The sequence below is a fragment of the Cydia strobilella genome, chromosome 15 (assembly GCF_947568885.1).
Source record: "Cydia strobilella chromosome 15, ilCydStro3.1, whole genome shotgun sequence".
Classification (NCBI taxonomy): Eukaryota; Metazoa; Arthropoda; class Insecta; order Lepidoptera; family Tortricidae; genus Cydia; species Cydia strobilella.
Window position 1 is genome coordinate 6,887,102 of NC_086055.1, and position 288,358 is coordinate 7,175,459.

Consider the following 288,358-nt stretch of genomic DNA (forward strand, 5'->3'; position numbering starts at 1 on the left):
TCCCCCCCTTTATCTCCGAAACTACTGGGTTGCTACTGGGTCTAAAATTTTGAATAAAAATACACAAAATAGTTCTTTACCTATAGATGACAGAAAAACCTATTAGAAATGTAAAGTCAAGCGTGAGTCGGACTTAATTACTTAGTTTTTGATCCGACTCGCACTTGGCCGGTTTTTTTTTGTTTTCATACCATGTCGGTGATTAGAATCTCTAATATTTGTGTTTAAAATTTGTCAGCCGAACAACGCCCTTTGTAGTTTTAAAGTTGGATTCGAATTTTAAATCTCATTGTTGACTCGATATCGCGTCCATGGGACTCAAGGGGAAGTATTTTTTTAGTCTGATAATGAAACAATAACGTGGCGGGAAGTATTGTATTGTTTTGCTTGTATTTAGTTTAGTTTCAGTACATTTACATATATAGTTTATGATAAAACAACACAGCACAAAGTAAAGGCGAGCGAGCCTTTCAGCCTGTTGGCGCGCAACGTAAGCCACTGTTTCTGGTTCGGCACGTACATCTCTGCTGGCATTAGCTGCTCTGGGGCTTCGTTATCTGAAAAAAAAAATGCGTTAAATCTTTAGAGTTTAGACCACCATACAAGTAAACTGGCGCGCGGCTACAACCCGATATCAACTTTCGTGCATTCCGACTTGTCGTGTGACTTGACTGTGTTGACTTGTTGTGAACCTTGGTTCACGATTACGCGTCGCACACGATAGCTGTGGCGTTCAAAAGGGTTAACAAAAAATGCAGTGCAAGTTGTAAGAAAAATAGTACACTAGTTCTCAAACAAAGATAATAATAATTTCATTTTTGGTATAAGCTTTTATCGCTGACTGTACTTTTATTTCCATGGGCAACTAATACCTACTCGAGACAATTCTAAAAACCTCAAACACAATAAGGTTTCGATGTTTTATCACAGTTCCTATGGCATGGCCACCTCCTGTCTTCATTATCAGATCAGCTCAATGGTACCATAATATTGCATTGTCACCCGACTTACATAAGTATGCAAATTTTCAGCTTCATTGGAAGTCGGGAAGGGGGCAAATTTAACTTGCAAGATTTGACCCGTACATACATACATAGGTACATTGCAAGTTAATAAAAAGCTTGTAAAATACTGTGAACCCATTTCTCGCAGATGACTTTTTTGGGATCATCCCACTCAAAATGTTTAGTTTTTGTTCACCTTAAAATCTTTCATTAGAATGCTAGACTTGGCGTCGGAATCCAGAAAGTTAAGACTACCTCAAAAAAAAAAAACTGAAGAAAGTAAGTAGATAAGTAAAGTAAAATTCTCATCAGTCTTGTGCACGTTGTCTAATCAAACCATCACATGAAACGGCCCGAGTCGATGCGCGTCTTACTAGTCAAAGGAATTTGATCCTTTCTACACAGTGGCTAGATTTCATATTCAAATGGCAGCAAAAGTTGAGTCGGGGACTGTCAATTAAAAATGAAACCTAACTACTGTGTAGAAGGTTTAAATTCCTTTAAATCCTCGACGCGCGCCGACTGACTGTTCAATGCCAGTGGCGTAGCTAGGCATGGGCCAAGCGGCCCCTCGCACACGGCCTCGCCGCGGGAGGCAATCCTTTGTATTACATTGGAATACATAATGAAAGAAAAGGGCCTCGCAGTTGCGGTTTCGTCCACGCCTTGATTAGTTCACGCCACGCCACTGTGAAGTCAATGTCAATACTACACGTGAAAAAATAGTACATAAGCTAACCGTCTTTCCGTCGTCTCGCGGACTGCATGGTGGAGTCCTGCATGGAGATGAGGTCGCCGGGCGCATGTAGCAACAGGCGTCCCACGCCCTCGCACCTCCTAAAATGATTACAATTATAAGGACTAATATTAAAACTCTATTGCCAAGACAGTAAGGTCTATATTAACTTCTCTTGTAACAAAATCCTGCAGTAATTAACTGTGTTATTAAAAATATATTAAAAACGGGTCACTCACGTGTTTTAAGTCGAAAACGGTCCGTCACCGTCGACGCAAGCTCCTGATGACGCTCCTCGGTACGGAGTGAAACATGTCGAGCGTTTTCGACTTAAAACACGTGAGTGACCCGTTTTTAATATATTTAATATGTCTGTCTCACGGAAGTTTTGTGTTATTAAAAATTTAATTTCGGCCAGAAACTTTTCACTTTTTTTATTCATTACATTTCACAGCATATCAGTATTCCAAAGCACTGTGAAACCAATAGTCATTTCATACACATAGTACAAGCCATATGGACACCTGTAATAGCAGTGGGGCTGCAACGGCTTTGCCGGAATTTCACGTGGGAGTACTCTCTTTTTTTGAGTGACTAGGTGCGTTATTTTGTTACCTTGTTTTCACCGCAATAAGATATTTTGTTGCTGCTCCTGCTGATTTTTAAGTTTTGTTGCTGACAACGAGTATACCTTAACACCTCATTCTGCAGCATCTGTTTCCTGGCCGCGGCAGCGAGGTGCTTGCACTCCGTCAACCAGTTGCAGACTTCGTTGAAATCCGCTAAAAGCTGCGATGCCGCGTCTTTGCTGAGAAAGTAACAAAGTTAGACAAAGACACGTCTTCGACGAAACGCTCAAAGATATATGAAATGCACTTTTGTAATCCTCTGAAAATAAAATATTGTTATAATATTTATAATTACCTAAACTTGACTTTGGCCATATAAATGTGATGCAGCCACGACTCGCCCATGATTCGCAGAATCATGTTCAACGTCGTAATGTCTTCCGTCGCTTTAACCACCGGTAACATCATTTTATCTAAAACGAAAAAAAGTGATTACTTACGTTTTTTTTTATTAAAAAAATACCAGATGGTAATTTTGGGTGTTAAATGGCTTAAAAAGCAGCAACATTTAACACCTAGGGCCCGTTTCTCAAAAGCTTGTAAGTTGTAATACAAGTGGATGTCACTTTTTGACAGCTTTTGTTAGAAAGGGACTTCCACTTGTATTACAAGTTATAAGCTTTTGAAAAACGGGCCCCTGATGTGTGGATAAAGACGATAAAGTTACCTAATAATTCGTGAACGTAGATGGAGCGCTCGGCTGTGGGTGGGTGCGAGACGCGTCGCCACTCTGCGTTGCTCGGGAAGATCATTGTGAGATGCGCCAAGCTTGTAGTCGCACACACTGATGCTAGAACTGTAGTGATTTCTTCCGTTGCTTCCTGGATTAAGAGTAAAACGTTTGTTAAACACACTAGCCTACTAATGAAAAAAGAAAGAGCATTGCAAGAGTTGATAATACGACCGATTATCTAAAAATGTCACTAGCCTGACCTTTAATTTCTGTGTGTTGACTTTTACTTCTGAGACCAGTTTTTCTCTCATTTTTGCACAAACATTTTCGTGCACTCCGATTTTACCTGGAATAAAACATAGTACCTACGTATTTTAGAAATTATTTTTGAAACTATTTAGCTACATACATATTCGAGCACAAAAGTGCAGCATGATAATGAGTGCGCGAAGAAATCGTCTATGTAACAACCTACCTTGGTTGGCAACCCAGTAAGTGCAGATCGAGTGGAAGAACAATACAGGGGACTCACCTGACTCTACAATGACGGTTATTTATATATTGGCGGTATAATTCGCGAAGCGCAGATTAAATAGGGTTGGCCGGTCAGAGTATTTTACAGATGGCGCCAGCATATCTTGCCCTGTCAATACCCAGGTATTGGTAAAAATCTTGTTTTTTTTCGGAATTTTATGGCCCTTTAAGCCAAATCTCATAGAAGAAAACCAGAGAAAGAACAGGCTATGATGACGCCATCTATGACCTTTGACAGTTGCCAACCCCATGGAAGAAGATTTCTACAAAACCAACACAGTTGTCAGTGAAACACTAAATACTCGCCTACGATAAGCGACTCACCTGACTCAATAGTGGCGGTATGGTCTGCAAACCGTAGATTAACCAGCTGTTCCATGCACACCTGCATGTCCTTCTGGGTTATTCTGAAGAAGTCGTCCATCTGCCATTGGTTAGCGAGACGCCGCGTTTCCGCGAGGCACCACAGTCGGTATGTGTGGATGGAGTGATCTAAACACAATGAAATAGTATGTATGTATAGTCTACACCTACAGCCCTGTAAGTATAAGAAAGTAACTCTACTGGATAAACTTGTCATTTCGCAGCATACATATGCAGGTTTTATCACGATATGGTTGCCTTGACGGAAGAAGATATCGAATGGTTTTATAAAATATCGGGTTTGGCAGGCGTTAAACCTCTTTGGTAAAATTTATCTTAGGGGGTTAGGATATAAATAGGATACAATATCACCTACCAAGTCTATGTAAAATGGGTATTTGCTCCACAAGCGGCAGGTCTTCCAACGGTGCACCCAGTATGTAATCCCAAGTCACTTCGCACTGGTTATTCAACATAACTAGATCTTGCAGCATAAGAGCGAATTTGGCTCCTGATGCTGTGACCTGAAATTGATATTATAAATAAATAATAATAAATAAATCTTTATTGATCAAAACATACATGGTACATATGAAGTTGGAGCCCTGGAGACCGCGTTAGTTTACACTGTGTTGCAGCCCCAGTGGTTGCCCGTATTATATAATCAGTTGGAATTATAAAGAACCATTAGACTTAACTTAACTTGTAACATAAAATATATAATATCTAATTTAGGTACAAACAATAATATAGCGGGAAGGCTATTCAAAAACTTGCATGCATTTGTGTGTGTGTGTGTGTGTGCGTGCGTGCGTGTATGTGTGTGTGTGTGTTTTATACCCAACCGTACCCAAAGGGTAAAAACGGAACCCTATTACTAAGACTCCGCTGTCCGTCTGTCTGTCACCGAGCTGTATCTCATGAACCGTGATAGTTAGGCAGTTGAAATTTTCACAGATGATGTCTGTTGCCGCTATAACAACAAATACTAAAAAGTACGGAACCCTCGGTGCGCGAGTCCGACTCGCACTTGGTTTTTTCTTATTATTACTTACTTCGGTTACATTGATGGAGAGATCAGGGTATTGTTTTAGAGATGTTGCAGTCAAATCTGTCGTTAAGGTGGCGCTGAAATGTAAAGATACGTGTTTAGTATGACTAGGTAGGTAATGCAATCTTTAAAGGACATTTGTGCCATTTTCATGCAACGAAAAGGGTACTTATTGTCGGTTGTCAATAAGGCGCTATTTCCATATAGCTTCAATTCGAAATCAACCTTATCGACAAGCGACAACGTGGTACCTTTTGGTTGAAAACGTTACATTTAATCTGAATAAAACATCATTTAGGTAGGTACTTAAAATGTTTGTCCCACGAAGTAGAGGTTACATGGCAGCCTAAAGCGTCGGCAAGAATCCTTAACGCAGCCAGTACTAATTCGGGAGTATCTGAAATATATTGCAATAGTAGGGATTATTCTTTAACCCTTTTAACGCCTTATCGTGTGCGGCGTGCCGTGCGCGTCAGTTGCCGTCTTTGGCGGTAAAAGGGTCATAGTTGATCTACATAAATATTCACCTTTGAGATTATGGGACAGTCCTTAAAACTAATCCTTCATGTCACTGGTGCCTCCTACCTAAGGTAGGTGGGGCATATAAGGACTGGCGGGTAACAAGGCTCAGCATTCAAAAATAGCAGTTGCACTATTATTACATATTTGATTAACACATCACGCACACATAGAAGTAGCAGATATAATGAGCTGGCAACAACCCTTGTCTTCGCACGTGCCGCTATTTTCTCAGTAGCATCCATATAGTCAGAAAGGGAGGTTGCGGCTGCGCTTGATGTTATTTCTTACGAAAACAAAGTGTTTTATGATGTTTCTTGATTTATTCGATGTTTTAATGTATAGCGAATAGAAATTATCTAACTTTGTTAGGAAGGGAAAATTTATAATTTAATGTATTTTTTTACATTAAATATTACCTAATATTCTTGAACTTTTACTAGGGCTAAGAAAGCCCACTGTCAGTGCGGGTAACAAGGCCCGGCTCTGGGCCTTATTTAACGTGTACAAAATACAACAAAATACAAATTATTTATTGTTAGAAAGTGAGTAATAGAAATGATGTTTATGAAATGGTAAATTTAAATATTTTAAGATAATTTTCAGCTGAGTGAGAAAATTAGTATTTTTCAAAACTGCCGTAATATTATTACAACTATTTTGGCATATTTTGGAAATTTAAACAATAAATGAGAAATCTATATAGAGTGAATATCCTGTTTATTTTCAAAGATATTTCATTTTAAATTAAGGTGCCCCCCTTATATGCCTCACTTACCTTACACATATGTTTTACAAATCTGATGATGGCTGATATGTTATTCAGAATAGTAAATTGGATTTGCGCCATACTTACTGCTAGATTTAAAAGTAGCGAAAAGCCATTCGCGTAGATTTTGACTTGTGTTTGGGGATCTGTAAAAAATATACATTATAATATAATACCAAATTTGTACTACGAAACAATTATTTAAAAAAAGTTCTACATGTGTTACCTTGTAGCTAAGGGGAATGACGACCACCACAACACAATGTGCTCTAAACAGCTACCGACGTCGCCCCACAAAATATTTTGATAATACTCAGTCACCTTCTTTGCTGCCTTTTTACTTGCTTGCACGCGACCTGAACAGAAACATATCAAACATTGTTCTAAGAGTACCTGCAACCAACCATATGTACACTATTTACTGACCAAGTGACTAGGTATCAAACATGCGAATTTAAATTGAACTCTGTTCAATTGACAAAGAGTCAAAACTTGATTACGGCCTACGCTATATAAGAGGCTAGAAAATATGTTGTTATTTTTAGGTATAGGTTATAGCGTGACGCGTGACAAAATACAATTATAATTTCAGGTGACAAAGCTTCAACAGGCATGTAATGTTATTTACACGCAACTGCTGGAAAACAATAAATAGATCATTAGATTACCTACTTCGTAAAAAAACTCCAAACATTACACGTCACTTAAAGCAGTTTTTATTACATAAAACGACGAGGTTATAAACAGAATAATTTTTTTTTTTGGTAGAAGCAACTGCCCATTGGTGGGCCTTATATTCAGGCAATAAGGTTTACGGTTAGATTTTGGTCTAGTGTGTAGCCGCCATTGGATATAGCGGAGCGGCCAAGGTGTTCACTATTATCTTAACCATAGAGTAACGTATACTAGAGCGGTACTGTCATAGTAAATTTTGTAACCCCAGTAAATTCACTGCCATCTGTCGACATACTTTAAAACTAAAAATAAATATTTATAAAAATGCGATAAAATGTATTTAAATATGGATAAATGATTTTTTTATTTGCATTAACTATTTTTATATGATTTTGACCCATGTTCTTTCACTGGTATGCGTTAAAATTATAAATAACAAAACTAGTGGCGCCATCTGATCGAGAATCAAATTTTCGTGATTTTCGAGGCACGTTTTTTCCTTAGACTGTATCCATCTATTACGGAGTTATATCTATCTTTGTCTTAACAAAGGCTTTATTATTAAGACGATAAAGTGCATGTTCAGATATTTTTTGAGTACATAGGCCGATCCGATATAATTGATGGCGATTGTACTAACACTCTAGAGTACTCTAGACCAAAAGTATGTATGAAAACCGACAAACTTAGTGCCGCTAATTTAATAAAATGTTGTATAAAGAGTGCGCCCGTAAGTACCTGACTTGAATTTCTTAACTCCATTATTTCCTAGTAACGTGGGGGCCATATTTGCAACCGTATCTAAGAGAATTTCTATGTAAATTTCTTCGCTCTGTAGAATGCTATTTACATTTTCTGGAAAAAATAAAGTTTTTTTTTTGTTTTACAAGGGGGCAAAGTTGTTGTTTAACCTCTCGTGCCCGCTACCCGAGCAAGCGAAAGACAACAAAATTGAACCGCGAACGTAGCGAGTGGTTCGAAAAATGGAATCTTGAGCTTTCAAAGGCACGAGGGTTAAACAAATTTTGCGGTGGCGAGTGAAACATATAATTATACTCGAGTTTCGTCCTCGATATTAGTAATTTAGAATTATAGAACACATTATAGTAGTTACGCGAAAGTGTAACCACTCATCACTTGTATAAGGGAAAAAAGAAGCCAGTACTGGCAACCCCTTTTTTTTTTTTTTGATTTCGCCAACCTATCCATGTCAGACTCACTTCATTCGCATTTTAGTGCTCAACCACTCCACTTGTGTCAATAATTGACAACGGCGAGGAACTCGAGTTGTTAGCGAAACGTCTAAACCAACTCAAATAATATGTATGTTCTTCCTCGTCCTCTTCGGGCTCCACGTGTTCACAGTTCGTCGTCAGGTTCAACGTTGTCGGAGGCCGCGCCAATTAATCCGGATTACCAAAATGGTTCGTACTTAAAAATACCCACTTATTTTTGTTAAAATAAACTTGGTAATTTTATCGAATATAGTGCACTCAGAGTAGTCTATATTTTCTATTTCGTCGCATTATAATGATATTGCATAATAAGATATTGCATTCAGGGTAGTCTATAGGACTATTCCGCCGCAATAAAACTAAAACCTTTGTAACCAGATCAGTCTGAGGGACTGTTTCGCCACAAGGTTTATGCTATTTTTGCCGCTCAAAAATAATGCATTCAGGGGGTCTATAGGACCATTCCGCCGCATTTTTAAGATGCATGTACTCAGATCAGTCTGCGGGACTGCTTCGCCACATGCTTTGCCTTTGTGAGTGTGCAATTAACGTATCGATTTGCTGCTTGATTAGGCAACAACTACCTACTTATTTTTGTTAAAATAAACTTGGTATTTTTGTCGAATATAGTGCACTCAGAGTAGTCTAAAGGACTATTTCGTCGCATTATAATCGTATTGCCTAATATGATACTGCATTCAGGGTAGTCTATAGGGCTATTCCGCCGCAGTCCCACAGTAAAAGAAAAGCCTTTGTAACCAGATCAGTCTGAGGGACTGTTTCGCCACAAGGTTCATGCTATTTTTGCCGCACAAAAATAATACATTCAGGGGGTCTATAGGACACTTCCGCCGCATTTTTAAGATGCATGTACTCAGATCAGTCTGCGGGACTGTTTCGCCACATGCTTCGCCTTTGTTAGTATGCAATTAATGTATTCATTTGCTGATTGATTAGTCAGAAATGCGCCCTCGCGGGCTTGCGATAACACGCTGCCGCCGCCGACAGCACAGGTTACCAGCCACTGTAGCGAAGTAGAGCCGATGGCCTGTCCGTCACATCGCTGACCTATTACATGAAGCCGAGCCGATTGCTGGTCCATCACACGCAATAGAGCCGATCGCGGGTCCATCAGATGCGATGTATGCCAATCTGCTACTTACAAAAATAAATATTGGAAATCTTAGGAACCGATCCATCGCTGAGTCAAGAATGGCGAAGACATTAACAAAGAAATGTCTAGCAGATTTAAATACATAGCCACATCCGGCTTAGAAAAACAAACTACTAGATAAATTCCTAGTGCCTTCCAATTGCAAGAAGATTGCCGCCCCGCAGCTAAATGCTGAGATAAAAGCAGCATCAATTGAAACTGTCGTAAAAAGAGATAAAGCTATTGAGCTTAGGCAAAAGCAAATCGCGGCAGCAATTATAGGGCTTAGGGCGTATGCTGACGTCATAATTAAAGTCCACGGATAAAACAACAGCATTTCTAAATAGCTGATGGATCTTGCACGCTTACTATGCGATTATACAGTCGAATCGTCAATTCGCAGAAACTTCACGTTATATTCACTAAAAGAGGATTTAGAGATTAATTAACAAATACAATGATGGATAAGGATGAAGTGAAGATTATGTTTGGTGAAGATTTTCCAGAGACCTTAAATACAGCTAAAGATGTATCGAAATCAAGTACAGATACTAAGGTGGTTCAACAGAACAAATTAAACCTGAAAGACGGGACCCCCAGCTTGCAACAGCCGAAGGGTCCGACACACAAACATCAGTCTACAGCCTCGAGCAGTCGGCGCTACGGCCATGGGAGCTCGTCGCACAGGTCGTCGCATCGCATCAGGCCAAGCACAATCGCCGGCGCTAGACCCGGTACGTTATAACGTACATAATATGCTGCTGGCAGACTCGCTGATTTCATATTTAAGCTTGAAGATTAAGTTTTGAAATTCGTTTTAAAGGCGGTTTCATGTCCACACTGGATTTAGAGGATGCATATTTTTTGATCAAAATTCATCCCTACTCTAGAAAATACCTTAAGGTGCCTAATGTATTTACCAAATTGATGGAACCTGACCTTAAAACCTCATATCATCGATTTATCTTGACGAGCTTTACCTGATAGGTGAATCATATCGAAATCGGGAATGTATAAATAGTTTATAGACCACAGAATCACTGTTTCCGTATACTGTCCAGTCCCTGGGATTCATCATAAATGAATCAAAGAGTTGAATTCCAGCTGCTTCTTGTAAAGATCTCCGTTATATAATAAATCTTAAAAAATGGCAATTAAGATTGCCGGTCGAAAAGAGAAATCGAATAAGATATGGATTAGAATCCTTTAAGCTTTAAGCATTGCAAAATCAGAAGATTTGGGCAATTAATTGGGCTATTAATTTCTTCTTGTCCAGCCGTGTAATACTGCTGGTTGTACACGAAACAAATGGAACGTGTTAAGTATTTAAATCTGAGAGGTCATGAACATTTGGATAGATATATTTCTATACCTTTCTCTCCATTCAGATTTGGATTGGTGGATTAATGCTATTCGCGATTCAAGCCACCGTATCCGAGATGACCTATTTCTATCGAAATCTTCTCTGACGCTTTTACGACGGGGTGAGGCGCATCAGCGTGCGGCGACCGGCGGCCTAAAAATCGTTACCAAAGATAGTTATTAATGCCAAATACTTTTACGAGTCGACAACACTACAGCCAGGCGTGGCTCACTCCGCAATTTTGTTGTGTCGCTACAAGTACATGTGGCCCACACCAGTTCTGGTGTGTCATATAGTAGTTGCCGCTTGCCGCGCACCGCTACGGAACGAATGCCTGCTCGCGCTTGCGCCGCCTTGCAGTCATATCTCTCGTAATAGACGCGTTTTGTTAGAGAGTGATCCTTCTGTATCTAGTACTATTATTTATTCTGTGATACAGCTATATCTTATATAAATCCTAGGGGGGGTATCCAATAACCCCATCTCAATAAAGTGACCAAAACGTTATTGCGTGCCAAGAATATAGACGTTCTCACCCAGATGTGAAATGTGAACTTTCCTTTGCGGGCAGTTGTTGTTGTTGTGTTGATTACAGGATTTGGACAACCTAGCTTAGTATTGTTCTTTTTGCAAGTTGCATTATTAACAGAAACTGTGACAGGTACATTTCTTGGAACAGTCCCAGATGCGTACGCGTATGACGCGTTTACAGAATGGGATGATTTTTTTTTCTTTTACGCATTCCCCGCCAGTGTCTGCAGTAATACTAAAAGATCTGAGAAAAATCATTTCTGAAAAGGCTGAGGGTATCATGGTTGTCCCCGATTGGCCTATACAACCATGGTACCCCTTATTTAAGCGCCTTTTAATATCAACATTATGAAAGATAGATCCCAAAACACGCAATAATATGTGATGCCGGAGTTTTGTAAGCACATCGCTAATGCAGCGATACGTTCAACGGTATGCAGTGAATATCCTGTTTGCGTCGTTATCGACAGCTAAATTGAGCAGTACGACGGTATTAATTTTGTCTAAAGAATAAAATTGATGTATACGGTCCTTCAGTACCTTCCAATGACTATAGTATTTCTAACAGAAATAGTTAATTCGGGCAGAAAATACGGCACAATTGACAGCCACAGATCTGCTCTCTCGATGATGATCGTGTTTAAATGTTTTTGTAAGAGAGTTTTAAGCTTAAGCTTAGACCGCATATGCCACGGTATAAGGTAGCATGGGATGCGGCTAATGTTCCCAATTATTTAGGATCATTTTGTCCAAATGAAAGTTAACCATTCAATCAACTTTCACTGAAATGTGTATTGTGTAAACTTACTTGCTCTTGTGACAGTGCACAGAGCGCAGAGCTACAGACGCTGTCAAAAAATTGTATCAGTAATATATGTGGTATATCTTACTAATAAAATCATAATTAAAATATCTGAAATTATAAAAACATCTAGAGTGGGTGTCAACCAGCCATCTCTTTACTCACCTTTCGAGGAGCGCCCTCAAGTATGTAGTAATGTACGAATATATAAATTGCCTATATTAATAGAACTAAAAAGACTTAAGTAAATCTGACTTACTTTTTATAGGGATTAATAAGGCTCACAAGTCACAATTGTGTTAAGTCTCCTACTTTGCGGAATTGACATTTCCATCTTTTCTTCGCATAGTACAAGACATGCTTCTACATATTTTGCTTACAAAGCGGGTGTAAGTTTGGGACAGGATGGAGTGGCAATTCCACTACCTACCTAAATACTTTTGCCAAGTTCTATATAACAGAACAATTGTTTACGTTAATAGTGATAATATGGCACTTGCTAGATCCATATGTTTGTCGTAAATGATACCCGACCCGTATCCCGTGATGACCCGTTGAAGTATTCCATTAATTTCAATTGTACCTATGATTAGTAGTCTAAATAAATCAGATAAGTGTATGGAACACAAATCAAAAGATGTTATGTTATTTACTAATCTTAATAAGTAAATGAGTAAACTAAGGTTTATCAATTCTGATATTTCCTTCCATGCTCTCAACATCTACAATGTGTTCTATAATTCTAAATTACTAATATCGAGGACGAAACTCGAGTATAATTAATGATTAAACGAACTTACCTGTAAGTGAAGTTCGATCATAATTATACGAAGGGTTTCGTCCGAAGATATTAGTAATGCATACCCACCTGCCCAGGCCCCTAGGAAATATCATAATTTGAGCTCTAAGGCTCTAAACTAAATGAAGTGAGTCTGACATGGATAGGTTGGCGAAATCAAAAAAAAAAAAAAAGGGGTTGCCAGTACTGGCTTCTTTTTTCCCTTATACAAGTGATGAGTGGTTACACTTTCGCGTAACTACTATAATGTGTTCTATAATTCTAAATTACTAATATCTTCGGACGAAACCCTTCGTATAATTATGATCGAACTTCACTTACAGGTAAGTTCGTTTAATCATTAATTTTTCACCACACCAACACAAGGAAAATACTAACTGTAAAATATTAAACAAGATCAAAGGAAATATATTCAAAATGAATGTTATTAAATACGTATTTTTCATTCAAAATCATTATTTAAAAGTCAATACTACCAGCAAACACAAGAAAACAACTCAAAATTTCCATTTGATTACTTTGCCTCACATGTGAATAAAATGCAACTTTCTTAACAGTTTTTGAACAATCAAGAGAGACTTTTAGAGTGTTGTGAAAAATTTATTAGTATAGATACCTACATTTACGTAACTACATATGAGCTAAATATTGAATGTACCTATACTTTGAGCACTTCTTTCAATAAATAAAAACACCTACTTTTTATTTCATCGACCTCTCCCGATTTTATAATTTCTTCTTATAATCATAAGCTCTTTCGATTTTAGGTTAATGTACCATTTCGCTCTTTCTGATGCGAAATATTTACAGGTAGGTAAGTAATGAAATATATTGCAAGCACAGACGATAGGCTAGTAAAAACAGGTTCTCACCATCAGAATTAAAAATATTCTCCAAGACACACTGGTTAGTCAACAACGACGTATACGCTATCTCACAGTCCGAGTTCTGAGAAAGCACCCCCGTGATCATCTTGTTCTGCTCGTTCTTAAGTTCTATGAGGCTCTGGGCATGCTTCATTTTGGATTTCTTGTGCTCTATGAAAGCCTCACGGCGTTTGTCCACGGCCAGTTCACGAAACATGGACGATGTTGGGGTGATGTGTTTTGTTAGGGTACTGAAAGCGACAAAGAAACTGTGTCATAAAAAAGGTAATTGGGAATATGTCACCATCATACTTATAAGCTGGTTAGCGATCACCAGTCACCCTTCGTATATTTTTCTGCTTACCGTTGCATTTTTAGGAATTAGACGACTCGATTAAATCGGGATTAACCTTTTGGACGCCAATGACGGATATATCGGCACCGCAGGTCCAACGCCAAAGACGGATTACGGTCAAAGACCACAGAGCAACATAGACCTACGTGCATGTGCATAAAGTTCAATTTCCGTTTTGACACTTCGGTGACGTGCTGTCCGAGTGACAGCTATTGTGTTTGACACAGCGTTGAAAAGGTTAAAGGAGGATAAGTTACATTTTTTTCGGATTCCTTCTTCTTTCTTCGATAAGTAGTATACTTAAGACTTTTTTATTACGCTTGTGTCTTAAACCGACTTTAGAGCGAAAGAACAAAATCGCAGGTGTGCATAAGGTCGTCGAAGCTGATGGGCTGAGGGGAGGGGAAAGGACATTTAGTTACAAATTTTATTCTCTGTTGCAGCTTCCTCCCCCCGCTACACCCCTTTTTTTAATTTTTTTACGTGGAGTAATGCATTTTAGACCTGTACCAATAACTTCTGAGGTTATAAGAATATTAATGTTGCTTATTTTTTATATATAGTTTCCAGACCATATACTAAACCTAAAAATAATATTTTGTGTCATCCTAGGTATTTGCTTAGGTAGAAATTTAGGTATTTCTTTTTTCAATCAGCATTCTGTAAAAAAAATATTCGAGACGAAATTCTTTGTTTCCCTGTAAAGGCAAAGTGGCTTCCGACGTACACACGCATTTTGTGTCATTTTCATCCACGGGTATAATGGCATTTAATAAATACCTAATATTGATCCTAAAACGCCTAAAAAAATATTAGAGTCGGTAAGTGAAGTGTTGTACTTTACAGAACATTGTTATATGTTATTCAAACAAATCTGTGTCAAATTCATCCACCGCTTTTATTTAAAAAAAAAAATTTTTCTAATTAACACCCTGTATCTGCCACAAAAAAAAATCATATTATTAAGTTTACGTCTACAATATTATAATACCACATTGAGACATCATTCATAATTTGGGTCATTTTGATCCACGGTTTTTTTACTATCTGGCAAAATAAAACTCAATTGAGCAAGAAGGGCGTGCGCGGGGAAGGGTACCTAAGCGGGTGGGGTGCTTATTATACTTGCCGCAATATCAGCTGGCGACTGAGATCTTAATACTATCTCCTTTACCCTTGTTAAGACCAACCAAGAGATGGCATTATGAGCTGCTGTCTCGCCACTTAGTTTTGCGATACAGTGGATTTATTTCATTCGGAGGCATAATTACATTGTCTTATCAATCTTACCGTAGTAGGTATATAAATATTATTAAAAATAAACTGTAGGCTGCACTCCTCATACTGACCAACATTTGTGACGTTCCTAATCAAAAGGTACCACTTTCTCTGACAGGTTATTTGTATAAAGATATAATCAAATTTCGTCTTTATGGTAAACGACAAAGTGGTACCTACCTTTTGATTGAGAATGTCACATCAGCGACTTAAAAATTACTTTTGTTTCGATTTTTAGTAGACTTTTTAAGTTTATTTTAAGACGCAATTTATTGTGATTTTTGTTATGTTTAAGCGTGGCAAGCAACATTAATTACATTGATGATGATGTTCATTAAATACAATATTTTTTCATACTATACTGAACTGTCACCCTATACATGAGAATGAACAGCGCCCTCTTGACAATGATCATATATTACTGGTCAGGCTTTAATATGTGTCATAATTTAGTAAAGTCCCCTTTGTGGATTCTAAGTTTCCGAGTTATAGCAGTTTAGTGAAAGCGTTTTTTTTTTTTAAATATAAATTAAGGGTTGAATAAAGAGGAAAGAAAATTTGATTATTTTTGCGCTACGACGCACGGTTTAGGAGATACAGCCCTATAAAGTTTTTTTTATTGTTTTATTCTTTTTTTCTTTTTTACATTGTGTTTTTTGTATATTAATTTGGGGCTTCATAAAGGGGAACGAAAATTTAATTATTTTTGCGCTACGACGCATGGTTTAGGAGATCAAGCCCTATAAAAAAAAACTTTTTTTTGCGTTTTTTTTTGTATAAATTAATGGTTACATAAAGGGGACCGAAAAGTTGATTATTTTTGCGCTACGACGCACGGTTTAGGAGATACAGCCCTATATAGATTTTTTTCTTTTTCTTTTTTACGTTTTTAAATCTTAATTAAGGGCTTCTTAAGGGGAACGAAAATTTGATTATTTTTCGCTACCATGCACGGTTTAGGAGATACATCCCTAAAGTTTTTTTTGTTGTTTTTTTTTTCTTTTTTTTGTCATTGCGTTTTTTGTTATTACTTTGGGGTTTCATAAAAGGGAACGAAAATTTTATTATTTTTGCGCTACGACGCACGGTTTAGGAGATACAGCCCTAAAATGATTTTTTTCTCTTTTTCTTTTTTTCGTTTTTAAATCTTAATTAGGGGCTTCTTAAAGGGGAACGGATATTGATTATTTTTGCGCTACGATGCACGGTTTAGGAGATACAGCCCTATAAAGTTTTTTGTTATTATTTTTTTCTTTCTTTTTCTTGTGTTTTTGTATATTATTTTGGGGCTTCATAAAGGGGAACGAAAATTTTATTATTTTTGCGCTACGACGCATGGTTTAGGAGATACAGCCCTATAAATATTTTTTTTTTTAAATTTTGCGTTTTTTTAAATATAAATTATGGGTTGCATAAAGGGGAACGAAAATTTTATTGTTTTTGCGGTACCACGCACGGTTTAGGAGATACAGCTCTATAAAGTTTTTTTTCCTGGTTTTTTTTTTTGTTTTTTTTTAAGTATTAATTACGGGTTTCTTAAAGGGGTTTTTTAAATTATTTTTGCGCTAGGACGCATGGTTTAAGAGATTTATTTATTTATTTATTTATTGAAAACACATTTACATGACCTTACAGTATAAAACTAATGCGCCATGAAAGTTAATTAAATTTAAATTACAACTAGTACTATGGTATATTTACAACACTAAATTACTACAGTTGAGCACCTATCATCCATCCTCTCACAAAACCTCAGACATTCACTGCACACAGCCGTCCATCGCCACGCAAACATATCGCAGTCAGTAGCGCATTCAATAGTGTGAGAGCACGAAGAAGTGGCGAGTTCTTACGCGACACAGTGCGAGCCGCCGGCACTGCCAACAAGTCGCGTCGGCGGGGCCTGAGAGCCATCCTGGGAACGTCAGGGACAAAAAGTCGTACCAGGCGGCACACCAGCTCTGGGCAGTCTGACTCGCCACGCAGGACCCGTAAAGCCGTAGTTAATAAAGAAAAGTTTCGCCTGACCTCTAACGAGTTGTAACCGAGGGTCCCTAACAAGAGATACAGCCCTAAAATGTTTTTTTTTTTTAAATTTTGCGTTTTTTTTAAATATAAATTATGGGTTGCATAAAGGGGAACGAAAATTTTATTATTTTTGCGCTACGACGCATGGTTTAGGAGATACAGCCCTATAAAGATTTTTTTATTGTTTTTTTTTTTTTCTTTTTTTTCTTTTTTACATTGTGTTTTTTGTATATTACTTTGGGGTTTCATAAAGGGGAACGAAAATTTTATTATTTTTGCGCTACGACACATGGTTTAGGAGATACAGCCCTATAAAGATTTTTTTTTAAATTTTGCGTTTTTTTAAATATAAATTATGGGTTGCATAAAGGGGAACGAAAATTTTATTGTTTTTGCGGTACCACGCACGGTTTAGGAGATACAGCTCTATAAAGTTTTTTTTCCTGTTTTTTTTTGTTTTTTTTTTTTAAAGTATTAATTACGGGTTTCTTAAAGGGGTTTTTTTAATTATTTTTGCGCTACGACGCATGGTTTAGGAGATACAGCCCTATAATGATTTTTTTTTTAAATTTTGCGTTTTTTTTTTAAATATAAATTATGGGTTGCATAAAGGGGAACGAAATTTTTTTTATTTTTGCGCCACCACGCACGGTTTAGGAGATATTATATCTATATATATATATATATATATATAGCTATAATAGCTCCATAAAGTTTTTTTTTCCTGGTTTTTTTTAAGTTTTAATTAAGGGTTTCTTAAAGGGGAACGAAAATTTGATTATTTTTGTGCTACGATGCACGGTTTAGGAGATGCAGCCCTATAAAGATTTTTTTGTCGTTTTTTTTTTTTCATTGTGTTTTTGTATTTTATTTTGGGGTTCCGTAAAGGGGAACGAAAATTTTGTTCTTTTTGCGCTACCACGCACGGTTTAGGAGATATAGCTCTATAAAGATTTTTTCCTGTTTTTTTTGTTTTTTTTTTTTAAGTATTAATTAAGGGATCCTTAAAGGGGAACGAAAAATTGATTATTTTTGCGCTACGATGCACGATTTAGGAGATGCAGCCCTATAAAGTTTTTTTTTTTCATTGTGTTTTTTGTACCTATATATTAGTTTGGGGTTCCACAAAGGGGAACGAAAGTTTGATTATTTTTGCGCTACGACGGTTTAGGAGATACAGCCCTATAAAGTTTTTTGTTTTTTTTTTTTTTTTTTTCATTGTGTTTTTTGTATATTACTTTGGGGTTCCGTAAGGGGGAACGAAAATTTTAATATTTTTGCGCTACGACGCACGGTTTAGGAGATACAGCCCTAAAATGATTTTTTTTCCTCTTTTTCTTTTTTGCGTTTTTCAATCTTAATTAGGGGTTTCTTAAAGGGATTTTTTTTTAATTATTTTTGCGCTACGATGCACGGTGTAGGAGATACAGCCCTATAAAGTTTTTTTGTTATTTTTTTTCTTTTTTTTCATTGTGTTTTTAGTATATTACTTTGGGGCTTCATAAAGGGGAACGAAATTTTTATTATTTTTGCGCCACCACGCACGGTTTAGGAGATATTATATCTATATATATAGCTATAATAGCTCTATAAAGTTTTTTTCCTGGTTTTTTTTTAAGTTTTAATTAAGGGTTTCTTAAGGGGAACGAAAATTTGATTATTTTTGTGCTACGATGCACGGTTTAGGAGATGCAGCCCTATAAAGATTTTTTCCTCTTTTTTTTCTTTTTTGCGTTTTTAAATCTTAATTAGGGGCTTCTTAAAGGGGAGCGAAAATTTGATTATTTTTGCGCTACGATGCACGATATAGGAGATACAGCTAATACAGCCCTATAAAGATTTTGTTTCTTTTTTTATTCATTGTATTTTTCATGTATTACTTTTGGGTTACATAAAGGGGAACGAAAATTTTATTATTTTTGCGCTACGAAGCATGGTTTAGAAGATACAGTCCTATATTTTTTTTTACAATGCATGTGCTCGAAAAGTGCGTTTCCTACGGAGCCATATCATGCGGAAAGTACTGCTTTTCCGCACTAGTGCTTTTTGTTTTCAATTTTTTTTTACAGTACATATGGTGCTACTTTCTCGCACTAGTGCGGAAAAGAGCACTTACCGTGCATATGTCGAAAGTTTAAAGGGCCATATGTACTGTAAAACGTACGATACACGTGCGAATAGGTAATTCGCAACTCGTGTCGATTTAAAACACTCCTTTTAATAATTAAACTTATTTGCCATGACATGTTTTTTTATTTACTCGCACAATGCATAGTAAAACATTGTATGATACACGTGCGTAAAGATGATTTCCGCACTTGTTGCATAAATAGCAATTTTTTTTATCAAAGAATGAAAGAAAGTCACGGTATTAATAACCAAATTTTACTTTAGTGGTACCTTTTCCCTATCACTGTCACAAATGTATGTGGCGTTCACGTAAACGCGATATTTTTAAGATTTCCCTGCGCAATGTTGCCAGCTCGCTTACAGTTCTTTTGCATAATGGTGACATTGTACAATATCTATGAGTTTTAAATAGGTAAAAGATAATTCGACGCATTCTTTGCTTGCTTGTTGCTTGTTGTTGTGTTGTTTGCGTAACTTCTTTGAATAAGTTGCGTTAATTTGGCGCACAGGCGAAGTAAACATGCGTTGCGTACGGCAAGGTCACGCCGCGGCCCCACCCTGCACGGCCTCCGTTGCCCATTCAGACCGCCCGCTAGCTTCGTTTGAACGCAAATAATATTTTTGTAATATTTGTTTATGCAGTGGATGCAAGTGACACAAATTCATACATCTTATTTATCCCGCATTTCAAATTAATAAGATGTAAACTCTAATATCTTTAATATTCTTTTGTAACGGTGACAGCCTGTTACAACAAAATCATCAAATATCTTATGAAGCTATGCCTTAATAAGACACAAAATCATTTAATGGACCTATTTAAACGATTAAATTCGACCTAAGTATTTTTTTTTAACTCTAATTTTTTTTTGTGTCATTTAGAATATTATGACATAGTAGCAGATTGCAGTGGACGTAATTGACACAAACTATGTTTTCACACTAAAAACACTATCCTAAATGCAACACAGTTACATGTTTTCTCTCGAATATTTTTTTCTCCAAGATAATTCAAAATAAAAAATAATTACCACAAAATAACAAATTACTAGAAAAGCAAATTATATATATGACACAAAACAAAATGTAAGATTTACATCTTAACAAAGTATTCATAAGCGAAAACAGAATTGACTTTAATATTTTTATAACCTAGGGGTCAAAATATAGCCAGCGGTACAGGTCTATTTAGGCACGCCCTGGCGACGCCCATGGGTGTGCAACGAGAAAAAGGGACAAATATTGCTTAGTTAGATCTTATGTCTAAGGTATAAGGCACATTTTGGTATAATCCTTACTGATATATCTCCAAGCTCTCCGCGGTGCTAGCGCCGGAGTCATTGTCGGAATCGTCTTCAGGTTTGTACATCTTGACCAGACAGTTGATCAGGCGGTGGCAATCGATCTCTACACGACTTTTTGCTAGTACCTATACAAAATAATTCATAATAGTTTTCAGAATGTTAGAATTAGGCTCAAAATAATTAGAAAGGCGAGTAAAAGGTAATTTTGAACCACCCATTTATGAATATCTAGATTACATTAGAGTAGAGTTCGGCAAATTGAAATTAGTACAAATCATTAACTTCAAAAATTGAAGCTGAACCACAATGCTAAAAACTATCGAACAGTTGCAAGTTGCAATTGTATCTATATCGAAAGAGCCATATGCGGCTCGTAAGCCATAGGGCGACCTCTGTATATGGAAAGTTGGAAACGACATTTCTGCGTAGCAATGTCTCGATTGATTGTAAACTTACTTGAACAATTTTCGTCAGAGTAATGGCCTTGGTTTCACTTATTGTGTTCGGATACGTGTTGCTGCAGATGCTGAATCTTGATACGAACTTTTTGTAGCTCAGACCTATCATTTGGTTGTATATAGAAACTAAGCTGCAACATAAACAATGGGTTTAGTAGTTAGTTTTAAAATTTTAAATCCTATGAAAGGCGTCGCTGTGCCTATCACGTCAAAAATAACTCGGGTTGTAATGGCTAAAAATTTTGTCGAATTACTTAGATATACAAAAATTTAATTACCTACATGTAAAAAGTTTAAAAACTTGAGTGACTAGGCGGTTTTCTTTTGGAAGAACTCCTGATTCCTACTTTTGGAAGTCGGTTAAGCGGCCTAATTTACCCAGGCCACGAAGTCATAAGACATAGGCATCTTATCCAATAATTCGCCTACTTAGCCTACTGAAACTACTTATGTAATTTTGAGACTACGGGTGGAACAGACATACTAAAATTAAGGCTTCAACTTTTGGCTTTACTCGGGACAAAAAAACGTATGGTAATTATACCTAAACAAAGAAACTTACCACAAACTAGACTCGATCATCTTCCTCGAGTCATCTCTATGCAAGCAGGTGCTCAGTATAGTGACGATAAGTCCATGCATCGCCTGCATCATTATAAACCTCACACTGCACAATTTGTCGAACACGTGATCATGCTTGCTTACTAGAAGGGGATTCTCTTTTTTCATACGAGCTAGTTTGGGGTTGAGCTTGTAGAATGATTTTACTATTTTTGAGAGGTATTCTATGATTTGGTCTAGTAACTGGAATAAATAGATTAATATATATTATTGACTTTACACATTATTATATGATTAGGGCATAGGAAAAGGTCAAGACGGCAAACATGTACCTACTGGTAAAATTACTTTCAGTTTTCATACTTTTGTTTTTTGACGTTAACATAAACAGAATAAAGACGTTATTTGAAATGCGCACTAGACTTAATTATTAGAATAAGTTAGAAAATCAAATGTATTAAACCATAATTGTTATTTACAAACTAGAGGTGAATCAAAGAAGCCATTATTTATAAACTTACAATACGTTATTCAACATGTGAAAAGCATCAAGCAAATGCAAAAAACTCAATTAGTACTTGCCTGTATATTAACAAGTCCGGTAATATAACATCTATTGGACAGCGAATGAGGAGTGCTGCTGCCTTTAGGTCCCTTCCATTTGTTATCCGCATCTATAATCACCTTTGTCATAGCGTAACACACCGTCTCCATTTCCCTACAGTGGTGAAACAATTCTTCTTCTTCACTTGTCTCTTCGCTTATCCATTTCTTATTGACATTGGCTGGCGTTTTAGCCATTTTGAAATAGATATAACTACTTGTATATGACTTTTTTGGGTTAGTTCATTTAAACAGCAGTTTTAAAGGTAAACAAAATATATTTCTGCCGTAGCATGTTGCCACTTGAGGAGCATTTGGGGAACTGTTTACTGCAGGGGTTCGTAAGCTAATCGATGTTCGGAGACGTCGGTGCCATCCTCTGTGGACGTAGCGCCTAAACCCTTGTACGACAACTTTCAAATTATTGTTCGACATTGTAACACCGACCTTGGGTTATGCTTCGTGAATTGCAATTAACTTTGAAAAGCTGCGTTTACACTAGAAAATACAAAAAATAATTTTAAGGCTGAGGTGCATAAAGTGATGTTTTAGATTGCTGTGTCTCTATTTTATTTTAGTGGACATAAAGGCTTTTTCGCTTTGTTGTTAGTCTGTTGTTTTTTTCTTCGGGTTTTGACCTATTGTGTATTATTATGATAATACTCACCAGACCTTCTAATAGCATGAGTTGCGTTCTCTCGCGCGAGTCTATGCTAGAAAGTCGCGCGCGAGAACGCAACCCAGGCTTTTTGCTGTAAATCTGAAATGTTTTTCACTCATGTAAAATATAATAGTACATTTCGATGCTAGTGCGGAAAGTATGTCATTACTTCACGAGTACGTTACAAGTGAAGAAGTACTTAGTGAAGAAGTCAAGGTTTACCACACAAGGTAGCTTCCAAAACGGGTTTTACGTAATCTCTTTGCTTCAGATATCCATAAAATTGATTCACGACAACTAATCGCAATAAAAATACTACAATTTCATGTACAATTTTATTTATAACCCTGATGAACATAAAATAGATGTTGATTGTATGACAGTAACAAAATAATCTTAAAATCTTGAACGAATTTAGTTATGAAGGAAGAAGTATATATCACAGAAAAATAATATGTATATAATTAAACGTACGAGTACATTATTTTATAAGTAAACATAATAACTAATATTGTCATTTGAACATCGATATTTAAATTTAACGGCAGATATACAGTGTATTGTATGTTATAATTATTATGATTGGGCTCAAAAGTAGGTAGTTCTACGAACTACTACTAATATCTTTAGCACCTTTTTTTTATGAATGGATGTTTGACCTGCTGTAGATTAGTATGTGCACTTGCCAAAAATTGGCAAATTTAATACCACTTGTTCATTCTAACTTATTTCAAATAATCAAGGAAATTCTGCAAAAATTAGTTGCCAACGACCAGGGTGCATTAGGTGCCAATAAAAATATATGTTAGTATTGTTTTGACGACCGGTCTGGCCTAGTGGGTAGTGAGCCTGCCTGTGAAGCCGATGGTCCTGGGTTCGAATTCCGGTAAGGGCATTTATTTGTGTGATTAACTCAAATATTTGTTCCTTAGTCATGGGTGTGTTCTATGTATATAAGTACGTATTTATCTATATAAGTATGTATATCGTCGCCTAGCACCCATACTTAGTATAAGCTTTGCTTAGTTTGGGGCAAAGATAGATATAACTCCGTAATAGATGGATAGTCTTAAGGAAAAAACGTGCCTCGAAAATCACGAAAATTTGATTCTCGATCAGATGGCGCCACTAGTTTTGCCCTACTCTCGTATAGAGGGCGTTGACAGTTTCGTTTGTTATTTATAATTTTAAGGCATATCAATAAAAGAACATGGGTCAAATTCATATAAAAATAATTAATGCAAATAAAAAAATCATTTATCCATATTTAAATATGAATGGGGTTGGCAACTGTGAAAGGTTGCATAGATAGCGCCATCATAGCTTGCCCTTTTTTCTATGAGATTTGGCAAAAAAAACTGACTCAATTCTAGGGATTGACAGGGCAAGCTATGCTGGCGCCATCTGCTAAATATTACGACGGTCCAACTCCACTGTGTCAATTTTTTGTTTTATTAATGGAATTTTATGCCCAAATCTCATAGAAAAGGGGCAAGCTATGATGGCGCCATTTATGCAAACCTTTGACAGTTGCCAACCCCATTAACAAAGGTACCGAGAGAAAGGGGTCGTGCAGCTAAAGCATAAATCTGACGAGACGTTTTTATGGTGTCATTTAGGGCGTGTCGGTGTCACGAATGGCCTCTTGTCACGATATAGGGTCTGAGGCAAGGTTCAAGAAAGTTTTTTTCATTATTAGTGACATCGCAAATATTTTAGGGTAGTATTACACCTGTCCAATATCTTTGTCCAATGTGTATTTTGTCTCACATTTTGCTTAATGAGAGAGTGAGACGCAATGACATTGGACAAAAATATTGGATAGATGGAATACCACCTTTAGTCATGCCATGTCGCGAGTTGTCTTCATAACAAGTTGGATTAGCGTCAAGGCGTTACAAAGCAATGTTAGTATTACTTCCGTAGGCGTAGGTTTTGAAAGACTTTTGAAAGGACTACTTAATTTAAGCTCTTACAAAAAATAATGGATAGGTTGATCTTGATATGTGTCGCATGTTTCCAAATTGACGCGGTTGTAAACTTTTTAGTATTTATTTTAAAAGGAAATTCATTTATGTAAGAAATATTGAGTTTTAGTACTTTGAAGCCAAAAAATAGTTATTAACTAACCTTGCAAAATAACGATTAGTTAGATATTCTTTTATACCAAATCATTACTATAATCATTTAAACACTTATCAAAAAGCTGCAGGGCAAGAAAACTATGTAGGTATACATCAGGCTTCACATAAAGCAGCTACCTTTAGTTATTTAAAATAAGAACTAGTTTCGATAACCGAGGTAAAAGTATGCAGTCACAACAATATTGAGGCACAAAAACTTAGTGATTAAAAATTATGTTTCACCAAACTAAGGTTTGGCTCATAGACATAGTACCTATATGCACCAATACTTTATGTACATTATTGCTAATCATCTAAGCGCGAATTTTCATTAAAAATAACAATATGCTTATTTACAGTTTTATATGAGTGGTGTATTGTATGAGTAAATATATCTGTATAAAAGAATAGATGTATGTTAGTGTGTATAAGGCCCTTACCTAATGGTAAAAAGCAGTTAGAATTACCAGTAGTACCTTTAATTATACAAGGTATGTTCTAAAACTTATATTAGTGTTTAAGCTGAGATACTGTCATGACGAAACGTAAAAAAAAATACATTGTCCATAGCCCCATTAAATAACTACAACAACATTTTCAACTAAACTTATCTGTTAACATTGAATTAGTCACATTTCTACTCCCATCTATAACTATTTCTACAACAATATTTTTACCAAGTTATATTGTACAATCAAGTGAATCAAGTGTGCTACTTTTTTTTTAATAACAATTAGTACGCACAATGGTTTCCAGTGTTATTATCGTTTATTTTAGATATGTGTGCGTGACGACTACATTACACACAATATTGTAGAATATGTAGATTACCTCTCTGCTGTAAGGTCTCGGGTGCACTCACTCACTGAAATATTTTAATAGTGTCTGTGAATACTGTGCAGGAAAAAGAGACACGCGTATAGGCCACAAACTTGTAAGCGCTTTGGTTGTTATTTACTGTAAGCTTGTATGTGAACAATATTGAAATATAAATATCACTTTATATTGATATCTGTGGACTAAACAGCAAAAAAACTAGAGATTGACCCTCAAGACCTGATATTTTGAGATAAAAGGTTTTACCAGAAAAAAAGAACATTTTGTTAAACTGTTCCTGACAACAAAGTTTAAAGTTAAATTAACATCAAACTTAACAATACGTTCAAAATTGCTTATAGTACAACACTTACGATGAAGTGTCTTCATTCAGTTTTCTTATTAATATGTTTTAAATTTTTATACAATCCCTTACAAACAGGACAACATAGATTCTATTTAAATACTTTTTGAATGTCCCGACTAGTTAAAATTGCCTATACATACATTTTCAGTCAATTCTTAAAAATATTAAAATATCAAAAGAATTCGCAATTGATTTGTCTTTGTGCTATTTCTATAAATGAAAAATATATAGCCGGTCAAACAACTTTGAAAGTAGAAAAAGGCGCGAAATTCAAATTTTCTATGGGCCGATTATCGACACTTCGCACCTACATTTTTTAAATTTGCCGCTGTTCTACTGACGAATATGGCTTGACAGACTTTATTAAAAAAGAAGACTTACATTACTTCTCCGCACCATGAAAACTGAACAGCTATACCAAAGCCCAAATTGGGACACAACTTCACTAAATTTGAAGCGTCAATCAGGCATATCTATACTAGTCACAGGCACTACAGGTTTCATTGCTTCATTCTTCTTCTGATTCTTATGATTTTTATTTTCTTTGACTTTCTTTGTGTCTTCGTCCCGGTAAGGTTCCTGTGTGACCGGGGGCTCGGTAGGGACGATGTTAGAGCCCCGATTTACGTTGTTGTTGTAGGCAATGTTGGCGTATTCTTGGAGGAGTGGGAACACTGACAGGAGGAACTGGCAAAAGTCTTTCCTGATGCCAAACCACCCTGGAAAGAAAAGTTTACAGGTAGAAGATGATGCCAAGAAGGATTGAAACTTTTCTTAAGAAACCTCTATACTATACCATAGAAATTAAGACCAACATTGTGCTACAGTAATCACATGGACTCGAAAATTAACAACAGGGGGGTATTACTGCAATTTTTTTTTTTTTTTTCAATTTATTTAGGTAAACAAACAATCACTACAAGGGAAACTTAAATATAGTAGTTTTAACACTATTTACAGTATGTGTGACCAACACCGTTCACCACTTAATAAATACAATAATTTTGATTATTCGGAGCTTATATACAACTGGAGCTTAAGGCTCCGGGAGACATTGATAAAAGAAAATATAAGTGTTCTGCCGTCAGAGAGCACCACTAGCTCATATTTTAAACCATAGATAGAGTAACTTATAAATGCCTTAAACAGTTTTTTGAGGAGTATTTACTATGACATTGATGCATCAAGGTGGTTTGCCTACCGCGAAATGCGAAATTTCGATTTTAGTGTTTCGCAATAGGCCCTCAGAATGTGCTAGTGGCGCCCCCTACGCAGAGTTTTGCGTAAGATCCCCTATTGTGTTGTTAATTCTTAAGAAAGGTTTAAAGAGGCCCACTGAATATCAGTCTGCCGGACGATATCAGCCTGTCAGTTCGAACAAAAATTTGACAGTTCCGAACAACCGACAGGCCAATATCGTCCGGCGGACTGGTAATCAGTGGACCCCTTTACGCCTTCCAGGCCCTAAACAGTGTAATTGCCAATGTAATCCCAGAAACGGTGCATTATCACATGAATTCCTTTCCCAGGGGCATCCTCATTGGGATGAGCTGGTTTCCCGGAAATGTTCGTATTAACTTTTTGGTATGCGCCGGGGTTTGAATTCAAACCAATCACCTCCAATTTTGAAGTCTCAGGCCTTACCGCTCAGCTATATGTGCTCTAAATAAATAGTGAGCCTTATTACCATGGACTAAGCTTGTGTATAATGGAGACTTACATTTGTTACCTCCCTTCGAGCTAAATGACATGACGATGAGCGTAGCAAAACCCACGAAGAGCGGGCTAGCGACTACCGTGTACGACAACTGCATGCCGTCGTCCAACTTGTTAGTTAGCAGCACCTGTGAAACAACAACATTTGAAAACGTTAGGTATAAGTTCTACAATTTATTGGATAACAACTCTTGCTGAACAGAAAATTTCATTAAAATATTATAGTCTTCATATTCTCAAATGATTTTTTCGCCTAAGACAGTAATCTGTTAAACAAAAGCCATTGTCTCTATTGTGACGGGCTCTAAGCTTCCAACTATGGAGTGTAGAAGTAAAAGGAGGAAAATCTCTATATGTGAAGTGTCCATCAAAAAACAGTAAATAGGCGGCGCCACCATACACCGAAGTACTTGGAAGTACCTAGACCATACACCTAGTATTTTATGTAGATATGCGCCCTAGCGTCCGTGAGGGACAGAACATACGCAATGCGACTAAATTAAAAATACGTTTTCACATTCCTGACAAGATACCAAAAACAACCTACGTAATTTGGTCGGGTTATTTGTTGCCCCCTCCCCCATTTCATCTCTCCATTATTATTACCTCTATGGTTCATGTCATAGAGTCTCCTATATATTACAATACTCTTTGGTCCCAGAGCCTACCTAGCGCCACCGGAGAGATTAGGAACTATAATTTACAGCTGAAAGCTGGTCACTTTTGCAACAGTTCTGCCATTAGAGATAGTCGTCCTTTCTATATCATCCATACTTCCAACCTTGGCACGTGGCACGTCAAATACCACCGACCGAACCACATTACCAAACCGTGTTATCTTTAGTTGAACTTTAGTACTATCGCGATTCAGTTGCTTTTTAAACGGCATTGTTGCTTTGACGTGCCACGTGCCAAAGTTGGAAGCTTAGAGCCCGTCACAATAGAGACAATGGCTTTTGTTTAACAGATCACTGTCTTAGGGGAAAAAATCATTTGAGAAGATGAAGACTACACTTTTTATGTTTTTCAACTAGTTCCAACTGTCTTAGTCTGTCAGCGGTCTCTCTAGACTACGTATCTCTATACCTAGATATCTTTATTGGCAACCAAGTACCTTTGTATTTTGCATGCCAAGTTCGACCCACTTCCCCGTTTTCAATGGTGGTCATTTATTTTCCTTCCAATTTTATGGTACCATCAACCTGATCTGATGCTGGCGACCGAACGTCGCCAACATAAAACAAATGGTCAACGAAGGCGGGGACAGATGGAAAACACCTAAAATCAATGTAGACATGAATAGTAAAGACTTACCAGGAACACCAGGATGGGTATAACAGTGAATGTGTACGCAAGCGCGGCGTGAAAGCTGCTGCGGCGTTGCTGCACGTTAGCCTCCGCCGTGCGCAGCAGCATGCCCGCGAAGATGATGCTGTACAGCACCCCTGCAATACAATACAAATATTCTTTATTGCATACCAGTAACAGAAGAAACAGTTTACACAACTTAAGCATAAGGATTATAGCTATGGTCGACAACAGGCGGTCTTTTCGGTAATGTAAGCACACGTGTATTCGTATTTTAGTGTGCGTCTGACATGCCATCATCTCGGGCTGGTTTTAGAGTAACACTGATCATCAGCCCAATATGTATGATGATCAGGAAGCGTTACAGATTAACGCTGACAGCTTAGCCTCACATCTTTTCTCTGTATACTCTAACGTCTTGGCCACGAAAAGCCCGCTCCGAGCGGACGCTTGACGCTGACGCGGACCGCCAAACATTGGGTAAAACAAATGAATGAGGCGTCAGAGCGGCATTCGGGCTAGGATTTTATATCTCTGATACAAAATGGCACCTTGATTGTCTCAATTTGTCTAAACTGATCTGTCATTTTTAAGGTTCCGTACCCAAAGGGTAAAAACGGGACCCTATTACTAAGACTCCACTGTCTGTCACCAGGCTGTATCTCATGAACCATGATAGCTAGGCAGTTGAAATTTTCTCAGATGATGTATTTCTGTTCAACAAATACTATAAAGTATGGAAACCCTCGGTGGACGAGTCCGTCTCGCACTTGTCCGGTTTTTGTATCTAGGATCATCATCATCAACACTGTTTATAAACAACTTACAACCCATCGTCACATGGCGACCCTGCTTATGCTGACTGGCGGTGTGTATCTGCCGTGTTACGCTAAGACAGCCTATGTCCAAAATTATAATGACGTATGTGAAGCAAACTGTAAAGTTGACTTACGTCTTTTTCGTCTAGCACTATGTCTGCAGTCTGGTGTGTAGTGTTTATGCCTTTAGCTTTTCATTGTAGTAGTAGCAATACTCTTGGCATAGCAAGGCAATATAATAAATTTAGATGTTGATTTTAAAATTGTTTGATGTCTAAATATTAGCCTTGCTTTTTGAATTTAATTGCTGTTGCTTCTATGTAAATGAAAAATAAATAAACGTACACTCACCAACAAGGCTCAGACACATCAGAATCCAGAGCGGCACAAACACAACTTCCCAGGACCAGTTGATGAACTCGTCCAATTTCAGCGCCAGGAAGATAAACTGCAGGATATTCACGGCGCAAAACAACTCCAACTAAAATGGAAACATGAAATATATTACATGTTTTATGGAACTAATAAAATGCTAAATGTAATGGATAAATTGTGAGGAAAAGAAGAGATAAATTATGGACTGTAAAAAAAATGCATCGTAAAGCTAAAAACTTCCAAAAACTGTGAACAAAACTAGGGATGTATCGACTAATCGGGATATCCGGCCACATTTGTAGTCGGTGATTAGTCAGCCAAAGAGGCTGATTAGTCGGCCTATTAAGGGGCCCACTGACTATCAGTCCGCTGGATGATATCGGCCTGTCAGTTGCAACAAAAATTTGACAGTTCCGAATAATTGAGTAAATGAAAGGCTTCCAAAGAGGCCTACTTCAAAAGACGAGTGGAACTTGTTGAAACCTAATTATTAGTTAACTTCAATAGTTAAGCCTATTTTTATTTTTATTTAAAATATACAAACCTCATAACTCCGATCATGTCGTACAGACCATATACAAATGGCAATGGATACTATGCTTATAAAAATTAAGGGTATAAAGACTAGTATCCACACATGGCGTTTCACTGAGAGCTGATCGCAGACAAGCAGTTCAAACATGAGCAGGATCAGGTGGATGGCAAGACTGATCAGCATGGCTTTGTAGTGAATGTACGCCTCTCCTTCTAACCTAGAATGTATGTTATTGATATATTAAAGCAAAAACTGTATGGAATATACAAATATAGTGGTTTTATAAAATATTGTTATTGCTATACTGTTTTCATACATTAAGTGGCACTGAGGCCTTAACCTTAAAAATATTACTGTGCTTGAAATAAATACCTGAAGTGAGGGTACTGCCACCAAACGTATGTGCCAACTGTTGCACCAAGCACTACGAGGAATTTCCAAACCCATATCGGGGTAAATACGGCCCAATACGACCATGTTATAGCGCCGTCAAGTTTTAAAGCCAACAACGCCGTAAAAACTAATAAGCAACTGTGCACCACGAATTTGCTGAAACGAAAACATTAAAATAAACAATTAACACTAAGTCACAGTGGATTATCTAAAATGACCAAAATAATTATTATTTACCTAGGATTAAAATCCTGAAATAGCGTTTGTAAATTCATTTCTGTACACATTCATCCGGATATAATTCTCTATCATGTCTTCACTGCTAGTGCACGAATTGTAAGTTTTCATGAAATATATCGGAGTATCGACAGTCGCCGCTTGCTTTGCTCCACTCAAAGAGCATATAATGATTATAATGAATAATCACTACGTGCTCCACTATTCCATTCCACTTTTTTACTTATCCTCTCCCTCTCACGGGATCACCTTCACGCAAAACTTGGAAAGTCAGATAGTTATTTTCCATCTCTGTCGCTCAGTATTGGTCATACCAAATTGTCAGTAGAAAAAAATTTATACTCATCCTTTTCTTTTGGGTGCTAGTACTAGTGTGAGATAAAGATAGTATGATTCTCTTTGTCTATGTTTGAAATTATCCTTTGACAAACTATATTTAAGCCGTAGTTTAAAGCGCTGTAAGTGTAAGAACAACTTCAGAAACAATGAATCAACATTCCTTGCTTGATAGTGAACAGCTATCTTTATTCATACTGTCTCTTGACTTTTGACAGATCATTTTGATTTTGACAACGATTTGCGAATGCGAAGCGAGCGAATTTGTGACTTGCGAGTTGAAGGAAAATTTACTTGGATAACGCTAAAAACCTACAAAGATATTTTTAGTAGAAGTGCATTTTATACTTTCAGTATATAGTCTGTATTCTCTGTAGAAACAATGGCATCTCCATCACCGAAATCTCCTGAACAAAGCGAGAAGAACAAACAATATGACCGGCAACTTCGTTTGTGGGGAGACCACGGACAAGCGGCTCTGGAAAAAGGACATATTTGCCTGATCAATGCTACTGCCTTAGGTACCGAAGTCTTGAAGTCAATAGTCCTTCCCGGCGTGGGCGCCGTTACCATAGTCGACGATTCTACTGTGAGTGAAGAGGACATTGGAAGTAATTTTTTCTTAGAAACCTCAAGCAAAGGCTTAAATAGAGGATCTGAAACATTACGTTTTATCTTAGAATTGAATCCTGCTGTTCAAGGCCATGCAGTCCAGGAATCAACTCATCAATTATTGCAAGCAAACCCTGACTTCTTCAAGTCTTTTACTGTAGTGGTTGCTACTACTCTGGAAGAGAAAACTATTAAAGAATTATCACAGCATTTATGGGATATTAATGTCCCTTTTATTTTGGCGCGGTCAGTAGGCTTCCTAGGCTCATTTAGGATTCAAACAAAAGAACATGCTATCATTGAGACTCACCCAGACAATGAGCAACCTGACCTTCGCCTGGACATTCCATTCCCTGCACTCTCTGAGTACTTGGATAGCATAGATATTGAAGCCCTGGACTTGAAAGACCATGGTCACATTCCGTGGATAGTTATTCTCAATAAAGCTGTGATGAAATGGCAAAAAGCACAGAATGACAATAGATGGCCTATGAGTCGCAAAGAAAAGAATGAAGTCAAGGAAGTGGTTATGGGGTTTATTAGAAAGGATGAAAATGAAATTCCAATTAGGGAGGAGAACTTTGAAGAGGCTCTTAGAGCTATCAACACTGCTTTGCATCCTACATTTTTACCAGTCAACATTCAAGAGCTGTTGTATTGCAGTAATGCTACCAACTTGACAAAAGAGAGTTCACCTTTTTGGATAATGTGCTCTGCCCTCAGGGCTTTTATTGAAGCTGAAGGAAAAAGCAAGCTCCCTCTGAAAGGTGTGCTACCCGATATGACCACTTCTACTGAACATTATGTCAAACTGCAAAATATATATAGAACACAAGCTGCTTTTGAAGCAGAGACTGTGTACAGAAAAGTACAACAAATTGTCAATCAGTTACATTGTGAATGCATCAGTGAAGCTGATGTTAAGCTGTTCTGCAGGCATTCGCGTAACTTGCACCTAATCGCAGGCTCAAACATTGCAAATGAATATCAGATGACTGCCTCTGTTTCTTCATACATCGCCAGGCATTTAGAAGAGCCTGACGTTATGATGGTGCACTACATTCTACTGAGGGCTGCAGAGATGTTTCGCTCGGAGCACTGCAGAGCTCCAGGAGAGTGGGAGCCTGAAGGTGATATTGCAAGTTTAAAAACATTTGTATCAAAACTGCTTACAGATGTATCATGTTCTCCGTTTTCCAAAGATGATCATGTCCATGAAATGTGTCGTTATGGTGGAGCAGAAATACACAGTGTGTCTGCTTTTATAGGAGGCTGTGTAGCCCAGGAGGCTATCAAGATTATAACAAAGCAATACAAACCAGTTAATAACACTTTCATTTATGATGGAGCTTCTACTAGTACTGCTACATTTACTTTCTGAAGTGGCAAATAAAAAGATTAAAAAACGAAATATGGATTCATTTATCTGTCTGTTACAACCTCAGTAATGCTTTTTTAGAATACTGAAAATATTAAATAGGTTTAGTAAAAGGGAACATGAATAAATACCAATAAACCATAATTCTTCAAAGTTGTGTATTTTAGCTTGGACATTTAACCATTCATTTTAAACCTTTATATGCAAGATATAAAAGAAGACAGATAATTCATTTTATTAACAATTTTTACTCATAAATTATAAACTTATCACAAGACGATAAAATTATTGAAACAAACTATACATTTGGCTAAATCCACAGGCAGACTCAATAGCAGATTACATATAATCAGATTATCGTTTATAGCAGCAGGGTTTCACTTTATCATAGCTATGCCCGAGGTGCAGCCTCCAGAATTATAAACACAACATTGAGAACATCCCATTGGTTACCTACAATTTTCACCTTAACCATAGCTTCAACCGCAATGCGTCCACACCGTTGAGGTAATATCTAAATAAACGCTTGTCACGCACAAACCCCAAATTCTCATATAGCATGAGGGCAGGTTTGTTGGTAATTTCAGTTTCTAATACTACTTCATCTGCATTGTCATTAATCATTGCCTGAAAAAAAAAATGAAAATATATTGTTATTATTATAGAATTTTATACCTATTATTCATAAATGCGCTACAAGCCTCTATTAGCTATTAATTGTTTGTCTTTACTTATTATGTATTTATAAGAAAAGGATAGAACATAAATTAACTAATAAAGTTACATGAATATAGGGGCTAAAGTGCAACTACTGTATCCTGATTGTAGATGTTCGAGGTAAACATACAATCAATTATGTGTGAATTAATTTGTATTAAAAGTTCATAAATACAGTCTGACAAGAAATTGTAGAAATTAAAAAGTGGCAATATTGTAGTGTCAGCCCGTTTTCTTAGATTTAATTGAAAGGGACAACAGTACAGTTGCCACTTTTTAATTTCTACAATTTCTTGTCGGACTATAAGTCTTGCGGAATCTTATTTTGAACTTATGTAAGATAAAATACAATGTTGTGTAATATTAACTCAATTAAAATTTCAGGTTCGTCTGATCTAACCTCGGAACAATAGGACAATTCTCATGCAAGAATTGGCTTCTAATTATAAGTGATCGGGGATTTGGTTGCGTATCCATACAAAAATTTTTGTATGGATACGCAAAGCGTGTAAAGAATATGTTCAGTAAATATTTGCAACAAAAGGTCCAAATTACAGTAAATGGCATTGATCCAATTGATTCATGTAACAAGACTAGCAAACCATACATAACTAATTGAAGATAAGACTTGCAAATTTACAATGGGAATCTAATAACTACAATGGGAATCCAATCAGAATTATTACCATACCTGTATTGCTTTTCGTACCAGTCTCGAACCAATTCTCTTATTCCTGTATTTTTCATCCACAGCTAACATAGCAATGTATCCTCTTTTCACCACATTCCGATGCATGTCTAGCTTACATACAATGGCACCAATACATTTCCCATCATCTGTGGCTAAGAAACACAGCTTAGGCCAGTTATGTATAAAATATCTATAAGTGTAGATTGAGTAGGGTTCAGATAAATCCTTCTGTATGACTCTCATGATTTCAGGCATTTGTAGTTCGGACTCGTATGATATGATGTCGATCTCACCTTGCGTGGATTGACCTTGCTGGTGGAACGTGTTTTCAAGGTTCCCCACGGTCGCTACTAAGGCGTTTCTGTCCACGTCCGATCCACACGGCTCCCTGCTCTCCCCATTGCTAGCGTCGATTGATTGTATACTATTTACATCTCTCACGTCTTCGACCGCACTGGCCTTGTCGACCGACTTGTCCTCTTTAGAGTGATCACTTGTACCATTTGTTAGGTTGCTATTTATGTTGTTAACATGTAAAGTACTAGCTAACGCCGCACTTAAATTCTCTTCGTTCACTATTCTTACCTCGTCAGTCGTTTTAGAAGGCGAGTTATCTTTGGCGGTTTTATTTTTGTTTTTCGTGCTCGTCGATTTTAGACTATTCTTGACGTTTTGCACGTTATCGTCAGCGAGTTGATTCATATTGACGTATTCTACGATATTTACACATTCACACGATTTATAGCTTCAAATAAGTTTCCAAGGGCTGAAGTGATTATACAAATATATTTTTCTTGCCAAAATTACAGAAGAGTATCACCGACATCTTGGTACCTATCTATCACTCCAATAATATAGACGAACTGACAGTACCAAAACTGTTTAATATATTTGAATACAATTTTATAAAGAAAAGTATTCAAATTTAAATAAAAAATACGAAAAATTTATTGAAGATATCTGAAATTTATAACAAATCTTAGTAAACTTGCGCCCTTCACACATTGCAAAAGACAGTGTTGTCATCCCTAAAAAATTGTATACTTTTTAAAAACATTTTTGTACAAAAACTATTCGAACTACCGGTAAAACCGCCGCTAGTGCAAAATATATAGCCGGTCAAACAACTTTGTCAGTAGAAAAAGGCGCGTAATTCAAATTTTCTATGGGACGATAACCCTTCGCGCCTACATTTTTTGAATTTGCCGCTTTTTTCTACTGACGGAAATGGCTTGACAGATTATTTGTCACAAGTCAATTTTTTTTTTGCATTTTTTTTAACCCTAGAAATGCAAAAAAAGTGCGAAAATGGGGTTGGCCGGTCGAAATAATTAGCAGATGGCGCCAGCATAGCTTGCCCTGTCAGTCCCTAGATGAAAAGGGGCAAGCTATGATGGTGCCATCTCTGCAAACCTTTGACAGTTGCCAACCCCATTGAAATTGATAAAAATCTGGGATTATAAATCTCATCAGTCATTTACAATACTCACTTCGTGGTTTGTTTTTTGGGTTCCGTACCCAAAGGGTAAAACGGGACCCTATTACTAAGACTCCGCTGTCCGTCCGTCTTCTGTCTGTCCGTCTGTCACCAGGCTGTATCTCATGAACCGTGTAGATAGACAAAACGGATATAACCAAACGGAGTAGCCATTAGCACTAGTGTTCCTCTCTGTCGAAAACAGTCGGCCAATGGTCATACACAATGTATGGACTGACGTTTATCTGACATGGCTATTTTGACGTTCCCCTCCCCCGCAAAAATTGGCACTTTTTTGTACAGCAAATTACAGACAAGGCGTCTCCGTTGGTTATATCCTCCAAGAGCTAGACTAGCTCAAGACTAGCTAGACAATTGAAATTTTCAGATGATGTATTTATGTTGCGGCTATAACAGGCTATAACAACAAATACTAAAAACAGAATAAAATAAATATTTAAGTGGGGCTCCCATACAAAAAACGTGATGGCAATACTAATACGGCGCGAAGCCGCGAACGCGAGTGTGGAGCCTAGTGCAGCGAAGTAGGCTCCACACTCGCGATTCACGCATGAGTGTGGAGGGCCCTAAAGAGTAAAGTAAGTATAATATATTATAGGTAAAGAGAGCCCACTTGAAGCATTGCACTTTCAGGCGCATTTTTCATTGAATGATGAAACACCGAGGGATTGTGATTGAAAATAATTTATTATTTATTATTATGTTAATAATATACGGAATACCTCTAGGTAATTCGTATTTTTTGACATTTAGGTTTTTATTATAGACTAGTAGAACGTAGTGATTATATGCTCTTTGGACTAGTATTTTTTTATACACTGGTGTTTGACGATCCTTTTGTCAAATTCTTATTATTAAGTTTGACATATCTATAATAATTGAATGTTTTTAAGAATAATAATAACTGCATCAATAAATTGCTCTGATATTTAGATTAAGGTAATATTTAAAACTTGACAATTTAAAAGTGCTCAGCTTGTTGTTAGGCCTATTTGAATAAAGAATATTTTGACTGACTGACTTTGTCTGTCGTGCTGGTCGTGCAGACGGTTGTTTGGTGTTTCCTTTAGCCTAGAGAGAAGATGGTTGGGGTGTGTAAATTTATATCACATATTCGCATGGCCATTTCGCTTGGCCATCGTGTAGAGGATCCATAACCGTAACATCAAATATCGACTGTTAACTTGTATAACTAACTACTTACTTGACGAAACGATGATGGTGGTAATTAATTAAGGTACGTAGCTGTACATGCTACCTACGCTACACCATACACCTCGGTTATTTTTTAGTCTGTCGATGGAATACGAAGTGGATGCAAAAGAGCCTAGCCCGAGGAAGTGCCGACTGTCTAATTAACTTGGAGAAGCCACCTCGTTACATCAAGCAGTAGGAAAAAAATATGAACCGAAACCGTTGAACTCGTTGAAGACAAACCATCCGAGGTGAGAAATGAAGTGATTACCTATGATTACGGTCCTCAAACACGTAGGACAGACTTAAGAAGAAGAATAAGATTATTGAAATCAAAAATTGGATGCTATAATAGTGAATTAGGTATCAATATGTAACTACGTAGTACATTTTACGTGCATACCTACCTACCCGAAAAGGTAGGTAGGACACGCGCTGTCGTGCTGACGTCACGCAAAGTAATATGGCGGGCGGCTGAAAGCGCGCGCGTGCCGCAGCGCCGCAGGTTGCTCGGCTCGGCGGTCGCTCGCCGTGTGTTCAGCTCAGCGTTCAGTTCAGCGGCCGAGTTCAGTACCCGGTTGACAGCCGGCCAGGCGGCGGCGTCACGCGCTACTCAAACTGTTTGAAACGCGCGCCGCCTCTTGCGCGATTTATAATCTAAATCAATTTTACACAAAACTCTACTGTATTTAAAATCTGCTAAATGTGAGAGAGGACTCGTATGGTCCCAAAACAATTTCCATGGAACATCGAACAGTTGCAATAATATATCTTTTATACGATTTACTTTACCAATGAATAACAACAATACCGTGCGTAACGTTACAGCAATGATCAAATACCTACGTATAATGCAATTTACTGAATGACGTTAAGTAAATACGATCTGCTAGTGAGAGCTTTACTTCTGCTATGAGCGGTAGCGAGGCTTGGAGCTGGCTAAACAACAAAAGTGTTTTATAGTATTCAATGAACTGGAGTACTAATAGTATTATGACACATTTTGGATTTCTAGTGAGGTGTTGAGACTATAGTGTTTAAAAAAAATCAACAATGGCGGACCGTGAACGTCCTACTAAAACCCCCATTAGGGTGGGATTTTATGATATAGAAAGGACTATTGGCAAGGGTAATTTTGCCGTGGTTAAATTAGCACGACATCGAATAACGAAGACTGAGGTGAGTAAACATCGCAGCTGATCTAGATTATCTCTTATCTACTATTGCTCTACATGTCTAAACCTATTTACTTATTGGATGCAATCATCAATTTCACCGTCAAGTACCTAGTTTGCATCATGTATATCCATGTAAACATCAATAAACGGTCAGAAGAACATACCTACACATTACACATCTGTAACACATAGGTAGGTAGGTATAGTCACCTGCAATTAGTATATATTATTATAATATGTTACTCTTCGAAGGCTGCAAAAATATGTGCTCTACAAATAAGATCGTGTCAGATATAGTGGAAGCCGTACAAGCCCAATTTCAATGAAAAACCGCAAATCGATGTACAGTTTAGCCATTTGGCATTGGCACACGCATACTCTATTAGGTCAAAACAAATTTTTGACCCGCAAGTTCCTAAAAAAAAATCCCAAAAGGCTGTCATTTTTTGTTTGTAAAAAAAAGATTTTTTCAAAAACCTATCGTGTGTGGTAACATATGAAAAGGTTTTTTGACGTGATTCTAAAAATATACCACATAATTACATTTCAGCCATTTTATTTAAACTACAAGAAAAATAATTTATAAAACATACCTAGTTTGGGGTTTGGGCTCCTCCAGATACGATATGGCTGATTTTTTTTGTACAATATACCACAAATGATACGTGATATTCTGATATCTAACCCCAAGAAAGCAATTTTGAAATAATTTCATTTAGTGGGTTAAAGTGCCCTAATTCCAGCCACCCCCCTAATACCAGCCACCTGCATTAATCGTTGAATAAATTTATGCATAGTGGGCCGTAAAGATACATTTGAGGACATGGTGTTTTTTTCACTTGCTTGCTTGTTTGCTGTGTCGTTTAACTCGTTTAGTTCCACTTTAGTTCGTTTTATTTTTCATTAGAAAACAATCTTGTCGTGGCTTTTTAATGAAAATTACGGAAAAAAGCTGTTTTATTCTACATGACAATAACCAACCTGTTTTTCATAGTGCCTAATACGACAAAAAATCCACCAACACCAAAATAATTGACGCCAAAAATGGCAATTTTGAGGGCCTTTACAGAGAATGACATGAAAACGGAAAAATGGTCCCGGAAAAGCCTCGGTTTAGTTGTATCGAGATAGAAGGAGCATATGTAGAAAAATAAATTAGTCAGAATAAAATATCTTTGTTTTTTCGTCTTCATTTCGGAAACTTATGAACCCGCCCTCGTACATACACTAAAGGCACTTTTGATTTTAATCGAAACTTGAGTGAACTGCACTTGGTTAATAGACATACGCAATAAAGAAATCAATGTGGGTCACAATAACACTTAACAGTAATGTAACTATCAACCTACTCCTATTTATTCATATGCGTATGGAAAGTTACTATTGTTTAATCCAGACGCCTATATGTACTCGTATAACATTAATTGGTCCAAAACTTACATATTATCCTGTACTTACATTTTAGGTTTAAAAAATGTTTTTCTACTCGTCGACTGTAATGGTATTATTATTAAAGGTTGAATTAAGATTTCGTATCTCTCTTCTTAGTCGTACACTTGACAGAGTGGTCGTGGTCATGTCACGGTCGATTTCATGGCAGATCTTGTGATCCGTCGCCATGTGGCTCTGTTTTTGGTGGTGGGAGCAATCGTTGACTGTATTTCCTGTGATGGACTTAATGAGGTCTGTCCATCGTGTTGGGGAGCGGCTACGTGATCTTTTGCCTTCGACTTTCCCTTGCACTACCAAGCGTTCCATGGAGACCTCGTTACGAGTGATGAGTCCAAAAAATTTGAGGATTCGCAGTTGCACAGTACGAAGCGTTGGTACGGTGCGCAGTCCATGGGATTCTGAGCATGCGTCTCCAACACCACATTTCCAGCGCGTCAATCTTGCGACGGTCTTGCATCCTCAGCGTCCACGTTTCAGCTCCGTATAATGTCCTCCTCGCCGTGTCCGACGACGGCGACTCCAACTGTTTTTAATGGGGAACATGGAACGTTCTAATGTGGCTTTCGAAGCCAAACTTGGTTTTGAAGATGCGATTGCATTCGCAATGGAGCTGGCCGGCTGAGTTGTAGGTGTAGGTATACGAAGGCTTCGGCCGCGTCTTACGGAGATGGCGCTTAGCATCCAAGTCTTCTAAGTGCCGCTGCTCGTATTGCTCTGCTCTGCGGTCTTTCCAAATCTTTGTGAGTTTTTCGACCGAGGATCTAGTCACGGCGCAACGTCTCCGAATCTCATCTTCGCAATTCACAACCTCCGGTGTTGGTGATCGTGGAGCCCAGGTACACGTAGCTACCAACGACTTCGCATCCTGCTATATTTTGGACGCCTGGTTGGTTGTTATTGGCACGGTCTATGATCAACATTTTAGTTTTGTCACGATTGATTGCCCGTTCAAAATCCAGCGCTGTGGTCTCTAGGAGCTTTTGGTTAACGCTAGGAGGGTCCTATCGTCGTAAGATTTCGTATACCAAACTATAATTGCGTACTTTTCATGTATGGGCTCCCAACTCAACTATATATTCATTTCGATATGCTGTAGTCAACTATAAAAAAATTGACCAGTCACGTGCCGCCGCGCCCCCATAGAAAAGACTAAACGGGCAACAATAGTCGCGCGTTGATGTCTTTTGTACTACATTTTTGTAGTACCAATTTTCATTAATTATTTAGGTTTTATAGTAAAAAAAGTATTATTTTAGATGACTCGTAGAAAATGTATTGTATACAATAGTGATATAATCAAGCTTTTCAATCTAGTACCTCACTTAGGCACCTCAACAAACTCAGTTTCGTGCCTAAACACGATAGGTACTCTACTGAAAGGCTCTCTATTATATCACTATTGTATAAAATACTATTTCGCTCCATCCTAGTTTGTGGCTACTTGCTACACACTTTCTTTCATCTTCTGATTTATATCTCTGCACTTATCAAAATATTTTCATTGTTAGCAACAAGCCAACAATTGGCAAGCAAATGACACAATACTGGTTTCTACTTTCAAAGCACGCGAATCTAAGCAATACGCAATTTCCCACTTCCTACATTATAAACCGGGTTTTATGCAACTTACTTAATTGAAGAGGCAATTGGTCTGGCGTTGTGTTATGTTGCACTTTTTCGCCAAATTGCTTATTGCCTTATTAGCTATTTCCTTTCCGTTGTCCCCTTTATACTTATTACCGAGGGAAGTGTTTCTCGGGCGTGGAAGCACCGAGGTTTAAGCCTTTCACTTGGTAGATCAAAATTTGCTGTGATACTTGTAAAATAGATGTCCTCAATTTTGATATAGTCCAAAACTACCTACGTTGAGACTGGTTTTAGGCGTTGATGTAAATCACAGGAAGAAAGTAGAAAGAAATTTCATTTCCTTAACTTCCGGAACACAAGAGGGTATCTTGAAGAGACAGCTTATGTTTTTTTCCATGTGCCTGATAACATGCTGAGATGAGGCCATTTCGTGGCACTTTCCTCTTTCTATTTTTAGAACCTACTTATTTTCTTGTATGTAAATTGACTCGTTTGTGTTTACGATTCAAAATATTTCTATTCTATAACAAATCAATAATATGATAAAGGTGTAACATAAATTAAACGAAACGTGGGGAGTAAGAAAGCCGTCATACTTTAGTTTAAAAATGACCTGACCTAGGTATGTCGCTTTCATTGATTTCCGTTTATGATATAATATAATATAATATAATATAATATTCATTCCCCAAAAGGAAATACGGACATTACTAAACGGACAAAATAATTATTCATCTCTAACGGTCACCTTGCTGGCATTTCCTCGTCTAAAATTTATTACATGAAACCTCATCAGTAATGCGGACTTATAAATAACTTATACGTAGTTTGAGCTGTTAAGTAAATACATTGTAAGAACTTTATTAATCAACGTATGTAAATAAACAGATTCCGCTGACTTCCGACCGTTTCGACTTCTTCCTTATTCAAATCGTATTTGTATTCAGAGATTGCATCAGTTGAATACTTCCTGAGAGAAAGATACAAATCTCATGATGAGTAAGAATTTCCGTCGTACGTATGTACCTACTCATCGAATAAAAACAAATGGTCGATACGAAAAATAAAACAGTTGCCAAACAACTTCAGATAAAACAATATTGTCAATATTGTTGACCTTAAGATCCGCTTCGTTCGCTGGGGATCAAGACGAGGCGTCGTTAGTTTTATTATATGTAAGATCATTCCAAAATCCCGGGGTGGACGGTGAAATCACGTTCTGTTGCCCTCGACAGCACGATTCGATATTTGGCCCATGGAAATTGTCTATTTAGACGACACATATTTTAGTTCGAAGCAATGTGCCTATCCTCAGGTACTTATAGGATTAGGTACTTATAGGATGTATGTCATCGAGATTTACCTATATGCACAGAGAATATGTGGAATCTTGAAACCAGTTTTAAATCATCATTTGTTTGTGGTTTGGAAAGGAGGTCGAGGCCGAGCTTCAATGCCTTAAATACAAAAGAAGCTGGCAGTATGTTGCGTACATTGACCCCTAATTACCTATTGGAATGGAAAATTAAAGAACGAAGAAAGGAAGAAACATAAACCCTTCCGTATGCAGCGATCCCGACTCGCTTGCGAAAATTGATCGAGATTATTGAACAATGTAATGCACACATGTATTACTTGAAATTGTAGTGAAATCCGTGGAATATTGTAGAAATAAATAATTTAATAAGTAGACTGCACGTTTACACAATGAGATCATAAAGAGAAGTAACAATGACACTTATAAAACATATGAATATAAAAGTACCTACAAATGTCAAAAACCATGACAGTGTATTCATTCTTATTACAAATAATAATAATAAAACCGGCCAAGTGCGAGTCGGACTCGCGCACGAAGGGTTCCGTACCATTACGGAAAAAAACAGCAAAAAAATCACGTTTGTTGTATTGGAGCCCCATTTAAATAGTTATATTATTCTGTTTTTAGTATTTGTTGTTATAGCGGCAACAGAAATACATCATCTGTGAAAATTTCAACTGTTTAGCTATTACGGTTCATGAGATACAGCCTGGTGACAGACAGACAGACGGACAGCGGAGTCTTAGTACTAGGGTCCCGTTTTTACCCTTTGGGTACGGAACCCTAAAAAGGTATAACAGTAATAGGCTACACAATCATGTTCTCTGACCAAGGCCTTCTTAACAAGTAACGTCTACCTACATTTTTCAAGTGAAATGCAATCAATTAAAAATATTAAATATTTAAAATGTTATATTGCATTTTTGCCTTCGTGTGAACGATCCTTATTAGTTAGTTACTCTGGCAAAGCCGCGCGATGTTGCATGAGAGATATCTTCAAATGTAAACCGTGAGATTCTGTCATTAGCGGTACATTTCGAAACATGAGAAAGAGCTATCACTTGTATCAATTGACCTTATTATAAGTCCGACAAGAAATTGTAGAAAATAAATGAGGGCGCCACTTCCTACGTAACTGTCCCATTTTTGACGTAAAATTTGTGACATGGCAACAATTTAGTATGGACATTTTTTAAGTTCTATTTTATTTAATTTCTACTATTTTATGTCGCACTATATGTCGCCATAGAGCGGTAACTACACTAACTACGCAGTTGTTAAAATTTACGGCACTGAAGAATCTTAAGATGGCAATTTCTAATTGGTTGCTTCTGTTTTGATCGTCCGGGAAGTAAATAGAAACGGCAGCGTGATAATGACGTGTAGTTAATGTTTTAATTTTAATAGCCTCGGAGTATCGTTAAGAACTTGGGCGTAATGCGCGTGTACCGCACCGAAGCTTAAAGTGGGTCGTTGGCCGCACGGCGCCGTCCTCGTGAATGAGTCATTTGATGCGTTTTAACTCAGTTTTAGGTCTTAATTCGAGATGCACCGAACACGTATCATGCGCAACGGCAGTGTTTGATGGACGTACAGGTGCGAGGGTGACGCATCGTTAGGTTACGGAGCAACCGTGTTGAATGAATGCACTGAAATAACAGAACGGACGCCCTCGGCCTTCGGCGTCCGTGTGCGCGCCATGAGCCGCCGCCGCGAGCTGTGAGTAAACACAAAAATCCGGTTCAAGTCTACGGTTAAAAATGTTTGGTATCTTCAACTCGTTATTTAGGAATGTTGTACATAGCAATGACCGTGAAGCCGATACGAACAAGACTTTCTTTGCGCACTTCTGGTATAAATAAAAAGTAAATTGTTTAGCTCTATTCTTGTAAAGTTGTTTTTAATACCTATCCATAAACGTAGATAATAAGAAGAGCTGTACTAATAACATTTAAATTGTGTTAATGTTACGGCCAAGCAGAACGTACAGAAAAAGATCTCACCTTTCGGCTAAAACTAAACATTGTAGGTAAGTATCACGGATGGTCGATGAGTGTTTGCCAAATGTTCTGCAGAATATAACCAATCATTCGGCATGCCGACGGGAGCGCTGCCGCGTCCACAAATACTCGACACCGACCTTGCGTGGTGCGGGATGCACGCTCAACATTGTTTTTATTATTTTACGTTTTTCTCAACGAACCGCCATGCATCGCCACCAAGGTGATGGCCAGCCATCCGAAAGAGACGTAGACGGCAAATAAATTTAGACTGTCTGGAGCAAACAGTGAGCTTTGTTTCACGAACTTGTTCATACGAAACGAACCTGCGACATTTTTGTTTAAATGGACATAAACACTACAACAATGAAACGGTGTTAAACTAAGCTACGCCGGTTTCCTGTTGTAGGGATCTCATAAATCTTGTAATCTGTCATCAGTTTTTGTTGGATTTTCCAGCGCTTTGTGTTTCGTATGATTTACTATCCACCTTCCTATCCCACAAGTCAAATAATTACCTAACGACTAAACTTGACAATAGTATAGTTCTATGTTTCTTATAAAGCTATTGTAGTGCTAAGATGTATACTGTTTCAAGTTTTTTTATTAAGTCGTTCCTTACGTACCACTCTCCTAACTGTGAGAATTTCACATGCTGTAAGATTTTGTGTTGCGGATAAAAACGTTATGGCTGATTGTTAAATATTTAGCTAATTCTTAAATTGCCGCTTCTATGAAAGAATCGTTCAGTATCTTTGGAACTTTGGCCTAATTAGTGTAGGTAATTAGAGTCTTACTAATTAGCTAATCACTATGAATTGAGTTTTTGATACGCTAGAATTCTTCGTTTCAGCAAGAAACTAATGATATTGCTTTCTCTAGCACTCACGTATAGTGGCAAACTCTCACCGAAGATTTCGATTGCGAGATTTCCCATTTGCTCCAATAAATTCAGTTCCACACGCAGACGACACTGATTATCTGTCTAACGTTTTAATGTTATCACACGCATACACTACATGGACCTAGGTATGATAAAAAAGGAGAAAGAACCCCTATAATCAAAAAGAAGAAAAAATAAATAAAAAAATGTTTTGCCTCACGCCTAACCGTATTGAGAAAAAATGTTTCGTGACGAAACTTGTACCAAACCACATGATAATGAGCAAAGCTGTCATCGATAAATTAACCGATTTCGAAATGATCACTTATCTCAACAATAATTAATAATAACGTGCGGTTCATTGAGCGGCAACTTTTTCATCACTCGAACTATGTGTATGAATACATTGTCTGTTATTATATAAAACGGTAGCAATCGGTGCGTTAAAAAACTCTTTAGCTAATTGCGTCAATATTCACGAGAAAGTATAGCTTCTACCGGACGGACAGGTTTCCGAGCCAGATCGTTTATTATTTTCATTTATTAAGGAATGTGCGATGTGATTTGTGTGCCGCATGTTGGGGGTGCGTGATGGCGAGCAAATGGCCAGGAAATCTTTTCGTATGGCACGCGCTTCGTTTACATTGAGGCGCTTGACGCAAATGCGTTATCTATTTTAGAGTTCTGCGTCAGTGGCCTGGTGTTATCTGCTCTGCAGTCTGGCGGTCACCATCGTAGGCGTCTTCTCGTCCTGGTCCGGAATCACACCAAATATAGCCACAAGATGAACGCTGTTGTTATGCTCGGCAGTATCAACATTGCTTTCGATTTCGACGCTTGCTATACTAAGTAGTCAGGTTAGGTCAACTTCATTTGTCAAAATTTAATATATGCTAAAATTAAATGTTAAAATTATACGGACTTTCATCTTGGAGTTATTTTTATTCTTGCTGATCGGATTGACATGTGTATTATTTGTTTGTTGATCTCAGGCTCCAATGTTATGTAGAAAATGCATTGTTGTGAATTCTTTCATCGTTACCACTATCTTTATTTCGCAAAATGATTCACGAACCGGGAATTTTTTGATTATCTAGCCAGAATTTATTCAAGAATAGACCATTGTGACGTATAAAAAATTGGCTAAGACTCTAAATGACGTGTGCTGCTGGAACTTATCCATGTTTTTTGTGAATGTCTTCGCTGGCTCCACAGGCAGTGTTGTACAGGACTACAGGCGTAGTGGAATTAAAAAACGACGGCCGCCAGGTCATGTGTTCAATCCCAACGCACCTGTGCTGTAATGTCTTCCAATTTCCCTAACTTTAATAAAAAGAGTGATAGGGTAGGCGGGTGGTTGTGAAAATTTTGAAAAAAGTAACCTGTCGTAATTTGTACATTTGTCTTCGTCAAAATACTAAAATATTGTACGCGTGTTACCTAAAAAAAAACGCTGTAATTAGTCATAAGATCAAAGTAGAAAAAAAGGGAGTGTCACAACCGGCCACATCCCAAGGACGGTAGTGACAGTGGTTGGGGTCGATAGTGAGAGGCCTAAACATGTATAAAATGGTTTAAAATTACTTTTATTGTTACAAATATGTAACATAACACTACATAATGTCCTTCTAAACAAAGTTAGTTAACACTAATATAGCAAATGAACTAAAATCTGCGATCACTATGTAAGATTCATAAATCATAATGTATTATATATAAGCGCTACATGATTTGTCTTTATATATGTATATATTGTATGTGTAAATTATGCCTAAGTATGTATAATGATATATAAAGACAGCTGCTGTTCTTGCATGCTTCTTAAATAATACTTTCGATGCATTTCTGCAGCTCTCTGTAAAGAAATTCCTCGTTTTACTTTTTCATAAACATGTTCATATTAAAGACCGCGATCTTTCAGTCTTCGGCAAACGTTTTCTGGGCATCTTTACAAAAACATGTCACAACCGTACCCACAAAATTTGTCACAAACGTACCCAACCCACACTTTCAAAAACAAAAAAATCGCCATGTCTGAGCTTAATAATCTACGTAAAAAGTAATCATTCGTAATTAATTAAATAAAAAAATAAATAAATAAATATTATAGGACATTCTTACACAGATTAACTAAGTCCCACGGTAAGCCCAAGGAGGCTTGTGTTATGGGTACTCAGGCAACGATATATATAATATAATATATAAATACTTAAATACATAGAAAACACCCATGACTCAGGAACAAATATCTGTGCTCATCACACAAATAAATGCCCTTACCGGGATTCGAACCCAGGACCATCGGCTTCACAGGCAGGGTCACTACCCACTAGGCCAGACCGGTCAATGCGGTCAATTAACTACTAATGTTCAACTTATAACGAAGTAAATTACTAGGTAATCTATCTGTATCCAATTACCGCTAATTATCTAAAGAAATCAAACAAAAAATATATACTTTTGACTGTTGAAAACCAATGTGGGCTCATGCTTACTTTACCGTCGCGCGCGGGTTGACGGAATACTGGGAAACGCATTTAGACTTGTATGCCTCTTCTCTCTCCCCTTGAAGGCTACCCCACAATCCGTATAGTTTCGAAGTTATAAGTTATAACAAATATAGACATAACTCCGTAATAGATGGATACAGTCTAAGGAAAAAACGTGCCTCAAGAAAATTTGATTCTCGATCAGAGGGCGCTACTAGCTTTGGCCTACTGTCGTATAGATGGCGTTGACGGTTTCGTTTGTTATTTAACAATTTTAACGCATATCAGTGAAAGAACATGGGTCAAAATCATAAAAATAATTAATGCAAATAAAAAAAAAACATTTATCCATATTTAAATACATTTTATCGTATGTTTATAAATCTTCATTTTTAGTTTTAAAGTGTGTTGATAGATGGCAGTGAATTTACTGTGGTTACAAAATCTACTATGACAGTACAGCTCTATCTAATTATATCCTCTTTGGTTATAACGACTGTCACTAGCTACCGTACCCTGGCACAACCGTACCCAGTCAAGGCGTCAATAACTAGGATGCCTATACGTTTATCAGGGGATAATTCGTGATAGCGTGGAGACACGCGTGCCTGTTTGCTTTCAACCTTATCAGCGACTGTGACGTCAATCCCTCATATTGACCTGACGTTTGCTTTATAACTATAAATGGATCTCACTACGAGATACATGAAGCGAGGACGTTCCTTTAAGTACTTCTGGTTAATAGTTCTGAATTGTTGAAGGTTGTGTAATTATTCAAGAACCGGAAGAGCTTTTGATTTACATATTATATGCATATTAATTTATTTTTACCGTAAAACCTGCCATTTTGTGCCAGGCGGGTGTTGCTTGTTACGGGTTAAATGGTTCGCTATTACCAAATTTATTCATATGTAGTTATGATAGGTGTGGTTATAGGTGTGATATTGATATACCAAGGCCGATTAGTAGTACATATTTTGATTTTCTATATTAGGCGAGTTTTATTCATTGTGGAGTGTAACCGCTAAGCAATGTTGCTAGCTTGAAACTTCAACTAAATAGACGATGTTTAGATTACTTTAGGTATACATGTACTGCGCGTACTTAAATAGAATTTGACAAACGTCTTAATACTTGAGGACATTTTACCGTCTAGGCCGAAGTTGGTTGGTTTTAGAGGTCATTTATCATCATCGTTAACGATATTTTTTGTATCAGTTGGGTATGCAGGTTGTTAAGTCATTCAGCCCGTGGCTCGTGCGTCACTAGTTTTAAAGGTGAACCGAACCACACCGAAGTAACGGGGTCATTACACTTATCTGTCTATTCTTAATTAGTTCATGTTTATTCTATCCCTGTCTCCGTGTTTATCATCATTGTCTGTGTTGTAATTACATATGTCTTTGTTAACATTATTGTCAATCTGTTTAAAAATGAAGAAAGTTACATTAATGCTTTAGCTTAAGATTCTTAGTCGATTCTGTATCTATTCCATAATATGTTTATCAAGCGACACATACTGTCGGTATTTGTAGGTTAAGCCATTAATATTTTAAGTAGGAGACGAAATCAATATGATTCATGTAAATTGGTTCCAGATATATGATAATTCAATCAAATAAATAGGTAATAAAGTTAGCTGATACAAAGTAACTCAAATGGTATAATACAATGGCTTTCATAATAAATGAGTCTGTCCTCTCTTAACTATAAACACAGTTATATCAGTCCTGCTTAGAAAAGTTTTACATATTGAAAAATGTCCCCTCTAAAAGTGGATTGAGCGAGGGGTGCAGACGGGAAACTACGGCTCTTATTCACGTAACACATTCGTGCTATGCGCATACGAAGTATAGATACTCTTTCAGCAAGTCTTTGCCGAGGTGCATGGGGAGAGCGTATTGTAGAGTAGGTAACTGCCTATGTATGTATTTGTCCCGTGCTCAAGCCAAACTTACCCCTTTATACATTGACTTTAAGTCTCTTCTGGCACACCTTTACCACATTCTATCTTTCAAAATCATGATAATGTGTTGTGACAGTGACAAGATCAGTCCTCACATAAAGGACTTGATAACACGTGACAAGAACGTAGTTTGGTTGGACAATGAATCGTTGAACAAGGCTATCTTCAAGAGCAATAACATTTGTTAGGCCAGTCATGTATCGATCGAAGTACCCGAATTATGTTAAAGATGCAATTATTCCATGTAAACAATATATATGGTAAGTCATTCGCTACTCCTTGTAGGAATAGAAGCATTGTAATTTAACAGTAATCAACGGAGTTTTAAGTTTTATCTACGACAGGAAAACGCTATTTTATAAACAAATGGTTATACGCAAGCGGTAGCTTGACGGCCAGCAGGATTGAAACATGAAATCTATGGCGTGAAACTGAAAATAAGGGTCGGAATTGTAAGGATTGTAATTTAGTAGAGCAAGGGGGGACGTATAGTCGTCTTGCTCGCCCTCGAGCGGAGTGCTTGGGCATATTGATCGTAGTCTGGACTTGTTGATCTCTCCTCGCACGGTCCCTTGGTTTACTAGCAGTGTTGCCATATTAATAGCACTATCTGTATTCTTAAATATTTAATCCCATTATAATAGATGGCATATACATATATACGCATATACACGTATAAAAAAATTATGCATTTAAGCATTTTTTTTCTTATGTCATGTGCCTTTATTTCCCCATTCAGCAATTGAAACCTTGGTAATAAACTAAACTAACCGTTTCAAACTGCTCTGAAGGGTTCGCATTTATCTAGATCCTTGTTAGTAGATGTTTAAAAATATTATGTGTACATATTTAAGTCGTAAGTCTGTGACCGATTTGTGTAGATTTTTACATTTTGCACTCCAGTTTTTTGCTTTTGCTCAGCATGGCAACACAGCGTAACAGCGTGTCGGACGACGATTCATTAAAATGTTCGTGTCGTTGTAAGTGTTACAATCACTGGACCTGATTCAGCATTCTAGGATATACCTACTGCAAGTCTGCAAATATTAAGTTATACTGTCGCCTCGAGCTATTTCAACCCCTGGGACTATTTGATAGGAGTCTTAAGCCTTGACTGAAAATATAATATACATATGTAAATATTATTGGTAGTAGTTTTCGGAATATATGTTTTACTCTCCGCCCGTGACTTTGTCCGCTTATATAATGTCTTAACATTTTCTTCCCCAAGGGGGATAGTTTCAAAAAAATCCTTTTTTAGTGGAGTCAGTGTCTAAGTAGTCCCTTTCAAATCAATCTAAGAAAAACGGGACGACATGACCCTACATGAAAAATGTTGCCAAGACGAAACCATAAGGCTCGCACTGTCAAAAAGTTATCAGACCTCTTGTAGAGCTAAGCTTCTAACTACAAGCCCTAATTTTACAAACAACTTAGTCAAATTATGTGGCTTGGCCGTTTCGCTACCGTCACATGGGCGTAAGGTGAAATTTATTCACTATTCATTATTTTTCATCATACAATAGTTCTTGTAGTAACGAAACGGCAAAGCCACATATTTTGACTAAGCTACTGTCCGCGCGCGAATTCCGTGCACGGCTGAGGAATGTTAGGAATGTTGGGCGTCATGAGTTCATGACAGAGTGGTGTCATTTTGTACGTACGGGCGCGGCGCACCCCCCCCCCCACTTGTTCGACCTCCGAATGCACGGAATTGGCGCGCGGACAGTAGGTGTAGAGTTTGTGAAGGTAGGGTTTGTAGTTATATAGAGTTAGAAGCTTGGCTCTACAAGAGATCTGATAACTTTTTGACAGTGCGAGCCTTATGGTTTCGTCTTGGCAACATTTTGCATTGAAAATGTTTTTTGTGGGTTTTCACTCCTTTTTTAAGTTTCTTATGACAATCCATCTCCTAATTTAAAGGGTTGGGAGTAATTTACTATTAAAAATCCTGAAATACGTATAAAGGGTCGGCAACGCGCGTGTAATATCTCCGGTGTTGCAGGCGTCCATAAGCTACGGTAACTGCTTACCATCAGGCTGGCCGAATGCTTGATTGCCACCGACGTGGTATAAAAAATAATAATAATCTGGGGGCATCTTTTATACAATCAGCTTTTTTACTGATTACCCATACAATTTTCAACCCACTCCCCCCCTAGTGCACTTTTCCACTCCCTTTTCTCCCTTACTATATTTACTTATATTATATGTACTTATGCACACACATTTTTAATCATATTGCTGTCATTTTACTCTAGCTCATTCGAAACACGAGTGTAGGCAATCTTGATAGCGATAAAATAACTTGCCACAATAGGATTAAGATTATGACGTTATTTACCTACCTCTGCTGGCTCCATAATCTGGGTTTTTACTTATCTCGTCTTTGTGATAATTACCGTGTATTTTGTCTGTTGCTTTGGATTTGGCATTTGATTACAATTGACGCATGTAATTACTATTTAGTATAATAATATGTAATAAATTGATAATACAGACTGCTTTATTAACTTCTATAGATATGTATCATCATATATAATTATAATGACAACATGTTATCACTATATTACTGCTAGATACTTTCTCTTCTGTTTTTGTTATGTTTTAGATTTATAAATTTCTAATATATACATTATATATACGATAATGGCCTTAATGGCCATTAAATGACTTTAATTAACTTCTGTTTTTGTTATAAACTCCTTCTTTCTCACTTTATATTATATATACAAACTCATTCATGAAAACTCATTTGACGAAGTGTTGCTCCAACTTTAAGCATCTACTAAATCCAATCCAATAACCTATCTTCAATATTACGACAGACGCCTCCAGTGTTTCACTTAGTTTAAACGTACTAAACTCATTTGGGAATAAATTCACACGCATAAACCGGATTTTCCTTTACCAGGAGATATTCCGATTTACAGAACATGACACCTATTTAGTAAGCCATTATTAGTGGTTACATCACGCTCGCACTTATGGATTTGCGTGAGCGTGACGAACTGATCGCATTGATATTGAAATCACATGGTTATCGTATTTTATAAATCTAAATATGCTTCGAGGAAGCCGCGTCGCCTCATAACAAGAAAGATTATATTCATGATGTAAGCGGATTGAGAGAGTATACCGGTGGCTTGACTTTGTTAGTCGCACGTTTAACAGAAAGAAGTTTAGTTGCAGAGATACAGTGTAGGACTTCTTGCCGATAGCAATACTTAAATATAAATTAGGAATTTGGTAAGTCATCGGTTGCTTCGTTTTTAATTGTTTGTAGCATGCTACGTCGTAAATATGTCGTAGCCACGTCGTAGCATAGCTACGCTTTCGCATAGCTACGAAGGCAATGCTGAGTCGGCCTAACTTAACCTTCTTAATAACAATTATTAATTCGCCTTGTAATTGCCAAACGATTGAGTTTTGAGAGATACTACGAGGTATACAAAGTTAATTCATACCAAAGAGGATATAATATTTTAGAGCGGTACTGTCATAGTAAATTTTGTAACCACAGTAAATTCACTGCCATCTATCGACACACTTTAAAACTAAAAATGAAGATTTATAAAAATACGATAAAATGTATTTAAATATGGATACATGATTTTTTTTATTTGCATTAATTATTTTTATTATTTTGACCCATGTTCTTTCACTGATATGCGTTAAAATTGTTAAATAACAAACGAAACCGTCAACGCCCTCTATACGAGAGTAGGCCAAAGGTAGTAGCGACATCTAATCGAGAATCAAATTTTCGTCATTTTCGAGGCACGTTTTTTCCTTAGACTGTATCCATCTATTACGGAGTTAAATCTATCTTTGTTCATACACATGCAATCGCATTCGTATATAAGTAAGACCGGTTCTCATAATATAATACATTGTCAATGGATTGAATGTTTTTGAGCTCCAACTCAAAACATATTGTTGTGTTGTGGTTGTTGGTAGAATTACGCTAAAGAGTTTGCCAATTATCGAATAGATATTTAGTGTTGTTTCTTGATATCTATAATTATATCATTCAGAGTTTATTATACGCAGCTATAAATATAAATAAGCTAAAAACAAAAAAAATTTTTTTTACGTATTACGTAAATAATAACAAAAACCCACTTGTCGGACTCGCCCACCGAGGGTTCCGTACAAATTAAATTTTTAGAATTTATTGTTATAGCGGCAACAGAAATACAACATCTGTGAATATTTCAACTGCCTAGCTATCACGGTTCATGAGATACAGCCTGGTGACAGACAGACAGTGGAGTCTTAGTAATAGGGTCCCGTTTTTACCTTTTGGGTACGGAACCCTAAAAAGCGATAAAGGCTGATAGATAGCGATTATTTAAAAAAATACTTGAATCTGAATCATTAGTATTTTACCTGTCAGTAATTAAGTGAAGGCTACACGCAATGCTATTAGTTTCACAACTCAAGTGACTCGACGCATGCAGTGAAAAATTTTAGCAAATAAATTACTTGTAGGATATAGAGGAGGCCGGCGAATACGATTAGTTTTTAGTAGGTTGTTTAATCTTACGACCTTCGTGTAGGTATTCTGTGTTCTCCGAGGCAGCTTTAAGATATTTCCTACTAATTTTATTTATTGCCTTTGCTGGGGTACTACGAGTACAAACTTCGTTTCCGTACCGTAGTATGAAATTTTCTACTCTAGCTTTATTATCCAGATTAACTTTGTAGTACCTCTATCCGTTACAACCATTCTTTCGACATACTGTAGCTATTTATTTATTTATTTACCGTACATATGGTGCTACTTTCTCGCACTAGTGCGTAAAGAGCACTTTTCGTGCATATGTCGAGTTTAAAGGGCCATATGTGTTGTAAAACGTTCTACGATATACGTGCGAATAGGTAATTCGCAACTCGATTTAAAACACTCCCTACGGTCGTGTTTTAATTTATCGCCACTTGTTTCGAATTTCCTCTTTTTTTTTTTTTTTTTATTTATCTCAATGTACATCACAACAATTTTCTTACAATTATATTCCTCGCCAAACTGCGATTGCAGTTTGTTGGCGAGATAGCGCTCATTTTTACATTTTAAGCATTTATGCACTTAAAAAACTAAACTTAAACTAAACTTAAACTTAGATTTTCCGCACTTGTATCGTAAATAACTATTATGTACATACTTTTCACGACTCTTCTCTTTCCGCACCGACTCTATATGTTTTATACCCGTGTTTATACAGAGTAATCAACGATTTAACACATTCGCACGTCATGGTGTCATAGGCCAAAGGAAACAGAAAACTGCGCGAATGCTATAGCATTCGTGTCCGCGAATGTGTTATGTGACACATTCACGGAATGTATTACATGCCCAAAACATGTATTCTATGTCCCTACGGATGTAAAACAAAACGAGCACAAACCAAAAGTCTCCTTATTTTACTTTCAGGAACACAACGGGCACTTTTTCAGCCCCGCGTGATGTCCAGAATTACATTAAATAAATAAGTAATTTTGAGGCGTGGCGGGTCGCGAGGGGTCATCGGCACGAGCGGTTATTGACGAGCCCAAAGTATTTACAATTTAACCGTCGTACTTTTATGCACAATCATTTGTAATCAAACTATTATACGCATATCAAGCCGATGTAAAGCTTTGTTTCCGCTTAGGTATGTGAAGAATATCACCTGTACAAACAGCTTATTACAAAAGGCATAAGGTCCACTGTTGGACAGTTAGTGTGGGCGATGGTACAAACTGAATGTAACGGTTACACAAACTTTTATCTACATAAATAAAAAACCGGCCAAGTGCGAGTCGGACTCGCACACGAAGGGTTCCGTACCATTATCTATAAAAACGGTCACCCATCCAAGTACTGACCCCGCCCGACGTTGCTTAACTTCGGTCAAAAATCACGTTTGTTGTATGGGAGCCCCACTTAAATCCAGGGACCGACCCGCTATCCCTTATAAGGGTATTGCATAAGGCTTAACTTACTATACCCTTTGCCAGACGAAACCCTTCATTTTGCTTTTAAAAACCCTTATATTTGTGTACACACATTTGTGTAATCGGTAGCCCAAATACCCTTACAAAACCCTTATCATCAGCTCACCAACACCTTGCATATTGCTTATAAGGGTTAGCCTTATAAAGGGCTTCCCTTTTAGCATATAAGCGTGTTAATTTAAGTCGTCTACCTCGTCCATAAAGCACACATTACTTCGAATCCGAGCGATCGTCGGCGGCGACGGCGGCGTTCTTTGACTAGGCACGTATTTTCTTTCCTTTTCATACACTAGCGTAGATATATACTAATCCTGTATCTTTCACGCAAAGGGAAACCTTTGTAAAAAGCGCTTAAAAATAAGGGTAACCCTTATTAAGGGCTAGCCTTATTTTTGGTTAGCTTTTCGATAAGGGTTAGTCAAAGGTAGGGGTATGAATGGGCTTGCAGATCAAAAGGGAAAATCTTTCAATGTGTTAGCCGTGTTTAAGGGACGCCCATTGAAAGGGTTTTATCGCGGAAAGGGTTGTCCGGTCCCTGCTTAAATCTCTATTTTATTCTGTTTTTAGTATTTGTTGTTATAGCGGCAACCGAAATACATCATCTGTAAAAAAATTCAGCTGTCTAGCTATCGCAGATCACGAGATACAGCCTGGTGACAGACGGACAGACAGACAGCGAAGACTTAGTAATAGGGTCCCGTTTTTACCCTTTGGGTACGGAACCCTAAAAACGAGTACTTATTTTTACGTATTCGTTCCAGTTCTTAAAAAAAATAAGTCAATTACGTTCCGGATTACCCAAGTTTATGCCGACGTAGCACCACTGCACCATTCAGTCAGTAATAAATTCATAGGGAACTAAATGTATGTACCTTATAAAGAGGGATGCAATTGCAAAATTAGTAATATTAACACAGCTCATGTTTGTTGTTTAGGTTTAGAATAGTTTAGATTAGGCTATAAGTATTGTAATAACCAGGCCGTGTTAAATATCTCCAAGAAAAACGATACACAATCACGTAAAGACATCAAGTTAGAGTTGTGCATGCTCGTTCACTGAATAAATCGCTCCCAACTAGTACAATCTCACAACTGTACTAGTTCGGTCTTTTATTACAGTAGTACACAGAGAGACTCGACTTTAGTTCGGTCGGATGAGTCGGATCACTCTGATCGCTTTGCTGTCATTGTCACTCCTCGGTCCTCGCTCCCATTCTGTTTCGTTCGCGTGTAGTGTACTAAAACGTACTAAGAGCAGAATCATTAGGGAATAGTTCGGTAGTACAGTGGAGGGAATCGTGTCTTTTTGATTATAGTACATGTACTACACAAGCCTACATCAAGTGCCCCCCATGCAAGACCTTTTTTGAGATGAGCCACCGAAACAATTAATTATTGAATGCTCAAAGTACTCAAAAAATGGTCTTGGAGACATGTCATATTCATATGTTGCTGAACGTTTGACAATGAGATGATGTAAAGTTGGAGCTCGACTTAAGAGTCACATAGCAAGATTAGCCATGCATTTCAAATTTTAGGTTTAAGTAGTACACCTAGTAGTAGGTACATATACAGGTTGGCTAAAACATAAGTGCATTCCCGTAGAAAATATCCTCCCATAGAAAATAAACCAGCCAAAATGTATGAAACCGCCAAATTTTTTTTCGTGATTTCGGGGTGGCCCCATAGTAAAAGTTGCTCAGTATAATCCCAAAACCTCCCTGGCAACGGGAACGCACTTATTTTTTAGCCACTGTGTAGATATATTAAATATAATTCACAGCATCACATGAAACCAATTTTAAGAATAAATATAACTATATAAATACAATTCCGGCAAGAGTTTACTTACTTATTCTTCCCCGATAAAACTTGTTTACTTAGTAAAGTTAGCAAACAAGTTTTCAATATAGGTTAGTATTATAGGTAAAATAACAGCCGAAACAGTGTTAAGGATTCAATGCGCGTAACCAGGATAATAGCGTAAGAGGAAAATGTACGTAATCACGGGAATTACCATCGATTAATTTAGCTCTATAGATTCGTACGTCATATAATCATATTTCGTTAGTCGACCACAATTATTCATGTCTAACGGTTTGCGTCTTCAATTTTGAATACTAATGAATAAGGCACTAGTCTAAGTATGAAGATAATACGACAATTACGACATACACTTATACAGCGTGTATTTTAATTCAACCGCAAATTAAAAGTATTAAAACAAGGCGTGCTCTAAGAAAAAATTAAATTACTTTCTATGAAAAAAGTAAGAAAAATATTTTATGAAAAATATTTCGGTTGTAGGCGTAGAGTTAGGTCCGTAGGCTTTAGTGCGACTTTTAAAGAAAATTCGAGCTTAAGTTTAACAAAGTAAAAAAAAAAATATTTTGAGCGACAATGTATATTTTTTACGTACATACTCATCATTTGTGACAGATGTGACATCGCTTTAGTAAGTGCGATATTTTAAATAAAAACAAAGAAGTGATATGATACATTGCGTGCTGAATTATTTTATAAGGAAAAATAATAAGTCCGTTTGTAAATTATAATAAAGTTAATTCATTAGTGCCTATACTAACTCCTATACTTAGAATATGTGGTCTTATCAAAATACACGTAGTAGTAAATGTAGTAATACGAGTACATAATACTTACTTGCACTTTCGTTTTTACAATTTTGACATCAAAATGTTGATGTTACGCTACGTCTTAAGGCGGGATTCCACCAGAGTACGGCACTGTACGGCACAAGCATTTTTGTATTGAATATGCTTGTGCCGCACAGTGCCGCACACTGGTGGAACAACTCGCTAACGCGAAGTGGGCCCACGGTGTTCGCGTTGGCAACGAGATCGCCCACGTAGGACACTTCTATAGGTATCAAAAGATTGATTCACCCCGCGCCGCATCGCTTCGATTCGCGTCGTGTTGTTCGCCTACGTAGTACGCTGCGTTAGGTAAAAGTGGGTTTTCATTATTTCAGTGCGTCGTCCTTTTATATAACTCTAAAAACTCTATATTTTATAGAACTCTAAAAAGGTCTATCGTGGTCACTTTCACCCGCGCTTTTACGAGCGCCCATTGAATATCGTAATAGTATTCATAGGTTCGTCTTTTTACATCGTGCGTCATTAAACTTTGACCGTTAACATTCATAAACAAACCTAAAAGAGGTCAGTTTCGACACTTTGATAACACGAGCAGGAGTACAATTACATACTTATAAACAATTGAAAAAAAGTAGCTCATCAAATATATTTCATAGACCATGGAATACTCAAGTATGAACTGTGTATGTATTATGTGCGTTGTACTGTGGGACGTGCATACATATATACATGGACGAGATCATTAAATTGGCATCTAAGTATTATAGAAACTAATGAAAAAACGAAATAGAACACTGGCATTTTGTAAAATTTCTTCACATTCTTATCCAAATCGTTTTTTAAAAGTTCGAAAATAAATGTGGCCATGGGAACGAAGCCTTCCGAACGCTAGGAGCATAACAGTTTTCTATGTAGAGATGCAGATGTCGGAGTAGTTGTAGTGACGTATTCTCACGGTTTCCCGTTTGTTCCTAGCGATATACCAGTGTCCATTCTAATTTTGAGAAACCGCAACTGATGGACGTGTTTGCGGACATGATAAGATAGATATCAGTGAGAAAATGTAACTTAAAGGAATATAAAATCATATTCATATCTTATCTTATGTCACGGTACATGTTGGTTGGTTTTAAACTGACAGTTACAGATGTAGTGCATAAATATTTATTTTCCATCGTATTTTCATGGATAGGAAACGTACGAACGTGTCTTGCTATTTCAGGTCTCGGTACAAAAGGTACTGAGGTTGACTGAAGTAGCATGACAAATACGAACGTTTCCGAGAAAATACGATGGAAAACAATTGTGCACTACATCTGCATCTATTCTATACCTCTACCTAATATTTACGTAATTTTCAATGATATTATAAATGTTCACATACTTTGTCCATTCCGCATTTATCATTTGTCCGATGTCTAAATCCCCATTTAGCGCTGCTAATGCAACCATTGTTTAATCTATCTCCAGTAGCTTCCGTGTCCGTAAAGCACAAAGCTTCCTGACAAGCCGTATAAGGCTGAAATCTTATCAAAGGAGCGCTCGCGCCTTCCGACTTATTATTAAATCTCCACGCTTCTAAAGCTCTACTTAAGGCGACTAGTAGTGTTCACGATGCCCGTGCGTGGAAAACTTAAAAACGGTATTTTTCAAATTTTCGAACGCACAATTGAATATAATTTTTTTCTTGATAGTCATTTTTACGCTTATTTTAACACGCTTTTATTAGGTCGACCTGTATGTAACTAACTATGTAATGGAATCTAAAGTGACTAATTTAACCATCTTCCAAGGATCGTAGCGTCATGAAAATTGGCAGCTGTATGTAGTTCTGATGACAATACAATAATATGGTACTGTCGAACTGATCTGATGATGGAGCCGGAAGATATGAACTGGAACTTCATGACGGAATCAACTAACTATGTAATTTAATCTAAGTTAACTACTTTAACCATCTTCCCGGTTTCCGATGAAGCTGAAAATTTGCATACGCATGTAAGTCGGGTGACAATGCAATATTATGGTACCTTCGAGCTGATCTGATGATGAAGACATTAGGTGGTCATAGTAACTCTGTGATAAAACTACGCAACCTAATTGTGTTTGGGGTTTTTAGAATTGTCTCGATTAGTATTAGTTGCCTGTGGTAAAAAAAGTACAGTCAGCGATAAAAGCTTGTACCAAAAATGAAATTTTTGCCAAAAACTTATTTAAATATTCGGACGGTTCTTTTAAGAGTTTAATTTAGGGCGACTTGCACAAAACTATTAATGAATTGATCAACATTAAAAATGGCGGCAGCAGCTGTCACCAAACCTAATTTTTCATACAAGCAAGATGCCATTGACACAGGTTTTCGTATACAACCGACCCTAGGATCTGTTTACACATTGATTAGTGTTTAGTGCGAGTTCATACTTACTTGTACTTGAATTTAGTAGAAAATGGAAGAACTCGCATTAAACACTAATCAAATACTAAAATACTGTATTTGACATGTACGAGTAAAACTATGTTTTATAAAGGAATAAATGAATGTGTAAACAGACCTTTAGGGATAAGATAATTGTTCCACGTCACCAAGTAGCCGCCTTAAATCCGATAGTTTACTTATTTTCATCCTTTTCCCAAGACCTTTCCATTAGGGGAGTCGGGATCGGTGAATCGGTCGCCGAGCAATCACGTCAATTGCCCCAATCGTCTGTACGCCGAGTGACGCGAGCTTGACGTCATCGCCTCTTTGTCTGCCCGTCACGAGTAGAGTAGCGAATCAACAAATATTCCATTGTGAACGTAAAAAGTGTACGAATAAAACCAGATAACATCATGAAGCGAGCAAATATCAATCTTGACTTTTTTAATTGTCTAAACGTTATTTGGTGAGATAACACAAATTAAACATTTAGACAATTAGACAAGTTATGTATTAGGTATACATGTTGCTTTTGTCTAGCTCTGAGAATGATATCGGTTTGCGTGATTTTCAAATCTTTACTTATTCATTTGTCAACTGTATCTGTATGAAATTTAATATCTGGGAGACCAAGCTTTGCTCGGAAAACATATAAAAACTCAAAAATGAGCGTTTACCCAGCTAGATCGATTTTTCGCCCCCAAAAACCCCCATATAGCAAATTTCATCGAAATCGTTGGAGCCGTTTCCAAGGTCCCCGAAATATATAAATATATATACAAGAATTGCTCGTTTAGGTATAAGGTAGCGGTAGCTCTGTTTGAATAGGTAATAGTTACACGATACAAGTGCGAAAACTAGGAAATTCGCAACAAGTTGTGATAAATTAAAACACGACCGAAGGAAGTGTTTTAAGTCGATACGAGTTGCGAATTACCTATTCGCACATGTATCGTACAACGTTTCACAGTACATATGTACCATATATATGTATGGCCATATGGCCATGTGGTAATTATCGCACTAGTGCGGTAAAGTAGCACCGTATGTACCTATGTACTGTATTTTTTTAAAAATATTTAGTTATAATATTGACACGATCTTATTAGAAATCGTAGCCTGGTTTTTAGTCCCCCTCCGATTTTTAACAGATTCAACTGTCTCTTCTGTGTTTGCGGAGCTCTTCGTTTCATTCGTATTTAATAAAATTCATTAAAAAAAATTAGAACTCTATTAGAGAGAAATTAATTGGATTGGTCGCGTGGATGCAATCCAAAACAAAGCGATATAGAATAAGTTAATTACCCTGTTAATTAGGCTAACCACCTAATCAATTATTGATTAAAATGGTTAATGAATACTGAAACAGTTTTCAGTTCATGTGTTTCATTTACGAAACTACTACGTTCAGTGATTTCTTGTGAATCCTTTCTTCCGTTTTCCAGTTCTTCGCTTCGAGTACACGCGTCGCGGCCCTGAAAAGTACTCTGCCTGAGAGAGGACTTCTGAGAAGGCCAAAATGTGTTGCTAATTTATTGACGTAATTAACTAGAGTATAACCATAGTAATTGAATACGTGTCTACAAATACGGATGTGTGTGTGTGGTGTGAGATTACAAGATAGAATTAGGAACAGTGTGATAAGGGAAAAGTGTGGACTGAACGAAGATGTAGTGACAAAAATTGAGAAAGGTATGTTGAGATGGTTTGGACCAGGGACCGGCCCGCTATCCCTTATCGGGGTTTTATAAGGGTATTGCATAAGGCTTAACTCACCATACCCTTTGCCAGACGAAACCCTTTGTTTTGGTTTTAAAAACCCTTATATAAAGCTACCACATTTGAGTAATCGGTAGCCCAAATACCCTTATAAAACACTTATCATCCGCTCACCAACACCTTGCATATTGCTTATAAGGGTTAGCCTTATAAAGGGCTTCCCTTTTAGCATATAAGCGTGCTAATTAAAGTCGTCTACCTTGTTCATAAAGCACACATTACCTCGAATCCGAGCGATCGTCGGCGGCGACGACGGCGTTCTTTGACTAGGCAAGTATTTTCTTTCCTTTTCATACACTACCGTAGATATATACTAATCCTGTCTCTTTCACGCAAAGGGAAACCTTTATAAAAAGCGCTTAAAGATAAGGGTAACCCTTATTAAGAGCTAGCCTTATTTTTGGTTAGCTTTTCGGTAAGGGTTAGACAAAGGTAAGGGTATGAATGGGCTTGCAGCTCAAAAGGGAAAGTCTTTCAAAGTGTTAGCCGTGTTTAAGTGTCGCCCATTGAAAGGGTTTTATCGCGGAAAGGGTTGTCCGGTCCCTGGTTTGGACACGTGGAAAGAATGAGTGAAAGAAGGCTAACAAAGAGAGTGTATAAGGGAGAGGTAGAAACGGGAGTTGGAAGGGGCAGACCTCGGCGGACTTTCTCTGATCAGATCGGGGAAATCCTGAAGAAAGGCCAGGTCAAGAGCACCCTAAACCGGCGAGCGTGTATGAGGAATGTTATGAAAGTGAAGGAAGCGAAAGAGGTATGTCAGGATCGCAGCAAGTGGAAATCCGTGGTCTCTGCCTACCCCTCCGGGAAATAGGCGTGATTATATGTATGTATGTATGTATGTAAATACGGATTCACTATAGTTTAAATTTAACTCAAAAGTCGTCAATAATTAACAATGCACGTGATAATGATAACAAATGACGTATTAATTACTTAACAGGCATTATCGAGCTCAATTAAGTAGCTATTTGTGTTATCTATATCTATCATTGACGTAAGCGTCTTTTTGTTGCAGGTAGCAATTAAGATAATAGATAAATCGCAGTTAGATGCCAGCAATCTTCAGAAGGTCTACCGAGAAGTGGACATCATGAAGAGGCTCGACCATCCTCATATTATTAAGCTTTATCAGGTAAGCAACTATCATATACATAATACAATACATATGATATATTTGTATTATTCTCAGTTAAAAGGCATAAAAAATTCGCAAATTTTCTTACTGCTAAAAAATCATCTATTTTGCAACCAGCAATTGGTTTCTTTTGTTTAAGAACATTTTTATTTAAGATGCTTTAACGAGGTAACATAAGAGATATAATACCACTGTATTATATCTCTTAGTCGTTATCGTAGTACCACTGTACTACTAAACTATAATTTATATTACAAAATAAAAGTTAGTTAAAGCTAGAAATAAAATAAAAACACAAACTATAAAATATTACCTACAAAAACAAAACCAATTACAAAGAGAATACCCTTTCTAACAAGTCGGACTGCGGCATGGACCCCATGACACTTGCGGCGTTACCTCTCTGTATCACAAGGGAAATACGTTGAGAGATGCAACATAATACAATGCATCTAATAAGTACTAATAAGCATACACTCGTACCAAAACTGCTTAAGTATAGATACCTAGTAATTAAACATTTTCTTTGCAATTTGCGACTGCTTTGTTTATGTTTCATACAGCGCCTTCCTTCAGGTTGGATTCTGAACGAAATTTTAAAAGTCCATGTCCCAACAGGTAGGTTTATATAAACAATAAGTATCGATTACAAGTCATCGTACTGTGAATAGTGCAAATACAACAGAAACGTTATAATATAGCGGGGCAATATTCAGGTCATCGCAGGTTCACAGGGAGGTCATTCGTTTGCAGAAACGGAATCCCGTTAGACGGCGGAACAAATGAGTATGAATTAGGCGGCTTAGCCGCTCGATGGGCCGTTCACCGCTCGTTACTGCAGTTGACGTTCCTAATAATGTTATTGTTTACTTTGACAGTCTGAGCGCCTTCAGTCAACCAGTATATAAATGCGCAGTTGTTATGGATCTAGAGGTTAAGTGATAGTGGTAGAGCTCACAGTGGAGGTATAGCGTTATGTGATTTAGTAAGCCATATTTATATATTATACCTATTCCCATTGGTTGGGTCCTCGAGTGTAACATGACCTCCGATCCTTAACAATTAATCCGTAATCGAATAGCACACTTATACTGGTTTTTCTGAGCACATGATAGCGATTGGAGCAACATGCACACATGTACAGTTACCATTACTGACGCGTGACCAGTAGCTTCTTGTTACATATGCATCCATGCCTGACGGACCACTTGCCCATCCAGTGACATTGGTGATATCTCGGATAACGACACCTCATATTTTAAGTATTCACATATGCAAATTGGAATAATAGTTTCTAATATGCTATGCAGGGTAGAATTGTTGATGATACACAAATCGTATAAGCCCTATTTTTTACAACACTATACATATTTTCCTTTTTTCTGACTGCTTGTTACATAGGAGATATTTTACTGTTAGCCTTGACAACAATTGACTTCACAAATAAGTCACCATTTTATGGTCTTATGCTGAAGCTCTGTTACCTAATGGAGCTTTCCGAGTTTCCAAAAGCAAATGCACATGTTAAAAGAAACCCTACTATAATATTAACGAGTTCGCTCGATTTCACCAGTTACCAGGCTCTTATCATCAAATCCTGGCTTACTGGCAGTGGGACTAACTGTGGCAGGTAAATATCTTCTACAATGAAAAAAATCTTGTGAACAATATATATTATAGCCTCTTTATTCCTTAGGAAAAAAATCACATTTGGTTACATGTGAACAATAACAACGCACATTTTACTTTGTCCGCTGCACAGAAATTCCACCCTAAATAAACAATAAATATTAGTGGTTTTCTGACGACGTCAACTAATTTACCGTACGGGGCTTTTCATAAACAACGAGTGGGAAAGTTTAGTGTTTTTTGCACTGTCATTTGGCATTTGGTGTAGCGCCAAATGCCAACCGCTCGTTGTTTCGCTGCAGCTTTCCATCACTCGGCCGTGGCTTAATAAATCTCTTGCCTTGTCCCTTTAAGCTTTTCATTATGTAATGAATTGCTTAATTACAACGAAATACGGGGCACTTTAGAAATACGATAATTTTCTTTTGAATAACGTCTTAATTTTTAGAACGATACAAACTTGACTAATTTAATTGTATTGATCATAACCACTTTAGTGAAAAGTGACGGTTTAACCGGCGAATGGTCTTACATTCTCTAATATAAACAAGAAAAGAGATTATTCTAATATTAAATCGTTACGGCGTTATCGGATTAAAATCTTATCCCCAATTAAGTCAAATAAATTTCGAAGTGAATGTGCGAAGAAGTGTAAAAAAAATATTCAATTTTATTTTATTTTATTTTTGAACAGTCTGGAGATAGGTATAGCTAAAATTTAAACCGCGCGGACGTTGTTAAATATAGCTGTTACCTAAATATACATAGACAGTTTCCTTAGTTAGGTAAATATACATATTAGACAGTTTCCTTAGTTAGGTAAAATGTGCTTTATTGTGCCTGCCTAACATCACAAAAATATTTTTCATTAATTCTCAACTGAATTCGTAACTGAATACTTTAGAGGCGACATTGTAAAATAGAGCCTAGTAACCGTTTTAGTTTTATATTACCAATAAAGAAATTTATATAAAGCGCTGGTGACCTAGGGGTGCGACTCAATCCGGAGGAAATCCAATGAGTTTTTCGAAACTTAATATGTACGAAATATCCCCCTTTGGGTTGGAAGGTCAGATGACAGTCGCTTTCGTAAAAACTAGTGCCTACGTCAATTCTTGGGATTAGTTGTCAAGCGGATCCCAGGCTCCGTGGCAAAAATGCCGGGATAACGCAAGGAAGAAGAAGAATAAAGGAATTTATACCTTTCTATAATACACGCAATTGCTCACGCAATAAAAAAATACATGTTTTTGCCATAGCGATAATTTACCTACCTACATCATGTAGGTGATGTCCTGATGTCATACCATCTGAAACATCCATATAAAAAGAGTACCTACTCTTTTTATGCAGTCTCATATCGTTCACGCAACAGGTGTGGATCAATTTAAACACTTTTATTGGAGTGCATCCAATTAAATTCGAAACACGCGATCAATCAATAACTCATTAAAGTTTCGAACGCATAATACTATTGATACAATTCCGACAAAATTGGTTACGTTTCTAGTTATCAGTCGTTACTCGTTTGTCAGTATCATACCGTTTTCGCTTTTATGTTAATTACGTTTAAATTATGCAGCTATCGAGTAGATCCAGTTGTTAAAGTATTAAACGTCACGTACAATGCGCTTAAGGCGCGCGATTTCGCATTATTTGTGCGCCAATAGCGCCATTATTTAATTACTATTCATTATTTTCCCTTCAGATTTTGTTACCTACTATTTAATCATGTTGTTACTCGTGTCGTTACTTGTTATCTATAAAAGTGGTTGGCAAAGAATTGCGAATCTAATAAATGTTAAGTATAATTAATGATAGCCACTTTACAAAATCATGTCTTCGACTTCCTGTGCCTCCACTCCGCCTAATGTTAGGTCCTAATGCAATTCTAATAATATATGTTGTTAAGACAATGTTTGTAGCGACTGTTTATAAAGCATTAATTTATATTGAATAATAATATAATATATATATATATATATATATATATATATATATATAATCGCTCACGCTGATATCACGCACAAATATCAGCAATCTTTTGCTCCACCACAGCACTGCAACACAGCTCCAATTTGCTTCCTATTAACTGTTTTTCCGGCGCACTGCGCGAGATTTTCATGTTATATCAGCACGGATAGATGTAACTTTCCTCATTATTGAATAATAGGAATCGAATCGAGATGATTTATCGGACCGATTATTAGGGATCTGCGATTGTCATTCGGTGCACTCGGTGCGGTGGGTTAATTAACTCTGGGGCTCGGGTCACGCGGTCGCCGCGTGGAAATAAGTATAGGTAAACATTCTCCAATTATGGATTAGGTACAGGTCAGGTTTTTGAAATGTAGTGTGTTGAATTTTGTCTTCAATAATATTCAAAAAATTGTTTGTAAAGATCAAAATAACACTTAGCCAAAAGTATTTCTAAAATAAAGGAAGATATAAATAGTTTCATTTATTATAATACCAGAAGGCCTACCGCGAACATCGAAACTTAATTATCTCCTGCTTCTCTATCGCTCTTGCATAATGGAGCGAGTTGCGTTTCAAAGGCAAACGATTCAATTTTAGAATCGTTTAATTAGACGAATAAAATACTGCGATTTTATAAAGTGATAGCAATCAAGAATTTACCTAGTCTGATTCAGCTTTATTAAAAATGATGAAACACATTTAGATTTGGCGGAAAACATTAATATGAACCACAATACAGTTTGAAATGTATTCAAATCTGGGTGAGGATGAGGAATTAAATATGAAAAAAAAAACTTCATGTTCAGAGTAAACAAAAAAAATATTAATTATAGTTTGTCAAAGGACTGTCTCATTTCAAACATAGGCAGAGAGAATCATACTATCTTTGTCTTACACTAGTACTAGCAGTCTAGCACCCAAAAGAAGAGGATGAGTATAGTTTTTTTGTTCTTATTTACTGATAATTTGGTTTGACCAACTATAGTATAATAATTTGTTCGTTCGATTGGGCATCATAAACAAGTTTTAAAAACAACCAAATAGGTGCTAATTATAAAACTTACAATAATAAAACAAACCAACTGGTATCTTAAAACATTGTTTACCAATAGGTACAACATAACATAAGCAATGAAGATTGATCTTCGATTTGTAGTGTGACAAGACGCTCGACATTCGTTCCTCCCAGTAAGTAATTGAAACAATGAACGTTGCATAATGTTATTTCGTAACCTGCATGAATGGTGGCATGTTGGGCGTTTGACTTTGAATGGGCCCGCGGAGGTTCCTCGTGTACAAACATTTCTGACACCTTGAATAGCAATCGACAAACAATTGGAACGTCCTTCCTCGCCGGGAAAGGAAGCCTTTCCGTCCGCTGTTTGCTACTTGGAAACAATCAAAATATCCTTGAAAGGATTAATTGCTGTTTATCTTTGTTTTGTTAGTTTAACAAGTTAATTCCTACAAAATTAAGTACGATAACAATCTTGGACGTTTGCAAGGCCCAATCAGATTTGTTTCCCAAAATATTCTTACGAGATTAAACTCTCTAACTAAAAGGGTTTTGTGCAAATGCAAAGTACTTTCATTTAGTAAACGTATTTAGACAATTTATACCTATTATAATAATCTTTGCTACCTAGTTGTCTGTAAGAGATCGTTTCAGCAACAACGCCGCCACTTACTTTTACTTTGAATTATTGTGTATTTTATATTCAGATGTGAACAATCCAATGAAAAAATTCAGTGAACGATGATTTACTGTGGCTAATTTAAAACAAACACTACTTGTCTTACTTCACTTGACTAATTCGTTTGACATATATACCAGAAATAGACCGCGTCGCATTCGCTTATCCGAGAACAATATCCAGCTAAATAAGATTAATCCCTTCCGTTCCGATCCAATGTTCACAGAATCAGGCGCGCGCGACCGATTCTAACATTTCCAAGAATTAGTTTTGACTTCAATTACAATTTACATCTGATGATGCAATAGCATTCGTTTGTTCTTTCAGTAAGATATAATCACATAAAGTTTCTGCAATACAGAATGACGCAAAACATAGTCAAAACAGTGGAAAAGAACAATGTCACTATTATATCAGGTTGACGCCGTGTATACCGATTTCTCAAAAGCTTTTGATAAAATTAATCACACTATGTTATTACACAAATTATACGAACTCGGTATACACGGAGACCTCTACAAGTGGATTGAATCCTACATTCAGAACCGATGCCAGGCAGTATCACTAAGAGGCTATACTTCCAGATACTTAACCATTGATTCAGGGGTCCCTCAAGGCTCTCATTTAGGACCGCTTTTATTTATCATATATGTAAACGACATGGGTTCATCGTTTTCTAGTTCAAGACATCTAGTTTATGCAGACGATACAAAAATTTTCAAAATCATAAAAACAAAGAACGACTGCCTGGACATGCAACGCGATCTTGATAGCTTTGCCTCATATTGCGGTTATAACCAATTGCTTCTGAACCCTGATAAATGCAACTGTATTACTTTCACTCATAAACAAAGTCCCCTTCTTTTCAATTATAGTTTCTCAGGAAAGATCATAAATAGAATCACCAAGGTCCGAGATCTTGGTATTATTTTGTATTCTAAGCTTAACTTCATTTCACACATAGACCACATCTCCTACAGAGGGCCTACAAGAAACTGGGCCTGATACTCAGACTATCTCAACCATTTAAAGATCCAAACACCCTAAAAGTATTATACTCCTCTTACGTTCGCAGCATTTTAGAGTTCGGTAGCGTCGTCTGGACCCCTCAATATACCGTTCACATAAAAAGAATTGAAAGAATCCAAAAAAAGTTGTTAAAGTCGCTCAATTTCCGCCACGGTCTGAATATGTCAGAGAATAGCACACACCGTCGTAGTCTAGGGCCACTAGATACACGACGTGTTTATATAGACCAAATGTTTCTGTATAAACTCTTAAATGGCCTTACTGATTCTTCCACTCTTCTTGAAAAAATTGTCTTTAAATTGCCTCGTATTCACTCGCGCCACCCCCAAACATTCCATATCGATTTTTGTAGATCTAATTTCGCCAAAAATACTTTTTTTAGACGAGCATGTCATGATTACAATGTTAATTTCATAAATCTAGATATCTTCTCATTGTCTTTCGGTAAATATAGTAGTGGTCTGCGGAGCTTACTTTTTCCATAGCAGTGTAACTTTGCTTAAAAAAAAAAATGTAATTGTTCTATAGTCTTATGTAACGTATGTGTGTTTGATACTTAGGTACTTTATTAGTTGTGTATCCAATTGTTACTTCTGTGTATCTTCCTAAAAAAAAAAAAAAAAATCTACAATACTTATTTTGGCTTTACGTTTTTTGTTTAAGGTTTTTAATGTTTAGAAGGGCGTACAAAGTCCATTTCGAATGTTGCAAAAGATTTTTTTTTAAATTTAGCGTTCATTTTGTATTACATGTGTATTATAAGGTATCGTTCGGTTTCTATATTTCCTTGGAAAATACTTTATTGCTCTTCTCACTCTCTTGAATGTAACACAACAGACAGTCGACAATACTCAAATGTTCCAATTTTATTATTGGTGGTAAATGTATATTATATTTTATAATTAAAAGTTCAGTTGTCATCATTGTTGGATAAAATAATTATCTGAAATAAAGAATTAATAATTATAATTGTGTCCTGTTTGTTTTGTCGCCGGATTTGAATAGTATTATTGTATGTATATAAATATTTGCGGTTTTTGCAGCTTATACTGGAATTATTAGGTCATTTATGGTTAAGAAAATTTACAATATTTATTTATTTTTTTGAAGTAGAAATCTATTATTCATGTAGGTACTTATGTTTGATTCAAGTTCGCAGTCAGTTGGTCCATATGTGCGTAGTTATTCCAAAATGGAGAAGTACGAGACGGGATCGCGCAGTGGGTTTCAGTTTAAGGCTGGATATTTACTAGAAGAAAGGAAAAAGAAACAGCCAAAGGGAAGGTTGACGGTGATAGGCATATTTACATGGAAAATGATAAACCGACCACAAAGTAAAGTCTAAAAACTAAACTAAGTGTACTAACTGTTGCTCACTTAATAAATTGGCGTTCCCTGTACAAACTTTTAGCCCTTTCCAAGCCCTTTCTTAATCGTCTTAGGGGTTGAATTTCTGAAAATCTCTTCTTACGGCTTATATAAACAGAATAAAAATTTTGCGTTCTAGGACAAACGGTTTGGGCTGGGCGTTGATTTAAGTCAGTCAGTCAGTCAATAGAACTTATACGTATAATAAAAATATGTAATCAGTAAATTACTATTCTTTTGTCTACTATATTTTTATTTCGACTTGTTACAACAACATTATGACTTTTGCAAATTATTATTTTTTGTAAAATAAACCGTAAATATTATTTAAGGTCGAGTAATATTAACCTAAAATAGACAATATGAGCAAACATCAAATATATGCAATAAATAAATAAATAAATATGAGCAATGTGAACAAATATTTAACACATGTAAGTAAGAGTAATTTAAGATTTTTTTTTCGCATTTCAAAGTTGGCATCTCCTATAAGTGGACGAAATCTGACACACCTACCCATACTTACACAGCTAGGCCAATTTTTATTTTGTTTTCTTTTTTTTTCGTCAGATTTCGATAAAATTTGGTGGATAGATAGTTTCCTATTCTGTACTGTACAATATAAGCGCAATTTGGCCGTATGTCCTAAATATCATCTTCTGAGTTACGAAAACGTATAGAACTGAAATACCGCCCGGAATGAGGAGCTCTTATCATAATTGGAGAAAAAAAATCGACAACAAAATAAAAATCGGCCCAGGGTGAGTGATTCCGGACGCAGTCCGGTCGGGTCGCGGATTATCATACATGAGACAATTTTTAAAATTGTCAACGCTAATGATCGGAAATGATACTTTGCATCTCGCTCACAGGTTGTTGTCATTATAGACCGCGAGCCAGGAACAGATTTCCATGACCAATCGCCTCCCAGGCGAAAACTCGTATAGTGGTTAACGGCTATGTATGATGAACCCTCGTGAACGTCAGCTGTCGCTCCGTTAGTGGGTTGAGGAACGGCGTCCAGTGGGCTAACCCAATTGAGAATCTCGAACTCTGTAGACATCTCACGATTCTAAGAAATCTGAATAGAGATATTCAATTAATTAACACCCAGATTTATGAATAAAATAAAAATTGCTTATGCTAATATGTTATTCAGATTACGTCAAACGGTATTCTAGTAAAATTGCTAATGATGTAAGGTGAGGCAAGTTTAGGAGGGTCGCGCCCGTGAACTGGCCGCGGCACGGACGCCGTAAAAATGTAAACCGACTAAAAATACCTCCGCGTGACTCACTGATGGTGATGGTGCTGTCTACGATAACACCTTTCAAAACAAACGCGAACTGTAGCACGACCTTTATCATTTATGAATAATGCCTTTCGCTTTGTTTAAGTGTATGTAAATCTCATTAGTTAACCGTTCTAATGTTTTTGTTCGACCTAATCAATTAACTAATGCATATTAAAAAACGGAATTAAATAAATCGGGAGACTTTCTTTCTTTATCCGAAAAATAGTAAACCACTTTTCGCGGATAACTTTGGAGTTGGACCTCCGCTCCGGTGTATGTTATGTTACATAATTATTTAACTAACTAGTAGGTACTTACCTAGTGTCAAAAACCACAAGACCTTTTTTTAGCAATAACTATTAAAAAATTCACTTCCCATACGCATCATTCTGCAAAGATAAGATCTGTCTTAAAAATTGTATCTGCTCTGCAGCGTAAATACGAGGTTACTAGCAGTTCCTATTGAAGCGATATCTGCAAAATTGACGTTCATTTTATACCTTAAAGATTCTCGAGGCGAATCTACAACGCCCTTGAATGGATTCGCAATATGTACTTAGTCTTCTTTATATGTTGAACGCGGGATCCGAATATTGCTCGGATTTTTTTATCTAGTTACTGGGAATTAAGGGGCCCACTGACTATGAGTCCGCCGGACGATATCGGCCTGTCAGTTGTTCGGAACTGTCAAATTTTTGTTCTAACTGACAGGCCGGTATCGTCCGGCGGACTGATAGTCAGTGGGCCCCTTTATGTGATTGGAATCGCGTATTTAAGAACAAACAGCGACACTTTTAACAGTCTTAACTGTCCAGCGGTGGACCTCATGCCATTTGTAATATGGACAGTTAACAGTGTGGGCGATATACCTACTTAGTGGATTTTTTTAAAACCAAACTAAGGTTTTTATCGAGTACCTATACATACCTTGTTAATTTGAAACCTTAAGCTGGGGACCAGTATTTTATTAATTAATATGATAGAACTTCTTTTATGTATATCCGTTATGTATTTGTCCATAATTTTCCTGGGTAAGTTTACTCTCCCGACCAAAAATTTGTTATATACAAATATATTTATACTGATTTTACATCACGTTCAAAATTACATCCTCTATTTATTCATTTCGGTTTACTGTATTTACGTATTTTCTGACTGATTAATAACGATTTTCAGTTAAATTAAATGTTTTTTGTTGCCAACAGGTCATGGAGACGAAAAACATGATCTACATAGTATCAGAATACGCCAGCAAAGGAGAGATTTTTGGTAAGTAGGTCCGCCAAGAACAAAAGGTTTAAATATATCGTTCTTTATTATTCACATTTTTCGTTGGGTTCCAACCGACCCGACTTTTGATTGATGACGTATATTAGCAGCGATATTGACCATACAATGGCTTTGTGTTGTTTGATAGCCGATTTATCATGTGTTTGGAAAAACTGAACAGAATTCATTAATTACCTGTCGCTGGCAACGGAACCTTCGTCCGAACTCCGATAGCGATAAAAAGTACAAAGTTCTACAAAATAAACATATGTACCTATAAGTAACCGCCGCAAAATAAGGGAAACCCTTTTTAAGTGTGCCATATAAATTTAGTAATCGTATTATTAAAAATACGCGAACATAACATGCGGCACGCAAGGATCACTACTGGCCAAATTGTGTATCCATTAATTTAATACCTCTTAGGTCTATGTTTCGATTCAAGGCTCCCAAAACGCGATATACCGAACTTCACCGCTAACATAAGGACGTTCCTATCGTGCATGAAAATGAAAAGTATAAAGGTAGCCTAAGCGTAGTTATCTAACATCCCTACATTATTTTCCCTGAACTAAGTGCGTCACAGTGTAGGAAGAAACTTAAATTAGATAAGGGGCAGGTGGACTGCAACGTCTGCGACTGACGTTACCTTCACTCGAATTATTCGAGTTTAACGTCATTTGTAAGAGCTACCGAGCACAGACGTAAACGGTTACGACAGAACTTCACTTAACGCTTATTTTATTATACCACAAAGGACCGTAGTTATTGTATTCTCAGCAATAACGCAAATAACGTTCATTGTTTAGCAAATTATTCCTTTTTCCTTTGAATTCGCGAAACGCTGATTGCCTATTTGAGAAGCCTACGCAAGTATCTAAATAATATTGAAAGTTTCCAATCTCGATATCCAATTTCCTTTCCATCAAATAAGTTGTAAAGGTACCTCGCTCCCGATTGTGTTAAGTAGGTTCGAACACTTCGAACACATGAAGTCCTTAAGGGACTTGTCAAACAGAATCCTTTAAAACTCGCAACTCTCCATACATACCTGTTTGGATACATTGGGTACTAATTCCGATGAAATTTAACAATATTGGGACCGATGATATTATAACTCATACAACATGTTATATTTATATTCATACAACACATTGATTTTCTCGGAAAAAATACTCTCCTGGGCTGTTTAAGCGTAGGTAGCTCACATTACGAGTATCTAATATTATACGTACATTAATACATATTTAAATATACAGTTGTTTTTTTCGTAACTGTAGGTATAATATAGAAGTTGGGTTTAATTATAGAGCAATAAAATCTACTTTCATCGTTTTCTACTAAGCACTTACTTAATCGTTTATCGTACTTGCGTGCTCCGAACTAAATTAAACCATTGCCTTCATAAATCCGGACGCCCAAAAGCGTAACCTCGAAATCGATTAAGGGCACCCCGCGATCGTGGCTTCGTTCGTCCATGACGTCAGAGGCCTGGGCGTGACGTCACTACTGTGGGGCGCGCAAGGGTTAGGGGTGGGGGAAGCAATTTCGTGCACAGCTGACTACATTCTCCCGAAAAACCAAATGCCAATGTTGTCGTATTTGTATAAGATTGGAATCGTATTGGCCCGCGCGCGTCCTCTTCTGTTACCGTGCGACCAAATTTATATGTGAATATACCTCCACCACGTCGAGCCTACGTCGAATGAAAAATGTTATTCATCAAAGAGCACTTAAAATAATAAATCCCTGTTTTTAATTAGCAACTACAATTGTGATTGTCATTCATCATGTTTTAATCTGGCTCTGGATAGAATTGTCAAATTAGTCAAGAAATAAGAGAGAGAATAATCAAATGAGTGCTAATTTTGGTGTCCCGAACAGTTCGTAGGTACATATGTGTCGCGGTCAAAATTAAGTAATAGTATTTTATGATATAACAGTTTGCCTTTTCCTTGCCAAAGCTAATTGTTATAAAACTACAAAATTTGTCTATTTGATTTGATAATTGAATTGATAAGTCTAAATATTGTCATTATGCAACGAACTTAAAATTTCAAACAATTTCCGTCAGATATCACTAATGAGGCCAATAATATATATTTGAGTGCTGTGGCAATGGTATCAGCTCTACGTCGAGTTTTTCCCAAAATAAATTTAGCATTAGACTCTAAGATTGGAGTGGCAAGTGTCTATTATATTTAGTTACGATATCAGTTCAATATATTTTGTGTCAGGTAACCTAGTTTATGATATCTGATATGACATAAAAAGTACAGAAATGAGAAAGATAGGTCCCATAATTGACTTCCAAGCGGAGAGAACGAACCGCCTAAAATATTCCTTCTATACCATCAAGCGAGCGGTACACTTGTCCACCGAAGTAATATCAATCAAACATAAACCAGAGATAAACCCAATACTAACGCCGATGGTCCTGCACGGTATGATGGTCATTTTTGTCTACGCGACAGCGTGATAAAACGGTATCCGTCACTTTCTATCCCGCTGTGTTAAAAAGTGTCAGTTATTTTATCACGTGCTAAAGCCATCCATAATACGCCTGCTGCATTATGTTTACAAGCCCATGAATAATGGACCGGACTATAATCGCACCTGCACGGCTGATGTCATTCGGTCTCGAAATTAGCAAATAAGCGTAGGTTTCCGGGCACTCTCGTTACACCAATAACATACAATATTTACCATATGGTCTTATAACAAAACCGTTGGTTTCCGGAGTGCTAAACTGCTGTTTAAGTGACATAATGTTCTTGAGCAATTTTTTTACCATATTTTTTTTCTAAAAAAATATTCATCGTAAGTGTTGGATCGGTCGATCCCCGAATCCCCCGAATATACCCTTGTATTGTAAGATAAGGCATTAATTAAGTTTAAAATAAAATACAAATAGTTAGGGGAACACCTTGATTAAAATACAACGTAAACAAAAAACTAGAGGTATTCGTGTCGAGCCATGTTATTTCTAACATAATTTGTCAAGTATAAATATATATGATGAAGGTATGCAAAGTACCTGAGACCAAAACAAGTATTTTATATGAATATTATGTATAGGTGTATAGCGTCCTGACGACTGGCGCCCTACATACACAGTGTTTTTATTGAATTCCGTTAACTTCGGGGTATGGCTAAAAGTATGTAGGTACGATTTAAGAGGATAAGGGACGATCGATTCTCCATACAAACGTAGTCCTAATTTACCTCCCTGGATATTGTCATTACGGAATATATTTTTACACAATTTGATGTATTTTAATCATAGCTATGCCCGACCGTTTGATTTTTTTAGATTTTTATTTTATTATAGGAGTTATAGGAGCTTTTAAAAATTTGTACGAAACCTGTTTTTCGCTTATAATAATTGAAAACTCGAAAAAAAAACAAACGGTCGGGCATAGCTATGATTAATATAAACCAAATTTGTAAAAATATTTTCAATAAGGAAAATGGGGAAAGATTGTATGGAAAACCGGCTTCGAGGCGGTCGTCCCCTTTCTAAAATTAAAATTCGGAAACTAAAATTAAATGGCATAGTTAATTTTCGTATTTTGTTTTCATAATATTAAATAATTAAATGCTGCCTTACGTTGTTATTATACGGTCATTTAACTCAACCAATCAATTAAAAACTATGAGTTAATACCTGTGGAGTTGCGAAATTAACTTAATTTAAGCTCAGGAATGCACCCTAGAAATTAATTGAGTAAAAAAAAACACGGTGTATCTCCCAATATAGTTTTGATTTCTCTCCATTTTAACATTCGGGAGGATAAATTCAAAATATTGCAAAGGTCTGACCTTAACCTAAAGCGCGCCGAAGACCAAGTTTAATCAAGTAAATTTCCTTGCAGACTACATCGCTCGGTACGGGAGGATGGCAGAGCAGGCGGCGCGGCGAAAATTCTGGCAGATCCTCTCTGCGGTCGAGTACTGTCACGAGCGCCGAATAGTGCATCGAGATCTCAAGGTTCGTGTCTACATTAGGGTACGAAATTGAGCAAGATTGGTCAAAACAGTTAACCACATGCATAGGCCATGAGTTTATAGAATCATTCTGTTTATCTTGCAAGAAGACAAGAAGCAAAACTTAATAGACTTTCTTATTTTTTACTATCATATAATTTTAGGGCGGAACCCCGCATAGCATCAAAAAGGTTGGGAACCGCTGTTTTAGTTTAATCTTGTGTTGTGGTCGTAAAATTTTATGCCCATACCATACAGGTCCCAAAAATCCGAACCCTGTGTTATCTAATCTAAGTATTTTACAAGATATTTTAACCGTAAATGTTAGGCATACCTGTTAAAATCTGTCTAGATTCCTATACCTTCCTAATCTTCCTATACTCCTTTTTGTGCTCTTATTAGTACCAATGTTAAAGGTTAGTTAATCACAGGTTAGTTTTTTCTAATTAATTTGAATAGGGTTGATACCGTGTATAAAATTCAACAAGCTAATACACAAATTGATGGAAATGAGCTATCAAAAACGGATTTAAGCCGACCAACAGAAGCGCCAACAAGCAGCAGACCGGATTAATTTAATTACCCACTCCAAATGCTCCACAGTATTTCAATGCTGTTATTTTTATGGTATTGTTTGAGGCTGTATTTTATTATTCTCAATTGCGCTTATATACAGTTAAACATTTATTGGCCTGCTTCTTATTCAGTAATAAATAGCAGGCGTATTATGGATGGCTTTATCCACGTGATAAAATAACTGTCACTTTTTAACACCGTGGGATAAAAAGTGACGGTTACCGGTTTATCACGCTGTCACGTAGACAAGGACGACCATAATATCCGTACAGAACTATAAAAACGACAAGTTGATTGTGCGGATTGTGTTGTGCCTGATATTATACGTAAGAATCCCAGTCATAAAATCTAAAAATCACTATCATCATTGAGGACACAAAGCAGAGCATATTACTTTCGTAGGTATTCAATCAATTTCAGCACGTCCGTAAAAACCCGATACACCAAGTTTGTAGAATGAGAAAACTTTTTCCATTTAGGCGGAGAACCTGTTATTGGATGCGAATATGAACATCAAGATCGCAGACTTCGGGTTCAGCAACTACTACGCGACAGGCGAGCTCCTAGCCACGTGGTGTGGGTCCCCGCCCTACGCTGCGCCGGAGGTCTTTGAAGGCAAACGGTACACCGGCCCTGAGATCGACATATGGGTACGATATTAAAATTTATCTCCACTATTCCTTTATTGACATGGAGGCTGTTTCTGTTTTAAGAATTTGGTAAGGTTTTCATCTTGTTTTGATACGACCTTGAGACGTATCATTTCATTAAATACCTCACGCGCACCAATAAGTGTGAGTAAAGTGCCTAATTAGACTACTCTTATTCTAATTGTAATAATAGGTGACGAAATTTATGTGGATTTGTAATGGACATATATTATTAATTCATAACCTGTTATTACAATCAGAATACGCCTCTTGATTGCATTTCGCGAGCAACAATCAGCGTAAGCCGCTAACTTTGTTATGTTCTCCATAATTGTCATATATATCAGTATCTATTACCTTTTAAAATGTTGTTAGTGTAAGTTATAATATGTATGATGTGGATGTTCTTTAATAAATAAAATAAAAATAAACTTTGATGGCTGAAGTCGTGTCAAAATAAGATGAAAACCTTATCAAATTGTTAAAACCGAATAGACCCCCATGGGCGTTGTTTCGTTCTTGAAACAATATTGGCTTGCTGTAACATCTTTAGACTGACATACTAATACATGAAGTACTACTAATTAGTAGTGACGGGCATTAACGTCACTTGGCAGATTTTTTATGCCCTCTAAACGAGAAAGGTAAATGCCTTAGTTTGCTTTGACTTTGTTTTGTTTGTAAAGATACTCTATTGAATTATTAATAATTAGAGTTGATAATTACCTAATGCGTCACCTTTATAAGAGATAATTGCGAGTGACATTGATTGACGACCACGAGTATCTATGAATGGAAAGTTAGCATGGTTAGCCTTATTCCAGAAAAAAACAATGGCTGACGAAAATTGCAATTAACTTTAGAATTGCATTGCCGTGTTTGTACCGTTGCAAAATAAATTTTATTTTACGCGTTACACTTATAATCATAAATCTGCGCAGAAATATATTACCAAATCACTCGAACTCGCAATGTTGAAGTCGATTGTAATAGTTATTTGTAATACATACTGGTATTAGGATTTTACGCTATCATTTAATATTTTTACATTATTTATTTAACTTTGTTCTGCGACGAAGCTATTTTTGAATAGGGTTTGGCTGGGATAAATTTGAGTTCCGACAGTGTAAATCTTTGGAAAGAAGTTTTTTGTTGTTAAGTTAAGACAATGGCGATCACATATTGGAAGTAACAAACTAGACCGATACATGGCCAAAAATGCAGAAAACAGGTTGATTTAGGACAGCGAAAGACCAGTAGTTGTTAAGATTGCCTTTGTCCATGAATGGGTTTTCGGGTGTTACGATGATGTGTACTATAGTCCTCCTCGCCGTGTCCGACGAGGGCGACTCCTCCAACTGTTTTTACTTGGGAACATGGAACGCTCTAATGTGGCTTGCGAAGCCAAACTTGGTTTTGAAGATGCGATTACATGGTACGCAATGGAGCCGGCTGAGTTGTAGGTGTAGGTATACGAAGGCTTCGGTCGCGTCTTACGGAGATGGCACTTAGCATCCAGGTCTTCTAACCGCCGCTGCTCGTATTGTTCTACACTTTTATGAACAGCTGCGCGCCATACCGTTCTACTCAACGCAATTTCCTCCCAGGATGTACTAATGTGTATTTCGTATTACAGAGCCTGGGAGTGGTGTTGTATGTGCTGGTGTGCGGCGCGTTGCCGTTCGACGGGTCCACGCTGCAGTCGCTACGGGATCGGGTGCTGTCCGGAAGGTTTAGGATACCTTACTTTATGAGCCAAGGTAAGTGCGTATAATATTTTTTTATTTATGGTTTTTAGGGGTTAGTTCAAACGAAACGGAAGCTTAGAATTCTGAAGATTTGGTAGACAAACTAAAGGAAATGAATACAATTTTATTTTTGTAACCAATCGAGTTGGTTTAAAAAAATATATCTATGTATTTGATAGTATAGGAAGCGAAATCGTATTTTAATTGCTTTACGGTAAATCAAACCCAATCAAATGTTATCTTTCAAGGAAAATAAAAGGTTAAGTTTCATCGAAGTAATTTAAAGTAGTTGTTACTTGTAGCATAAGCTATAGTACTCGTATCGATCAATAATGATTAGTCACCATGAAAAAATTGTTCAGTTTTTGTTGTAATGTGATTCGTAAAATACACAAAGAAAAAAATGTTGTTTATAAAAACCAAGTAAGTAATAAAGTCTCGGTCTTTTAAATATGTAATCTGTCCAAAAAAGAAAATTTGTAAGGTTTTGAGCTACTAACATTTAGTACACACATTTCGTTGATTGACCTATTTAGAAACCCACCTAATGTAAACTAGTAAGAGATTTCTCTAAGGTCAATGATCTAATGGTCACGTCTTCATCAACTTTGCCCGTCTTCTTTCTAATTAAGAAGATTTCGGCGGCAAAGTTTAGATGGCTCTCTCGGGTAATGACTTTTCCGAATAATGCCACTTAACGAAGATATGGGCTCCATTACTTGTTGCGAAACAAAAATCTATGTAATGTTTCTTTTGGAATTTTGTTTGGCGAGATATTTTTTTTATAAACATTCAAAATTTAACTTTACAAATATATGTTGCATACGTATTGTGATTACTCCTGTCTAGCGCAGAAACGGGTAAGTTTTGTTCGAGTAAAAAATATAAACATTGTGTGCTGTATACTTACCCCATCTCGTTCTGTACGGGGAAAATCATATTGCGCATGAGAAACTATACATATTATATGATTTGTTCTGAAAAACTTAACTATAAGCTATTGTGTAAGTAGGTACGAGGCAAGAGGTAGGCAACGAGATTGTGGCATTTCACAATGTCGTGAAACACAAAATAAATGTCCTTTTATTAGAACAAAAATCATAGTTTTTCACTTTAGTCGGGTGGCATTGTCAACAAGCTAGGGAGTTCTAAAAACACTTTTCTCTGTATAATAAACATTGGGGGCGCAGCCGCGGTATAGGGACATTGACAGTAACCTATTTCCGGAAGTTTAGGAATTCCTGTAAAGTCACGATCCACGTTCAAATTGACGCAACAACTGCTTGTCTCTATCAATCCAGGTTAATGCAGCTGTGTACATGGAGCATGTATCATACAATCGATACATGCTCCATGTTACTACACTTGTTTTTTTGTATGCGGCTCAGCGGCCCGCGTATATTTGAAATAAATATGGACTACTCGATCTAATGCTACTCTGGTCAAATAAGTATATTTGATGCTCTAGCTTGGAGTGAATTGTATTGACAACTTCAACATCTGGAATAACTAAAGGAAATTTCTGGATACCAGAGAAGAGTAAAAAGTTATACGTATAAATGCCGCTTCCCGCTTTCAGATTTTAAAGATCATTTTTAGGGTTCCGTACCCAAAGGGTAAAAACGAGACCCTATTACTAAGACTCCGCTGTCCGTCTGTCTGTCTATCACCAGGCTGTATCTCATGAACCGTGATAGCTAGACTGTTGAAATTTTCATAGATGATGTATTTCTGTTGCCGCTAGAACAACAAATACTAAAAAGTACGGAACCCTCGGTGCGCGAGTCCGACTCGCGCTTGGCCGGTTTTCTAGAGACGTCAAAGACCGTATGACGTAAGTATATTTAAATTAGAGTAATGGTGTTTGAGTGTAAATGCGAAAAGATTAACCGTAATTAGTTGTTCTTAATGAATCGGTCGCACCAGCAATGTGGCTAGTGTTCATTTAAACACTTAGATGATAAAAAAAAAACGATAAGCATAGAGGTGTTTACGTCAGAGCCGTGTTCAATCATGCATCCCGTGGCCGGCCCGTCCTTGGACGTGTTGCGATTGGTGACCGAGCACCTTACTACTTACAATCCCACTACTTACAATACAATCTTACTAATTACAATCTCTTACCAAACACAGACCAGTGGAAGGATTCTGATCCTTACACTCCTGATTTTCTTGGCGAGTGTTTGACTCTAATCACCATTATAAATGTGCCTCGGTGACCCTTAATGACTAATAAGCATAATAGGAAACTTAGGAAAGCACATATAATGTTTCCTCTGCGGCGAATGCTCTATCATGCTGTAGTAATAACAGGCCTTCAGCCTCTGTTCTCGCAGGCACAATACACGGAACACAAAAACTACGCTCGTCAAAAAAAGCGTTCATTCATTGTGTATATTTTTTTTCACGGGTTATCTTATTCATCTATTAGGTCGCACATTACCGGTAGCAAGTAAAGAAAAAACACGGTAATCTGCTGTCGGATTACGCACGAGCAGTCGAAGCGTTGACGCAAATTGTGACGTTTTCAAGTAAAAGGTACCGCATTGTCGCTTACCATAAGGACGAAATTTGCTAGTATTTTTATACGAATAATCTGTCAGAGCGTCCTTAAGCGACAAAGCGGTACATTTTGCTTGAAAACGACACAATTAAGATTAAGGTAATAACAATGCTTTCTTTTAGTAGTAAAATAAAAAATGAATCATATCATAATTATGTTGTCGAGTTGAAAGCTAGGTTTACCTTTTATAAATACGAGTACTTAAGCGATCGTAGCCATCATAATAGGCTATCTTTATTAGCACCTGTGAAGTTTCGCGTAAATCTAAATAGTTCACAGTATTAGTGACGCCAAAGAATTATTTTATCTTGCTCGATCGATTTAGTCCCATTGCCTGTTTAACGCACTTAAACTATCGTGAGACATATTTCAAACCGCCGCGGACACTCGTGCCTGAGGATGGATTCCCAAAGAATCCGAAACATGTCGCCAAAAGCGACTAAAAATAGTAGTGAGTAAAAACCGTACTGATAAATAGCCTGTTTAACGCTAGACTTTATAATATATTCTTTTGATATAGTAGCTATGATAATTGATAAGTAATTATATTCTCTTGTTTCGAATGATCGTAAGTACCTACCTACGTACCTTATCGATGACGGGCCGTGCCTGAAATAGTTCGGGCGAGAAGTCCCGAGTGTCGATACTCCCGCTTTGACGCGCGAAACGTTAATGACTTTATATAAACATGCCTTATCTTAAAATAAAAGCTAGGTATCAACAGGGAAATAAATTCAAACTTCATTGCGGCATTTATCTTCATTCACTAAGAATGTTTCTAAAATAAATAGCGGTATCCCATTGAAAACACTGGCAATTTCATTGCCAGTATTTTAGAATTAAACCTAGAGTCCCTAGACATAATTTGTTGTATTACTTTTAGCGTGTTCAACAATATCGCAGAAGTTGCCTGGATACATAGTTTTTTATTCAGAGGTTGTTATAAGCCTCGTATGCTTCATTCTTGTATTTATAAGACAGGTGAAGCTACGTGCGAGGGATCTAAATTGCTGGTGACATGTTTCGAAGAATGACTACCTACTCTAGGTATCATGTATCTCGGAGCATTTACACATGTAACGTTAATTAAGATCCAAAGTACCTACAAACTTCAATTAATTATATTTAGATAGATTAAAATAAAGAGACAATAATAAATAACCTCAAAGTGACTAAGTGCATAAGATGATACATCATTTTGAAGTCAAAGCAAGTAATTTAAACTTTGCGTTGCAAGTAATTTAAACTAGTACGAATAAATACAAGATCGCATAGCTCTTTCCAAGAGTTTTCAGCGAGGAGAGGGATATCTGCTTGGGCAAACAAGCGAGTCGCTCACTCGTGCTCTTTGCTAGCAAAGCATGTGCGGCTATACAAGTATCTATACTGCTATAAATTTGTACTTAGCAGACGTCCGACATTCCCATGTTCACCAGAGGGTTTTATCTGGAATGCCTTTTACAAGCACCAAACGTTGCTAACGAAGGATTATCAGCGCTTAAGTTTCTAGGACGCTACACACGGATTGAGGTCGCTTGAAGGAGACGCTGCTCGCTCCCAAAGGCGCGCATAGACTCGCTTGCCCCTGAACTCTTTAACGCTACTTTTATATAATGTATTGGCCGCCAAGGACAAAATAACGTTGCCAGTACCGAGCACCCCTATTTATGAATAATTCAAGATGCCTAATGTTGAGTTCGTGCTTGGAAAACTTAGTCTAGAAAAGTTCCGATAATTTTCACGCCCTAAGGGCGAATCGGACTTATTGTACAAAGTGGGTAATGCGTAATGCTTGCCGACCCAGATGCCCTGAAACTTTGTTAGGAGTTCTAAACTGGGCTATAAAACCTGTGCGGTTATGTTCTGAGTGGTTTTAGTTTAACTCGCTACTCGCAAAGCGTTGGTCTGTGTAAAGTGCTCTATCGCATTAACTATTTTGCAACTTGCGTAAAATATAAAAACTTAAAAATTATATTTAGGTGGACTCGGTATATAAATAAATACATTGGACAATAAAATAAATCTTATTTATAATAGCCGACTAACTTGACAGCAAGTCTTAGTTTGCTCCGTTCTTCGCTAATTAATATAGTCTGAGGCGTCTGAGGTTCTTCAGAAAAAGAAAAGTAATTGTACTAATTGTGTTTATTTTTGAAATAATTAATTAGTAGGATACTAATGTACTTGGGGATCAGCACGTTTTTCGCGTGCGTCACAATGTTTTAAATAAAGAAAGTCCACCTAAGGAATGTTGGGACGTGACAGCCAAAGTGATATTCTAATTGAAATCAACAGTCTGAACCATGTCTGAACTAAAACCTAAATGGTAGGTATAGTTTTGATGAGTCGTAAATTTCATGTTTAGAAATACATACCAGTACCTCTCCTAGACTGTAAACAAGTAGAAGTATATAGGAGCAAATACCTAGGGAATCCATGCACACTAAAGGAGGCAACTAGCAACCTGAAGACTTTGCTAGGCTTCGTGGAGGAGCTGGGGTGGTTAGAGTAACGCTACCTCGTTTCACGCAAAATAGGCACATTGGATGTCGAGTTGCGGAAAATGCCCAGCAAAACTAACTAACTACATACCAGTATATATATACCAGTATGTAAAGGGTGGCCAACTTGGAGGTATACAACTTTTTTTTGCCGCCATTTTGTTTTGGCATATGACAGTTGTTGCATGAAAATTACTTTGTGTAGATACGGTAAATTTGTTATGGAGCGTTTTACGATGGAACAACGTGTTTTAATAATTATTAAAACGTTTTACTCAACCCAATCATGTATTGCGGAAACTAAGAAAATTGCGGCCAATTTTTGGTAGAAATCACTTACCTTCGCGGCTAACAATAGCTCGTTTATTTAATAAATTTGAGCAGTATGTCATCGTAACAGATAAAGCAGTTCCTCATCGTGTTAGCAATTAAAACAAAATATTCGAGACACAGTCACTGAGATAACGCAGGAAATGTGTGAAAATGTGATGAAAAACGCGATGAAAAGGGTTCACATCCGCCATGCTGTTAGAGGACATTTGTATGACATTATTTTCCATGGTTAACAAGGAATACTTAATATTTTTTTATATTTCATAAATTAAAATTACAAAACTAAAGTGTATACCTGTTATGTAGCCACCCTGTGTATGTTTTAGCGCCACTTGAGCCATCCCACTAACTCGGGGTTAACCGGTTAAACCAGTGTCAGTGTGAAATGTAGTTTACCATGAATAAATGAATTCTATTCTATTCTATTCTAAATTGTATTGGTAACTATGGTAACTCCAGGTTTAACCGGTTAACCCCGGATTAGTGGGATGGTGCAAGTGGCCCAGTGTTTCGGCGTGGCGCTCAGCACGCACGCGACCTGTAGTCAAAATGTCTCACTTATACGTTAATATAGAAATCCTTGCGTGTGCCGCCCGGTTAACGCCTGAAAGTACATTCGCATGTGCGTATAATTAACTGTTTCTGTACATGCTCATCTATGTTAACAATTTCCTTTCGTTGTGCGAAACAGGCTTACAACGACCATTACGTAAAATATTAGTAGGTTTAATTTGTACGCCTGTAGGTAAGCAAACATACGTAACCAATACGGATTAAGTGTCCGTCTCTGGTTTTACAATAACTTGCTTCATTGTTTCTTTGCACGTACTTCCATTAGCGTTAGCACCGTAAAACCCATAAAGAGAGTCACGTCGCGAAAGTCTTAGAGAGCACGCAGCCCTAATATAAAACCTAAAAGCGGATACCTGTAACGAGCCAAGTTATCTTAATAGGCACGAGCGTATTGCGCACGGAATGTCGTCATACCGGAGGACATCATGAAAAATGTATTTTCTTTCAGAGTTGATCGCTCGGGAGGCGTTGACGTCACGCATTCTCGCCTCGTGAATTTTCAAACGGACGGATATTTCGAATGTTTGCGAATGTCGTTAACGAGGGCACGCCTCGCGACAACTGATGTACAATGCGATGAAAATTTGTTATATATATTCAATTTAAATCTTTCTCTGTCTAAATTAAGTAAGTAATTAAAACCTCAATGTCGCAGTAAAAGCTATTTGAAATATCATTCATGTTTTTCTTTCTATTCTGATTTATACGGACGCTTTGTTACATTTTCCCTATTAGCTCGGTGAAAGGATTCTCCGATGGTCTTTCTAAAGGATTGTATCATAAGACTGTTATTAATGTTAGAGGTACATTTTCTTAGTGGAAGAGGAAGTCATCATAGCACATATTTAGGGGGCGTACCTAATGGCAACGATGTACCTAAAGCCCATTATTTGCAATGAGTCATCAATCTTTGTTTGAAATTCGCGGCTCCACAGAACTTTACGCATGTATTTATTTAGGCACAAAGGTGAGGTGAGGTGAGGTGGTTGAGGTGGTACCAAACTGTGAGAGGAATAATTTTGAGACATTAATGCTAATTAAAATTTTTGTACATATTAAATCGACCATCTGCTCAACGTCAATGAGGTGAATTCAAATTTCAGTCTTTATAAAATCCGACGGTTATGCTATAACTTTAAATTTAAATTCAAATTTCAGCAAATTTGATTTTCAGTATAGACACTGTTTCGTTGTTTCGCAGACCACTACTTATGAGGTAAGCTGTTCGTCGTGATTTTTTGATTGCCAATGTTTATTCCCTAATATAAAGCGCTTTAAAAAATAAATATAAAAAAACATTTATTTCGGACGATGCAATCCATATTTTGTTAGTTACAAATATACTTAAATTACTATGTTAGTACCTAAACTAAGATGTTGGGATGTCCAGTGCCTAATTAGTGCACTGTCCCATCTCCCTGCCACGACGGCCAGGGGTCGTAGCACGGTACGCAAATCACCAAGCCTGTCACGTTCTAGCAAGTATGTGAGTGCGAAAGTGACGGACTTAGTGATAGGGGAACCATGCTGCGCGGGCAGGCGACTGTGGCGGCTGTCGCGCACCCTTCGGAGCGTCGCGGCGCAGCGCTTGCCCAGCGTCGCGTGGAAACCATCCACATGCGCGTCGGCGAACATGCCCGACGCGCTGCAGAATTGCGGCAGTAGCCTAAGCCTTTAAGTAGTAGCCTAGCCTGGCTTGTATATGAGTTTTTCATTTGATTAGTGTGCTAAAACATGTAAAGGTCTTACGTAAATAGCTTAACCGATACGTATCGGTAGGAACCCTACCACCAGTTACGCTAGTAGTATGGCATTATAAGTAGTACAGCAACAACATACAACAATGTATCGAACAATAAGTGCATTACGTCAATCAAGAAAGTAGAAGCTAGTCTTTTTAGGGTATCAAGCCTATACTCTAAATAAGGAAGAATTACATAGTATACCTAGGTATATGTATATCTAGCTAGATACAATATTTTATCTATTAGGATGTAAAAAAACGTTTTTAAACTTCTAGAGGCCTCCAATATACATATCTAGTTTAACAATATTTAATTGATAAGGTACATTGTTTGCTAAACTTGCGTTTTCTGCTTAATATGTTCTTATGTTGTGTTTTGCGTTGTTTATCTGATTTCTAATAGAAGGTGACTGACTTTCTCAAGTCAAGACACCATAATTAACAAGTTTAACATGTGTTAACAGTTTAGCGTCAACGGACACGTGACTCTGACGCCATTGGCTATAGGTGCCTACCGAGTTTGGCTATTGGCAGAAAATGAAGAAACCATCTTTAGCATGTCTGAAATGCGTCAGCTCTCGTGTATGGCATGTTTACATGTATGTACTAGTCAGTAAACGATGCCGTGGAATATTTTGTTATTACAAACTGTCCAGCGATTGACCGTAATGTAGCGCCTAATAGCAATAAGTGACGATGAACGCAAAGATGTATAGCCTGTTAGTAGGTAATATAAATATTAGCCTTCGATTGTATTTCTTAGCGAATACCCGCCATAATATAGCTCTACAGACGATTAAAGCGAATTCCATTCCTTAGCAATTAATCTACCAGGGATCAGCTAATACCGTCGTCCAGGCGCCTTGCCCGTTCGGCTTTCCATACTTACTATTAAATAACACCTGCTCATTTTTCCCGCTATTGCGTCAATGGTCAAGCACAGCACGCGATATTTGCGTCCAAACGATTATTAATAGCATCTTCTGGCGAATTCCACTACTCATCGACTTTATTTTAGAAGTAAAGGTAAATAAAATAGTACGAAATTACTCCCGGTTGATTCGCGGCTTGTTTTGTTTTCATTAAGTGCAGGATTTGGACGCGTGCGATCTAAATCCAGAGTGCGAAAACTGTTTGGCGAATATTTATAATCAAATTCGTCACTGTCGATCGAATCTATGTTTTGTTAAAGCTAAGTAAAGAGCGAGTGCTGCGATTAAATTATTTACATTAGATTATTTTTGGGGCGGTTTATTTATTTCTCAGCGAGCGTCATTCACTTGCAGCAGATGAAAGCAATTAATTTCCGATTGGATGACGCATGATCGGAATGAGTGGACATAACACTAATGTATTAAAAGTAAGTATACGTTTTATAATTAAAACGGAATGCGGCGCCTTCATATCGCCCGACACACTTTAAACTAATTAGTCAATTTAGATTACGGTAATAGGTTTGGAATACTTGACAATATTTGGAAAAACAGCCTCATCGTGCTAAGTGTAGTTGCAACTAAGGTGAATGAGGTACAGTTTAAAAGGCATAAGCGTTTAAGTTAAGACTATGTGCTAATAAGTAATACCTACGTGGAGTGTCACGCCTAGGTGTTCTTACAGGCAGCGTCGTGCGTCACTCGCAGATCGAATGCGTACTTTTTGTGCTGCCGTCAAACCTCACCTTGCGCGGTAATAATACCATAATCAAGTCCATGCAGTTAGCATTAGGAACTAAATATAGTTCGAGCGCGTGTAAAGGACTTTTACTACCCTTATCCCTGTATACGTAGTGATTTGCGCTTAAGAATAGCTATAGCTACTACTAGAATAGCTATACTTAAGGTCTTTTGTCTAACGGCCGCCTAAACATTAAAAAACTATGTGTCTTCATTTATTGTAGACCAGAAACAGTTAAGTGACACGTTTTTTTTCGTGTTTAAAAAATATTGAAAGGATATGATTGAAAGTTAACATTGTGCATCTGCGTTCACAATTGACTAAACACCGGATTTAGTCCGCTACACAATTCTCACGATGGTTAGAGTTAGACCAATATAACTCTGCAACGATTTTGACAGCAAAACTGTGCAAGTGTTATTTATACGTCATAATTTCATAGAAGTTTGACGTTTAAAATAACACTTGCACAGTCCTGATAGCCCGGACTGTGTAAGTGTAAGTCACTGCAGACTTATTTTGGTCTAACTCTAATCGGTTACTTAAAAACATTTTTGCATCTATTTAGGATTTCAGAACGAACTAATTAAAAATTACACTAACAGTTATGAAAAGCCTAGATTGTTAACTTGCCTTAATTTTAATAGCTTTAGTAGAGTCTACGCTTACTAGGTACGCGTTGAACAATCTCACGCTTCCCATCGAATTAGGACCGTTTGTTCCAGTGTCATGAACATCGCATGACGTCAATGTATCGCGGCCCCTGACCTTTCCATGCTTTCTACCACCTTGACAGCTACACCCGTAGCTTACTGAGCGTTTGCTTCAATCGAACAAGTATAAGACATGTTCACAATGTTAACAAGAAAACTTTACAAAACAATGCATATTTGGAGATCAGCTTTACACAGGCTTCGTCTGAAGTAACGCGTTTGGTCAGCAATGGGAATTGCAAACCTTGCCGTGTCCCTCGCCACCACCATGATGTAAAAGTAATACTACTTTTAGAACCCCCGAATCATACATATTTACAGTACAGTTTCAGCTCATGATTAATTTAGAAATCCTCCTATTTCTACCGAGCTATATTATCGCGGGTAGCGATGCGGGATAACTAATGTTACGCTACCAATATCACGGATGACTTGTTGATTAGGTCTAGGGGTTGCACTGAGTAGTTACGTAACTTAGATTAAAAGTAAATGTTAGCTCAATATTCCCTGCGATTAAGTTTCCGAGGTGACCTAAGTTAGGTACAGATGATAATGTAGCAAACTAATATTTTAAGTATTTTAATATGCCTACATAAATATTATTTTCATCTAATTAAATGTGAATGAACTTTAGGACGTCCGAACAGCTGTAGGGCGATTTTAAAGGACTTATTAAATACACTGAATAAATGCCCATTATTAAAACAACGTAGGTAGAGATTATAATAATATTTTAAAGAATACTTAATAGAATTAAAAAGGTACCCGCGCGTTCTTACGCTCTAAGTGGGTAGCGCACGGCGGCGACCTTTGTCCTTTAAACTTGGGTCGTCGGTCTAGTGACACGGTTTCGAGCCTGACAGGATGAGCTTACTAGACTAATCAAAAACCATTTTTACTTTAAAGAATATTGGTTAATGTAAAGAGCTAATAACATGAGAGCGAATAATGTCAAAATTACCTACTGATATAAAAATCGAACGCAATCGACATACTTAGTGAAATCCTACGACTGGGCCACAAGTTCAGGCGAACGTTCTTTTGAACTCACTCCAAATGTTTCTTTAAAATAATGGTTTATTAAATTTTTTAGTTTATTAAAACAAAGCAACCCTGATGTATCTAATTGTGGTTATCACCTTCCAAAGTTGACTGTTTCACGAAAAGTGCATACTTAACGAAATCGATTTTTTTATTATTGAACAAGGGCGGTCCTTAGCTTAAAAACCATCACGATTTTTATTGAACTTAAGAACAAAAGCTATGAATATTCTATTAAGTAACCTTATTTATTTACAGATTGCGAATCGTTAATCCGTAAGATGCTAGTCCTGGAGCCGATGAAGCGGTACACGATCGAGCAGATCAAGAAGCACCGGTGGATGGCTGCGGAGCCGTACACGGCGCCCGCGGCGGCGCAAGACCCGGCGCGGAGCCCCGCGCACGTGCCCTCGGACCCTAACGAGCAGGTGCTCAGGCTAATGCAGAGCTTGGGGATTGACCCTGTTAAGACCAAAGAGGTAGGCTCAAATACCCAACCTATTAAATTGAGAGTAGCTTGAGAGCTAAGTAGAATCGAGTGGGACTGAAAATCTACTTCAATCTAGGTCACTTTTCCTCATGCTCTTACGAGAGATTATTCTCAGGCTTGACAGCTCGGAGATGGACCCGGCGAAGATCAATTTAATTCTCGTTGGCTTTGAATTCATACCGACCGCAACAGATTAAAAACCATAAGGTAAACGAGCAGGGCTTAAGTAACTCAACAGTAAACAAAACAAGTATGCTCAGAAAAGCCGGTCTAATTTAATCGATTTAATAGGTTAAGTACTAAAGTCATTAGCATTAGGTAGAGTAGTAGCACAATCGGAATAGGACAAACTGCGAAATCTCTTGGACAAGTTGGACAGTGATGACATTTAGTATATAGTATGTTAATTAAAGGTTCCTTTTTCATGTCCACACCATTTGACATTTAGGGACCTCGAGGAACCGCAGCCATCTTGGAAAATGTGTGCCTTCCTGGAAAAAATCGCGTTTTACTCTGAATTTACGTATTCTATGGAAATATGTTGTAAGGCAACAATAAAGCTTATTCAATTCTACACAAAAAAGTCCTAGTAAAATGACCTTTTATTAACATTTATACGAAATTTCATCACTGTTCAAGAGATTTCGCAGTTTGTCCTATTCCGATTTTGCTATAGTGCGAGGCGTTCAAGTAGGTAAATGCAAAGCCCGTGACATAAAATGACATACTCGCAGAAAATGTATTAGAATTTAGCATTATAATTTTGCACGATGGAGTATACACTTTATTCAAGCATTCGTGTCGCTAACTCGTATAGTATAAGAGATACTGATACTAATTGATAGATTATGATACTGTTGTCTTTGCGTATACAGGTATAAGTATATGTACGTATTCCAAGTTAACGCAAGTTTTTAAAGGCAAGCGCGTAACAGAACAGTGTGAGTGTTCTAATAATGATTTCTAGGTGACATGGTATTTGCTAGCGCGAGTTGAACCCTAGCGAGGTCACGTTTACGGAACGACGGCATAGTGTCAACTGCAGATGACGTTCGGAGCTCAACTTAACCTCTTATTTCTTCCGAACAAAGAGACGGCTATAGAGTAGTATAGATAAATCACTCTCACGAAGTTTTTATGTATGTAATTGCTTATAAATTCTACCTATAAGTTGCGCGGGAATGTCTAGTGTCTAATAGTAGGAACTAGGAGTGACTACGGATTCTATTATACAGGGTGGCTAAAAAATAAATGTATTCCCGTTGCCAGGGAGGTTTTGGGATTATACTGAGCAACTTTTACAATGGGACCAACCACAAAATCGCGAAAAAAAATTTACCCTCCCATAGAAAATGGTCCAGCCTAAATGCATGAAACAGCCAAATTTTTATTTCGCGATTTCAGGGTTTGTCCCAAAGTAAAAGTTGCTATTAAAAGAGTATAATCCAAAAACCTTCCTGGCAACGGGAATGCACTTATTTTTTAGCCACCGTGATGTATCTATCTATGTATCTATCCCGGATAGTATGTAATGTTGTCTATTTGCTAATGATAATAACGCAAGGCAGTTTATCATAGCGCACTAGAGAAAATGGTCCGAAAGAGAGTATCAAACAGAGAGAGAGTGTCTCACTTGCACAGTTAACATATTGACAAATTGCTCTTTGTAACGTTGGCGTTACTGTCAAATGACGTCATTAATACCGTAATCAAAACGAGATGCAATGCTCTAGATTAATTCGTCTTTCGGTCACACTTTAATCGTAGGGCTCAATTTGCAAATGCTTTAGGTACATATCCGATCCGATCCGTGGGAGTGACCTGAGTTTTCCACAGCAATAATTCTAATCTATCAATTCTTAATTTTTGACAATTATTTTCCAGAGCCTGCGCTCAAATAGTTACGACCACCACGCAGCAATCTACCTTCTCCTACTAGAACGGCTGCGAGCCAGGGCTGCAAGTGGTTCAGTGAGCCAAGACAGGAGACCCTCGCGGCGGCCGTCTTCCGTGGCCGACCAAGCGCTCGCCAGGGAACTGCATGACGCTAGGAGGGAGCAGCAGAACAGGTATTGAAAAACCTAATGTACATAATATCTTCTAAGTAGGTGTCTATCCAACCAAGCGCTCGCCAGAGAGTTAAATGTTTCTAATAGTTGTCAGAAAATAAGTTTCTTAAAGGCACAAAAAAGCGTTGGGTCGATTAGTATACTTACTCTTGCAAGCTAGCTTTGTAGAAATTAGGGGGCAAATTTGAAAAAATGCTGGCGCATACTCGCGAAGGTTCGATCTCCCATACAAATTTGAAATTCGCGCTCTTTCTACTGACAAAGTTGTCTTATTACTATAGTATAATACTCGGGTTATTGTATTTTTTAAATAATTAATCCTGTTTTTGCGAGGTTGACACCACACAGAGTGTATAACTTGTAAAATAATGACAAAGTGCCCCCGAGCTAACCAAATAACCAAATTTGAATAAATAGATTAGGTAGGTATGATCAATTGATCAGTGATTCTGGGTAGATGAACTGAACTAAATAATCAGACTAAAAAGTACTAATAAAGTTCATATTTATTTCAACCTTAATAGCCACATAATGCCAGTAGCAGTAGCAAGTAATCTTTGATGAATTTTCAGAAAAGATTTGTCATGTAATTATTTTTGTTTGTTTTTTTGTTCAAAGTGCCTGAACTGTCCCCGCTGTGTAAAGGTCCTCCTCTTCCTTTCCACGCCTCACTCCTGTCTTGCTGGCGTCGACCTCCCGCAACCTTCGTACTGAGCTATGAGCAGCAGCGTTTTTTTGGTTGGGAATTTCGGATTTCCCCCTTATAAGTTCGCGTTTTGAACGATTTGAGGTTAGGATCAACTACCTAACATAATTAATAAATAAACCCTTCTTTTAAACTATAGTCATTGATGGATATGTTGTTAAAGTCGGCTTTTTGCTTGCTTACAGAATATTACACGCCGGCGATCCTCAGTCGCGAGAGTTTAGCAGAGCGCCCCCGATGATATCCGCCACCTCGGCCGACTCGTCCTCCTCCGAAACCCAACGCCTGCTATCTCTAGCGGGCGTCAACATGACTGAACAAAGACTGCTCCAACGAAATTCCGACCCCTCGGATACGCACAGGAGCTTTCTAGTCGGCAACCTCGACGTAGGCTCAAGTCGGAATCATGAAACAGAATCCACGAGGCTTCTCTCCATGAGAAACAATGACGTCACTCAGTCCACGCAGAGGCTAGGTGCTAAGTTAAATGACGGCGTCCCGACACACAGGCTGCTGGCTTCCACTTACGAACAGCAGCAGAACATCCTGAAACAATCTAGTGAGGACTGTCGGAGACTGCTCCAACAATCGACCACGGTCGGACCCGACACCGGCAAGAACCCTGCCGACGGCACTAGGCTCTTGACGTCATCGAGTTTTGATTCCAAATGCGCGATGGACGGCGGAAGAAGTTCGTCAGCGACAGACCACAATCTGATAGCGAATTTCCTTCAAAATTCTGCGTCGGCGACTAATTTTAGTGTAGAAACTATGAAACTGCCAAGTTCGACGACGTTTACTATGTGTTCTGAAGCAGCAAAACTTATGAATACCTTGCAACAGTCTCCTTTACCTCTCAAAGGGACTGTGAATTTAAGTACTAGTCCAATACCAACGCAGCTAGCGGAAGCTAAACTAGGCGTTTTAGAGCAACCTAAGCCTCTTGAATCAAGCAGGCTCGTCTCACAAGCGCAACAACAAGATCTAAGTCGCTTGCAATCTAGCACTCCGCCGTTTAAAGACTACATGAATCACCATCTCCCAGCCTACTCGTATTTACAAAGCACAGTATTGCCTCCTATATCTAGCTCCGATGGAAATGCCACGACTTCCACAGCAACTAGTGACCTGAATCCAAATACTCTCTACAGGCCGGATAGCAAGTTTTCGTTGAATAGGTATACTACAACGCAGACTTGCTCCGGTCCGAATCTTCAAAGTAATGCGACAGATGCGACAAAATTTCAACAACAGTATTCATCGTCGACGGATGAGGGTTGTGAGACGGATATGGAAGACGTCGCGAACGTTCCGAGCGGAGTCCAGAACCGGCTGAGCTCCTACGCTAGTTCCAGCTCGAGCAGCGGCGTCGTTACTTTCTTTAATAACAAAAGCCTCAGCCAAAACCTCAGCTGTGATTCATCCCAAAGCAATTTCTCCACGTTCGAAAGCCTCGACTATCAGCTTTCGGACTGTTCTAGTGAACTAGCAAGTAGTCTTCCCAGTTGTACGTCGAACGAAGATAAGCTCGCGTACGAGAACAGCTCCCTCGTGAACACTAGTCCGATGCACCCCTGCGTGTATATATCTTCTTATAATAGTAAAACTCCGGGTATCGGTTCCATAGCGCGGCATAATCCGTTGAATTATCAGTCTGCTAATAAGAATAATACACGGGCGATGACTCGAAGCCCCGTCGATTTCAGAGAAGGACGACGAGCGAGCGACGGACTGGTCGCACAACAAGTGGCGCAGGCCAACGAGCAGCAAGTTAACACCTTAGCGTTTAACAGCCAACGATTAAATGAGAATTGCAAAGCTAAAGGCGTCCTAGAGCTCCATCTAGTACAAAAGGAGGCTCAGAAGTTAAAAACGCAGTATCAGTCTTCTATTCCGCCGGAGGAAATGACGCAAAGGCAAATACAACATAATCAATTCGCGGCATCCTTCAGCCCTCATTACTTAGACACGAAGAATCCGACACCAAAACGGATCAGTCTCCCCGAAACGTTTAACTACTCTAGTACCTCGCCGCCGATGCCGGCCAGTCCGAAGATGGTCGCCCAGCTGCAGGAGCCTCCCGAACTGCACGGGGCCGCGTCGCAGGCCAAGCCGCCGCTGCAGCAGCAGCTCATGCAGCACCGGCTCTACCAGCAAAAACGACAGCTTCTACAGAAGCAGATGACGCCGCCCAACGTGTCCGCGCACGACATCGCCGCCCTGCACTCCCTGCAGATCGGCCTCAGCCGGCGCCAGATGCTGAGGCAGCAGAGCTACAAGATCGCCCAGCAGCAGCAGATTCTTCCGCCCCTACCCCTAACCGAAACCGAGAACCGCGACCTCCTCGCGTTCCAAGCGATAGTCGAGGGGCCCAACCGGTCGCCGAAGCACAAAGAGGACGAGGATCTGGCGAAGTTCGCGTACGAGGGATCGATGGAAATAAGCATAATGAATAAAGATAGGCTAGGGAACGAGACGTGGTCGAACCTGCCGTCGAGTTTGCAGAGCGCGTGCCAGATCTCGGAGCGGCGGGAGGCGCGGCTGGGGGTGGGGGTGGGGGTGGGCGGGGAAGAAGCCGCGGGGCTGGCGAGCGTGGCGGGCGGGGACGCCGCGCTGTGGCCGGCGCACGCGCACGCGCACGCGCAGTGGAGCGGCGGCGCCGGCCTGTTCCAGCCGCAGCCCTGCTTCCAGGTATTCCAACAGATCAACTAGCTAGATCTCCGTAGATTAGTATTGCACGACTGTCGAGCCGGGGCGTCATGTCGCCTCACCTCACCGACTGCACGGTAGTGCTGAACACGTTTTGTAGCATAATAATTATAGTGATGAAATTTAGAGTAGGTAGGTAACTAGGTAATTATTGCCGGTATGAAATTTTTGTGGGTCGCGCAGATTATGATATTACTGACGAGTGCATGACAATAATTAGCGCGTAGACGACTTTGTTGTTGACCGTTGCGACGACGGTCACCCGTTGTCGATGATTAATCGACGACTGAAAACATGTGAATAGATTGTAGGTGTAGTTAAAAGTTTCAATATTAAGATAGTAAATTTATGCACTCGATTTAAAAATTATAGTTTTAATAACAAAAGCTGTAAATTTTGTACTCAAATGCACTAAATCTAACTGAAATTTTCATTCCTTATTGAGACGGAGAAGATATTTCATCACATTAACTATTATTCCATTGACTTGCCAAGTATTTATTGTAAAATAGTTGCATTTCACGTGTATATTTTATGAACATCACATTAAGAGAATCCTATGTTTATTATTTATTATTTAATGTTCTTCCATGATTATTATTTAGAATAAGTATGTATTTATAATATTTATGGAAATTTTAAGTTAAACTGTTTCATTTGTGAAAGTTTGTATGTATATACATTTTGTGATTATTTGCAGATACTTATCATAGTTACGTATGTAAGATGTGACAGCTTTACTTAGAGAAAGTTTTATTTAAATAAATGTAATGATTTTCAGATTCATTGTTTTATTTTGTCACCGTTATTAGCTAGCTTTTTACATTGCATGAAAGTAAGCATCAGTAGCAAACATAGTTGGTACAGATGTAGTGCATAATTATTTTCACCTCAGCAGCTCGAACAAGCCTACTTTCGTCACTCCAGGGAGTGAAACAAAGTAGCTTTTTAATGAACTGCCACTTCATACTTTTATTACAATTTTTTTTTTGTTTTTTTTTTGTTTCTCTGTATTATTCTGTGTAATTCTAAATACATTTTAACCTTTAATATATTCTCACTACTGAGGTGAAAAATTATGTGTGCAACACGAGAGCAAAGTTATTTTACATCTCGTGTTTTTACTCAAACACTAATAAACACTCGCAAGAAAAACCAACTTTCCTCTCTTGTTGCACAAATAACTATTTCCATCGCATTTTCACGGAAACTTACGAACGTGTCATTTCAGTCAGTATCAGAACAAAAAGTACTGACATTGACTGAAGGTGACTACTTCACAAACACGAACGTTTCCGAGAAAATACGATGGAAAACAATTATGCACTACATCTGCAATCAATTATCATCAGTCATTTGTTTGTGGTGCACCGTTTACACCCACCAGATTTTAATAAGAAGTCATCTTAGAAGGGGATGATAGAATACTTATGACTTGTCAAACTACCTACCTATATAATAATTTACTTCGCGTTATTTCTGAAGTACGGCTCGCTTACTATAAAGGCTCGGCCAAACACAGGCACGACGCAGATGATGATGATGATGAGAGAGAGGCAAGACGCGATGAGGGCGTGTTGAGAGCGCGAGGCCGGCGCGATCCGCGCGCGACCTGTTTGAACAGGCATCACGCGGCGCGGACGCGGCGCTGCGTCGCGCCTTGTGTTTGGCCGAGCCTTAACTCTAATACGTCTCGTGTCGAATGATGGTCCATATGACAGTTAATTTTTATATTAAGTAGCTGTCATGCAAAATGATTTATTATTTTTTTTGGAAATTTAGCACATTCATTTATGTATTCAGGCTGTATCTCGTGAACCGTGATAGCTAGACAGTTGAAATTTTCACAGATGATGTATTTCTGTTGCTGCTATAACAACAAATACTAAAAAGTACGGAACCCTCGGTGGGCGAGTCCGACTCGCACTTGTCCTGTTTTTTTTTTTTTTTTTAAGCCCAATCAAAAGAGACTTGAAGGAACTGTCACTGCAGGGACCATCATTCGAGGCGAGAGGTAAAAGGAAAGAGATGCATCACGAGTATTTGGGCAATAAGGGCGAAGCGAATTTAAAGTATCAAATAGTCAGTAGGAAAATCATGCATGTGATGCGTTGCCTTTATCATGCTCATGCGTCAGCCCACTTGCCTTTGGACACGAGTGTTACTAACTTGCTTGACAGTCAGTAAATAGAAAGCTACACCGATTTTTTAGAAACAAAAAAATAATGTGACCCCTACCTACCTACAAAGGCCCATTTCCCGAACGGTGTTAGTCGAATATTAATATTATAATATCAGTGTGTTGCCATGGTAACTCATACGACTTGACATGGACTTGACAGTTTGTGGACTAATAATATTAGCCTAATACCGTTCGAGAAATGGGCCCCTGACGTAGCTAGGTATTATGTCAGGATGTATTTGTAATTGGTAGCTATAGGTACTAGCTATTCACCGCATAAATAGAGTTATGGTTATGGTAAGTAATTGTGCAATACTAGATTGAAAATTCAAATACGATTTTTGTCGAAGTCCTATTGGTTGTATGTGCTATTCCCGGTAAATATAACCGTTTTATCGTTTTTATTCTTACCACGACTACAATAAACCTTACATCAAATGTATGCTGAACATACTAAATTAAGTAGAAGCTAAGTAGATGTTCACCCTAACTACATCACAATTAGTACAATTACATCAGAAAGGCGCTCATGCTAGAAAACTCCGTCTAGCATGAGTTGCGTTCTTGAGTCGCGAGTCCATACTTGAAATCGTGCTATATGTATGGCGCGGTGCGCGAGAACGCAACTCATGCTAGCAGGTCTGCTAAAAGCCTCTGTGGACTGTGGAAGGTCTAAAGTCAACATGACACTATGATATCGACTTTTCTTTCAATATATAAAATACCTCAAGCAGTGGCGTAGAGCGAACTAATCTAGCCGAGGGCGAAGTCGTATCTGCGAGGCCCTTTTTTCTTTATGTGTATTCCCAAGATAATAAAGGGTTGGCTTCCGCAAGGCCCCCTTGAGTGCGAGGCCGTGGGCGAGAGGCCGAGAGCCCACTTCGCTCACGCCTAGCAACGCAAGAAATATATAAATCACATGATCGTGTCTAATTGCAGTCAAACTGGCAAGGCCACAGCCTACCGCCCACTGCGGGAATGCTGCCGCTCAGCGAGAGCCCCATACTCGAGCTAACGGAGCAGATGGAGTCAATTTAAAAGTCATTTTAAGGAAATTAGGTAGGTACTTTTATTTAGCCTCGAGAGGCCTAAGGTCCAGTGGAATAAAATACCTTTTTAAAGCAATTATCGTAGTAACATTTTGCATTGAGGGGGGGTAAGTGAAATTTTGCAAACGAGGTCTTTAGATGCACGACAGCCGCAGGCTGGAGTGCATTGAAGACTCGAGTTTGCAATATTATTACCCCCGGGGTTAGACACAATGTTTTTCTATGAGCACAACAGAACAAGTATGATGAAAAAAAAATACTAAAAACTACTGCGATGAAAAACTCAAGTAGGTAACCTAAAATTACAAAGAAACAAGTGAAAATTCTGAAGAAAATTGTTTATGTTAGTGGAGGCCGCATATTATATAGGTATGTAAATTGGGTATAATACAGAACGAACTTCCAAAATATTGGTGCAATTGGTAAACCTATCTATAGGTAGTAAAAGTGGAAAAGATCCCGCCTAGTACCCAAATTTTTGTTAAAATAAATCTGTATTACAGGCTATGTGACCTATCTAATATCATGAGGGCTACCGTTTTTGTGCTCACCAGTTGGCGCCACTGTAGATGTAGGTCCAGAAAAACAGATCTCAAAATTCTTCTATGCTTATTTTTATAAAATCAATGGAAATAGAAATAGAAAGAATTTATTCGTTAGCACACACAAATATAAAAATTATACAAAATAGAGAAACATGAAAAAGAAAAAGTGCCACGAAATGGTCTCACCTCAGCATATGTTACACGTTAACGCATGTGTAATACGTTCTTACACTTCTAATATACACAAAGGTAAATATTTTAACGTCTAAATGTGTAATTTTTTCAACCAGTTTAATTTTGCATATATTTTAGTTGGCCCTTTTTTTAACCACTAATATTTATTGAGCTATATCTATTGTTTACCATGATTAATCAAAGACGGACAAAGATTTACCACAATTATGAATTATGGCAAGGAGTGAAAATTCCCGATATAAAAGATTGAAACCCCCCAAACCTCTATGCATTTTATATGTTGAAAGACCTCCATCTACACTAGCGCCCCTAGCGGCGAAATTAAACGCGGTAGCCCTCATTGTGAGAAAGACATTTGTTCTAGCCTTTCGAGCGATACTTATGTATTAGTTGAAACAATTCACTATACGACTGAAAATAATTCTGCAACTATTACCTACCTACTCTTTATAAAAAGGCAAGGACTTGCAGACCAATTCGAGTTTTAGTTATTCGATCTGTTTCCGATATGATATGATACTGATCTGTCAGTGTCAAAAGTGACGTTCTTCTTCTTCTTCTTTTAAAATTATGGCTTCAGCCCAGTGGGACTATTTCGCCAGTATCAAGGTATTGAGAGGTTTACAAACGACAAAAATTGTACGGTTGTACAAGACAGTGTACGGTGATTTGTTAGCTCTTGTAAATCGATAGCTAGACTTTACAAGAAGCACGTGGACTACCGGCCGTTGACTCCAAGATGGTGGTTAAACGCGCTTCAAAATTAATTCTCCATTCACTGCACACTACCACATTAGTTTACTGTATAATAAGCTATCGATATTACACTTTAAACAATATTAATAAGCAAAAAACAAAGTAATTAATCACGATGCTAACTATCAAGATGGCGCTCGAACCGGAAGCAAAAAGTGACGTTAATGGTTGAAGAAATTTCACTTTTGACACTGACAGATCGGAAACAAATCGAATAACTAGAACTCGAATTGGCCTGTTAATACGTACATAGGTACTTGTACTTAAAGGTATCATTATTTTAAATATCTTTAAGACTTTTGTATGTAACCATCAAATTAGTTTTATGCTTATGATACTTTTAGCTATTAAACATCGTATTTAAGTATTGGTGACTGACATTATACTTATAATAATAATCCACACTTTTGCTCTTTCGTTAGCGCCAGAGATAACTGAATAGTAAACACGGATTCTCCTTCTTTCTTGTTTGCATCTGCGTAACATCGTAATGGATCTCTATTAATTTAAATTGTTGAATAGACACTAGATGGCGTTGCGCTGTTAAGCAGAGATCAAAGCATAGAGGTGGCACCACCTACAACAATGACAAGAAACACGACTTACGATTGGCAGTCTTTATCACTTATCTCTGGTAAGCACTTGGTTGATAGCACGCACTTTTTGCAATAGTTTGCCGACCGTCCGTATTATGAAAATCTGCAATATTGGAGCTCAATCGTAGCCAGAAAGTATTAATTTGTGAATAACTATGCTTTTTATACTTAGAGCTTGAATAATAATACGAGTCATGTCTTAAGGGGCCCACTGACTATCAGTCCGCCGGACGATATCGGCCTGTCAGTTGTTCGGAGCTGTCAAATTTTTGTTCTAACTGACCGGCCTATATCTTCCGGCGGACTGATAGTCAGTGGGTCCCTTTAGGGAAAAGCCAATAGGCATAGTTCTTATTTAATATGATAAGTTTACACAAATTATCATCATTCCGAATTTTGTATAAATTACTAATAATGTAAATTAATAACCGAATTAAGATGCACCGACATTAGATTCAAATTAAATAAGAGTTTAACATTATTTTTTTACGGTTCCATCATAAACGGAATCTAAAGTGAGGACGCTAATTATGAAGAATTTAGGGACCTGCCATTTCCTATCTCTATCGCACGCGCATAATTATATAGGTGTCCCGGTTGCACAATGCCATTGACCGCCGGCATGAAAACGGGAAGGCAATTTAATTATGCGCGTGCGATAGATATAAACAGGGTGGTCAATGTACTTACCAAATTCTTTAATTGTGCTTACTTTCAATGTTATATTTTGTATTATTCAATTAAATTTATTTTCTAGGTGCTTGTCATTTATACTTATTATTATATTGCCGATAAAAAACCATTTCCGAATTAATTTGAGGTTTTTGGCTGCCCTTATCAGACAGACAGTTCAGAAGCCCTTTTGAAGACAGTCCTCAGTTGTTTTGTTCTGTGCTGGTAATAAATCGCAATTATCGTGCTAATAATCGGCGATAATTTGTTGTTACCGGATACTGATGAATTGTTAAATATTGTGTAATAGTGATAAACAATGCGACAATATCAAAATAGGTTAAATTGTTACATGACTTTTTATGAACTACCTAATTGCTGCATAATAATATGTAAAATATAAGTGGTTTGGGATAGTTCTGTAAATAGGATGATTCCGGGGAAAATCTGTTACCCGGGTAACGTTTTGATAACGACTTATGACAGACTAACTATACACGGTGGCTAAAAAAAAGTGCATTCCCGTTGCCAGGGAGGTTTTGGGATTACTAGAGCATCTTTTACTATGGGACCAACCCAGAAATCGCGAAAAAAAAAATTTGGCTGTTTCATACATTTTGGCTGGTCTATTTTCTATGGGAGGGTAATTTTTTTTTTCGCGATTTCGTGGTTGGTTCCATAGAAAAAGTTGCTCAGTATAATCCCGAAACCTCCCTGGCAACGGGAATGCACTTTTTTTAGCCACTGTATGTGTATAGGTATATGATCTCGATCCAGATCCATGTTTTTTAGAAGAAAATGCTATTAAAAGGGTAGAATCACTCATTTAACGTAGATTTACGGAATTACCAGTTTGGAATAATCCCAAAACACCTTAATTGATAAAATGGTGTTCACTTGGAAGCGACGTGTCACTACATTCACTACAATAGTAGAGCTCTATCAGAAAACAGGCAATTTTACAGAGGTTTAAAGCTGGTTACTCAGTGCTGTCATTTTCTCTTTCTCTGTTGACCATTATTGCAAGAAACTGTGATAGAGTTATTTTGCTCTCCAATTGGTGTTGAGAATCCGACATTCCGATGTGATGTTACTAGACAAAAAGCCCGGTCAGAAAATCCTCAAACGTATATTCCAAAATTCCAAAGATAGAGCCAAGGTTCCAAGTGAAAATCATTCGTCAAGAAGAAGTTCCATTGTATATAAAACTACCTCTGTTACATCTTTTGAAAAAAAGACTGAATTCAGTGTCAATTCAGACCAACCGTCAAATCATTAATCAAACCACACGATCACGGCCAGGATTTGTGGGGAAAAGTTAGTTGCTGCAAATGTATTGTATAGCGTAGTTTAATTAACATTAAATAGGGATCTTGCAGTGTTTGTATTGACATCTAGTAATGAGTGATGCTCCATGCTGAACAAATATATGTTATGTACTTTGACTGTCTTATTAATCTTAACCGATAGTTAACCGCGTAGCTACTTCCCTATCCTTTGGCGGAAGTTTGTTCAGTGTGGATGTGTCTCAAATACATAGTTTTGTTCCTGGCAAAATATGAACCGTGCCACTCATCCAGTCCAATAGAATGAACCTAGGTTAATGGTGCAGTCTCAAAATGATAATTAGTTTGTTTTAAAGTAATGACTAAAGATTTGTGCTGCGTATTAATGCTATAAAATTGCCAGGAACAAATTGGGTAACTAGTAGCGATTTTTTTATATTATCCAAATATAAGCGAAGTAGACATATCACAGCGCCATGTTGTAGTGGCAATGTACTTTTAATGCACATACTGTATTCGATAAATACACGTAAGTTATTTATTATGACTGCAGAAAAGTCATTGATAAACAATAGTCGGTACCAATACGTTTGCAGATTGAAACAATATCGTCAGTTTTATACGAAGATATTCCATGAATGTTTCATAAAACGCGTCAATGCTGCTTTAAGTAGAATAGAGTACCTTCAGGTACCGTCGATCTTATTATCCGGGGTTAAATCTTATGCTAGAAAATCTGTCATAAGGACTATTATACAATTATAGTTACCTACATCACTTTTGGCAGATAATGTTGGCACGTTTAACCATAATGTTATGTATTGAAATAATATCTAAAGATCTCGTCAAATTGTTTCTAAGAACAATTGAAATATCAAAGATAAACATTTCTAGTACCAAATTTATATAAGTTAATTAATTCGAAGCTTTATTAAACCGTAACAATAACTAACATACGTAAGGGATATTGCATTTATAATATAGTAGGCTTCAATAAGTAATTAAGTTAGACAATTCGTAGAAATAGGTGTTTGGAGGCTTTTACACGAATAGAGATAAAAGGTCATTGATGTATTATACCTATTCCGTCATTATCGAAAGAACTTCATGTTAATCGCAAATATCGCAATTAAAAGTGTACCTAATAGATAAGTAGTTGATTTTATACATGTAAAAGAAAACGTAGACTGTAGAGACGGCAATAAAATGTATTCGACATGCAGCTTCGAGGCAGCTTTACGTAACGATTACCAACACTAGAAGATCTTTTAAGTTATTCGTAGTAATTGATTTTGGTTGTGATACCTATACCTATGGCTGATTGGTAATCAATGTATAGAACAATCATTACCATTACACTACATAATTTGGATGTGTTTTGTTTTCTTTATTACCCCTGCACTGAACGATTCCTCTAGGTACCTATGTCCAATTCCTAAAATATGAACTACGGTAGTACAGTACCGTGAATATGTAAAGTATTGTAGTGTCTTCGTACTCTTCATACCTAGTCATTAGTTACGTTGTATAATATATTTGTATATAAATTAAAACAGTTACTTGTTATACAAATCAAGTGACTCTAAGAACGCCATCTAGTGATACTCATGTGATACTGCTGTTATCGCGTCACGATTTTTTGGGAGGTTAGCACTCAACTCACCATCACTTAGCTCTGTGGCATATCATAAATTGATATTATTTCGGATAATAATAAGAAGTAATCCGACTTCACTGTTACGGGAGATAAAGTTAGTTCGATTGAGATGAGACTTAACTTATAAAAATTATAAATGATAACGAATTATTCGCGTCACTTGATTCTTTAAATGTTTGCATTTCAAATCGGGCGTTATCATTTATAAAGGCGGACTGTGTAATCGATAAGCCAGTCGTAAAACAACACAATAACATTAAGCTCATAAGAGTCTGTTAGGTATATTCTTTGGTACTTACAACACACTAAGTTATCTTTGTCATCTGCTTCGGAAACATGACTTTAGGTAAAATCACTGACTTGATAAAACAGACAAACAAGTTTTCCTATTCCTTTGAAGTAACTCCCGATGTGACGGTTGATGAAATAAACAACCTGAATGTGGAACCAGTGTTTTTCTCAGTGACATGGCACGCCAAAAATCACAAGTGCGAAAACTTAGATATAGCACCTTTAAGGATGGCTAAATTTTTAAGAAGCAAACAACATCATGTGTTATTGCACTTGACTTGTGATATGCTGAAGAAGGATTACTTGGACCAAGCACTGGCGCTATTACAGGAGCAAAATGTTTGCAACCTACTTGTTATGTTAGGAGGTAAGGCTTATTGTTGTGATTCTATTTCAAAACTTGGCTTTTTAGTTGCATGGATTTATTTATTTTTAAATCTCGTGACGTTTTACGCGCAATAGTTAGACCAGTGAATAGAATTACCTGTACAGTGCAAGTTTTACTATCGCAAGACGGTACGTTTACTCATCATCATTATTTTACTCTATGTTATCTGATATCTGAATATGAACGATGATCACTTAAGGTGTAACAGACAAGCAATATACTTACCCTAACATAATAATTTACTCATTGCAGAAAAATATGACGCTGCCACTTCGGATTTTAAAAGCGCCAGAGAATTAGTAGCCTACATAAGGGCGAGTACAGGAAATTATTTTTGCATAGGAGTGGCTGGATCTCCCGACCATACCGGAGAGAAACTATTAAACCTCAAAGAAAAAATCGACAGTGGAGCTGATTTCATACTTACACAAGCATTTTTTGAAAAAGAAGTATTTAATAACTTTGCAAAAACTTGCAAAGAGCTCGGGATCACAGTACCCATAATACCGGGTGTGTTCCTGTTCGAAAATTTAAAACAGTTGAATGGCTTCATTAATCTTTGCAAGGTGAAAGTTTCTCAAGACTTACTGGAACAAGTAAAGAACAAAGAAGAATCGAACATAACGGGACAAGAAATTCTAAAGAAATTACTGCATGACTTGATTGCCGATAATGAAATAAAACATTTTCATTTCTTTACTTTAAACAAGTTGGATGTTGTGTCCGATTTCGTTAAGGAAATTTAATAAATAAGTATATTTAGTATCTACAGCTGGACACTTGCGTCTGATTGATAACATTAATCTCGTTCGTCATAGTCACTGAATTCCTGGCACGGATGGTTAGTCAATATTTTATTTTAACCCAGTCATCTTCAAAGTATAATGTGATATAAAAAAATGTTGTTAAACTCGGATTCCGTTTTCGTTAATAAAACCGGCCAAGTGCAAGTCGGACTCGCGTTTTAAGGGTTCCGTACATCACACAATATAGCAACACCACGTTTCACGTAAACCATTGCGGCTGTCCTTAAAACAGCCTAACCGCATTTTTGTTCTTAAGTCCGACTCACGCTTGACTGTATATATTTTGTGTTTTTATTTTTTCAAAATAGACCCAGTAGACCATCCATACCAAGTAGTTTCGGTGATAAGGGGGGAACGGTATTTTTTTTACTATTTTCTTTAATAATTTCTAACCTGTTTATCCTAAAATTATAAAAAATATACTAAATACACAATAAGCCCTTGGCTTTTCATTTGATATATGACACGATAATTATAGTTTGCAAGACTGTTTTTTATTAATTTTCTCATTTACCCCCAAGTGCCCCCATGTTTAAAATTTATTTCTTGACGTTACATGTCCGTCTTTGGGTCACACTTACCAAAGATAGATATAACTCTGTAATAGATGGATACAGTCTAAGGAAAAAACGTGCCTCGAAAATCAAGAAAATTTGATTCTCGTTCAGAGGGCGCTACTAGTTTTGGCCTACAGTCGTATAGATGGCGTTGACGGTTTCGTTTATTATTTAACAATTTTAACGCATATCAGTGAAAGAAAATGGGTCAAAATCATAAAAATAATTAATGCAAAAGAGTAGCATGGCGGTCTTTGGTGTCGGAGGCCAAGATCCACTTCGGGTCGTCGCGCCACAGCAGTAAGTAAGTAAGTAAGTAAATTTAGCTTTATTTAATGATTTTAAGTCATAAACATTAAAGTTCCATAAGAAACGTTTGTTTTTAATAATGATGTTAAATATAATTCTGAACGCACAAGTTGAGTCGATGCAATTTCAAAACGCATCATTGACATTTCATACGTCAGAAATGTCAACATTGTCAACAAAATTTTTACTTAAAAACTTCTCACGTAAAAATACAGAATTTCCAGTTTTTTGTTATAATATCGTAAAAATATGAGTGATTCCAGTGATGAAGATGATCTAATGCCTGTGGATGTCGCACTATCCTCGCTATAGTGAGGTGAAAAGTTTTGTGTTACACACGGGTGCAAATGTATTTTACTTCTCGTGTGTTGAAACACTCGCTTTCGCTTGCTCGTGTTTCAATTCCACACTCGCGGGTAAAATACAACTTTGCACCCTTGTATAACAAATAACTATATCCATATTTAAATACATTTTATCGTATTTTTATAAATCTTCATTTTTAGTTTTAAAGTGTGTCGATAGATGGCAGTGAATTTACCGTGGTTACAAAATCTACTATGACAGTACCGCTCTATCTAATTATATCCTCTTTGCTACTAGCCAAATCAGTTTCTTTTTTCGAACTGTCAAAACGATTTGGCTACTATGAAATTTATATGAAACACTAGCATGTGACGTCACAATCAAATTACCTACTCTTTATAGTTTTATACGAGTTTTTAAATAAAAATTGTGTCTAAAAATAACTGCTGTCTACGTTTCTCTCACAATAAAAGGCTTATTATTACGTTTCTCTATGAATCTTCTGGTGCTTTATTTCATGCATGGTGTAAAATAATTTATTTTAAATACAGTCAAATACCCTATGGCATTCACAAAATAAGGGCTATCGTTTTTTTGCTCACCAGTTGGCGCCTCTGTTCAATCAATCAATCTTTAGGTAGTATGGCTCTATCGATACTGTCGATGATTTCGCCAACGTCAAAGTGGGACAGTAATAACATATACTAATCTATGAAAGTGGGATCCACGTGGGATCGAATTAATATTTCAGCCAGTGTACGGTAAATAATAAAATAATGGGCCTCTAGGGCTCTAGCCAGACACGGTTAGAGGTAGAAATACCAAATGCTCTTAGAGCACGACGTTGTTCGGTAGTTATTATTTGTAGTTGACTCGTAAAACCGATAGCTGGATTTTACGAGAAGCACGTGGACTACCGGCCGTTGACTCCAAAATGGTGGTTAAACACGCTTTGAGATTAATTCTCCATTCACTGCACACTACTACATTAGATTACTGTATAATAAAGCTATCGATATTACACTTTAAACAATATTAATGAGCAAAAAACAAAGTAATTAATCACGAGGCTACTATCAAGATGGCGTTCGAACCGGAAGTCCCTGGCGCCTCTGTTGATGGTGGTCCACAAGACTAAAGAACAGCTGTCGGTCATTGAAGTGACAAGTGACATTTCCAAGTATGGAAAAGACCACCATCTACACTAGCGCCCCTAGCGGCGGGTTCATACGCGTTAGCCCTCATTGCGGACTTCCAAATCATAAGGGCCCTCCACACGTGCGGGAATCGCGGCGCGAAGTCGCGAACGCGAGTGTGGAGTCTAGTCCGCTAATCAGCGAAATCGACTCCACACTCGCGTTCGCGGCTTCGCGCCGCGTTGTCTGGAGCCAGCTATAAATGTTTTTTATTAATTTCTACATTTTTATCAATTTATTTCTAACAAAATAATATTTTTCTGGATCTGAACTAACATTTTAATCGATGTCTCGAATGTAATGGCAGTCGATATGGTCGATATGGCTCAGCTGCTGTCAAAAATTGTCAATGTCCATCAGTCATGACATACTATATACTATCTCAGAGATAGTTTAAGGTTATGCGATATCGCTAAACAGAATAAGGAAGATTGTTGCGAAAACTAAAATAAATTGAGACTTGCTCTCTCAGGCGATATTATCACAACTTCTTAAGCAAATACGTAAGTTTTGAATGTATATGCATAGCTTGATTATGTTATATCTAAAGGGGCTTTATAAGTTTAGTGGTACTCGTAAGTCTTTAGCAGTAACAATTCTTTTATAAAAGCATTTTTACTTTCCTTTTTAGGTTTATATCCAATCGTGAACGATGTCTTTTCCCGATAAAGAACAAAGAAAGACTTGTTGGGACTCCAGGGATCGTTACTGGGAGTGTTTAGATAAGCAGAATATAAAAGACAGCTCCTATAAACCTAAAGAGTGTTTGGAGTTAAGAAAGCTATTTGAAAAGTCGTGTCCCACACAGTGGGTCTCACACTTTGATAGAAAACGGGACTTTAATGTGTTTAAAGAGAAAATGCAGAAGGAAGGATATGAACCTATAAAAGAACAATAAAGATTAATGTTAAATTGTTGAGCTTTTATTGTAAATATTAGATTCTGAATAGTAAATTATTTTTAGTTGCAATTGGCTTTTAATTTATCTTCCTTGTCACATACCTTATTCGGGATTTACAATAATATACAGGGAAGTTATACCATATTTGTCTAAAATAAAGTGGGGAATGTAACCTGTTATTGTAAACCATTTCCAACTTTCATTTCAGGCAATGAAAAATTGAATGTGTGATGGAGGACTTAACACAGAAATTGCTTCAGGCAAAAACACTTACTAATGCATTGATACAGGCAAGTATTTGAAGTTATTTTGATATTGTCTAGATTATTATTATTTCATGTGGCATCATGCACAAGTGAATGATGGAAAATTACATCATTTTGACATCAAAAGTTTGAATTGGCCTCCAGGTATTGGCTGTTGTATTTATAAATGTTATGTTATGTTTTTTTTTAATATCGTAAATGTTGTATTGACTTTTGAAAGAGTCCACAAGGCCTACTTACAAAATTAAATTTTGTAAGGGTTATTCTTTGTTTCAAATGCAGCTGTGTGTATGTTGCAAATGGTATCTAGACTAATAGTTAAAAAAATTGAAAGCCTTAAAATCTAGTATTGCTTTTTCAATTTTAGTTTAAAATTATCAATATCACCAATTAAAAATGGATTATTATTTCACCTGATGAAAATTTGGCAAAAGTAGATAATAAAGCTATGAAATTAGAAAGTACTAGATGCAATGCATCCAGTTTATCATGCTAACGACTAAGGAGTGGAATTCACTTCCTGTAAATCTACTCCTAGTCCACTATAACTTGGATCTTTTTAAATCGAGAGTGAATAAACATCTTTTAGGTAAGCATGATCCATCCTATACTGGATCGGCACTTATTATACCATCAGGTGAGATTGTGGTCAAATGTTTACCTTTTTCTAAAAAACAAAGTACTTATGTGGTTCTGAAGTTATTTCAATTCAATTAACCTTATCTTTAAATAGTGTTATTTATGGATTTCAGGAAGTGTTTATATCTGCAAAGAATCTTCAGTCAGCAGAACAGAATAGTGAAACATGGGATAGAGTAACACAAGTTTTTTGGCTGCAATTACAATCAGGGCTTCTCAAGTTAGATGACCAGTTACTGTGTTCAACATGTTTATACACCATCATTCCTTTGACTGGAAAAGAAGAGTTCTATTTAAAGGAAGTATTACAAGGCATTGATCATGAAATAAACCAGAGGAAAAGTGATGTGATGATAAACCCAAAGACAACATGGGCAGTGTCTTTGATGTATGGAATGTTTCAATCCAACTTTTTAACTAAATCCAGTAAGGCTAATCCAACTTTAGAGGTTCTTCTGAATTCTATTATTGATTTGCTCATTCAGATGGCATATGATTACTCAAGGAACACTTTTATTGTATTCAAAACAATAAGTTCTTACAAGAAAGTATGTGGGACACAAATTCAAGATTGCATATTTACAAAAAGTAATCAAGTTAGATTGTTAAATTTAGTGAATCATAATTGGGAAAACCCTATCACAGGGGTGAGGGATCTAAATAAAACTATATTCCAGACACTGATATCTCTAATGGATGATACAATATACCAAAGTGTTGTTAAAGAAATTAATAGATTTTATTGGAATAAAGCTAAGTATTTAATGCTTGCAGAACTGATAGGACAATGCAAAGGGAATATCTCAAATTTTATGAAAGAAAGTGATTGGTTAACTGGCTTATCAAGCAGCTTAGAAAAACCAGGTTTAGTTTCAGCAGGAACTGATATGTATTTCGCAATTTTGAAGAACACGACCACTGAAGATGATTGGATCCAAATGTTCTTGCCAACTGTTGACCGAATTTTAAATGGGGAAAGTACAAAACCAATTGAACATTTTAACAACTACTGGTGCTTACAAACCTTCAAAAAGTTTCCATCTTTAGTAAATCAGTTTGAAGTTATATTTGAAAATATTGAAGATATAGAAAGAAAACTGTATAACAGCTTGTCTATTTTGAAACAAGCAAATAAGCTTGGACTTGTTCAGAAGAATTGGAATTCAACAGATTACAGTTTACTTCAATCAATGGTGTTGCAAGGAATTAAACATAGCAATGTGGATATAAGGATGGCTGCATTTGATATTATTTGCGAATTTCAAGGAAAAACGATACCTAGTCAATTAGAATTCGATCTTGTATTAAATTATGTAAAAAATAATATAAACTCTGACTGTACTGTACTGAGACTTGGCATGTTGAAGTGCCTTAAAAATTTCTTGATGCAAAATCATGCTGCTTTTACCACACATTGTAAAAATAACGAGCCTGTGGACTTGCAATATCTTCAAAAATTCTTGATAGCCTTGCAAGAACTTGTTGTTTCGAATTTAAATGTAAAGGGCAATTATCAAAGAAAGATTACATCTGTAAAGGTATGCAGTATTGTGTGGGAGTGCTTGATCGACATACCAAAAAACAAAAAGAATCAAACTAGACACAGTGACACAACTTTGTATAAAATGTTACATGATGACGGGAAATGGCTACTATCAGACGAAGCATTTGTTAAAAAGTTAATAAGCTTCCTACAGGACCCATCAGATGATATAAGAGAAAATGTAGTGCATTTACTTTTAAATTATTACTCACCTGCCTTCAAGAAAACAAACTTATTGATAAATCATGTAATAGATGAAGCATTGAAAAGTATTGGGGGCAAATTTTTCTATGAAATCAGTTGTGGTCAAAGCATGTTTAAATTCATTGTTAGTATTCTGTTAAAAGAAAAACTTGATCTAGCCACTTTCAAAACTGTTGAAGATGTTTTTACTTTTGCATTTAATGAGCTGACTAATGAACACGAGTTAAACAGGGATATTTTAGAGTCAATTGAAAACGGAAAACAGTTACACTCCTTCATGGATATAATGCTAGTTGTGTTAGATGTCTGTGACCAGAAGTCTTATAACTTTAAGATATCGAATGAAGAAATAATTAGGCTTCTTAAAACATTGGACAATATATCAAATCACTTTGTCTGGGAGGAAAATTCATCAAGTTCAGACTTTTCTAAAATGAATGATATGGTGGAGCAGATCATTTATAAATCGGGGTTCACGTCAAAAGATGACAAAGATAACACGAAGATATCTGGTATTCATCAAATGGTCCTGAACTGTATTTGGCTAAATGTTAAGGTAGGTAAATACATTTTTTCCAATTTCCAAAGTTATTTTTAAAATGTTGAATATAGCAAATGCCAACCATAGCAAAATTTTATAAATTTTTTGTCATTATTTCAATATTGAAATGAGACGAGCTTTGTTTTTCGGTGACACGTCATATTGAGTTAGTTAGAAGACCTTATGTTGTTTAAATAAAGTTTAAAATGGTTAATACAAGTTTATGCTATTAAAAAGTCATTTGTTACAGGCATGCTGTGATTTGGCATCGTTGATGATTCGGCACTGTGATCAAGTACAGTATATAGAAAAATTCCTCACCATAATAACTCGCGTTTTGGAAAGTTCACGCCATAAAGGAGCTATTGAAGCTGCGGGCGCTGCTCTTGGTAAATTATTTATTGTTTTTATCTAGAACACGTAACGCTGATGATGAAGATGAACTGACGCAAAGTAAAAAAACCGGCCAGGTGCGAGTCCGACTCGCCCACCGAGGGTTCCGTACAAATTTACCTAACCTTTTTTTTTACAAATTTACTGTTTTCAGATTTTTCCTGTATTTGTAGTGTAAGACGATATTACTTGCCAAATTTCATAGTTCTAGATCAACGGGAAGTACCCTATCAATTTTGATTCCCTTGAGTGTCGAAATATACGTTTTTTGCGGCATAAACGGCCGTATCTTTTGTTTACGTTAACTTAGAAGTTTGATTTTTTCACAGCTTCAAAGGACCGTAGACCTGAGTTTATGGTTTAAATTTTAACTCGATACCTCCACGCGTTCCCGAGATAAAGGGTCTTGACAGACCGACGGACGGATAACAAAGTGATCTTGTAAGGGTTCCGTTTTTTCCTTTTGAGGTACGGAACCCTAAAAATAATAAGATACGTAAAAAAAATGCTTCACCAGAGGGCCTGCGGGGAACTGATGAGATCCGCCTATCTATCTATACTATCAGAATTTAAATTTTACATAACTTCAGAATCCAGCTTGTACTAATGAATACACGCATAAGCATAACTATTCAAATTGTAAACTTTATTGCTATGGCATAACTTTAAAATTATTTTTATAAAATGTTTTCAGGTCAAGCCATGCAATATTTAACATCCCTACCCGATGAAGTGGACATTTCTTGCATTCCTCATGTGTTGCTCAAAAACAAGCTTAAAGAGTTGATAACGGAAGCCAGTAAAATGGCCTCTATAACCAGGCGAGGTGCTGGATTATCTATTATGGTCCACAGAATAGTATCCAGTGACATGAAAAAGGGAAAGGTAAGATCATTAAAATATTCAACTTTTGTGACTTGTATTCTAGGTGTGTTTCTAAAAAAAAAAAATATATATTGTCTTTTACAGCCTTTATTTCATTACTTTATGAACATGATATTGGAAACCTGCAGTCATTCCGAAGACCTACCTGACAAATTACATGGGAATACAGATATTGAAAACGAAAAAGATCTGCCAAAAGCCATCTACATTCACTTTTTGACAAGAATAGTTGTAGATAGCAGTATAGCTTCTGATGTTATGTACTACTCACCACAATTGGCCAAACTTGCATTTGATAATTTGACGAGTCCCCATTGGCAAATAAGGTAAATACTTAATTTGTATGCTGTTGTATGCGAACACTGCCGTGTCTAGGATCCTCTAGATATTATAATTTGTTATAAGTATAAGATTTTATTTATCATACCTACTACTAAACTTCAAATTTATTTTTTTTAATGGCGTAATGGTAGTGACCCTGCCTACGAAGCAGGGGGTCACGGGTTTAATCCCATATGTGACGTTCCACGGTAAAGGTACCTTATGGCGATTGGCGTTTACGCTATTATTAACGACGCTCCAATACTGATACGATACTACGCGATGTAAGCGCCAACTGCCATAAGGTACCTTTACCCGTGGAACGGCGCATATTTGTGTGTTTATCAAGAATGTTCCCGAGTTATGGATGTTATCTATTTATCTGTACAAGTATGTATATTGTCGCCTAGTACTTACTCATAGTACAAGCTTTGCTTAAGTTAGGGCTAGGTTGATCTGTGTAAGATTGTCTCCAAATATGTATCTCTTTATACTATATGTATTTTATTTCAGAAATGCTGCTCTTCAACTATATGGTGCTTTAGTTCCAAAATTAATAGGCCAGAAAAAAGCATCTGGGACAGGAGATGAGACCATAGCTACAGTGGCATGTGATGAAATACGCACGCATTCACCGAAATTATGGATGTACATTAATCATCAACTCGGAAACATCAGTACATCTGATAAAGTACTGTCACATTCCAATTTAGTGCCCATACTGAATATGTTGGCGAATAGTGCTATGAGGTACAATTTTTCCTCTGACACGACAGAGGAAACGTCAACTCATTCAAACTTATTACAAAGCTTATTTTGTCTTTTGGATAGCCCTATCTACACTGTAAGACGTCTCACTGCCAAATCCATATTTAACATTTTCTCATTTGATGTGATTTATGAATCATTGTTGAAACAGGGACTAATATCTGAAAACTTTTTGCATGGAGTGTTGATATTGTTGGCACATTGCTACAAACATTATAATGACAAAGGGACAAATGCTGAGTTCCAAATGACAAAGCACACTTTTCAGAGTAAACTTTACAAAGGCAGGCATTCCTATTTATGTAAGGAACTGTATGAAGATATTTTTAAATTTAATGTGAGTGTTGATATATTACTGGATACTATGACAGAATTAGATGCCAATGGTTATGCCCCCGGAATTCACTCTTGGGCAAACGCGCGAGTAAGAAAATGTGTGAGAAATATTTCTTGGTATGAAATATCATGTGTGATAGAAATATTTGCAAATAGAACTGGATTTGAGAACTGTTGTAAAGTTCTGTTAGACAAAATAAAATGTGACAATGAAGAAATTCCTAAAGATGTGTTAAAAAATATTGCAGAATTATTATTGGCATGTAGTAATAAATATAGCAGTAGTGAAATATGGAAAATTCTCTATATGATATCTCAATTAGTAGAAATAAATTGTTGTACTGCACCTTTACTGGAAGCAATACAAACCAATGGTCATACATATAAATTGCGCTACTTACTGCCATTTACTGTAAGAATTTTGTTAGTTAAAAATGATGAAAATGGGGTTGTATATTTGTCAGCCGAAATTTTAAAATTATGCGACCCGGAGTCTGTTGATATAGAAATGAGATACATTGCAGCATTAGCAAATAATGAATTATCAAGTTCATTCCATAGATTATCAGATGCTGTAAAAGTTACCATGATCAAGTCAGCCATTATCCTTTTACAAGACGAAGATGAGGATGTAAGGATATTGAGCACCATTTTCTATAAAAATATTAGCCAATCAAAAATACTACCTCACCCATACATATGTTTGCAAAAATTATTGGAGCCTAAGCTTTTGTATAGTGTTTTATCAAAACCTCAAACAGGAATGAACACAATCAGTCAAGATTTAACAGCACTTCTAACTAAAACTAATAGTATAAATGCAAGTGACAGCTACAATCCTTTTGCTAATGATTCTAAGAATATCTATTTAGAAGTAGAGATTTTGCAACAACTACTACACAATTTAAATGTAAGTATGTCAATAACCTAATACCTTGGTACTAAATAAATGTTTTTGACGGGTTTGAAATTTTATTCTCTTATTGAAATAAATAAAAATATTACACTCACAATTATAACCACATAGAATCATTCATAATGGGAGCAATTCTGCGCTGTGCGGTCATGTCGTCAATCTGTATGGAGACAATGTGCCTGCCGGGCACCATGACTAGACCCAGTACTCTGGGCTCTTCTGTTTCACCATCATTACTCTTCAGGTACTCGGAACAAGCTCCTGGAATTACAGAAAAAAACAACTGATCATACAATCATAATCACAATAATGTCATAATTTTTATTAAATTATTATTTTTAGAGTGTATATTGACTTTTCTTAGCATTAAGATGTGAAAATGCCGCAACTCTATTACGTGATGTACCTTTTAGGTTTACATTTCACTATATAATTCATTGATTTTTATTATGGTGGCGCTGCTGCAGAGTAGCGCACACTCTTGAGTTGAGGAAGTTAATGGTATTTCCTACCAATCTACAGGTAGGTACTAAATTAGCATGAATTTCAATTTCAATATATTTATTTCAGACTAGGCTTGAGTCTGTCATAAACTAAGAACTGTTAAGAATGAAATCCTGTGAAGGAACTAAATCTTTTTGCACACTCTTAATCAGTCTTTAGGTTCTTTAGTTCAGTGGGATTGGAATGTGCTTGACTGAGTGAAATAGTTGTTATATATCTATATATAATGTATATATGTATAGTATATAATGTTCATAACATTGTTAGTATTACAAGTACTTACATTTCGAAGTTAGTGCCTACATTCTACACATACATCAAAATAATAACCAGAACTAATTAACATGTAATAAAAAGTAACATAAAAATCAAAATTAAATATTTACCTAAAATTACGTTGGCATCCCGGTCGGTACAAAGAAACACACCAATGAGGACTCTTCCATCGGTCATTTCAATTCGGAAGTTCATGTTCAACCATTTTCTAAGTTTGGATTTACCATCTTCAGAGTCGTCCTGAAAAATCAGTCGGGGGGTTTAGTTATTAAATATGGTAATATTCTTCAAATATTAATTCTTGTTTTACAAATATAATCCACTATGATTAAGAATTTGTAAAATTGATACATTTACCCTCAAACATTCTGGTATATGAGCGGCAGTATTTGATTGGCTCATATTATGATATCACTAGTGAATAAAAGTATATTTTTATATGAAAGTTATTTTATCAGCACAAAAGTTGTAACAAGAAAATAGTATTTATGTTATATTTTTGTATCAAATAATATATATATATCACTGGACTGGTGACCGACTGAAGTGACATGACATGACATTGACAGTATTGACCTATTGACACATGGTTATGTTGTTTCGGATAATATTATTATCGTTGATACTAGGTTTAGTAAAAGGAAAACTGCTCGTTTTTATTTTCAAGTGCGTGGTTTACAGTAGCGTTTTGAAATATTGCTCAAACGATACAAGTGACAGTTAATTACAATGTTGCCATGGCTATAATGTTTCCCTACATTTCTTATCAAAATAAGGTTTTTTTCTATGAATGTATTGTACAAAACTTGGGAAGCATAGCATTATTATTTTATATTTATTATTTTAAGTGTTTGCAGTAAAATATATTACGTGTATATAATAACAATGGAAACAGTTGATAATTTTAAGTCAAAATTTAAATACTACAAATTGAATAAACCAATGCCGTCGCTGAGTGAAGTAATATCTCTAGTCAATATTAGTAACGATACCGATAAGGTAAATTCTATATTTTCTGCTCCAGAACTACGTTTCATCCGTATTTTTTCGTGAAAGAAGCCTTTATTATTTTACTTTTTTCAGGTCACTAAAATTAATCCCGACAATGTCGGCGAAGACAGCAGAACGGACTTGCTAGGTTTAAGGAATACTAAAGAATGGGAACTATTCACATTTCATAATCATCCTGGATTATTTTTATTAAAAAATCCGTTTACAGCCCTAGGACAAAGGTATTGGATTAGAAAGTGTTTGGAAAAATACCCTAGAAAGCCAAATAAGTTGAATATTGATATTGAAGTGTTGTTGCCAGATTGGTGGGCAGAGTGTTTTGATAATGGAGCATGTAATAGACAGCTTCAGAAGAAGTTGAGATGGACTACATTGGGATATCACCACAACTGGGATACAAAAGTAAAATGTTAATATTTTTTCCATGTGCTTGTGTCCTTTATGTTAGTTTTATTTATATGACTGCAATGCTTCCATATTACTTGAAAGTATTTCCTGAAAATTACCTTATGAAGAATTGGGGTTGTTAACTAATTATACAATTATGTAGTTTCATGCTTTGTTATACATTATGAAAAGTATGTGTTTAATCTGTCTCTTCATATAGCAATCAAGAACTTGATGGAATGTTTTATCTTCACATTTCTAACAATTAGTTAAATCTTAAATAAATAATTTCAAATAATTCATTATTTGTTAAATCAATTCCAGGTATACACAGATGAAAACAAATCCCCATTTCCCGAGGAGTTGGCAGAGTTGTCAGATGTAGTGGCACAGTATGTTGGCTACATGGGCTTTAGGGCCGAGGCGGCAATAGTCAACTATTACCACATGGACTCAACACTGTCCGCTCACACAGACCATTCGGAAGTTAATTTAGAAGCTCCACTGTTTTCATTTAGGTTTGTATTTATGTATATCAATACCTTAAATAAGACATGTAAAGTAGCCAAAGAGAGGTAAACTATCAATGGCACTTGTTTTTATAGAAATATTTTACAGGCATCGGTTATGGTGCCATAAGAGTATATAATATGCAACTGCTCCTAATTTCAAGAACACTACCTACAATTAGCGCACATGGTCCGAGAATTCGCAGTGGAACACTGCTTGCCCCCATGCCCCTGCAATCAATGCAAGGCGCAACACACTCTTCTGCTTCCTCAGACTATGTGCGTGAACCAGATTCCAATTTAAATAATATTAATCATGCCTAGATTACAAAATGGCCAAAAAAGAGCTCAAAGTGAAGTTTAGGGACACCACTCTGCAACACAATTTCTTCCCCAAATACCTGGGAGTCACTCTTGACAGAAGCCTGAACTTCAAACAACATCTTGGGAAAGTGTCTACGAAGCTGAAAACCCGCAACAGCATCATTCAAAAGCTAACCGGAACTACCTGGGGTGCCAACGCAGCTACACTCCGGACCTCAGCACTGTCGCTGGTGTTTTCGACAGCCGAATACAGCTCTGCCGTTTGGCTGAACAGCGCTCACACTTCCCTGGTTGACGTCCAACTCCATCACACGATGCGTCTCATCTCTGGATGCCTCAAGCCCACGCCGATCTACTGGCTACCAGTCTTATCCCACATACTGCCTCCTCATATGCGGAGAGAAAGATGCCTTGGCCTCGAAATACAAAAGATGCGGGCATCCCCAAACTTACCTGTCCATGAAGACCTTCACGATTTTAAAAAGACCAGACTTAAGTCCCGCCATCCTCCAGCGCTGAGATTCCACGACCCAGCACCAACGTGCAACTTACGGGACTCCTGGGAATCTGAATGGGAATCTAGATCTCTCCCTGGCGACGTCTTCAAGCCTAATACCAAGACTCGACCTGCTGGCTTTGAGGAGCCCCGACGCGTCTGGTGCATGCTGAATCGGATAAGGACCGGAGTTGGAAACTGTGCTTACTTATGGCACAAATGGAACTGGTGCGAGTCACCAGTATGCCGATGTGGAGCACCCGAGCAGACCGTACACCACACGGTATTTGATTGTTCTCTAACCAGATACCATGGGCAGGTGGAGGATTTCACCACCTTAACCAAGGAAGCGGTACAATATCTACAAACTGTAAATCTCTGAAGTAGAGTAACACAAAAAGCCATACGAAAAAAAAAAAAAAAAAAAAAAAAAATGCCTAGATTTAAAATTATTATTTGGTGACCGGTCTGGCCTATTGGGTAGTGACCCTGCCTGTGAAGCCAATGGTCCTGGGTTCGAATCCCGGTAAGGGCATTTATTTGTGTGATGAGCACAGATATTTGTTCCTGAGTCATGGGTGTTTTCTATGTATTTAAGTATTTATATATATAAATAAATATGTTGCAGTAAGATAGATAAAGCCGTTATATAGTTATTACCCTAGGGATATAATTATATGTCCTAACATAGTTATACGAAAGCGATACAATCATTACTAAAGACGTATTATAGTTATATTCCCAGTAAGATAGTAATGAATCGCTTTCGTATAACTATGTTACGACATATAATTATATCCCTAGGGTTATAACTATATAACAGCTTGATCTATCATACTGCGACATATATATATGTACCTAGTCGGCTCATAAGTTCTGTCACTGGCCTTTAAAATTTAAATTTGGAACTCCTAAAACAAAAACCGTTCTGCATTTGAATTTCGAATCTTTATTAAATATTTGAGTAGTATAATTTTGCAATTTTCTGTTTTCTTCAACATGGAGTGGACGCTTAAAGATAGCCGTACCGCAATAATTGCACTATATCGTTGTGGTCACTCGCCGACTAAAATTTTTAAGCTACTTGAAAATTTAAAATTCTCTCTAAGATTTGTGTATCGTACCACAGAAAGATACAGTGAGGTCTCTAGTTTAAATGACAAGAAAAGAAGCGGTCGTCCGCGTACAGCTAGGACTCCAGCGGTTGTACAAGCAATTAGGGCACGCATTGCCAGAAATCCCGCTAGGAAACAAAAAGTTATGGCCCTCCAGATGGGTTTGAGCAAAAACACGGTGAAAAGAGTGCTTAATCAAGACCTGAGACTTCGTGCTTATAAACGAAAAACTGGCCATCTTCTCAATGGTCGGCTTAAAGCTTTAAGACTTAAAAGATCTAAAGCTTTATTGAAGAAGTACGCTAAAAATAAGCACCGTTGTATACTGTTTTCGGACGAGAAAATTTTTGACATAGAAGAAAACTGTAATAAACAAAATGATAGAGTGTACGCTCGCAATAGTAAAGAAGCGTCTAATAGCATTCCCCGTATTCAAAGAGGTCATCACCCTTCATCTGTGATGGTTTGGCTCGCCTCCAATAAAATCGACTTTATACGGCATGAAGATTGGCCCTCCTCTAGCCCAGATCTTAATCCTTTAGACTATAAAATATGGCAGTATTTAGAGGAAAAGGTGTGCTCAAAACCTCATGCAAATCTAGACTCGCTGAAAAAATCTCTTGCTACGGCAGTGGCCAATATCGACATGAAAGTGGTGCGTGAATCCATTGACGACTGGCCACGAAGACTTCAAGCCTGTGTAGATAATTATGGCGGTCATTTTGAATAAATGTTATACATTTAGATTCTCTAGTTTATAAGCTTTCAAACGCTGTACAAATTATACGGAATAAACTTAAACTTTTGATTTTATTTGAAACTATGTATATGACAGAACTTATGAGCCGACTAGGTATATCATTGTCCCACGGTAAGCCCAAGGAGGCTGTGGAAGGTGTTATGGGTGAGTACCCTTGGGCTTACCGTGGGACAAGATAAGATAAGCAATTTAAAAGATTGTCTGGTAATTATATTTACACATATTTTTCTCTTACAGTTTTGGTCAATCAGCAATCTTCCTTATTGGAGGTAAAGACAAATCCGTAGAGCCATCAGCAATACTTCTTGACAGTGGAGATGTCATGATAATGTCAAAGGAGGCCAGGCTCTGCTACCATGCAGTTCCAAAGATCCTACCAGCACAAACGGCTCCCTGGGCTGACAGGGAAGACCTAAACAAAATCAGCTTTAGTGAAGCCACTTTCAAGTACATATCTGACAAAAAACAATTGGTATCAGAGATGAATAAAAACATTGATGAAGCTGTGTGGAGCCCCTTTGAAGATTACATACAAGAATCACGAATCAATATGAATGTACGGCAAGTGCTAAATGAAAGACAGAATAGTTTAATTGATTATCATTTTAATGACACATGAAATAAAGTCTTAAATTATATTATTGGTATTCATTTAAAGAAATTAGAAATCAAACAATATGATCTGAGATGACTATTAGGCTTAACACGGTACTTCCTTGCATTTTGGTTGCATGGTTATAACTGAAATTAAAAGGGAGAAATACTAAGTTAGTGTTACTATGTATGCACTAAAATATTGGCTAAGTATAATTATGGTAAGGTATAATCGGGTAAATCCGAATACTTTAGAATGTCAGTGAATTCCGAAAATCGCCCATAATTCACATTATTAGTCCTTTTTAGGGTTCCGTACCCGAAGGGTAAAAACGGGACCCTATTACTAAGACTCCGCTGTCCGCCTGTCCGTCCGTCTGTCCGTCTGTCTGTCTGTCACCAGGCTGTATCTCATGAACCGTGATAGCTAGACAGTTGAAATTTTCACAGATGATGTATTTCTGTTGCCTCTATAACAACAAATACTAAAAACACAATAATATAAATATTTAAATGGGGCTTCCATACAACAAACGTGATCTTTTTGCTGTTTTTTCCGTAATGGTACGGAACCCTTCGTGCGCGAGTCCGACTCGCACTTGGCCGGTTTTTCAGATATTTATCCAAAAATTATGAAGATATAAGAGATATCTCCTATCGTGTCTCACGTATTGCGGTGTCCCTCTTGTCAGTTACTAAATTCAGAAGGGTGTAACAAGCTCTTTATGCACAGAGCGTTTAGCCATGCTTAGTGGACAGTGGACCGACGACTTTGACGTGTACCGAGCTACTAACAATGGCGAATGTATGCAGCTCGGGTGCGCGCGGTACACCCCTCGCACCCCGCACGATTGCCCTGTCTAGACGGCTTCGTCGAATGTTAATGTAACCGAATTTTTCAAAATTTGAGCCAATCCAACGATTAACTTAACCAACCCAATAAAGCAATCTACAGTACCAGAAGGTGCACTAAGGAGAGGAAAAAAAACCGGTCAAGTGCGAGTCGGACTCGCGTTCCAAGGGTTCCGTACATTACACAATTTAAACAATGTATCTTTTATGTGAAATGTCTTTAAAAAACCCGTAGGGGTCGGATCAAAAACTAAGTAATTAAGTCCGACTCACGCTTGACTGCACATTTCTAATAGGTTTTCCGGTGATCTATAGGTAAAGACGTATCTGATATTTCTTCAATCTTGATATTTTGTGTCAAAAACTAAACAAACTATACCAACTGATGAAAGGCGCAGTTAAAGGGTTAAAGAGGTATTTCCCGTTCGATATATGGATATTACGTATCATTTTATGATTAATATGTACCGTTGCGCTAGTGAGCACGTTGATGGGCTCTTACTAAAATTAGTGTATCCGACGAAGATGGGATTGCCTTAATTTCTTAGATGACGCTCTGACGTACTCATCCTATCGACAAGTGCATAAAAAAATAGGTGATCGAGCGCCAAATGACGACCTGGAGCCCGACTCTGATTTAATAACTTGTAATGGTTTTGACACGACCTTGAACATAGCTCTCGCAGATTGGTGAATGCGAAATGAAGTTAAAGTCGTGCGTGAGACTGAGATGCGCGCCAATCACCAAAACGATCGTTAAGTTCGTATCAAAACCAGTTCAAAACCATATCAAATTGATAAATTAGAATCGAGCTTGTCAGGTTCGGTATTATCCTTTAATCGTCGAGCAAGCTCCGCTCAAGCAATCATTGTTAACTATTCGAGTGTTTCATGTTCGCTTGACCGCACGGTGCATTCGGCGGACCATAAACCTCACAGCATCTCACCTACAGCCTACAGGCCCGAATATTATACAACACAACTCGGTGACTATTCAAACATATTCAAGGACGCAGGTGATTGTTAGAATCAAACATAATATATTATGATCTTGATCGGTATACCGATGACATAATTATAGGTAATAGGTATGTTTACGGATTGCCGCTGGGTCTGAAAGCCTTGATTGGCGACCACACATATGAAAATACTGAGGGGGGAGGCTAAGATGCTAATATTGGATTGGCTTTAGTGGTTTAACAAATGTTAACTCTTGTGTTACACCGTTGGGCATAGACCGTGGCCACAAGATAACAATACGGTAAAAAGTGAGTGAAGAGCGTCACGTCACGCGGTTGCTCGCACGTTACGAAAATACGCTCCATAGATGGTGTGGTTACGGATCACGAGTACCGGTACCTAATTAAATTCACCTTGGCCATCAGGCTTTGGTCGGAGACACTCCTTGCTGTCATGCCGTACATCACACAGCCCCCAGAAACACTTGACGTAGCTGTCAGAATAACATTCGAAATCGTCCTGAGCTTGGAACAAGCCCAACCGTCGCTCCATTGGCTTGTAGCAATTACTGCATTTGAATATCCGGCTACTGAGATACATGATGGGTTTTTAATGTTTTTATACAAGAATTTTGATGCCAAATAAAGTCACTGGTAAGTGACTTTGTTACACGCAATTTTGAATTACGTGTCACATTTCCGTGAAATGAAATAATCTGACACTCGCGTCATTTTCAAGATGACGTATGACGTACCGACTTGGTACCGACTTATTGACTTATCATTCTTATCAAAAACGATTGTAATTATATGCAAATTCAATCTCCTTGGTTATGGTAATTACTATAATTAGCAACTAATTAATGTAGATAGGTATATAGATAGGTACCTACGTATCAAGTAGTATGTGCTAGAATTAGTATCAACGACAATCGACAATAAAGGTCAGAAGGTGCTCCAAGAAGGCCAAGAAGATCTAAGTCGAAGTGTTGCGTTGCGTACGATTATAGAAAAATAAATAAGTACAAGTAACAAGAAAAAATAGAAATAAGTTGTCTAGTGTTTTTTTAGGATTCCGTACCCAAAGGGGAAACGGGACCCTAATATTACTAAGACTCCACTGTCCCTCTGTCTGTCACCAGGCTGTATCTCATGAACAGTTGAAATTTCACAGATGTATTTCTGTTGCCGCTATAACATCAAATAATAAAAAGTACGAAACTCTCGGTGGGCGAGTCCGACTCGCACTTATCCGGTTTTTTTCCCTCCTTCCTCGTACAGTCGCCATCAGATACATCCGAGCGGTCAAGGCGCTCACAAATATCTGAACACGCCTCTATTGTCAGGGCGTTAGAGTGCGTGTTCAGATATTGTGAACAGCTTGGCCGCTCCGATATATCTGATGGCGACTGTATAGTCGCTCACAAATATCTGAACACGCAAGTCAAGGTTTTATGCTGGGGCCACACTAACGGGAAACTAGTTAATTCGACGTTTTTCATACGGCCACACTGGGATTATCGCGATAATCAACGGCGTTTCCCGTGAGTGTCGCCCCGGCATTAGAGTGAGTGTTCAGATATTTTTGAGCACCTCGGGCGCTCTGATATATATCCGATAGCGACTTTACATACATTTTTTTTAGGTAAGAAATGAATAATATTTTTAAAAGCACGTATAACGATTCAACGATTAGCTGTTTTAAATGTAGGTACTTACTGTCATTCTAGAACTACCCCACTCATAGAAAACAAGTGAAAAAGCTTAAATCGAGAATGTGAATAATCGCCTCCAGCGTATTTCAGAGCCAAATGGTATTTCCATTGAGCAAATGGTAGTCGTGGCTCTTTGTTGGCAGGCATTACCTCCGGATTGAAAAGGCTGGATTCGATATCGTACGGAGCAGTCGCTGTGAATAGAATACCTGCACGATACAAAGAATTGCGATATTGGCACTGCCATATCTGTGTTGGCACGAGTCCGCGGCCGCGCTCGCGATGATGAATGAAGAGTGCAGATACGAAGGGAAAGTAAGCTAGTATTAGTATGTACAAAGATATTGGTATGTATGTAGTTATCAGTTATTTATAGTAATGCGAATGTAAAGCTTGTAAGTTTTGCGGTATGGATGCGAAAGAAGTACCTGTAGTCACAAAGTAGGTAGACTTACCTAATACAAACATAATATGTAAGTATGTAGGTATTTATTTACAATTAGCTAGGTACCTAGTGTCAAAGTTGACGACTAATTTTTGCCTAGGGTAATTTCGCACGGGCGGGGGTGATATCTATAAGTATTTAGGTATATAAATAAGCACTTACCTACCTAGTGCCGATAGAGAATAATTCATATAAATATTCGTATCTTCCACAACGCCTCGAGTTTCCTGTGGGTCCCAACAGACTATAAATCAATTATTAGTTCCGATTGTCATTACAATCATATCCCGCAGAACTTTTGTATCCTCCCTGAGTATTCCCTAAAGAGTATATGACTTGTATGTAGTAAAGAGAGACGGCGCGCCGTCGTCACGGGTATCACAATAGTGCACTAATTTAGAGAGAGTACTGAGTTCGTACTCTCTCTAAATTAGTGCACTATTGTGATACCCGTGACGACGCTTTACTAACTAAACAGGCTTTACTAGGTTTTTGAACTGGGTTTCAATGCGTGGCGGCCGCGCGGGGCACTGCGCCTGCCCTTTATCAAAACCTAATAAGGGCTTCAGATTCAGACAGAATTCTAACACACCATTACAAGAGCGTATATGCTATAACTTATAGTATGATACTGATACAGATAAAAATAATTCCCAGTAGCTACCACCATCTCACCCACAACGTATTTACCACCAAAGTTTGGTGGTAAATACCTAGTGGGTTTTTTTTTAGTTGTTACCAGTGGTAAAAACCACGGAATGTCTTGAATGTTGATAAGTGATTTGTACCTGTTGTATTTTTTGGCGGCAATAAATAAATAAATATTATAGCACATTCTTACACAGATTGACTAAGTCCCACGGTAAGCCTAAGGAGGCTTGTGTTATGGGTACTCAGGCAACGATATATATAATATATAAATACTTAAATACAAAGAAAACACCCATGACTCAGGAACAAATATATGTGCTCATCACACAAATAAATGCCCTTACCGGGATTCGAACCCAGGACCATCGGCTTCACAGGCAGGGTCACTACCCACTAGGCCAAACCGGTCGTCAAAACACTCTTATATTTGGGATGGCAAATACTTCTCAGATCATTTTCGCTTTGCAATAGTTAACGGATTCTATAAACGGTTCAGTAGTGGCTGCTATTAGATTGCTGGTAGAACCTGTAGAAACACATATAGAATCTTAAAACCGACCGTACTAACCGGGCCAGAGGGACTACCGCGAATATCGAAAATCCGAATTTCACCATGTGCGTCTCTTGCAATCAAATTGTGCAAGTGCGATAGAGAGGGAAATAACGAAATTTCGATGTTCGGAGGCAGGCATCATAAGCTTGACGATGTACACAAATTGAGTGAGTCGTACTGTCCGCTTCGGCGTCAAACACGACCAATTTGCGTGCTGGGTTCTGTGACAATCTAAGTCATTAGGTACCCTACATTGCAGGGTCCGATATATATAGCCTCCTAAGGCCCAAAAACTATTTGAAATTGATGTATGATATTTTTGACTTTAAGCTTAGTCCTATACTTGTTAACCATCAATCAACCATTTATGGACTTTCGTAAACTTTATTGCGATGGAATTAGGCTTAGTCGTGCCGCGTCCTGTGACAATCGGAGGAACCTATTAGGTTGTATTATTATTAAATAAATAATATATGACAATTTTAAACAGATCGACCACGGTAAGCTCAATAACGCTTATAAAATGAAATAACTAACCAACAAAAAATTTAAGACGTAAATATAAAAGTAAATAAAACTTGATAAAACTAATCTTAAAATAAATTACTAAAAGCTATCCCCCCTGCGGCATCGTGCCTTAGATGCTGGCAGCATTTCCTTACTGTATCGCAATACGCCTAATACATATAAAAAAATCCATAATTCAGGAACAAATATTTATGATAAGCACACAAATAAATGCCCTTATCTGGATTAGAACCCGGCACGTTTTCTTCGTAGGCCGGGTCACTATCGACTAGGGTAGAAGGTCTAAACCCTTTTGAATAGAGTCTAGACTAGGCTGTTTACCTTCAGTAATGTATGGCTCAGGTAATTTTCAATAAGAAGCCTTCTTACTAATGATTAGATATTTAAATTAAGCTTAAACAAATGTCAAAGCGAACCGAATGCATACCTCAGCGACCCGCAACGGCCATACATACCGCGCGGGTATTAAAAGACTTTAAAGTAAGTATGATCATTGACACGTCACCTTTGTATGTAAAATGAGCGCAGTGACATTTGGCGGGACGGCAAAAAGCTCGCGCTGGCGTCTCCGCTCTTTATTGACATTAAATGGCCGATATAAATTCCGTTGGCGGATTACGAAATTTATTGGCTTCAAAATTAAAGGAGACCGATTTCAATGCTGACGGCTGACAGCCTTCGTTTATGGGTGAACGGAGAGGACGGTTGAAAAAACCCTCCACTAAATCCCTCATTGAAAAACTTATCGTTTTAATGAAGTGTTTTTGCCGGCTAGTGCGTGTGCCCTAGCCCATGATAGCGGCGTGTACGCACGATATAGTATGGGGTCGGCAGTCGGAGAAAAATATCCTGCTGTTTCCATATGATTGATTCCCCAGCGATTCCGTAAAATATAACTTCACCAATAAAAATAAAAATATTTTTTGTCCTTGCGAGTTGCGGCTCATAACGCGATTATAATGGGCCAATACTCGTTACCTGGCAGTCAGGATGGGATAAATAGTCTTTTGATGATAGTCGGCCAAATTTTGGTTGTAAGCCTAATCGAATTTTAAGAATATAATATCAAAAAGACGTGTCGCTCGCCTGTTCCTGACACCTGAATTATGTTGGTATCACGTTTTAAAATCTGAATATGCCTCCCGGATTCAGCGAGTTCAGATAACCGAAGATCATAATAGCAATTTTTGTATCATTACACAATCGAGATTACTGAAATCACACTGAAATACTTATTTGTCGATACGTCCACCACTGGGCAGCAACATTGTGGAATCAGCGGCTGGCTTAGCATTTAAAAATGAAGATAAATCTGAAATAAGTGAACGGACAAGGTTGTCACTTCGCTAGGGAAGCTTACAATGCAAAGATACATTTTCCATTGAAAAACAACCAACAAACTAACTTTAAACCTTAATCCAATGGCAAAAGAATAAAAGTTATCTATTTATTTCTTTGTCTCTTGTTAAGGTATAAGTAATACGTCGATTGACTTGCATGAGCGTCGTGTGTTTTTGTCCACTTTTAAAATAAAGCTACTCACTGATGGCCTCTTAATAAGGAGTGGGGTGCAGACACTTATCATTAATGGCGAGATTAAAAGCATTGTCAAAGGGGGGGCAAAAAACGGCCGTTTCTTTAAAGAAATCACGAGGAATTTCTGATGAGAGTCCGGTAAAACTATAATCGAAGCCAGTGGGAGGCAATCGTTAGCTACAATGGTGCAGATGAATAACAAGGTGCTTCTGGACAGCTACTGCACCCTCTAAGAAGAGGTGTTCGCCGCACACCTTGGCGTTGGTGTGTGTCTTTCTTACAATAACAGCTTTACGACGAGAGGTGTTTTAGGCTAAAGGTAAAATATCAAGCTTACACATATATGTAAATACAAACAAAACTTAGATCAAATCGAATGAAAAATCATGCTTATCTTATGTATGAGATTAAACTTTTCATCTCTTTTTTAAACAAGTGCCCTAGGCCTGTTGACACGACTTAAGTGTTTTTCGCTAAATCCTTCTCGAATAAATTAATTCCGTCTGTCTGTATATTCTACAGACGTCTGACCTCTGTATCTCTAGAAAATCGACAACATAACACGAAGCGTATACAGGGTGATTTCTGAGTCGTGATCCAGAACCAATTTATCTAACTGTAACTGATCCACACTGTCATATGGTAGTATTTGTTCAAAATATAATTTGTTAATTTTTCTTATTTTTCAAGTAAAATTAATCTTATACTAAGTAGTAATCATGGTCACCCTATGGCTTTTGACATACGCTGTATGGAAAGCGACAAGAATTCACATTGAGTAAGTACGGTGACCACATCGTATGCAAAAATGTGTTTTTCTAATTATCGTCTGAAGAATAATCATCAATATTGGTGATACACAATAATTATCAACATCATTAGGCTCATCTTGAAATCCTGTATAATGTCTTGTTCTTGAGTTGTTCTCTTGCTTATCATCCATTCTTTTTAAACACTGGAATTGCGTCTAAAAGTGCAACTGATTTATAAAATTAACAAGAAAAGGCAAAAAGTATGCTGTGAAATCGTCTGATTGCAAATATTCACATTTTAAATCAATACTCATTGGCCATTTCTATTAAGTGACTGTGGGCGAAACAAAATGCTAGAACAGAAGGGGTCGATTTGAAAGGTGCCAGAAAACACAACAAGGCGGACCTAAGAGATTTGGTCAAGATTGCAGCCATTGCAGAGAACTATTGGATGAAGATCAATACGACATACGACTGATCGTTATGGAGATAATTAAGAGGCCTTTGCAAAGTAGCAATATGTCCACCCTCAATCGTACCCGCGGAGTCAAATTTTAATCTTCATTTTGACATCAAAATTATATCTAAATGATGGTAGTAAATGACATCATTTAGATAACATTTTGATGATCTCAAAATGTACGTTCGAATTGGCCGATTTCGATCGGTTCGATTCATTAACCCGTCCTGTACCCGTTTGACACCAGTGTATCAGATTTGTAACTGGAACTTACAAATGTGGTACCTAATTAATTAATTAATGGTACTTACTTTGACTTGATATTGCATAATCGAAAAAAATTCAACAGGTTGATCGATAGTTGACTGCTTCGCAATAAAGTTCATAGAGATGATCCGATGAGACCAATGAGCGTTTGTGCGTGTTTTTATGCAACTGAACTACACACCATGTCCATAAAAGAGGTCTTAAAACCTCCACTAATATAGGTAGAGTCCTGTCAGAAATTTTTAATGCATTGTTCTGTCAGATAAAATTACACGTAAGTAAGTTTATGTTAGAAACTTCTATGTTTAAGAAGCTCTAGTAAAGCGTGTGCTTTATTAGCATTCTTGTCGGGTCGAGTGTTGCCAGGAAAGTGTTGCTACAATAACGGGTTAATTAAGAAAGTTGGGCGCCGCGGTTTTGCGGCTCCGGGCGATTGATCCATCCACTATTGCCTTTAATAGGTCGGAAATATTTTAGCTTACTAGTGGTGATGACCACGTAATATCCGGTTTCGTGGAAACTATCTGCATAATTATTTAGAATTGAATAGAATAGAATAGAATATTTATTGCTATCATGTTGGTGTACAGGTCTTACTCTAGGTACAATAGTTCCATTACAACATGTTACCCTAAAGGGGTATTGCAATTACACGTGCATTAAAACATGGGGTACATAAATCTTTCAATAAATACTTAAACACGTGTACAGTATTAGTGTTTTAATATTATTTTATAATTTTAGAATAATACTTATTTGCATTGAAAAACTCTTGCAGTGAATAAAAAGTGTGGTCTATTAGGTAGGTTTTCAGCTTGTTAACGAATTTTGTGTATGTTTGCTCTTTAGTTATTTCTTTTGGAAGGTAATTGTTAATTCTTATAGTCATTAAATGAGGGCTCTTATTACTAATTTGTAAGTTACTTGAAGGTATGGCTATTTTATCTTTATGTCTAAGATTTATGGCACATGTATGGCGGCCTGTTGCTTTGTATATTAACTCGGGTTCTTGCGGACAAATTTACTGGCTTCTAAAATGTATAAACACGGTAAAGTTAAAATCTTTAAGTTTTGAAAGTGTGGTCTACAGGTATCAATTTTTTTATTTTTTTATTACGCAGGCAGACTGTGACATAGTTTTATTAATATTAAAATATTAATTAATTCAGTCTAGTGCAAGTTGAACACATGCCCAATTTTAAAAATTTGGCCAAGAGTTCCGTAGGCATTTTTTTGTTATACTTATACTTAGCTAGAGTCAAACCAAGAAAAATTTGCAGAGATTTTAACAGCACATGCAGTGCAGGTGTTATTTTAAACGTCAAACTTCTATGAAATTATGAGGTATAAATAACACTGGCACTGCGTGTGTATGCTGTCAAAATCTCGCAGACTTTTCTTGGTCTATCTCTACTCATATTTTTTTTACGTGAGACGGTTGACGTCGATTATAAATATCGATATAAGTTAGGTCGAGTCGATTAAGATTTTGTAATGTTTTCAGCTGTTTGTCTTTGACTGTAAGGTTAGGTTAGGTTACAACCCTCCCGCGGGTTGCTCACCTTGTAGTGGTGAAGGGGCTTGGTAACAGTGGCTTGGTCATCCACGGTGAAACGAATAGGTAACCAGGGCCGGTCTGTTTGAGGTGCGGGCTGGCCCGAGGAGGACGCTCCAAGTGGGCTTGTTCAGCCCGCTTGTGATGCGCTGAAGGTGGACCGTCGAGGAAGAGGAGTGTCGGTATTGCGGTAAGCCGTTCTCTCTATCCTCGGCGGCCGAGGTGGGATCGCAGGGGAAGAGGAGTGATGGTATTAAGATGCGCCACTCTTCCTATCCCCGGCGAACTTGGCAGGGCCGTTCTGCTGTAGTGGCGTTGGTGGGGCTGCACAGGAGTGTCGATGATACGATGTGCCGTTCTCCCTGTCCTCTGCAGTCGAATTGTGATTTTGTGGCTCGTGGGCGGCTGCTGGATGAGTACGCAAGCGTTCCTGTAACCCCACCAATAGGGCGGCGAGGCGGCATATGGGGGATTTTTAGTGGGTACGCTGTGGGCCTCATTAGCCTAGACGGGAGTCCCACATAGCCACTCGGGTCACCCTCACCCCCCGTACCCGGGTGGTATGCGGAATGCATTTTCCCCCATTGTATACGTGCACTCTATGAGCTCATAATAGTTATTTACAATACAAGTGCGAAAAATAGGAAATTCGCAACGCGTGGCAAGGATAAAAGACGGCTTTCCGAGCTAGTGAGGGGAAAATAATATATTATTATTTTTATTCTTTTTCTCAGGTTTAGGTTATTTTATAATATGGATATAAAAATAAAATACAAAAACACGTACAAAAACAATACAAAATACATATAAACATATTATAAAAAGCGGGGCAGGGCCCAAGCTGCCGGTGGTCAAGGCCGCAGAGAGAGGAACCGGCGGACTATATCCGCGCCGTGTCCAAGATCACCGCCTTCTGCATCTGACCCTTGATCCAACCACCTAGCGAGAGTCTCTCAAGGTGTTGGTCGAGACTCTTCGCTATGAGACCGTTCGCTGAAACGACTATCGGGACAATGATCGTCGAATCAACATCCCACATGGCGGTTATCTCGTGAGCCAAGTCTAGGTACTTACTGGACTTGTCCTTCTCGGCTTTCACGAGATTCTCATCATGGGGGATGGTGATGTCGACGAGCACGGCCCGGCGTTGCGATCGATCTATTATCACAATGTCAGGCTTATTTTATTGGCTACAATAGTCCTGTCAGTGATGATAAATCGATATTATTATTATGTTCGTCCTTTACATAATCTCGGGACCATGGGGTCCCGGACATTTGGAAGGCGTGCGTGGGGCCGAAGCCAACACGCAGAGGCCCCTTGTAAAAAGACAATTTACTCTAAAAGGTGATGTGACACCAACCGACGATTATCCCTGTATGCACTATAGTAGTGCACCCAAGGACAAGCCCCGGTTAGTGCAGGACTATTGCAATGATAAGAAACAAAATAAACTAGGCTATTGTGTTGAGATGTTAGTGTACTGGTTACCGGGTCTATGGAAATACTATGGCACCTTTTTTTTTTTTTTTTTTTTTTTTTTTATTTTTTTTTTTTTATAGAGGGGGAATGCGTTACGCATACCACCCAGGCGCAGGGACGGGCCTGGGATGGTTATGTGGGACTCCCATACAGGCTAATGGGACCCATGGTTTACCCACTAAACCCCCTCTGTTGCCGCCTCACTGCTATACGGCGAGGTCCCAGGAACGCCGAAGTACTCTTCCGCAACCTCGCCAGCGGCCGTCCGGACTCGGACCCGGCTCTTGGGGAAATTACCCCTTCACCTCAATGGGCGCCTTGTTTGCGCCCGCCCACGCAGGGACCTTTGTGTAGGCGACAGACGTCCCCGAGCCTGCCGCCCACAGGGACCCTTATGGGGGTAACCGGCGGTCGTATGCCAACCGCCGCCGCCCCACGCGCTTGCGGCGCATTGGCTGAGAGGTCGGATCTTCCTCCCTGCCGCGTTCCGCTGCCTCCTTCTGCACCATCACGTCCTCACAGAAAGAGGCCACCGCCTTCCATAGACTCTCCCCACCAAGCATGGCTTTCACCACCGCTGGCAAGGAGAGGTCTCTTCCCACTGCGGCCACGAGAGCGGCCCGCTGCTCCGCCCACGCTGGGCATCCAGCCAGCGTGTGTAGCGCTGTGTCTTCAGCGTCGCCGCAGTGGTGGCACTGCGTCGTTGGTTCCCGTCCCGCCCTCCTACACAGGTATCTCCCGAAACAACCGTGTCCCGAGAGGACCTGGGTAAGGTGGAAGGAGAGGAACCCCCCCTTTCTTTTGACCCATCGCTCCAGAACGGGTCGGATGGCTTCGACAGTCCAGTGGCCGGCACTTGGCGCCTCCAACCTTTCATTCCACTTGTGGAGGAGCACTCGACGGGAGTCAAGTCTCCACCGTCTGACCTCCTCCAGAGGTGGTTGGATCCCCTCAGCCCGCGCCTCAGTGACACGCCAATAAACATCAGCGAGCACTGCTGCGTCGAGGTCCCAAGGCGGAGTCCCCGCCAACACGCACGCTGCCTCGTAGGAGACGGAGCGGTATGCCCTCACCATCCTGACCGCCATGACACGCTGTGGCCTTCGCAATTGGGCCTGATTTTCGGCGGTCAGGGAGAAGGCCCAAATGGGCGCCCCATATAGGGCCATGGACCGCACTACACCCGCGTACAGTTTCCTGCAGCCCACATTCGGCCCACCGACGTTCGGTAGAAGCCGGCTAAGTGCCGACGCCGCTCCAATTAGTTTGGGAGCAAGTCCCTCAAAGTGTTTCTTGAACGTCCAACGGCTGTCAAGGACTATGCCTAGGTACCGCATTGTCGACTTAACACCAATGGACGTTCCCCCCACCATTAAGCTGGAACCCGCCGGAGGGGCTTTCCGAGGCCCATGAAAACACAAGGCCTCTGATTTATTTAGAGCAACTTCCAGCCCCAGCCTCCTAATCCGAGCCACGACCGACGCTACTCCCGCTGTGGCCAGAAGTGACGCCTCCCTGAAGCTGATGCCTCGAGCCGTTACCAGGGTATCGTCGGCGTAACAGGTCACGCTCACCCCCGGCAAGTTGGCCCCCCTCAGCGCCCAGTCGTACCCGATGTTCCACAGGAGTGGTCCTAGGACAGACCCCTGTGGAACGCCGCACGACAGCCCCTTCTCCTCCCAAGCACCGCGCGCAGGGTACCTAATGGTTCTATCGGTGAGGTAATCCTCCACCGTCTTCCGCAGGTACTCAGGCACGGCATGGCGCCTCAATGCCGCCTTGATACAAGCCCAGGGCAGGGTGTTGAATGCGTTGGCGATATCTAGAGACACCGCCAAAACCACCTGGCCCCGGGACACTGCTTCCTCCGCTAGAGCCTTCACCCTCGCAATTGCGTCGATTGTGGACCTGCCCCGACGGAAACCGAACTGATGGACACTGAGGTTCGGTCCCAGCCCCTCGAGGTGCCGGACGAGACGAGCAGCCAAATACTATGGCACCTGCCCCAAATGGCACCTGCCCCAATCTATGTTTAAAAACACGAAAAAAATGGACAGGTGGTGACTCGCCAACTCACAATATGGGTCCCCGAAAACGGCCGCTCGCACGGAGCGACAAGGGGACAACATCACGTGAGTGGCTCAGGGTGTGGAGAGGTGTGCACCGCTTTCTACCCAGTGGCTGTAAACACTCACAGCCACTGTGCCAACTCGCGTCTTATGCATATTTCACTTCCACCCTGCGAGCATATAGGCTCTGACACTCCACTCTGGACGGCCGGTAAAGGCAAGCCAGAGGTGAGAGTCCTGCGGCCCCTGCTCAGTGTTCACTCCAGCCGGCCAATGAAGGCAAGCCGGAGGGAGGGGCCTGACCGACTCTCGGGGGTATGGGACCCAAGGGACGTCACTTCCCATTCAGCTCGCCACAAGCTGCCCTGGGGGCTTATTATTATTATTCTCTTTATTTATTCTTTTTCTTATGTTAGGTTTTTTATAATATGCATATAAAAGTAAAATATAAAAACACTTACAAAACAATACAAAATACATATAAACAAATTATAAAAAACCTAACCTAGGGTGCCGCCAGCAGCGGGGCAGGGCCCAAGCTGCCGGTGGTCAGGGCCGCAGAGAGAGGAACCGGCGGACTATCCGCGCCGTGTCCAAGATCACCGCCTTCTGCATCTGACCCTTGATCCAACCACCTAGCGAGAGTCTCTCAAGGTGTTGGTCGAGACTCTTCGCTATGAGACCGTTCGCTGAAACGACTATCGGGACAATGATCGTCGAATCAACATCCCACATGGCGGTTATCTCGTGAGCCAAGTCTAGGTACTTACTGGACTTGTCCTTCTCGGCTTTCACGAGATTCTCATCATGGGGGATGGTGATGTCGACGAGCACGGCCCGGCGTTGCGATCGATCTATTATCACAATGTCAGGCTTATTGGCTACAATAGTCCTGTCAGTGATGATAGATCGATCCCAATAGAGCGTGGCACGACCATTCTCGAGAACTGGCACAGGTAAATACTTGTAGTACGGTACTTCGCAGTCCACAAGGCCGTATAGAAGAGCAAGCTGCTGGTGAATAATCCTGGCTACGAGATTATGTCTGTGCAAGTACTCGCCGTTAGCAAGATGATAACAACCGGAAATGATATGCCTGAGTGACTCTCCGGGACGGCGGCATGCCCGACAAATGTCGACCGTACCGTCCTTCAGGATATATTTCCGATAGTTGTTCGTCATCATAACTTCGTCCGCAATTGCACAGGCAAAACCCTCGGTTTCTCCGAAGAGGTCCCCGAATCGTAACCAGTTCACCGACGCGAGCAGGTCTACATCGGGTCCCGTGAGGGCCTTGTAGAACCGCCCGTGTAGCACCTTACTCTCCCATACCGCCTTGCGGCCCGCAGCACTTTGTACCACAGGTTTGTGCCAGTTCTCGTTTGCCATGGAGAGCGGCGTGAAGTGCCTGTCCACTGCCACCACATCACGATGCATCCCACACTCGTTGTTAAGGAAATAATTCCTGAGATTACACACCTCGCGGTTGTGGAGATCTTTGGCGTTAAGGAATCCTCGACCTCCACACTTCCGTGAGATGTACAATCTCATAACTGACGAGCGTGGGTGTAGCATACGGTGTGTGGTGAGTAGTAGACGGACCCTCCGATCCAGGGCGTCCAGCTCGGTCTGAGTCCACCTTAGTATGCCAAAGGAGTATATGAGTATGGGCATTACCCAGGCGTTGAAGGCGCGCACTTTATTGCCTCCTGACAAAAGACTGTTAAGGACTTTTGTGAGCCGACTGAAAAAGCGCTCCTTCACCGACCGTCTAATACCCTCGCCCTCAATACCCAACGACTGTGACATACCAAGGTATTTATAGGTTTCTGATTCAGAGATAGATCTGAAAGACATTGTCTCAGAAAGTTGTAAATTTGTTGAATTTACAACCTCCCCCAGCTGTACATGCATAACCGCACACTTATCGACACCAAACTCCATTCTGATGGCGGTACTGAAAACTTCTGTGGTTTTTAATAGCACCATCAAGTCTTGGTTATTTGGCGCAAATAGCTTGAGGTCATCCATGTACAGAAGGTGAGAAATGACTTCACCCTCTCTCCGAAGCTGGCAACCTAACCCTGAATCCTTCAGCAGGGTGCTGAGGGGATTCAGAGCTAGGCAGAACCACAGGGGACTCAGACTGTCACCCTGAAATATTCCTCGCTCGATCCTTATAAAGTCCTGCGGGCCAGGGCGGTCATCTCCACCTCCTGGTTGACGAAGGACTGTGATCCACTGCCTCATACACGCACTTAGGAAGGATATTAAAGCTGCATCAAGTTTATACAGCTCCAATACCCTTCTCAGCCATGAGTGAGGCACCGAATCATAGGCCTTCTTATAGTCAATCCAGGCGGCCGAGAGGGCCCCCTTGTTCCGTCGAACTTGCTGGCATATGGTCATGTCTATGAGGAGGAGCTCTTTAGTACCACGGGACCCAACCCTACATCCATTTTGAGCGGAGGCCAAAATATTGTTAGCGACAATGTGCGCGTTAATTTTTGCTCTCAAAATGGATGTAAGGAGCTTGTAAAGTGTAGGCAAGCACGTGATGGGTCTGTAGTTCTTTGCTTCCGTGGTACTACCGGACTTGTGGAGCAGGAAGGTTACACCAGTTGTTAGGGAAGGTGGGAGGGAACCGAGCTCTAGGGCTTGTTGGAACTGCGTTGCCAACCGTGCGTGCGAGCATCGAAACCATTTTAGCCAGAAGTTGTGCAATCCGTCCGTTCCAGGACTTTTCCAGTTCTGGGTCGTACGGATGGCACAACTTACGTCATCGGGGCTGATGGTGATAGCCCCCATAGGTTCGATGTTCTCGCACTCACGTTCGACAACGTCTATCCAACCGCCCTCCGTGTGTTCCACAGGCACTGACCAGATGCTACGCCAGAAATCAGTCATGGCAGTAGCATCCGGTAGCCGCACGTCGGACACACGAGAGTCGGCTTCCTCCCACCTTCGGTACACCTTCCTTTGGTCACTTTGAAAAAGACGATTCTGCTGGAATCGATCCACACGCTTTCTGTAGCGGCGAATACGGTTTGCCCATGCATAGACTTTCTGCTTTAGAAAGTCGATGCGCTCTGTGACATTGGCCATGTAGTCGCGGGGCCTGACATCCGTCCCCGCGAACGCCTGGTTCACAAAGCGCATTACTCGGGGGCGGTTGTTGCCCCCCCTAAAGCAGATCAGCTTTGCAATGAGAGTCCTAAACGAGCTGATACGACGCTCGATCCGCGCTTGCCATGCAGGGACACCTCCGGCGGTCCTAGGTGCACGTTCAGCGTCCGGAAACTTGACTCGAACAACACGGCACGCCGCGATGGCTCCGCAGTACATGATCGAGTGCGTATCATCTAAATCTTTACTAGTCCGTAAATGTGGCTCTAGTAAAGCGTTTAGGGCTCCCACTAGCGCTAGATTGCGTCTATTTATAGGCAGACGTGGTAATCGTGGCCTAGAGTTGGTTGTGGCGCGATACTGCGTAATCGCCTCTTCCAAAGCCCTCCTCAGTTGCTCATTGGCAGATGTACTCACGCTCTGACTCGCAAAATCCCCCTCGTCGGTACTAAAATCAACCCGCGGCGCCCCCGGTGCCAGGTCGGGTGCGGGCACCGGATCCGGCGACGTGGCGGGCAGATCTCGCACCGAGGCGGAGGCTGCGCGAGCAGAGAGAGCCTCCAGGCGAAGCCGATCAAGTGTCGCATCATCCAAACGCTTTAGCCGCTGAATGACGCGCACCTGATCCGATAATCGTTGCTCCGACACGGCTCTTGAACGATACGCGGATAGCTGTGTTCCCCCCTCTGTAGCCCCATAATAGGCGCGCATGACATTCTCATTAATGGATTGAGACCATCTCATGCGACGCACTATACCACCGGCAGCGGGAGCCGTGGGCGGGGCAGGATGTCCCGCAGGCCCCAAGCGTGCCGGCAGCGGTGGCCGCCCTCGTCGCGCAGGTGGTCGTGGCGGCGGCGGCGGCGGCGGCCCGCTCTCGTCACTGGACCCGTCTGTGTCAGGCGCCGTTGCAAACTCGTCGCCTGACGACGATGTGGACGAGGCGGGCGGGGGTGGTGGTCGTGCGCTTGATGTTACCGCTTTAGTTCGACTCCTTGTTATCATTTCTAATAATTTTGTAGTTTTGCCGGTGAAGTATGACAAATGTCAACACGGTTGTAATGCGACTGCGACCCATGGTCGCGGTGTCTACAATGAAAAATATCAATTGTCCGCATGGTGTAGTAATAACTCGGTTCACACATGAGTATTTATCACTATTTTAGGGCAAAAACCACATTTAAAATATATTTTATCAAAAGAAATGTAAAAGGACGTCTGTCAGTGTCAGCGGATTATGTCAGTTTATTATTATCTCTTTCGATATCACGGGCCTATAAATCCCGGTCTTTTGATAGGCTTGCGTGGGGATATAGATCCAACACGTAGAGGCCCCTTGGAGAGCTTTAATGTCATGTAGAACGCCTGCTGGAACCCGTTCACAGGCGCAACAATAGACACCCATGAACCGGTCGCAGCAGGCATTGGGACTATTGCAGAAAAAGTGAACAGTATACCGGTCTATGGATTGAAGTTTGGGTGGACAATGAGACTGGGCTATTGTAAAGAACTCCGGACACCTGCCATAACAATGTTAAAACACGTTATCGAGGCAGGTGGTGACTTGCCGCTGACTAGATGGGCCCCTGAAACTGCCGTCGTGAAGACGACCAGGAGCAACACCGGTGTGAGCGGCTCAGGGGTGTCGAGAGGTGTGCGCCGCTTTCTACCCAGTGGCTGTTAGCAGCCACTGTGCCAACTCGCGTCTTATGCATCTTTCACTTCCACCCCTGGAGCATATAGCTCTTACGACTCCCCTCTGGACGGCCAATGAAGGCAAGCCAGAGCTGAGAGTCCTGCGGGTCCCCTTGGGATCCACTCCGACCGACGAAGACACGCCGGAGACGGAGACCCTGACCGACTCTCTGGAGCACTCGGGTCCGTGGGGTCGTCACTCCCCAACAGCTCGCCACAAGCTCGCCACAATTATTATTATACATTTTCTAGAGTTCTCCCGAAAGCCTCCCGACATTCCCAATAATTTCAGACTACCAGAGCAATAACACGACGCGGTTGTTTGTGCGTCGACCACCATACGAAGCATGTTTGTTTACAAACACCCTTATTGGTCTCAAAGCAAAATTAATGCAGGCAAGGCTGACTGCGGCCGGGATCAATCGCCTAGACAGCCTTAATTGAATCAGCATCACCTATAGGTACGTGGTACGTATAAGTAGAGGCTGTACATCTCAGAACTCGGTATTGGAGCACTACATACTGCAGATATTGATTAAGCGATGGAGATTTCCAGGATTAGTCTGTATGTGTAATGTTACGATGATGGGGTCGTATATAACTGAATTGTTTTTTAAGTAGGTTACTCGTAGCTAGGACTGGCTAGGACTCTCGTTGGCCATTGTTAAAACTGTACAGATGGAGTTCATAAATAGGTATGCGTATTAATTTTTTTTACCTTATTGCCATGGATTAAGAAATGTATACATATTTATGAACTCGACTGTACCTACCACCTAAGTGGTGGCACCATAATGATGAATATATTTTGATATCAGTAAAAGAAATACTTAAGTATAAACTCCACGTATGGAACTATTGTATATCATGAAAAGATGAATGTGCAAATTGATCGTCTTGATTTTTGAATGTGCTATTAGGTATTTGTCGATTTTCTTTGTGTTATCTTATTACCTAGTTTCTTACCTTTTATTATTACAAAAGTAAATACACCATAATTTCCACATTAGATCAAGAGCGGTTGTAAATCAACGTCCACAATTTAAACCCAGTTCAGAGGAAAAACGATTACTTGGTCGAGCCGCTGGACCTCGCCAACTGGGGCACTAATTCGCTTTACACCCAACCCTCTTTATGACACAATTTAGCTTCCACTACCGTGCCGCTAAGCAAACTCGCCTGCACCGATGTATCCAGCGAGCTTTCTAAAGCAAACTTGAATGTATTCGTCGATTCAAATTTACGAACAGTCGGTAGATTGATTACTCAATTGTAGAACGACAGTGCCGTTTCAATTTCCCGTTCAAATTTCGTTGAGTGACGTCATCTGTCGTAATTAGGACGGAATCCATCCATCATTCTAATGACGCAAGGCACTGGAATTGTAAAATTAATTTATAGATCAAAATCTTAAGTATTCAAAATACAATGTGCAAAAATTGGTACAAAAATAAGATGACTGGGTAACCTACAATAATTTGGCCAATCTAACTAAAAAGAGTACAGACAGCAGCAGAAGTTGCTAAGCGGGCGAAGTGTTCAGAATGACCTTGACACGCTCTTATTCTCTAAACAATAAAGTCGCGCATTTTGAACACCTCACCGTTTTGGGTATACGACACCTAATATTGCAAACTTACCTATGATATTTATTAAACCTAATACATATTTTTATATTTTCTAAGCCGTGGTTGTAAACATACCTACCTACCTACATACAATTATGAACCCCCGGAAAACAATAGTTACCTACACTGATTTTTTGGGCTTTCGTGTAAAAAGCAGTTGACCCACCCTGTTTTTAACATCCGTACCATCTGAAGATTTTGAATTAGCTGATTATGATTAAATACATATAATATATATAACCTTTTAAACTATGGATATTAATTATTATACTCTTAGTACTTCTTGAAAATAATAGACCGAGGGCCAGGAACAGATTTCCATGACCAATCGCCTTCCGGGCGAAAACTCGTATAGTGGTTAACAGCTATGTATAATGAACCCTCGTGAACGTCAGCTGCCGCTCTGTTGGTGGGTTGAGGAATGGCAGCAAATAAAGTATTAAAAAAAATTTGTCATTGCCTCCCGCTTGATACTTTGTCAGATGATAGTTTAGATGCTATTGTGAATAATCAAAATCGTCAGCTGATTGTATCGTTGTGGAAAGACCGTGAGTTGGTCACATGAACATGTAAAAAAGAAAATTCTTTTCAGTCATCGGCGTATCGTCTCCCGTTTGATACTTTGTCAGATGGTAGTTTAGATGCTATTGTTAATAAAACAAATCGTTAGCCGGTTGTATCGCGGTGGAAAGACCGTGTTACGCGTTTCGGTGGCTGTCATTTCTCAACTCACCAACGGAGCGGCAGCTGACGTTCACGAGGGTTCATCATACATAGCCGTTAACCGCTATACGAGTTTTCGCCCGGGAGGCGATGACTGACGAAAATTGCGCCCGGCTCGCGGTCCATAAAGTCAAAGTGGAGAACGAGAGGTCCACATGACAATCCACACTAGCACGGATTCATCGTTATCGGGTTCACGCGCCTATATCTACTCGTATTGCTTGCGCCTGTATTTATATTTATGTAGGCACGTGTGCCAACCACTCCGATAGTTGTTCGTTGCCTCTTTTTTGGCGTGCCATATGAAATTCGCTGTAAAACACGCGGGAGCATAGAATTCTCAATGTTGAAGCGCTCAGGCAATTCTAGGCTTAGCAATTATGGCTAGATTTTTATCGGCCGCCGCTACAGCGCCATTTATTCCGTATAAATTTTAATTGGAACCAATTTTTTTGTCGTTTGGCTGTACCTTTACCTTAAAATAAAACCTATTCACAAAGTCTGGGTACTCCGAGATTTATTACCAGTACCGTTGGAATATATTACCGAAAATGTGATTTATTATACCAAATACCTATACAACTTATTTGTACAAGAAGAATTGCTTAGTCCGCCATGAAGGAATTATTAGTCTAGATTCCGAAGCTCAGAGTTGACAGGAGTTATTTAAGTGAATTCGATTTCTTTAGGTATCATTGGAAAATATGTAGGTAACTAATTTTCTTCAAGTATTTCGTCTCTACGAAAATGTTAAAACTTATTAAGTACTAAAGTATGACTTTTAATCAAAGGAGACAAATTGTATTTCGCGGACATGAATTTAAAGGCCTCTTATTTAACTTTGTCTAGGTAATTATTCATTTTCTTTGGCTATTTACCTGACAGTATCCAGTTACATTGTTTAGCTTTCGACTAATCACATTTATAACAAAATTAAATTCTCGTTAGGTTTAAGTATTTTAATAGTATTTAATAGCTAGTTAAAATTTCCACCTACTTATTGAGACACGATATCATACAGTAAAAGTTTCCAAGTCATAAGGTGTCGCGTGCAACCACTGCGAACCCATTACAAAAGAATTTCCTCGCAGTTATGACAGTTTCGAGAAGTTCTACAAAGTCAGGTCACGTTGCGTTACGAGATATTTAGCGAGGCAACTAGCTACATAACTGCCATGAAACTTACGCGCGACACTCAAGTTATTCCCACGTAATGAACTTACCGAAATGAAATTAATCGAATTATTTAGCATGAACGCATTATGATTAAACATGTATAGATTCCACGTAATGGCGCTTGACGCCCTGCGTATGCGATTAGGCGAGTTTCCCTGCGGGAATTGTGATTCCGACTGCTAATGTGTTCCGGAGTTTTCGTTCAACATCTGACTTCATAATCCGTTCCAAAATTTCTGTATCGTTTCGGCACTTCATCAGTGGTAAGAGGATAGGGACCGTTGTCTCATGTACTCGCAGTACATGAGTGGCTATACATGTGGAGGCTAATTCTTAGCTCGGTATACGTATTACGTAAGTCGGTTAGCTACACGAACCTCTGGAACTGTCTATGTGCATATGAATATGGAAAGCCGCGGTTGTCGCTCCGGCCTTAATATGCATGAACTGCTAACTTATTAATTCCCTACACAACTATGGTGTAGGCATGGAAATTCGCTTATGCCGCCGCCACTTTATAGTACCTAAGTAATAGTAACATTTTGCGGTGTAACAGGCAAATGCACTTTTATTCCGTGCTTTATGTGAACACATCTGCATTGCGGGCGACTGTGTCGATGTTTTGTATTGCAGTCTTTACTTACTGGCATTTGTCATTTGAATAAAATAAAACCTACTTTGTTCGTTTTATTTTCCACAGATTCTTTGTGGCAACATTATGGCGACTGAAAAATCGCTGAGGAAATGGATTTGCTTGAATAAACAGCGCATAACCTGCGCATAACACATTGTTACTGCTGTAACAATGTGCTGTGCGTGCTATCGTTTGAAAAATCATCTGGGTGTATAAGTTTTTCAAACAAGACTTGAAATAAGAACAAAGAATAAGATTTTGAGTATTAGTTATGTGTGGGGCTAATATTCTATTGTGTTTTCAAATTTGATATATAAGAGGACTTCTGTATCAAAGCTTTTATATATAAATATAGTCGTCGAATTAAAGTCGTCATGCGTCGAAGTATTCTGAATCTCTGAGTTTCTTCCATTTATTTGGCCGACAATTTCAAAAAGATGTCAGATCTGAGTGCTGTAACAAAGTTTAAATGAAATCTCGGGCCCATGTCTGCGTAATTACAAACAACGTCGTAAGGTCGCCGTCAGCGCCGCCGAGCGTGTAATGGACTTTTCAAGTATTCCTAACGTGAAAACTTTCGCTTCAGCCGACTTAAACGCCTCCGACAATGTGCTTAATGATGTTTTTAACTACTTCACTCCATTCCTCTACTATTGCAGGTTAAATTAATTATTCAGCTGTCACTCTGTTGGTGCACTTTAAGTGGCCTCTGTGGATACTTAAACAGAATAGTTACTTAGGACACTTAGGTCATTGGATGGTAGCAGTGTTTATCGGCGTAGTAGTGGATAAAGGACGTTAGGTGCATTAGTGGCCGGTCGTTGTCCTAAGTTAAGTAGTCTGTTTTACGCGTACTGGGGTATTATTGTAGCCTTCTTTCCCCGTGAAAGACCTACATTAACGGAAGTGTAGCGGAAATTAACATCATACAAAACCTTCAGGTTTTTAGATATTTTGTAGTGATAGCGAAACATAATGGTTTTTCTTGATATCTTGTGGCGTCAAATGTAGTTAAATTCGAGAATATTATTAATGAAGTTAAATTCAGGTATGTTTTCCAGCATTCTTAATAAGTAGGTATTTATCTTGTATGTGTTAAAATTAGATACTCTTATTAAAAAAATGGTTTTACAATACAAAACTGTTATAATATGAAAGGCACGACTTTCTTTGACATGTAACACATCCTTTTTTTATTTAGGTAGTAGGTACAGCACAGTGAGTATCTGGAGAGAGCCTAATTCTTCTAATCTAAAGTACAGCTCTGTGGTAACAAGGTGCCTGCCAAAAAATTATCACTATTAAAATATCTACAATTTCTACCGCAAGGAAAAGTAGGTATTCTATTCTTCCAATCTAAGTAAACAACTCGCAGTAACAAAGTGCCTTCTACGAAATGATCAATATTAAAATATCTACAATTTCTGCCACAGTCGCCACTTCACGATTGCGATCACGTTTTCACGAATCGCGCAGCAGTCTCGTGCTTTCGTTACAATTATGGCAAGGGTGCAGGGTGGCGCCTTCGAATGAATCGCGATGATTGCACAAAGCTACGGAGCCCCTCTCATTTCGTTATCGCTGCATTGTCCGCTCCTTTGTATAACGTTCTTAATAACAGACAAATGATGGAATGCAATTTGCGACGGCGCTTACTGCCGGTGTAATAATAGTTTCGATCTGAAAAGTGTCTGTATGTAACTTGGATTTTTGGTTTTCGGCACTAACGACGCCACCGCTTTGGGGGGTTGGTGTTCTACTGTTTTGCTAAGTGAACATTCTGTTCGGCTGTGTGAGTGTAACATGTCATGTGACTCATTATGAGCGTAATAATAAGTAGATAATGCACCGCCTACAATCTTTTCTGCTTTGCCTAAAGGTTGACTGGTAGAAAATGATTCATGACGTTAAGTTTTTCTTTTGTGCAATAAAGTTTAAATAAATAAATGGGATCAATGAAATCGTCAAATACACAACTCGACCTAATCCCAAATACCAAACTTTATGCTATTTCCTTTTCTTAATCCATCCCTTGGAACAAAGAGTATATAATAGGATAGAGCGGTACTGTCATAGTAAATTTTGTAGCCACAGTAAATTCACTGCCATCTATCGTATCGACACACGAATAAAACTAAAAATGAAGATGCATAAAAATACATGTATAAAAATACAATAAAATATATTTATATACGGATAAATGTTTTTTTTTGTTTGCATTATTATTTTTTATATGATTTTGACCCATGTTCTTTCACTGATATGCGTTAAAATTGTTAAATAACGAGCGAAACCGTCAATGCCATCTATTCGAGAGTAGGCCAAAGGTAGTGGTGCCATCTGTTCGAGAATCAAATTTTCTTGATTTTCGAGGCACGTATTTTCTTTAGACTGTATCCATCTATTACGGAGTTATTTCTCTCTTTTGCTTGGAATAAGACAGTGTAGGTAGACTGAATTTCACGTAGGCGAAGCCGCGGGCACAGCTATTAAACACTACTACATATGTAAGTACTCAGATTATTTGAGTATTTGTTCATCTCACTAATATGTATCTGGTAAGGGTATTAACCCTTATCAGATTTAGGGCCTCTGGGACCGCCAGCTTTGAAATCTTGATTATTCCGATCTCGGCGGAAAGCTATCGTTAGGCTAATTGCATTGATGTCATGATAGTACGTAAATATGAAATGGTAGTTACATAAACATAAGGCGGGCCAGAATATATTTTATATAATTTATGTTAAGCAAAGATTTTGTTGTTGGTTAACTTGCTTAATACCTACTTGAAATAGATACAAGCCCGAGGCACACAAACGTTGTTAATATTCCTGTTCTCATTATCACAAAGCGAATGTGCAAACGGATTACGGCGCACAATTTTTTTGCAGTACCGCCGCGGGCGAGAGCTTTACCGCACATTATTTTTAAATCTCTTTTAATTAGGGATACTTAAAATATTTACTAGAGTTGCTTAACCCCCCACGCGCGAGTAGCACTTGAAGCGTGTGGAGAAAATTCTTTAGAAGTTTACTTACTACCTAAGTACCCACGGTTTTACAGTTAGAGAATTTACTCCTAAAAGGGTTGGTAATTAATTTTCTAAATTTAATTAGCACTGGTTGTTTGATGTATCTGAATAGCATGTCGTGTTGATAATTAAACGATAATTAACATTTTGTTTTCTTTCGCGTATGCTCAATTGCTCAACCGCGGTGAAACGTGGTTTATGTCATTTATTTAACGTAATTGTTTTATACACGGTGGCTAAAAAAAAGTGCATTCCCGGTGCCAGGGAGGTTTTGGGATTATACTGAGCAACTTTTGCTATGGGACCAACCCCGAAATCGCGATAAAAAATTCGGTTGTTTCATACATTTTGGCTGGTCCATTTTCTATGAGACGGTTAATTTTTTTTCGCGATTTCGTGGTTGGTCCCATAGTAAAAGTTGCTCAGTATAATCCCTAAACCTCCCTGGCAACGGGTATGCACTTATTTTTAAGCCACCCTGTAATCCCTGTATACGTAGGCTCTTGAATACACGTACAAGGAAAATGTAATTATCACTATCAGGTAATTAAGCATTAATCGGAGTTGATCGGGCGTAGCACTTCGCGTAGCACTTTCTAGCAATGGCGATAAAATATTGGTACAGTCAACTGAAATACAATTGGATAAGACAAAGAGGTTAACTAATAGCTTTACAAATATAATTATCATAGCAGCCGGGACGAAAGTGGAAAATGTACCTAATAGGGAAATAAATAAATACTTGTCCTAAAATACTTTTTGTAAATATTGTACGGAGGAAACCGTATTAGGTATTAAAATTGTTTACTTGACGTAGCGTAGGAATTTAGGGATTACCTGTTTATAAAGAATCTTACCGGTGGTACGCCCATAAGGATTTTGTTTTAATTATTTCATCTGTTATTATTGGCGTTATTGCTGTTTAATGGAAAGTTTTATGCTAGTTCGTTAAGGTATTATTAGAGCATAACCATTCTTATATATCCTCGAATTCATTAAGGGACTATTTTCCCTATAAGTAGCTACATTGATTTCTTCAAGTGCAGTAGGTATCTATATGTATAAATTCGATGTTGTAAAAATAAACGAACGTTGCGATGAGCTTTATTTCCTGTTCATATCCGGAGCGCTTGTCGTGATTTATTTCATAATTTTTCGTGTACTTTGGTGTAGAAACGAAACACGTAGGTACGGTAATGTGTTTTTACAGAAAATGGTCGAATGTTTACGTATTCAAGATTTAATTTTGATGATAAAATTGATAAAAATCGAATTTTTTGTTTGGCACTTGAAGTAGATGGGCAGGTTTGTATTTTACACGTCCATATATTACAATTTATAAATTGTATTTTTCACAAATTTCCAAGGACTACCGTATTCTGCTCTCCCGATTTTTTTCCCGTTTCGGAATTATTCTTCTACGGAAGAATAAAAAAAATCCGACGTGAAAAAATATTGTAGGGACTTAAACATGTATTCAATTTTTATACTGGTAATTATTAGTAGGGTAGGGTAGGAAACAGTGGCTCGAAAAAAAAAATAGCCGGGTACAGTGGCTCAATCAACCTAATTCCAACATGAGAGAGGCGATATTGGGGCGACTAAGCCACTGTTCGAGCTGAGCCACTGTTTCCTACCCTACCCTACATATTAAAATCTTTTAACTTTTAGTAGTCGGAAAATACCCATCGTCGCAGGATCTAATTAACTATTAATGAACTAACATTTTGCGTAAATTCAGCATACGAGCATGAACTTGTTGCGGCGGCACATTAATCTTCGAATTTCGTTAAAGCCCGGAGGCTCCGCAAGGAGCCATGGTTCTGTACAAAATTGAGAAGTTCGGTACGATCAATGGGAGGGATCATTAAGTTAGTGTTAAGATATCGTGGGAGAGTTGGGTTGTCGCTTGTTCCTTGCTCACGGTAATTGAGTGATGTAGGCGGTTCGGGGAACGGATATGTGTAGTAGTCTTGTAATTATTACACAAGACGATAAATATCGTGACGAAAATTTACTGCGACTAAATTCGTGATAATCCTGTAGACAAAATAAATTGTAACTACATATGTACGTGTATTTGTAAAAATTAATGACGTTCATTAGTTATTCATAATGCAATAGGCATATTATTTAATACTTGCATTTATGCCAGTTATTATATTTTCACGAAAATATGACTGTATCATTTTCATCATCCTGCTAGGCCTTGTTCCCATTTACTTGGGGTCGGCCTTCCCTGTTCTTTTCCTCCACTCTGCACGATTGAGTGCAATGTCGGCGTCTATATTAAGATCTTTCAGGTCTTGCTGAACCGTCCTCAGCCAGGTGGCAGGTGGTCTACCACTTCCTCGCTTCGTCGTTGGAATATCGAGCGCTACCTTAACCATGTACTCTACTGGACGCCTCTGTCCATGACCGTACCACCTCAGACGTTTTTCCGTCAGCTTTTCTGTTATTGGCACTACTTTGAAACTACCCCGGATATACACGTTTCTTATCTTGTCCATCATGGTGACACCCGCTGACCAGCGTAACATGCGCATCTCAGTGGTGTGGAGCTTGTTCAGGTGGGGTTTATTTGTAGCCCAGCACTCGGATCCGTACAGCATCGCTGGTCTTACTGTTGTCTTGTATACATGACCCTTCACCTTCAGAGGTATTTTTCTATCGCATAGGACGCCTGTGAGTTCTCGCCATTTCATCCAGCCTGTCTGAGTTCTATGGACTACATCGCTGTCAATCTTTCCGTCGTTGCTGAGTACGGAGCCAAGATACTTAAACTTTGTAACAGTTGGCAGGCAATCATTTCCTATATAGAATTTGAAATTTTCTGGGTTATTAGCCGTTTCGTCGAACAGAAAGGACATGTGTTCGGTCTTTTTACGACTTATTTTTAGGCCGTGTCCTTCTAGCGCTTCTATCCAGCTATTCAAATCGCGCTCAAGGTCAGTCTCAGTCTCTGCTATTAAGGCCACATCATCGGCATATAAAAGGTGCCAGGGTACACCCCGTTGGCATTTTCGTGTGAGGTAATCCATCGTGACATTAAGGAGAAGTGGACTAAGTGTGGAACCCTGGTGTACACCGGCCTTGAGCTCGAAGCTGTCACTCACACCTGCTGGGCAAATCACCTGTACCTGACTGTATCATTTTCGTTTGCAATAATTGGTAAGAAGTTTTTTTAAGAATATAAAACAAGAATTTGCAGCATAGACGGGCAGCATTTCGGCTGCAACTATAGTAGGTACAGGATTTATTTTATCTCGGCACCTTTCAGTATACCTATTACTATTAGGATATTATACAATATTAAAGAAACTAAAGTCCAATAAGTGGTTAAATTAACTGCCAGTTAAGTGATCTCACTGTATTTGTGCTGTATGGTTTAGTCGAAAAGATCTACACGAATTAGGTAGGTACCTATACTATAGTGCGATGCTGAAATAGCCTTAGAAAGGTTTCTATTTTCAATTACCTACAATAGTAATTCGAATCGCTCTCTCCATACCCAATTACCATTTCACATTGTCAGTCGCATCGGCATCACTCACGCGCTTACCGATTACAAATCTCATCTGTAATTCGTGTGTTCCCGAAGCTATCCATTACTCTTGCTCTTTAATGAGCGGGCCTGCTATTTAATCATCGTAAAAGGCCCATAAATCCTAATTACACGGCTTATTATTTCGAGACGGCCTCAAGATGTGACGCGGGCGCCGGCAGGACAATACGGTTCTAGTAAAATATTGGTTCGCAACTCCTCTGTCGCCTGGGGCAGCACGATTGTTCCGACTGTTTTATTCTAACCTACCACCTTTTAGGGTAACAATAAGCTATTAAATATTATAACAGAAGTCTAATAAGCGGTTAAATTTACTATCAGTTAAGTCTTCTCACTACAGGTGAGCTCATACAGCTCACCCTGGCCATAGTCTGTATAGTTATATTGTCGGAGTAAGGGTTTAAAGGAAAGAGCAAAGTAAATCTGATTAATATTTTAAACATTTATTGGATTTAATCACATTTAGAAACGGGTCTATCGCGAATTTATTTTGTTACCTTTATTACTTTATTTTGTTACTTTAAATGCACTTTTCGTGGGGTAGTCACACAAATCTCTGTTTTGACATTTTGCTGGGACGTCAGTTAGCCGCGACCACGACCAGTGAAACCTGTGTCGAAACGTCGGTAAATAAAGGTAACAAAATAAATTCGCGATAGACCCGTTTCTGAATGTGATTTAATATGTGTTTAAACCGCGAAAGTTTTAAATGTTATATTTATTGGATTCCCGGAATTATTTTTATCCAATGAAAAAACTGATGAACAAGTTTTAAGATCACAAATTCAAACATCTTAAACAAACTGTATATCACAAAACACCCAATTCTACAGAAAATATCAGCAAAACGCACGTATCGAAAAAAGCTTGGTCCGAAGAAATCGCACTGATTGCACAAAGGCCTCCCGTGGGACAGCATTATCGGCACGTCCCGCTCTTCGTTAGTCGCGCGGTGACGTGAGGCCGTAGACTACCTCATATGGATTCATCAATATGAAGCTTTTACGAAAACTGCTAATCACGTATCGGCACTCTTTATCTTTCCGCAAGCCGTGCTACAAAGGACACGAAGTTAAATCGTTCACCAATTTATAATACAAATAGAGTCCATTTCATGAAATATTTTATCTTGTATGTAAAAGAAGTGGAATTCCTATTATAATATGTAACTGGAGTTAAAAAGACCTGGAGTTTCCGCTTGGATTAAAACTAACAAGTGTTGATAAAATGGACCCCGTCGGCCGTAAACGCAAATGAAATGAGTTTGCGTTTAATACTAAAGATAGCTTAGCTAAATATTGTAATATCGTACCATATTAGGTTTAGTATTTTAATAGTTTGTTATTCAAACATAACAGTGCTGTACATTAAAATGGTCCATATTGTGAGCAATAAAAAAAATTAAGTTTGTATTTGAGTTAGTTTAGGAGCTCCACAATGTGCGCCGCGAAATGTTTTATAAGCTCCATCTAAAGGTAAGCGATCTGTTCGCGAGGCGTTACCCCGAACGTGACCCCTACGCGCAGATTTTTTTTTACAGACATGCCTATAGTGATTTTGGCTTTCGGTGTAGTGTCGGATTGTGATCGATTTAATACAGGATATAACAAACTATGGTTGACAGCTCACGTGGCGCATGTATCCATACGTGTTCCATCCCTTTTCGTTAATAGGTTGCAGATGTCTGGGTTGATCCTTAGTCTTAATGTTTAGCAGACCATTTTAAAACAAATTCTTCGGTTTCGTTCTTATAAAAAATCTTAAGAACTTTCCTGATTTGCTTTTGTTTCAACAGCAACACTAGAGGTCCTAACGTAATATTTTTTAATTTGTAAAAAATAAAACGTAGAGCTAGAACTAGACACATTCATCAAAAAGAATACATTTTCCATTCCTCTATATGTATATGGCCTGCCACGGTGAAGCGTGTAAATTTCCACCCTCGAAAAGTTCGTAAGTGAAGTAAAGACTTTCCGAATGAAGTTAGTAAATCAGTAAGTCTGCCGGACGGGTGCAGGGGTTTCCCACCCGTCAATTAGACACATAGGAGATTTATACGCCGATCCATCTTGCTACACTACAGCGCCGGCGGAAATTGTTTCTCAAGCGATCGCCTTCTTACTCGGTCTAGTTTTCTTTAGAACTGTAAAATGGCAAAAAGTTTGATGTTGATGTTGCCTGCAATACACGTTGTGCTGTAAGGGCGATTACCAAATCGCCAATATCGTGTGACTATCGAACATGATTGTTCGTATACAATGATATATTGGCCGAGTCACACAATATTTTAGATGCAAAATAATGTTTCGCACCGACCGACCAATGGTTCACCGTCACCATTTACCCCTATACTTGGTTTGGTTTAGGTGTAATAAATATTCTTTGACATGTAAATTCTAATCTTCCTTGCTTCAAAACTGATGAACGACTTAAATATACGGGTAATTAAGAAAATCAATATTATATGTATATACATATTATATTTATAGTATGTATTTTATAAATATGTGGTAGTTTATATTATTTGTGTAGTTTATAAGTATAGTTTGCTTTTTTAAATTCATTCAACTTATTGTTCTCTATCTGCACAAATTGTATGTATCTCTGTTTGGCCCTATATGGTTGACTGATGGAGAATGCCATTTGGCATTAACTCCGCCTTTTGTACATTGTTGTATATATGTTGTGCAATAAACTTTAAATAAATAAATAAATTAAACAAACCTGGGAGTAATTTAGCCATTTTACTCTATTACCATACTACAGCTCATTATAGCTGCGTAATAATTTATATTTATATGTACTTTTCATGAGCCAGTGTATAAATTAGGTAGTTGCCAAATGATTGGTTATACAGATTGTCCCTTCTAAGGACTCCCTAGCCATTGGACAAACGAAATGTACATATTTATGCATTAAAGTATTTAGTATTTATTACTTATTATGCAGCCATATTTATTTAGGGTACTTATTACTTTTTATGAGCAGTGTATGATTAAATTAGGAAGTTGCCAAATTTTTGGTTATACAAGATTACCCTACTTGGGACTCTCTTAGGTATGCATTTATGCATTAGGGTACTAAGAACCAGTACCTATACAAAGTATCATAACAATCTGTGTGTAGCGGTAACGAAGAAATTAACATTTAACGATTTTTTTACTTTGGAGCAGCATGTATGTGTTAGTAGCTCCTGAGGTAATAAATAGTATGAATACTTCTTCGACCTTTTTGATTCTCTTTTTTATTTATGTTACTAATAAGATTCTGACTTTTGACAAATGTCATCATTAATGCCGCACATTTTCGAACAAATTGACAAAAGCACTGGCAATTTTTGATACAGTATGATTCGTTTTGTGGTCGATTATTGGAAATAACTTGTTTTTTTTTGTTCTAATTAAAAAAATATTAACGTTAGAGCATTCCTGAGAAGTAACCCTACTACGTGGGATTTCAGGGTTTGTCCAATGGCTAAGGACATCCTGTATATCACGTTTTTTAACGCACAAGGTGACTTGTCGATAAGTGTGATTTTAACTTCAAAGGAAACAATAGTCTAAATACCTGCCCTACCCTACCCTTATTAACCATTAATAAAAATATGAGTATTTATTATTAAATCATAATTATATTAACTCGGTTAATGGCGTAAAAACGAGCTAGAAAGCCGCATATCAATTATCGTTCATTGCTATAATTCGTAACTTAATATGCGTCATTACCCCGTGTGTGCAAAACGTACTAAAATCTACATAATAAGCTCACATAACGTAGACGAATTGAATGTGATGACAAATTAAAACAATTTAGACGCACATTACAAAAGAGATTTAGTTAATGGAGAAGTTTCAGAGTTACGTGTCGCGAATGAATAAGTTAACATCTGTGTTTACTTTGGAGACGATTGAATTACAAATGAAAAGAAACGATCTAGAGGCGAGCGATCACTGGGATGCGCAATAGCTATTTGAATTTTAAACTAAGTCAAATCTAGCTTTTTTAAAGGCAATCTCGATGGAACCGTTACTTGAACCCGTTGCCCAATTTAAATTTCGGATTAAAATATAGAAGCTAGAAAATAAGTTGGCACAGAAAAAAAGCAGTGATCTAGTACAGATCTTAGCAATCACTCATTAGAAGTACCTAACTAGTATGGCTAGTATGTTAAAAAATATTAAGTATAGTTTGACCTTGTGAAAAAGAAATTCATAAAAGATTCTTAATTTATATATTTAATATGTGTGTGTTTACATGTATAAATATACCTAGTGTCGAAAAGTAAACATATTTAGATATTTTCATTGATCTAATAACTTACTTCATAATTAGCTACCGACATAGATGCATAGAACATTCAAACATGTGGAGCCCTAAAAAAATATCCTTGCTGAGGTCGTTACAAACGAAGCTCCGAGGTGTGCTAGTGCGTCTAAGAACCATAACGTTTTTATTAACGCCAATAAAGTGGGAATCATTAGATTTTTTTATTTTCCGCCTAGTAAACCGCCGTGCACGTTCCGGGTTCATACTTCATTCAGATCGTAAAAGCGGCGGAATTGCTCGAATTTATTCACGAACATAGTGGTCCCTGCCCGGCCTGGCCCTGGCTGACCTGCGAAGCCTAGACGAATGAAAAAGATTGTAGGTTCGATCTAATGCTGTTCCAATGCTTCGCTTCTCAATTTATATTTCTATTTAGAAATGACAGATTACAAAGAAAGAGAACTGGAAAGTTACAGCCACTGATGCAATAACGACTTTAGTGGTCGACTGTTTTAGATCCAGTGCGAAAAAATAAATTCCGGCGAGAATTTTTTTAAGATAAAACTCCTCCGCAAAGAACACACTTTTCTATTTCTTGTTCTGAAACTGTATTTACTATTGATTTCATCTGTCAGCTGTCAAGTCACGTTTTTAGTCCAAAAATCAAAATTGTTACATACTTGGAAGTCTGAAGGCCAGTGTTATTGTAAAATATTGATAACAATAACTTATTTTTTTGTTACTAAATTACTTACAAATTTTACCTACAATGTTACCTGACTAATAAAGACCTTAACTTGTCTTTAGTCAGGTAACTGTTTGTAGGTACATTATGTAAATAGTCAGGATTGTGGCTGATCTCTAAGTAGTTGGGTATTCAGGTCGCATTGCGTCTCGTTCGCGCGCGCCATTGCGTCTGAGATCTAATCGGACGTCCCTATCAACAAGTCCAATATCTTATACCTATTCGAGCACTCCGTATTACTTCAAAATCATGTTTGGAGTAGTCGATATAAGATAACAAGTTCTGGTGCAGACAGTAAAAATTTAAGAAGGAGCAAAAATATGCATGCACATATGTACACATTCTTAGGTAGTATAGAAGTTTCTGCGCTTAGGGATTACTTTTCTCTTGTGGAACTTTTGAACATAACTAGATTTTTGTGTTTTAAAAAATATGCTCCATATTTTGTTTAACTTTTACTTATACATACAAAATAAATGATTAATATTACAATTTTCGGCACATTTTGGTTAATTAAGTTAATGAAGAGAAAATGTCCACGATACTCTCGAGCTTAATTTACGGTTTGACACTGAGCAAATAAACGTATTATAGGTATATACCGAGTGTGGCCTGCAATATGAGAAAAAAATTTAACCGTAGGCTGTACTCCTCATCATACTGACCACATTTGTTCAGCGACTTTTAAAAATAACTTGTCTTTTGATTTTTAATACACTAAAGTTTATTGTAAGACGCAAGTTAACGCGAACTTTGTTATGTTTAATGCATTACAAGCAACGTCAAATGTCAGCGTCAATCACAATGACAATTTCTAAAAGCCTTCATAATTTTTAAAAGTTATTTAACAAAAGTGTCATCGTTTGAGGAGTACAATCTATGTTTTAATTATTTGCTCGTGTAACAGGACACACCCGGTATTTAAATAGTATTTTAATGAAAATAATTGAGATGAAAAAAAGGTAAACGGTATTAAAAAGCTGAATGAGCTAAGATTTATGATAAAATCTAGAACACATTTTGGGAAATGTGATTTTTATCCCAAAAACTAGTTCAATAATATTTAAAAAGAATGTATCCTTTCGTATTCCAGCCTTATCCCTAAGTACGGTTTTATTTGCGAGACTTTATTGAGGGACAAATTCAAGAGAGCGGGCTCACAGCATTCAGGCTCGGCTTTGCTTACGATTTGCGACTTTTCCCTACAATGGACTCTGATTTATCGTCCGTCGATGTTTACATCGTTCCTTTTTCACTAAATGCGACGCCTACAGCGTAACGAAAGTTGATATCACAGTATAGGGCGAACCTCAGTAACTTACCTTCGGATATTTAGAAATCCTCATGCGATGTCGAAATCTGGATCGCAATGACTATTTTTCTAAGGCAGCCGTGCCTTGTAAGTAGGCTGTCACGTCACAACATTTTACGCTACTTGAATCCTCGATTTTTTTATATTTTAAGTAAGACTACTGTGTTAATCTACTGCGTTGATAGGTCGGTTTCCTCAAACAGGAGCGTAATGCGCGGTGTCACTTATTATAGCAACACTACCTACAAACTGGCACGGTCTTTATACGACGAGAATTACGGGACTTAACAGATTTATGATGTGCATTTATGCGTTCTTAACAATTCAACGCCTAAATGCATTCATTGCGTTAATAACAAATTAGTACTTACTATTAAATCGTTGAATTCGTTTTACTGATTTACTATTTCATCGTTAGACAGTAAGCGTAAACAAACACTTGAACTCAAAGCGAAAACATTGCCAGCGAAAAACGTCAAAACTCTTCAAAAGAAATACAAATGGCATATGTTTTCTTGAATAATTTAGTGAAGACGTCGCTTTATGCGACGTGAGCAAATCTTTGAATTATAAAGTGAAGCGAAAGCGAGATATTTGGGCGAACTCGAAGCCATCTGGCGGTACGTTCGACTTAACAAGTTACATTCATACATATTAACTCGCATCCGCTGTTACTCCATATTCATGTGCAAGGAAGCGCTTCCGAATTTTCACTCTCACAGACACGATATATATTATACGCGAATGTTTTTATGAAACTTTCACTCACCTTTATGAGACACGCATCACAAATAATTCCCAAATCATGTCAATGTTCCCCAACAATCAGCGATGTTAAGTGAAATCTTCTGACACCTTGATTCAGTTTTTATCGGGTCCGATTGTAAGAGCACGGTCGACTTTATTAATATTTAATTCCTTTGTTCGACAACGGTATGTATTACCTTCATCTGAAATTCATATCGAATATTTTCATGTAAAAACTCTGAACTATCCCATAACTTGTTATATAGACTGTTTTGTTAAAGTTTTAGGAACTCGAGAAATACTTGCCTGAGAATTTATGTTATTACTAAAGTTTTGGACAATACAAACTTTCATAGAGCATTTCATGCTCAAGTTAAGAGTACGAGAAGATTCTATTTCATCAATGGTACCAGGATATATCTACAGCTCAAAATAGATTCGTGACGGGTGTCTTCGAAATCGTAAAATGAGCGAACGCATGTTAGCTTTAAAATGGCCAAACTTAAATCGTTATAGTATCAGTTGTAGTTTTATGGTAAAACTTAGATAAGTACCTAATATCCAGTAGTATCATTTAGCAGAAGAACTTGGTAAGCGTTAAGAAGAAAGGGGCCGTCCCCTTTAACGTAGTCCTAATTTTCCTCTCTGGATATTGACATATTGGAAAATATTTTTGCATAATTTGATGTATTTGATGTATTTGGTGTATGCCTCTACGTTAGAGGTTTTTGGATTTTTTGATTATTGTAAAAATCAGAAAGCGAAAACCAGATTTCATACAAATTTTTAAATGCTCCTAACTCTTATAATAATCAAAAATTCGAAAAAAATGTAACGTAGCGGCATAGCTGCGGTTGATATACAACCAATTATGTCAAAACATTTTCAATAATGTAAATATCCAGAGAGGAAAATGAGGACTACGTTTGTTTGAAAAGACGATTTTGCGCGGGTCCTCCACTATCGTCTTAAGCGTGTGAAGTATAACGAAACGAACAGTTTCGATCTTCATGCATATTTCCACATCAACATGCGGTGCAGTTAATACTTAGGGGCGTCTTTTTTCGCCATTTTACCCTCTCAAGCAGGTCGATGAGATCTTTAGTCTGCCCCATCTCATCACGGTAACGACGCCGAGCACATTCAGAGTTCAGAGAACTATCAAATAGATGAAAACGTCTTCAACAAAATACTAACCACATTTCCTGCTTGAGCTCACAATCTGTGCGAGGAATCTGTCACCAAATTCCTTATTTCAGGATTGTACGTTCCGTTCAAGTGGGCTTTGCGTCTCGTTTCTTCACAAATCCTTAGATAACCGGCCGGTGTCGTGCTCTCAATGCGCTAGACGGCCATAAAAGTCTGGACCGAGTAAAGGTTTGCGGGAAATTCTTTACAGAATTGACGAGCCATTTGCCTCGGTGGTTTATGTGTGGATGGGGAGAGTTGCTGCCACTGATTTCGTATGCATTTATTTAGGGTAAGTGCTTCGACTGCTTTCGAATATAAGTGACTAATAAGATTGCAACTAAAAAGGTTTCGTTCCATTACGATATTTGCCGGAACCTTTTTCCATATACATAACATATTGCACCATTTAATTTAAATAGTTCTAAAACGCATGGTTTAATTGTTAATATATAAGCATATTCCATGAAACATTGTAATTAATTTGATATTTAATTTAATATTCTCTATGTTGTAAAATTGACATGATTATTTTATTGCAATTACCAAGAACAGGTCAGTTTTTCCCCAAACCAAATGTAAAAAAAATAATAGATATTTTTCCACATTGCACCTTTCGCCGAATTTACTTTTGGCTGTTTTCATAAATTCTACGAGCTTTTTGCTTTACAGCCCAGTCCAGTTCAAGGAGTGGTTTACAGTTGTTGTAGACGGCAGAAGTTTTGTTGTTTAAGTGGGCTGTAATTTTAGTGGACGGCCAGTTGGACGCGTGGAGGTGCTTTTACCGAGAGAGGGCTTGTGGCTGGCGCGAGTTACTGGCGGGAGCGCATGAAGAAGTGACTCGTTCTTAGCATAAACAATCCAGCGATTAGGCGCCTTCTTTACCTACTCTTTATCGATCAATTCAAAACTTACCTGTTAAAATGCGTACGTGGTAACTAAAAAGGCAGAGTTCTAAGAGTCGCAACTGTTATTTACAATCATAACATTTACAGCTCTGAATGTGTATAGTTATTTTTTTATATTTGTAAGTGCATACATAAATACCTGATTTGTGTTATATACTTTATCTCGATATCCTACGCTAACTACAAATTTCTGTTTGACCCAATGGTTGACTGGTAGCGAGGGACTTAATACTTTAAGACATGTATTAAGTCCACAATCTGTTCAAATTTATATTCGTGCAATAAAGTTTAAATAATTGAATTTATGGTCAACTTGGATCAGTGCGCGAAAAGTTAGATAGCATTACAACGCGACATAACGTCTGCGTCATAATTTTTACGTCGAAGAAGCGAAAGGGCATGTGCCTGCATTCAGAAATTCAGACCAGACTTAGCTCGCTACATCTTGTACGTTGCGTCAGCGCCCGAAAATGCAGGCCGTTAAGTCGCTGTAACAACAGATTTGCAGCTTTCAGCCGCGCGGCGGGGACAGCGAGCGAGCGCCCAACAATGGGAATAAATATTTGCGAACCAGTTGACCTGAATACTCGGCCTATGTCCGAACAAAAGCTAAGTAGTCGTGAAGATATTATACTCATAGTTTATAAATGATAGAGATCATAGGCCTAGTGAAAGGGAATGGGCTATCCCCATGCTAGCCTAGCGCCGACTAGTGACGCTCTTCTTTTAGATGAAATAAGGGATAAAGATATTTGAAGTTTGAATGTTCACGATATGGATACCTTACGGCAGTTGTTACTTACTAAATGACTTTTCTAGCTACGTAAGGCCATTTAAAATAATGACATCAACTTAATTTAGTTTAAGCAGTTGCTTGGTGCTAGAAAAAAAAACCGGCCAAGTGCAAGTCGGACTCGCGCATCGAGGGTTCCGTACATTACACAATTTAAACAATGTATTTTTTATGTGAGAGTGAAAGGTAAATTGCGGTTTACGATTTATGACGTATTAAAAAAACTACTTACTAGATCTCGTTCAAACCAATTTTCGGTGGAAGTTTGCATGGTAATGTACATCATATATTTTTTTTAGTTTTATCATTCTCTTATTTTAGACGTTACAGGGATACACACACACACACACATTTTAGCACTTTGGAAGTGTCTCTCGCACAATCTATACAGTTTAGAAGAAAATGATATTAGAAACCTCAATGTCAATTTTGAAGACCTATCCATAGATACCCCACACGTATGGGTTTGATAAAATATTTTTTTTTTGAGTTTCAAGTAGATTTTAGTTTTTTTGGGAACCCCCAAAAATTTTTGTTTTTTTTTTGTTTTTTTTTGTGTGATAATCTTAATGCGGTTCACAGAATACATCTACATACCAAGTTTCAACAGTATTTCTTATAGTTTCGGAAAAAAGTGGCTGTGACATACGGACGGACAGACAGACAGACAGACATGACGAATCCAATAAGGGTTCCGTTTTTTGCCATTTGGCTACGGAACCCTAACTAGCTTGGCATATAATAAGGACCTATATATCAAAATACAAATTAATTTATAGTACTGAATTGATAATGAGTTAATGTCGCTTAAATATGAGGGATATTAATTAATATTAATTATGTTAAGCTTCTAGTGTGAAAATAAGTAGTAAACTTATTTAAAATTAAAATTTAATGGTGTTTTATGTGTGCATAAATTGTTTCAATACAGTCAGAACACAATACAACAGTCAATGATGTCCTGAAAGTAAACAAACTGTTGATTAACTTATTTAAACTGTTCGAGAACAATTGTTCGGCGAAGCGCTCCCGCTGTCCGACATCTGCGGGTAATGCACAGCAAGATCCTTAATTGCGACCGAAATGAACATCACACTGAACTGACTGAACACTAAGTATCGCTAGATAGAGCATAAGTATTGGACGATGCACTGGACTTGCTATTAACAAAGTTAACGTGCATCTAAGGCGTAGGTATTAGGGTCGTTGGTAAATCAACATATGGAGATTCTTGGAGGAAGCTTCTGTCCAGCAATGTACATAGATTTATTTGTTATAATATTTCTAAATAAATAAATAAATAAATTATTCTTGACAATTTATTACGGGTTAACAGCTCGAAAAGGCCCGGTAGATGCAACTAGCCTCGCGGTGTACATATATAGTACTTTTTTAACCAGATTAAAGTATAGTTCATATAAAATTGGTACGCACTAGAAAATTGTTATTTTTTTAAAGCAAATAATATAACAAAGTTATGAATGGTGAATTTTAAATAGTAATGTATTTACCTTTTAAATATGTACACCCCCATCATCTTATGCACAACACATTTGTCGACATTCTTGGCGTGTTGATTCCATGTAGATCGCAAGGAATTGATATCCTGGACAATTTGACTAGTTTACTAGCTTTTTTTCATTATTGCCCACTAGTTTTCGATAGATCGAAATTGGGGACAATTCGGAGGATTCATCTCGCTCTCGCTAATTATAATATAATTAATCTGATTATTAGTATACCATGCCAAAACTTTTTTGAGAAGTGTGGCAGCTGGCTAAATCAGGCCAAAATTTCACAGGACTGTTACGGGGTTCTAATAAATGGCAAAACGAATTTCTCTAAGCACTTTAATATAAAAGTCCGACTTCATTGTTGACGATGTAATGATGAACTTTGAGATGACTTTTCGTCTTAAGGCCGCAACTACTAATTCCTTGCCATATCATGTTTTTTTGCGAACTTGTCATATTTCACACTTTTATTTTTCGGGTACACTTCCTCTACTGTCAGCCATATAAAATTTGATTAAAATCGAGTTTTACATACTAATCCAGTAACTGTGTCGCCTTTTGTAAAGGGGTTCGTTTGCGTCAAATCCAGTAGTTCTGACATTTTGCAGATTGCTTATGATGTTGGTTCAATGAATACTTAATCCAAGTTTGTGACTTCGAGCGCCGAACGCAACTTTGTCAAAAATCGAAAAAGTGAGCCAACATCATAATCAAGTCTGCAAAATATCAGAACTAACGGATTTGAGCCAAACGCAAATGTATAAAGTTACTGTATTATCTTGTCATCCAACAACAAGCAACCTTCGAATTTTGTCATAACTCGTTCGCTCGTGTTTTAGCTTGTCGGTTCTGTTTAACGATCCGATTTAAATGTTTAATTGCTCGATAGCTCTTAATAGCCACCTCTGAGGCGAATCATCTTTATTTGTGCACGATCAATATCCTTTTCTCAATTTCCATGGTCGAAAACTTTAAAATGCTTAGCTAGCAAAATAATATTTTCATTATGAATACTTTGAAGGTTGGTAACTGTAATTGTCATTTTTTTTCCCGCCATGAAAAAAATAACTAAACTACAGCTAATTATGTGCCAATTCTATATGTTATGCACGCTAGTGTTTATGCATATGAGATACAAGAGATGAACGCAAACACAACGCGGGCTCTAGTAGGTGCAATCTATACCATCGTAATGAACATCTAGAAAAGAAAACGACACAAGGTAGCACAGTCGGAACAAAAGTAAATATAAGAGACATAAAACTGGTCAAAATGTCGCCCCACGGTGTCGTTCAGATGCGGTGCAAGAAGACATTAGCGAAACTTTTGTAGTTGGACTTCACCTTATTTTTGCCAGAAAGAGAAACGTCGATTCCCAGAAGTATAGTGATGTTTTTCTCAAAGAAAGTTGTAATATTTTTTTCTTAATTTATAAATCTGTGCGGAGAGCAGCCAAGTGCATTAATTATAATCAGGCATCGTAAACTGCAAGCGAAATCCATTGAAATGACGTAGGTACTTTGACTTGACTTGACTAAGTAACAACCGTAGTACTTCAATGGATTTCGCTCGCAGTTTACGATGCCTGATTATAATATACTCAATCCATTGTCATTGTGCAATGTCAATGCAAAGCCAGTGCAAATGGTAGACTGGTTAAAGCAACTTGCTGTTGTATTTAAATAAGTATCCTTGTGATTACATTTAGTGTTACCGTAAACTCAGGTAACTCCATACCCATAGTCCTTAAGTATAGGTATAACTATGGTCCAGTTTTTTACGTTGATTCTTAACGAGCCTTTATGATTTGTACACGTTACATTTATTTTGGAGCTTATAGATTGCTCATTTTATATTTATACAATAATTAAAGATACTTGCATATTTTACTGGAATTGAATTTTGATTTTGGACCATAGTTGTAAGTTGTGGACTAAAGCTACCTGATTTTACGGTATTAAATACTCATCTATAGCATAAACATCAATTATTAAATTAAATGCATGCATAAATTTAATGTAATGGGTTGATACCTAAATAAATAACATTTTTATTTATTTATTTTTTATTTATTAAGGCGGATTTTACGTTTTTTGTCTGCCCATATGGACGTATCCATTCATCAGACTACGTTTCACGTCTTTCAGTTTAACGTTTTTCGTTTGAAGTATAATGTAATCTGTATTATGAAATAAATGAATCTAAAATCTAAATCTAAAATCTAACACAATTTGTTTGCTCTATTTTGCTAAAGACGCCAAAGTATTCCACTTTAACATTAACCAGCATTACTTCGTGACAAGCAATGATCAAAAGTATGGTGGACAGCGAAACAAACAATAATTACGGGTCCCGGCTATTTTCCGTTTAAAAATAGCGAGAATTCCCAGTAAGCACCTAATCCTATGGACAATGATTCTCGGGCCGGGACCTCCTAAGAGTTTTTTCTCATAACTCAAAATGAGATCATAACGTCGCGAATCTCGGGAGGCCTTAAAGAATAACAAAAGAAAAAAGCTCAAATTACGTAGGCCGAGTAATTTTCGGGGCGAGCTACGTTGAATGGTTCCTAGGGGACCCTCAGTCGGGGACCCTTCCCGATTATGTTGCGGTTTTATAAGCTTGTTATGTTTTATGACCGAAATATAATGTTTACGGATACGGGCTTTCAGTCTCGTCGGCGGAACGAGCGGCATTTGCAAGTAGATGGGTAACAGTGTTGCCAGACGCTCAACCAAATAAACTACGAGTATGAACTGTGAACTAGAATCTACACTAAATTTTGTAAATCAGTTTCAGGTAAGTATGTTCATGCAGTTCATACACACCCCTTGTCCCCGCGTTTTATTGCCCAAAGTGGCTAACCAAAGGGCGTGAGTCCTCTTTTATGGAGAGCGTTATCTGTATAAAAACTTTCTGAATCGTGGCATTAACTATCCCTCGAGCTGGTTAAATTGCAGCCTAAATTTTCTAAGCTCAATAAATTAATCGTCATGATGATGAGTTTTATGGTCCTTCGATTTTCAGCGTAGGGACAATTTCAAAAGCATATATGTCGGTAATCGAAAATCTGTAAAAACACAGATAAATCTGTATATATAGCAACACTGATGTCTAGTGGAACCTGGGGGCAGCGCAGCGGGGATGAGAATTGACCATAAAGATACTTCGCTGTTGATGAATATTACTCAACCTTTTTGTGCTCTGAAATAACAGGGGTTTTATATTTAATACCTTTGGATTCAAATGTGCATATCGTACTTACAATAATAACTAAATAAATTTCTGGATTCTCTATCCTATCACAATTATAACAACACAAAATATAGAAAAATTGGAAAAATCAATTACTATTCGTGGTCATAGAGAAACTAGATGCTAATAAAAAAAGTCATATATTATAAACTAAAATAGATGTCATATATTAAAGAAAAAGTGACGAAGCCCTCCAGTGGTGAAGGCCGGATTCGAACCGGCGTCTTTAGCAATCCGGAACCGGTCCCAAATTCTCGACTATATGCCATCTTACTAAGACTATGCGTCTTTGACCAACTCTAAGGGCAAGCAGTACGTGCTTACACCTCCTATACGAATTCCTTACGGAATTACGATACAGCGAGAGAGACTGGTGCTGCCATCTATACACAACTTTGGGAACAAATCAAATTATTTCGGTTCGAATCCGGTTATCACCACTGGAGGGATTCGTCACTTTTTCTTTAATTCAATCTTTTTACTTCAGTTTAGATTTTATATATAGTAACTACTACTACTACTACTTAAAAAAACACATCGAAATATTTAATAAAATAATTTGATTTTCCCCTCACTAGCTCGGAAAGTTGTCTTTTAACCTTCAAAACAAGCGGGGAAAAACGCGTTTTATCCACTAATGGGGAAAGTAATTTGACCTTGGATGGAGCGTGTTTAAGTAGCTTGACAGATAACAAAACGTAAAACGCTCATGATAATGGTTCGTTCAATATTAATTATCATTAAATAAATGGTTTGAGAATCTAATAAACTTTGACTTTGACTTTGACTTTGACTTTAAACCTTAAAATTCCATAAGAAACGTTTGTTTTTTTATAATGATGTTAAATATAATTCTGAACGCACAAGTTGAGTCGATGCAATTTCAAAATGCATCGTTGACATTTTATACGTCAGAAATGTCAACATTGTCAACAAATTTTTTACTTAAAAACTTTTCTTACCGACCCCGTAAAAATACACAACTTCCAGTTTTTTGTTATAATATCGTAAAAAAATGAGTGATTCCAGTTGATGAAGATGATCTAACGCCTGTGGATGTTGCACTTTCCTCGCTATAGTGAGGGGAAAAGTTTAGTGTTACACACGGGTGCAAATGTATTTTACTTCTCGTGTGTTGAAGCACTCGCTACGCTCAGGATTCTATTTTAGAACCACTCGCCACTCTTTAACTATAGAATCCTTTCGCTTGCTCGTGTTTCAATTCTACACTCGCGGGTAAAATACAACTTTGCACCCTTGTATAACAAATAACTATTCTTCCCAAAGTTGTGTAAAGTCATACATTATTATTAGATCAATCGAAAAGGTAATTTCTCTTCGGTTTAGTATTACGTACCAAACTTGGTTTACGAAGCACTTATAAATTATAATTTATAAAAAGTTATTTTAGTGACAATGACAATAAAAATGTCAATAGAATTCGTCAATAGAAACTTAAATTAAATAATGATAACGTGACTTTTAGTTCTTATCTGTCAACCTAATACTTTTCAATTTTCTTTTGGCGATTGTCGCTATATTATTGTCACCTTGCTTAATAGTGATTAAATTAAAATAAATATTTATTACGCAGTAAGACCACAGGTTTCGGCTACAGATTACATTATCAACATTTCTTTTAAGAGCATTGCTTCGCGCATAACTTTAAGAGTTGTTACGAAACAAAGTGCAACACATTGTTGAACCGCCCCATCTTGGGATTGCCCTAACTAATGTAGCACTTTAGCGAGGGTGTTTAGAATTTTACACTAGCCATTACCCCATTACGCTGGGCGACTCCCTAGATTTATCTAGTCTTAAAATGTTACTTCACTCCGCTGCAGGCTATGTAATCCTATTGCAGACGAGTCTCTAGCTCACGAGAACCAGTGTAAGTCGAAATGCGAAAAATTGCAATGAGTGAATTCGGTCGTGCGTAAGGCAGGAATTGTTCCAGGTATCTATCTTCTTCTTCAGTAGTTCCCTCAATGCTGAGGATCGTGATGTCCTTCTGTTGGAGACCAGGTTCCTCCATGCTTCTGCTTCTCTCCAAGAGTATGGCCTTGTTCAGATTTCATTGCACCATCTAGCAGAGCGAGGGCCCTGAGCTCCAGTGCCTTCATCTTTGTCTGTCATTATGACTCTCCAGGCTATTCGGGGAACGACGGTCTACCTATTTAACTCATCATACGAAAGATGTCCACTGGCTTGACATAGTGGACATATACCCGCCCTAAAGGTCTCACCACACTCGTGCGTGCCCTTATTCAAAAATGAGATGCTAAATAATAAAGCGGCATCTCCTGGGAATTTGCGAATAGGTATAGCCAGGGGAATGAGATTTTTGTAGAATGACCCACCTACCTTAAGCCAACGACATGGCAATGATATCCATAACCCTGAAGTTTGAGTGCGAAAATGAACCTAAACTAACCCAACTATGAATTAAAAACCGGCCAAGTGCGAGTCGAACTCGCGCACCGAGGGTTCCGTACATTACATAATTTTAACAATGTATTTTTATGTGAAACGTGAGTGAAAGGTAAATTGCGGTTTACGATTTATGACGTATTAAAAAAACTACTTACTAGATCTTGTTCAAACCAATTTGCGGTGGAAGTTTGCATGGTATTGTACATCATATATTTTTTTCAGTTTTATCGTTCTCTTATTTTAGAAGTTACAGGGGGGGGACACACACACACACATACATTTTATTACTTTGAAAGTGTCTCTCGCGCCAACTATTCAGTTTAGAAAAAAATAATATTAAATTAATTAAAATTCATTTATTTCGAGTATCTGATGTGACTCATATAAGTACATAATACAAACATTAAAAAAAACACAAACATTAAACAAAACACAAACATTAAACAAAAAACTACAAATATTACATTAAGGTAGGTAACTGTGGTAAACACATTGACACCCTTCATCTGTTTCTCAATGTGTTTACCACAGTGCTGCCGGGCGTATTAAGTCCGCAGCAAAATGTGATATACGGACAAAACTTGTCCGCAATCATTTCTAGGACGCTGTTGGAGCTGGCACGACTGTTATCATTGGATGTGATAAAAACTGTGTGTGTGCGTGTGTGTGTGTTCAAGAATTCGAGACTTTCGAGGGTATTTCGTCCATGTGTTGAGTGTTGTCTCAAGGCCAGATCACATCAAGAAGACCCAGCGGCCATCAAGTAAGTTCCATACATTTTGTTGCATAATTGTTATAAGTCGAATTTTTGCATTTTTTTCTTTAAAGTATAACTGACTTTTCCTTGAGATCATTAGGTATCACAACATGAAGATTTTTGTGATGATGGCGACGGCTTTAGTAGATAATAAAGAAACATTACTACCTATAGGTACACATACTTAGGAATTAAACGAACTTACCTGTAAGTGAAGTTCGATTCTAATTATATGAACCGCACAAACTTCGAAATGATGTAATTAACTTGTAGTAGGCGCTATCAGGGTGCCTTTGATCATGACTTTTAGAGCAATAATTCAGAGTAAAAATAAAAAAAAAACAACGAGAATTCACACTGCATCAGATTTCTGAACGTACACTTCCTACTTCCCGCCTAAGACATCTGTCAGTGTCACCTCATTTAGTTTAGAGTAGAGTAGTTTAGTGCAGATGTCGCAGGCGCATAGTAGCTTTAAAACACGCCACATGCGCCTCCGCAAACATCCCTGACGCGCTGCAATATCGCGGCAGCCCCATCAGCGCCCTAAACGCGTATATTAGAAACCTCAATATCATTTTTAAAGACCTATCCATAGATACCCCACACGTATGGGTTTGATGAAAAAAAAATTTTTGAGTTTCAGTTGCAAGTATGGGGAACCCCAAAAATTTATTGTTTTTTTTCTATTTTTGTATGAAAATCTTAATGCGGTTCACAGAATACATCTACTTACCAAGTTTCAACAGTATAGTTCTTATAGTTTCAGAGAAAAGTGGCTGTGACATACGGACGGACGGACAGACAGACAGACAGACAGACAGACAGACAGACAGACATGACGAATCTATAAGGGTTCCGATTTTTGCCATTTGGCTACGGAACCCTAAAAAGTAGGAAGTTAGCTCCAAAATGTACTTGAAATGTTAAAATAATTTCTGATTTTACACGTTAAACCTATTCGGGGTATGAATTGAAATCATAAGGAAAGTTAAGGGGCCCATTGACTACCAGTCCGCCGGACGATATCGGCCTGTCAGTTAGAACAAAAATTTGACAGTTCCGAACAACTGACAGGCCGATATCGTCCGGCGGACTGATATTTAGTGGGCCCCTTAGTCATAGTCGCATTGCGTTAATCTGTTTTTTAAATTCTATGGGTTGCCGTTGTAGTTTTAGTAAGGATGCAACGGTATTTATTCAGGCAGCAGCGCAATTACCTGAAATAAATACACTACAAAAAGCAACCGCACAGACAGATTCTAGATTATTTAAGATGTATATAATAACTACTCGTCATTCGTTAGGCTAAAATACTGGTTTGTCGAAGGACAGATACTCGTATACGCGCAGTAAATAAGCCATTGGAATATCACCCTGGCACGGGGTCAATCAGGCGAAGAGCTTTTTAGAATTAAAAGTGTACCGTTTGCGGCTAGCCCACGTACAACTGTGTCAACTTCAAAAATATGTATCCACATTTGTACTTTATTCCATTGTAATAAGACCATAAATGTATACATATTTTTCACGTAGTCTGTACTAGTAAATCTGTATTTACACGGAGTACTCGTGGAAACATCGTGTTGTTAGAAAATCGAGTTTGTAAGCATTTTCCTATTTGCGGGGTTTGTAGTTTGTAGAAGTAATCAGCTAATAATAGTGGGCCAGGCTTAATTACAGTTCGTAAATAACGTATTATTGGGAATGTGTTAGGGTGAGTGCTATAGCAATAATATCAATACGAATTTCGTTCTAATATTTCATTGCATTATTTCCGCACTTAGGTCATGACAAAAGATCTTATGTTAAGCATACAAATTAATTAATTGTCTTTACTTACCTACGTACTTACTTAATTAATTATTTGTGTAGATCCCAAATACACTACGGTATTATTGATAGAAACCGGAACTACATTGAAACTATGCTACAAACATGTCCCGCTTAAAATGAATGAATAAAGCGCCACTTTTTCTCGATGTTTAGTCCCAAAAAATGTGTGAAACGTATATTTTTCCAAAAAAAATCAAACGTGGAAAACTATGTTACAAACTACGCAGTTACAAAACGTTAGCTCGGCCGGTTTGCTATCCGTATACGTATTCCTATTGCTTCGCGATTGCGGGCGATTACTCGGGTGAACCAATGTAACGTTTTTTTTTAATACCACGTCGGTAGCAATCAAGCATACGGCCCGCCTGATGGTAAGCAGTCACCGCAGCCCATGGACGCCTGTAACACCAGAGATATTACACGCGCGTTGCCGACCCTTTAAAAACCTGTACACTCCTTGAAAAACGTGAGCTCAAAATCTGTACCGTTAACTCAGGTCACTATAGTCCTTAAGTACAACTATGGTCCAGTTTTTAACGTTGATTCTTAACGAGCCTTTATGATTTGTACTCGTTAGATTTATTTTGTAGCTTAGATATACTAATGTTCTTTCTATATTATAATATTATTGCTCAACATAATTTAAAAATCCGGCAAGAGGCCGGATGGCATGACGTTGGTGCCTTGGCAGAAGGGTAAGTGCTTGCTTTGGGACGCTACATGCGCCAGCCGCATTAAGATTTTCACACAAAAATAGAAAAAAAAACCAATAAATTTTGGGGGTTCCCCATACTTAGAATATAAAAATACTTATACATATTCAACTGGAACTTGAGTTTGGACCATAGTTGTAAGTTGTGGACTAAAGTTAGGTATCTGATTTTACGGTAACAGCTATTCGTAATCAGAAAGCGCGCTTATGAAAATGAAATGAAAATCTTCGGTGTTGCAGGACGTAGCAAATGGTTGGGTTCGGTCGCTCGGTTCTTTCACCTCTCCACCTTTTTGAAACCATGTCTGTCGCATCCCGACTCTTTTAGAGACAGCTGTGATCGATCCTTGTGAACAGGTTCACGAAAGCTCTGCACCCCTTTCTATGGCTGCTGCTTAGACTTGGACACAGCAGGCGGCTTAGCGGCAGTAACAACGTAGGAACGTTGTGGGATGAACGAACTCTCGCATGATGTGCGCGTCTCCGATGACGTAGACGGGCGGGCGGCGAGGCGCGGGTCAGCGGTCGCCTGCTTAGCAATCGCCGACGCATCCAAATTCATGGACTCGAAACCGTCGATAGACGCATTCCGCGCAACGTGACACACGGCTATGTTAGAGTTATCTGCCCTACTTTCCGAGCTAGCACTACGTATTAACGCTAATTCAGAACGTAGTTCACTGATCCTTAGCCTGGCAGCTCGAGCTTGCGATGCATCCGTGTTCGGTAAGCTATTGTAATGATACCCAGCTACGCTGCACTGAAGCGGTGGGAAGCGGTACAAACCGGTATTGGGGTGCAAACCGAACTAACTAAGTTTTAACGCTTTTATCCTTCGATGTAACGCTGTAGCATTTTCGTGCAAATATTTGTGGATTTTGTGCTGAAGTTGTTTTAAACTATCTGTTGCTACTTGCTAGTATAGTACTTAAAACTTAGTCACAAATGTGAAAATGAGTACCTACCAGAATATATTATTTATTATGATTATCAATTCTTAATGATTAATCGGTACTTATAAAATAAATATGTTTAACACTTATTTAAGAAAATTAAATATGTACCTATATGAAAAAATATTTATTCATCAAGGTTGGGATCTCCTAGAAAGCAAGTGAATAAGTACTTGTGTCAGGAAATTCTCTAAATAACATTATGTTACTAAAATACAGTGGCGGATACATGTAAATTCAATAAAGTAAAATAAAATACAAATCATATTAACTTAAGAACAAATTAAATATAAATGAAAACAGATGAAATTAAATTAAATTAGGCTCTATTTACCTTGACTAAATAATTTATTTAGCGACTGCCAATTTCGTCAGGTTGAAAATATACCAAATATTGTGTTTTTCTCAACTACGTAACTATAGTAGCATTCAGCACCTTTCTAATAAGTTAGTTCTCATAGAAAGTTTCTAACTAAGTGCTTACGTTGAGAAATTACGGAGTTCTGTCGAAGCAACCAAAAGTTGCATCGAGGCATTCAAGGCTACCCTAGATAGCGCAGAAAAATCTGCTGTTTCTGAACGTTCTTTGTAACGACTACTAGTACCTATGTAAAGATTGGCTAAAGGGCATGTTGCCTTCTAGATGAATACACTGACAGTTGCACTTAGAATTTTCAGGGGCATATTCGACTCGTCAGAACGAGAAGCCGTGATGTGGACGTACTTACTGCGAAAGTGCATCATGGGCACTTTATGCATGGCATGAATTCATAGTGTCCATGCACTTGTGCAGCTGGGTATGCATTATCTTCGTTTGTGTGTTTATGACACAAGTAGTCATTGAATAGGTCATGGAAATTTTGAGTCTTTTTATTATGAAATGTAGTATTTCTTTAAGACAATACATTTCTAAATCCAGCTGGGTCTTATTTCGTAACACATTCACCGCTGAGCTACGGTCGTAGCGCTACGTCGTAGCTGATAACATGGGTGTCCCGGTATGCAGCGAAAATGCTTCGTCAAGGCAAAACGACGTGTCTTGATTAGCGCTGAATGGTATTTATAACACAGAAAGCGGATTTGTCACACAAAAAGTTTCAGAGCAAGATTTTGTAAATTTTAAAATCTCTCTTAATCAGCAAGATTCAAAGGTTGGCTTCAAAATGCATTACGATTTAGGTGTACCTACATCCGAACTACAACAAGATTAACCGATCAAAAAGGAAAACGAAATCAATCGTATCAAGCTTCAGTCATATAAAAGAATTTCAGTGGAAGCGTTCTGCGTGCTGTGTTCCTTTATAATCTGATATTGTATGCGTTTGCAGTCCTTCAGGGTGTATTTCAAATAGAAAGCGATCTAAACTGAGCACATCCTACTAGCCCTACTGCTGTCAAGATCTTTTTATTTTACCCACTTTTCCATGAATACTACACCGATTATCTCCTTACTTAAGGGTTTTCAAAACACCTGGGAGCCTAGCCAAGATGCCAATTGTTAATAGTAAACGCCAATCGAAACTTTAATAATGTATGAAAAGATTTATTATTATGATTATGATCCTTTGGCGTTTGTCGATGTACGCCTAACTTATGCTTTAATTTACCTCAAAATAATGATACAAGATATCTACCATATTTTACCGTAGTTATATTAGGTGACATACCATAACACGATAAATGTTGTCTACAACTTTTATCACATACTCGATTCGATTAGGGCCCTTTATGTTACTAGAGTTATAATCATAATTGCACCAAAGTTGACACTTGCTACACGTTCTCATTATCCCCTAATACAGTCTGTCACATTGTCACCTATCGAGTGTTCCCGACGGCCGTGGACACGAGTCCCCGTGTCCGCTGTCAACAGACGAGACACACATTGATCTCATTCCCAATGCTTCGCGTACACGAGTGTATCGCCCAGGAAAAACTGGATAGAGCATTTCTTTGATTGCTTAATGGTTTTTACAACGAGATTGACGAAGATCAATAGATTGCGAACTCACAAAGATCAATAACGTAAATGTAGTAAACGTTAGGGTAGCGCAACGGCAGCGTAATTTGTTAGCCCGTTAGTTGGGCACTTCGCTTGCCTACTCTCTTGCATGGTTAGATTAAAGTTGGCAACTATATAAACAGTATCCAGCACTGGAATATTAAAGTTAAGGCGTCGTAACTAAATCGAATTCTTTTCTAGATAAAAAAGTACATATTACAATAATTACATTTTTTTAAATAACATAATATTACTAAAATACATAATATTAATAAAATACAAATTAGCATAGAATTCACAAGCATATACAGGTCTACGTGATACATATGACGCAGGCAAATTGTATGAATCCGCCGTTTACAAACGGCATCGTCAATTTACAAACGTCTTATCCCGCAGCGCCGGAGCCACCCAGATCCAAAATTGTAAAATGACGTCGCCGTTTGTAAATAATACAATTACAATTTGACTGCTACATATACATATTATGTGCCTGGGTAGCGTCGTGATTAACAACAGCTGACAATCCCAATCAATCCGACAAGTAGTTTGCCTAGTGAATGTTGCATGATGCATGATTAACGAAGTCATCCTTACACAGTGTTTGTTGACAAGTTTAGTGCCTCTAATGGTTGTGCTAAAGTGATGACGGCAAAGTGGTACTATGGTTAATTGATTGAATTCTTCTTCTTCTTCTTTACGTGCCATCTCCGTCCAGGAGGTCGGCGACCATATGTCTATATGTCTCTCTATGTTCAGTCATGCGAATTAGTCTATCTATGCTCTTCACTTTTAACCAGTCTCTTATATTTCCAGTCCATGATGTGCGCCTTTTACCGCTACCACGCTTCCCTTCAATTTTTCCTTCAATTATTAATTTCAGTAAATTGTATTTATTGTTTCTATATATAATGTCCAAAATATGCTGTTTTCCTTTTCTTAATTGTTGATACTACTTCTAAACCTTTTTTCATGATTTCCAAAACTCTAACATTTGTTATTCTATCTGTCCATTTAATTTTGAGCATCCTTCGATAAATCCACTTTTCAAAAGCCCTTAGTTTGTTGACCAACTTATTTTTCAGGGTCCAGCTTTCGGAACCATACATAAGAATTGGGATGATGTAACATTTAACCATTCGCCACCTCAGTTTTAAGTTTATTTTTCTGTTAGTTAAAAGTTTCCTCATTTTCTGAAAGGTGTTTCTGGCTATTTCAATTCTCGTCCGTATTTCCTTCTCTGATCCCCAGTCTTCATTTAACCAACAACCCAGATACTTATAACTTTTTACTCTGTCTATTATTTTGTTATTTAAGGATAGTGGCCCTAGTGTTTCTGAAATTGGCTTTTTAGTAACAATCATGTGTTTTGTTTTATTTGTGTTTATCTTAAGTCCATATTCCAAAAGTGTGTTATTCAGACTTTGCAGCATTATTTGAAGGTCTTCAGGGTTAGTAGCTAATAAGACGGTGTCATCAGCGTAGCGAATGTTCTGTATCAGTTTGCCATTGACACGGATCCCAAGATCTAGTTCGTCAAAAGCATTTCTAAAAATCACCTCCGAGTACAAATTGAATAAGCAGGGTGACAGGATACAGCCCTGCCTTACGCCTTTCTCTATTTGGACTTCTTCAGTCAAAGTGTTATTAATTTTGATTTTAGCTTTTTGTTTCCAGTATAAGTTCTCTATAAATTTGATGTCGTTGCCATCTATTCCAATTTATTTTAATATATTGATTAATTTAGCATGATTAACGTTGTCAAATGCTTTTTCGAAGTCGATAAAGCACATGTGAACATCTACATTGACGTCTAGACATCTTTGTACCAAAACTTGGACTGCTACTAAGGCATCTCTAGTACCTAGTCCGGCTCTAAACCCAAATTGTGTGTCACTTATGTTTTCTTCTATTTTCTTGTAGATTCTTCTTTGTATGATTTTTAGAAATACCTTCAGGAAGTGGCTCATTACGCTGATCATCCGATGATCGCTGCAGCTTTTGGTATTGGCCTTTTTTGGTAATGGTGTGAATATTGACAAGAGCCAGTCTTCAGGGAGCATATTGTCTAATTGATAAAATTTGTTAAATAATGAAACTAAATCATCTATATTATATTCATGTATCAATTTCAATACTTCCACCGCAATTCCATCGGGACCCAACGCCTTTCTACCCTTCATATGTTCCAAGGCTGATATGAATTCTGATTTTAGTATTGCTGGACTCTCTAAGTTGAAATCGCTTAGAGGCTCAGTCGGTGTCCTGTCATCTTTAAAAAGATTTAGAACATAATCTTGCCAGACTTCGCAGGCTTCTTCTTTATCAACAACAATGTTTCCATTTTGATTTACAAGTGTACTCTGAATTCTCTTATTGTTTGTGTTTGTGAACTCTTTTACCTGTTTATGCAGATTAAAACTATCATGTATTTGTTGCAATTTTTTTATTTCTTTACATTTATTTGTTAACCACTGTTCTCTTGCAACTGCGATTTGCTTGTTAATTCTTTTATCTGTTTCATTATATTTGTCCTCATTAATGTTTTTATAAGTCCGCCTTTCATTCATTAGTATTAATATATCATCGGTCATCCATTCTTGCCGCTTTCCCGCCTTTTTACTTGTTAGTTCTTCCGATGTTATGTTTCTTATTTCTGTCACGAGATCTTTATATGTAGTTAAGGGATTGTTCCCCTTCTCGCATATAGGTTTAATACAATTGTTAAGTTTAACACTCACTGAAGTTTTAACTGTCTCATCTTTAAGGCGGTTTAGGTCAACTTTCATTATGTTGGATGGCGGTTTCAATTTCTTTAATTTTAAAAACATCTTGGCACAAACAGGGTTATGGTCAGATTTTACATCAGCCCCGGGATATGTTTTGACTTGAATGATGGAGTTTCTAAATCTGTCCTTTATCATAATGTAGTCGATTGATTGAATGAATTTCTAAATTGGGCGACACACCGCTATTGTAACTGTTTAGGTGAAAAAAAAAAAATGTTTAAATGAACTATTTACACGCTTCGACCTTCTAAATAACACTAGAAAAATACGAAGATTACACTAGGGACATCAGAAGGAGGAGGATCAATAAATTATCAAATCTGTGTGTTAGCAATATTGATGGGTAAAATTATAATGCTGTCGTATGCTTGATGCTTAGGAGAGTGCAAGCTGATATAAATGAATGGTGTGGGTAAAATGTAAACGTTGGTGGTGGCGGTAACTGTAGATCTAGCTTGTACGAGATTTTTTGTTAGTGGCATAAATATTAAACAGATACATATTTTATGATAGTGCCATACTCATCATTCGTAGGAGATTTCTGGCTCCTGGCCAGTTAGCTTATTCAATATTCTATTAAAACTTTGATCGTTTGTTACTTGTCAACTTAAAAATTTGTCAATTTCGTTCTCAACAGTTTCGACGAATCCGTTAAAGTGTCCACACAGCAACTGCGCCAACAAGCAATAAGTTAGACATGCAATGAGACAGTGTCCTGCACATAGTTACCGATAGTTGGGACATTAACTGAACTGCACGTTAGCGTTCTGTCACGTAAACTTACTGTTGGCCCGCTCGGCTCACAGAAGGGAATTATCACAGATGGTTTATCACAAATATTATATTTTTTTATGTATTTAAATCAAGTAACATTTCGGGTAGTAACGGTAAGAAAAATGGTTATACGAGATACGAGTACTATTTAATTATAAGTAGATAAAAATCATATACACATGCCTTAGCATAGCATATGCCTTTAGCGAGCATTGTGTTAGGGCGGAACGGCATGATTTGCATCCTTTATTTTTGAAATTGGAAGTGGAGTGAATTATCTGTTCGCTGGTGTTATTACCTATTCTGTGGACTTGTCAAGGGGATGCAATCTTGCAGTGCGAGGAATGCAAGCTCGCCACAAGTTCGTACCGCTTTATAATACGTTTCTCGGTTCGCTACCGTCGGGACACTCTCGAACAATCAGTTGCAACCGATGCTTTTTTGTTTACAATGTATTATGGAGTGAAAAATACTAAAAGCTGAAAACCACCGTCGAAGTAATATATCGTGTTTAGAGGACTAAAGCTCATGCTAAAATCCATCTACCTAATACTTAGCTGTAACGAGGAATTTTATTGGCCATGGCTGACAATTGCGTATTAGATTTTTTTATGAAAATGCAGTATTACCAAAATGCCTCAAATAAGGTTTTCCTTTCTGCTAACACTTCTTTTTATAAAAATCATACCTACATTATTTAAGCCTTTTTCACCCCATAAAAATTAAATTAATACTAACCAACGGTAACCGTTGTTATAAAAAATGGATTAAATAATAATTTTAATATCATCCCAAATAAACCATAGAGATGTCAATCACAATGAAAAAAAAAAACAAAATCTGGTCAACGTGTATATACAATAATGTGGTACGTCCCACAATAAAAAAGGAAAAATATATTAACATTTAAACCATAGAGAATTGAAATAGTTTGTACAACCAAAAATATTTCCCGGAAAGGCTCTAAAATTACTTAATATTTTTAAAGTAACGATAACATTTCATTTTGCGGCCCACTGTAACTAGTCTGGACCGTAATTTAAACGAAAGTAAACATAGTGCAGCGCATCGTCCACACGGCCCATAAACTCCCAGTATAGTGCTGCTTTATGTCGTAAAACAATTGGAACGACTATGAATTTTGTAGTCCTCTAAGGTAACATACGGGATTGTTTTTGATCACAACACATGAATATTGAATACATGATTATATTTCAAATCCGGCGGTAGCGTGCAGTGAATAGCGTAAACATATTCATAGAAAATCATGACATAATGTAACTTCCTTTCCTTCAAGAGCTGTTATAAAACATAAAACTAGCTGCTCATCTTAAATAAAATAAGGCAATGGAAATCAAGTTCTATGTTTACCTTAGGATCATTAGATGCACAGTTACGAAATAAATATGATCAAATGTTATCCAAATATAATAAAACCGGAATAAAAAACTAAACAATTTCAAAATTATTTGATAACGGGCTACTCACTATTAAGTCGAATAAATGGTAAACTTTTGAACTAAACAATTTTAATTAAGATTAAATACTTAATGAAGTGTTCCCGCTTAGTTTTGGATCAAAATATATATTCGGACATACCTAAATGTAAGTAACACTATTTAAATACTATGAAAATTGGCACAGGATTTTCCTGCTACATATATGTATGAATATATGTGTGTGCGTATTATAATACGAGTATAAAGTTTTCCAACACAACCAATTGAAAAATACTTTTATCGTTGTCAGTGAAATTTTTATACAAGTAGAACATTCGTTTTGAGTGGAGTCTAACGGTGAGCGCACAGTGCATGGATCTTAATTCAGCTAAGCCGGAGACGAAGGGACGAATCTATGTGTATAATAATAACGGTAGATTGAATTAACCAAGGGATGAAAGGCACCCATTTCTGTCGAGTTAGTGTGGCGCTCGAACGCGTGAGAGCGCCAATAGTCCGAGACTGAAAAGGTGCCCTTCACCTGAGTCAAACACTAACTTAAATTCAGGCATAAATGACGATTTTTATCCTCGACTATATCGGTCGAATATATAACTGCTTATAAAAATAACTAAAAAGGCAAACAGTTGTCATCCAACACACATATATATATTTTAAATATGTACATACTAATACTTTTTCGGGAGCAGTGTAGGATTCGCCAGGTCCTCTTCTCAGCATGTCGTCGGACGAAGCGCCATCCGAAACGGGTCAAGAGGTCGCATTCAGTTGCAGCGCAGTAATTCGTTACCGCGCGACACTTGCCGACTGCCGGGAATATTCGCCGCTATTATCAGAACCATTTCAAGCCGTCCCGAGACGAGATCTGGCTGTGGGGATGTTTGATATTAATCATAGATACTACTACAATACCTCGTTAGGCCCAATACATATATTTCTTTTGTTTCATGGCTTTCTCAAACAAACGAAATTCATCCTAATTTACAAGGTTAAAATTAAAAATACCTAGTTAAATTTTGTATCGTGCCTTACGGTTAAATACACCATCGTTTTACTGTCTATTGCTGTTTTTTAGGGTTCCGTACCCAAAGGGTAAAAACTGGACCCTATTACTAAGACTCCGTCTGTCCGTCTGTCCGTCTTTCTGTCACCAGGCTGTATCTCATGAACCGTGATAGCTAGACAGTTGAAATTTTCACAGATGATGTATTTCTGTTGCCGCTATAACAAAAAGTACTAAAAAGTACGGAACCCTCGGTGGGCGAGTCCGACTCGCACTTGGCCGGTTTTTTTCATTTGCATTTAAATTATGATGATTATAGCCTTGAGGCCTGCTCGTAGAATACATGTTTTAATTTTAAATTGTTATTGAAAACTTTAATACAATTAAAATATGCTTATTTATCGTATACTTATCTTAGCTCTTGAAAGCTCCTAATCCACTTAGCTAATCCTAACATTTGATACCCTTCTAACTTGGTAACCTTGGTAGGTGAACCTCGTGGGGAGATGTGCTTATTATTCTGTCTGTTGCCAACACCACGAATCAGTCATATCACATACATTAAATTACCACCCTTTGTTTACTACACGTACAGTGAAGGGCATAAACATGTAAATGTTTTCACCTTTTTTCGTGTAAAAATATGATAAAATGTACGACGCATACGCATCATGCATATTTATTACGCACTTCAGTTTGTCTAACGTACAAAAATACAATAAAGTAGGTACGCATACGAAATAAGACTAATGCATACTACTCACTGCCATACTGCGTGCAAGTGTGGTAAATGTATGAAGATTTATGTTCCCTCTTATTCACGTAACCTCCCCTCCTATACGGGACATTATTTCGTCAATGTTATTTTCTCAATTTCCATATTATATCTCCATGTGATGACGTAGGCGTTGCAAACCCCTTCGGTTTTATTCAAATCATCTAATCTAATGATATGTGACGTTTTCAACCAAAAGGTACCACATTGTCGCTTGTCAATAAGGTTGATTTCGAATTGAAGTTATATGGAAATAGCTCCTTATTGACAACCGACAATAAGTACCCTTTTGGTTGAAAATGGCACATATTTCGTTTAGCCGTAAATTGTTCGATATTAGCAGAGACGAGTATCTAATATTTAGTTTAAAGAGGCGTTGCATTTTTTGGGTTTCATACCGAAAGAAATTACTAAGACTCCTCTGTCCGTCTGTCTGTCACCAGGCCGTATCTCATGAACCGTGATCGCTAGACAGTTAAAAATTTCACAGATGATGTGTTTCTGTTGCCGCTATAACAACAAATACTAAAAAGTACGGAACCCTCGGTGGGCGACTCCGACTCGCACTTGTTTTTATTACAAGTATTACAACAGCCGACCACCCACGATCACTGATAATAAAAATTGTCAGTTAAAATTGGAAAGACTTGCGACTTTGTATGGATAAAAATAGTCTTTATTACCATACTTTTCTGTGATATTAGTTGTAGAGTAAATTCATTTTGAACTAACTATAAAGGTTATCCAAGGGATAATGCATATGTGGCTGTAATGCCCGACTGTTTCTAACTAGTAACCGGAAGAAACTCCTCGAGCATGGACAAATGCAGAGCGAATGATATTTGATATTCATCATCTTCAAATCAATGTTATCGCATGCTGCTTGCTTGCTGAGTTTGCCGATGCAGGAACTGTTAACTGGGGCTTGAAATATGTTATATGTAGGAATGTAAATTGCCAACTTTATGAAATTAAGAAGAATAACATACAACATTACTAAAGCGAATATTAAATAAGCTCGGCCCTGAGTGCCCGGGCTAATGGGTGCTAAGAATCCCTGGGCAAAAACTTCCCAAAATACAGCGCAGACTCGGGCTAGGAAAGTGGACACCGATTTGCGTTTTATTATACAACTGCATATAGCATAAAAGAAGGAATAGAAGGATTCGCACGCTTCTGGTAAGCTATAAGAGCCAACCCAGACTAGCGTCCCCCGACCGTCTAGTCAACTTTATGGCTGCTGCTCGACGCAACGTTGGCGCAACTGCGCAGTGACGCCATTTTCTATAGAGTTAACTAGACGCCGGCGCCGACGCTCGGGAGATGCTAGTGTAGGGGGTGGCCCTTAAGTGTAGCTGTAAAGGAGCAGTGTCATCAAAGGTCGCAAGTACAAGTCTTGCCGGAAGCGTTAAATTTTTCCATTGTCCCTTTTATATAACAATTTGTAATGTTGCTGTTGTCGCATAGGTTCTTAGGGTAAACTAAGAAGAAGTAAAACTACCATTACATCCACTGGTGCCGTGGATCTGATCATGTTCACATTATTAAGGTGACATTCAGATGTTGCGACATTACTGCTGTGGCATCAACGCCACCGTTATATATGTCAATTGATTTTAGTACACACACACACACACAGAGATAGACAAACTTTTTCTTTCTTTAAATTATTTTTATTAGACGTAATACTTCTCTCTTATTAATGATACCTAGTTTTTTAATTAACTCTCAGCTATACATATATTACAAATCCGGCTACCACGTGACAGGCATAGAGCCTAGTGTGGGGCCATAGGACATCGACTAATGTTAATAAGGTTTTTTCTTTTCAATAAATATTCTTATTCTTATGAATCCGTCTCTCATTTTGTCAAGGAAATTGACAGATACAGGCGGCGGCAACAACGCCGCAATAGTAATGTAGCAGTTGCCATCCGAACGTCACCTTTATACAGGCCCCCGTAGCTTTTTCTAGCAAAGTTTGCCAGCTCGACTGGAATGCTTCATAAAACCGGCTTTAAAACATCTCCGTGGCACAGTTAGAGTTCGCGAATGCATTTCCTCGCTTAAATCGTAAGAGGTCAATAAGCGGTAGGGGAGCAAGTTGGACCCCTCGCGATTGTCAACCTCCCCTATACGGGGTTAAGAGGTGATTGCCTCTTTCGATAGAAAAAGTAATAAACTGCGTTCTTTACTATTCATTTATAGTCGAATGAAATAGTTTGACAGTTAGTAATGGCAATAGCACAATCGAATTAAGTCTAACCTCGAAATCCTTCCAAAGATATGAAATTTACCAATACAATACCACCACCACCACCACACCACCACCACCACCACCACCTTAACAATTTCTGTTTGGCCCAGTGGTTGACTGGTAGAGAATGCCTCAAGGCATTAAGTCCGCCTTTTGTACTTGTTCTTGTGCAATAAAGTTTAAAATAAATAAATAAAAAAATAAATTTGGTATGTATGTTAATTAAAGGTCTCTTTTTCATGTCCACACTATTTGACATTTGGGGACCTCGAGGAATCGCAGCCATCTTGGAAAATGTGTACCATCCTGGAGAAATTTGCGTTTTACTAACTAACTTGTAAGCCCTATTTCTAGAAAAAGACTTCGTTTTTGGGACATGGTTTTGTATAACTTTTTAGTGTGGAATTTAATAAGCTTTCGTTTCGCCATACACAGTGTTCACATTAAACCCAGATATTCCGAGAAAAACAGAAAAACCAAAAAAGACTTATACTTTTCAAAATGGCGTTTGATCCCCGTGGTCCCCGAAGCTCCAATTTTATGATACGCAAACAGGGATCCCTGAAATTATAGGTGTCAAATTTCATTACTGTCACTATTGTTTAAACCTCATTTAAGACCTAAAATCTGTTTTTGCAGTCACATTTTTAAGTCCTAAACATTTTTCCTCCATTTATTTTAGTAAATTTGTATTGCATAGCACTCGTGTACCAATTATGGATCTACTGATGTCTATTTTATTGAAATCCACTCAATAGTTTAGGCGCTAGAAGTAAAAATATGATTTAATATTCGGCGTCCTCTAAGGGCGGCTGTATTGATTTTTCTTTAATAAAACAAGTGTAAACAAGTTGTGAAGGCCAAGAGGAATCTACCGATATGTCATTTTAAAAAATCCGTCCAGTATCCTGAGGTACAGGATGTACTGATTTTCAGTATTTAAACCCATAACCCTACTTTCTGTTTAAGTCGCAGTCGAGTAAAATGTTGATATTGGAGTAGAACGTGTACAAATGTATAGACAAAAGTGGAATTCATATTCCTCCAATTTTCATATTACGAGTAAGAGAATATCCCCTGAAAGGGTATAAGCGCTAAACCTGGATTCAGCTATTATTTTCTATAACAAGATGTATTTTTTCTGCAAAGATATCTAGGACTTTTTTGTGTAGAATTTAATAAGCTTTAATGTTGCCTTACACCATATTTTCATAGAGAACGTATATTTAAAGTAAAACGCAAATTTCTCCAGGATGGTACACATTTTCCAAGATTCTTCTGCAATTCCTCGAGGTCCCCAAATGTCAAATAGTGTGGACATGAAAAAGAGACCTTTAATTAACATACATACCAAATTTCATATCTTTGGAAGGATTTCGAGGTTAGACTTAATTCGATTGTGCTACAAATAGGAGGCTGATATTTGTGTTACACACGTGACATTATTTATTAAAATATTAGAAGTTATATACAAGTTATTTGTTATATAATCTGTCAAAAATAAAGTATGTCATTCTTAATTTGACTGCTCAATTTTTATAACCATAAGATTTTTTGAAAGTTACCTCTGTCAGTCATTGGTTTACAGCTCTAATGCTTGATTTTTTCTGGTCCATAATATATGAACTAGTAGTCACATCAATCAAATCAAGTTCAAAAGAAGTATATTAAGCACCAACTATATAACATCAACTGTAAGGAAAGTGTGTGCTTCGTAATTTAAACTGCTGAGTGGCTAAAAAATACGTTGACATTGAATTTTTACTTCTGCATATTGATGACCATTTTTACAAACTTGTGCGTTTAATATCAAAGCTAAAAGAGGAGATTTTTAGTTAAACGATTGCAGTTTTGATTTTAATGCCATTTTGTAATAGACGTTTAAGTAAAAAAAAACCTTATAATTCATAAAACACCTAAAACATTGTTTGAAAGTTATTCTGTCAGTCACTGGTTTACGGTTTCTAATCCTTGAATGTTTCTAGTTCACATGAACTATAAAATTTAGTATGTCTCGCATATGTAGGTAGACTGTAGTGAATGTGCATCAAATTTAGCCGTCAACCTGAGTTATAGCCGAGCATGAAATGGGGCAAGTGATGAACTGGCTTCGTGTGGTGGACTACTTTAGAATGCTACATTATAGTGAATTATACTATTAAGTAAAATAGGATCATAGTATACTAAGTATGTACATACGTCTAAGAACATTTTTGTAGTCATCACAAAATACATAAATTTGTAGTTCCCAAAAATATCGTTGGACGTCATAAAAATTACGATTTTTTCACTTTGTGGTTTGAAGTGGGGATAAGCGAGCGCTGTACTTGGCTGTACTTATGTATATGATTGAGTTAAAGTTTATTTATCTAGGGTATTAGAACGTTGATTAATCTATATACAATTTACATTTGATGTCATCAATAAAGGAGATCGATGCGGAAAACAGTCGGACGAGAGCAGCTCATGGTGCCTGTGGAGATTCCTGGAGGAATCTTGTATTCGTGTCTCTCAGGAAGTTACTATATCGTAAAGGTTGTTTAAAATATGGCTTTATTTATCTATTCCAAATTGAGAAATTATATTCAAATAAATAAAGGTTAAAGTAATGGAATGTTATCTTAAAACGCAATTTAGCTATTACCCAGTGTACCAAATTTTCCCTCATTATTAATGGTTGCACTAACGAACCACCAGCCTTAATGTATGTAAATTTGTCCATTCTAATTTCCTCAAAATGTACACCGCAGCCATACTGCTCGCACATTGATGGTACAAACGCATTGTCATTTGAGCTGCAAACTACATACGAACGGACTATTACGCTTGCCTACATTCCAGTTAATATTCACTAGTTATTTTCTAAACCTCCCATCTTTTTACAACGTTATTTAATGAAGTGAGACGTTAAATACTACTTCGTTAAATTCGTTTTTCCTTCGAAGCGAAAAAGTAAATAATACTACGAATCTTTGACACACTTGCTGCAGCGCACTAGCGCTACAATATATCTGAATGTGACGTAAAAGTAGCCAATCAGACGCCCGTGGACCTTTCAGCCGTCATTAAATCGGGACCTGTTCCCAAAAGCACCCGTGTCCAGGCCAGTTAATTGTAGAACACAGGCAATAAATCTCAGTCGCCTAGCGTCGGCCGTGAAATATTAACCGCGCGCGGGTTTTGACGCTGCAGTCGACACTTAGATAAATAATAAAACCTTACTACAAGCACACTTACGCTTCACTTAGGAGTTACGACGATTTATGTCCCTATATATTGGCGTCATTGTTTCCTACATTTACTTTGAATCTTATCTCCGCGGATTGTTTATGTAATAGCAGAAAGTTTTAATAGTAATTATATATATGGGGTACATTTTTTAATAAGACAGATCTCATGTTTTTTGAGAAAATAATATAAAGAAAAGTTATCTAGCTTGTTAATTATTTGTTATATGTATAAGCGAGCGAAGTTCTTAGATTCAACTTGGAGCGCAGCTGGCTAGGGGCAAATCCCGGTACTTCGAAGTTATTCCGCGATAATGTTAGTAAATTTGTACTAGTTCATCTAAATAATGTTAAGTAAATGCGTAGGTAGTTGAGATATATATCACTACACTTATAAATCAAAGTCCCCCGCCGTGTCTGTCTGTTTGTATATGTTCACGATAAACTCAAAAACTACTGAGCGGATTTTCATGCGGATGAAAATGGTGGGCGGCTATCAATTGAGTGATTATTGATGAAGCTTTAAGTTTATAATTTGTTAATCCGTGCGAAACCGGGCTGGTCACTAGTCTTTTTAAAATTCTAATATGAGCAGGATCAAAGGCAGGCCTTTAGTCCCAATCCAATGGCGATTAAAGAGAGGGAGATTTTGTTATACTGGTCAACTTGTTTGCAAGGAAGTATGCGTGGGCATAGCGTAGGTAAGTAGAGCTATATTATACGGTGGTCCGTCTGATCGATGGTGGTGGGTACGCGGAAAAATGGGCATTTTAGGTATACCTATCACTGGTCCGAGTGAGTTGGAAATCCAAATCTGAGGGCTTGGATGGTCTTTTAATTCAAATTGGGGGTCAACAATTCTTCATCATTAGTCTGATCATAACAAAAATAAAGGATCCCAACGGCCTCTTAAATACATGTAATGTGAGTGTGGTGTCGTGATTTAAAAAAAACCGGCCAAGTGCGAGTCGGACTCGCGTTCCAAAGGTTCCGTACATTACACAATTTTTTACAATCTATTTTTCATGTGAAACGTGAGTGAAATGTCTTCAAAAAACCTGTAGGGTTGACTGCACATTTCTAATAGGTTTTCCTGTCATCAATATCCATCCCTGTAGTTTCGGAGATAAAGAGGGGGAATGGAATTTTTTTGGCTATTTTCTTAAATAACTTCTAAACTATTTATTTTAAAATTACAAAGAAAATATATTTGAGATTCTCAAAATAAGCTCTTTCATTTGATATGCAACACGATATAGTTTGAAAAACTTTATTTTTTAATTTTCTCATTTACCCCCCAAAAGTGGCTCCCATGTTTAAAATTCATTTGTTTACGTTACATGTCCATCTTTGGATTACAAACTTACATATGTGTACCAAATTTCGACTTAATTGGTCCAGTAGTTTTGGAGAAAATGGGCTGTGACAGACAGACAGACAGACAGACGCACGAGCAAGGGTTCCGTTTTTTCCTTTCGAGGTACGGAACCCCGGAAGATGGTGTCGCAAATCTCTACGATACGATGTTTCCTCGTCTCACCATACGCTGTCGTATCGTATAGTTGTGTTTCGGGCCTTTGTCATTTCTAGAAATAGCGGACGCTCTACTGTAATCTCAAATTATGACTTGCTATGCAAACAGGCCGTGACGCGGGCGGTTTAACATCAATCAAGGCATTAGGCTAATCTCATTTGTCCGCTATGCTAAGGCTACATTATTGTCCAAATCCCCCTATTGTGCCACGATACATGGACGAAATACGTAACAATGTATATTGAAAATACGAGCTCATTCAGTGAAGTAAATGGACCGTGCCTAGTCAGTAAGCTAGCTAGCGAACTGATCGACTGAATTATTCACTGATAATTTAATTTCATATATGAAAAGAATAGAGAATCAGTCTTTTTAACCGACATCTACTTAGATACGTCATAAAAACGAATCACTATATTATTTACCTAAATAAGCTCAATAGTTTTGACGCGACGCAAACACAGCAGCGCAAAACTTTACACCTTATACTTTTTACATCTTGGATATGTATATTAAATGCAAACTGTAGTCAGTTCTGTGAAAAAGAAAATAATTCGTCTGCGAGCACGATCCAAGAAACCAATTTCAGTCGAGCATAGTACCGTACCTACACAAGCAAAGTAAGATTGAAATTTAAATTTTCAACCACCAGATAAAAAAAATTATAGCTTGCTGTAGACGTAGCGATAAAGTTAAAAAGAATGACGTGAAGTTTTGAAGGTTTGTGTCAGTGAGTTCCAGGTCCATCTTCAAACGAAATTTTAAGTGTGTGTACAAAGTGCAAAAAACGAGGGCAATTCGACAACAACTGCAAGGACACAACTGAGGACTTATTTTTGTATGGTAGTCTTTTCAAAAGGGCTTATTTCTCTATAAACACCAGGTGTTTATAGAGAAATAAGCCCTTTTGAAAAGACTCTCTTCGACTAGTCCTATAAGTGTATCCATTTGGATTAGCACGACAGAGCAGGCGTCTGAGGTTAGAATATTGAACGTGAATTTTATTTTACCACTGGTATGGGTACACAAAATTGCCAGTTTTCTTCAGTATCAATGTTACCACAAACTGTTATACTCTACAATTGTCGGTATTACAAGCCTTGCCTCTAACCACATTTAATACGCCAGTTTGAAGTATGTGGTTTTAAATGCAGCTTTCATTTTAGCCAATGTTGTCTGTGGTCATACTCATTCGTGTTTGTAAGGGTAAAGTTTGAAATCAGTAAAATAATTGAATGTAAATGTAGTTCCTCCTCCTCCTCTGTCGTTCCCGCATTACTGAGGATCGTAACTCCTTCGACAAAGTTTCGAAATGGCTTCTCTCCATTGGCTTCTGCCCTCTGCCTAGTGGCATATCTAGGGAAGTTTTCAGTAAAATCTACACAGCTAATAACTTTTAACCTGTCCTCATTAAATTGTTACCGGCAAGAAGAAGAAATGAAATCACGAGCCAGTGTTCAAGCCCACAATCTCGAGTTTGGAAGCATTACCGCTCGATCACCGGTTCTACTCAACAGTACGTAATAAAGTGAACCATAAAATCAGGTAACTTTAGTCCACAACTTACAAGTATGGTCCAAATTCAAGTTCCAGTAAAATATGTAAAAGTATTTTACAAATTATATATTATAGAAATAGATATTATAGAAAGAGCGTTAGTGTATCTAAGCTCCAAAATAAATGTAAAACTGGACCATAGTTGTACTTAAGGACAATAGTGACCTGATTTTAAGGAACTGCGTTTGATTCCAATAAGGCCTATAGTTTTTCGACTGGTTTAGCAGTTGCTTTTAAAAAAACTGTTGCTTAAGCGCTAAGATAAAAAGGAAATTGAACTGCGAAACAGTTTCTTATCGCTAAGGTTTTCAAATAAAGCTGTAGGTGGGTTTCAAGTTAACCCCATTAACGGATATATTTAAAATAGCAGTAGGTTATAGGCGATTTGATCGGTTTAATTTACATCTGCCTCTGGCCGACACCGTGATATACGAGGCTCGGCCATCACGGATCTACACCTAAAACGGACAGTACAGTTACGTTTTTGCCAATCGAAATTGAACCATATCAGCATATCACCAAGCAAGATATGTGATCATACGAGACTAGAGAAAGCAGTCCAAAATAATGCATCATGCTCAAAAACTAAGTTCAGAACTTCACACAAGTTTCCATACTGACTTATTTCCACATGGATATACGTCGTCAAATGACATCGTTAATCTTGTAATTATAACAAGACGCAATCTTTTAGCTTGACTTCTCTCTCGGTTACACTTTTTGGTCACAGTGCACTGTCCGTTTTGGGTATAGGTACGTCCGTGTCGGCCATACGGCCGGTTTTTACACCAGCGGTGATGGATGACACTGACATTGACCTGAATCGATCGCTAACGGCTACTTTGTAAAAGATTCTGACCTTTTTTCCGCAAGTCAGATGGAAAATTAACGGCCTTTTTTCGACGGGTCGCCTTAATTTGGACTCTGTCTACTAATACATAGGTACCTGCTAGACTAGTAGTTAGAGCGTATAACCGACTAATTGTATGGAGGTTGGGTAGGTCAATATGTTACGACATAGATCTTAGTACAGTCACCTGGGGCCCGTTTCTCAAAACCTTGTAACTTGTAATACAAGTGGAAGTCCCTTTCTAACAAAAGCTGTCAAAAAATGATATCCGCTTGTATTACAAGTTACAAGCTTTTGAGAAACGGGCCCCTGCAATTATACGTTACACAACGAAGGCCGCAAAAATATGTAACGCACTCGTATTGCGCTACAAATAAGATTGTGTCAGACCGTGTCGCTGCTGGTGACTGTACTTCAATTTATCGGAATATCATCAAATCATAACAGTAAAATTATATGTCAAAAATCCTACCTATCAATGAATACAAAAAATATTGACGCTGAAACAAATAAAATTGTTTTGTCCTCACTTGCCCTTCAGCTGTTTTTCCTAATGATGAAACATAATTGCTACCTTCACCTTTAGTCCAAGTTAGTAATAACTCCAATGCTTTCTTATCCGAAACTATTCAGTAAGGGCGAATGTCGTTAAAATTTTATTAGTGCCACTTATAGTAATGCGATATTTATGACGTAAAAGAAAAGGCCCCCAAGTTTATTGTTCCATGGTTTAAACCATGAATAAACTGGGCAATTTATTTGGGCCATAAACTAACTTGAACGCACTGCGGTCGGCGCGAGTTTGACGTGTGTAGAATGTACCTCATTCAAAATGTAACATATTTTATTTTTAATATTTTTAATTATTAATAAATTATTCTATAGGTATCTACATGCTATAATATTGTAGTGGACGGACACGTCGGCTACAACTTGTACGCACGCCGCCACACACGTTTCGGTAAACTTGCGCAAACGAAAGTTTGCACAAGTTCGTAATCGAAAATCGCACAAGTCTCCAAAACTTGTACAAGTCCAAAATTTGCGCAACTATCTTCCAACACACTGTGTGTGTGTGTGTGTGTGTGTGTGTGTGTGTGTGGCTAGCATTACTTAAAGGTTTTAGGTGATAGATAGATAGATAGATCGATTAATTTATTTCTTATTGGAAATTACATGATATTTAACACACTATTGTGAACACTATTGTAGCTAATGAGTACTAATGACATATTACATGGACAGTATAATTCCTCACATTAGGACGAGACACTTGTGAGAGGAATAAAGATTATGCTTAAATACATTATTATTTACCATCTAAGTATGTTGCTTGTTTCAAACAATCTGTTTATTTCAAAGTATAGTATCGTCTTGTCCAGCCCACGCGTTCCATTGAAGCAGAATACAAACATGTTTATTACTTACTATTATTGGTAGACTTGTTATGTTTTGCTTAGCATCAAGTTTCGAAAAATCTTGGGCCAATTTAAACTTCGACGATATTGTAAGCCGCTTGTGTGCCTGGGACGCTACCTGCGTTGATACCTACCCTATTAGCGCCGTCCCATATCCCAGGCACCAAAGTTGACGCTGGTTATTTTTGTAACTAGCGTTACTAGGTATGAATATTATTAATAGAAATTGTATGATATACATATTGTATATGATGATACATTTCGATCGTCAGACTAGTCGTCGTACATTATATGCTGACCGGGACTGGTAACCATAAACTTGCCATTTATGTGACTTGGACTTGATACAGGAACTATAAATTTATTATCAAAGCGGTAAGCACCAAAGTATAGTGCAGCTGCGGACGATCTAACTTCACAACTTCATTAAGACGCTAGCGTTTCCAGAGTTTGAATTCTGAAGCATATAACATAAACTACCCAACGTGTGACTCTATCTCCGTTTCGTTCGGTCAAATGGCGACGAAAAGGATGTCACTGTTTGAAACTGCAGCTTTCGATATTCTTAGATGGTGTTGTAGTGATAGTGATGATGAAAGTTGGTTTCTCAGATACCTACGGTCGAGCACCACCCGATATTAGTCTTGTCAGTTCACTCAGGATTGGCCTCAACTGCTTCGCTTGGCTATTTTATATCGCCCTAGCTTAGCGAGTTTCATTCCGTGCTGATCCGACTTCAATATTAGTTTCTCAGTTATTGGAGATTTTAATTGTGACGTTTCATAGCGTAAAATATTCTAGTACTTAACGGTGACGTTCGGATGGCACTGAATCTACATTACTGTTGCAAATTGCTACATTACTGCTGCGGCTTTGACGTACTCACTGTACTCACTGTAAATTACCTTAATAAAATGAGTGACAGACTTTTTATCGCGACAGTAATGCGGCTGCGAACGTCACTCATTTTACTAAGGAAATTGACACTGACAGCGATCGCGTCAAGGTCACAGCAGTTAAGTCGCAACAGAGTATGTAATGCAGCTGCAATTGCCATCCTGACGTCACCTTTAAGTTACATACTATTTATTGAATTTTATCGTCTTAGGTGGTAATTTTGTTAATATTTATAATTAAATATCACCTAGACGATTCGATCACGGTCTAATGAAGTACCTACTTATAAAACATTTCTGAACAAAGGCATTAAAATATTTTTTTGCCAAACAAAAGAGCTCGTTTCCGTTATCTCCCTTTAATGAATACCTCTTCGACGAATTCTTTTCGCATAGTTCTGATAAAGAGGAGCTTCGAAACTTCAAATTAAGATTCTTGGAGTTCCGCGCGGGGGAATAAGATTAATGAAGGATGGCACCTGAGGGTCGTCGCTAACGATAGCGCCGGGTCAGGGGGGAAATAACTGTTAAAAATAATAAGTGGAAAAATTCTCCCGATTTTCTTACTATAGGTACCGCTCGACCTATTTGATGAGAATGTTGACTTATGTAACCAAGCGAGGGTGAATGTTATCTTAGCTTTCACTTTAAAAATTACTCTTAAAATATATTCTTGCATAACAGAATAGGTACGCGTAACCCCTATTACATATATTGCAGTTAATAGGAGGTTGTTGAAAAATTAAATTGAAAATACACCTTTCATTATTCGAAAATGCAGCAGCTGCACCAAAACGTAATAGCCACACTTTCGAGTTCTATTCAGCAAGTATTCAGACGCATTAGAGCGTTAATAAGACAATATGTATGTGTCGCAAACAATGGGAATAATAACAGAGCGCATAATAGCGAATGAGAAAATAGCTCGTTGACTGCCACAGCCTGAATCACAATGCGACAGACAACAATGGCCTAGGACCTACATTCGGCCTAGACTACTGGATAAATGAAACAAAACAAAACACCTTTGGAAAATGAAACGAAAATGGTGAATGGGAGTTTTAAAAAAGGCGAGAGATTGATGTGCTTCTCGTCATATCTGCCGCTACACGCAACAAAGTTGGGGATTGCGGATATCAGAAAAGTTTTTGGTGGTCTGATATTTGGTACAGATATTAGGCACACTTATGTATAAATAGGTAACTAACTTTGACTTTGACTTTGAATTGCCAGGCCAATCCAGTGATTCAGTTAAAAAAAAAATACATTTATTACCATACAATATACATCACAAACAAGTAGGTGTTATTAAAAAAACCTGGCACTACGATACTAAGTAAGTATCTAAAAGATTTATGTTACAAAGTGTCTTAACTATAGACACTACAAGTCTTTTTCATACACTTAGCCAGTAAAAGTCAACAAGAGCTGTACATCAGTGGTCGACAAAGTAAAGATAGAAGTGCACAGTCACGTAGTTTATATGCAGCTCGATGCCGCCGCCGCACTAAAACTGGGCTGCGACGAATTTTTATTACATTGTGCATGTCAACCGTGAACTTTATGGTCGCAATTATTGTTGGTACAGCGGCGATTTATGCGATCACCTCGATGGTGTTTGTGGGGTAGTGTTACACGGCTGTGGTCCATTGGTGAAGCTGGGTAAATGGGCCGTATATTTACAAACACCATCAACTTGAAGCCATATTTTAAATTCGTATTTTACCTTAGTACTATAAGTTATTCTGTGCTATTAGATTGTTTTGAGTAGGTGTACGCGAGCAATATGAGTTCACAGTGAAGTAACCTTCAAGTAGTTTGAAGGAACTTTATTGGCACCATATGCTGTGTGTTCCATAATGCCAGTTTTTTATTGTTTTTATTTTTCCAGAAGTTTATAAAGATTTTTAAAAGTGAAATTTTGTTGGGCTGTCTTTAGCATGTCGCATTAAATAATTACAGCATTAGTAAAATTCTACTTTATTTCTAGTACTTAGAGTTCATAGGACGACCGGTTTGGCCTGGTGGGTATAGTGACCCTGCCTGTGAAGCCGATGGTCTTGGGTTGGAATCCCGGTAAGGACATTTATTTGTGTGATGAACACAAATATTTGTTCCTGAGTCATGGGTGTTTTCTATGTATATAAGTATGTAAGTGCTCCACCGACAAAAGACTTACTCTTAAATATATGATGATGATGATAAGTATGTATTTATCTATATAAGTAGGTATGTATATCGTCGCCTAGCACCCATAGTACAAGCCATGGAGACTGTATAAAGGAGCCAAATCTCTATGTATGAAAAGTGTCTGTGGCGGCCTGCTCGGCTTGCCACTTGACTCTACAACCGCTACCTTACGCGCCTAAGTCCGCGCGCCTGCGCGATGCGCCCTCGCCGTGACTAGGCAACGAATAATATATACTTCTATCTAGATCTGCCTAAGAAGAAACGTTATTTAAATTATTGAAAATAAATTGCAATTTAGTGTAATGTTATGTAAATACTTATGTAAATAATATTGTAAATACTTTTCTCGACTTCTTCTTGTACATTACCCTCTACACTGGTGACTACCGACTAACGCAAGATGTCTACTGAAGATCTCCATGAAAAATTTGCGGACGCAGACGAGGAGGCGCAGGTATGTAGGGTCGGAGTCCGCGTGCCTCCATTTAACGCAGACGAGCCCGCACTGTGGTTCGCCCAGATTGAAGCCCAATTTCATCTATCCAAAATTACGCTCGACGATACGAAATTTTATTATGTCGCTGGGCAGTTGGAGGCGCGGTATGCGATGGAGGTGAAAGACGTTATCACTAACCCTCCCGCTGCCGATAAATACCCTAAAATCAAGGCGGAATTGATTAAGCGTCTCTCCGCGTCGCAAGAAAAACGGACGCGGCAACTACTAGTTCAAGAAGAGCTTGGCGACCGTAGCCCGTTGCAGTTCCTGCGCCATCTACAGAACCTGGCCGGCGCCGTTGCAACTTCGGACCTCCTACGGACAATTTGGTGCGACCGTTTACCGCACAACGTTCAGACCATACTTGCGTCGCAGTCCGAGCAGCCTTTAGATAAACTCGCCGATTTAGCAGATAGGGTTTATGAGCTAGCTCCTTCAACCCCCCGTGCTCCGCAAGTGGCGACTACTTCTGGTGCTGCTACCACCTACGCACCAGCGTGTTCTGTCTCCCACGCGCCCGTTTCGCCTACTGACGCTTTGACGCAGCAAGTCAACGAGCTTACAAGGCAAGTTGCTTTATTAACAACTAACTTTAAAAGAGGTCGTTCACACTCGCGCTCACACTTCTCGTCAAGGCCACGAAGACACAGCCGCTCTCGACCTAGGATGCCGCAGCCGCCGCCTAACCATCCGCACTGCTTTTATCACTACAACTTTGGGCAAAAAGCACACAAATGTAGTAAGCCCTGCAGTTTCGACTCGGGAAACTCCCCGGGCGGTCGGAACTAGCGGCCAGCGACTGCCCTACCTTAAAATCTGGCCGTCTATTCATCACCGACCGGACTTCGAAAATAAGATACCTCGTTGACACAGGATCTGATTTATGTGTTTTCCCCCGGTCGGCTGTCAAGACGCCTTGCCCACAATCAAAATTCGAACTAGTTGCAGCCAACAATTCCGTCATACGTACCTATGGACCAATACAACTAACTATCAACTTGGGTCTACGAAGAGCGTTCTCATGGAACTTTACTATAGCCGACGTGTCAAAACCGATTATAGGAGTCGACTTTCTTATTTATTACGATCTACTGGTAGACTGCCGAAACCGTCGACTGATAGATAATCTGACATCATTATCGGTAGCCGCAATACCCTACAAGTCGTCCGATAATATTGCTGCCATCAAAATCGTGACCGGTGAAACAGAATTCCATGAAATCTTACGCGAATATCCCGCTATCACTAGACCTCCAGGTAGGCACTCTCCATCGAAGCATAACACCTTGCACTTCATCAAGACCACTTCCGGACCGCCAGTATCCTGTAAACCTCGCCGCCTCGATCCGATGCGTCTGAAAGCTGCCAGAAAGGAGTTCGAGGATATGTTGGCATCCGGTATAGCCCGTCGGTCAGAAAGTCCCTGGGCTAGTGCACTTCACTTAGTGAAAAAGAAAGATCATACCTGGAGACCCTGCGGTGATTATAGGGCACTGAACGCCAGAACGATCCCTGACCGATACCCCATTCGTCACATTCACGACTTTTCTCACCAACTGTCCGGATGCACCATCTTCTCAACCATTGACCTGGTCAAGGCTTACAATCAGATAGCCGTGAATCCTGATGACATACCCAAAACCGCGATTATCACTCCATTTGGCTTATTTGAGTTCCCATTCATGAATTTTGGACTAAGGAACGCGGCGCAGACCTTCCAGAGGTTTATTGATGAGGTTCTGCTCGGTCTAGACTTCTGTTATGGTTACTTAGACGATATCCTGATTTTCTCATCTTCACTGGAACAACACAAAAGTCATCTCCGTCAACTGTTTCAGCGTTTGACACAGTACGGCGTATGGATCAACATCTCCAAGTGCTTGTTTGGCCAATCCGAAGTCACTTTTCTTGGTTATCATGTGGCGGCCTGCTCGGCTTGCCACTCTACAACCGCTACCTTACGCGCCTAAGTCCGCGCGCCTGCGCGATGCGCCCTCGCCGTGACTAGGCAACGAATAATATATACTTCTATCTAGATCTGCCTAAGAAGAAACGTTATTTAAATTATTGAAAATAAATTACAATTTAGTGTAATGTTATGTAAATACTTATGTAAATAATATTGTAAATACTTTTCTCGACTTCTTCTTGTACATTACCCTCTACATGTCCATCAAAAAACAGTAATTAGGCGGCGCCACCATACACCGAAATACTACCAAAAACAACCTACGTAATTTGGTCGGGTTATTTGTTGCCTTATATGGTTCATGTTATACTCATGTCCCAGAGCCTAACTAGCGCCACCGGAGAGATTAGGAACTATTATTTAAAGCTTAACGCGGTCACTTTTACAACAATTCTGCCATAAGAGATTGCGATCCTTTCTTTACCATCCATAGTACAAGCTTTGCTTAGTTTGAGGCTAGGTTGATCTGTGTAAGATGTCCTCTAAAAAAAAAAAAAATTGTCTTTAAAGTAGCAGACTACGATACTTACATAATTCACGAATGCTGATATTTGCTTGTAATTTCATACAAAATTTTAAGGACAGTAGACCTTATTAACCTTAAATACGGTAACGTCAAACTATCTGTCAAATTTTACGGTGAATGGCAAATAGTCATGTCATAATAGGAAGTTTTCATTCACATACGACTTTTTGTTTCTTTAACCCTTGACTCGACTATGATAAGTAAGCGATATTAATAATGTAATTACAGCACCACGTTGAGTAGCTGAATTACATTGGCGTGATTGGCGTTGGGCGAGCTTTTATAAGATAATTAAAGAGAATATTTTAATAAATATTCTCTTTAATAGTTAAGATTTAAAACGCGATTTTATGATGTCTATATCTACAATCTGAAAAAAGTTTAACTTGCATCGTGGTTTCATAAAACCACACAATCGGGTCAAAATTCTTTTCGTTGTCTTGTTTTTTGTCCCTAAAATATATTACGAAGTGGAGCAAGAAAATCACCGAGTTATAACCGCTGCAATGATTTATTCGGAATTTATTATTAACTTACATAATACCAAAAGCTATAAGCACCATGCAGCCATAAAAATGTATAGGTAAATACCTACGAATATTCGTCAAGTTGCTAAGCAAAATACCACATGAAGAAGAGTTATCTACGTCCAAAACAAGAAATGCTCGAGACGAGCCACTCCCACCATCTCATTTCCCGAGAAAAACAAGACAATGCTTTTAAGCGATTCGCCTAATGCTAGAGGGTCCACCGCCCGTATATTAACATTTCGTATACTAAAAGACGTTTTCCTTACCAAACTTTAAGAACATTTTCATAAACATGAACCCACGCGATGTCGAAGTTAAAGTAATTTAATTTAATATGAAATCTATACATATAATAAAGCGGAAGAGGGTCGAAAGTCTGTACATGGAAGATATTCGAAAAAAAATTGGCTGGGGATACTTAGAATCGATAACAGAACACATTCCAACAGTTTTTAGAATTTTTGTCTGTTTATCTGTTTGTCTGTTTATCTGTTTGTCTGTTTATTTGACCGCGCTAAAAATGAAAACGGCTGAACGGATTTTGATGCAAACTTTACTAATCTGTCGAAAAAATCCACGGCCAGGTTATAGGCTACAAAAATTTGAGAAATTTTACCCCTAAGGGGGTTAAAAAGGGGATGAAAGTTTGTATGGAGTTCAAGATTTATTTTAAGCTAGCAATTTGAAACTTCGTAAGAAGATATATTATTGAAATACAAGAAAACTAATTTCAGCGTTTTTGAAAATTCATCCCCTAAGGAGGTGAAATAGAGGTTGAAAGTTTGTATGGAGTTCAATTTTTTTTTGAGTGCGTTACTTGAAACTTTGTATAATGGGCATATTATTATAATACAGGAAAAGTAATTTTAGCGTTTTCAAGAATTCGTCCCCTAACAGGGTTAAAAGGGGGTTGAAAGTTTGAATCCATTACAAATGCTTTGAAACTTCTTAGAAATGTATGATAGACAATTACAAAAAAACTAAATTTGACGTTTTTGGAAATTTAACCCCTCAGGGGGTTGAAAAGGGGATGAAAGTTTGTCTTGGGGCGCAAATTTTATTTTAAGCCAGGAACTTAAAACTTTGCAAAACGTTAATTATATTTAAAAGCAAGAATTTTTTTTTCAGCGTTTTTAAAAATTCATCCCCCATGGAAAAAGGGGTTAAAAACTTTATCTTGATAACTATATCATTTTAGCTACTAGGCCAAGTTAGGTATCGTTTTTGTATAAATCGGGTATGCCGAATTCATTTATGATATCAAAATGACACCATTCCCGAGTGAAAACACAAAAAATATGAAAAAAACTTTTTTTAATTTCTCTTTACGCTTAAACCGCTAAACCGATGTAGATAAAATTTGGTATAGAGATAGTTTGAGTCCCTTGGAAGAACATAGGGTAGTTTTTATCCAAAAAATGGAGACTGCGTTTGCATGGAGAAGCGGCCGTGCCCTTTCCTCTTAATAATGGTCACGAAGGTGGGTACTTTAAAAAAACACATTTTTCAGTAAATGTCAAACGATTTGGGACTTATACGCGTTACCATGCCTTCCCGAAAAAAATCGAATCTTTCGCGAAAGTCTCGCAATGCATTGCGGCCACAAGGGGCACGGTCTCAGGAGTCTAAGAAAAACCACGGTGAGACTCAGTGGCGCTCTAGCCAGGCAGGTCGCTTCGCTTTCGGCTGAAACGGCAAGCCAGCGCGAGTCTCGATTGTGATCCCAAATACATCGTACGCAATACATATGTAGGCGCAGATCCTGACGGAGTGTGGCACCGGAGAAGCCGTGTTCATCCTGCGTATCCCCCTCATTTCGAGCAACTTCCCGTTCCGCTTTAAGCGCCTACAGGTCCCCGTGAGCGTCTGCTTCGCTATGACTATCAACAAGTCGTAGGGGCAGACGCTACGCAGTTGCATTTCCCACTCCGAAAACAAAAAAAAAAGGGCAGACACTGCCCGCCGCCGGCGTCATGCTTAGACTGATTTGACTGGAGGACCGTTTTGGATGACATGATTTTGATGGGAACACCCAAATATTCCGAAATACGTTTTTCCGATTTTTATAACCACGACTTTCATAACACCGATTATTTATAAGTCCGAAATATCAAAATTACGATTTTTAAAAACACGATGGAATAAAATCACATCAACTTTAAATCCGATTGTCACTTGACAGAAAGCTTAAAGTTCCGATTTTACACTTTTCCGAAAATATTTTTTTTCCGAATTCCTAAATTCCGAAAAATCATTGTCCGATCGGAAATAAAATAATTCGGTATTCAGAAATTCGGTTTTTTACAAGATTGGAAAAATGAAGTCCGTGATATTCAAATGAAGACTCACGTTTTAGTAATTATTACGGGTACCTGTCGTGCCGCGTCATGTTAAATTCGGCATAAAATATTTTTGGCATAAAAATTCGGCATGAATAAATTAGACAGAACTGCGAACCCGAACTGTTGCTAGAAGTGGGTTAGGTTAGGTTAGAACTGCGACCCCCAAGAAAACGAACTGTTGCCAGAAGTGGGTTAGGTTAGGTTAGAATTGCGACCCCCAAGAAAACGAACTGTTGCCAGAAAAGTGGGTTAGGTTAGGTTAGAACTGCGACCCCCAAGAAAACGAACTGTTGCCAAAAAAGTGGAAATTTAAAAATTGGGATATTTAAAATAGGAATCACGTTAATTCGGAATAAGGGCAATTCCGAATTCGTGATTTTGAAAATCGTAAATGTTAAATTCGGTGTTTGCCACCATCGGAATTGTTATAGTCGGAATTATGTAGTTCGGAATTTACAAAATTCATCATTCGTAATTATGACAGTCGGAATTTTGATTGGTCGAGCATTTAAAAATCGGAATGATAAAATTCGACATTCTAAAATTCGGAATAATTTTTTTTCGGAAATATGTAGTGTACCCGATTTGGATAGGTACAGTCAAGGACGTAAAAATACAAAAATGGTACTGTATCGTTCGATATACACCTACTACTCTATGCCGTTTAAATCACGTCAAAAATTTGAATGAGGGCAAAAAAAAAAAACATTTTGGAGTGTAATTTTATTTAGTGGTAGCAAAGAAGATGTAATATTATAGAGCGGTACTGTCAAAGTAAATTTTGTAACCACACTAAATTCACTGCCATCTATCTACATACTTTAAAACTAAAAATGAAGATTTATAAAAATACGATAAAATGTATTTAAATATGGATAAATGTTTTTTATTTTATTTGCATTAATTATTTTTATTATTTTGACCCATGTTCTTTCACTGATATGCGTTAAAATTGTTAAATAATAACAAACGAAACCGTTAACGCCCTCTATACGAGAGTAGGCAAAAGATAGTAGCGACGTCTGATCGAGAATCAAATTTTCGTAATTTTCGAGGCACGTTTTTTCCTTAGACTGTATCCATCTATTACGGAACTGTATTCTATCTATCTTTGGTGGTAGGTACCTAATTGTAAAATATTTTATCTGGACTACAGTCCTCTAGCGTATCTATTTGTCAACTTTACTTTAAGTTCCGTCTCCAGGGGACAGGGAGATAAATTAGGGGTGAATTAGCCGCTTACTGACACAGACCGAATTCCACGCAGGCGAAGCCGCGGGCACAGCTAGTAAGTAATACGTTGTTATTGAGATTAAGTTTTTTAGCAATTACGCTTCAATGAATAAGGAGCATTGTTTAAATTTTTATTGAACGTAAAGTGATCGTCGATACAATAGCTATTTACACTTTCTGATTTTGATTTTCAGTTTTTCAAATACAATATTGCATTGAACAATCAAGCTGAGGTATTAGGAGTTTGCCAAATTGCTTCCGTTGCGTGTTAATTATATTGTTTTAATGAACTTCCGAATAAGTACTTTACGTTCGAAATCTAATAAATAATGACATCCTGTTTGTCGCCGTCACCTGTGATGAATTAAGATTAGAGAGGCTATTAATGGGAAGTGGGACCTATTGAAAACTTCTAAATAGTAATGCGATCTTTTAAATAAAAAAACATGAAACTATTTAAATCGCTAGATTACCTATAGATTCGCGATGGAACACAAAACTAAATTATCAAAGAATAAGATGACCTGTCCAGCGTAAGCCGTATCTCGTCGAACATTGATTAGACTTATATTGACCGGGATATAGACCGTGATTACCTTTTGTATTATTTGTGAGCTCCCGATATTTCGACGCAGTTACATGCATCATGTTCACGGGTGCGTCGAAATATCGGGAGCTCACAAATAATACAAAAGGTAATCACGGTCTATATCCCGGTCAATATAAGTCTAGTGAAACTAACCGTGAATCATTCAAAACTCGAACATTGATTACTTCGCAATCAAGGGGACTTCTCAATTTTCTTATTGATAATTTGCATGTTTATGGACATTCTTGTAGGCGCTATGTAAATTCACACGTCTGCCGTCATGATTTATACTGTAGCGAACAACATGAATCACTAGATATCGTGACTGCACGTAATTGCATTGCCGATCGAATTAATTTCTTCAGTTAGTATTTTATGATACAGTTTTTGTAATTGATTCCGTGGCGATATCAATAAGTTTGAGCACTTTAACGGGTGCCATTTATTTGCTGTGTTGAATTTTGACACGTATTTTAACCTATACTTTATTTTTAAAAGTTTAGGTATTTATAAGAAATGTTGTATTAGCATAAGTAAATTGTAATTTACTAAAGTATTTATTAAATATATAAGATTAACACTTAATTATAGTACCTACAGCCTTAGAGTTGTAAAACTTTACTGCTTAATAGTCTCGCCAACAGCAATTACATGCCGACTAAAGTAGATATATGATCTGTGATATACTATTAAAATTAAAATTATTATAGTCGCGCAGACTTCAACGTAACTGAATCTGCAACTTATGAAGACAAAGTAATTCAAATTAACTCCAGAACATTTTCTAGGAACAGAGCTCCACTTTCCCTATGAACTTAATGATTTCCCTATAACTGTGAACGGATACTTTACACAACGCAACGCCGCCGCTTTGTCACTTCTAGTCGCGACAAAAAAGCAAAGCCATGTTCTATTGTAATAAAATGTAATGATGGTAGGTGAGAAAAGGTTACTTTAACAGAGGAAAAGTAATTCTATCCCAGATTATGACTTTATCCCGAAATGAACCATTAAAAATAAGGTTTCAGCAGTCGTTTTGCTCGGACTTTAATATTTGGCAGGGCAATTCAATGTTTGCTCCTATCTTAATTAGCAGTCCCGTAATACTTCCTACATGTATTTAGGTTTGTGGGTTATGGGAATTTTAAACTAGTACAGCATACGAAGCCTCAAAAAAAAAGAAATCAAAAAGCGAAGAAATTCTAAAAGGTGTATGTGAAGTCACCCCAATCTGCATTGTGTATAGTGAGGGTAATGGTTATGGGGATTATGAACTAGTACATGTAGCATAACATATGTAGAATTTAAACATAGGTGAACAATATTGCAGGGAATGACTAATTTTGTAGGTTTGTTTATTTACGTTTTGCCATCTATACATATAATAAAGCGGAAGAGGGTCGAAAGTCTGTACATGGAAGATATTCGAAAAAAAATTGGCTGGGGATACTTAGAATCGATAACAGAACACATTCCAACAGTTTTTAGAATTTTTGTCTGTTTATCTGTTTGTCTGTTTATCTGTTTGTCTGTTTATTTGACCGCGCCAAAAATGAAAACGGCTGAACGGATTTTGATGCAAACTTTACTAATCTGTCGAAAAAATCCACGGCCAGGTTATAGGCTACAAAAATTTGAGAAATTTTACCCCTAAGGGGGTTAAAAAGGGGATGAAAGTTTGTATGGAGTTCAAGATTTATTTTAAGCTAGCAATTTGAAACTTCGTAAGAAGATATATTATTGAAATACAAGAAAACTAATTTCAGCGTTTTTGAAAATTCATCCCCTAAGGAGGTGAAATAGAGGTTGAAAGTTTGTATGGAGTTCAATTTTTTTTTGAGTGCGTTACTTGAAACTTTGTATAATGGGCATATTATTATAATACAGGAAAAGTAATTTTAGCGTTTTCAAGAATTCGTCCCCTAACAGGGTTAAAAGGGGGTTGAAAGTTTGAATCCATTACAAATGCTTTGAAACTTCTTAGAAATGTATGATAGACAATTACAAAAAAACTAAATTTGACGTTTTTGGAAATTTAACCCCTCAGGGGGTTGAAAAGGGGATGAAAGTTTGTCTTGGGGCGCAAATTTTATTTTAAGCCAGGAACTTAAAACTTTGCAAAACGTTAATTATATTTAAAAGCAAGAATTTTTTTTTCAGCGTTTTTAAAAATTCATCCCCCATGGAAAAAGGGGTTAAAAACTTTATCTTGATAACTATATCATTTTAGCTACTAGGCCAAGTTAGGTATCGTTTTTGTATAAATCGGGTATGCCGAATTCATTTATGATATCAAAATGACACCATTCCCGAGTGAAAACACAAAAAATATGAAAAAAACTTTTTTTAATTTCTCTTTACGCTTAAACCGCTAAACCGATGTAGATAAAATTTGGTATAGAGATAGTTTGAGTCCCTTGGAAGAACATAGGGTAGTTTTTATCCAAAAAATGGAGACTGCGTTTGCATGGAGAAGCGGCCGTGCCCTTTCCTCTTAATAATGGTCACGAAGGTGGGTACTTTAAAAAAACACATTTTTCAGTAAATGTCAAACGATTTGGGACTTATACGCGTTACCATGCCTTCCCGAAAAAAATCGAATCTTTCGCGAAAGTCTCGCAATGCATTGCGGCCACAAGGGGCACGGTCTCAGGAGTCTAAGAAAAACCACGGTGAGACTCAGTGGCGCTCTAGCCAGGCAGGTCGCTTCGCTTTCGGCTGAAACGGCAAGCCAGCGCGAGTCTCGATTGTGATCCCAAATACATCGTACGCAATACATATGTAGGCGCAGATCCTGACGGAGTGTGGCACCGGAGAAGCCGTGTTCATCCTGCGTATCCCCCTCATTTCGAGCAACTTCCCGTTCCGCTTTAAGCGCCTACAGGTCCCCGTGAGCGTCTGCTTCGCTATGACTATCAACAAGTCGTAGGGGCAGACGCTACGCAGTTGCATTTCCCACTCCGAAAACAAAAAAAAAAGGGCAGACACTGCCCGCCGCCGGCGTCATGCTTAGACTGATTTGACTGGAGGACCGTTTTGGATGACATGATTTTGATGGGAACACCCAAATATTCCGAAATACGTTTTTCCGATTTTTATAACCACGACTTTCATAACACCGATTATTTATAAGTCCGAAATATCAAAATTACGATTTTTAAAAACACGATGGAATAAAATCACATCAACTTTAAATCCGATTGTCACTTGACAGAAAGCTTAAAGTTCCGATTTTACACTTTTCCGAAAATATTTTTTTTCCGAATTCCTAAATTCCGAAAAATCATTGTCCGATCGGAAATAAAATAATTCGGTATTCAGAAATTCGGTTTTTTACAAGATTGGAAAAATGAAGTCCGTGATATTCAAATGAAGACTCACGTTTTAGTAATTATTACGGGTACCTGTCGTGCCGCGTCATGTTAAATTCGGCATAAAATATTTTTGGCATAAAAATTCGGCATGAATAAATTAGACAGAACTGCGAACCCGAACTGTTGCTAGAAGTGGGTTAGGTTAGGTTAGAACTGCGACCCCCAAGAAAACGAACTGTTGCCAGAAGTGGGTTAGGTTAGGTTAGAATTGCGACCCCCAAGAAAACGAACTGTTGCCAGAAAAGTGGGTTAGGTTAGGTTAGAACTGCGACCCCCAAGAAAACGAACTGTTGCCAAAAAAGTGGAAATTTAAAAATTGGGATATTTAAAATAGGAATCACGTTAATTCGGAATAAGGGCAATTCCGAATTCGTGATTTTGAAAATCGTAAATGTTAAATTCGGTGTTTGCCACCATCGGAATTGTTATAGTCGGAATTATGTAGTTCGGAATTTACAAAATTCATCATTCGTAATTATGACAGTCGGAATTTTGATTGGTCGAGCATTTAAAAATCGGAATGATAAAATTCGACATTCTAAAATTCGGAATAATTTTTTTTCGGAAATATGTAGTGTACCCGATTTGGATAGGTACAGTCAAGGACGTAAAAATACAAAAATGGTACTGTATCGTTCGATATACACCTACTACTCTATGCCGTTTAAATCACGTCAAAAATTTGAATGAGGGCAAAAAAAAAAAACATTTTGGAGTGTAATTTTATTTAGTGGTAGCAAAGAAGATGTAATATTATAGAGCGGTACTGTCAAAGTAAATTTTGTAACCACACTAAATTCACTGCCATCTATCTACATACTTTAAAACTAAAAATGAAGATTTATAAAAATACGATAAAATGTATTTAAATATGGATAAATGTTTTTTATTTTATTTGCATTAATTATTTTTATTATTTTGACCCATGTTCTTTCACTGATATGCGTTAAAATTGTTAAATAATAACAAACGAAACCGTTAACGCCCTCTATACGAGAGTAGGCAAAAGATAGTAGCGACGTCTGATCGAGAATCAAATTTTCGTAATTTTCGAGGCACGTTTTTTCCTTAGACTGTATCCATCTATTACGGAACTGTATTCTATCTATCTTTGGTGGTAGGTACCTAATTGTAAAATATTTTATCTGGACTACAGTCCTCTAGCGTATCTATTTGTCAACTTTACTTTAAGTTCCGTCTCCAGGGGACAGGGAGATAAATTAGGGGTGAATTAGCCGCTTACTGACACAGACCGAATTCCACGCAGGCGAAGCCGCGGGCACAGCTAGTTAATAATAATTCGGAATGTGACGACCCCATCGTCTACTGGTTTGCAGTCGAACAACTCAGGGCTAAGGACTCCTGAAAAAGCCCGGCCGAGAATTAAATTAGTGAATTTGGTGCTAACATGGAGTTAAGAGGAAATCCCAACTACCGTGATCGGAAAAAACGTCGAGCAAAACTAGACTCTCAGACCTTTGAAAAAGGCTTATGTTATTTTAGCAAACATTTACCTACCTACTGTTAACTTCAAAATATTTAGATCACTATGGTTTCACTCACTAGTATTTTTAGTCGCTTTGACTAAAAATACTAGTGAGTGAAAACGTACTAGTGATCTAAATATTTTGAAATATATCTCACGATAGTTTAATTTCGATTACTGTTAACTTTATCATTATAATTCGGTCTTATCTTTTATCGCAGAGACGTGAGAAATATATCTGGCGATAAAAGATGCGTGCATGATTTAACCGTTTTGTAACAAAATTTATTTAGTAATAGGGACAACAGGTTGAATTTCGGTATTGTTTGTAACGTAGATTTTATTGTATTGAATAAGTGATTAATGTTTCAAATGGGGACCACAAGTGATAAAACGGCTATAGTGGAGGAAATAGAAACCGAACATGGCGAATCGGATGGTACCATAACAGTTCATAGAACTTCAGTTCCAGTTTCGAGTAATCCCGAAGTATTAACAACTTCATCGATCGCATATTTTCACGTACCATGGAATTTTGTGCGATCGTGCTCTAACACAATGGTGTATACTCTGATTGGTGGCAGTTCGTTTGTGACTTTGTGGTTTGGAATGAAATCTCCGAGCGAAATAACGATTTTTCAGTGGCATATTGTGCTTTGCGTGATAGGGGTAAGTTTATTACCTAATTACATGTATCTACTGCTTTAACGTTCCTGTTTATACGGTACCTATACTACTCACTTAGTGCCAAACAACAACAAATTTAATTAACTTCTAAAGATAACAATCTCATAGCAACGGTAAGATACGGGTGGGTGTATTTTCGGTGCGATTTTAAGTGTCACATGCTTGTTACTACTAAACCGGTAACATAAATACTTCACACTATTTTGTTATTCATGTAACACATATAAATACAGCGAGGCATAGTAAAATTGACACTGATTATTACTATATCCTAGAAAAAAAAATCTAATTTAATTCATTTATTTCCTTTAAATACAATTTTAACTTTACATCATGTTGTTCGTAAGAGTAGTAAACGATTCCTCCGTACTAGTAAAAACTGTATGACGGCAGTTTTTTCCAAAACAAGTAGCATATTTTTTTATCTGTATGACTTACATAAAAGTACTTATCATTGGAAAGATAATTAAATTTTGCATAAAATTATGTAATATTTAGTGCAAATAATACTTTATTTAAACGCTGGCTGGCCATTAATCATTATATCTTTGTAAGACTTAAAGTCTGAATACGTCTTCTCTCAAATACTTACCTGTTAATATTTAATTAGCCAAAGATACTAACGCCACTTTTGATACATTATGTTATGAATAAATACATTCGTTATGATTACTTCAGAAAAATAAGTGGAAGTAAATGTACAAAGTTTTAAGCTGCTTATGAGGTGTGCCATTCACGCAATAGGTATGTTTTCTTTCTCGTAATACGTCATTTCCTGGATTGGTTTTTAAGTACCTACTTAGAAAAGGGTTTTTCTCAAACATGCTATGTAATATTGATATTACGTTCTTTATATTAGGCTGGGAAGTATCACGACTCCGGCGCGGCTAGACGAGGGGCCTGTAATGAAATTTCATACAAAGTTGCAGGCCTAGGCCGGGAAGTGGCTCTTTTTTAATTTCCACATCACATATATTTGTGACACAGCATCATGGCATTCAGCCAAAAAAAAAACTATAACCAATATTTGCTTATGGTTCGGAATGACATTCTGCCCCTTAAAAAAAAACAATAAACGATAATTAATATATTTTGCAGTTTTATTTGTATCGAATTTACAAAAAATATATAAATAAAACATTATTAACAAATTCCAATAATATTGAATTGCAAATTTACCTACAAATACAGATTTAAAATATAGTTGGTCAAACCAGTTTGTCAGTAAATAAGAACAAAAAAACTATACTCATCCTTTTCTTTTGGGTGCTAGTACCAGTGTAAGACAAAGATAGTATGATTATCTCTGTCTATGTTTGAAATGAGACAGTCCTTTGACAAACTATATTTCATTTAAATATTAGCGGTAAAAATGTCTACTCAAACACGCGTTGGTGTTTTTTTAATCGTTTTGGAGGTAAAGTTGAACATTTTTCATTGTGTATCTGTAATTCTATTTTATTGGATTTATTGTGCGTTGTTTATTGTGTTATTTAATATGAGTTCCGACGAAAATATTAAATGAATACCTGTTAATTATACTCCATGTTTAAGGCAACGATGTATGTAAAGCATAATATCAACATAAAAAACGATGTAATCTTAGTTATGTGGCTAAAACTACAGTCAGAAGGATGCAAGGCGAAAAATCAAAGATACATAAATATACCTTTGAACATTTGTGTAATAAATTGATTAACTACATGTGTAAAATATACGACACGTGTGATAAAGATAGGTACAGGTGGTAGTTATATTTTGTGCCTAGTTTACTTTTAGTTTCTTTAGAATTAAAACTTTGATTTCGTGGAGATTTCTTTATTTATTTCATTGCATGTTTGAGAAAAGCACTATACATACATCGGCGTGAAAAGGGGTTGTCGGCCTCATAACTATCCGGCCTCACTACGTTCGGCCGTATATATGCATTCGGCCGGCAACCCCTTACTTCCCGGCCTCTGTAGTAATGTACTATTTTAAACTTTTTGCAGTCACGGACCTTTTTCACAATTTAAACAAGTCTCTCTTCGAGTAGAGAGGCCTATGCTCAGCAGCGGGCGATAGAAGGCTGATATGATGATGATGATGATGATGATGAAACAAGACCACGGACCCCCGTCAAAAATATTTTAGGAAAATAATAAAAACCCTCATTTATATTTAAAAAAATACTTTTATTATAAGTTCCATTACTTAGGTATCAAGAATCAAATAATTATTTTTATGGTTCAATTCAAACAAGTATAAAATGGGGATGTAAGCGCATCCTTAATGCATTTATTTACAAATATTACATTCGATTAAAATTGTAGACTATTTTATAAAGGCCTCATTGTCCTACCATAAGCGGCGTCATATTCCTATCCCAAATTATTTCAAACTTTCATTGATAATAATATATTAACATTTAGCTGATGCCTTTTATAACATTCAACTTCTATTTCAAATGTATTTCGTAACTAGTGGTAATTTACTCCAAATACTATAAAAATAGCAATGACGGCGTCATTTTCCTGCTAAGACCGTCACTTTCCTGCTACGGGTGTCATTTTCCTAGTCCTATTTATTTTAATTAATTATTTCTTATAAACTATTTACTTAAAACCGGTGCCTTGTGTATCATTCAAATTCGATTTCGAAGGTTTTTCTTATGTCATAGTCATTTGTCTCTAAATCTAAAGATAAAAACTGGCCAGAAAAATAACGTAAAAATTTCATTTCAAAATTACACCCGGGTGAGCCACTATCGCGATAATTTTAGTTTAAATCCACGAAGATGCATGAAAAGGTTGCGGGACGTTTCAAATTATTAAAATGGCATGTGTCATTCATAAGCGTAAGTTGAAATGGGTTGCAGTCCAATGCCGAGGTCATTGATCTAATGAGCTTGTTTGATTCTAGCCTCCGTCGCATAATCATTGTCATGCTTTCCACCACACCGAGTTCGCGGAATGTGTTTGACTATGCACTGATTAGTTTCTACCCGCAACCACATAACTGTACCTACGTAACGGAGACAGATGCTAGTTTCTGTCTAGACAGATTAAGCTTTCAAAATTATTTTGTTTTCTGCTGTGTTTTGGAATCTTATGCAACCTCTAAAGAAATTAACCCACCTCGAAAACTTTTCACAAACTCATAATAAAATTAATAACTGCTCTGACGCTAACCTTTAATAATCTATAAACACCTATACCAACCTAATTTAAAATTAGGAGCTCCTAAACATTTTTCTGTTTACACATCGCAATTGTGCCTGATGATTTCAGTACCAACTTCTTATGCCGTATGCGTTGATCTGTCTCCAAAGTGACAGCTGGGCGTCAGCGCTGTCGTACACGCACCGTCGCCGCGCCCATGGGATAATGCAACTGCTAGGGTCAATATTGGCCTTCGTCGGTTCAGTCATTATGTCGTCCCATAAGACTATTAACTTCAACACGCTACATGGAAAGTTCGGTAAGGATCGGTAGCCTTGAGCACTACCTACAATAAATTAACGCTGCATATACGTATTGTTAAGGTTTTAAACTTTTGACGGTAAAAATAGATCAGCCAAATTAGGTTGAACCCGAAACGGCTTCGTTTTTACAGTCTATATTTGTACAGGTCGATTCACAGCAAAAGCTGGCACCAATGGAATGAATGAGTATACCGGATACAGGTCTCACTCATACAATGAAAGTTTAGTTCATTCCATTCGTGCCGGCTTTCTTGAATATACCTTGTACCTACTAGTCATTCCGATCAATCAAACCCATGCCACTATCTTTATTTTAATTGACTGAATAGGTTGTAAAAATTAGGAGCGAAAAACAACGTAGGGGCATAGCTGTGGTTAATATACAACAAATTGTTTCAAAATATGTTCAATAATGTTAATATCCAGGGAAGAAAATGAGGATAACGTTTGTATGAAAAGGCGATTTCGCGTGGGTTCTCGACGTTCGTCTTGCTCTTGACTAGTCTTGACACAACGTCTAGTCCGTGTTGCGAACAGCATTGTTAGCGTAGTGTACGCAACCTGCTACTGTATGAGCAAGAGGCCTCCGCTGCAACTATTTAATTAGTGTTAGATTATTTAATTTTAGTTTAGTTTAGAATAGTTAAATGTAATATAGATTAGCATGTATAAATTTAATGTAATGGGTTGATACCTAAATAAATAACATTTTTATTTTATATTTTATTTTATTTATTTTTATATACAGATTTATCTGTATTCCTACTGATTCTTAATCAGGAATATAAAGCAAATGTCAAAAAAAGTAATATACAAACAAACAAGAAAGAGAAAAAACAGAAATAAGTCAACTAATACTAGATAAGTGTAAGTATGTGTGTAATTGTGATTAAGTATTGTATGGTGTATAAAGTGTATGGGGGAGGTGTGAAGTTAGAGAGAGAGTGTGTGTAGATAATGCGGTTAGTAACTATTAGTAACATGATACGAGTATTTAAGGAGGAGGGCAACAGTTATTTATGGGTTATTTCAAGCATGATAAAAGGTTCTCGGTTTCCTGATGTGATAGTGATTGTAAAAAGGCATTTAGTTTTGTTTTACAGTTTAAAGGATAATTATTTAATTGTTTATTAATTTTATTATAAACACCGGCACTCGTAGACATGTATTGGTGGTTAGCAAATACTGTCCGCTGGGGGAACCAAAGTATCAAGGATGACTCACGTTAGACCGAGCCGTGTCCGAGCCGGAGCTGCCGCCGCTTACTTTTCTATGACATGACAGGTGATCACGTGATGCTTTCCATAGAAAACGAAGCGCCGGAAGCTCCGGCCCGGACACGGCCCGGTCTAACGTGAGTCATCCTTAATACTTTGGCACAGAGAGGGAGGTGACGATGTCGGCGGAGAATAGCACGAAGAACGTATAGTTGTCTAACTGTGCGGACACTGGACTCAAATTAAGCATTCCAATCTATTTTATGTCTAGTGTTATCATAATGGTGTTTAATCATGACGGATTACGCGACATTAATAGACTGATATAACTCTATCAGTCAATAAAATCATAATCACTTCCTAGATATTCTCACGTAGGCCGTGGCCGTTTATCCTGTTTTACCCTGTTTTATCGGTAATTGCCTATTATAGTAGGTATAAGCATACATGGTATTATGTACATAGGTACATATATTAATGGTGTTTAAACATAATATATTTATGCATTGACTCATAATAATAATTACATAGGTACATATATTAATGGTGTTTAAACATAATATATTTATGCATTGACTCATAATAATAATTCATAAATACTATAGGATGACCACATAAGTGTTATAATTATACATATAGTATTTTTCAAACTGGAAGAGTACGATGATAGATGTCAATTCAATACAATTTATAACCTAAACATGCCAAATGTCGATACATTGTATTAAATTGAATTGACATCTATAATCGTACCCCTCCAGTTTGAAAAATACTAGAATATAGATGATTATTAGAATTACAAACCAAAGATATCTACTGAATATTTATGTACCTAAGAGAAACACGCCTATAAAATACTGACGACATTTTTAATATTGCTAGTTAAATTGTATTTTTCTAGCTTTGGCGGCCCTCCTCTTCACCATCGTGAGCTTCGCCAATGGAGTCTCCTCACTTTATGCGAGGCAACTACGCCGCTACATACCTCCAAGAGTTTCCATGCTCTCGCACACACTAATTGGCACTTTAGCTTTCTTACTATCTTCAGTTTGTCTTATTTACGGATATCTGAAACACTCCTTCACAGATTGGGCATCGCGGGAATTTGCTTACGTTCTCATAACTATAACTTGTAGTTATACTTTTTTTATATGTTTTTCACCGATATATATGCTCTCTAGAATTTTATTTGAAGCGATTAAGAACAAGATATTTTAGTAAGTAAATCATGTATTTGTCTAAAAATTATTGGTTTATGTCATACAATGCGGACTTGACTGAAGACGGTATAAGCTTTTTAGGGTTCCGTATCCAAAGGGTAAAAACGGGACCCTATTACTAAGACCCCACTGTCTGTCTGTCTGTCCGTCTGTCTGTCGCCAGGCTGTATCTCATGAACCGTGTGGTAGCTAGACAGTTGACATTTTCACAGATGATGTATTTCTGTTACCGCTCTAAAAAAGTACGGAACCCTCGGTGGGCGAGTCCGACTCGCAAAATAAATAGATGTTTTTACGTCATTATATTACGATAATAATGGCGAAAAGGACGATTATTGATCTCAAAAATACATATATGATAAAATAACAAATTGTCGTTTTTAATCCTATGATAAGAAAGTAGTAGGTACCTAATAAATAAACATTAAGATAAGACTTATTTAGATAAAATTTATTCATGTATAATTTTTATTATGCTAGTATCAGTTTTACAGTGGTTATAACAGTGGATGAGAAACAAATAAATAAAATGACCTCAGACACCTATGCTTTTAAATTTTGTCCTATTCAAAAGTGTAAAATATTTCCACGCAATATATTTGTCATATTAATATTATATGGCAGGCGCGCCGTGGTACACAAAATAGAGTCCAGGAGTCTCGGTCAAAGGTCTACACACTACTGCGAACATTGTCGCATTTATCAATAGATATGGCCGTATATCTCCAACATTTAGCATTGGCAACAATACTCTATTCCAGAATGTGTATATCGAGGCCCATTACTCTTCTCAAGAGTTTCCTTTATACGTACAGATGCCATAAAGATAGGTGGAAGCATCTACGGTCGTTATCCGAGATCGGTTACCTGTGCCCCAATCGAGTTTGTAAACGATGTGTCTCTGTATTTTATCCAGATGTAACTCTGTTTTATTCGATAATTTGTTTGTTTGCGTTTTTGATCGTAAACAAAACGTCATTTTCGTCACTACAATTTTAGAAGTTTCGGATGTATACAATCCTAGGTTCTATAGGTACTAATAAAAAAGTAATTTTAAAATCATCGTCTACTTAGACTCTAGAGATATGTAAGTTAGGTAAACATTATATACATTTGATTAAAACTATGTCGATATTTATTTAGTCGCGACAAAACTGATAGCATTGTCAAAACGTGTGTTCAGCAGGACGTTCCGTCTCACACTATACCGACAGGTAAGTACATGCTGCAAACATGTGTAGAATTGTAGACGCAGTCAGTCATGATATCGCCCAGCCTACGCACGCGCGTGATATCGTCCCGGCAGTAACTGCAGTAAGTTGTCGTGCGAGTAGCCTGATTTACGCACGCCACTTGACCACTAAGAAGTATAACTAACAGCTGTAGTAAATGAAAAGTTGTAGCGTGCTACGGTGCTACCAAAAAAATACCATATTGAACCTTAGGGTAAAGCCGAAAAGTACATTATCAATTTGACATTGCTTTGTCGGCTTTTCTATCTTCCGTCCATGGCACTTCCTCCCTCGTAGGAAAAATACTAAAGGCCTGTCCTTTAAACTACGAGATGGCGTGCTTGACGGACTTGCAGGCGTTTCTGGCTGACGGCTTGTCCGGGTCAAAATTTACCCTCAAAATTAAACGTTCAACGTTGCTGGGACGACACGTTGTGCAAAATTAAGTATGAGGAACTACTTTCCAGCTCTGACGGCCCTGCGCGCGCACGGCTTCTCGCAGTTGCAGAACAAGAATCCGGCCAGTGGCTGCATGCCTATCCCTCCCCCCCCACTGGTACATATCTAGAGCCGGATACTTTACGTTTAGCCGTAAGTCTTAGATTAGGGGTAAAGGTCTGCGCCCCCCACAGATGCCCCTGCGGCGCAACCGTCGATGTGCTTGGGCACCACGGCCTTTCTTGTCAATTAAGCGCTGGTCGCCTCTCCAGGCACGCTGCCCTGAACGATATCATCCGCCGTTCTCTTGCCACCGTCAACGCGCCGGCTATCCTTGAACCAAACGGCGTTTTGAGGGACGACGGCAAGAGACCGGACGGTATGACCCTGGTCCCGTGGAAGATGGGACGGGTGCTGGTCTGGGACGCCACATGCGTCGATACACTAGCTCCGTCCCATCTACCAAGAACTTCGTTCAGGGCTGGGGCGGCTGCCGAGGCGGCTGAAGGCAAAAAGTTCGCTAAGTACCGAAGTCTCGGCCCACAATACCACTTTGTGGCATTTGGTGTCGAGACACTGGGGCCGTGGGGTCCAAGCGCAAAAGTTCTTTTTAAAGAACTTAGCAAAAAGCTCGTCGACGCAACCGGTGACCAGAGAGCTGGCGGCTTTCTCTCGCAGCGCGTAAGTATTGCCATTCAGCGAGGGAATGCTGCCAGCATCTTTGGCACAATGCCGCGGGGGCCTTATTTAGATGTTTTTTAATTAAGAGTAGTTTTGTTTTTTAATTTTTTTATTTTATTTATAAGTTGTTATTCTTAGTTACTTTTAGTTTTACTTTTAATTGAATAATAATAATAGTTAAGATTTTTTATTAATAAAATAAAAACATTGGATGTGTCTTCATTATCAATTGTATCTATTAATATAAAGCCCTAAAGATTTTTTGAGGTTTCCGTGTGTAATAAAAGGATAGGGATAGATTATATTTTGATATTTTATTTTGTTTGCATAGACTGAATGTATTTTTTTAAATTATTAAATAAATAAGTGTATGAATAAAGCGACGAACGTAGTTGAGATTCAAATTCTTACTTATTAGTTATTTCTAAATAATCCACGACCTTTATTAAAGAAGGTGATGAATGGGTTGATAATGATAATAGAGGCAAACGTGGCAACAAAGACGATCATTGCCGTGGTAAAGTTGTCAGAGGCCCAGTTTCTAAACTGGGTCTTATCCAAGCCGTAGCAGAGGGTGATGCAAGCGGCGGAGAAGCCCACAATGCCAAAGCAGATGTGGGTGAGCTTGGAAACGCTGGGCGGCAGACGGAGCCCTCTGAGCTCGTTAGCATAGAGTGACGCGAGCCCGTTAACCATTGACACTGATGTGAATACCATGGAAACCAGTGCTGCAATAAAATAAGAAATTGTTATATTTACGTATCAGATTTTAGTAATAATAACAATAGTTAGGAGTGACATTATAATTTAATTTAATTTTAGATACTCTGATAAATTATAAAAAATCGTTACTAGATTTCCACTAGTAAGTAACATCTTGTCAACCTACCAAACTGTCCATGTAAAGTATTCCAATGAACACTCTTGTCAAGAATCTTGATGAAACAGCCGGCCAGGGCCAGGCCAGAGCCAAGCACCTGCAGAATCCAGTGAGCACGCCGCCGGTGTACCAGCTTCAATCGCGATGACCAACTGTTGTGGGGGCTCAGGCTTAGGATGGCTTGGGCCATTAGTAGATGATACTGGAAAGAAAACAATTATTAAGTTGATTTAAATTGTACCAAAGAACAAGACATAATATTTTTAGCACGTTTTTGGAAGCAAAACATAATCATAACAGACAGGCCATAACTAGCCAAAAAGCACCGATAGTTAGGTTAGCTCGAACTGTAGTGCGATAGCAAACCCTCTAAGAGGTACATATTACAAAAAAAGATAACGAATGATGCTGATAACTTACGAGAAAATACTTTTTTGTTTAAAGATACTGAACATTCAACTTACCCCAAGGACGCACATAATGATGTGTTGCGGCGTAGCACCAACTGGAAGACCGTTACGCAGCGCGAAAAGCAACATTACTCCTACTGTCATCCCTATGAGGATATGTGCAAGCTGATTCAACGACGATTGAAAAATATTCAGGTTGTAGTTATCTTTAGCTGCCGATGAAGGTTGGGGAGGTTGATGGTTTTTCTCTGTCGCATTAAATGTAACCTCAGGGTCATGGTCAATAGGCGGATCGGTTACGTTCGGCGGCATTTTGATCAGCGGTGATAAATTTTTTAGACTACTATGAAGCAATAGGATAGTGCCTTTATATAAAATTACCTTATCCTCGTATCGATAACGATAAGATTTATTAATCAATTAGTCTGATAGGACCTAAATCCATACACGGGGGGAAGAAGTTGATAAGTGGCGGGAAAAAATTTAAGAAATTTTAACTTTATGTAATTTTATTTTAAGTTCAAATTTCTTCATTAAAATATCTCGAGTTATCAACTTCTTCCCGCCGTGTACCGAAATAAGATTTTGCATAAATAAATTAAATCTATTAATCGATTTGTCTGATAGGACTTAAATCCATACACGGCGGGAAGAAGTTGATAAGTGGCGGGAAAAAATTGAAGAAATTTTAACCTTATGTAATTTTATTTTAAGTTCAAATTTCTTCATTAAAATATCTCGAGTTATCAACTTCTTCCCGCCGTGTACCGAAATAAGATTTTACATAAATAAATGAAATTATGCGAAGTTATATATTTATTTACTTTTTTATTTAGGTAACATGTTTCATGGCAGTAATGATAGTACTTGGATTATATATACCTTGTTTTGTAGATTACTTGTAATTGTGAGTAATACGTAATAACAAAAAAGGGTCTTGAATATTAAAGTTTAACTTAATTTAATGCCTTTCATAAACAGTTTTAAATGGTTCCACATTTGTTATCGTACTTAAAATGGACGTTGGTTCGAAGCAATCTTAGAAACAAACGACTATGAAATCAATAACTTGCATCGGAGCTATCTATATTGGAGTCCAAATGAGAATAAACACTTATTAAAGCCCTGCGTGGATCTATAAATAATTCGATGCGCCAAAGCGGACGTTTCGACAAATTGCGGACGATTCCACTAGGGACTCGGAATGGAACATCGTTTAGGAACTCAACTTCTAAAGTTGCAAATCAAAATAATACCCACACCATCACACCATGTCAAAAAACGTTTAAATCATATGTATAACACTCAACTGTTCTTTTATAGTAAATTTGACATGTTTTACTCGTAGTTGTGAGTATTTAATCGTGTATGCATATTAATTCTCAACTAGGTATGTTCATTTAAAACTTTCGCGGTTTAAACACATATTAAATCACATTTAGAAACGGGTCTATCGCGAATTTATTTTGTTACCTTTATTTACCGACGTTTCGACACAGGTTTCACTGGTCGTGGTCGCGGCTAACTGACGTCCCAGCAAAATGTCAAAACAGAGATTTGTGTGACTACCCCACGAAAAGTGCATTTAAAGTTCGAGGTAGACATCACATTTTCAAACCACCCACTACACATAAAAGTTAATTATTGTCAATAGTCCGACACACAACACTCACAACATCCGCGCACACAGCCGAAGATAGATCCCTCGGCTTTAACTTCTGGATCACTGGTCCCCAAGTTGCCGATAAGTTAAAACCATCTTCCCTATTAAAATTTCTGGGGTGCTTCTTGATTTCAATCGCTTCTCGCACAACTCGAGGATAATAATGGCGTTCAGTGGAGACAACTTTTGGTTTATGAAGCTCAATCCAGTGATTCATTTCATTGATATTGTCAAGGGTATAAGACTGGAACCAGATGAGATTATGGTGAGTTTTGATGTGGAATCTTTGTTCACCAACGTTCCATTAACAGAATGTCTGGACATTATCAAAAATAAACTACAGGAATGTAGGATATCGGAAAAGTACCTATATCACTTTACTGGAACACTGCTTGGAGGGAAACTATTTCATATATCAAGGTCAGTATTTCCTCCAGGTGGATGGAGTAGCAATGGGTAGTCCGGTTGCTCCAGTAATCGCTAACATCTGGATGGAGCATTTTGAGGAGTTAGCACTGGAGTCGGGACCTAACGTCATTGCAATGTGGAAGAGGTACGTGGACGATATTTTCTGCATTTTTAAGGGGAATAACGATACCGTCAAAAGTTACACCGAGCATCTAAACTCCATCCACACAAGAGTGAAATTCACACATGAAATAGAATGTGACAGATCCTTACCTTTTCTGGATGTCAAACTGATGGTGAGATCGGACGGCACCTTGGCACACTCTGTATACAGAAAACCTACGCATACCGACAGATCACACATCCTCATCCATCCTCCTCTCATCATCACCCAAGGCACCTACAATCCGTGATCACGTCCTTGGTGAACAGGGCACATGACTTATGTGACCCTGAGCACCTGGACGGTGAACTAGCGCATGTCAAAGCTGAACTGGAAAAGAATGGATACCGAGGGGGGATGAAACGCAAGCCGAAGAGAACGGAAAGACATCCAGAGGTCAACAGACAACCAGCGTTCTTACCATATGTGAAAGGGATAACGGACAAAGTAGGAGCAGTACTTAAGAAATTCTCCATCAAGGCTGTATACAAGCCGTTATTCAAAGTAGCAGATCTTTTACGCAGTCCAAAATATGTCATTCTGTACCATATTCCGGGCGTTTACAAAATAGAATGTAGTTGCGGAAGTGTGTACATTGGTCAAACCAAACGAAGTGTGCAATAGAGAGTGAAAGAACACATAGCGGCAGTAAAAAATCGCCAAGTAAACAAGTCCACGATCGCCGAACATCTACTTACATGCGGCGCAAATCACTGGATTGAGCTTCATAAACCAAAAGTTGTCTCCACTGAACGCCATTATTATCCTCGGGTTGTGCGAGAAGCGATTGAAATCAAGAAGCACCCCAGAAATTTTAATAGGGAAGATGGTTTTAACTTATCGGCAACTTGGGGACCAGTGATCCAGAAGTTAAAGCCGAGGGATCTATCTTCGGATGTGTGCGCGGATGTTGTGAGTGTTGTGTGTCGGACTATTGACAATAATTAACTTTTATGTGTAGTGGGTGGTTTGAAAATGTGATGTCTACCTCGAACTTTAAATGCACTTTTCGTGGGGTAGTCACACAAATCTCTGTTTTGACATTTTGCTGGGACGTCAGTTAGCCGCGACCACGACCAGTGAAACCTGTGTCGAAACGTCGGTAAATAAAGGTAACAAAATAAATTCGCGATAGACCCGTTTCTAAATGTGATTTAATATAGGTATGTTCAGTGGCGGATTTGCTTTGTTGGCCGCCTAAGGCCTGTAGTAACTACTAGCCGCCCCTTTCTCAGCACGCATTACATAGACTGCCGCCTTGCTGCCACCCCTAATGTCTTGCCGTCACTAAGCCACTGGGTATGTTAGTTTTCTAGAAAATAATACAATATTCCCTGTGTACCTACCGATTATTTAGTTTGTGCGGAAAGAGAAGAATATGTAAGGGAACCCATACATTCCACTCTTCTCTTTCTGCACAAACTCTAAAAAAACATCAGTGTTGCTAGGATTCTTTCTTGGGATTTATTACACCGAGATTTCTCGGGCACTCAAATAAAATACTTACCTGTTTTTAATCATACAAACTTTCTTTGCCTGTGGTAAACTTTTTTTTAAATTTAATAAAACGTACATTTTGTAATTTTAAATGTTATAAAGACTGGTTGTAGAACTCAGTAGAGGGCTATCCAATCCAATTTTAGTTAGGAAGATACTAGTGTTTTATACTATGAATAGAACTTCTGATAGTAATTATAGTAGATATATTATAAAAGTTGTGAAAGAGGCTCAAAATGAATCAAACCAAATTCGCTTTGCACTCGCGCGCTGCACACGAATATCAATTAACGTCTCGCTTCGTGATCTACGCATTATATAACCTACACTTATTGATCTAGGGACACGTTTGAATCTCCCTGTATGAGGTGAGTTGAGCGACTTAAGCGTAATGTGTATTGATTTAGAATTTAGACCCGGTGTCAGCCCACAGTAGTAATTTATGTTTTTTAGTTAATGGTATTTACTGTTTATATTATACCTGTCAAACTTCGATTTAATATTGGAATCATGTTGCAAAAATCTGAATTAATATAGATAGATTAAGAAAATAATGAATTTATGGAAACCTATACTTAATTTTGTATAGATCTACTGAAATCCTATATTTAAGGATGACGTATTGTACAATAGTTCTTTAGCATTGTTATTACACACTGAATATTAACAACAGAATTTTTTAAAGTAATTTATTCTAAAAAAATATTACCCAAACTTCAATTAGAAAACTACCTACCGGCAAGAACATACATTTTTCATGTTATAAATAGATAAGCAATTAGGTGCTAGCAATACTAGCACCAGTTAGTGAAACAAATGTTTGTCTGTTCTTAGTTTATTAACGTTACCGATCGGCTATCGAAAAGTCAGTTTGCCCAATGTCAGTCAAAATGTGTTTGTGTGTCGCTTAACTTCAAACTGGTAAATCCATTCGACCCTAACAGCAAATATCTACCCTATTACCTTTTCTTAAAACCAAAATCGCATAATCTGACAGCTGGATTTACCCGAGTTTGAAGTTAAACGACTCATGTGTAATGTATGTGCATGATAGTAATAAAAAGGAATTCAAAGGAAAACAAGTTACCCAGTTAATCCCTACGAATATTATACATACGGAAATAACTGTCTATTTTTCTGTCGGTTACCTTACCTCTTCACGCTCAAACGGCTGAACTGGTTTATATGAAATTTGGTATGGAGATAATTTGATGCCCGGGGAAGGACATAGGATAGGTACTTTTATCATCATCATTATCATCCTACGCAGACGAAGTGGTGGGCAGCAGCTAGTTTTTTAAAATTACTTACGTTAACATTCTTATACAGATATCCAGTAAGTACTATCTTAATCATCGGCCAAATCGGAAGCAGTGGGCCTAATTAAAATGTAGGGTAAGCGTGGTTTGCATGTTTAACTGGTACCGTTTTAGCTGCACTAATGACGTTAAGCCTCTTAGAATAAGGGTTGAGGGTAAGGATCCGCAAGGGTATGTATATAATACAGTAACAGTAACAAGATCTAGCGACTAGAACCATATTGTTCAGTTATAGTTTATTACTTGTTAAATATGATACGGTCAGCATTTCGAAAATAATTAAAAACTAAACTGTCATTAACAACTAATATTATCTTACTCTTTTGTTATTAATTTATCTAATACTTAGTTACCTAACGTCATCAAAATAGGAAATCAAACGCTGTACAAGTTTCTTTGATCATTTTAAAGTTTTAATTGAAAATATTCAACAATATACTAACTTAGGTAAGTCATTCTCACCGAAATCTACAATAACGCCACTGTCTAGTCCACGTGCGCGTATAAAACGCGAACAAAGCAAACATTTTCTATTGCCTTACGTGCTACGTGTCCAACCAAACCAAGGTCCAGTAATAACCCGGTGCCGGTCAGCACAATTTAGGGGTCCCATTTGGACCTTCGCTAATGGAATTAAATCCAATTAGATTTTAGGGTTACGAGGTGAAGTTTGCTGACGGTAAACAAATGGCTCTTCGTTACGGCTCACACCTGCTGTTTGGACTGTTTGTACAGAAATTAATTACTGTCTGCTTATATGGAAAGTACTTTCGTTGAGGTAAGTTAGTAAGTTATGTTTTAGGTAATTCGATATTTTAGTATATACAATTAGAAAGTATAACTTTAGTGGCTCAAGTCACGAGAATAATTACTAGGTAAGTACCTACTGTAATAATAATTTTTACTTATTTTGTTATATACCTATGAAGAAGATAACTCGAGCGGGTGACTGATATAGTTTCGTTAACTAATTATTGGTTAGGCTATATCTAGAATACTAACAAATTGAACAATTATTTTATAAACGATGTGAAAAACTTTTAAATAAAATTGTGAAACTTTCAATTGGATCCGGATTTTTATTACAATCCGTATGCTCTGTGAAAACTTCAAGCCATCCAAGTCTCGTGATAGATAAACATTAACTTACTAGGTACAAACCGAATAAAATCAATCAAAATCCATCTCACGAGCATTTCAGTTCAAACAGTGTTCCAGCATGTTTGATTTACTGCTACGCTTCTCAAACTGCTGCCGGTATCAAAGGGAATTTGCGTATTTTTCTGACTCTCAAACATTTGCAACAAATTCTAAACGAAACGCGTTCGTAAAAGTCAGGCCGGTACCCTGCAAATATTTCAATAGTGTCCTGTGATGCTATGAATCGGTGCAAAAATGACTATAAAGATATAAGTTTGACAAGCACCATTTCAGATTTCTACTTGCGAGGTATTCGATAAAATTCATGAAAGTTCTCGCGAGCATTTTCTCAAGTTTCCATGTTTCTCGGTACGTGTGGTTTTCGATCAAAGTTTTCCATTCCTACGCTGAGTTCCTCGTTTACTATTTTACTCGTGTTAAACTTCAGTGTTATCCAAATGTAGCGTTGATTTGGTTAAAGTTTAAGTCTGAGTATTTTTGTTCGGAGTTCAGTTATTTTAGTAATTTCTTGTACTTATCTATAAGTATGGGATCGACTGCACCATTGTTTTAGGCTGCGTAGATGATATAAATATCACCCTGGTGACGTTTTGTGCGTCGAGTATTTGATATTGTTAGTAAGACCGTATATATTTAATTTTGTTGGGAAGACCTTCTTCAATAACTCGTATTTGTATATGCACTGTGCGTCACTGCTCAAATATACCTAGTAAGGAAGAGCTTCGTTCCCTCTGCTCTATCGAACTGCAAGCGGAGTTTATGTACAAACGCTCTTGAGTTTGAAAAGACGAAAGAGCTTGTAGACGGTTTTACCTTATAGACGGCCTTCTGGCCTATTGGCGGTCGAAAAGTTAAGTAAATAACTACTTTATAATCATACCTCGGGGTTTTTGGTGCGGGAATGAATTTGTGTTAACTTTAATATAACTTAACAATAACTTTGCTTTTAACAATAACTTTGTTTATTGTAAAGTAATTACCAAACTATGAATTAATAATTCGTAGTAACTACAAATGTGCTTAGAAACGTTAAAATAGTATCGATTTTTACAGTTTTTACCTATTTTTTGGCTAATGTAAAACATTCCCGCAACATAAACCCCGATGTATGTTTATAATATTCGTTTAATGTTATTTCGTTAATTGCTTTAACCAGCACGGAATCAAAGTAAACCTGGTTCACCAACAAATATTGATTGACATTGGTACTGAAGAGACTACGAATAAGAACAGTTTTCAATCAAAACTTGGGAGTGGTGGAAACGGACCACTTTATATGGTAAACAAATGATCCGTTTTCATTGCTCTTAAGTCTAGTTCTTAGAGGATATTAGTTAAACATCTGGCAATCTATTTGGAATTCCAGAACTGCCGAAAAATTCAATAAGTTAGACATTTGTAAACGCAACGGGGATGGTTTTCATTTGCCATCAGCTCCCCTAGGCAGTTAAGTTTACATTAAATTTGTCCAAGCGCGAAATTGATCTTTTTAGTGAGGGGCGCCTTTAGCGAAAATCTAAATTGCTTTGCATCACTATTGACGTGTCTAAGTCCATTTTTAATAGAATATTTCGATGCTAGTGCGGAAAGTATGTCATTACTTCACGAGTACCGAGATATCTTGCCACGAGCTGCGAGTGGCAAGACTCGGGACGAGTGAAGAATGACATTTCCGCGCGTGTGTCGAACGACGCTTTTTAATACAGTTGCGAAAAAATAAGAAAAGCGACAAGAAAATTATTAATTCTGTGACATCATTGACATTATGCAGAAGTGTTTTTCTAGCTTTTATTCGACTAGAATAGATTTTGTTATTATTATTGAACCCACTTCAACGAAAATTTATTTTTTCAAATGCATGTTTTATAAGACAGAAACAATTGTAAATATTAAAACATTGTATTATTATTACCTAAATATCGTATATTTATAAAAACAATATCGAATGTTGCCTTTGGAAACTTAAAACATTCTTGCAGTAAGAAAATACGCCTCTTCTTTGACAGGCGTTCCGTTCCATTCAGACAGCATATTAAGAACGGTTTTTCAACATTAAAAAATAAATAAGCTCTTAATAAGCTGTCTGAATGGAACGGAACGCCTGTCAAAGAAGAGGCGTATTTTCTTACTGCAAGAACGTTTTAAGTTTCCAAAGGCAACATTCGATATTGTTTTTATAAATATACGATACACAAATAATCATAAATAACGATATTTAGGTAATAATAATACAATGTTTTAAAATTTACAATTGTTTCTGTCTTATAGCACATGCATTTGAAAAAATAAGCTTTCGTTGAAGTGGGTTCAATAATAATAACAAAATCTATTCAGTCGAATAAAAGCTAGAAAAACACTTCTGCATAATGTCAATGATGTCACAGAATTAATAATTTACTTGTTGCTTTTCTTATTTTTTCGCAACTATATTAAAAAACGTCCTTCGATACACGTGCGGAAATGTCATTCTTCACTCGTCCCGAGTCTTGCCACTCGCCTACGGCTCGTGGCAAGATATCTCGGTACTCGTGAAGTAATGACATACTTTCCGCACTAGCATCGAAATGTACTTATTGTATGTGTGCATTGTACTACAGATGTAGTGCATAATTATTATCCATCGTATTTTAACGGAAAGTACGAACGTGTCTTGCTATTTCAGTCAGCCTTGGTACAAAAAGTACTGAAGCTGACTGAAGTAGCATGACAAATACGAACGTTTCCGAGAAAATACGATGGAAAACAAATATGCACTACATCTGTACTTAGGTACTTCCTACCAAAACTTAGCGCTAAAATTTTGCATCAAAAATTCAAGCAAATGATCGAGTTATTTCATTGTTAACATTTATTCAATAATTAATAGAGGCACAAGGATGATTCGCGAATGATAACAAAATATAACGGGTGTTTATTTACATACAATGCATTATTGGGTACAATAAAAAAAGCAATCCTTAAAAAATCCCTAAGAACTAAAAATTATCTATAAAAAAACAACAACAAAATATTAAATTATTTTAGTTGCTCGAAAGATGACAGTCCTTATTATCTTTTCTTTTCGGTATATATGAAAACATATAAAAAAAATTACGCACAACACAACCAACACGAAAAACCTTTTAAAATTGGTTATTCATGTTCTTATAATGTCACCTATGCAATTAAATGTATTGTATAAAATAAACCATTTTTTTTATCAAGCACGTCTGCGAGCGATAATGGTGAATTTTTCCATTTGTCCTAAATATTATATTAATATAATATTTGTATAAACTAATATTACAACAGAATGAACCCTTGAAAAATAACAAACTAAAATCATTTTAAAGCTAAACATTTAGAATTGAAGGCCGGAGATATACCTATAGTTCAGGTAGGTAAGTACGTTATTATCTTAAGGTTTCAAACTTGAAAATCCCAAAAGAGGATAACAGGTATGTGAAGGGCATGATCCAGTAACACGGATTTAAAAATATGGAAGTGAAAAAATATGAAAGTCTAAAAAGAATAGCACCTACATTATTGCAGATCGGGAAACGGGAATTTGTGGATGAGATTCGATTTTGTCGGAAAAGTAAACGAAGTTAAACTGAGTACGACAATGAGACGAATCTACGAATTACTATTCCCGCTGGGGCATATTATTGTGCTGTTCTCCAAATATGCAAGGAAAGAAGGTAAATTAATCAATTATTTTATTTTTAGCATCAAGCATCACTCGAATTGTAACATCTCTCATATTTTTTAAAAGAAATAATAAAAGAATTAAAAATAGTTTCAACTATTTAAGGCAGTTTATGCAGACCGGTAAACATTAACCTTTACGAGCTGGTGTGGTGAAAAAGTATATTAAATATGAATATTAATACAAGTCTAATATATTTATTTATTTATCGTATGGCATTAAACGCTGTCTAATATACATACACAAACAATCAAGTAAAACCGTATCCGCGAGTAATATATCCGCGTTACTTCCCCTCAAATCTTGAGTAGTAGGGGAACGTAATCAAGGATTAATTTTCTACTTGGATTATTTTCAATCCACCGCCGTGTGTGAGCTTTAGATGTATCTTCAATTTAAAGGGATCCCCTACTTCACAATTTAAGGCGGTGAGGTGTTACGGGCACGTAGGAGTATTCTATTAATGAGCGTGTACTTTTCTATGGAGGGAATACCTACGCAAGTAACTAAAGTCGAAATTTGAATGCTAGAGGCATTTTTATAAATGTATATTTCCGGCATTTCTGCCATTGAAAAATGTACATTGTAAAGTATACATAACCATCTATAGATGATAAAATCTATTTTGATTAAAATTTATTAATAAATAATAAGTTTATAAATTAATTGTTTTGTTATAAATCGTTCCCTTTAAACCGTTTTGTTTTACCTACCCATAAATATAGTTATTACGTATTTTATTAGGTTAATTAAGTAGAACATTAGTAATAGTGAGTGATATATTATGCACCCAGCTTTAAAAACGCTGGTCAATTAAATACTTCAGAGCTCCATACAAACGTAGTCTCCATTTTCCTCTCTGGATATTAACATTACAGAAAATATTTTTACATAATGTGATAAATATTAACCACAGCTTTATTTAACTTTTTTAATTTTTTTTATAGTTTTAAAAATATATTAGTTATAATGTACTTATTTAATAGAACTATGAAAACGGATTATATCGCGTATATTGAATTTTTAATACATCCCGACGTTTCGAACCACCGCTCGCACGGCATAGTAGCGAGGGTCAAGATTTCAAGTCATTTCATCAAACAATGAAAAAAAAGTTTAACTATTAAAATAGTACAGAGGAAGCCAATTCCAACTTACATTTAAAAAAAAAGATATATGCTCAATGATTCGATATTACAACATGCTTTTAGTTTCCACTTACTTAGTTGTAAATTTGTGTATAAAAAAATGTTTAGCTGTGTAATGAAATAATATTAGATTTCAACATTCGCTGAATACTGCAGAATATGTAAAATTTATGTGCGCCCTCAACAGTGTCTTGAATGAAGGCTCCTCCATTTTACGGTTCGCGTGGGAAGATTTATATGGGTGGCGTTAAAATAAAATACAATTTCATCCCTGCCATGGGTTCTAAGCGGAGGCATCAGAAAAACCCACGTACAGTCAACTACAACTGACTATTAATGGATATCTGCCAAAAGTCCCATTTCTAAAACTTGAATAATAAAACATATCTACTTGGAACCGAGGCAGGAATATGTGAAGGGTACACGGAAAGAACATGTCTAGTCACTTAAGTAACATTTTGAGTAATCGCGGTTTGAAAATTTGGAACCATGTCAAAATGTATGGTAATTCCGTGACTAAACTAAACTAAACTAAAAAAAAAGTTGTGTTACATATATTATACAGTGCTAGCAAAAGATATAACCAATAGTATAGTTCATTAAGAGCTCACATTTTGAAATGTAAATCTCATTTTCCGAAAAAAGTGACAAGACATGTTCTATCCGTGTACCCTTCATGTATTCATTCATTCATTTATATGTAGGTTTAGGTAGGTAGGTAATAATTTCTCAAATTTCGAAAAACAACGAACATAAGTAGTTTATTTAAAAAAAAACTTACTTTTAAGATTTGTTAAATAATTCAATAAAAACACAAGTATTTTAGTAGTGAGATAGTGTTGCCTGGTTAGGATTTTACCTTACCGTTGCCACACCAGTCAGGTTAAAAAAGTTATAATTTTTATATGGCCAAAGATCCGAGCGCTTCACGCTGATTGGTGCCCGTGATATTTTGGTATAACTATTAATACATCTTTTTGCCATCAACCGTTCTGACCGGCTTTTTAATCTGCCCTTTTTCTCTCCTCCCTAAGAATAATGAAGTAGACTGTACCAACCTTATGTTTTCCATAAATAAGGGGATATATTCAAAGGCATATATTATGACGATGACGCTTATTACATCTTTAAGCGAGTTCTAGATCTGTATATTAAAATTTTGATGTACGTGTGTATCATAATAATAATATTACATATTGCGTGCATATTGCGAGCAAAGGTGACACAATATTCGATAAGATGTGCGGAGTAATTGGATTATATTAATCAAGATCAAAAGATGACTCACGTTAGACCGGGCCGGGACCGGGCCGGGACCGGGCCGGAACTTCTGACGCTTCGTTTTCTATGGAAAGCACCACGTGATCACCGATCAACTGTCATAGAAAATGACATGTCGGACGCCTCGGCCCGGGCCCGGCCCGGTTTAGCGTGTAATCTTGTAACGTACTTGTAGGTGTATTAATATGAGTATATATATTTTTTAATTTTTTATTATCCGTACATTTCACAATTTTTAACAATGTATTTTTTTATGTGAAACGTTAGTCTTGGTCTTTAAAAAACCCGTAGGGGTCGAATCAAAAACTATGTAATTAAGTCAGACTCACGCTTGACTGCACCTTTCTAATAAAAGTAAAGAACTATTGTGTATTTTTTTTCAAAATTTTAGACCCAGTAGTTTTGGAGATAAAGAGGGGGGGGGGGGCGGTGCTGGGGTGTGGGGGGGAAATGGAATTTAATTTCCTTGAATAACTTATATCAACTCAATCGGTCCAGTAGTTTCGGAGAAAATAGGCTGTGACAGACGGACGGACAGACAGACAGACAGACGCACGAGTGATCCTATAAGGGTTCCGTTTCCTCCTTTTGAGGTACGGAACCCTAAAAATCACTTCTAGAAAGAGTAAACTATTTTTAAGCTTAGCTACGCAAATAAATGACGCTTTCGCGTTAAGTACAAAAGTGCAGCGTAGCTGAAAATGCGGATGGCTGCCGGGCAGACAAAAATACAGTACGTTTTTCTCAAAAGGTAGTTTTACAGTAGGAAACACTTGTCACTTACGTCATTTGGTGGGATTTAACAGAATAAACGTTTAATAAATACAATTACACACGCCATCGACTTAATTGCAGGGGTTTGTTAATTATTTTCACGTCCTTTTGTTGTACTCGTTGTTACGAATTGCACTTGCATTGTTTTTAAGAGTGGATTTTAAATTATCTTGCTGGATTCAAATAAGTTCATTTTTTATGGTATCATCCCCTTCTAGCCGTTTTCAGTCACGGCGACTACGTTTTACCGTTGAAAGCGTCGCTGGTACGCTCTCAGGTGACTGTGTCATTAAATTCAAAAATTAAATGGGTGCTAGTCCAAAATTAATCAGTTTTTCCGTATTTTAACTTAAAATCTTCACATACCGTTTTACTATAGTTGCAAGAAGGATTTATGAGTTAAAACAACCTTACCATATTTTGGTTTCGAAACATGTTTTTCTGTTCTCATTTTTTTACTGACTGAAAAATAAGCCCTAGGTTTTTGTTTAACACTTACCTATAGATTACCTACCTACTTACGTACAGTGAACTCTTAAATATAACTAAAGATAAACTTGATCGAGTTTGATAATTAAAATCTGATTAAACTTATAGGCTGCATAATTAAGCAATGCACACATTGAACTGACTAAAGGGACTGCACATTGCCGGCGGACATCCGAAAAGTATTTCCGGCTGTCTGCTGCAGGCCACCGCCAAGCTAGGAAACCTTTTCTACTATTCTGTGACATTTTGAAACGAAATGAAACGTTCGCTAGATATTATGTTAAATTAATGTGATGAATGTGAATATTGGTTTGTAAGGAATACTTATGTCTCGATTTTTGATTTATAAAATACCTATCAAGTAATTTGTAACGAAGCATAGTCTATTATTCTACATAAACACGAAATTTGCTAGCTATAAAAAATATCCATTTAACTTATATAATTGTTGATTAATAAAACCTGTTTATCTTGACCAAATTTTACAAATTAGCATAATTTGTAAAATTGGTCAAATTGGTCAAAAATATAGCATATTTCTGAATATTTCACGTGGTTTTATACCTGTGATTTTAAAACTTACCGGATTAACATTTAAACAAAAACTGATGAACAAACTTTCTAGACAATGTAAAAGCCGCATTATGTCCAAACTTTACCTAACGTACCGTTTACTAATCGTGTATGACGAACGTAATGTAGGTATAGTTACCGAAGCGTAGTTGCCCTCTCGATGACCTCTCGATATCTCGACCCGGTGATGGGAACGACCAATTGATTTGACCTCTCCAGGCTTCTGTAGACAAGGCATTGCATTTAATACATACATACAGGATACAAAAAATTACACCAACCATACTGCTATATCAACCATCAACATCAAACAACTGATAATACGTATAAATTACAGGCACTGACCAATAATAGTTTCATAATATTCTTAAAACTCTAATTCTAATCACTTAATATCAGTCCCACTGATTATCAGTCCGCCGGACGATATCAGCCTGTCAGTTAGAACAAAAATTTGACAGTTCCGAACAACTGACAGGCCGATATCGTCCGGCGGACTGGTAATCAGTGGGCATCTTGTAAAATGTAAATTACGAGTCATTAATTATTAGGGTGTGTCATTTTTGTATGCAGAACAAAAATCTTCTTTTATTTCAACTTTTAATAGTTACCAAAAGTTAGGTTTAGGTCTAAAATACGGAAATATGTTAAAAAGTACGATTATTATATACGTTTAAACGAGGTAAAAAATAGCCAAGTTCATTCAAACACTAAATTTCAATCGGTGGTATAGTTAGTTAGTTAGTTTTGCTGGGCATTTTCCGCAACTCGACATCCAATGTGCCTATTTTGCGTGAAACGAGGTAGCGCTACTCTAACCACCCCAGCTCCTCCACGAAGCCTAGCAAGGTCTTCAGGTTGCTAGTTGCTTCCTTTAGTGTGCATGGATTCCCTAGGTATTTGCTCCTATATACTTCTACCTGTTTACAGTCTAGGAGAATATGTTTTGTTGTTGTTTCTTCTTCTGCCATGCACGCTCTGCACATGGGGCTGTCCGTTTTACCCATAATATGTAGGTGTTTGTTTAGTGTGTTATGTCCTGTTATTAATCCTACTATTTTACGTAGTTGGCTTCTTGGTGTTTTCAGTAATATTTTGGTAAGTTTGTGGTTCAGTTCCGGTAGAATTTCTTTGGTTTGCCTGCATGTCTTCATTTCATTCCAGTACTTGTTGTGCAGTTGTCTGTGATGTTGTTCTAGCTGGTTGTGTATGTAGGATATTGGTAGGGGCATGATTGGCTCGGGTCCATATGCCGGTGTTTCTGAACCTTTCCTGGCCAGTTCATCCGCTGCATCGTTTCCTCTTGATCCACTATGCCCCTTTATCCATTGTACTGTTACTTTGTTGCCTTCTTTGCTCACTTCAGTGAGGCTTCGATGACATTCAAGTATAAGCTCTGAAGTAAGTTTGTCGCTGCATAGCGCTTGTAGTACCGATTTACTGTCTGACAGTATTAGTATGGTTTCGTGTTATATTAAAAATTCGGTGGTATATTAAAAACTTTTATTTGGCAACAAATAATACTGTTATATACAAAAATTCTAACTGAATATAAAGAAGGACAAATCAATATTTTTTTCGTTATTTTTCCCTAAGGTGCGCCGTTTAAAAGGTATAACTATAAAATTAAATATCGGGTTAAAAAATAGTAATTTTGGATTAAGTTTGCAAGGATATTTTATTAATTGTGTAGTTTGATCATATAAAAATATCAGATTAAGCAAAACACACATTTAAAAATTTAGGTTTGTATGAAGTTTTCAAAACTTCAAGGCCGTTGAGCAATCTTAAAGTGACATCTAAAGTGTATATTTGAATACAGATCGTTGGCAACTTTGAGAAGTATTACACTTGAAATTTCCAAATTTTTGGAAAATGACACACCCTATTAATTATCTAAAACATCCAAAACCTACAAAATAATATAATACCTCGGATATATCGCCGCTCGTATCTTTGCGGGGACCCTATGTATTTCATGTAAATCATTAATATAAAGGTTTGACAATAAGCAAACCCAGCATCTCTATTTTTGTGATAGTGATGCCCAATTAAGGCATGTAAAAACCACGCAAAATTATCATTTTGTCACCGCGGGCAAAGGGTCGCCGATCCATGGCGAGGGCCCTTTGTCTTCAACTGACAAATACAACTCTTAAAAAAAAGCTCAAAAGATATATTTTTGGGTCATAATTTTGCGAATTCTTAAATCAGAGGTTTGATATGTTTAAATATTACCCAACACATACAAAGTGAGAAGTTGTAAATGCTTTAGCGTAAATTTCATAGCTTTCTGACGTTCCTAGGCATCTATTTCTATTTTCTATATACAGAGTCAATATCGGCGCCCCGGCCCCGTCTCCCAAGCGGTAGATTTAAATTGCAAATAGAACCCTTGAAACATTGAATTTGTGATAGCGTTTCGAGGAAACCCCTTCATATTTTGATATGTTGTCGCTATGGTTTAAAATAAAGTATACTTGCATATGCTTACTTATGATTAATTCTGCTTCAATATGTTTACAGAGCAAATGTGCCATTTGTCTACTTAAATAAATGAATGTCTTGTCTATACGAGTCAAACAAAGTAAAACTCTTATTAGGTACTTAAACTAAACCTCTTACCTAATATACGTTGTACCACTTGTTTGTACCTGGCAATTAAGGGGCCCACTGACTATCAGTCCGCCGGACAATATCGGCCAGTCAGTTGTTCGGAACTGCCAAATTTTTGTTCTAACTGACAGGCCGATATCGGCGATATCGTCCGGCGGACTGATAGTTAGTGGGCCCCTTTACGTAGGAGGATTCGTTCTGACAACTATGTATATCATTTTATTAGTTTAACATAAGACTTATCTGGAGCTTTAACTCCAAGCCATAAGTGTAATAAAAAAAAATAGGTATTGTTAGAATGCAAGTAAACTATTAGGTACTATAAAAACTTCATATTTTATAGAACCGTTTACATTTAAAACACGTTTATTTTTCCTTGATATAACCGCTGATCATGACTTATGACGTATTAGGTAAACGATTATGAGCTCATATCATTCAATGATGATAACCGCACAGACGACCTTACAAATTAATCTTAATTCACGCACACTAATTGTGTAAGATTTCGATAACGATGAATAATTAAAATGAGTTGCATTCTTGGTTAGGTAATATTAATTAAATCGGAGGTCAATATTAGTGTTTATAGGTATTGTTTTCATACATTCACCCTGAAATAAAAACCGGCCAGGAGCGAGTCGGACTCGCCCAGCGTACCAGGGTTCCGTGCAAATTTAACATTTTTTTAGATTTTTCCCTGTATTTGTAGTGTAAGACGATATTACTTGCGAAATATTATAGACCACCAATCACCGATTATGATGCCCTTGAGAGTGTCGAAATACCTATAGGTACTCGTACGTTTTTTGCGGCATAAACGGTTGTATCTTTTTTTCACTGCTTCAAGGGACCGTAGACAGCGTAGACTTGAGTATATGGCTTTATTTCAACTCAATACCTCCACGCGTTTCAGAGATAAAGGATATTGACAGACAGATGGACGGACGGACGGACGGACAGACGGGCGGACGGACAACAAACTGATCCTATAAGGGTTCCGTTTTTTCCTTTAGAGGGAAGGAACCCTAAAAACAGGCTAGTTAAGTGCGAGCAAGATACCTAATGATTCCATTTCGTGCCCACAATCACCGTGGCGGCTCGTTTAGATTATATTTATTTATTTACTTTATTTTATTGGGAAAGCAAATTGTTAAATTTGAATCTGCCACAAACAATTTTAGAATAGAGGATTTTGTTCTACATTTGTCTCAAAGCCAGGCAACGATAAAATTGCGCTCCAGACTCCAGCAGCTGAGCTCTGGTCACACGTAAACTTCAAAATTAATTTCAAACTTATATCGAAAAATGTTTTTCCCATGTCGTTCGAGTCTGCCGTTCATAAAACGCGATGCTGACCTAAAGATATCTCTTCTTGAATTTAACATTTCAAAATCATATCGGATACGTATTGGTCTTGTGCGTTCGCTTGCCCTTTAGCAAAGACAAATGTGTTTAAGTGGGACGGAACTCGCATGCGGTGTTGTATTCGTATAACATTTTCGGAATGCAAGCCGTATAGGTTTATGCTGCGTTTTAGAAGTGTGAAGAAGCGTGTAACTCGCCCGGGACGAAGCGCCGATTAGATGGTGGAGGCGAAGGCGAACTACTCTGATGTTCTAACAGAGGCGAGAGCTCGATTCCCATGCAAGCTGCATTTTGAGATGGGTAAGTATTTTATACCACTACTAAAGCTTTATGAGCTTACTTTAAAAAATAGGTAAGCTAAATTTATATATATACGTCTAAGAATCTTTTTTACGCGCCCCGAGTGTTAACACAAACACAGGATATTGTGCGTATATTATTGAGTATTTTGAATATACCGGAATAAAAATTATGATTAATTTGCGGCTAAGTTGATATACACATATTACACATGTGTCTTATTAAACCAACGCCGCGAAGTTTTTAATTAGTTCAAACAGGGTTCAAATAATACATAAAATTCGTAAACAGAGTGGATTCGAGTGTTGTCAGCACTTTGAGATATTTTGACATGGATCATAGGTACACTCAAGGACATTCGCGGTGAACCACCTTAAGGCAAAAATCATTTAGGCGTCTTGCAGGTAGTCAGGCGATAACAAAAAAGTGATGACCAATGCTGGCACTTAAAGATGTACTCGTAGGTGTTGAAAAAAATGGTTAGCTCAGCTAAAGTTTAATGCCGTCATTGTCTTTTTGTGACGACCGGCATTTGCAAACTAAGATAAGGAATCCAAAATGCATCGTCAATGGGTATCTTTATGGGGAGGCAAAAAACCTAAACAACAACAACAACGATGATTAATGAACTGTACTTACTACCTATTGTTTGTCTCTTTACCTGCTTTTACCCTTTTTATATTAAGATAAAGGATCCTAAATGCATCGTAATTGGTTATCTCTCTGGGAGGCGGAGTTTAGCTCGCTCGTAAGGATTGAGGTAAAAAAATCTCAACTGGTTCACCGCCATGTCCCCGATAGTACATACATATTAATATATAAGGCAAGTAGGTATTTAATAATATGTATGTAATTTTGTTACTTGCGTAGGTATGTCACATCATGTGCGATGTTATCATTTATCAAAAAAATATTGCTAAATTGTGTTTACGCACAGGTTTATTCACGAATGTAATGAACGAAACTTTCATTGTATAGTGATACCTGTAACGGTATACAGTCGGAGCCACCATTTTCTTGATTAATATAATTACACACATAGCTATTATCATTCACTCATTCATTCCATTCGTGCCACGACCTGTAGTATTTCACGAGGCTTAGGAGTGACACCGGGGTGATATCAGTAGTAACGGTACAAAAGTCGAATTTAGATTTAAATACCTGTGATAACGTAAGTAATTTATTATTGCGTTACCAATACGGATATATCGTGTCTTCTATCGGTCTAGAAATTATGATTAAACGTACTTATCTTTCCGTAATATCGAGTTTCGACGTCATCTTGACTGTGTAGAATTTGGCTTGGCGTAACAATTCCAGCAGAAACTCTAATACTTTAGATAAATACTCGTTGGGTTTCAATGCATGCACAGTACCTAAAATGCTAATAAGTGTCTTGGGTGTTGCATTTTAGTTCTCAGTGTATCTACCTATACATATAGGTCCATAGCCTGTATGTATTGTAGTAGCGTGGCGTCATATAAATTTCTTAAGTCTTGCTAGCGCGGCTATTTGTGGTGCAGTTTTCTTTTTTTGAGATTCATTAAAGGATGACTCACGCTAGACCGGGCCGTGCCCGGGCCGAGGCGTCGAACATGTCATTTTCTATGACGGCTGATGGGTGATCACGTGGTGCTTTCCATAGAAAACGAAGCGCCGGAAGCTTCGGCCCGGCCCCGGCCCGGTCTAGCGTGAGTCATCCAGCTGTATAAAGTGTGTCTTTGAACTTCGACTGTATTTTTTTTTTAATTCATTCACATTACTACAAACTATCACATCACGTTAAAAAAACCGCATTTAAACGATTTGCAAGACCAAAGTGATCCCATAAGTGTTCCGTGAACAAAGTTTTTTTACGGAACACTAAAATGACAAAATTTATACCTAACGAAAAAACAAATCTACTTCGAATTCCAAACGTGTCATTCACTTTTTTTGTAGTTAATTTTGAAAAAGGAAAGCCTTTGGCATTTTTATATTATTTTTTAAACAGTTTGGGTGGGGTGATATATGTCATCTCCTTACATATTATTACCTTTAAACGCATGGGTATTGCGATTACTCAGTAAATACCCATTAATACTATTATGTATTATTAAATTATTATTTAGTGTCAAAGAGGATTGAAAACATGTATATGTAAACATACATACGTAGGTAAGCTCTTTGCGTTATAAAAACTATAAGTAAAATATTTGCATACAAATTCCAACCAATAGTATCAAAACAAGAACTTAACAGAAATACACGTGTATTATCTAGTGTTTACTTGGCTCGCGTGTCATTCGCTATCGCTGCACTTCTAAATATCAACAGAAAATCTCCCAAACACCGTATCTTTACTCATTGCGTTTTAAAATTTAGACTTTATTGTAATCGTCGAAGGTTGCTTGTGGAAGAGTAAAATAAAGTGAAATATGAGGTTGTGAAGGCAAAGCTTGTATCGGAAAGAATTCAAGCAAGCATTCCCACTCGAGTGATATCGCGTCATCTAGCCGTATAGCGAACCGGTTGTAAACCCGTATCGATTTGTCGCTGGCGTACGTACGAATTGGAATTTTCACAAATTCCAATATTATATTACACTAATGTATTGATTAGGCAATTTTAAAATTTGTTGTCATATTAACAGCTTGCTAACTATACAATATTTCTAATCATAAATATATTGAAAACATAGGTAATGAAGAAGATCTGGTTTTAGCTACCTGACTACTTATTTATATTTAACTGATTTCAAAAAAGGAGGAGGTTATAATTGCGCTATTTTTTACCTTAGAACTCCGTCACTTGTGAGCCTGATAATCCTGATATGCTTGAAGTCGGTACCAAGACTGCCAAGCCAAATAGTTACAATACTGGTGAATACCCCACAAAAGTAATGGACAGCTTGATTTCACTCTTATAGAACCGCACCAGCCGGGCTAGCACATGATTGGCGCGAGAGTATCTCGCCGCGACATAGACTACCCGTCCCCCTTTAATTCATACAGGTAATAAAAGACGGGTAGTCTATCTCGCGGCGAGATACTGTCGCATCAATCATGTGCTCGGCCTACAGGGGTCAGCTAGTTATTCGTTTTCATGTGAAGTTGGTTTATCGAAAGTTTTAATACAACCTACACCTATACATAAGAACTAGCTCTGCATGTGAATTACCTTTTCATGGCTACAGTAAATACTAAACTGTTTTGATTATAACATTTTATATAGAAAGCTTAAACAATAATAATATTTTATTTTACGTAGCGCGCAATTCTTTATAAGCTCAGAAAAAAAGAAAAAATCTATCTCGCTGTTCTCATTCCGTATAAACACAATTAACGTCTTTCAATTGCCTTCTATTTCGGCGCCAGCTCGAAACTGTCACTAAATAAACGATCGAAAATTCCTTCACAATTCGTCCATTTAGCACCAGTGTGTTTCAGTAACGAGTGCACTCGCCGAATTTCGAGTTGAACTGCGAACATGCATTCGATGCATTTCCATGCTACATAGCCATCAGCTTTATAAACGTTTCCAATGCAAGCAGGCGCGTCACATTTCATTTGTGATTTACCATTGTTTACGTTCACGTTTAGTTCTGAAGAAGGTTTGTGCAAAAAACAGTTCAAAAGGCAATAAATACAACTTATAATTATTTCTTACTCCTTTTTCGGTAGTGCGAAACAAACGCACGGAATTTTTGAGAATTGTCTGAAATCATAAATTGCCTGCAACCATATACATTCAACCCCGAGCAGAACCGATGTAGCACCAATTAAATATCGCTTTATTGGTCTGTGTTAAGTAACTTTCATAAATACTGTCTCGTCTTATCTCCGGTCTATTAAGCACGTACAGCTCGGTTTTGTATTATCGACGATGCAGAAAATTCTAAGAGATTGGCATTGGCTTTCTGCCATAACACTTAGGAGTTCTGCATGTAATTCAGATAAGTTAACTGTTTGAGTGGCGCGTACTTACGTGTACATAAGTGAGCATTGGGACATTTTCCGGTTGTTTACTGCAAAACGTAAATATTCCTTATCCGACGAGAGTAGTAGAGTAGTAAGTTTGTTTTAGCAGTTTATGACTTATGTTAGTATGTTGTGTCAACTGTTCTACCGTAGTGTAAAGTCGACGTCAAAGATATATTTACACTTTCGCTCCTTACTCCTTTGTAATAAGGAGAAAAACGTATACATATCTTTGACTTACATTGTCCTACTGAGCCGATTTTGACGAGAGGACACAATAAATTCGCTGTTATGACCAAGCATCGTAAACTGCGAGCGAAATCCATTGAAATGACGTATGACAACCAGTTAGACGTATGAAAACCCTAGTACTTTAATGGATTTTGCTCGCAGTTTACGATGCCTGGTTATGACGCTAGGGATAATAGTTATTTGTTTTTACAAGGGAGCAAAGGTTGTTGTTTAACACCTCGTGTAATATTGATACCTGAGCAAGCAAAATATTTCAAAATTTAATCACGGGTGTAGCAAGTGGTTTAAAAAGTGGAATCTTGAGCGTAGGGTAACAAACTTTGCTACCGATTAAAACACAACATTTTTCATCACACTAACGCAGGGAAAATACTAACTGTAAAACATTACATTACAAATCCAAATAGGAAGGGTAGCAAATGTACGCTATTAAATATTTATTATTCAAAAACATCACTCCATTCCACCAGCTATCATGAGGAAACAACTTAAAATTTACATCAAATTACTTTATCACTCTTGTGGAACAAATGTCATAAAATTTTGAAGATTCACGCCTGTAAAGGCTCTCTTCACGTCCCTCTCTTTATTTGATGTGGTGAAAAAGTATTTTGTTCGACTTTGGATCACGAGAAAATTCTTCTCGACAAAAAATTAATAAATGCTATGCTTAATATTGTCTTCGGTTACCGCGATAGTTACTCATGAAATAAAACTATGAAAACGGATTATATCGCGTATATTGTCACCCGTTGACCACGAACGCTGTAAAGAGTTCGAAACGTCGGGATGTATTATAAATTCAATATACGCGATATAATCCGTTTTCATAGTTTTATTTCATGAAATGCTATGCTTGTTCACTTTATAAATTACAAACATATTTACGTAGTCTACAAATTAAATGCAAAACCACTTAGGGCTACTTGCACCATCCCACTAACCCGGGGTTAACCCGTTAAACCGTTAACCCAGTGTCAAATTGTACTGGTAATCACGGTAACTCCAGGTTTAACCGGTTAACCCCGGGTTAGTGGGATGGTGTAAGTGGCGCTTAGAAATTTAACGAAATAAATCACATTTTTCGATGCCATAAAAATCTTTTTCCGGGAATATTTTTAACAATGGATATTAGCAACAACAAGCTGGCCGTAACAAATGAAGGACTTAGCATAACCTGTAGGCATATCTCCACATCAACGTGACCCAATAGTTTTAATGAAAGTCAACTCGGGCAAATCGATTAGTTCGATCTACTCGATAGGATCAGTATGTTATGTACCTAGTTAGCTATGATTGTTGATATCCAGACTTCCTCCGGTAGAGTGAACCATTATGGCTTATTTACTACGACTCAGGGACCTCACGGTTACCACTCATCATTGGCGCTCTCTATGAAGCTACGAGCACGGCCATACCAATTAGTTTTGTTCTAACTCTACCATGTTAAATTCTAAAACTAAATTTTTGGTATTATTATAAGTATACGTGTAAAGTCAGCATCAATAGGTAGCGAAGAAAACAACGCGCCAAAAGTATCAACGCCAAGGGTAGCAACCCTGGAATATTTTACCAACGAGATTTTTTTATTATTCGCGTTCAAAAGTACCTGTTTACCTAAGCGAACAACTCGCGAACGCGAAGCGAAGCGGCGCGGCGGCGGGCACACTGCGGCGATCGCGTTCGCAACGAGATCGCCCACGTAGGACACTTCTACGGGCATCAAAGGATTAATTCACCCCGGGCCGCATCGCTTCGCGTTCCCGTGTTGTTCGCCTACGTAGTACGCTGCGTCATTGGTCTACATGTAGAGACAGCTCTTTTTGTTAAGCTGTTAGAGAATTGTTTGATGCGTAGTTTGATCCGCTACTTTTCGGTGCTGACTGTGCCACTGGTGGAGTGCCTTTAGAACCAGATACGATTCGCACCGGCTTGTCAATGCATATATTTGAAACGCTGCCACTATAAGGTATGTAGCCTTACGTCAACGTCGATGTATAATTAAAAAATGCATCGAGCGTATTGACGCGTATATTGGCATATTATATATAGTCTGCATCTTCTCAAATGATTATTACGCCTAAGACGGTAATCTGTTAAACAAAAGCCATTGTTTCTTTTGTACGAGCGGTAGGCCATTGATGTGTGCCATTGTGTCTGACAATGGCACGCGCCGTAGCACGCGCTCAGGCACAATGGCACACAATGGCCGACCGCTCTCAGAAAAGGAACAATGGCTTTTGTTTAACAGATTACCGTCTTAGTCGTAAAAATCATTTGATAAGATGCAGACTATACCGCGAGATATCTTTGCTTCATCTAGTGGGTGTATGATCTGTGTTGATATCGGATCCCGTTACCGGTAGTCGAGATTAATGATACCGGCGTCATTGTTTGAAATGCAAGAAAAATCATCTATAAAATCTACGCCGTCCATCAATGACATGAGTCAGAGTTGAGTGGCTATTGTTTGACTTTTATATTCGATGACGTTATACTTAAAGCGAATATTTAAGATTAAAAGATAGCGGATAGGAAGCTTGATAATGAGCGTGTGAAATACAGTTATAACGATAAATGAATACGAATTCAACATTGATCACACTTAATTAAAGTAAGTGGTCGCACAAATATTATCAACAATAGTTATTTGTTTTACAAGAGGGGAAAGTTGTTCTTTAAACCCTCGTGCTATACCGATACTCGAGCAAGCAAAAAATTCCAAAATGAAACCACGAGTGACTGGTTCGGAAAGTGGAATCTTGAGCGTAGCGAGGGTATTTGGAGGCACAAGGATTAAACAAACTTCGTTTTCGAGTGAACACAAAGTTTCATCACACCAACGCGAGGAAAATAATAAGTATAAAATATTTCAATATTTATTCAAATAAATACAAATGAACATTATTAAATCTTTCTCATTCAAAATTATCACTTAAAAGTCAATTCTACCAGCGAACTTGAGGAAAGAACTCAAAATATGCACTTTGCCACTTGAGGATAAAATACAACTTTCTCATCAGTTTTTCAAGAATAAAAAAAGAGCCGAGAGAGGTTTATTTATTTTTAGTTTTTCTTTTTTATTAGAAGCAATGAGTCTTATATGTATAGGATTATGAGCGTAACTAGTATTAAACATATAATAATAGATCTATCTATAGACGTTTCGTAAAGAAGTTGCGCTGTGATTTTCTAGTGGAAAGCAGCAGGATTTTGGGACTAAGCCTAATATATGTTACATTACTTTACATAATACAAATCTGCTTTATACAGCCAAGTCTTCAATCAGCCCCTAGCTAACAATGACTTTCTTATTAACCGTCTCCGTGAAACGGTAGACTTATAAATATGTTTAATAAGTGTGTTGATCAAAAATAAATACGCCAAATATAAAGAGACCACATATCCAGAAGAGCTCAGCCACGCGGAAGAACATCTTTGATCTCGCTCTCTAATCAATCGGCATCGATAACTTGTTCCCGACAATCGAGTCGAGTCGATACCGACCACAGATTGCCACCTATGGACTGCGGATTCTGTTTTCTACATTTTTTTTTGTATGGAGTTTAACCTATGAAAAAATTGTTCTCGAAAAAGTGCAAAAAGATGACAAAACAAATTGGTCAGGATCAGAATCCTTATCATAAACAGACAAGAGGTTAATCATAGCTGACTAACTGTTGTGGCTCAACAATTATTAAAAAGACTTTTTAACCCCCCTGACCCCAAGACCCCTTGAGCACGCCGTTTTCCCAATCCTGTACAACTTCCTGACAGTTATTGGGTTGGAGCTGACAGATCCTCATTATCACAGTCTACCTAGCATATCATATCACAGTCTACCTAGCATTGCCTTGGTCAACCCATCGGGCGGCGATCAGTCAGTGTACCCAAATATGCTCCGAAGGATGTTGGATTTCGTTTTGTTGTATGGTTTCGTGCGGAACTTAACTAAATGTCGAGTAAGGTGACATTCAGATGGCAGCTGCAGCTGCATCACTGTTGTGGATTCACTGCCTGCCATCGAATATCATCTTTAAGCGCCTAACTTGCGAGCCCAGCCAGGGGCGTAGCTAGAGGATATGGCGCCCGGGGCAGTCACCAAATTTGCGCCCCCTGACGACTGACAAAAGTTTCCCTGCTGCTGCCTTTTGCCCATTTTGGCGCCCCCCCTTGGATGGCGCCCGGGGCACTTGCCCCCTCTGCCCCTCCTAGTTACGCTATTGAGCCCAGCGCGTGTAATCTTACAGGCCCCATCTAGTATGTATGTGGTCTGTGAGACCCACCTACGCCGCTTGTCTTGGTCCATTAATGAAGGGTTGTTATTTAGCTGCTTTGAAGCTCCCACGTACCTAAGATAATAAATTGTATTCTTGTTAATACTAATTGTGCTTTGTTTATTGGGTATCTATGTCAGACGCTGTAATTAAATGGATGTGGTTTGTAAGCTTATTTTGGAAACTTATGTAATTATCAAGGGTATCGATGATCTATTCAAGTCTGCTGGATAAGGGCAACGATCAGCTATTAACTATGAAGATCCTTGAGGAGTCTTTGACCAGCGTGGCAGCCTGTCGGTGGGATGATCTTGGTGGAATTTATGAAACACATTATGTTAGACAAGAAAGAAATATCAACATTGATATAATGTAGACTGTCATTACTTTGCTACTTTAGCAAACGTCTTTTTATTATTACGAAAGGGATTTCCGTCTGTCGCCAGACCTTACTAATTAATTCATCAGCATCATCATCATCATATCAGCCTTCTATCACCCACTGCTGAGCATAGGCCTCTCCTCGAGTACGCCACTTATCTCGGTCCTGAGCCAATCTCATCCAGGAGTCGTAGCACGGTACGCTTATCACCATGCCTGTCACGTTCTAACAAGTATGTGAGTGACGGACTTAGTGATAGGGGAAACCATGCTGCGCGGGCAGAAGTGACCCGCAGTCTTCCGAATATCGTCCACCCAACGAGCCAACGGACGCCAGGCACTCCTTTCGTCTGAAAGCGGCCACCATTCCGTTAACATTTTGGCCCACCTGCCAATTAATTAGGCTAAGCTAACTATAGGCTATGGTATTATAGTTAAGGGACCCACTGACTATCAGTCCGTCGGACGACATCGGCCTGTTAAATTTTTGTTCTGACAGGCCGATATCTTCCGGCGGATTGGTAGTCAGTCATAATTTCATAGAAGTTTGATGTTTAAAATAACACCTGCACTGCGTGTGCTGTCAAAATCTCTGCAGACTTTTCTTGGTCTAACTCTAAGTAGTTCAGTTTCGGTAGGTTTCGGAAAAGCGACTGGTAACTAACTTAATTACTTAAAGCTTACAGAATATTTAATTATGATTTTTTTTATGACACTATAGGGGTCCAGGCAGGAGGAGTGAGGCAAACAGCGGTCAGTCTTATAATGAATATTTATTGTAATAACTTGTCGCCTTATATAGTATTTCCATACTTTATTAAAAACAGAAAGGTAGGTATCCTAGAACTGTAGAATTTAATCTACCCTTTTACGTAAATCGCGTATCTAACGATAGCGATGGCATGTCTTCTATCCCGCTCTCGATCGCCGGATACATGAAGTGGGTAGTGGAAAATACAGCAATTCAGGATTACCCTTCCGCGGAGCATCTCACTATGTTGCTGTTGAGAGTAGCACGCCCTGTCTTCTATCTCGCTCCAACCGTTGAATAAATACAAGCGCGCCGCCTGCGCGCGCCTCAGTTGCGCCCGGCCGTCGATGCGAACGCATGTCCCATAGCACTCCCTCTCAAGCGAAGCGAACACGTTTCGTGACTCTGCCCGATCTCGTTATGTACGTCTGCGTGTCTGGGCTAGATGCAGGAGGCTGGCTGTCGCTTGTGACGTCTTCATTGTAGATGTAGGCTGGCTTCAGACGCTCAATAGTTACGACGGTAGTTCGTTGTGGCATTTGTATCTTGAAATACTTGTCGTAGCGTTTGAGAACTTCGAACGGGCCATCATATGGTGGTGTGAGCGGAGGTCGCACGGTGTCATTGCGCACGAATACATGAGTGCACGTCGCCAGGTCCTAATGCACGAAAGGTCTTGATTGCGTGGCGTGCGTCTGGGTTACAGGTACATGTGATGACATTATCTCTGACAATCGTCTTACGAACTCTGCATCTTCAATCGTCGACTTTGTAGGTACGAAGAAATCAGCTGGCATGCGTAGTGCGGATCCATACGTCATCAATGCAGGACTTAGGTTATTGTCGCTGCGTAATGCGGCTCGTAATCCAAATAAAACTGTAGGTAGCTCTTCGGACCATCTTGAACCTTCGCTCCTTGCCATAAGAGCGGCTTTCAAGGTGCGGTGGAGCCGTTCCACTTGCGAATTCGCCTGTGGGTGGTAGGCAGTGGTACGTATTCTTGTGGTTCCAAGTTTCTTCAGGAGAGCGTTAAAAAGATTTGACTCGAAGGAACGACCTTGATCTGTCGTGATGCGTAGCGGACATCCAAATCTCGTAATCCAGTGCTCGTACAAGACTTTAGCGACAACTTCAGCTGTTATGTCGCGTACTGGTATTGCCTCGGGCCACTTCGTGCAGCGATCGATCATTGTGACGCGATATCGATAGTCATTTGATATTCTTAGGGGTCCCACGATATCGATATGCAGATGTTCGAAACGTTGAGATCGCGGGAACTCGCCGATAGGTGGAATCACGTGACGATGTATTTTAGCTCGTTGACATTCCATGCAAGCTCGAGTCCATAGAGCGACGTCTCTGTTCATTGCTGGCCAAAAGAACTTGGATGCCATAAGTTTCCTGGTTGCCCGTACACCTGAGTGACTTATATCGTGTTGCGCTTTGTAGGCAGCATAACGATAAGCGATAGGTAAATACGGTCGCGGTGTCCCAGTTGAGAGCTCACACGTGATTGGCCGATTGATGGCTGGTAACGTGACTTCCGTGAACTTCAGATTGTCTTGAGCTTTCAATTTTATTAGTTCTTCATCGGTGCGCTGGTCGGTGGCTAATTTGTCAAAATCAATGGCGGAAGGACATTGTATTTCTTCGATTCGTGATAAGGCGTCAGCGACATTGTTTTTGTCGCCTGGGATGTACTGGATGCTCGAACAAAATTGGCTAATGAAGTGCAGTTGGCGCTCGCGTCTAGGAGTGTCGCTGCTGCTCGGTGCTCGCGTAAGTGCGTGCGTAAGTGGTCTGTGGTCCGTGTAGACGATGACGTCATTGCCTTCTATAAGTCGTCTGAAGTGCTTTACAGCTGTGTAAATCGCTAGGAGTTCGCGATCATACACACTGTAGCGGCGTTGCGTCGGACTCAGTGCCTTGGAGAAAAATGCCAGAGGTTTCCAGACATTGTCAACTTTTTGTTGGACTAATCCTCCCACGCTGTGGTCTGATGCATCACTCATGATACATAGTGGAGCGCCGTGAACAGGATAAGATAGCGTAGTAGCTTCCAATATGCTTTGGCGGCATTTCTTGAAAGCTTCATCTGACTCGGGGTTCCATTCGATAGGGGTCTTGTCATTTTTCTTGGAGTTGTGCAGATACTTGTTGAGTTGTGACTGAAGTTCGGCTTGATGTGGTAGGCAGTCGCGATAAAAATTCAACATGCCTAGAAATCTTGTCAGCTCACAGACTGTCTTCGGCTTTGGGTAATTCGATATGGCTTCGATGCGCTCTTGAGTAGGACTGATGCCGTCAGGTGATACTTCATAGCCAAGGAAGTTGATTTTTCTTCGGCCGAACTCGCATTTATCGACATTGAGAGTTACGCCGTATTTGTCAAGGCGTTCCAGGACTTATCGAAGCAGTGCTTTGTGCTCTTCTTCATTTTCAGAGGACAGCAGAAGATCATCGACGTAACAGAAACAGCCGTCTATGCCTCGTAGGACGTCGTGCATGAATCGTTGGAATGTTTGGCTTGAATTACGGAGCCCGAACGTCATTGAGTTAAATTGGAATAACCCGAACGGTGTAATGATTGATGTTTTCTGCGCGTCTTCTTTGTTCATGGGTATCCAAAAATACGCCATCTTCAGGTCTAATTTCGAAAAAATCTTCTTATTGTGCAACTGGTACGTAAAATCTTGAATTCGAGGTAGCGGATAACGATCGGGTTGCGTTACGGCGTTCAGACGTCTATAATCGCCGCATGCACGTAGAGTACCATCTTTTTTCTTGACAACGTGCAGCGGACTTGCCCAGGGGCTGTTTGAGGGTTGACAGATGCCCATTTCCATCAAGCGTTCGAATTCTGCCTTTGCCGCCGCATATTTGTCGGGCGGCAGTGGGCGTGGCCTGGCGAAGAGTGGGGGGCCCGTAGTCTCGATAAAATGTTGCACGTTGTGCTTGGCCGGCGTTTTCAGAGACATTGGTCGTAGTACATTAGGATACTGCTTGAGAATCTCGTAGTAGGCTTGAGTGCTGCTAATCAAATAGACGGTTTCTTGGTTGCTTGAAACTTCTAACGCGTTGACTTGAAGTGTAGTGGTTTTATCGATGAGCTTCTTTTGATCTAGGTCAGGTAGCAGCTTGTAGTGCCGAAGGAAATCGGCTCCGAGGATTGAACTCTTGATGGCAGCCACGATAAATGTCCAACGGTAGTCGCGCCGTAGCCCCAAGTTAAGAGTGATCGTTTTCTCTCCATAGGTGTTTATCGGCGTGTCGTTTGCGGCGTAAAGCTTGTAGGTGCTTGATATCTGGGTCTTCTTGTGATGCGACGATAGTACAGATATTTCGGCGCCAGTGTCGACGAGGTAACGTTCTCGAGAGTTGCGATCGAAGACACATAGGCGGTTGCTGACTGGACATACACCGACGCCCGCCAGAGTCGGTGTAGGCATTAGTTTTCCGATGGGCTAGTTTTTTTGCTACATGGCGATTCACATCTTCGTGCTTTGTCTCCGAATCTGAAGTGGTATCTGCAGAGCCATCCAGGATCACCCGGCTTGCGTGAAGTTCCGTGCGCCGACATTGATCTCGAACGGGAACGGCTGCGAGAGCGAAAGGGACGGCGGTAGCGTTGCCGACCGCCGGATCGAAGGGCTGCTATTTCGAGTGTTAGATTATCGAGCTTCTGTAATAACTTTTCGAAAACTGTGTTTTCGCTGCTTTGCGGGGCTTGAAGGTCTGTGGCTCGTGTGACTGCAGCAACGGTGACTGGTTCTTGCGGCTGATCTTTTTGTATTTTTCGCTTGCCTTGAGCTCCATCCTCGGTGTCAGACATCTTCTACTTAGGCGTCGACGGGTCACCAGATATAGGGGTCCAGGCAGGAGGAGTGAGGCAAACAGCGGTCAGTCTTATAATGAATATTTATTGTAATAACTTGTCGCCTTATATAGTATTTCCATACTTTATTAAAAACAGAAAGGTAGGTATCCTAGAACTGTAGAATTTAATCTACCCTTTTACGTAAATCGCGTATCTAACGATAGCGATGGCATGTCTTCTATCCCGCTCTCGATCGCCGGATACATGAAGTGGGTAGTGGAAAATACAGCAATTCAGGATTACCCTTCCGCGGAGCATCTCACTATGTTGCTGTTGAGAGTAGCACGCCCTGTCTTCTATCTCGCTCCAACCGTTGAATAAATACAAGCGCGCCGCCTGCGCGCGCCTCAGTTGCGCCCGGCCGTCGATGCGAACGCATGTCCCATAACATCCATTCGTAATTATCACAGAAATATTGCGATGGCCCGATTCGAACTTTAAGATTTCTCAAATATCATACGTCTAGTTACGATATGGATAAGATATGTCACGTTCATCCTGTCGTCAAAAGTGACTAATTTATTTATTTTTATTTATTTCAAAAAACACTTAGGACTAGGTATACAATATTTTCGCCAAACTGAAGACAGTTTGTTGGCGAATAGTGCGCTCTCACTTTTATGTGTATTACCAAAGAGGATATGTATTACCATAGATAATATTATAGAGCGGTACTGTCATAGTAAATTTTGTAACCACAGTAAATTCACTGCCATCTATCGACACACTTTAAAACTAAAAATGAAGATTTATAAAAATACGATAAAATGTATTGAAATATGGATAAATGTATTGTAATGTGATTATTTCAAGTGTTTAATGTATGTAATAATTTTATATGCATGAATTAATATTCGACACAGTGTATATTTAATTGTTAAGAATTAAATAAATAATAATAAAAATAAATTATTTTTTTATTTGCATTAATTATTTTTATGATTTTGACCCATGTTCTTTCACTGATATGCGTTAAAATTGTAAAATAGCAAACGAAATCGTCAACGCCCTCTATACGAGAGTAGGCCAAAGGTAGTGGCGCCATCTGATCGAGAATCAAATTTTCGTTATTTTCGAGGCACGTTTTTTCCTTAGACTGTATCAATCTATTACGGAGTTCTTGAACTACATACAGACGTTTATTGACGTTTTTGTTTGAAGAAGTTCGAATCAGGCCGCGAGTAATTTTTATCACGCATCCTTCGAACACAACTCAATACATGATTATATATCGATAAGTTCACGAATCGTGACTATTAATGCCATAATCGAGACTCGTACAAGTCGAATGGCTAACAGGGGGACCATTTACATTGATACAATACCGTCGAAATTATAAAATATCGCTTTCTGTACGCCTTGGGACTATCGGGCGAGCTTACAAATTAACAATAAATATTCATGCGGCGATTACGCAGTACGCACTCAATCGATATTTTATCGATGCCACCGTCTATGGCGCGATCGGGATTTTTGCGCATCTTGCTTGTAATTAATCTGTTCTTTTTTTTAGACCTGTACCGCTGGCTATATTTTGACCCCTAGGTTATAAAAATATTAAAGTCAATTCTGTTTTCGCTTATGAATACTTTGTTAAGATGTAAATCTTACATTTTGTTTTGTGTCATATATATAATTTGCTTTTCTAGTAATTTGTTATTTTGTGGTAATTATTTTTTATTTTGAATTATTTTGGAGAAAAAAATTTTCGAGAGAAAACATGTAACTGTGTTGCATTTAGGATAGTGTTTTTAGTGTGAAAACATAGTTTGTGTCAATTACGTCCACTGCAATCTGATACTATGTCATAATATTCTAAATGACACAAAAAAAAATTAGAGTTAAAAAAAAATACTTAGGTCGAATTTAATCGTTTAAATAGGTCCATTAAATGATTTTGTGTCTTATTAAGGCATAGCTTCATAAGATATTTGATGATTTTGTTGTAACAGGCTGTCACCGTTACAAAAGAATATTAAAGATATTAGAGTTTACATCTTACTAATTTGAAATGCGGGATAAATAAGATGTATGAATTTGTGTCACTTGCATCCACTGCATAAACAAATATTACAAAAATATTATTTGCGTTCAAACGAAGCTAGCGGGCGGTCTGAATGGGCAACGGAGGCCGTGCAGGGTGGGGCCGCGGCGTGACCTTGCCGTACGCAACGCATGTTTACTTCGCCTGTGCGCCAAGTTAACGCAACTTATTCAAAGAAGTTACGCAAACAACACAACAACAAGCAACAAGCAAGCAAAGAATGCGTCGAATTATCTTTTACCTATTTAAAACTTATAGATATTGTACAATGTCACCATTATGCAAAAGAACTGTAAGTACATGTTTGATTTGCGAGCGAGCTGGCAACATTGCGCAGGGAAATCTTAAAAATATCGCGTTTACGTGAACGCCACATACACTTGTCATTGTGACAGTGATAGGGAAAAGGTACCACTAAAGTAAAATTTGGTTATTAATGCCGTGACTTTCTTTCATTCTTTGATAAAAAAAAATTGCTATTTATGCAACAAGTGCGGAAATCATCTTTATAATAAAAAAAAAATATCATGGCAAATAAGTTTAATTATTAAAAGGAGTGTTTTAAATCGACACGAGTTGCGAATTCGCACGTGTATCGTACGTTTTACAGTACATATGGCCCTTTAAACTTTCGACATATGCACGGTAAGTGCTCTTTTCCGCACTAGTGCGAGAAAGTAGCACCATATGTACTGTAAAAAAAAAATTGAAAACAAAAAGCACTAGTGCGGAAAAGCAGTACTTTCCGCACGATATGGCTCCGTAGGAAACGCACTTTTCAAGCACATGCATTGTAAAAAAAAATATAGGACTGTATCTCCTAAACCATGCGTCGTGGCGCAAAAATAATAAAATTTACGTTCCCCTTTATGTAACCCAAAAGTAATACATGAAAAATACAATGAAAAAAAGAAACAAAATCTTTATAGGGCTGTATTAGCTGTATCTCCTAAATCGTGCATCGTAGCGCAAAAATAATCAAATTTTCGCTCCTCTTTAAGAAGCCCCTAATTAAGATTTAAAAACGCAAAAAAGAAAAAAAAGAGGAAAAATCTTTATAGGGCTGTATCTCCTAAACCGTGCGTCGTAGCGCAAAAATAAACGTTTCGGTCCGGTTTATGTAACCATTAATTTATATTTAAAAAAACCGCAATAAAAAAAAACAAAAAAAAAATTTAGGGCTGTATCTCCTAAACCGTCGTAGCGCAAAAATAATCAAATTTTCGTTCCCCTTTATGGAACCCCTAACTAATATAACGCAATGAAAAAAAAAAACAAAAAAAAAACTTTATAGGGCTGCATCTCCTAAATCGTGCATCGTAGCGCAAAAATAATAAATTTTTCGTTCCCCTTTAAGAAACCCTTAATTAATACTTAAAAAAAAAAAGGAAAAAAATCTTTATAGAGCTATATCTCCTAAACCGTGCGTGGTAGCGCAAAAATAACAAAATTTTCGTTCCCCTATATGGAACCCCAAAGTAATATACAAAAAACACAATGAAAAAAAAAAACAACAAAAAAATTTTTATAGGGCTGCATCTCCTAAACCGTGCATCGTAGCACAAAAATAATCAAATTTTCGTTCCCCTTAAGAAACCCTTAATTAAAACTTTAAAAAAAACCAGGAAAAAACTTTATAGAGCTATTCAAAATTCAAATTCAAAAATTCAAAATTCTAAGCTATTATAGCTATATATATAGATATAATATCTCCTAAACCGTGGATCGTAGCGCAAAAATAATAAAAGTTTCGTTCCCCTTTATGCAACTCATAATTTATATTTAAAAAAAACGCAAAAAAAAAATTAAAAAAATCATTATAGGGCTGTATCTCTTAAACCATGCGTCGTAGCGCAAAAATAATAAAAATTTCGTTCCCCTTTATGAAGCCCCAAAGTAATATACTAAAAACACAATGAAAAAAAAAAAAACAAAAAAAACTTTATAGGGCTGTTTCTCCTAAACCGTCGTAGCGCAAAAATAATCAAATTCTCGTTCCCCTTTGTGAAACCCCAAACTAATATACAAAAAACACAATGAAAAAAAAAAAACAAAAAAAAAATCTTTATAGGGCTGCATCTCCTAAATCGTGCATCTTAGCGCACAAATAATCAATTTTTCGTTTCCCTTTAAGAAACCCTTAATTAATACTTAAAAAAAAAACAAAAAAAAACAGGAAAAAATCTTTATAGAGCTATATCTCCTAAACCGTACGTGGTAGCGCAAAAATAACAAAATTTTCGTTCCCCTATACGGAACCCCAAAGTAATATACAAAAAACACAATGAAAAAAAAAAACAACGAAAAAATCTTTATAGGGCTGCATCTCCTAAACCGTGCATCGTAGCACAAACATAATCAAATTTTCGTTCCTCTTTTTTTTTTTTTAATGAATTTATTCATATAATACAGTTACACAGTTACACATATACTATAAATGCGCCAAACTGGAGTAACCAGTTTGTTGGCGCGCCGCGCTCAATTCTTACCTTATTAAATGTTTACATTTGTGACTTATTCTATTGTTAGTAGAAGAGAAGGAAAAGAAAGCATGCATTTATTTATTTTTTTTTATTTTATTTTTTTTTTTATTACAAAAAGGCAAGCACTTGACCGCAATCTCACCTGATGGTAAGTGCCGATGCAGTCTAGGATGGATCATGCTTACCTAAAAGATGTCTATTCACTCTTGATTTAAAAAGATCCAAGTTATAGTGGACTGGGAATATATTTGCAGGAAGTGAATTCCACTCCTTAGCCGTTCGTATGATAAAGCTGGATGCATAGCGCTTAGTACGAATCAGTGGCAGAGTAACGACGTTTTATGTTACGATTTATGTTAGAATAATTTTACATTTTATGTACGCTTGCCGCTAATATATCTTAATACGCACATGTTAGGTTTGTACACTGATCTTATACATTTTTAGGTAAGTATGTTTCCAACATCTCGATTTTTAATTTTCTTTTAAACGCTGCTTTGGTAATATTTTCATTTACAGACAGAAATCGTATGTTGTTATAGATTCTAGGAGTTATATAATGTAGTGTTCTTTCCCCATAGTAATTACAACTCTTAAGAAACCCTTAATTAAAACTTTAAAAAAACCAGGAAAAAAACTTTATAGAGCTATTATAGCTATATATATATAGATATAATATCTCCTAAACCGTGCGTGGTGGCGCAAAAATAATAAAATTTTCGTTCCCCTTTATGCAACCCATAATTTATATTTAAAAAAAAACGCAAAATTAAAAAAAAATCATTATAGGGCTGTATCTCTTAAACCATGCGTCGTAGCGCAAAAATAATTAAAAAAAAACCCTTTAAGAAACCCGTAATTAATACTTAAAAAAAAAACAAAAAAATACAGGAATTTTTTTTTATAGAGCTGTATCTCCTAAACCGTGCGTAGAACCGCAAAAACAATAAAATTTTCGTTCCCCTTTATGCAACCCATAATTTATATTTAAAAAAAACGCAAAAATAATAAAATTTTCGTTCCCCTTTATGCAACCCCAAAATAATATACAAAAACACAAGAAAAAAAAAGAAAAAAATAATAACAAAAAAACTTTATAGGGCTGTATCTCCTAAACCGTGCATTGTATATAATATAAATTTATATTAAAAAAAACGCAAAATTTAAAAAAAAACATTATATCTTAAACCATCTCTTAAACCATGCGTCGTAGCGCAAAAATAATTAAAAAAACCCCTTTAAGAAACCCGTAATTAATACTTAAAAAAAAACAAAAAAAAAACAGGAAAAAAACTTTATAGAGCTGTATCTCCTAAACCGTGCGTGGTACCGCAAAAACAATAAAATTTTCGTTCCCCTTTATGCAACCCATAATTTATATTTAAAAAACGCAAAATTTAAAAAAAAATCTTTATAGGGCTGTATCTCCTAAACCATGCGTCGTAGCGCAAAAATAATAAAATTTTCGTTCCCCTTTATGAAGCCCCAAAATAATATACAAAAACACAAGAAAAAAAAAGAAAAAAATAATAACAAAAAAACTTTATAGGGCTGTATCTCCTAAACCGTGCATTGTAGCGCAAAAATAATCAATATCCGTTCCCCATTAAGAAGCCCCTAATTAAGATTTAAAAACGCAAAAAAGAAAAAGAGAAAAAAATCATTTTAGGGCTGTATCTCCTAAACCGTGTGTCGTAGCGCAAAAATAATAAATTTTTCGTTCCCCTTTAAGAAACCCTTAATTAATACTTAAAAAAAAAAGGAAAAAATCTTTATAGAGCTATATCTCCTAAACCGTGCGTGGTAGCGCAAAAATAACAAAATTTTCGTTCCCCTATACGGAACCCCAAAGTAATATACAAAAAACACAATGAATATCTTAATTATTGAGATTAAGAAATATCCAAACTTTAATAGGGAAGATGGCTTTTCTCTACCACCAGCTTGGGATCCTGTAGTCCATCTGATAAAGGAGCAAGCGAGACATAGACTGTGAGACCTTAGTGTTGGATGATGCTGGACATTCTGATGTTTTGAAAAGATGTGTCCCGCCGAGTTTGTTGCCGGTCCCATATTGGGATACCCTCCTACAATTTAGGAGGGTATTAAATCTTCTCGGGTCCGTGGTGTAGGGTTGGAGCCGGCGTAGTTTTTATCGCGTATATATATATATATATATATATCTTTACTTGAAAATAATTGTAGTGTATAACTAGCCTTATGAACCGATTTTGCATGTACAATCAGCCTTAAAGTTTGTAGTCTATGATTGTTCATTATTTTAGTATGTGGGTATTTTTGCACTTTGTAATTTTTCCTCAGTCACCCGTTGACCACGAACGCTGTAAAGAGTTCGAAACGTCGGGATGTATTATAAATTCAATATACGCGATATAATCCGTTTTCATAGTTTTATTTCATGAATAAAATTTTCGTTACCTTTTATGAAACCCCAAAGTAATAACAAAAAACGCAATGACAAAAAAAAGAAAAAAAAAACAACAAAAAAAACTTTAGGGATGTATCTCCTAAACCGTGCATGGTAGCAAAAATAATCAAATTTTCGTTCCCCTTAAGAAGCCCTTAATTAAGATTTAAAAACGTAAAAAAGAAAAAGAAAAAAATCTATATAGGGCTGTATCTCCTAAACCGTGCGTCGTAGCGCAAAAATAATCAACTTTTCGGTCCCCTTTATGTAACCATTAATTTATACAAAAAAAACGCAAACAAAAAGAGATTTTTTTTTATAGGGCTTTGTAGCATCTCATACCTGGGTCCTAACTCCCAGTCCTTACTCCCACGGGCTGATGCTCTGGATTCTCCAATCGGCTATAATTCCTTAACGCTTTTGCCTTGTCTTCCTGTCTGATTCTCGTCTTCCAAATTACTCTCTGAAACTTTTGATTTAAAATGTTTTACTTTCTGGCTACCATTTCCAATTCTCCCTAAACTCCTTCTACCCTAATACGGCCCTGACCCGTCCGGTTACTTACCTTGCTGTTTTTCTAATCACTTCATGTTTTTATAATGATTTCAAAGCTAATCGACCTAAAATTCACTATAAATTTTCCTTGACATATTTGTTTCTTTGTTTTGACATAATCCGTCAAACTAATAATTTACTCTAAATTCTTTAGCATGAAGTTTAGGTCGTATAGTTTTCAAGTAGTTTGTTCTAAATTTTACCTAAAAATTGTTACTGGTGAACAAATATTTTCAAATATTTTCAAAATTAATAACGAAGTAAAGAAGAATTCTAGAAAATGTTATTGCTAGCTATATAAGCGGCCCAGCGGACATCTGAATTCAGTTTGCTTCTAGTTCCCAACAAAGGAACATCAGTTGTAAGGGTCCGTGCGGGGCCAAGCCAGGCCCCGCACCATCAAGAAACCCTCGATCGCGCTCCTTAAAAGGTTACCTGTGTTCCGGGCGAAGTCTGGCGCTCTCTGCACGCACCCAAGTCCGGTGGTGCTTTGCAGTTGCTCTAGCGGAGCGCCTCGTCTCCTAGGCGCGCGCTATCGGCGCGCCTCGCCTCAACAGGCGCGTGCTGTCACCGCGCCTCGCCCGCTATCGGCGCGCCTCGCCTCAACAGGCGCGTGTTGTCACTGCGCCTCGCCTCTTTGAAGAGCGTGCTTATCAGCGCGCCTTACCCAGCGCGCCTTACCGTGCGCGCGCTATCAGCGCGCCTTACCCAGCGAGCCTTACCGTGCGCGTGCTACCAGCGCGCCTTACTGTGCGCGTGCTGCCAGCACGCCTCACCTTTGCGCGTGCTATCTGCGCGTCTTACCTTTGCGCGTGCTATCTGCGTGCCTTACTCTTGCGCGTGCTATCTGCGCGCCTTACTGTGCGCGTGCTGCCAGCGCGCCTCACCTTGCGCGTGCTATCTGCGCGCCTTACCTTTGCGCGTGCTATCTGCGCGCCTTGCTGTGCGCGTGCTGCCGGCGCGCCTCACCTTGCGCGTGCTGTCGGCGCGCCTATCCGTGTGCGTGCTCCTGCCTTGCACGTGCTGTTGGCGCGACTATAAACTTTATTTTATTCTTTTTGTAATTTAAACCATCTGTAGCGTGTCATATTTGGACAGTGGCCGTTAAATAAAGAACCTACCCCTGTTATATCTATCTTTTCCTTTCTACCTCCTCACTCCCAGCTCCGTTACTCACTCCTCCAATATACGTGGAGGAGGGAGTAACGTGACAGTTTTGGCGCCCAACTTTTAAATTTACCGGCTTTCTTAACCCTCTAAATTCTAAATTATAGACAGAATCCGTGTCTTTAAATCTTAAATAACTTTTCGGCCTCTTTCTGTTTAATTTTTTTATTTTATTTCCTTAGTCAATATGGCACGTTTTTTAGATTATCTTATTATAGCAATCAGACTAGATAGCTACTTTTTTTATCACTTTTATTTCTAATGATGTATTTTTATAGGTCTTTAACTTTATAATAATTGTACTTCTTTTACTTTGCAGCTCAGCCCGTCCTCCTCCTCCCCTTTGTCCTTCTTCAAGCTCGTTTTCATTCTTCATTAACTGTCATTTTCCATTTCTTTCATTTTGTGTGATTGTATTCATCTGTAAATATTTCTTCATTCTCGGGTGGCTTAATAAGCCAGGTGCCCTTCTTTTTCTTTTCTTCACCCTGCAGAGCGGTAGTCCAACTCTGAAGAAAAAAATAAGCCTTATGGTCAAACACTACTTTTTTTTACTCTACTGTGGTAGGTCTACCCCTACCACAACCTAGAAGTAGGTTCTACCCCTACTCTCTATTCTCTCGTCGGCTCTAAACCGACTAGAACTTGTACATAAACTTATCTTCGCGGAGCGGCTGACTACTCCCTTAAAATAAGCCTTAGGTCGTTCATTATTATCTTATTATCTTTTCCAGTGGAGCGGCTGACTACTCCCTTCTATAAAGAAGCCTCAGGTCATAGCGAGGACTTCTTAGGAGTGTGCGTCATAGAGCGTGAACCACATCCCCTTCCTTTGCCAGAGACTTATGAATGCGTGATTATGACAGGAGATGTATGAGTGCAGGGAAGTTCCTCGATCTATTCATCTTCTTCTCCATTATATCACTCATCCTCTCGTTCCATTTATTCATCCCCATTAACGAGCTTGCTCTTTCTTTCTTCTGACTTACTGACTTACCTACCCACTTAATTACTTACCTACTTACTTACTTACTTACCTACTTACCTTACTTCCTTTACTTTCCCCTAAACTTAACTCTTCACAAAAAAAAACTTTTCCGTTTAAGATTACGACAAAGTTTTTTTTTTCCGTGGTTTTTGGGGTAATGTAGCATCTCATACCTGGGTCCTAACTCCCAGTCCTTACTCCCACGGGCTGATGCTCTGGATTCTCCAATCGGCTATAATTCCTTAACGCTTTTGCCTTGTCTTCCTGTCTGATTCTCGTCTTCCAAATTACTCTCTGAAACTTTTGATTTAAAATGTTTTACTTTCTGGCTACCATTTCCAATTCTCCCTAAACTCCTTCTACCCTAATACGGCCCTGACCCGTCCGGTTACTTACCTTGCTGTTTTTCTAATCACTTCATGTTTTTATAATGATTTCAAAGCTAATCGACCTAAAATTCACTATAAATTTTCCTTGACATATTTGTTTCTTTGTTTTGACATAATCCGTCAAACTAATAATTTACTCTAAATTCTTTAGCATGAAGTTTAGGTCGTATAGTTTTCAAGTAGTTTGTTCTAAATTTTACCTAAAAATTGTTACTGGTGAACAAATATTTTCAAATATTTTCAAAATTAATAACGAAGTAAAGAAGAATTCTAGAAAATGTTATTGCTAGCTATATAAGCGGCCCAGCGGACATCTGAATTCAGTTTGCTTCTAGTTCCCAACAAAGGAACATCAGTTGTAAGGGTCCGTGCGGGGCCAAGCCAGGCCCCGCACCATCAAGAAACCCTCGATCGCGCTCCTTAAAAGGTTACCTGTGTTCCGGGCGAAGTCTGGCGCTCTCTGCACGCACCCAAGTCCGGTGGTGCTTTGCAGTTGCTCTAGCGGAGCGCCTCGTCTCCTAGGCGCGCGCTATCGGCGCGCCTCGCCTCAACAGGCGCGTGCTGTCACCGCGCCTCGCCCGCTATCGGCGCGCCTCGCCTCAACAGGCGCGTGTTGTCACTGCGCCTCGCCTCTTTGAAGAGCGTGCTTATCAGCGCGCCTTACCCAGCGCGCCTTACCGTGCGCGCGCTATCAGCGCGCCTTACCCAGCGAGCCTTACCGTGCGCGTGCTACCAGCGCGCCTTACTGTGCGCGTGCTGCCAGCACGCCTCACCTTTGCGCGTGCTATCTGCGCGTCTTACCTTTGCGCGTGCTATCTGCGTGCCTTACTCTTGCGCGTGCTATCTGCGCGCCTTACTGTGCGCGTGCTGCCAGCGCGCCTCACCTTGCGCGTGCTATCTGCGCGCCTTACCTTTGCGCGTGCTATCTGCGCGCCTTGCTGTGCGCGTGCTGCCGGCGCGCCTCACCTTGCGCGTGCTGTCGGCGCGCCTATCCGTGTGCGTGCTCCTGCCTTGCACGTGCTGTTGGCGCGACTATAAACTTTATTTTATTCTTTTTGTAATTTAAACCATCTGTAGCGTGTCATATTTGGACAGTGGCCGTTAAATAAAGAACCTACCCCTGTTATATCTATCTTTTCCTTTCTACCTCCTCACTCCCAGCTCCGTTACTCACTCCTCCAATATACGTGGAGGAGGGAGTAACGTGACAGCTTGATCTCCTAAACCATGCGTCGTAGCGCAAAAATAATTAAATTTTCGTTCCCCTTTATGAAACCCTAAAAGTAATATACAAAAAACACAATGTAAAAAAGAAAAAAACAATAAAAAAAACTTTATAGGGCTGTATCTCCTAAACCTAAGCGCAAAAATAATCAAATTTTCTTTCCTCTTTATTCAACAATTAATTCTTTATTTATATTTAAAAAAAAAAACGCTTTCACTAAACTGCTGTAACTCGGAAACTTAGAATCCACAAAGGGGACTTTACTAAATTATGACACATATTAAAGCCTGACCAGTAATATATGATCATTGTCAAGAGGGCGCTGTTCATTCTCATGTATAGGGTGACAGTTCAGTATAGTATGAAAAAATATTGTATTTAATGAACATCATCATCATTGTAATTAATGTTGCTTGCCACGCTTAAACATAACAAAAATCACAATAAATTGCGTCTTAAAATAAACTTAAAAAGTCTACTAAAAATCGAAACAAAAGTAATTTTTAAGTCGCTGATGTGACATTCTCAATCAAAAGGTAGGTACCACTTTGTCGTTTACCATAAAGACGAAATTTGATTATATCTTTATACAAATAACCTGTCAGAGAAAGTGGTACCTTTTGATTAGGAACGTCACAAATGTTGGTCAGTATGAGGAGTGCAGCCTACAGTTTATTTTTAATTATATTTATATACCTACTACGGTAAGATTGATAAGACAATGTAATTATGCCTCCGAATGAAATAAATACACTGTATCGCAAAACTAAGTGGCGAGACAGCTCATAATGCCATCTCTTTCACTCTTGGTTGGTCTTAACAAGGGTAAAGGAGATAGTATTAAGATCTCAGTCGCAAGCTGATATTGCGGCAAGTATAATAAGCACCCCACCCGCGTAGGTACCCTTCCCCGCGCACGCCCTTCTTGCTCAATTGAGTTTTATTTTGCCAGATAGTAAAAAAACCGTGGATCAAAATGACCCAAATTATGAATGATGTCTCAATGTGGTATTATAATATTGTAGACGTAAACTTAATAATATGAATTTTTTTTTGTGGCAGATACAGGGTGTTAATTAGAAAAAAATTTTTTTTTAATAAAAGCGGTGGATGAATTTGACACAGAATTGTTTGAATAACATATAACAATGTTCTGTAAAGTACAACACTTCACTTACCGACTCTAATATTTTTTAGGCGTTTTAGGATCAATATTAGGTATTTATTAAATGCCATTATACCCGTGGATGAAAATGACACAAAATGCGTGTGTACGTCGGAAGCCACTTTGCCTTTACAGGGAAACAAAGAATTTCGTCTCTAATATTTTTTTTACAGAATGCTGATTGAAAAAAGAAATACCTAAATTTCTACCTAAGCAAATACCTAGGATGACACAAAATATTATTTTTAGGTTTAGTATATGGTCTGGAAACTATATATAAAAAATAAGCAACATTAATATTCTTATAACCTCAGAAGTTATTGGTACAGGTCTATTTGTGCTCAGTACAATGGTTTATCGGAAGCAATTTGTAGCACGATATTAACTTCCAATTTGACGATTTGGTATGGTTATTTGTCGCATTTATTATTTAACCATTTGTGTGTTACAATTAGATTCATTCGTAGGTATCTTGGTATAGTTTCTTAGATACATTCAATAATTTTTAGTCGATATTTCCTGATGTAATTAAAGTAAAAATTTTGTTCCCCAGGTCCCACACTAAAGCGATCGAAATGCGATATTTATAATTAATTATCAAGTACCTTATAAGTCTGATATTACCGTGAATTTCCTGAGAGAGCTGTTTTACATTAAAACGTCGATTTACATTTACTTGAAGCAATAATTAATAATTATAGATATGTTAGGTACAATAAAATAACATGAATCTTTAGTGGCCACGAAGGTAACCTTTAAACGCTACTTTCAGTATTTTTGCTAATGAACTATTAGGTTTAAATATACGAAGTAACGCAAAATGAAAGGAATATTCCGATAAAATAAACAAGTGAAATTAACCCTGGCTCTTGGAAAAGGCGAAATGTTACAGCACGTTAAAGTAATAAATCACAAATGGCGCACAAGTATATACTACTTATTGTACCTATAGACAGAATGTTCGAACGAAGTAAATTAATTTTGCCGGATAAAGGTTGGCAGTTCGTAAAAGGGCACATCAGTCAGGCAACTATCCGCTAAATCTAGACGCAGTACCCTAGCCTAGATTGCCTAGATTGATCTTTCTAGAGAAGATAAAATACCACTTGAGAATACGGCAGCCATAACGAGTGATGTTGTTTGTTTAAATAGTTAGTTCAGTTAACATTCGAGAGCTATAAATCAAGTGAATAGTAGTTTGTCGTATTTGGCAATATTATACTTGTAATAAATTTTTGTGTGGCAATTATATTACTTATAATAAATTGCTCTAAACAAAATCTTCCCAACCTCTTGTTATTTTAACGGTAGAATTGATTAAACCTTAAATTAGCCTATTGAATTGTTCAGTTTTTAGTAGTTTTTAGTAAGGTAAGGTGGGGTAAGACTATCACCGGGGGTAAGACTATCACTTGACTTATATCGACCGGGATATGGACCGTGATTACCTTTTGTATTGTTTTCGAGCTCCCGATATTTTGAGGTATAAGTCTAGTAAAACTAACCGTGAATAATTCAAAACTTTAAGACTATCACTTGTATGGAATCCTCATACTGTTAGTCTAGCAAAATAAACTAGGTATGTTAGTCTTACCCCATCTTACCTTAGTTCATTTTAATTTAAAAAGGGCTTTAATTTGTGCATTATCATTTAATCTAAGTTCTATTTGTGAAATTATTTGACTTGTCTTCTTCTATAGACTGTCAATTCAAAATAATTTGAACTAAAAATGATGTACTCATATTTATTATTGGTATTGGACGACTGGACGTAGGTAAACAATATACTCGTATCTTCTTTCAATATTGTTATATGAAATATTCTCTGTTTGAGATTTAACGCAAGTGCCCTCCGTCGGTATTATTATGAACATAAGCATTAGACACACAAGTTGGCAAACCATATTTGAAATTAATACACGAGGCAATTCCAGTTTTTTCCACCCGTGTTTAATATTGTTAGGTAGTAAAGGACACGAGTCATCGAAAGAGAATGTCGTCGACCTCTGACCAGAGATAAACCGTCCACGGACCCACTCCGTGTCCTCAACGCTTAGTTAGGGGATCATTGTATGCCAAAGATTGATGATGGACTAATCGTCGCGTGATAAAGACGCCGCCGGCACCTTAATGAGTGTCTAGTTGTTAGAGGATTAAATGCTGTGAAATATGTTGTGGGTGCGTGATTGAAGAGGCATAGGTAGGTTATTCACATATCTAATAGTACTAGTAATAGTATTATTTATTGGGTTTGCTTTGTAAGTAACTATTATTCTAGAATTAGTGGAGGGCAAACGCGCCAAAAAATCGTAATGTGCTGTTTAGCGAGCATTTGTCAAAGAGCCGAATTGCTTTTAATTTGCTTAATATGTGATATTATATGAAGACGTACCATAACCCTTCGTAAGAATTTATTTAAAGGGAAAATATGTCCAATACTAAATGTTTACATACATACTTAACTTTATCCATATTGGCGCTTATATGTACTTACGTATTTTTGTATTGTTTTGACTTTACACATATAAATGTTAAAATGTGTTCTATAGAGCATTAAAAATCGATCGGAAAATTCCACAAAGTGATATTCATTGGAAGCAGAGTTGGACAAAAATTAGTTTGATTGAAACCTACAATCAAAGTTGATTGAACAATTTTAATCAAATTAAATAATTATGATTGGATTTAGTCGATTGGCGATTTTACAGTTTCATTCAGTACAAGTAGATAACGATTTATTTTTTAAGACTGTTTTGTTTTGTTGTTTGTAAAAATTGCACAGTTCAAAACCCGAGTAGAGCTTCATAAAAACGGCCGTCGTAAAATATTCAAGGATGTTAAGAAGGGTTTCTGAGTTTTATACAGGCCTACGGTCCCACCATTTTAAGCTAGTAACTCGGGAAGATTGTAATCTGAGTGTCTATAAAAATCTACGAGGACTATAAACATGAAATTCGAATTAAGAGTTACGAAATACTTTTAAAATATTGAACCATATCTGCTTTATCTACTTACCCTCGATTATTAACGATGTATTTTAAAATTTTCAGGATATCAGCTTTTATAATTTATCAATCTGTTGTTCTTGTTGTTCAATTCTTTACAATAAATAAGAATCACCAAACAAAATGGTTCCTCGTAATCCTGTAACAAAAAAAAAACATATACGCTCACCTGATTTTACAATGCGAAACGGCAAACGCTCTGTCCTTAGCATAAATTGATAACCTGTAGAAATATCTCATTTGCACATATTCGAGTGTTCTGTAAATATTTCGAACGTTTTGAGCATTGTCCTGCGCGTCACATTCAAACCTAAAGACACAAACAAGTACCCTAAAGGGTGTTGTAAAGGGATTAGCAAACATTTAAATTGGTCCCCAGCAAACACTGTACAATTGTACATACCATAACAAGATCCTCCGGGACAGGCCAACTTTACATTTACAACCGCACATGGATGACAAAAATGTTTTAAAAATGTACACAATGGTACTTCTGTAACATTAATTTTGTTTGATCTTTCTTTAAAAGGGTATTTTAGGGGTGTGAGAAATACACATCGCGCATTTATACATGAGAAAATTTATTAAGTATGTATTCGGTGTAGAATTTATAGTATCAACAGCTGTATTGCGATGCGCCGTCGGATTATTTGACCGAAATCGATCAGATTAAATGACTTCAGTCAGTAGGTAAACCCAATGTTAGGAATTAATTTAAGCCAGGTATTACATAGGTACATTGCGATATGTTTGAACTAATTTGGTCTAAAAATAAATAAATCTATAAATTAACCGAATACAAAACAAAATAATAACTTCTGTTTCCAGTTTGAAATTGCCACAATGCAAGTTACTTTTTCGTTCAGTTTATTCAACGAGTGAAACAGCAAAGAAAATGTTAAAAATATATTCCCGCAAAGTTGTGGAAAATAGCAACTAGGAAAAAAATCGAGCAATATAAATGTACAAATATTGCAAAGCAGACTGAGGAGGTCATATAGATTGAAAATTACGGTTTTTCGCTCCCACGGTCGGGTGGTCTAACCGCCGCCCGCATGGTCTCGCGAATTCTTACATGATTTCTGATTTTTCACCCGACCAAAAAAATGATGGTAATGTTTTTAAGAAAATCAATGATAGTGTGTTTATTTCTTAGGCACGCCCTGAGGCTCATACCTTTCATTGATTTTGACAGAAATATCGACTACTGTCATACCCCTTGTTTCTTTTTAATTTCTTTTGATATGACAGGTTGTCTTTACATCTTCATTAATTTACACAAAAAAAACTAAAGTTTAAAAAGAGCTATATAATTTACATTCTAGATAGGCAACAAAAAATAAATATATTCAAATAAAATTTTTGATAACCCGCATACGAAAAAGTCCGCCGATAGTATAATGTGAAGAAGAAATCAAATAAATACCTCTAAGTAAAATACTAAGTACTCAATCTCCATAAAATGAAAATGGAGTAATTTGGCGAGTTGTAAGAGTCCTTTACTTAGCCATCATCGTATAGAAGGGCCTACGTCGGGCGCTTTAGTACTAAACTCCGTCCTTTTGACCACAAAAGTACTAACAGAGCAGTCGGTCTCAACAGTGGGTGGCCTCGGTAATCGCTGTTATTACCGCACCCTGCCATAGAATAGTTCTACAGCGAGTTCGTTTTGGATGCTCGAGTCCTTACGAAGCTGCTTAAAACGACACAAAGATGCTGAGCGTGGCTATTGTCGATTGTGTGTCTGTGGAGAATTGCGCTACGGTTTTTGTGGTTTCGTTAGGTATAATGGGTAATTGTACTAATTGTTAGGTATAATGTAATAGCTAGCTTTGAATGATTGTTAGCATACTACAACTTATGCCTGACAATTGTTAAGAATAATGCCAAGTGCACATATGTATTTATTGGGTGAACGTAATAGGCGAATCTGAGGGACGCGGTCATGCGTTATGATGCTCCGGTGCTCCCACATGGGCTGTTATAAAATGTGTGAAAGGACCAACATGATAGTATTGATAGTGTTTTATTATGTTGTCCCTGTCACACAATGTTATATAACATTTTATAACAGACAATCAATGATGATATGTAACTATGAATAGGTCATACTCATACTCAAGGAGCACGAAAAATACTTCCATATTTATTTTGATTAATTTTCGCATTCCATTCATCTTTTTCATACTCGTTGTTAAACATGAGCTTGTCTCTTTCTGTTTCGGTGAGCGGGAGCTCGTTAGCACGTGCACATTTCTCGTTTGCCCAGGTGCGACTAAAGGCAACTTGTACAATTTGTCACAAGGTAAGCGCTTTAATTTTGAAACGCCTATAACATATCGTGAGTTATAATAAATCATTGCAACCAATGTGGGAGCACCATTAGGTTATAGGCAGCAAGCGATATTGCTATAGCTGCTAGCACGCTCTAAAGGGGCCTACTGATTATCAGTCCGCCGGACGATATCAGCCTGTCACTTAGAACAAAAATTATACAGTTCCGAACAACTGACAGGCCGATGTCCCCTTAAGGCGGTTCCCTGAGCCAGAAGGCGAAAAATCTCCTTATATGATCATGTTTTTTTAATAGGCGTTGATATTTGTAGACGTGGAAGAAATATATGTAGTTCTTGACTATATTATCTTTAATAACATAGCTTCCGATACACGAATTCCAAATTTACTCGGTTATTTATTATGCGATACTATAGACAAAAAAAGAAGAATCTTAACTTAAATAGTAATTTCATAGCTTTCGAATTTCGATATTGTAAAGTAACGTTTTTAAAATAAATAAAAATCGACAAAATTCGATCAAAACTTGGCGCGCATGATCTTTCTCGTTCTTTCTTGCGAAATGTGACAGTGACAGCGGCAAACCGATGGAACGGCCTTAACGAAAAGCTTAAAAAGTTAAAGATGGCTCCATAGAAAAAAAACACGAAAACTTGTCTAATTTTCATATTTTAAATAGAAGCATACATTATGTAAATTATCAAAATAATTCAGATTAAAAGGTAAAAACCCGCCGAATGGCCTTATCTTCCGTCGGAAGTTACTCGCCGTGCGCAATATCTTTTGTTTCTTTCTAATTTCCTTTTTGCAACAAATCGTATGCGATGTAGAATAATTGCCAGCTAAATAAATCGCACGCAATTATCTGTGAGGTTTGCAGAGGCCCTTATGACCCACAGTCCTCTCTCTGCACGCTGTAGTTCTGTGTGACCTGCGGGCGCGCGTGTCGGTACCACTTGTATGATTGTTGACCCGCGGGACCAATTGTTGTTTTACTTATTCCAATAAACTATGTCTGCGTATGCAAATTATGCACTACTGCTACCCAAACAAAAACCGGGGAGTTATTCGGAAAGCTGAGCTTGCTTAGAACTGTAAAAATCACAAGCCTTATAGAAGCCCAAATAATTTAAGAAAGTTCGTCTCAGATAACGATTTACAGTTTAACAATTTTTATATATTATTATTTAATTAATCGGAAATTCGGGACTTACTCGCATATAAGTAAGGGTTCAAATTGGGGTCCCTTTGTTTGACATAATTATTGAAATAATTATTGAATGTAATGATTGTCATATTATCATTAGTCATAATTCTGAAACCGTTAACTTTTCAGGATTTTCTTCGGGTTATCCTATAGATAGGTTAGGTTAGTTTAGGTTTAGGTGGAGGCCCCACTATAAATAGAAAAATAAATATTATAGAACATTCTTACACAGATTGACTAAGTCCTAAGTCCCACGGTAAGCCCAAGGAGGCTTGTGTTATGGGTACTCAGACAAATATTTAATAATAACAAATATCTGTGCTCATCACACAAGTAAATGCCCTTACCGGGATTCGAACCCAGGACCATCGGCTTCACAGGCAGGGTCACTACCCACTAGGCCAGACCGGTCTTCAAATATAAACATATATTTTCATAGGAATTTGACATCATGGTGGCACTTCCCCACTACCTAAACTAATCAAGTTCGTGTACTCGTATCATCATCATCATCATCATGTCAGCCGATAGACGTCCACTGCTGGACATAGGCCTCCCCCAAGGCTCGCCACTCCGACCGATCCTGTGCCGCTCGCAACCACCGAATTCCCGCGACTTTCACCAGGTCGTCGCTCCATCTCGTTGGAGGCCTACCGGCAGTTCGTCTTCCGGTACGCGGACGCCACTCCAGAACCTTCCGGCCCCACCGGCCATCAGTTCTGCGAGCAATGTGCCCCGCCCACTGCCACTTAAGGTTTGCAATTCTGCGAGCTATATCGGTGACCCTAGTTCTACTGCGGATATCATCATTTCTGACTCTATCACGCAGAGAAACCCCGAGCATAGCTCTCTCCATTGCCCTTTGCGTGACCTTGAGCCTTCTTATGAGGCCCATCGTTAGCGCCCACGTCTCAGATCCGTATGTCATCACTGGCAACACACACTGGTCAAAGACTTTTGACTTAAGACACTGCGGCAATTTGGACGAAAAGATACTGTGGAGCTTCCCGAACGCTGCCCAACCGAGTCGGATTCGACGAGTGACCTCTTTCTCGAAGTTGGACCTACCTAACTGGACTGTTTGTCCTAGGTATACATAATCGTCAACAACTTCGAGCGCAGAGCCTCCGATTAATACGGGAGTTGGCACAACATGGACGTTAGACATGATCTTCGTCTTGTCCATGTTCATTTTCAGACCAACTCGTTCAGATACTCTGCTGAGATCAGCGAGCATCGCACTGAGGTCCTCCATGGTCTCAGCCATGACTACGATATCATCGGCAAACCGAAGGTGAGTGATGTACTCGCCATTTACATTGATGCCTCGTCCTTTCCAGTCCAGAACCTTAAAGGCATCCTCCAATGCAGCGGTGAACAGCTTTGGGGAGATTACATCTCCTTGTCTGACTCCCCGCTGCAATGGAATAGGCTTCGAGCTCTGGCCCTGTAGTCGGACGGACATGGTGGCGTTTTCGTACAGACACTTCAGCACTTCGATATACCGGTAGTCGATTTGGCACCTTTGGAGAGACTGCAGCACAGCCCAAGTCTCGATCGAATCGAAGGCTTTCTCGTAGTCCACAAATGCAAGGCAAAGGGGGAGGTTATATTCCTCAGTCTCCTGTATAACCTGCCGCAACGCATGTATGTGGTCTACGGTACTATAGCCTTTACGGAAACCTGCTTGTTCGGGAGGCTGGAAGTCGTCAAACCTGCGTGCGAGACGGTTCGTGATGACTCTCGAAAACAGCTTGTAGACATGGCTCAGAAGTGAGATGGGTCTATAATTCTTCAGCAAGGTGTTATCACCTTTTTTGAAGAAGAGCACCACCACACTTCTGTTCCACGCTTGCGGCGTTTTTCCTTCGCGCATGACGGAACTAAACAGCGTCTGAAGGGCCTTAAGGACTGGTTTACCACCCGCCTTCAGGAGTTCGGCCGTAATTCCGTCATCACCTGGGGCTTTGCCATTCTTAAGTTGTTTGAGAGCCATACTAATCTCGTACAGGCTGACGTCCGGGATATCTTCGGTATAGTGTCGAGTTAGTCTAGCTCTAGGGTCTCTAGCTAGATCCACGACGGGTGCTCGGGTTGTTGTGTATAACTGTCCATAGAACTTCTCGACTTCTCCCAAGAGCTCAGGTTTGGATGAGATGATCCTGCCGTCGTCGGTCTTCAGTTTTGTCAGTTGGCTTTGGCCAATAGACAGATCTCTGGCAAACACCTTCGAGCCTCTGTTGCGCTTGATAGCCTCTTCAATACTGTTAGTATTGAATCGGCGTATATCTCGCTTCAGAGACTTCGAGATCCGTCTGTTGAGCTGCCTATAACGACAAACGTCACCTGACGACTGCAGAATCATCTCACGCCTCACCTCCATGAGCTTGAGAGTGGAGTCCGAGAGTTTCTTGGTTCTTGTACGACGAGTCTTGAAGAACTTGGACCCGACCGTATGAACAGCTTCCACAAACCCGTCGTTGTAATCGTCCAGGTCGCTAGCTAGGCATTCGAACCGGTTTTGAAGTTCGAGCTGAAAGCTCTCGGGGTTTTGGAGCTGGGCCGGTGCCGGGCGGAGCGTAGACTTTATCAGTCGAGATCTCTCAAGCCTAAATTGAATATTCAGTGTGCCTCTTACCATACGGTGATCGCTCCCGGTTTTGACCGAATTGATCACAGAAACATCACTGAATATTTGCTTCTTCGTCGACATGATAAAGTCGATCTCATTCCTTGTTGCACCGTCAGGGCTCACCCAGGTCCACTTCCTGTGCTCACGTTTCCTGAAGAAGGAGTTCATCATATAGAGTCCTTCCTTCTCCATGAAACCAGCCAGTAGGTGGCCCCGGTGATTCCTACGCCCCACTCCAAATTGCCCCACTCTCAGCTCTTCACCGTCTCGTTTGCCCAGCTTAGCGTTGAAGTCCCCCATAACAACTGTGAAGTGAGTTTTGGAGCTATGCATGGCTCTGGAGATATCCTCATACATAGCCTCCACCTCATCGTCGGAGTGTGTCGAGGTCGGTGCGTAGACTTGTATGACCTTCAACGAATAACGTTGGGTCATTCTGAGTACAAGGCACGCTACCCTGTTCGACACACTCTCGATCTTCACCACGTTGTTTACGAGGGACTTGTGGACGATAAACCCGACACCTCCCTGGGACCGTTGTTCGCCCTCCCGGAAATAGAGCAAGTTGCCGGAATTCAGAGTTATCATGTCCTCCCCCTCTCTACGGACTTCCGATAACCCTATGATTCCCCAACGTAACCTGCTTAATTCTTCCTCCAGTTCTAATAACTTTTCGTCGGTCCGCAGCGTACGGCAGTTGTATGTTGCCAGGGCCAAGGGTCGTCGGTTATGGTAGCCGGGCCTCTGCCGGTGATTCACTGTAGCACCCCCTGCCCCGCCATTACCCTGGCCGCTACCGGAGCCAGGAATAGCGGGGCTGCCGGGGACTAGGGGTCTGGGTTTTATTTGTGTCTGCATTATTTTGTTTTTTGTTTTTATCCCTTGGGGGGGATTGCCGTAGTCGCCACGCTTGGCAGGCGGGTTGGCGACCGCAGTTTGATAGAGGTAGTTCTCGGAGGACGCTGCTGCCCATCCACCGGATTTCCTTCAGTCGCCTCTTACGACACCCACGGAAAGAGAGGGGGGGGTGGTGCTATTCTTACCCGGCACCACACGGGGTACTCGTATAGTAATAACCAAATATAGGTTTTCGCGCACTCTGATAAATACAGTTAAAAAACCACATTTTTAAATATTTTGTTTTTCTTATTTGTTTTTGACTGATATGTATTTTACCTGAAAAATAAAACATAAGGACATTCCTTTTTTACGCAATCTCCAAGACACTTAATTTTCAGCCCAAGATGCACAAAATCTATTGGCATAACTACTCTTTACATTGTTGCAACTACGCAATTCCACACGAGTACAAGTATAGAACTTTTTACTGGTAATGTCAGTTGCCGTGACTTGTTCCAAGCCCCTCCCCGGAGGATACCTCAGGATAAGAACCGTAATGATTTTCGTGTACTTTTTTATGTCAATAGTAACAACAAAGAGAATAGATAGTATGAAGGGTTATTGTCATAGTAAATTTTGTAGTCACAGTAAATTTACTGCCATCTATCGACACACTATTAAAACTAATAATGAAAATGTATAAAAATATAAAAACCGGACACAAGTGTGAGTCAGACTTACTTTTTAGTATTTGTTGTTATAGCGGCAACAGAAATACATCATCTGTGAAAATTTCAACTGTCTAGTTATCACGGATCACGAGATACAGCCTGGTGACAGACACAGACGGACAGACGGACAGACAGACAGACGAACAGCGGAGCATTTATCCAGGTTCCGGAGCGGAACATGGATAAATGTTTTTTTTTTAATTTCCGTTCACTGATATGTGTTAAAATTGTTAAATATCAAACGCGGTTTCGTCAACGCCATCTAGCCGAGTATAGGCCAAAGGTGTGGCGCCATCTGTTCGAAAATGACTTTTTCTTGATTTCCGCGACACGTTTTTTCCTTAGACTTTATTTATCTTATACGGAGCTACATATTATATATATCTTTGGTAACATAAATACTTATTACTCGGGCTTGGATGTAGGGCAAGTACAGTTGAGTACGGATACAAACGACAGTATAATCACAAATATTTGTATTTATTGTTAAAAGTAATTCTTTTTTCCATTTGAGCCCCAACCCCAAAGCAATTCTTAAAACAGTAATTGTAAAAAGTTTCAAAATTATGAACTTAAATACCTACTTAATTTAAAGGTCACATATAAGTTATTTGGACGATATTCTCTCCTGAGTGCTGCAGAGCCCGGTCATGTATTTAGGATTATTCTAAGTAACAGCTTAAAATTCTAAGCGTAAAGTGGTGTTAAAAAATTTAAGTCGATTTTAACAGCTGAATTCTTGCCTTGGCGCTGCCTAGGAACCAACTGCGCAACTTGGTTAGGGTGCTTACCGGGCACTGCGGCCTAAATAAGCACATGCACACTGGGGAAACGTGACATCGGCGGTGCAGACTCTGTATGGAGGCAGAGGAGACGCCCCTACACATCCTCACAGAGTCAGGGGCATTCTAATGCGCATTCGTGACTTGATCCTGGGTGGACATATATTGCGCCCGGAGGAGTTAAAGTCTCTCGAAAGCAAAAAGATCCTGCAGCTGTTTGAAGTTGCAGGTTTAGATCGAGAGTTGTAGTAGGTGGCGATCACAATAGATCAGAGATGGTCGCAGTGATACATAGGCTCTGGAGCCTTACATAGCCCCTAGAAAAAGAAGAAGAAGAAGAACAGCTGAATTACTTACCTACGCTGTTGCGCATATTATATTTTGTGGTAACTGATCTAAACGTTCCGTTAATAACATTATTATAACACCATTTATGTTAACTGTCAGATTTGCGGCTACAATACCTACTTACTACGTTTCACGTTTTTAGATTTCCTGTGTAATTTTTGCCTTTTTTTTAGTTTTATTCAAGGTCAAGTAGTGTAGGAAACGAGGGGAGCCAAGCAGTGCGAGTAGTGAGACTAAATTAGACTATAAGTAAAAAACCGGCAAGGTGCGAGTCAGACTCGCGCACGAAGGGTTCCGTACCATTACGCAAAAAACGGCAAAAAAAATCACGTTTGTTGTATAGTAGTCCCACTTAAATATTTATTTGATTCTGTTTTTAGTATCTGTTGTTATTTATAGCGGCAACAGAAATACGTCATCTGTGAAAATTTCAACTGTCTAACTATCACAGTTCATGAGACAGACGGACAGATAGGCAGACGGACGGACAGAAGAGTCTTAGTAATAGAGTCCCGTTTTACCCTTTGGGTACGGAACCCTAAAAAGTATTATTCAAGTCGACTGTACTTACTAGGTTCTCAGTGGAAGCGCACTCTGGGAGCCAATCTCAATGCAATTTGTTTGCGAGTGGATGCGAGCGTGGACCTCGATAAGGTCTGCTTGAAAAGGGTTGATTTCTTTATCTAGTCTTATATTTACAATGCTGCACTGAGTACGTAACCATCTTCTTTTACGTTATGGATGGTATCGAAAGGATGCCATTTCTTATGGCAGAATTGTTGCAAAAGTGACCGCTTTCAGCTTCTAATCTCTCCGGTGGCGCTAGGTAGGCTCTAAAACCAAAGAGTATTATTGTAATATAAAGGAGACTCTATGACATGAATCATAGAGGTATAATAATGTAGAGATGAAATGGGGGAGGGGCAGCAAAAACCCGACCAAATTACGTAGGTTGTTTCTGGTATGTAGTCAGGAATGTTAAAACGTGTTTTTAATTTTGTCGCATTGCGTATGTTCTGTCCCTCACGGTCGCACGGGTGCACATCTATATAAAATACTAAGTGTATGGTCTAGTTACTTCAGTGTACGGTGGCGCCGCCTATTTACTGTTTTTTACGGTCACTTTTTGATACATGAAGATTCATTTCTTTACCTCTACCTTCCATACTTTACGTACCTTTTGGATGACAAGGAAGATGACAATCATTGATAGAAATGCAAATCGAAACTAAAATAATGTACGGAAATAGTCACGTCACTTTTTGTGGCATTTGTCATATGACATTTTTTCTATTCGTTTGGCGTTTGTCGATCGATGTGCGATTGTGATCTTGGCTAGACCCCACGTGTATCCTGTAATTATGTTTATAACTTTTTAAAACAAATGATATAATAAAATATTTGGTTTTTATAAATTAAACCCAAATTTTTCAAAAATTATTGACATTGATATAATATATCCAGCTCTGCTGGCTGGCCTCCTCCAGCTTTACATATTTTTAGTCGATTTTCTTCGTTGCGAGTAATTCTGTCTGTTATAATACATAATAGTACATATACGTTTGTTTACTAAATTTTTGATCATTATTATGCTCTGTTTACAGCTGTATATACGTTGTACTTACAACAGGAGCGGATAGGCCTTCCAAAAACATTTATTATTCTTAGTCGAATAAAAAAAAATCGAATAAATTTAAGATTATAACTTGTAAGGTATATTTAATATTACTAGAATAGTTATTTTAAATTTGGGTTAGTTTATATTTTGTACCTTTTTGTGGCAATAAAGCATTTTTATACTATAGGTAATAACCTAAAAAAAAAAAAAAATTACTCTAACCTTTATATGACCCACATTTTATTACGTATTAAATTTCGTACAAAGTCCTGGCATAATGTTTATTCAGCTATTTATATCATTACCTTTTTAATATTTCACGAGTTACGTTACACGGTACCGCGGAAGTGAAATCACGGCTCCAACATTTCAGCAAAATTTATAATTACATTCACCAAATAACTAGGGTTCTTTGGTTATACATTTTTAATGAGTTACCACGAGACTAGGAGACGACTCTTCGTCTGATAGGAACTTATATCTTATAGTAATACGAATACGGGTGATTTTTGCAGTAAATGTAAATCGAGTACTCGAATTAAGAACAAGAATTAATTAGGGAGGCTTCCATTTAAAAGTTTCGAAATGTCGCCACCTGGCAATGCCGATATAAACAAAGGTCGCAACAATGTCGACCAAAATTGTCTCAAGTGGAAAGAAATTTTAGTTTTATGTAAAAATATACAATTTTGAATGGCGTACATCAAGTTTATTCAGATCACCTTAAATATATATGCGAATCTGACCTTTCACGTCTCAGGGCTAAGAGCAAATTACAGTGTTTCGGTCACTGAAATCCTATACAATCCTAACAGTCTTATGGCTGATAGTATGGAAGTCCTACAGTTATCTGGACAATATAGACGAATCATGTCGCAAGTTTGGCCTAGTAATTAGTGAATCGAAAACTCAGATTGTCAAACAATCTGCAAGAGGGAAATCTGCGAACGATGCTACTGCTTATTTAAAGGGCAAAGCACTGGACGAAGTGAGTACATTTAGGTAGTCTATTGCGGAGTGACAATCGTCTCGAGTCTGAAATTTGTCTAGGATTGCCAAAGCTGCTGGAGCCTTTGGCGGTCTGAACCAATGAGTTTGGAAATCGCTCGAAGCCTCCACACAAAGTGCCGTCTATAGAGCAATTATTCTAGGGAATATTTAATTATTAAGTTAAGGGTAACTTAACTCTTCGGTTACCGCGATAGTTACTCATGAAATAAAACTATGTATTATAAATTCAATATACGCGATATAATCCGTTTTCATAGTTTTATTTCATGGGTAACTTAACTGTTAATTAGCATAGTTGCCCTGTAAAGTGCGGAATTATTTAAATCGGAAACCTAATATCAATTACATAGAAGTTACATTTGTTTGGCTCGCGGACGTGATAAAGTCAACGATAACTACTTTACTTGCATTTACGGAGAACGTAATGCAATATTTGCAGTTTCCATTAATTTGCCTGGACAATTATCTCGATAATTATTTGCGTTTAATCGATTAACGTCGGCCGGGAGCTATTTACTCATCGGTTTATGTACGGCCATAGAGTAACTTATACTAGAGCGGTACTGTCATAGTAAATTTTGTAACCCCAGTAAATTTACTGCCATCTGTCGACACACTTTAAAACTAAAAATAAATATTTATAAAAATACGATAAAGTGTATTTAAATATGGATAAATGATTTTTTTATTTGCATTAATTATTTTTATATGATTTTGACCCATGTTCTTTCACTGGTATGAGTTAAAATTATAAATACCAACGAAACAGTCAACGCCCTCTATACGAGTGTAGGCCAAAACTAGTGGCGCCATCTGATCGAGAATCAAATTTTCGTGATTTTCGAGACACGTTTTTTCCTTAGTTTAGTTATATCTATCTTTGGTACGGCTATTAATGCTTAATCCATTTAAATAGCTTTAAGATAATTTCCCAGGTTGTGTTCAGATTTCAATACGAGTTAATAGGGGTTAACGTATCTTTTCTCCAGCTCCAACAGTCCCATTTTAAGGCATGCTAGAAAGGGATACTGCATTTCCTTCCCATGTTTCGATAACTTTAAGTTAATTTCGACTTGGTTTGTCTTACTTACTCGTCTTGCAGCTACAGTATGTAAGATAGGGATAGTTGTTGTCCTTTCAGGTAGTTTGAGGCTTAAATGGTGGCCATAATACCTTGATGCCTAGGCTGCCTAATGGAACTATTAACACGTCGTACTGCGCATTGCCTGGCGGATATTAAACTGTTTTGATTTGATTTATTGACTTAGTACCTTCATAGGTACCTACCTAGTAGTTTACGGATAGATTAGCCTAATAAATACACTTGGTCCCACATAAAGCTACGTTTTAAGCAACCAATAGGCACTTACTTAATCCCAAAAGTATTCATGGAATAAAGTGAAGTAAATTTAAGTAATAGTGATTATATAAAACACTGCTTTGTACAGCGATGCACTATTGTAGCTCGCTATACAATTCACACAAAATTGCACTCTACATAAGTAAGTAATTACACTGACTGTGAAGGTAAATTAAAAACAGCTTAGCGTATTTATGATTAATTTCTTTTCCAGAAAAGTGAAAATTGTCTACTCGATGTATACTCGTAGCAAATACAAACATCACACAAGCTGTAATTTTCGTATCTTATATCTGCGCTCCAACTCTTAAAGTGACTGAAACTCAAACGACATTTTATTAAGTTTATTTCACGTTTATTTACTCTGGCAGCATGAGCGATGTCAAGGTCAATCAACATTTACTCACATTTTTACATTCGTTTCTCTTTTGGTGTACTTAAAAATAATAAAGTGTATTTGTGCTAAGTACAGTCACCTACAATGAAGACCGCACTATCACTACAAATAAGATCGTGTCAGATATTTGTACTTTGTGCTAATGGTGAACAATGAATTCCAATCGACAGAATGTCACTTTTGCATTACCGAAATTTTCAAAACATGTCATGTGATTAGATTAAATCTACCTTATTTACCTACTTTAGGAAACATAATAGTTAAAACAATCTGGATACCTAAATCAAACGCACTTTTGACTTTAAAAACTATTGGCATTGGAAACCGATACATTAGCGCGGCGGGAGGCGTGTCGTCGCGATGCTATCGGGCTCTGTAATTACACCCCATCCATTAAATTTTCACAAACGCGCGTTATCAGATCGTCGCCGGGTGTATGTTAATAGCACGTATCCCGAATGCCGGCAGCTCGTAATCTTTTTTCCAGCGCAAATTTATACAGCCTGTATATGAACGCTTTTAATTGCGTAAATTGCGTTCGATGGATTGCTTTGCTTTTAGGCTGTGTTTATCACTATGGCGTTGTCATTCGATGCTGTGCCAAGGCAGAAATAGTTACTTGTAGATATCTAGCTATTTATTTTATATGCAAGAGCGCAAAGTTTTTGTTTGCCGTTTATAATTATATTGAGACCTGAGCAAGCTAGAGATCCCTAAATTGGACCACGGCCCACGGGCCGGCATGAAATATTGGCATATATTAAAAAAATATTATAATCTGAATATTGCTATCAAAATAGTGAGTTGTAATTTTTACCGTATCTTGTCGTATTTTTATAGCCGTTTCAATACTTGCACTTGTTGTAGGTAGCAGGCGAAATTGTAAATTGTTTTCGTAGACAAATATCAACAGTTATGTATCTAACTTGTAATTGCAATCTGATCACTGACACACAGACTACATAATTATCAATGTAGTAATATAATATTGTACATAATTAGTATAATAATCTGAGTTAGCGAGAAGCATTCCGCTAATCCCTGTCCATCCCTTAGGATCATGAACAAAGGGTATTAAATATTAGGTACGTTAATTGCGAGATCAAAGGGCGATGACCGTCAGCAACAACTCTCGTTCTCTTTGATGATACCTGCCTTGGATATACCCTCGAAATACAAGGATTTTGTGCCCTAATCCATTTCTAAGTAAAATTCTTTGCGTTTACCGTATCCTGTAGGCTTAGCACAGGAGTGCCATGACAGTATCTCGCCCTCGACATAAACTACGACGTCCCACTCTAATTAATACAGTTAGAAAAAGAAATAGTCTGTCTCGCGAGCGAGATACTGTGTTAAGACTATTGTCGATTTTTAGAATTTTAGTTTCACTGATGTTTCGTTTGCCTTATTTTCATCAGCCCAATATTTTTTTCTAGACCTATTTACTACATGTGTGGGTTTACCGTCAGAAGAACAACTAAACAGTTTGTAATTCTTTAAAAAAAATATACTACCTATCTCATAGTACCCATACAATTATTTGTACACAGTAACCTTTAATTAACATTTTGGTACGTACAAATAGCCCTGGTCTTACATCCACCAAGAGTAGCCCTTTTTTATTTTTATTTTTTTTTATTTTATTTTTTTTATAGAGGGGAAAATGCTTTTCGCATACCACCCAGGCGCGGGGACGGGCCTGGGATGGTTATGTGGGACTCCCGTATAGGCTCATGGGACCCACGGTTTACCCACTAAAAACCCCTCTTGACCGCCTCAGGGCTATAAGGCGAGGCCACAGGAACACTGGAGCTCTCTTCCGCAGCACCAAGAGTAGCCTACCTACTTAGCTTTGAGTATTAAGTTTGAAATACATTTAGTACCTACAAAAGAACTCTTTAATGCACAACAGAAACAACTTTGCGTGATGAGTTATGTCTATGTTACAAAATTCAACAGTTGTCATTCGATAAGTTTTGGACGTTTAGGTCATGTTGGTCAAGTTCATGTTTTAAAGTTTTTGTTTGTGATGCGTATTTCCACGCCAATTTGAAATCCCTAATATTTACCTAAACTGGCCGCGTATCCCATGCGTGAGCGCAAAGAAATCACACCCGCAATTACGTGCATATATTTATTCGTAAATTCCGGCTCCGTTTAACATTTTAATTAAGCCGTGGTTAATTTAACTGTCCGAAAAGATCTCCAGGATTTTGTTTGTCTTTCGGAAACTCCTCGGCCACTTGTTGCCTTCCCACGCCGCGATCTGCATACATTTGCAGGCTCTTTTCATCCTCGCATTTAGCATAAAACATGGCAAACACCGAGTCATTATGCAGTCGGATTTCGAGGTATAGCGCATATTTGTTCCACTATTGACAAAATATTACGAATTCTGGACATTAAAGTTCGTCTGAACCGAAAAGTGTTCTTTGCTTAAAATTTATTTGTGGTTGAAAATCGACGTAAAGAAATTAAATTACTATATTTCATCACTACATAGTATACAACAAAGTCGCTTCTTGCTGTCTGGATGGATGTCTATCCCTATGTATGCTTAGATCTGCCTGCTGTTAGCAGGCAGCGTCACAGTCATTCACAGAGTTCTGGTGCACTATAACAATATGTAATTTATAATATTACTATCGACCCGCCCCGGCTTCGCACGGGTAGTTCAACTAATTTACACAAAACCTTTACAAATTATAGATATAAAAACCTTCCTCTTGAATCACTATCTATTAAAAAAACCGAATCAAAATCCGTTGCATAGTTTTAAAGATTTACATTACATATTTGATAATTTATAAATAAAATATGAAATAATATGAAAATTGGTCCTGGCAAAGTTTTTTCTTCCACGACTCGCGGTGTCACTTTGTGTATACAACTATACATAATAACGCCTGAGCCCGGGTTAAAAACGGTATAAGTTACCTACCTAGTTCATTATCATTAGATTTGTTTGGGCGTGGAGTGAGATTAAAGTTCTTTAAACATAATACAGGAGAAATGCAGAGTAGGCCTTCAAGGGGTAGGCTTATTATCTACATTAGTAGAAACAGTAGGTACGTACTATGTTCGTATACCATTCCAGATTCCATACCTAGCCTTCCTTAAGTTAGTAAATATAGGTCATACCGCGATAGTTTAAAGCAACTATCCTCCGGTATTTCGTATTAATCATACCGGTGATAATCAATCAGTCAATTATACAGGTGATAATCTAATGATAGAGGTTAGTATGAATACAAACATAATATTGAATATAATTTACTTAACATCGCTTCTTAACGTCAAAAAAAAAACATAATTCCCTTTGATATCCTACTTGAATGGTACCTACGAGGGGCATAATTATAATTAAGCTGCTAAGATTTTAATGAAACACTTAATAAAATCCTCTTCCAAATAATGTCGCTTTTTCCTGTTTTCCTAAGTAGGTTTGGAAATTGAAAATTAATGTCATTACGCAGATTTCCTTATGACTGAAATTATGTGGCGTGTCAGGGATACTGCTCATTTGTTCTTTTAAACTTGGGGTCTTCAATATTCTTTACAAGGGCATTTCCGACGATAAATAAGACAAATATGCTTATATACTTACTCGTAAATGTCATAATTTTAAACTTTGCAAAAAATCTATTCTCTACCATTGTACGTATCGTGTGTAACCATAACACCCGATTCAGTTCACCGAGCTTTCACGTCAAACGTGTCTAGATGCGATTTTCCTTACTTTCAGGGTCTCTTGAGGAATTCACGAAAGACTCCAGGTCTTGCATTCACAGGCATTTTCTCCATCAATCCAGTGCTACCCGATCCCAAGTTCCGTTACAACTGAGTAATTAAAGAGGACGAGTGAATACCTGAACAGTTGATGCCCTCGTGTTAGGTAAGCGATTGTAATGACACTCCTGAAGCTGATTTATTGTACACCTTTCACGTGCGACGTTTATTGCGCTAAGTCTCGATAAACGTAAACAAACTTACAAATTCGCTTAAACAGGTGCTACTAGGACTGAAATAGCTTTTATTGTTATATGAGCTTGCGTCACATTGTACTTTATCACTCGCAAAAATACATTTGCTAATAATTTCGCGTGTGACAGAAAAACGGGCTTAACGTTTAGTAGAAGATTTGATATTTTTATGAGACTGAATAGCTAACACACATTTTTCGTGTAAGTCCATCTATTGTCTCCATATATCTAGTTAAAACGCTGAGTGACTATAGTTATTTGTTATACAAGGGTGCAAAGTTGTATTTTACCCGCGAGTGTGGAATTGAAACATGAGCGTAGCGAGTGTTTCAACACACGAGAAGTAAAATACATTTGCACCCGTGTGTAACACAAAACTTTTCCCCTCACTATAGCGAGGAAAGTGCAACATCCACAGGCGTTAGATCATCTTCATCACTGGAATCACTAATTTTTTTACGATATTATAACAGAAAACACTAGAAATTCTGATTTTTACGTGAGTCGGTGAGAAGAACAGTAAAAATTTTGTTGACATTTCTGTTTTGAAATTGCATCGATTCAACTTGTGCGTTCAGAATTATATTTAACATCATTACAAAAAATCTAACGTTTCTTATGGAATTTTAAGGTTTATGACTTAAAATTATTAAATAAAGCTAAAATTGGTATTTTTATTAGATTCTCAAACCATTTATTTAATGATAATTAATATCGAACGAACCATTATCATGAGCGTTTTACGCTTTGTTATCTGTCAAGCTACTTAAACACGCTCCATCCAAGGTCAAAATACTTTCCCCACTAGTGGATAAAATGCGTTTTTCCCCGCTTGTTTTAAAGGATAATAGACGGCTTTCCGAGCTAGTGAGGGGAAAACAATATTAAACCACGAATATATTTTCGACGATAGTTTAATATAATTATTATTTCCCATTGTGTATAAAAAGGTATATCAAGATATAAAGTCAAGTACAATTAAATCACTCACTTTTACGAAAGAAACATCATCCTATCAACAATTTTGTTAACTGGGAACATGTACCTATTTATATATTTTCCTACTTAAAACATACGTTAGTTATTCTTAATATAATAATAATATACGCCTATACATATACGTCCCACTGCTGGGCACAGGCCTCCTGTCATGCGCGAGAGGATTTGGGCTATAGTCCCCACGCTGGCCATTTAGGCCAACCTCCCAAGCCAAGTCCCCAACTCGCATTGGCGGGTCCTTTGAATTTCTTCGCAGATGTATGCATGCTTCTTCACGATGTTTTCCTTCACCGACAAGCTAGTGGTAAACAACAAATGATACTTTGTACACAAATTCCAAAAAAGTCATTGGTACGAGCCAGTATTTGAACCCGCGACCTCTGGATTGAAAGTCGGACGTCAAATTCACTCGTCCACCAGCGCTTTTTTGTAATTATTCTTATTGTAGTATACGCATACACATATTTATAACGACCAAGGGCAGCTTTAAGGGGCCCACTGCCTATCAGTCCGCCGGACGATATCGGCTTGTTAGTTGTTCGGAACTGTCAAATTCTTGTTCTAACTGACAGGCGGATATCGTCCGGCGGACTGATAGTC

The 288,358-nt window shown here is 37.9% G+C and overlaps 13 protein-coding genes and 1 long non-coding RNA gene across 18 annotated transcripts; 7 read left to right on the plus strand and 7 right to left on the minus strand.

Moving 5' to 3' along the window:
* Positions 1-369: 369 nt before the first annotated feature.
* Positions 370-26,821, minus strand: LOC134747891 (uncharacterized). Its single transcript, XM_063682566.1, has 18 exons — positions 26,768-26,821; positions 21,818-22,059; positions 21,254-21,386; positions 20,792-20,922; positions 13,709-13,953; positions 7,692-7,808; positions 6,505-6,634; positions 6,366-6,424; positions 5,297-5,387; positions 4,995-5,067; positions 4,316-4,463; positions 3,901-4,068; positions 3,303-3,388; positions 3,037-3,190; positions 2,665-2,782; positions 2,432-2,548; positions 1,744-1,841; positions 370-557 (listed from the first exon to the last, which is right to left on the minus strand). Exons 1-18 carry the CDS (start codon positions 26,783-26,785, stop codon positions 427-429), a joined length of 2,259 nt encoding a protein of 752 aa, XP_063538636.1. The 5' UTR covers positions 26,786-26,821; the 3' UTR covers positions 370-426.
* Positions 23,402-31,957, minus strand: LOC134747894 (transmembrane protein 185B). 2 transcript variants are annotated; one of them, XM_063682571.1, is made up of 7 exons: positions 31,769-31,957; positions 31,511-31,687; positions 31,148-31,355; positions 30,574-30,709; positions 29,417-29,547; positions 28,107-28,230; positions 23,402-27,105 (listed from the first exon to the last, which is right to left on the minus strand). In XM_063682571.1, exons 1-7 carry the CDS (start codon positions 31,816-31,818, stop codon positions 26,846-26,848), a joined length of 1,086 nt encoding a protein of 361 aa, XP_063538641.1. In that variant the 5' UTR covers positions 31,819-31,957; the 3' UTR covers positions 23,402-26,845. The 2 variants fall into 2 exon arrangements, with proteins under 2 accessions (XP_063538641.1, XP_063538642.1); XM_063682572.1 differs by having other exon boundaries at positions 30,580-30,709; positions 31,769-31,953.
* A 390-nt stretch (positions 31,958-32,347) lies between these two features.
* On the plus strand, positions 32,348-34,173 carry LOC134747892 (nedd8-activating enzyme E1 regulatory subunit). Its single transcript, XM_063682568.1, has one exon. It carries the CDS (start codon positions 32,487-32,489, stop codon positions 34,095-34,097), a length of 1,611 nt encoding a protein of 536 aa, XP_063538638.1. The 5' UTR covers positions 32,348-32,486; the 3' UTR covers positions 34,098-34,173.
* A 61-nt stretch (positions 34,174-34,234) lies between these two features.
* Positions 34,235-36,513, minus strand: LOC134747896 (N-alpha-acetyltransferase 30). The gene is made up of 2 exons (XM_063682574.1): positions 35,503-36,513; positions 34,235-34,721 (listed from the first exon to the last, which is right to left on the minus strand). The coding sequence occupies exons 1-2, from the start codon at positions 36,202-36,204 to the stop codon at positions 34,557-34,559; spliced, it is 867 nt and encodes a 288-aa protein (XP_063538644.1). The 5' UTR covers positions 36,205-36,513; the 3' UTR covers positions 34,235-34,556.
* A 2,230-nt stretch (positions 36,514-38,743) lies between these two features.
* Positions 38,744-102,593, plus strand: LOC134747885 (serine/threonine-protein kinase SIK2). Of its 2 annotated transcripts, XM_063682559.1 has the most exons (10): positions 38,744-39,373; positions 64,893-65,009; positions 75,212-75,275; positions 79,151-79,266; positions 80,318-80,488; positions 82,125-82,248; positions 93,637-93,857; positions 95,753-95,937; positions 96,829-99,334; positions 102,474-102,593. In XM_063682559.1, exons 1-10 carry the CDS (start codon positions 39,248-39,250, stop codon positions 102,570-102,572), a joined length of 3,729 nt encoding a protein of 1,242 aa, XP_063538629.1. In that variant the 5' UTR covers positions 38,744-39,247; the 3' UTR covers positions 102,573-102,593. The 2 variants fall into 2 exon arrangements, with proteins under 2 accessions (XP_063538629.1, XP_063538630.1); XM_063682560.1 differs by lacking the exon at positions 102,474-102,593 and having other exon boundaries at positions 96,829-100,132.
* A 6,019-nt stretch (positions 102,594-108,612) lies between these two features.
* On the plus strand, positions 108,613-109,733 carry LOC134747705 (methylenetetrahydrofolate reductase (NADPH)). The gene is made up of 2 exons (XM_063682316.1): positions 108,613-108,948; positions 109,222-109,733. The coding sequence occupies exons 1-2, from the start codon at positions 108,627-108,629 to the stop codon at positions 109,713-109,715; spliced, it is 816 nt and encodes a 271-aa protein (XP_063538386.1). The 5' UTR covers positions 108,613-108,626; the 3' UTR covers positions 109,716-109,733.
* A 2,773-nt stretch (positions 109,734-112,506) lies between these two features.
* On the plus strand, positions 112,507-119,910 carry LOC134747888 (cytochrome c oxidase assembly factor 6 homolog). 3 transcript variants are annotated; one of them, XM_063682563.1, is made up of 7 exons: positions 112,507-112,646; positions 113,253-113,338; positions 114,067-116,252; positions 116,488-116,626; positions 117,325-117,515; positions 117,600-117,841; positions 118,350-119,910. In XM_063682563.1, the coding sequence occupies exons 2-7, from the start codon at positions 113,275-113,277 to the stop codon at positions 119,869-119,871; spliced, it is 4,344 nt and encodes a 1,447-aa protein (XP_063538633.1). In that variant the 5' UTR covers positions 112,507-112,646; positions 113,253-113,274; the 3' UTR covers positions 119,872-119,910. The 3 variants fall into 3 exon arrangements, with proteins under 3 accessions (XP_063538633.1, XP_063538632.1, XP_063538634.1); XM_063682562.1 differs by having other exon boundaries at positions 117,325-117,841; XM_063682564.1 differs by lacking the exons at positions 113,253-113,338; positions 114,067-116,252; positions 116,488-116,626; ... (1 more) ...; positions 117,600-117,841; positions 118,350-119,910 and adding an exon at positions 112,775-113,113.
* On the minus strand, positions 119,893-121,191 carry LOC134747890 (N-alpha-acetyltransferase 38, NatC auxiliary subunit). The gene is made up of 3 exons (XM_063682565.1): positions 120,994-121,191; positions 120,747-120,876; positions 119,893-120,117 (listed from the first exon to the last, which is right to left on the minus strand). Exons 1-3 carry the CDS (start codon positions 121,036-121,038, stop codon positions 119,954-119,956), a joined length of 339 nt encoding a protein of 112 aa, XP_063538635.1. The 5' UTR covers positions 121,039-121,191; the 3' UTR covers positions 119,893-119,953.
* Positions 121,192-121,452: 261 nt separating this feature from the next.
* LOC134747886 (nucleic acid dioxygenase ALKBH1) lies at positions 121,453-125,876 on the plus strand. Its single transcript, XM_063682561.1, has 4 exons — positions 121,453-121,635; positions 121,720-122,049; positions 122,359-122,552; positions 125,476-125,876. The coding sequence occupies exons 1-4, from the start codon at positions 121,522-121,524 to the stop codon at positions 125,855-125,857; spliced, it is 1,020 nt and encodes a 339-aa protein (XP_063538631.1). The 5' UTR covers positions 121,453-121,521; the 3' UTR covers positions 125,858-125,876.
* LOC134747887 (uncharacterized) lies at positions 125,824-128,339 on the minus strand. Its single transcript, XR_010128373.1, has 2 exons — positions 128,058-128,339; positions 125,824-125,979 (listed from the first exon to the last, which is right to left on the minus strand). It is a non-coding gene; the product is annotated as an uncharacterized LOC134747887 (long non-coding RNA).
* A 25,549-nt stretch (positions 128,340-153,888) lies between these two features.
* Positions 153,889-154,710, minus strand: LOC134747932 (uncharacterized). Its single transcript, XM_063682610.1, has one exon. The coding sequence runs from the start codon at positions 154,708-154,710 to the stop codon at positions 153,889-153,891; it is 822 nt and encodes a 273-aa protein (XP_063538680.1).
* Positions 154,711-199,785: 45,075 nt separating this feature from the next.
* LOC134747933 (uncharacterized) lies at positions 199,786-200,670 on the plus strand. The gene has a single exon (XM_063682611.1). It carries the CDS (start codon positions 199,786-199,788, stop codon positions 200,668-200,670), a length of 885 nt encoding a protein of 294 aa, XP_063538681.1.
* Positions 200,671-212,335: 11,665 nt separating this feature from the next.
* LOC134747719 (uncharacterized) lies at positions 212,336-218,525 on the plus strand. Its single transcript, XM_063682342.1, has 3 exons — positions 212,336-212,599; positions 215,887-216,076; positions 218,199-218,525. Exons 1-3 carry the CDS (start codon positions 212,489-212,491, stop codon positions 218,513-218,515), a joined length of 618 nt encoding a protein of 205 aa, XP_063538412.1. The 5' UTR covers positions 212,336-212,488; the 3' UTR covers positions 218,516-218,525.
* Positions 218,526-221,220: 2,695 nt separating this feature from the next.
* On the minus strand, positions 221,221-222,470 carry LOC134747711 (uncharacterized). The gene is made up of 3 exons (XM_063682323.1): positions 222,213-222,470; positions 221,758-221,950; positions 221,221-221,596 (listed from the first exon to the last, which is right to left on the minus strand). The coding sequence occupies exons 1-3, from the start codon at positions 222,468-222,470 to the stop codon at positions 221,283-221,285; spliced, it is 765 nt and encodes a 254-aa protein (XP_063538393.1). The 3' UTR covers positions 221,221-221,282.
* Positions 222,471-288,358: the final 65,888 nt, after the last annotated feature.

What these genes read in the sequence shown, in the direction of transcription:
- LOC134747891 (XM_063682566.1), bottom strand. An exon ending in TCATTCCCCTTAGCTACAAG is followed by an intron (nt 6,425 to 6,504) that starts GTAACACATGTA and finishes TATTTTTTACAG; the next exon opens with ATCCCCAAACACAAGTCAAA. An exon ending in TCTCCATCAATGTAACCGAA is followed by an intron (nt 4,464 to 4,994) that starts GTAAGTAATAAT and finishes TATCAATTTCAG; the next exon opens with GTCACAGCATCAGGAGCCAA.
- LOC134747894 (XM_063682571.1), bottom strand. Translation starts at nt 31,818, where the DNA reads ATGTGTACAGAAATGAATTTACAAACGCTATTTCAGGATTTTAATCCT. An exon ending in TGGCAGTACCCTCACTTCAG is followed by an intron (nt 31,356 to 31,510) that starts GTATTTATTTCA and finishes CATACATTCTAG; the next exon opens with GTTAGAAGGAGAGGCGTACA. An exon ending in CTCGAAGGGAGGTAACAAAT is followed by an intron (nt 27,106 to 28,106) that starts GTAAGTCTCCAT and finishes TTTTCTTTCCAG; the next exon opens with GGTGGTTTGGCATCAGGAAA.
- LOC134747892 (XM_063682568.1), top strand. Translation starts at nt 32,487, where the DNA reads ATGGCATCTCCATCACCGAAATCTCCTGAACAAAGCGAGAAGAACAAA.
- LOC134747896 (XM_063682574.1), bottom strand. Translation starts at nt 36,204, where the DNA reads ATGAATCAACTCGCTGACGATAACGTGCAAAACGTCAAGAATAGTCTA. An exon ending in TGGTACGAAAAGCAATACAG is followed by an intron (nt 34,722 to 35,502) that starts GTATGGTAATAA and finishes TTTTTTTTTCAG; the next exon opens with GCAATGATTAATGACAATGC.
- LOC134747885 (XM_063682559.1), top strand. Translation starts at nt 39,248, where the DNA reads ATGGCGGACCGTGAACGTCCTACTAAAACCCCCATTAGGGTGGGATTT. An exon ending in GCCCTGAGATCGACATATGG is followed by an intron (nt 80,489 to 82,124) that starts GTACGATATTAA and finishes TTCGTATTACAG; the next exon opens with AGCCTGGGAGTGGTGTTGTA. An exon ending in ACCTTACTTTATGAGCCAAG is followed by an intron (nt 82,249 to 93,636) that starts GTAAGTGCGTAT and finishes ATTTATTTACAG; the next exon opens with ATTGCGAATCGTTAATCCGT.
- LOC134747705 (XM_063682316.1), top strand. Translation starts at nt 108,627, where the DNA reads ATGACTTTAGGTAAAATCACTGACTTGATAAAACAGACAAACAAGTTT. An exon ending in CCTACTTGTTATGTTAGGAG is followed by an intron (nt 108,949 to 109,221) that starts GTAAGGCTTATT and finishes TACTCATTGCAG; the next exon opens with AAAAATATGACGCTGCCACT.
- LOC134747888 (XM_063682562.1), top strand. Translation starts at nt 113,275, where the DNA reads ATGGAGGACTTAACACAGAAATTGCTTCAGGCAAAAACACTTACTAAT. An exon ending in AGCTGCGGGCGCTGCTCTTG is followed by an intron (nt 116,627 to 117,324) that starts GTAAATTATTTA and finishes AAATGTTTTCAG; the next exon opens with GTCAAGCCATGCAATATTTA. An exon ending in AGTCCCCATTGGCAAATAAG is followed by an intron (nt 117,842 to 118,349) that starts GTAAATACTTAA and finishes ATTTTATTTCAG; the next exon opens with AAATGCTGCTCTTCAACTAT.
- LOC134747890 (XM_063682565.1), bottom strand. Translation starts at nt 121,038, where the DNA reads ATGAGCCAATCAAATACTGCCGCTCATATACCAGAATGTTTGAGG. An exon ending in ATATACCAGAATGTTTGAGG is followed by an intron (nt 120,877 to 120,993) that starts GTAAATGTATCA and finishes CTGATTTTTCAG; the next exon opens with GACGACTCTGAAGATGGTAA. An exon ending in GGATGCCAACGTAATTTTAG is followed by an intron (nt 120,118 to 120,746) that starts GTAAATATTTAA and finishes CTGTAATTCCAG; the next exon opens with GAGCTTGTTCCGAGTACCTG.
- LOC134747886 (XM_063682561.1), top strand. Translation starts at nt 121,522, where the DNA reads ATGGAAACAGTTGATAATTTTAAGTCAAAATTTAAATACTACAAATTG. An exon ending in TTAGTAACGATACCGATAAG is followed by an intron (nt 121,636 to 121,719) that starts GTAAATTCTATA and finishes TACTTTTTTCAG; the next exon opens with GTCACTAAAATTAATCCCGA. An exon ending in ACCACAACTGGGATACAAAA is followed by an intron (nt 122,050 to 122,358) that starts GTAAAATGTTAA and finishes AATCAATTCCAG; the next exon opens with GTATACACAGATGAAAACAA.
- LOC134747932 (XM_063682610.1), bottom strand. Translation starts at nt 154,710, where the DNA reads ATGGATTACCTCACACGAAAATGCCAACGGGGTGTACCCTGGCACCTT.
- LOC134747933 (XM_063682611.1), top strand. Translation starts at nt 199,786, where the DNA reads ATGTCTACTGAAGATCTCCATGAAAAATTTGCGGACGCAGACGAGGAG.
- LOC134747719 (XM_063682342.1), top strand. Translation starts at nt 212,489, where the DNA reads ATGGTGTATACTCTGATTGGTGGCAGTTCGTTTGTGACTTTGTGGTTT. An exon ending in TTGTGCTTTGCGTGATAGGG is followed by an intron (nt 212,600 to 215,886) that starts GTAAGTTTATTA and finishes TGATGATTTCAG; the next exon opens with TACCAACTTCTTATGCCGTA. An exon ending in CACGCTACATGGAAAGTTCG is followed by an intron (nt 216,077 to 218,198) that starts GTAAGGATCGGT and finishes GTATTTTTCTAG; the next exon opens with CTTTGGCGGCCCTCCTCTTC.
- LOC134747711 (XM_063682323.1), bottom strand. Translation starts at nt 222,470, where the DNA reads ATGCCGCCGAACGTAACCGATCCGCCTATTGACCATGACCCTGAGGTT. An exon ending in TCATTATGTGCGTCCTTGGG is followed by an intron (nt 221,951 to 222,212) that starts GTAAGTTGAATG and finishes TTTTCTTTCCAG; the next exon opens with TATCATCTACTAATGGCCCA. An exon ending in TACTTTACATGGACAGTTTG is followed by an intron (nt 221,597 to 221,757) that starts GTAGGTTGACAA and finishes ATTTTATTGCAG; the next exon opens with CACTGGTTTCCATGGTATTC.